Here is a 247,032-nt window from a genome sequence, read left to right as displayed (position 1 = left end):
AAAAAAAAAGTTGACCAGTCAATCCAATCCAGTAAAATATTTAGTCCAAAACACATTATTATACCAGTAAATATCCGCAAATAGCTGCTGCATCATTTGAAATTAGCCCTTCGGTATCCTAAATCTTCCCGGTATTCCTCATTATAACTCCAGTTCGCTTGTAAACATTACGGATATCTTGGTATCAAAATTACCTTTTGATTGACACCTCACTCATCCAGATAGGAGTTTCCCTGTCCTTCCCACAGTCTACAGTAGCCAACGAGGGCCTGCATTGAAAGGAAGCCCATGCCCCTCTTTTGTGTAAAGACTGAGCCAATTGGAACCAATCGTGCTGATGACTGGCGCTTTGTATAGCCAATGAAATTCTGAAAACGACAATATGTCGCTTCAGGAGGTGGCAATAAAGCCCCAACCACAAAGATCGTGCGTAACACAAACTATTTGCAGACTAGCGAGGCGTGCGTCAGTGCGTAAAACAGGTAAATTGTAGTTTGGTTGTTTTTTGAGAGTTCAGTAGGGAAAATAATGGCGAAGACGACAGAGATATACTGTCCAAGAAGTGCTGGAGGAATGTGCTTGGCGTGAAAGTGACGAGTCAGGGGAGGAAATATCAGACGAACAGAATGAAATGTCGACTGTTGATTAGTAGTAGACATTACTCTCAACAAGTAAGTATTTTATTAACTTATAACCTATATTACATTATTATTATTACTGTTATTATTAAACTCAGGGGCGGCTGTGGCTCAGTGGTAGAGTGGGTCATCCCTCAATCAGAAGGTCAGGGGTTCGATCCCCAGCTCCTATGAGTCAACATGTCGAAGTGTCCTTGGACACTGAACCCCAACTTGCTCCTGAAGCTCCTGATAGTCTCCTCCAAATTAGATTCCTCCTGTATGAATGATGTGTGAATGGGTGAATGAGGATGTGATGTAAAGCGCTTTGAGTAGTTGAAATAACTAGAAAGGCGCTATACAAACACAGACCATTTACCATTTACCATAAAACTGACTATTCTGCTTGGCCCCAGACACCTTAGAGACACCTTCTCTAACAGCATAACTACCCTGGATAGCATTACTCTGGCCTCCAGCACCACTGTGAGGAATCTGGGAGTCATCTTTGATCAAGATTTGTCCCCCATTTCAGATTACAGATTTCCAGAACTGCCTTTTTCATCTACGTAATATTACTAAAATCATATCTATAGATGATGCAGAAAAATGAGTCCATGCATTTGTCACTTCTAGGTTGGACTATTGCAACTCTTTATTATCAGGCTGCCCCAATAAGTCGTTAAAGACTCTCCAGCTGGTCCAGAACGCTGCTGCTCGTGTACTGACGAGAACTAAGAAGAGATCCTCTGATCCCTCACAAATCAATGATATTTTTAAAGCTTTTTATTCGTCGCTTTACAAATCTGAGTTTCCCTCAGACATTTCAAGTATGCTACAATTTATGGGCGAGATTGAGACTCCAAAGGTTGACCCCTTATGTCTACAGGATCTCGAGTCTCCTCTTACAGTTGTGGAAATAGAATGTGCAATTAAGGCAATGTAGACAAACAAAGCTCCAGGCCCAGACGGATTTTCTGTCGAATTCTATAGAAAATTTCATGACAAGCTGGCTCCAATTCTTCTGTCTGTATTTAATGAGTCTCTCGTAGATGGCACATTGCCTCCTACTTTAACACAAGCATCAATAATTTTGCTTCTGAAAAAGGATAGGGATCCTACATCTTTTAGCTCCTACAGACCCTTATCACTTTTAAATGTGGATGCTAAAGTGTTGGCAAAATTACTCGCTACTCGTTTGGAAAAAGTACTTCCAAATATAATATCAGAGGAACAGAATGGATTTATAAAGGGAAGGCACCTTTTCTTCAACACTCGCACGCTCTTTGACTTGATTTACTCGAAAAATCATACTGAACTCCCTGAGATTGCTCTCTCTCTCGACGCTGAGAAAGCGTTTGACAGGGTGGAATGGGAGTATATTTTTGCCGTGTTAGGAAAATTTGGGTTTGGGAACAACTTTCTGTCATGGATTCGCCTTTTATATACAGCTCCACAGGCCAGTGTACACACAAACGATAAACGGTCAGACTATTTTCTTCTAGCACATGGAACGCGTCAAGGATGTCCACTCTCTCCCCTCTTATTCGCCCTGGCAATGGAACCACTGTCTATTAAGTTAAGGTCTTCTCTTTTGTTCACTGGGGCTGTACGCAAGGGCGTTGAACATCAACTTCTTTTGTATGCCGATGACATGTTATTGTTTATAACTGATCCTGCGTCTTGTATGCCATCTATTTTATCTATTCTGGACAATTTTAGCTCCTTTTCAGGTTATAAATTAAATCTTCCAAAAAGTATATGTTACCCTATTAATACTCCTGCTCTCCACCTTCGATACAGAGATATGCACTTTAAATTCAGTATAGCCGGCTTTAAATATCTTGGCATTAACGTCACCCACACACTACCCAGCCTCTTTACAGCTAACTTTGAGCCCCTTATCTCTAAGACCAAAACTGACTTTGAAAGATGGAGCAGTTTGCCACTTTCACTGATTGACAGAGTAAATATAATAAAAATGAATGTTTTACTCAAATTTCTTTTCTTGTTTCAAAATATTCCACTTTTACTCTCCCAAAAGTTTTTCAAAATACTTGACCAGTTAATAAATTCCTTTATATGGGGAGGGAAAGCTCCAAGAATTTCTAAAACTTTGCTTCAAAGGTGCAAAATTAGCAGTGGCATAGCATTGCCCGACTTTCGGTTTTATTATTGGGCTGCTCATATTCACAAGGCTCTTTACTGGCTCGAATCCCTTAATACTCCTTGGTGTAAACTGGAGGTGCTTTCTTGCACTTCATCTTCCCTCTCTGCTCTGCTGTTATCCTCCATGCCACTAAAAATTAGCTATTATACAGATAATCCTGTTGTCTTTAACACGCTAAAGATTTGGCAGCAATTTAGATGTCACTTTATTGTATATTGGGGCCATAATTGAAGCAGATGAAAACTTAATCATTTATTTCCCCCCTTCACTGTTGGATTCAACTTTCTTACAGTGGTACAGAAAAGGTATCAAGAATTTTCAAGATTTATATGTAGATGGGGTATTCTCTACTTTTTCTTCTTTGTCATCTTCATATGGGCTACCTCAATCACATCTCTTCAGATACTTTCAAATTAGGCATTATACTTCTACCACTTTTCCTAATTTCCCTTCACTTCCTCCTAAACCTCCATGGACTGATGTGCTTTCTTTGAATCTACATCAAAAGACATCAATTTCCAAAATTTATAACTATCTTGTCTCATTCAAAGATGCTGGAACTATCAAAGCCAAAGCTAAGTGGGAACAGGAGCTGGGAACAGAGATAAGTGAGGGATGCTGGGAGGTAGCCATTGATAGAGTCCAAACTACCACTACGTGTGCTAGGCTTAGCCTGATACAACTTAAAGAATTGCACAGCGCTCATCTCTCCAAATCGAGGCTTTCAGTCATATATTCACATGTTTCAGACATTTGTAGCAGATGCCATAATACTCCCTGCAATCTTAGCCATATGTTCTATCTATGTCCAGAGTTGCATGGCTATTGGAATGGATACTTCAAAACTATGTCCACAGTGCTAGGCTTCGATTTGCAACCATGTTCTCATGTTGCCATCTTTGGTGTCCCTACTGAAACAGTTCTAAATCCTCTAAATGCTAAGCAGAAACAAATAATTGCATTTACATCTCTTATAGCTCGACGTACAATACTGTTACATTGGAACTCTCCCAAGAGTCCGTCCTTTTCTTCAAGTCAAATATATATTTAGAGTAATGTCCATTCAAGATTATTGAATGTGCATTTGTATGTTTTTTTTTTCTATTATTGTACCAAAATACTTTTATTTATATTTGATAATATAAATAAATAAAAGCAACCCTAGATTCCTTTTTAGCACAATAGCTAGGCTGACAAGGAGCCAGACCTCTGTTGATCCTTGTGTTCCCTTAGAGCTCAGCAGTAACGACTTCATGAGCTTCTTTAATGATAAAATTCTAACTATTAGGGACAAAATTCAGCACCTCCTGCCCTCAGCAGGGTCTGGTCCAACTTCAAACCTAGGAACCATTGAAACAGCTGTTACACCTGATGTGTACTTGGACTGTTTTTCTCCAATTGATCTTGCTGAATTGACCTCAATAGTCTCCTCATCTAGACCATCAACATGTCTCCTAGACCCCATTCCTACTGGACTACTTAAAGAGATCCTGCCCCTAATTAACACGTCCTTACTGGATATGACAAATCAGTCTTTACTAACAGGCTATGTACCACAGTCCTATAAAGTAGCAGTAATTAAACCTCTCCTGAAAAAGCCTACTCTTGATTCAGGTGTGTTAGCTAACTATAGACCTATATCAAACCTTCCCTTTCTCTCCAAGATCCTGGAGAAAGTTGTAGCTAATCAGCTGTGTAATTTTCTAAACTCTAATAGTCTATTTGAGGATTTTCAGTCAGGTTTTAGAGCGAACCACAGCACAGAGACAGCACTGGTGAAGGTTACAAACGACCTCCTTATGGCATCAGACAGAGGACTTCTCCCTGTCCTGGTCTTGTTAGACCTGAGTGCTGCTTTCGACACCATTGACCATCACATCCTGTTACAGAGACTGGAACAGTTCATTGGTATAAAAGGAACTGCATTAAGCTGGTTTAAGTCCTATTTATTAGATCGATTTCAGTTTGTACATCTTAACAATGAATCCTCTGTCCACACTAAGGTTAGACATTGAGCTCCACAAGGTTCAGTGCTTGGACCAATACTCTTTATCTTATATATGCTTCCTCTGGGTAATATTATCAGGAAGCACTCCATTAATTTCCACTGTTATGCAGATGATACACAATTATATTTATCAATAAAGCCAGATGAACACAATCAGTTGGCTAAACTTCAAATCTGCCTTAAGGACATAAAGTCCTGGATGAGCAGCAACTTTCTGCTGCTAAATTCAGATAAAACTGAAATTATTTTGCTTGGCCCCAGACACCTCAGAGACAGCTTTTCTACTACCATAACTGCTCTGGACGGCATTAATCTGGCCTCCAGCTCCACTGTGAGGAATCTGGGAGTCTTATTTGATCAGGATTTGTCCTTTAACTCCCACATTAAACAGATTTCTAGAACTGCCTTTTTCCATCTACATAATATTGCCAAAGTCAGGCCCATCATATCCACTGAGGATGCAGAAAAATTTGTCCATGCATTTGTCACTTCTAGGTTGGACTATTGTAACTCATTATTATCAGGCTGCCCCAATAAGTCGTTAAAGACTCTCCAGCTGGTCCACAACGCTGCTGCTCGTGTTCTGACGAGAACTAAAAGAAGAGACCACATTTCTCCTGTACTGGCTTCTCTTCATTGGCTTCCAGTAAAATCTAGAATAGAGTTTAAAATCCTTCTCCTCACCTACAAGGCTCTTAAGGGTCAGGCTCCATCATATCTTAAAGAGCTTATAGTACCGTACTACCCCACTAGAGCACTGCGCTCCCAGAATGCAGGCCTACTGGTGGTTCCCAAAGTCTCCAAAAGTAGTGCAGGAGGCAGAGCCTTCAGCTATCAGGCTCCTCTCCTGTGGAACCTCCTTCCAGTTTGGGTTTGGGGGGCAGACATCCTCTCTACATTTAAGAGTAGACTAAAAACCTTCCTTTTTGACAAAGCATATATTTAAGGGCTGGCTCAGGCCTTAGACCAGCCCCTAGTTATGCTGCTATAGGCTTAGACTGCCGGGGGACTCCTATGGTGCACTGAGCTCCTCTATTCTCTATCCTCCTCTTCCTCTCCATCATTATGTCTCATGTCAGTCAAATGTCCGCCTCTAACTTGCTATCTTCCCTGGAGCGTTTCTGTGCTTTCTCATCTCTCAGGTTCCTGTTGATCCTGTGGATCCTGGTCCTGGCCCTGCTGATGTGGTTCTCTGGTTCCTGTGGGTCCTGGTCCCGGTCCCGCTGATGTGGTTCTCTGGTTCCTGTGGATCCTGGTCCTGGTTCTGCTGATGTGGTTCCCTGGTTCCTATGGATCCTGGTCCTGGTCCCGCTGATGTGGTTCTCCATCAGCCAATGGATGTGCGTCTGTCCAAGGCTACAGCCTGTCTGTCCTTGGGAGCTGGATCTCTCCTTCACTGTGGTGCTCCCGGAGATTTCTCTTTTCCCACTGGGTTTTTTGAGTTTTTCCTTCCCGAAGAAGGAGGGTCATAAAGGGCAGGTGATGCCTCGGACTGATCCACCGGTCTGATCCATTGGCCTCATCAACTGCTGGACTCTTTATTAGATTGTTTGTTTCTTACACTTGTTTATTTCAGTGAACTTTGTAAAGCACTATGAGACACTCTGTTGTGCTATTGGGCTATACAAAATAAATTGAATTGAATTGAATATTTGTACAAGGATGTTGCTGATTATTGCTGTGTGTACATCTGGATGTCATACCCCACTGTTATGAATAAAAGTTATAATAAAAAATAAATTAAAAAAAATCACAACTGTGGTCCACCCGGTTCAAAAATGACCCAGTACAAATGAACCGTTTAGAGCTTATATACACAAAACTGATGTTTCAACTTCTCAGTCAATTCACAACACACTGAACAACAACACATTTATTCAGTATTTTTAATCACAAGCTGTTGTATGTCAAACATTGTGTGTATCTTTAAGTGTGACATTTCATCCTCCTCATCTTCCTCTTGCTCGCTGTCCTCCTCAGCCGGGTTGAAAATCAGATCAAGAGCCTCTGTTGCTGTGTAGTGCCTCTTCATTTTGCTGTCTGAGACTCAAATGAGAATTTTCATGGAGCCTAATGACAAGGTCCGGGCAGACAAGACTATGGAACCCACACGCTCGACTCAGTAAAGTAACAAAGAAACTTTATTCAAAAGGCAGGACGAAAACAGGAACAAAGACAAAACCCTAAAACTAATCTAACAAAAGGCGACTGTGTGAAGAAAACAGGAGTGATCAAACAAAACCAAATCAAAACGTAACAACAGAAAAACTCAGGCCAGAAAGGGCACTCAAAACACGAAACAAAGTAGCAACTAAAGAAAGACTAGGCTAGACTAATATGAAAGTTAACAACAGAAGGAGCAAGACAGGGCTTGAAACAAAGTACACAACTAAAAAGAAAACCGAACCTCCAAAACAGTACTCCGATCATCAAATTCATGAACCAGAAATCACAGGAAGGCACGACAATGGACAGGTGGAAACAATCAGGGAGGGGCCAGACAATCACAGACAGCAGGAAGTAAATCTAACTGAGACGAGGGAAAACAGGGATACTACAAAATACAACAGGAAATGACAAGACAACAGGAGACGAGACAAAAACGGAACTTAACAAAATGCAGGATCATGACACCTAAACTTCTACACTTTTTGTTTTTTGTTTAGTTCTTCAGTCCTTTTGAACAAGCAGGCATATCACAGGTAGAAACTAATTTGCTTAAACAGATGCAGCCTTGAAAAAATCTTGTGTGTGTGTGTGTGTGTGTGTGCGTGCGTGCATGTGGTTGTGTTTTTGTGTGTGCATGTGGCTGTGTGTGTGTGTGTGTGTGCGTGCATGTGGCTGTGTGTGAGTGTGTGCGTGCATGTGGCTGTGTGTGTATGTGTGAGTGTGTCTGTGCGTGTGGCTGTGCGTGTGTGCATGTGGCTGTGTGTGTGTGCACGCATGTGGCTCTGTGTGTGTGTGTGTGTGGCGCTGTGTGTGAATGTGGCTCTATGTGTGTATTTGTGTGTGTGTGTGTGTGTGTGTGTGTGTGAGTGCGTGCGCGCGCGCGCATGCTTGTTCAGGGACATGCCTGTGGGCCTGTGGGTATGCGTGTGTGAGTTTATTGTGCCAGAAATTACAATATTGTGACCATTATCCTCCATTTTGTGTGCTCGGCCCATTTGGAACCTGGAAGACCACAGGCTATAAATATTCATAAAACACGTATACATTTATGAAGAAAGTTGACATTTATTGTATCTATAAAGGATGCAGAGGGGTGTTGTGCACTGGATGGAGCGAGTTTAGTTATTGGCAGTATTATCAATAAGATTTAGCACTTATCAGTGTACTTATCAATATCAGTAAAAATTAGTTATTAATTAATAATTAATTAATAATATCGGGGCACCACCCTGGTATCAGGGACCAATAACAAACTGGAATACAGTCTCAAAATGGATATTCACTTCAAAATGTTGATATTTAAATCACTATCTTACATTTATAAGAGTGAATAAAAAGGGGACTCACTTAAAAATGTCGATATTTAAATTACTATCTTACATTTATAAAGTGAGTGGAAAGGCATGAATCCGAGCACTGACTATCTCAACCAGCTGTTACCACAACATATATATGCACAGTAATCACAAACAACTACTCTTTAAATGCATAACAGAGTTTATTCAACAAAGCACAATGATTTGTAATCAATAATAGTAGTTCAAATAAACATCTGCTATTCAACTATCTAAAAGCAGCTATTGGTACACATTGTTAACACTCAAAACAAGATATATATATACAAGCATCCAGCATGTGTGTATGTGTATCTGTGTGTGAGGGAGTGTGTGTGTGTGTGTGTGTGTGTGTGTGTGTGTGAAGGGAAAAGGGGGGGGCAAGGAGTAGGCCGCAGAGTGGTGACGCAATCACGTGCGTGAATACGTCACCCCAATATGGCGGACGAGCTCGCGAGATGTGACTAGAGGGAACGAGAGTACAGTGGAGACTGAAATCCCTTCCCTGAGCACTAGAGGCAGGGCACTACTAAGTGTGTAATAGCTACTGTAATTACCGGCCTTAACACTAGAGGCAGGATGCTGCCGGGTGTTGTAACGGCGGTAGTTAGGAGCTTAAACACTAGGGGCTGACTGCTGAAAGTGTAATGGCGGCTGTAATTACAAGTCTAAACTCTAGAGTTAGACTGTAATGGCGCCGATCGTGCCTGTAAGGGACGGTATGAACGCGTGTATGTATGTGGATGTAATGTGGGTTAGTAGGAAGAAAGAGGAAAGGAAAGCATTCAACACAAAACACTGAAAATATGGTTTTTAACCGTCACAGGAGCGCACAATAACCGTATGTCTATCACTCAGCGGCTCGATCAGCAAACTCTGTTTACCGATGGTGGCGCTGGTCCTTTAACTGATAGACTCACGTTTACTGACTCTCCACGTGTTGGTTATAAACACAACAAAGTCCCTGCGTGGGCTTACGCACAAAACAACGCAGGAGACAAACAACAACAGCAGCAAACACACAGTTGTAACACGGGACACGGCGGTCCGGCACTTTAGCTTATAAGCAAAGGTAGCACACTTAAATCATATCTGTCTCTGCCCAGACACAATGCCTCTTACTTGAAATCGCTTCGCAAGCGATTAGTGTGTGTAAATCCTGCACGCCTGGCGGGTTTCGGTCCGGCTCGGGTGGCGGCGAGGAAAGGGTCCGTTGAGTCGCTGTGTTAGCGGGGAACGGCGCGCTGGTCCGCGTGTGGCAGCGTGGAACAGCGGGAGTCGACTTAGAGGGAGAAGAACGTTCGTGATCTTTCTTAGATTTTCTTTATTTTTTTTATTTTTATTTTTTTTTTTTTACTTTCCCTGGAGAGGACAGCGTACTGTCTCTCCCTTCTGCAGGTAAAAATTGAGTGAAAAGCCGCGGGCTGCTCGGCGTTTCTCCTCAGGATCCTAACGAGTCCGGTGAAGGACACAAAAACGAAACTGAAACCAAAAAACAAAACGGGGCGAAAACAGCCGGTTGCTCGTCCAGCGAGTGTAGGGAAGGCTGTTACCTAGGTTTAAAGGGGAAAGACGTCCAAACAGAAAACACCCCCTGTAGTAACTTTACGTTACAGTGGAAAGGCCGTGTGTCTTAGGTGTTCACTGCTTATAAACGTTTAGTGATGTCATGGCCGTACTGGGAGTTCCTTGTGGATTTGGGGAGTTTTCCCCCAATGAGAACTCCTGGTGTTGGATCCTGGCCACGCCCCCTACCTGAGTTTATTGGAGGCAACGCCGACAAGTTTTGGCGCCCGTTTATTTTATGGCCCTTTGTTCCTTTGTTAGGCTTTTCCAGGTACATGTAGGCCGCTCTTGTCTGGCCATGCGGCAAGGCCCAACAGGGACACAATTCCTGAAAGATTTCCAAGCAATTCTTATTAAAGTTAACCTTTAATAATGGTGACCCAAAGACTACACAAGGGTTAAACAGCAGTCGAGAAAAAAGGGGAAAATCAAATAATTCAATAATTCACTCAAGACAGTGACTGGTCTGTTAAATCATTACAAGGATTTGTATTTCATTTTTAAAGCATGTAAAAATAACTTTTACACGGACTTAGGAGGACTCTTGTCTTGAATGTTTGTGAAGAGGCTATGTGGTCTATTTAGACACTGACACAACAATTCCTTTAGTGACCGATTTCACAATCACAACAAAGGTTTCACAAATCTAAATGTTACAGATAAGTTGGTATTCAGCCTTGCTGTTAATGGTCTAGGTTTAATTAGTTGAACTGCAGGGGATTTTGATCTAGATGTCACACTACAACACATTTGTACATCACATCATCAGGGCTCTTTTCACCTCTGTCCTGGAAATGTCCCAAAAAACAATTTTAACCATCCTGAAGTAAACGTGTCCGAAAATCAATTTTTTTTTCTTTTTTTTTTACATTATCAGCTATAGTTGTTAGATGTTATTGCTATAACAAAAACACAATTAAAATGTTGAGGAAATAAATAACCAGGGTTGGTTGTAACAGCAGCACTTCCACCAAGAACAGTCACATGATCAAACTAAATTTCATAGCTGTGTTAAGAAGTATGCAGATTGTACAGACAAAACACTGATTTTGAGGTAAGGCGGTACTTTTTTGGACCAAGACATTAGGGAGCTGTCTCATAGGTAAAATGTAAGGTATTTCATCTATACCTCACCTATCAAACCACCATGCTGCTACAGTCAGCTAAGCAACGACTGACAGAGGAGGGGATAGTTGAAACACCTTTTCAAACTGATCCTGTAATGATAATTATACATATTTTCTGTAAACTGCTCCTTTATTCAACATGCCAAGACAGTGGGTGAGAAAAACAGATAGGAGTGCCTGCACACCAACTACAGTGAGCATCAGATGAGGTGAGGCAGAGAGTCGGTCAGGTCTGTTAGCAGTGAAAACTCTGCTGCAGGAAACCACAGAACTAGGAATTTAACAGTAAAGCAGCACCACTGCCAAGGGCACATATTAACACAATCACAGTACAGTATGCACTAAATAATATAAACAATTCTTACAGGTATTAAAAAGTCTGAGGCCAAAAGTGTCACATCCACCTCTAGTCTCCTCTTCTTTAGCAGCTCCATTCAAAGGAAAGGGTGTGTCATCATCACAGTAGTACCTTAGAGGTGTACTTCAGCACAGGACTGCAGTAAATGTACTATTTATCTGACAGATGTTTAGTAAAATATGAACTCTGATGTAAAGTGTCAGTAACTCCAGACACAAACTAGTTCAGCCTGCAGACCGCAACTGAAAACCTCACAGTGTTTATCTACTGATCACTGTTGTGCTGATCTGTTAAAGGGACACAGACTCTCAGCCCTGCTCTGTTTAACTCCGTTAACCCCAGTAGCCCTGTTAAACTCCTTTAACCTCCATTGACTCCGGTAGCCCCCTTAACCTCCATTAGCTCCGTTAACCCCATTAACTCCATTAACTCTGGTAGCCCTGTTAACCCCTGTTAACTCTGTTAATTACATGCTCAACCCTCAAACATGTATATTATGCTGTATTTTGGACATCATCACGGTGTATTTTTCTACAGTATCACACATGGATACTGGAATACTTGACCATCAATAGGACACTAAGAGCCTTCATCAAAAACTCAACGGGGCTTTTATGCAGAACTCCTCTCCTGTTCGACTTAATAGACTTCAATGATCTGAATGGTTGGGGGACCGACACAGTCTGTATGGGATGTTGGGTGGGTGACTGTTCTAATGGAGGAGCAGAGAAGCATGTAAGACTGCAGCTCTGCCTCCTGGTCTCGACTCTGGATTGTCAAGTTTTAGGACTTATAAACTTTGCCATATTTCTAGATAAGAGAGCAGCTCCTTCCAAAGTGGGATGGATGCTGTCTCTTCTAATAAAACCAGGTTTTCCCCAGAAAGACCAGTTGTCTATGAAGCCCACATTGTTAGTTGGGCACCACCTCGACAGCCAGTGGTTGAATGATGACATGCAGCTATACGTCATCACTGGTCAGATTGGGCAGGAGACCAGAGAAAACTACGGAGTCTGACATTGTTTTAGCAAAATTGCACACCGACTCTACATTAACTTTAGTGACCTCCGAATGGCGTAATCGGGTGTCATTAACGCCGATGTGAATTACAATCTTACCAAAACTATGCTTAGCCTTCGCCAGCAGATTCAATGTCTCCCGCACTGGCCCCCGGGATGCACTTGACTATGTTCGCCCGAACTTCACGTTCCTGACTATGGAGCTTCCAATGACCAGAGTCTGTTTCTTAGCAGGTGTGTCGCTGAGTGGGGAGAAACGGTTGGAGACCTGAAGTGGGTGGTGGTGCACCGTGGGCTTCTCCTTAGGGCTATGTTTCCTTCGGACAGTCACCCAGCTGCCCTGGCTTCCCGGCAGCTCGGGAACCGCCGGGGGAGTAGAAGCTAAGCTAGGTCGGCCCGCACCGGCTACTGGGGGCTGGCTAGCTACAGCGACAGATTTGTGCTCCATAGTGCAGAACCGCTTCTCCATCTCACTAAGCCTCGCCTCCAGCACAGCAAATAAACTACATTTGTTACATGTACCAGTTTAGCTAAAGGAGGCAGAGGAATAACTAAACATATGGCACACAGAGCAAGAGAGAGTAGGAGATGTGGGAGGCAGAGAAGCCATCATCAAAAGTTAAGCTGTTTAAGCTAGCTGATGAGACAATTACAGTGGGGCAAAAAAGTATTTAGTCAGCCACCAATTGTGCAAGTTCTCCCACTTAAAAAGATGAGAGAGGCCTGTAATTTTCATCATAGGTACACTTCAACTATGAGAGACAGAATGGGGGGAAAGAATCCAGGAAATCACATTGTAGGATTTTTAATGAATTAATTGGTAAATTCCTCGGTAAAATAAGTATTTGGTCACCTACAAACAAGCAAGATTTCTGGCTCTCACAGACCTGTAACTTCTTCTTTAAGAGGCTCCTCTGTCCTCCACTCGTTACCTGTATTAATGACACTTGTTTGAACTCGTTATCAGTATAAAAGACACCTGTCCACAACCTCAAACAGTCACACTCCAAACTCCACTATGGCCAAGACCAAAGAGCTGTCAAAGGACACCAGAAACAAAATTGTAGACCTGCACCAGGCTGGGAAGACTGAATCTGCAATAGGTAAGCAGCTTGGTGTGAAGAAATCAACTGTGGGAGCAATTATTAGAAAATGGAAGACATACAAGACCACTGATAATCTCCCTCGATCTGGGGCTCCACGCAAGATCTCACCCCATGGGGTCAAAATGATCACAAGAACGGTGAGCAAAAATCCCAGAACCACACGGGGGGACCTAGTGAATGACCTGCAGAGAGCTGGGACCAAAGTAACAAAGGCTACCATCAGTAACACACTATACCGCCAGGGACTCAAATCCTGCAGTGCCAGACGTGTCCTCCTGCTTAAGCCAGTACATATCCAGGCCCGTCTGAAGTTTGCTAGAGAGCATTTGGATGATCCAGAAGAGGATTGGGAGAATGTCATATGGTCAGATGAAACCAAAATAGAACTTTTTGGTAAAAACTCAACTTGTTGTGTTTGGAGGAGAAAGAATGCTGAGTTGCATCCAAAGAACACCATACCTACTGTGAAGCATGGGGGTGGAAACATCATGCTTTGGGGCTGTTTTTCTGCAAAGGGACCAGGACAACTGATCCGTGTAAAGGAAAGAATGAATGGGGTCATGTATCATGAGATTTTGAGTGAAAACCTCCTTTCATCAGCAAGGGCATTGAAGATGAAACGTGGCTGGGTCTTTCAGCACCTGTTAAGGTCAGCACACCTACACCTCGGCGTGGGACCAAACGAATCAAACACATGGAAGTTGGGAAGTGAAACCCCCCTGGACCTTCAGACTACACCTGGAACTTCCCTTAATTATTCACTCACCCGGTGAGTATGACTTCACTGTAGCATTAACTGCCACTTTAGCAGCTAACCGCTAACACGCAGTGCGTCCTTTACACCTGACAGCTTCTACTGCCGCTCCAACGTACTGCTGCTGCTGCTGTTGTTGCTGCTGATGTGATTGATGAATGGGATTACGACATTAAATTGTGATATGTGCTTACGCATAAACTGAATGCTTTCCGCCTGTTTACCTATAACAGATCAGGCTTTCATAGACGGAGGAAAAGGAACTGGATGGCGAGCTATGAGACAAATCCTTGACATCAAACACAGATGGATTCACAGATAGGCAGGCCTCAAGCCCAGCGGCTTTACAATAATTCCTTGAGGGCGCGGTAGGACTGTACACCTAGCCCAGTACGCCATAAGAACCTCATTGAACATTGAACTAAATTAGTACAATGGGATGACTGTGAACCCCCTAAATGCGTTTTCTTTGCATGTTATTTATCATGATCATTGCTAAGTTAAAGGTGCACTGTAAAAGATAGACCAATTGAATTTATCAATCAATCAATCAATCTTTATTTATATAGTGCCAATTCACAACAGCGTTATCTCAAGACGTTTTACATAAAGAGCAGGTCTAGACCAAACTCTTTAATTAGAGAGAGGCCCAACGCTTCAGGAATTCAAAATTAAGGATCTAAGAATCCCCACATGAGCAAGCATCAGATATTATATTGAGCAACAGTGGCAAGGAAAAACTCCCCTTTAACAGGAAGAAACCTCAAACAGGCCCAGGCTCAATGTGGGCGGCTTCTGTCAGGATCCGCGTTGGGTGGAGGTTGGACACAGAAAGAGGGAGACAGAGAGAGAGACAACACAAACAGCAACCAACGTACAAGCAATGACTATAGCAATGGCGACAGGAGTGTGACTAAAATATTAGTAGTATGATATTATTGAAACGCACTAATAGCAGTAACAATAGGAGTGTGACTAAAAGATTAGCAGTATGATATTATTGAAAAACATGACGAGTGGTCAACGATCCGCAGCAGTGATTCATGAAGCAGAGAACCACATCAGCAGGACCGGGACCAGGATCCACAGGAACCTGAGAGATGAGAAAGCACAGAAAGGCTCTGGGGAAGATAGCAAGTTAGTGGCAGACATTAGGCTGACATGAGACATAATGATGGAGAGGAAGAGGAGGATAGAGAATAGAGAGGAGCTCAGTCCCCCGGCAGTCTGAGCCTATAGCAGCATAACTAGGGGCTGGTCTAAGGCCTGATCCAGCCCTTAACTATATGCCTTGTCAAAAAGGAAGGTTTTTAGTCTACTCTTAAATGAAGAGAGGGTGTCTGCCCCCCGAACCCAAACTGGAAGGAGGTTCCACAGGAGAGGAGCCTGATAGCTGAAAGCTCTGCCTCCTGCACTACTTTATGAACAGAAACTTGAGACTTGAAGTTAATGTTTTTCAATATGGTCTCATTGTCCATTCCGGTGCTCCACACCTTGAAGCCAGTGCTTGATGGCAAAGTGGTGGACCCTCCTTATGGCTTGCTTGAGGTCATGTGCTCTGATGTGAAAGATGCTGAGAGTTTGTTGGGAAAGAAAGAAAAACACACACCTACCACACACAAACACATTGGCTTAGCCTGGTGTGATCTGGTGACACACACTATATGAACAAAAGTATTTGGCCTCACCTGTTAATTATTGAATTCAAGTGTTTCAATCAGACCCCTTGCCACAGGTATATTAATTCAAGCACCTAGCCATGCAGTCTCCATTTGCAAACATTTGTGATGCAAAATGGGTCGTTCTGAAGAGCTCAGTGACTTCAAGCGTGGTACTGTGATAGGATGCCACCTCTGCAATGAGACGGTTCGTGAAATTTCATCCCTGCTGGATATGCCACGGTCAACTGTAAGTGATATTATTAGAAAGTGGAAGAAATTGGGAACAACAGCAACTCAGCCACGAAGTGGTAGGCCAACTTTCTGCAGTCAATAGCTACAGATCTCCAAACTTCAATCAATCAATCAAATTCATGTGGCCTTCAGATTAGCTCAAGAACAGTGTGTAGAGAGCTTCATGGAATGAGTTTCCATGGCTGAGCAGCTACATCCAAGCCTTATATCACCAAGTGCAATGCAAAGCGTTGGATGCAGTGGTGTAAAGCAGCCACCACTGGACTCTAGAGTAGTGAAGACGTGTTCTCTGGAGTGACGAATCATGCTTCTGTGTCTGGCAATCCGATGGACGAGTGTGGGTTTTGCGGTTGCCAGGAGAATGGTACTTGCCTGACTGCATTGTGCCAAATGTAAAGTTTGGTGGAAGGGGGATTATGGTGTGGGGTTGTTATTCAGGGTTTGGGCTTGGCCCCTTAGTTCCAGTGAAAGGGACTCTTGATGCCTCAGCATACCAAGACATTTTTTCATGCCCCCAACTTTGTGGGAACAGTTGGGGATGGCCCCTTCCTGTTCCAACATCACTGCGCACCAGTGCACAAAGCAAGGTCCATAAAGACATGGATGAGCGAGTTTGGTGTGGAGGAACTTGACTGGCCTGCACAGATTCCTGACCTTAACCCAATAGAACACTTTTGGGATGGATTAGAGCGGAGACTGAGAGCCAGACCTTCTTGTCCAACATCAGTGCCTGACCTCAGAAATGCGCTTCTGGAAGAATGGAAAAAAATTCCCATAAACACACTCCTAAACCTTGTGGAAATTCAATTCATTCAATTCAATTCAATTTTATTTGTATAGCCCAATATCACAACAGAGTGTCCCATAGTGCTTTACAAAGTTCACTGAAATAAACAAGTGTAAGCGAACAAACAATCTAATAAAGAGTCCAGCAGTCGATGAGGCCAAAGGATCGGTCCGGTGGATCTGTCCGAGGCATCACCTGCCCTTTATGACACTCCTTCTTCGGGAAGGAAAAACTCAAAAAACCCAGTGGGAAAAGAGAAACATCCGGGAAAGCCTTCCCAGAAGAGTTGAGGCTGTTATTGGCTGCAAAGGGTGGGCCAAATCCATATTAAACCCTACAGATTAAGAATGGGATGTCATTAAAGTTCATGTGCGTGTAAAGGCAGATGTCCGAATACTTTTGTCCATATAGTGTATATCAAGAATGATTTCATCATGAGAGGATGAGGAGAGATGAGCTGAAATTAAGACCAAATAATCTGAAAATAGACAAGAAAGGGTGACTGGGGTGGTCTTATGTTACTGACTGTTGAGGGGAGGAGGTGCCTGATGGTACTGTCTGGCTTTTTGGCTAGCTACATGCTCAGCCTACCTTGTATTCAATTTATTTATGTGATTAGTATGATTAGGAAATCTCATACAATGCAGATAACAAATAGGGAAGTAGAGGAGGACAGTGACTGAAAGGTCATTCCCCAAAACCCATGGATGGACACAACAGTGAGAGCTCAGTATCAGAGGAATATATACAATCCTAGAGACAGAAGCCAACTGTTGCAATGAATGTTTGAGATATGTGATGTGATGAGGTGGCAAAAGACCAGGAACTAGCCGGAAAGAGGTAGCATGACCATCCCTGCCTTCCAAATCACATGCTTTCTTTTTAGTTTCAGCACATACGGTAACTGCCCTTACACAATATGTAGAAAAGGCCCCAAAGTAGTGTGTAATTGTGTATATGTAGGTTATAGTTTGGTTTGAGTGCTGTTATGTTAATTTTATGTTCCATTTCGGTGCCTTACGTTCGGCAGTGAAGGTGCGTCACCTGCGGTGTAGCGCTGGTGACGTCACACAGTAGGTAACAGCGTGGTGGAGGTTTTGCTAGGAGGAGGAGAAAGTTTGTAAGGAGGTCTTCGTTTTCAGTGTTTATGCGTCAATGCAAAAGTGAGTACGAGCCTAAGTTACATGTCTTATATATTGTGGTCGATTGCCTGAGATGTTATGTTGTGAATGAATGTAAAAGAATAACATTATTTCGCTGTTGTAGAGTGAGTGTAAGTTGCTGCAGCAGTTGTAAGCGGTAGTCAATAGTTCCTTTCAGAATTCACGCGTTCATGTTCCAATAGGGAGAGTATTTTGATTTGTAGTATTAGAGGAAGTGCTATGTTAAGAGAAGTAGAGTCTGATTGCGTTTGCTTTATTTATGTATGTATGTATGCTTTTAGATGGGATTGTAATGATAATATATTGTTCATTCTTTCTGTAGAAAAACCACAATCACAACAATACATAGATACAACCAGAAGAGTGACAAGAGAAATAAATAGACCCATCAAACAAACTACTGCATCTTTCATTCCTATATTCTGGCGTACTTGGCTGCAAGTGGTGTTCTGGCCAACACCCCCTGTGTGGATCCGGTGATAACCCCTGAACCAGTGACTGGATCGAGTTACACATATCATCTCCACTACACAGTATGAAGTGCTGCCACTGGACATAGTACATTGTCATAACATTGTACCTTAAACTTTGACCCTCTTCTTATACATCTGTTGCAGCCCATAGTACAAAATGGCGTCCTTTGGTGCACTATCAATGCACTGTCATCTTTCTTTGCTCTCTTGGCAGCTCAGTCAATGTAATGTGCAGAGGACTATGGGTTACCATAACAAGAAAAGGGTGCTGGTCTGCATACAGCAAAATATGACCAGATGCAGTAGGACATCCATGTATACTTGGCATATTGCATTTCACATACTATGTTTTATGGCCATTGTATTCACATGAAATGGCTCTCATGATATCCTGTTATGTCTCGTCGCGTTTGTTAATTTGTCTTAGTTCACTCGTGTCTAGTCTTGTCTTTCACTTTATGTTTTATTTTGAAAACTAAAACTCTCCTCTCGTTTTTGTTGTGATTTAACAAGTGGTAAAGTTCAATTTGGCTAATTAATAATTATTAAAATAAATGGAACTTAAAGTCCACCTCGATTGGGGCACCACCTCGAAAAACGAGGAAAAGATAGCCGTTTTAATTGATTTAGTCTCATAAAAATACTAAACTATCAATTTGGAATTATGTTTTATAATTAATTTAATAATTACTACCAAAATTACCACATTGATAGCTAGCTGAAGGATTCTGGAGTTCTTGACAGTGTAGAGGTTGGCAGTGTTCACCCTTGTACAACATTAAAGAAGACAGCAGGTATTAAAACATTTATGAAAACAAAACAAAATCAATCAAACAATCTAACTAAGTCTAAACTAACAAATAATAGGAAGAGTGTGTGTGTGTGTGTGTGTGTGTGTGTGTGTGTGTGTGTGTGTGTGTGTGTGTGTGTGTGTGTGATAAGGCTGAGGAATGTGAGATGGGCCCACAAAGGTGGGGGAGAGCCCAAATGGTGATGGCCAGCCCCCCGGGGTGTGGGGCAAAGGAGACAAAGGAAGCTAAGTGCTGCTTAGCTTTGTCCTTCAGTGGCTTGTTGCAGACTGTGTGTGTGTGTGTGTGTGTGTGTGTGTGTGTGTGTGTGTGTGTGTGTGAGATAAAGGTGCCAGGTTAAGAAAAGGTGGTTAGTTGTGTGTAGACTCTGTGTCTGTGTGAACAAACTAACATCAACTAAACTTAATGGCTGCACAGTAATCTACAACACATCACAATAATCAAACTCAATGAACATTAAAGCAAGTCAATACATTAACAGGGGTAAACCATGTATGCAGTAATGCTATGCTAATTATGCCCAGTTAGAGTTTGTTACCAGTCCTTAAAGGGGAGAAGAAGAGTCCGTGAGGATGCTGCTTTCTCAACTTGTTGCTGGAGGAAAGGGTTTTGGTTGTGTCCTTGCTGTGGTTACAGGCTGGAGGAGTCCGGTCGCTCCTTGGTTCTGGCTAGTTAGCAGCTTGAGGTTAACTTGCTGGTGTGTTCCTGTTGTTGGTTATCAGCTGGCAGACTCCAGGTCGTACCTGCTGGCGCTGATCTCTTACTTCAGGCAGGACCTTGTGTCGCTACCATGAAGGAGGTGGCTGCTCCTGTACAGGCCACACTGAGACAGAGCGTAGCTGAGCTTAGCTCCTCTCCTCTTCAGGGGAGAGGTCCGGGGAAGAGAGAATTGTCTCTCCTCCAGGAGAAGACAATGGGAAAGAGAGCTGGTCTCTCCTCTTCAGGAGAGACATCCGGAAAGAGACAGTTCAGTGGGGGTGAACTGGTTTTGTTGGCCTGGTCGTAAAATCATGTGCCCACACTGGCCAATGGTGACTGTGGAGCTGGGTGCAGGGGTGATTTCACACCTATCTGTGAAACTGGGGGACACTGGGGAATGGAGTCCGTAGTTCCACAGACAAAGAAACATGCGGTCTTCACCATGTGCTATTCACCGTATAGTGAAGCACAACATTTTAGTCTCGTTGACTTCCTGCCCTTGTGTGTTTCCCGCCTTTGTGATTGTCTGCCCCGCCCTGATTGTTTCCACCTGTTCCCCATTACCTCTTGTATAAATAGTCTGCGTCTCCCTTTGTCTTGTGCCAGATCGTCTTGTCATGTAAAGCGTCAAGGTCTCTCTTGTTATCAAGTCAAGCCATTGTATCCCACGCTAAGTGTATTGTGAGTATCTTGTATTTGTTGGTATTAAAGAGTTGTATCACCTGTCAAAGAGTGTCTTGCGTCGTGCGTTTGGGTCCCCAGTGCTTAATATATCCTATGTAAATCTATGCACACTTTTCCATGTGTAATACTACAACATTCAGCAACACAAGCAATCAGTGTCCCTGCACAGCCCATGCAATATAATATCCAATATGCTAAATGGCCTTTGACCCTCAGCGAGATATGCAAACCTCCAGAGAGAAATGTACACACAACCTTATAGATCAATTTTAGATCAATAAGTGTATTACTTTTCACAGGTAAAGTGCAGCATTGAATGAGAAAAGCCTGATTAGGACATACTAAACTTTCTCTGTCATAATAATCAATATGATAGTATGGGTATTGAAACACGGCCTATGACTACCTGATATCAGTAATGATCTTGATTGATTGATGACTGATAATGACATGTACGAGCAGAGGACTTCATCAGGTCTCCTGGAGCAAGTCATAAATGAATAAAGGTGCTAGACAGGTGCAATAGTTTTTTCCCTGGTGTGTGAAATACATCTTTGTGCAATAAGGAATTCAAATGTGGCTCTTCCTGAAATAAAGATAATGTTCACTGAATTGAAAGTGGATTTCACTGAAGTCAGAAACTAATCCACTCTGTGATGTTGTGCTTTGACAAGTGGTAATGTTCAATTTGGCTATCAGAAATAATTAATAATTATCAAAGATAATTAATAATTATTAAAATAAATGAACTTTGATTAAAGTCCACCTCGATTGGGGCACCACCTCGAAAAACGAGGAAAAGACAGCCGTTCTAATTGATTTAGTCTCATAAAAATACTAAACTATCAATTTGGAATTATGTTTTATAATTAATTTAATAATTACTACCAAAATTACCACATTGATAGCTAGCTGAAGGATTTTGGAGTTCTTGACAGTGTAGAGGTTGGCAGTGTCCACACTTGTACAACATTAAAGGAGACAGCAGGTATTAAAACATTTATTAAAACAGAGCAAAATTCAGGGACATCATTTGTTATGCATTAAGGACCTGTACTTTGGTTGTAAGTACAGCTGAAGCAGAGTAGGTATTAAAGACATCTGCTGTTGCAGAAACAAAATCAATCAAACAATCTAACTAAATCTCTATGACTAAACCAACGAATAATATGAAGAGTGTGTGTGTGTGTGTGTGTGTGTGTGTGTGTGTGTGTGTGTGTGTGTGTGATAAGGCTGAGGAATGTGAGATGGGTCCCACAAAGGTGGGGGAGAGAGACCAAATGGTGATGGCCAGACCCCCTGGGGTGTGGGGCACAGGAGACAAAGGAAGCTAAGTGCTGTTAGCTTAGCTTTGTCCCTCAGTGGCCTGTTGCAGACTGTGTGTGTGAGAGAGATAAAGGTGCAGGTTAAGACAGGATGGTTAGTTTGTAGGCTAACATCAACTAAACTTAATGGATGCACAGTAATCTGCAACACATCACAATAATCAAACTCAATGAACATTAAAGCAAGTCAATACATTAACAAGGGTAAACCATGTATGCAGTGATGCTATGCTAATTATGCCCAGTTAGAGTTTGTTACCAGTCCTTAAAGGGGTAGAAGAAGTGTCCTTGAGGGTGCTGCTTTCTCAGCTTGTTGCTGGAGGAAAGGTGTGGTTCTTGTCCGTTGCTGTGTGGTTGCAGGCTGGAGGAATTCGGTCGCTCCTTTGTTCCTGTTAGTTAGCAGCTCTGTGCTAACTTGCTGGTGTGCTCTTGTTGTTGGTTATCAGCTGGCAGACTCTGGGTCGTGCCTGCTGGCGCTGATCTGCTTACTTCAGGCAGGACCTTGTGTCGCTACCATGAAGGAGGTGGCTGCTCTGGACAGACCACACTGAGGCAGAGCTTAGCTGAGTTGAGCTGGTCTCTCCTCTTCAGGAAAGATCAGGAGAGCTGGTCTCTCCTCTGCAGGAGGAGAGGGAGCAGGAAAGACCTGGTCTCTCCACTTCAGGCGAGACGATGAGAAAGAGACAGTTCAGTGGGGGTGAACTGGTTTTGTGGGCCTGCGGTCGTAAAATCATGTGTCCCCTCCGGCCAATGGCGACTGTGGAGCTGGGCGCGGGGGTGATTTCACACCTATCTGTGAAACTGGGGGGCATTGGGGAAAGGAGCCCAATAGTTTTACAGACAAAGAAACATGCAGTCTTCACCATGTGCTATTCACTGTATAGTGAAGCCCAACAGTGATGTATTGAAAAATGAATTTGAGTGTCTGGAAGAGAAAGTCACAACGTTGAATGAAACTTGACGGCAGACTTGAAGTAGAATCCCAAATACGTACCTCAGAAGACCAGAATACTGTCGCAGAGAGACTATTATCCTTCCTTCTGCAAAGTAATAAGTATCTGCAAGATAAAAGTCAAGATCTACAACCACTCCAACACCCTGCAGGATAAAAAGAAGGAATACATCAGGATTACAAAACAGCTGAAAGGTTGGAACTAAACTATCTGATCATCAAGGACATTGTTGCTCTTTTTGGTGACAAACAACTCTAAACTGAGAGCCTCTATGAACTGAAAGTCTGGTATAAAGGGTTAGGGTTATACTTAGAAGGTTAGGATTAGTATTAGGGTTAGGGTTAGAGGGTTAGGGCTAGGTTAGAGGGTTATGGTTCAGGGTTAGGGAATTAGGGTTAGGCTTTGGGTTTAGGGTTAGAGAATTAGGCTTAGGGTTTAGGAATTAGGATTACCCTAAAAGGACTATATTTATCCCTGATTTTGGCATTTAATTGCTTAATCGGGTCCTGTTGCTGTTGTGGCAATAGAGTGGAATAGTGGATCAGTGGTATATAGATGGAGGCCATAGGGAAGATGGCGGCAGCAGTTAGCACAAGTTGTTTAAAACACGTAGTTATGGCCTGTTCTCGTAGGCAGTTATTCAGGCATAAAGACAACACCACTTTATCTACTCGTGGATGTATTCTGAGTTTCCTCAGTATACCGGTACTATGGTAGCAGGTGGCACCAGGGAAACTATCAACTTGCACTTCAGAATCGTTAAACACTGGGATTCTGGCAAGAGTCATCAATTATTAAAATGGATTTGTCTAATTTGAGCGTCCAATCTTGAATTTTTTTATTTGTGTGGGAGTGGACTGTGGGCTCCGGTCATGACAAGTGTGCGGGTGCCTGCGGAGGGTCCCCAGGTGGATTCAGAGAAGAGACGGTACAAGAGGGCGGCGTAAGGTGAGTATCAGATTGAGATTGTCTCCTATCGGTTTTGTTTTCAGGAGTAGACCCCGTCATCATATTCCCCCAGCCAGAACCCGACAATTGTCCGTCACTCTCTGTAGGACCCTTCACAGGCCCTGTCACAGTCAGGGATCAGGTAAGATTGTATCGTTGTATGAGACCGTCACTTTTGTATATACTGGAGTTGTAGGCTCAGTTAAGGAGTTATCCTCCATTATCAAATTAAAATTAATGGCCGGTGTTGATTCCCCCCAGGGCTGTTGGGTGTTATCGGGTGTTTGTATCGAGGTTTCAACCAGATTCCTCTCGACAGGTTGTGATGTGAGTGCTTGTGCATTGGAATCGACAGTATGGATTTGTGCTGCTACTGCTGCCGCCATCCCACCACGAGTTGCCATGGGAGCAGGATCCTGCAAAGGAGGAAGAGAAGAAGAACAAAAAGGAAGAGAGGAAGAAAGTGGAGAAGAGAAAGAAGGAGGCAAATGAGGGGGACCAGGAGGAGGAGGAGGAGGGAAGGGAGATGCCGGCATATGAAGGGGAACCGGAGGACCCTCTGTCACAGTGTGGTGGAGTGAGGTGGTGTGTTCCGGATTTCTCACGTTTTGCAGCTGCTCCTGCATCCCATTTGTGGGTCTGTTTTGAGGCCCATCCAGGCTGCCTGGCTGTGCCCGTGTTGATAAAGGAGGAAAGCCACAGGATACCAGCTGAGGAGGAATGCTCAAGGGATTGTCTGAAATATGATTTAATACCATAGATCTACATGTGTCAATAGAAGAGTCAGTTAGTTTTCTCCTGTACCTGGCCTTACCCCACATCACTGCCTTATCAAAGGCCCTCGGTTGAAAAGGGCCTATTTTTTCCACCTCCGAGGCCAGGACCAAGTCATAGTGCTCCCTCAAGATTAACATGTTGTTAGACATCCATTGAGCCATGTTCTGTTTCACTTTATCTGTAGTGTTCAAATTAGGAGAAGTCGTTTTTATAAAAGCCATCAATTTATCCACTTGACGCATCATTCCCCTCGGAAAAAGATCCTTCTGAGCTGCATTGAACAGAATTTCAGAGTGATGTACTGCCTGCAAGATCTTAAAGTACTTTTTAGTGTTGTCTGGTGGTGGAGGAGAATGATGCGTGTGTGGAGGAGGAGAAGCACCATGACTTGGCCCCCGACCCCAGGAAGAAAGGTGGGGCCGATGGCTCACCTAAGTCCGCCTGGTCTACCAGTGCCTGGAATCGGTTTACAACCCTTGTTGCCATGAAATAATATATTCAACAGAAATGAGGTAGAAAACAAGGACACATTGCAGGATCCAGCCTGTGTAGACAGTGAATAAAATGGCATCCAACAACAATCTACTAAAAAAAAGGAAGCTAAGGTTACATAAACCATACGAAAAAGACGAAAATATATAAAGGTTTGTGAAAAAAAATGTAAATGTGCAAGAAAATTTTTTGAAAAAAGGAGGTAAAGAAACAAAGAAAGACAGACAGTTTTTGGGCGTTCAGGATTTAAAACAATTTGATCAGCAAGTGGAACTGTTACTAAGAATCAAAGTTCTGGATAAAACAAGCTTCAGAAGGAACATTTAACTTCAATAAATTAGAGAATAATTTTTGTTAAAAACAGGTGCTTAGAAAGACAGTGCAAAACAGTTAAAACCATGATAAAAAAAATCTCGAAAATCACAATAATCATATGGAAACTACTAAAATTTAAAGTTCATAAAGAGAGACTGAGTCCTCTGGGAAAAATCCTGTCAAATCCAGTCAGTCACATTTAAAAGTTTGTAAAAGCATGAGAGTGTTCTGCTAGCACAGTATAAAGAGTCTGAGAAGAGGGGGAACCATCAGTCAGCAGGTATGGTGTCCACCTGTGTTGCAAACAATTTACTCACTCCAACTCTTTAGTAGTGTTTCCATGCCTTTTAAGATAGTAGTTGCCAGTAGAAAAAGTCTGAGGCTAACCAAGTTTGGCCAGTGAGAAGTAGTTCTGGTCCTTCGTAGCAGGTTTTTTTTAGAAAAAAGGTTCTCCAAGGAGCTTAATTTAAAAAGATGTCTTGATGTTTCGCCCATAGAGGCTTCATCAAAAGAATTATAAGGTTAGGATTTGGGGTTAGGGTTAGGGTTTAGGATTAGGGTTAGGTTCAGAGATATGTCCAAGGCCCCATTGGGTCTTGGAGGTGCACGGGCCACAGGGATTATATAGTCCTGTCATCCTAATAAATAAGGGATTTCTAAAAGGAGGAGACAAACAAGACAGGAAACAAGAGGGAGGGAATAAAACCATTAAAAGGTCAGTAGATAAAATAAGGGGGGGGGTTATGGTTAGGCACAGAGTTATTGGATGGTTAAGTTTAGAAAAATGGAGAGGGAAGGGGTAGAAATAAAGATGGAGGATGTACTGAGGGTTAAGGTTAGGCAAAAGGAATGAAGGTTATGGTTAGGGTCAAAGGTCAGGGAGACCGATGACCCGGAGATGGTGGAGTAGATGGATGAAAAGCCGAAAGTTAGAGGTAAAAGAAAGACTGATGGCTGTCCTCTTGGCCAGAGGGAGGGTGGACAGAGAGAATCAGTGCCATTAGAAGAGGGGGACCAGGCCTGCCAAGAAAGTGCTGGAGGGGTAGATAAAAAAGTGCATGCGAAAGGTAAGTGCTTATAAAATCCACACAACAATAACAACAATATGAAACAACTAGAAAATTTCCCGCAGAAATTTTAGGCGGGGGCCGCCGTGGTGCGTGCGACGTCCATATTGCTCAGACATGTGAGTGAGTGAGTGAGTGTGTGTCTGAGTGTGAGTGAGTGAGTGAGTGTGTGTGTGTGTGAGAGAGGGAGAGAGAGAGAGAGAGAGAGAGAGAGAGAGTGTGTATGTGAGTGTGAGTGAGTGTGTGTGTGTGTGTGTGTGAGTGAGTGAGTGAGTGAGTGTGAGTGTGTGAGAGAGTGAGTGTGAGTGTGTGTGAGTGAGTGAGTGTGAGTGAGTGAGTGAGTGTGTGTGCGTGAGAGAGTGAGTGTGAGTGTGTGTGAGTGAGTGTGCTGGTCGAAGAAAATAATTGAAGTTGAGGGATGTACAGATGAACAATCTGATGAAATTCATTTTGAAAAACACAGAGCTTTTATTTTGAAAATCGGATTCCGGCAGAGTTCCTGTGACTGTTGTGTCTGTTTACGGGCGCACTAATGTCCCTGCAATGTCTGTTAGCGCATTAATGTCCCCGCAATGTCTGTTTACGAGCGCACTAATGTCCCCGCAATGTCTGTTTACGAGCGCACTAATGTCCCCGCAATGTCTGTTAGCGCATTAATGTCCCCGCAATGTCTGTTTACGAGCGCACTAATGTCCTCGCAATGTCTGTTAGCGCATTAATGTCCCCGCAATGTCTGTTTACGAGCGCACTAATGTCCCCGCAATGTCTGTTTACGAGCGCACTAATGTCCCCGCAATGTCTGTTTACGGGCGCACTAATGTCCCCGCAATGTCTGTTAGCACACTAATGTCCCTGCAATGTCTGTTAGCACACTAATGTCCCCGCAATGTCTGTTTACGAGCGCATAAATGTCCCCGCAATGTCTGTTTGCATTAATGTCCCCGCAATGTCTGTTTACGAGCGCATTAATGTCCCCGCAATGTCCGTTTATGACCACATTAATGTCCCCGCAATGTCCGTTTACGAGCACATCAATGTCCCCGCAATGTCTGTTTACGAGCGCACTAATGTCCCCGCAATGTCTGTTTATGAGCGCACTAATGTCCCCGCAATGTCTGTTTACGGACGCATTAATGTCCCCGCAATGTCTGTTAGCACACTAATGTCCCCGCAATGTCCGTTTATGACCACATTAATGTCCCCGCAATGTCCGTTTACGAGCACATCAATGTCGCCGCAATGTCTGTTTACGAGCTCACTAATGTCCCCGCAATGTCTGTTTACGGGCGCACTAATGTCCCCGCAATGTCTGTTTACGGGCGCACTAATGTCCCCGCAATGTCTGTTAGCACACTAATGTCCCCGCAATGTCTGTTAGCACACTAATGTCCCCGCAATGTCTGTTTACGAGCGCATTAATGTCCCCGCAATGTCTGTTTGCATTAATGTCCCCGCAATGTCCGTTTATGACCACATTAATGTCCCCACAATGTCTGTTTACGAGCACATCAATGTCCCCGTAATGTCTGTTTATGAAAAGATGAGAAGAGAGAGAGACATAGAGAGAGTGAATGTGTGTGTGTGTGTGTGTGTGTGTGTGACAGTTCAATTTGTCTTCAGTTCAAAGCTCTGCTGGTCAAATCACCTGATTCCCTACAACTGAGCATGTCTGTGTCTCTGTGGGGGTCAGAGGTCACCGATCATTCAATTCAACTTCAACTTCAATTTGTACAGATGTACAGATGAACAATCTGATGAAATTTGTTTTGAGAAACACAGGGCTTTTATTTTGAAAAGGTCACCGTGAGTCCGATTGATTCAATTTGTGCTGGTCTTTGACCAGCACAAATTGAAGTTGAGGGATATACAGATGAACAATCTGATGAAATTTATTTTGAAAAACACAGGGCTTTTATTTTGAAAATCAGACTCTGCAGAGTTCCTGTGACTGTTGTGAGTCAACACGTGTAGTTGCTTGTATGTATGTATGTCTGTACGAGTGAGTGTGTGTGTGAGTGTGTGAGTGTGTGTGTGTGAGAGTGAGTGTGTGTGTGTGTGTGTGTGTGTGTGTGTGTGTGTGAGAGAGTGTGTGTGTGTGTGTGTGTGTGAGTGTGTGTGTGTGAGTGTGCGTGTGTGTGTGTGTGTGAGTGTGTGTGTGTGTGTGTGTGTGTGTGTGTGAGTGAGTGTCTGTGTGTGTGTGTGTGTGTGTGTGTGTGTGTGTGTGACAGTTCAATTTGTTCAGGTCAAATCTCTGCTGGTCAAATTTCATAACCACCACCAACCCACCAACTGAGCATGCTCAGTGTCTCTGTGGGGCTCAGAGGTCACTAATCACCTGATGGTTGCTATGGTGATGTTGCCTAATGAGCCACTCTGGGGAGACACAGCTCTTTTCATGGAGATTTGGGCTGTGATATGCCTCTGAAAATGAGGGTTTTACTTGAGTGTCATAGCTTTGGCGTGTGGACCAGTGGACAGACGAGGGTCTGCTGAACACGTACGTGTAGTTTTGAGGTCTGTAACTTGTGAAATGAGAGAGCTGGAGCAAGTTAGAAAAGTGGTTGCATCTGCCTCCCTCCTCAGATTTGAGCTGCCAGTTAACATGGCACTTAATGCGGCAGTTGATCTCAGTTCCCGTCGCTTGGAGGCTCATGGAGGCTGCTGCATGCGTTTCTGTGTCCAAAGTCACACCGTTGCGACCAGCCCGAGCAGTCCTACGTTTTGATGTATGAATCATGAGTCTGAGTGACACGCTGTGGGCATGGGAGCGAGTTTTTCACAAAATCTTCAGACGATTTTTCTGTCCCTCTCCACTCTAGCGATGACATCACCCACTCTAGCTCCTCATTCATTAAAGCGCCAAAACGTGCACTCCGACCTCTGAGAAAAGTCATAGCAACTCGACCGCCGCCGAGCCGCACGTTTTGGTGCGTTTTTTGTGTGTGTGGTGCAAAAGCTCTGGGAGGAGAAGCGCCATGAAATTTTGGCCGGAAGAGGAATAAGAAGAAGTCAAGGCCCAGCTATGCAAAGCATAGGGCACAATAGTGGGCCTTACTTGCAAGCGCCCCCCTAATAAAACACATTCCATAAAAAAGGTTAAATAGGCAGGTTAAAGGGTCCATACTTCTAACAAGCTACTGATTCTGTATCTGTTAAAATTTCAGAGCCTCCCCAATGGTAGCCGTATAAAGCTGTAAGCCAGGGATCAGTGCTCCATCCCAATAATGGGGAGGTGGTGTGGTTAAAAGGAAAGGACGTTTTACCAATAAATAAGACATGTAAGACACGGACATTTCATATATATATATATACACACGTTAAAATCTTTGTACAATAAATAAGAGTAAGTGCTATGATAAAAGAATGCACACCACACACATTAAGTCATAAAATCATATAAGTTCATAAATAACATAAATGAAATATATAAAAGTTGTAAAACATTTGGTAAAGTCCTTGTTTTTCCTTTTTAGAGTTCCTTTTTCACCATCCTCTGCTGCTGGAGGCCATGAAGGATTTGAATGGCAATTTATCTTCCTGGCCAGCAGATGGAGACATCTTGCTAGTTATCCCAGTCTTTCATACAAGTCAATGGGCCCTGAAGCTGATAAATATGCTTCTGGTTGGAGTTGGGAATTAAAACTTTTTCTGATCATATTAGTGAGGGGGGGGTTTAGAAAGCTATGCCCCCCTCACTGATCCAGACCAATAATCCATGTTGTGAGGATTTTGGAGGCAGTCTTGCCAGTCCAACATGTCGGGTCATGTTCCTCGGTTTTAAAATCCAGTGAATACAGCTCAGGTATGGATCGACATCTATCCTTAATTTTTTTATCTAATGCCTGCAAGAGAGTTTGAACTCTGGGTTCCAACCTGCAAGAGAAATTCATACGGGAACATATATTATAGCATTTGGGAATCTGCCCTCTGCCATCCTGAGCAGCTGCTGTAGCTGTTTCCAGGTCGTCAGTGGTTCGTGCAGGCAGTTGAAGAGGCCCACCGCCAGGGCCACCGCCTCGACCTCAGGATGAGGGTCCAACTTTTTGAGGACCCCTGTCAAGTTATGGTAAGTGGCCTCTGGAAAACAATCCATCTGAATTTCCACATCCTGGAAGGCAGGTATATTGGCCAAATTGGAGTCCCCCATAATTCAATTCAATTCAATTTTATTTGTATAGCCCAATATCACAACAGAGTGTCTCATAGTGCTTTACAAAGTTCACTGAAATAAACAAGTGTAAGCGAACAAACAATCTAATAAAGAGTCCAGCAGTCGATGAGGCCAGTGGATCAGTCCGAGGCATCACCTGCCCTTTATGACCCTCCTTCTTCGGGAAGGAAAAATGAGGACTTTTTTCTCAATTGAGGGTCCATAGTGATTTCTTATTCGTTTCCGGGTGTATAACCGGTTCCCAGCGTGACGGCGGACCGGACTCCGGTGATGGCACTAGATAGTTAGTTAGTTCGGGGGGGGTCAGATTGGCTTACATTGTATTGTTGGTAGATGCTGGTGAGTTTGACCTTTGGGCCCGGGGGACGCCATAAGCCTCCGGGCTAGTGGCTACGCTAGTCTCAGCCAGCAACTTAGCGGTCCTGTCAGGTGTGGCTAAAGAGCTAGCAACTCGGCTAGGTGGTGAGTAGGCTCTTGAGTCACGAGGGACGCTAATAGCCTCTGAGTTAGTGGCTACGCTAATCTCAGTCAGCAGTCTAGCGGTCCTGTGGCAAGTGGCTAAGGGGCTAGCAGCTAGGCTAGGTGGTGAGTAGGCCCTCGAGTACAGCGTAGCACTGTTAGCCTCCGAGCTAGTGTTTACGCTAGTCTCGGCTGATGAGATGGTGGCCATATCAGGTGAGGCTATTAAGCTAGTCTTTGGGCTTCCTGTGGCTGAAAGTGTGTTTCCCTGTAGGGCTAAAAAGGGAGATCCGGGCCTCTCCACCTCCACTGTGGCCTGGACCAGAAGGGGCCTTCTAGGTGGACGCTGAGGCCTAGGAGTGGGGGTGAGATTGCCATTTTCCTTTTGGCCTGTATTCTGAAGGCTCCGGGGACTGGATGGAGGACCTGAAGCATTACATTTAGGGTTAGGGTTTAGGAATTAGGGTTAGATCAAATGTTTGTATGTTGTTGTCTTCAGTGTGCACACCAGGTCCAGGGGAGTCTTATCTAGCTCCTTGCTTTATACTCACACCGGAGTTGATTGAGTGGTCGATCCAATGGTGAGTAGAAGGTGGAGAAGAGCAGTGGTAGATGGTGTCCTTAGGTGAGGAGTGTCAGTGGGTTAAAAGAGCCATTTTAGGCTTAAAATAGATCTGAGTCACACCATAAAACTAGCCATAAAATGTCATTAAAAATTGTACATAAATTAAGAAAAGAAATTAAAAAGCACTGCCTGACGTTTCGCCTCACTTAGGCTTCATCAGAGGTAACAAGAAGAGGACCAGCATACCAGTAAGTTAAATAGGATTGGATGTGGGGTGTTGGCTGAGTTGTCAACTGCTGATTGGATTAGAGTTTAGGAATTAGGATTAGGGTTTAGGAATTAGAGTTAGGATTAGGGTTGGGGTTTAGGATTAGGGTTAGGGTTAGGTTAGGTTTAAAATGCAGCACTCCTTAAGGAGCGCTACGGGGGCACTGTGTATTAACATTTAATTTTGTTAAAAACTCCCTTTAAAAACAGAGTTGGTTTAAAAGTGCCCTGCTTAAAATTTGGTTAAAATTTAGATTAAAATTGTATTAAAATGTAGGGTATAACTGGATCACTGAGCAGGTGAGTCGGAGGCCGTGCGCCATGGGTCCAGGTAAGCATTAAAACATGCATGAGGTTTAAAAATCATGTAAATTCATGATGTCAAGACGAGGAGGAGTGTGTTAAAAAACACATAAATGAGCAAATAAATAAACCATAACTTAAGTTAAATATATATATATATTTAAAATAAGTAATTTAAACAATGTAAGAAGCAACAGGGTGGGAAGGGGTTTTCTGCACTGCGGGGAGACCCCCACCAGAGAGCCATTGTATGGAGGCCCCGAGGGACCAAGAGGTTTGTACTGCTAATCAGTACCAAAAAGATATAAGTTTATCAAGTGGAGATGGACTCCCTGCTAGAATTTTTCATTAAGGCCTGTTGGGTCTATTGTTTTCAGCAGGTAAATCCATCTCCTCTCCGCCACTCGTCTCTGGGCAGTGGTCCAGTCCCTGTTGCTCTCCAGGCCCATGTTTTGGACATTGTGTTGGCTGTGGAGTTTAAAATGTGCATATAGGACACTCGTGCCACTGCCATTGTTCATTTTGTAAATGTGTTGTTTAATCCTGAGGTTGATTTCATGTTTGGTCTCCCCCACATAGAGTTTGTGGCAGGCCCCACATCTTATTGCATATACTGCATTTTTTGTTGTTGGTGTTAGGGCCTGCCACGGGTTCAACCTGACTTTTGCAAAAGGATTAAAAATGTGGGGGAGATGGATCATACCAACCTCAGAGCCTCGAGGCGCCTCCCCAGGTTTCTTCTCTCTGTTGAGATTTGTATGTAAAAAAATGTCCTTGAGATTTTTATTTCTGCGGTAGGCGGAGATCGGCCGGCAGCCACCCAAGCACGTCACAGCCCTCCCTCGCCCCCTCAAAGTTTGACCTCAGGGAGGTAAGAAATGGTTTCAGACTCCCTGAGTACGTTGTTATCATGGGGACGAGGGTTGAGCCGGACGGCCGGGCAGTGATGGTCTTGTATTGTTCTTTGAATGTGCGGTCGACCTCCGCCCTTATGCCCCTGAGGATGCGCCTCCAGTAACCTCTTGACCTCAGCGCACTAAAGAGGGTGTTGGTGGCCTCCTCCACGTCCTCCGGGAAGGTGCAGATCCTGTGGAAGCGGATCAACTGGGATTTGATCAGGCCTCTGTAGGTGTGCCTAGGGTGTGCGTGACGGTCAGTATCCTTGAAGTAGACTTTTGTTGCCAGTGTTTTCTTCTGGTCGCTGGAGTCATGGAAGAAGACACACGTGCCTCCCAAGATGGCGCCGTGAGTGTGGCAGCCAGTTACAGCAGCTCTTCCAAACTTTTCTAGTTTCTGCTCTATTTTTGTGTGTTTTTCGTGCTTTTTGTTACTGTTCAATTCACAACTACTCATAACTTTTGCACATCAACCATGGATGTGCAATTTGTGTCAGTACTAGTATGCCTCGCACTTTTTCGTCCGCATCTGGTGACCCGTTCAGCCACGGCTCCATTGTTTACACCCGGGAAAAGCTGTTGGCGCTGTGCCAAGCTGGGCCTCCTCCGACTTGGGAAGAGAGGATGCAGAGCCAGAGTAAAGCGTCGGGAGAAGAAGAGACAGTACAAACCATCCGTACCGTCTGTAATTATGGGCAACGTGAGGTCTAAGATGGAGGAATTAACAGCGCTGACCAGACTGCCCCCCTTGAGCTGCCACCTTACCGTGGTGGGGGAGTTTGAGTGCTCGAATGATCCTTAGGAGCTATGTTGCCTGGGGCTTTATGCCCCTGGTAGGGTCTCCCAAGGCAAACAGGTCCTAGGTGACGGGCCAGACTAAGAGCAGTTCAAAAACCCCTATGAGCAGAAGAAAAACAAGGACCGAGACGTCGCCCGGTATGGCTCAGCCGGGGCCAAACCCTGGAGCCAGGCCCACTGTTGGGGCTCGCATGCGAGCGCCTGGTGGCCGGGCGCCTCTAGGTCCCACCAGACGAGCTGGAGGAGGTGTCTGGGGCCAGGGAAGTCTGGGCATCTCTGCTAAAACTGCTGCCCCTGCGACCCGACCCCGGATAAGCGGTTGAAAATGGAAAATGGACCAGACTGCAACGGGACTATCGGGAGTGCAGCATCATGCACTTCACGGAGACATGGCTGAACAAACTCAATCCGGACTCGCTCGTAACTTTGAACGGCTTTCATCTCGTCAGAGCGGACCGGAGCGCAAGGGAGAGTGGCAAGAGAAAGGGCGGGGGTCTGGCGATGTACGTGAATGAGCGGTGGTGTAACCCGGGGCACGTCAGCGTCAAAGAACAGCACTGCACCAAGGACACTGAACTGCTGGCAGTTGGTTTGCGGCCATATTACCTGCCGAGGGAGTTTTCGCATTGTCATTGCGTTGACTGTGTACATCCCCCCCTCGGCCGACGCTGCTGCAGCCTGTGAGCTCATCCACAGTGTTGTGTCCCAGCTGCAGACATCACACGCTCAGTCCCTTATCCTCATATCAGGAGACTTTAACCATGCATCGCTGTCTGCCACTCTCCCCACATTCAGCCAGTATGTGGACTGCTTCACCAGAGACAATAAAACCTACTGTATGCAAACACCAAGGATGCATACACTTCATCACCCCTGCCCCTGCTGGGCCGCTCAGATCACAACCTGGTGAGACTGCAGCCCATTTACATACCTTTGGTGAAGAAACAACCCCCCACCAAAAGGTACGTGAAGAAGTGGTCTGAGGAGGCCACTGAGGCGCTGCGGGACTGCTTTCACACCACTGACTGGGATGTGTTGTGCAGCCCCCACGGAAGAGGATATTGACACTCTGACCCACTGCATCACGGACTTCATTAACTTCTGTGTGGAGAACACCGTACCCACCAGGAAAGTACAGTGCTTCTCCAACAACAAGCCCTGGGTGACCTCAGAACTGAAGGCCCTGCTGAAGGAGAAGAAGAGGGTTTTCAGATCTGGGGACAAGGAGGAGCTGAGGAGGGTGCAGAAGGAGCTGAAGAAGAAGATCAGGGAGTGCAAGGCCAGCTACAGGACCAAGATGGAGAGCCACTTGCAGACAAACAACGCAAGGGTGGTCTGGAGAAGACTGAAGACCATCTCTGGTCACAGCAGAGGCCATGAGAGGGGGCTTGAAGGAGACCAGGAGAGGGCAAACAAACTAAATCTGTTTTTCAACAGATTCGACTCTGCCCCCACTCCCCCCCCCCCCACTCATCAAAGCACGGACCATCTCAGCACTCTGCCACCCCCCTCATCCCCCCTCCCCTACACCTCCACCCCCACCCCCACCCCAGGCCTCTCCATAACAGCTGACCAGGTGAGAAGTGAGCTGAAGAAGACCAAGGCGAGGAAGGCCGCTGGTCCTGATGGCATCAGCTCCAGGCTGTTGAAGGACTGTGCAGACCAGCTCTGTCAGGTGCTCCTGCTCTGTGGAAGACTTTCTGCGTGGTTCCGGTCCCAAAGACAATGCACCCCAGGGAGCCCCACCACTTCAGACCTGTGGCCCTCACTTCTCACCTGATGAAGACCATGGAGAGGATCATCCTCAAAAACCTCCGCCCCCTGGTGAGCCCACATCTGGATCCACAGCAGTTTGCCTACCAACCAAGCACTGGAGTGGATGATGCAGTCATCTACCTGCTTCACAGATCCCTGACTCACCTGGAGAACACCGGCAGCACTGTGAGGGTCATGTTCTTTGACTTCTCCAGTGCCTTCAATCCCATCCAGCCGTCACTGCTCAGGGTGAAGCTGGAAAGAGCGGGAGTGGACTGTCACCTGGCTGCATGGACAACGGACTACCTCACCAACAGACTGCAGTACGTGAGGCTCCAGGATTGTGTGTCTGACATGGTGGTCTGCAGCACAGGGACCCCACAGGGGACAGTACTCTCCCCCTTCCTCTTCACCCTGTACACCTCGGACTTCAGTTACAACTCTGGGAGCTGTCACCTCCAGAAGTTCTCCGACGACACAGCCATCGTAGGGTGTGTGTCAGAGGGGGACGAACAGGAGTACCGGGAGGTCGTCACCGACTTCGTTGACTGGTGTGAGCTAAACCATCTTCAGCTCAACACCAGCAATACAAAGGAGATGGTGATTGACTTCCGCAGGAAGACACCCCAGACTGCACCGGTGAACATCCAAGGACTGGACATTGAGAGGGTGGAGACCCTCAAATACCTGGGTGTTCACCTCAACAACAAACTGGACTGGTCTCACAACACAGATTTCCTGTACAAGAAGGGCCAAAGTCGTCTCTACCTGCTGAGGAGACTGAGGTCCTTTGGAGTGTGCAGGACTCTGCTCAGAACTTTCTATGACTCTGTGGTGGCGTCTGCAGTCCTCTATGCAGTGGTCTGCTGGGGAGGAGGGAGCACGGAAAGGGACAGAAAGAGACTGAACAGACTGGTCAGGAGGGCCGCTTCTGTCCTGGACTGCTCCCTTGACTCCATAGAGGAGGTGTGTGAGAGGAGGACATAAACAAAACTCAAGTCCATCATGGACAACCCCTCTCACCCCCTGCACGGGACTGTGGGGGCCCTCAGCAGCTCCTTCAGCAACAGGCTGAGGCACCCACCCTGCAAGAAGGAACGCTACTGCAGGTCATTCCTTCCATCAGCCATCAGACTCTTTAACATCAGCATCACTGGCTGATGTTAATACTCTGTTTTTCATTCATATCATTCCATTCCTTTCATATTCCTGTCCATGCTTGCTACATTTTATGTCCATAGTGTAAAAAATTATTTATCATCACAACATATATTTATTTGCTATTGCTTATTTTCTACTGTTGCTTTCTTGACTCTTTCTTTTCTATTGTTGCTGCTGTAAAGTGAATTTCCCCCTATGGGGGATCAATAAAGAAAGTCTAAAGTCAAGGAACTCCACTGTGGATGTTTGTAAGTTATATTTGAGTTTTATTTTGGATGGTGTGAATTGAGGGTGTCAGAAATGTCAGAAAGTCCTGTTGTGTGTTGTTCCAGAGGCCGAAGATGTCGTCCAGGTACCGGAAGTACAGGAGGGGTTTGGTGGATATCCTGGTGAATACCGTTTCCTCCCAATTGGCCAGATAGAGGTCAGTGTACGAGGGTGTGGCCCATGGCACAGCCGCACAGCTGGAGATAGTGCTGATTGTTGAACATAAAATCATTTCTGGTGAGGGTGAGGTGGAGCAGCTGCAGAATATGGTTGTCGGGTCTAGATGTTTATTGAAAGCGTGTTGTATGGCTGTGAGGCCCAGTGATGTTTCTATATTGGTGTAGAGTGAATCTATGTCTATGGAAAAGAGGAGAGTGTGACTGGGTACCTGGAGGTTTTCTATTTTATTAACAAAGTCGTATGTGTCCTTAATACATACATATAAACTGGGGTGTAATTTGGAGAGTGGGTTTAGGAAGTGATCATAAAGGGCAGGTGATGCCTCGGACTGATCCATCGGACTGATCCACTGGCCTCATCGACTGCTGGACTCTTTATTAGATTGTTTGTTCGCTTACACTTGTTTATTTCAGTGAACTTTGTAAAGCACTATGAGACACTCTGTTGTGATATTGGGCTATACAAATAAAATTGAATTGAATTGAATTGAATTGAATCAATGTATTCTGTGATGTTATAGGTTTCAGATCCGCAGTCGCTGACAATAGGGCGGCCGACCGGAACAACAGAGGGGACCGTCCACGCCTCCAGAGGTTTATGAATCTTGGGGAGCAGGTAGAAGAGGGAGGCCTGAGTTCATCCGGGCCGTCCAGATATTTTTTCTGTTTGCTGTTGATATGTTTGTTTCTGTAGAGTGAGTCTGTGATGTTCCTAACTAATGTTTGTGTCTCCATCTGTAATGAATGTGGTAGTAGTTTGTAATGTAATGGGCGGCTGTGGCTCAGTGGTAGAGTGGGTTGTCCCTCAATCAGAAGGTCGGGGTTCGATCCCCAGCTCCTAAGGGTCAACATGTCGAAGTGTCCTTGAGCAAGACACTGAACCCCAACTTGCTCCTGAAGCATGGCTTCAGTGTGTGAATGAGTATGAAAGAAGTCTCCTCCAAATTACATTCCTCCTGTATGAATGATGTGTGAATGGGTGAATGAGGATGTCATGTAAAGCGCTTTGAGTAGTTGAAATAACTAGAAAGGCGCTATACAAATACAGACCATTTACCATTTAATATGTGCTGTTGTTTAACTGTCTGTGTGCCTCTAATATGTAGTTATCCCTATCTTGTATGACTATTTGGCCCCCCTTGTCTGCAGGTTTGATGACTAAATGTTTGCTGTTGCCTAGTGTCCTGATTATGTGTCTGTTTTCCTGACTAATGTTGGGTGTTCCATGTGATTTATGGGGTGTTAATGTGTCAGTGTGTGGTTCCCAGTAGGACGGCCCAGTGAACCGTACAGGTTCCCGCCTCTGGCTCCCCTGGAAATAATCCAAGATTTTAATTCTTCTGTGGAAGGTGCGTTGGCTTGTTTGCACAACTCAGAAGGGATTTTGGTCCACTCCTCTTTGCAGATGCTCTCCAAATCCTGAAGGTTTCAAGGCTGTCGCTTGGCAACTCAAAGTTTCAGCTCCCTCCACAGATTTTCTATGGGATTAAGGTCTGGAGACTGGCTAGGCCACTCCAGAACCTTAATGTGCTTCTTCTTGAGCCACTCCTTTGTTGCCTTGGCCGTATGTTTTAGGTCATTGTCATGCTGGAAGACCCATCCGCGACCCATCTTCAGTGCTCTGGCTGAGGCCAGGAGGTTCTCATCCAAGATTCTACGTTACATGGCCCCGTTCATCTGCCCCTCAATGCGGTGAAGTCTTCTTGTACCCTTAGCAGAGAAACAGCCCCAAACCAGAATGTTTCCACCTCCATGTTTGACAGTGGGGATGGTGTTCTTGGGGTCAGATTCAGCATTTCTCTGCCTCCAAAGACAGCGAGTCGAGTTGATGCCAAAGAGCTCAATTTTGGTCTCATCTGACCACATCACATTCACATTCTCCAGAGCCTTCTCTGAATCATTCAGGTGTTCATTGGCAAACTTTAGATGGGCCTGTACATGTGCCTTTGTCACATCCCAGCCAGGGATGTGTGTTTTTGTCTTGTTTTGGTTGTGTCCACAGAGGGAGGAAGCAGAAGTAAACAATGGAAATGCTCAAAATGCCCTCCTGCAATATTGATAACAAACCAAACCAACAAATCAAAACAACTAGCCACTTGATTTTTGGCTTATAGTCTAATTGTTTACCAGATTACATCTTTCCAGATTTTGAGATATCTATCAAATAAACAAATGTGACGCCATATGTCTCTCACTGAGGATAGTAAGAATTTGAATTGTAGGACTGATCTGACTTTGCCTTTATTTGTGATAATTTCACAAAAAAGTGTGGAACCAGAACGTGTGCTGGTTTTACGCTAATGTCTTGTTAAACCATGAATTCCGGGAAGACACAGGCCGACTGCCTCATCCTTGGTGACCTTCAGGCAACATCTGGAAAGGGGGCAGGTGCAGTGGAGGACAAGACAGCACACTACTCTGTTGTGGAGTCTCTGATGACCTCACATTTTCAGAGACTCAATGAGGGCATGTAGAAAATGTAAACTGTGCTTGAGAAAAGAGATGACAAAATATTAAAAGCATACTGAACTAATCTACAGTAGCCACACTATGCTAGCTACAGGGCTGAGCATCCTCTAAGAAATAGGTTACTTGCAGATACCTCTTGCACTTGAAGCCAGTTTCAACAAATCGGAGGTAGGATATCTTTTCAATCAATCAATCTTTATTTATATAGTGCCAATTCATAACAGTGTTATTTCAAGACGCTTTACATAAAGAGCGGGTAAGACCAAACTCTTTAATTAAGAGAGAGACCCAACGATTCAGGAATTCAAAATTAAGGATTCAAGAATCCCCACATGAGCAAGCATCAGATATTATATTAGGCAACAGTGGCAAGGAAAAACTCCCCTTTAACGGGAAGAAACCTCGAACAGAACCAGCGTTATGTCTCCTCGTGTTTCTTAATTTGTCTAAGTTCACTCGTGTCTAGTCTTGTCTCTCACTTCCTGTTTTATTTTGAAAACTAAAACTCTCGTTTCAGCTTATTGACTTCCTGCCCTGGTGTGTTTCCCGCCTTTGTGATTGTCTGCCCCGCCCTGATTGTTTCCACCTGTTCCCCATTACCTCTTGTATAAATAGTCTGCGTTTCCCCTTGTCCTGTCCCAGATTGTCTTGTCATGTCAAGGTCTCTCTTGTTATCAAGTCAAGCCATTGTATCCCACGCTAAGTGTATTGTAGTGATGGGTAGATGAGGCCTCGTGAAGCGTTGCGGCACATTACCCAAACTGTATTGATACTGTGTCGGTACTGTCACTGTGTTACTCAATACGGACACCTGCTGGATCGTAAACATTATTGCAGGCAACCTAGTTGAGACTCCACTGACATACTGATTAAATGACCTAGTATATACACAATAATATTATGTTATTGTATTTTATATTGTAGTATTTTATATCTTGATTTAAGTGTAAAATATCTTTAAAATGTACAGTCAATAAATAATGTGAATGTGTGTCATAATGTGAAAATTAAAGTGAAAGTGTTGTGAATGTAATGTTGCTTATGTATTTGTCTTTTTTTTTTACAAACTTTTATTCAAAACAAGTTTTTCCAGTGTCTTGGCATTCAACCGATTCCGTTTCTTGGAGGTAAGTTCTCCAGCTTTGGAGAACACCCGCTCGCAAGGCTGGGGTGCATTAAAAACTGTAGGAACAGCCGGAAGAGGTTTGGGTAAATGTGTTTTTGGCCGGCCCAATATTTCAAGGGATCCTGGGATCTTGGTAGGTTGCTCTTGGCGAGGTATCTCTGGACCTCAATAAAGGAATCCGCTGTGGCGTTGGTGGTCTGCCTGCCAACTTCCTCGTCCAGCTGCTGCCACAGGTTTTTTAAACAACAAATTGGCGTTTTAGTCATCAATTACAAATCAGTACATGATTTGCAAGCAAATACATGCACAAATAAACTGATAAAACTGAACATAACATGCCTGAAGTGGGTGCTGATAACTGTTATGAAGAAGGTCCAGGCTGTGGCTCAGTTGATGTGCGTCAAATTACAGCCGCACATTCCAATTTCAGTCTATTGATTGCTTCACTGCATTTTGAGGAACTCCGAAACCCGAGTGATTTAAATCTGGGGTCTAGAAGTGTTGATAGGGTCAGCACACTTAATGACTCCAGATTGGAAGCAGTGTCTGTGACTCGTCGCCTAAGGTGTTCATGGAGGTGTATTGCTGCCTGTGTGTGCAAATTTGAAGCGTTACGCTCAAGTGCATGATATAGCATTTTCATCATGGGGATGCCCTTTGATCCTGAAACTCTTCTCCTCAGACAACTCCACTGTAGCTTGATGGAAAGGAGCAAGCACAAGAAGTGTTTCTCCTATGATAAACTCATCAGCCGTAAGTGGAGTTATGTCTGTTGTTAGTGAGGCAAGAGAATACCTTCTTCTCATCATTTAGCCTTGCCACCATCTGATATGTGCTGTTCCAACGTGTTGGTACCTCATTGATAAGTTTCAGGGTTGGCTGTCCCATCTGTTGCTGCACTTGAGCAAGCTTCTCTTTGGCTGTGGTGCTTGATCTGAAGTATGTTACGATTTGCCTAGATGAATTGAATTGAATTGAATTGAATTTGTGTCCGATTGATGTAAGTGCAGGGATTTGATCACATGACTTCTTTACTATTAAATTTAGAGTGTGTGCAATGCAAACAGAATGCCGAATATGGAGATGTTTTGTAGATGCAATCATGTTTGGTGCTGCGTCGGTCACAAGCCACTTTACTTTATTAGTTATGGCCCAGTCATCCATCATGCCCCTTTTGACTTGGGCCAAATTGACTTTGTGGAAAGTGTTGCACTCCTAACACAGATGTGCACAACTGCATATTCTCATTAATGTAGTGACAGGTAAGAGCCAAGTAAGCCTCCATATTCAGATGTCCACGTCAGCCGTTATACTCACTGCCACAGCTTGCTGTACTTCCATTTTCACTCGTTCTCGTTGCTCCTGATATTTTTTGTCCACCATTTCTTGGACAGTCTGAAAATTAAACCAAGTTAAGCCAAAAGCAAATCAGTATATTTAAATTAAATATAACTACTTCTGTAGACATTTTCTATACAAACCTTTCTGGTTGGCAAAACATATTGTAGCAGGTTTACTACACGTTATCAATTAAAAGCTAAAAGAATTATTAATCTATTTATTAGCTCAAATGGCTTCAGGTATTTAACCTTAGTAATTAAATGTTAAACAGTCTCAGTCTAAATGGTAAGTCCTTGTAAACATGGATCTCTGCCTTTACTAGTAATAAAGCCATATCGACATGAAAATTTATTAATGAATAACTGAAAAAAGGAGTAAATGAGATGACAACATTAATAATCAGACAAAGTAACAGAATGGATGAGGTTATTAGCATAGGGTTTGGCAATACTGGAAGGATAAACCAAAAAGAAAAACCATATAACCCTGCGGGAGGGCCGCGGCGTCTTTACTAACCGGTAACTTTAACGATGGAAAAATAAAACTTTAAATCTTTACACCAACGTCTGACCAGAGATAACTTAAGAACAGTCTTACTTTGGACGTAGCAAGGACCGGCGGTGAGCTGTACGGTGGAATAGGAGCGTTTGCAGTACCACGGGCCGGGTCAGCTGTTCGAGCCGGCGGATCAGCTGTTCGGCAGTTGCATCAGCCGTTTGGGCCAGCGTCTCGTCTCGGCCAGATGATGGGCCAGCTCGGCTGATGGAACCTGGCGATGCTGCGGGTCCGGTCCGATGGCTCGGCGGTTCGTCTGGTGGTCGGCAGCACAGCCTGGCGGTCTCCTGGCTCCGGTACTGGTTCAGCTCTAGCGGGGCTTGAGTTTAGCTTGCAGCGAAACCTGCTGGTTTCTTGATTCAGGTCCGCTACGGCGCTAGCAGTTTAAGACTGTTCAACAGCGGTTTACTGCTGCTGGACTGAGTTCTGGTCAGACTCTCTTAACTTTCACTGAGAACGGTTGCGGCGGATCTCAGGAAACTTATCAGTTCTTTGAAGTGAGGTGCTGGGTCTCAAAAACATCAAATGGGCTTAGTTGTGTGAAGTCGTTTCGGGCAGAAAAATGTAAGAAACTTCGTTTAGTGAGGTCGTAGTGATCAATTACGGCCAGACAACAACGGAGTAATCTTGATAAGAAAACTTGTTAATAAAAAGGTAAATATGGGTTAAAATATCGCGAAGAAACAAAAAAGGAAACATTAAAAATCGCGCAGGTGATTAAAATGTATAAAACACGAAGGAAAACAAGACTATGGCTAAAGCGAGAGGCTTGGAGCCAGAAGCTAAGAGCATCATAGTGTTTTATACAAAGGGGCGTAGCCTCATTTGCATGGCGGAACGCCTATCTTGCATTGGGAGGTCTTCTAATAAATTTACTAATTGCAGATTATCCTTCCAATTTAGTCAAATCCATGCAAGATCTAAACACAATATCTGACAACACATTTTAATTCTCAATTATATTCCAATATTTCTAACACACAGAATCCTATATAAAGACTAATGACATTATTTCAGCTTTCTTCACTATCACGCTTTTGATATTTTGTCTACACAACATTATATTAAGACCAGTGGCTCAAGAACATGGAGGACTCAAATGCAGGACACCAGGACGCTTTTAGTCAGTTTAACACAGGTTTTAATGATACACAAGATTTCACGATACTTTCTGAATACAAGGCAAAGAGTAGCAATACTTTCCTTTGGTAGAAGGACCACATCAAGTCAGGACAAGACAAGATGATCTGGCACAGGACAAAGGGAGACGCAGACTATTTATACATGAGGTAATGGGGAACAGGTGGAGACAATCAGGGCAGGGCAGACAATCGCCAAGGCGGGAAAACACACAAGGGCAGGAAGTCAACGAACCTGAAACGAGAGGAGACTTTAGTTTTCAAAATAAAACAGGAAGTGAGAGACGAGACAAAACCAACTTAACAGACACGACGAGACATAACAGTACCCCCCCCACTAGGGCCGGCTCCCGACGGACACCTGTAAAAGTCCTCGATGAGGTCCTGGTCCAAGATGAGTCCAGCTGGGACCCAGGACCGCTCCTCCGGGCCGTAGCCTTCCCAGTCCACAAGGAACTGACGTCCCCGACCCCTCGTTCGGCCGGCCAACAGTTTCTTGACAGTGTAAGCCGGGCCCCAGTCGACCATTCGAGGTTGAGGAGGGGGTTTGGTGGGAGGGACCATGGGACTGTCTTTGACCGGTTTTATTTTGCTGACATGAAATGTAGGGTAGACCTTGAGTGACCTGGGTAGACGTAGACGGACGGAAACTGGGTTAATTATTCTGTCAATGGAAAAAGGGCCCACAAACCTTGGGGTGAGTGTCAAAAGACTTCTTTAGGTAGAGGAGATTGGAGCCAGCTTGCAAGTTATAACAAAGTTTAATCTTACATGTAAGGAGCGTTTGACAGTGCAACAACATCATGGAGGTTACAGAGTAAAAGGCTCATCTGGTGAGCATATACAGTTAGGTTTTATAATGGGCGTTGTGGGTGTAGTTCTCACACATCGTGTCATCATCTACTGGCGTGAGAACTTCTTCTTGTCCTTGTAGATATGAGGCTTCCCACCGTTGCAGAGCACACCCTCGATTGCCACTCTGTCTGGCAATTCGTGAGCATGTCCTTGGATGGCAATTCTCATAACAGTGAGCTTTGGAGGATGGACGTGGAGGGGAAGGTCCTTGGTAGATAGCCAAACCCTTTGGCTGATGCGATACGCAGGCGCAGGTGATCTGCTGTCGTCTTCATCCGTTCCCAGTTTCGAAGTAGAACCCGACGAGCCGCTGCCCAGACCCGCCGAGAGCGTCTCACTACTGCATGCGCCGATGGAACTGTGACCTCTGCCTCGTTGGCCTGAAACAATGGGGGCTGATAGCCGTAAGCACACTGGAAGGGTGAGAGTCCTGTAGCTGAGGTGGGGAGAGTGTTGTGAGCATATTCTACCCATGTCAGGTGGTCGCTCCAGGTAGTCTGGTTCTGAGAGACCAGACAGCGTAACCTTGTCTCAAGTTCCTGATTCAAGTGCTCCGTCTGGCCATTTGATTGGGGATGGTAGCCAGATGACAGGCTGACTGTGGCCCCCAGTAAACGGCAAAACTCTTTCCAGAATCCTGCCATGAACTGGGGACCCTGGTCCGAAACAATGTCTGTAGGTAGTCCATGAATACGAAACACGTGGTGCATCATGATCTTGGGTAATGCAATAAATTGAGTCATTTTCGAAAAACGGTCAACCACCGTCAAAACTGTAGTGTTACCTTTAGAGGGTGGCAAACCGGTGACGAAGGCCACAGACAGGTGTGACCAGGGGCGTTCAGGAACCGGCAGCGGATGCAACAATCCCATCTGCGCTTGTCTTGAAGACTTGTTCATCGCACATGTCACACAGGCAGACACATATTCAGAAATATCACTAGCCAAGGTTGGCCACCAGAAACGCTGCCTCACCACGAAGGCAGTGCGCTTGACTCCTGGGTGGCATGTGAGCAGCGACGTATGAGCCCAGTGTATAACCTGCGGACGTAATTGTACTGGGACAAACAATCTGTTCTTAGGACATCTGCTCGGTACTGGATCATTGCCAATAGCCTGCTGCACATCATTTTCTATTTGCCAGGACACTGCTCCGACCACATGGTTATGTGGTAGGATGGGTTCAGGGTCATACAGACGAGACAATACATCTGGCTGGGTATTTTGAGAGCCAGGTCTATAGGACAAGGTAAATTTGAACCGACTAAAAAACAGGGCCCACCTGGCTTGCCTTGAGTTCAGTCTCTTGGCGGTCTTTATGTACTCCAAGTTCTTATGGTCAGTCCAGACTAGGAAGGGTTGTTCTGCCCCTTCCAACCAGTGTCTCCATTCTTCCAAGGCGGTCTTAACCGGTCTTAGTCAGTTTAACACAGGTTTTAATGATACACAAGATTTCACGATACTTTCTGAATACAAGACAAAGAGTAGCAATACTTTCCTTTGGTAGAAGGACCACATGAAGACAGGACAAGACGATCTGGCACAGGACAAAGGGAGACGCAGACTATTTATACATGAGGTAATGGGGAACAGGTGGAGACAATCAGGACAGGGCAGACAATCACCAAGGCGGGAAAACACACAAGGGCAGGAAGTCAACGAACCTGAAACGAGAGGAGAGTTTAGTTTTCAAAATAAAACAGGAAGTGAGAGACGAGACAAAAACACGAGTGAACAAAACCAACTTAACAGACACGACGAGACATAACACATTATTGCTACTAACATTACTATACTATACCGCTATACTAAGATCACACAGAATAATAGACATAATCTTGGTTACATATATAGCAGAGCAGTTATTAACTTTTACTGACTAACTTTTCAATGTACGTACTATCTGAACACTTTGATACACAGACATAACATCCTTAAAACTGAAATTTGTTTTTTAGTCATCTGGGCTTATGAGCCTGGAGATTTACATTATTAAAAAGACAAGCATGTTGATATTCCAATTCTTCTGACCAATTAATTTAACAGTACTTTTTGGTTAACTTTAAACTTACAAATGCATATAAAGTTACATACAAGAATTTTGCCACCTTGTGACCGTCATCTGTCTCGCCCTCAGGCACTGATTTCTCACAGATGACCATCTCGTGGTTAATTGTGAGCAGGAAGACAGATTACCATGTGTGGAGTGTGAGGAGGGGGAGACGCTGTGATCAAAGCGTCCCTTGTCCTTCCAGGGTTCAGGGCTTCAATTTTAATGTCTCTTTTATTGACATTTGTCTGTTGGCAGCCTGTTGGCCTGATAAGTGCCTTTTGGTGATCTCGTCACTTCCTTTCATACAGTCCATAGACAAAGGGGCTCCTGTGGAGATTTGACTCCGTCATTGTCCTTTGTCTTAGACACTGTCCTCCCCCCTGCGGGAACTCAGTGAGGTTGCTCAAAGTTGAGTGTTAAGTTCAATAAAAGGTTTACCACACTTCTCACACACTTGATCAAACATTGGTCCTCTCCTACAATATGATGGCTCAAGGACCTGAAGCAGTTCCCTGAAGCCCTCACTCGCAACAGTGCTGAGGGGTTGGCAGTCCTTGATGATGAAATTTACTACTGCCTGGTCCAACATATGCTTCCTGGTAGCTTGATGGTCAAAAATGAAATAATAAAAACAATATATGTATTCATTATTAATAAAGCGACCATGAGGAAGTTGTAAAATGTCTGTATAGGCCTACCTGTGTTTATTGTAGGTGTATTTGTGGCCTCATTTTCATGCCTCGCTCTGTAATGCCTCAGCATTGAGGAGGTGCTTTTTATGTAAGAGTTCCGTCGAACAAATGCGACATTTAACCTGCAGAAAATAAAATGAGTAATTTAAACTAAGAGTCACTTTGAAATGGATTTGAATTCTTATAGATCAAGCGGAAACTGAGAAGAACCGGATGAAATAAAAACAAATACCTTATTTGCCGATATAAGATCAAAATGGTCCCACACGGCGGACACCTTTCTCTTTCTTTTGGGCTCCATATCACGGCTTGAAGGAAGAGTTGTGATTCGAAAGTGCAAGGATTTTTTTGGCAGACGCATCCCGTTGACAGATGCGCTTCCTTATAAACAGTTTGGCACCTCAGTGACAGACGAAACAGCATCTGTATCGGTCACGTGACTTTTTCCTAAAGCGATACGCGCACCAACACTGGGTTTCGCTCTATGAGCTCAACACATGCGCCAACGCATCAGTGTTGCCGGACCCATCACAGTGTATTGTAAGTATCTTGTCTTTGTTTGTATTGAAGAGTTGTATCACCTGTCAAAGAGTGTCTTGCGTTGTGCGTTTGGGTCCCTCCTGTCTCTGAGCCCCAATGCTTAATAGTACGATCTGGCCAGACATGGACCCAGCCGATGTGAGCTCTTTTAAGACAGCTCTGTCAACTCAGGGCTCCAAGCTTTTCCAGCACGAGGAGCAGTTTAGAATCATCCAGCGCAGGGTGGAGGACCTGGCCAACCGCCAGGGGGACTTCCAAGCGTCGGTGACAGCACAGGTGCAACACCTGACGGAGCAACTCACCGCGTTCTCACTCAGCTGGAGGCTGCACCTCTTTCCCCAGCGGCGCCATCACCCATGGTTCCGCCGGCCGACGCACCACAGACCCCGTCACCTTTCGTGTCAGCTCCGCGCCTCGCCTCACCTGAAAGGTTTTCAGGGGACTCAAGTGACTGCAGAACACTCATTGTGCAGTGCGATTTGCATTTTAAACAGAACTCTGCCTTGTATACCACAAACCAGGCCAAGGTGGCGTTTGTGATCTCACACCTGGCTTGGAGGGCTGCGGCATGGGACACAGCGGAGTGGTCCCAGCAGGCTCCTATCTGCTAGGACAACTTTTTCAGGACACACTGAGTCGTATCTTCGACCACACCTCTCCGACGAGGGAGGCTTCATGAGCCCTTCTTCAGCGCCAGCAGGGGATGGGTTCTGTGGTTGACTATGCCATTGGTTTCCGCACGCTAGCTGCGAACTGCGGCTGGAATGCACCGGCGCTGGTTGACTCCTTTTTTAATGGGCTCACTGAGCCAATAAAGGACCAGCTGGCTCCGTTCGAGCTTCCCAAGGAGCTGGAGGACCTCATAGACATGGCTACCCAGGTGGACAACCGTTTAAGGGACCGGGCGGGAGAGCGCCGCCGGGCTTCCAGCCAACCTGTTGGCTACCCAGGGCTCTCTTCTAAGCTGTTGGTGTCCCCGAGAACGGCACTGATATCACCCCAGCCTTTTGGAAGGAAGGCACCACGGGCAGGCAGAGAGGAGCCTATGCAACTGGGACCGACTAAGCTAAGCCCAGAAGAGAGACGGCGATGACGCTCTGCTTTTACTGCGGGCAGCAGGGCCACCTTTTGACATTGTGCCCATTAAGACAGGGCTTCCCAGGCGTGAGGAGGGCACTGGTGAGCCATTTTTCGAACAATGACTATCCTCCTCGCACGCTATCCAAGGTAAGTCTCGGAGTCGGTAAGGGGTCCAGAGACTAGGAGACGCTCATTGACTACAGGGCTGATTAGAGTCTTATGGACTGGTCGCTGGCCAGGGAACTCCAGATAAAGACTATTCCCCTTGCCCAGCCCATCAGTGCGAGCGCTCTGGATGGGCGGGTGCTATGTCAGGTGACTCACCGGACAGAGCCGATGCGGGTGACCATAGATCCGGACCATACCGAACTAATGCACTTCCATTTATTTGACTAAGCACAGCACCCCTTAGTTCTGGGATACCCATGGCTCCAGAAAACAACCCCCACGTACACTGGAAATCGGGACGGATTAAAGGCTGGGGGGAGGAATGCAGGGTGCGCCAATCTGATTTTATTTCCATGGTTAGGAACTCCAAATCAGACTCAGTAATGGACCCCGCTGAATACCCCAACCTTGCCAAGGTCCCCAAGTGCTATAGGGATCTTAGGGAGGTATTTAGCTGAGCGGGCCACATCTCTGCCTCCCCACAGACCTTATGATTGTGCCATTGAACTGCTTCCCGGCATACCCATCCCCAAGGGGCGGCTGTACTCCATCTCTAGACCTGAAAGAAAGGCCATGGATGAGTACATTGCTTCGTCCCTGCAGGTTGGGATTATCCGACCATCCTCATCATCCACTGGAGCAGGATTCTTTTTTGTGTGGGAAAAAGGACGGTACCCTAAGACCATATATAGACTACAGTCCCCTCAATGCCATAACTGTAAAGAACCGCTACCAACTTCCATTATTGTCCTCCACCTTTGAGTTGTTGCAACAGGCCACCGTATTTACCAAGTTAGACCTTCGCAACGCTTATCATTTGATCAGGATAAGAGAGGGGGATGAATGGAAAACGGGTTAATACACCAACGGGTCATTACGAGTACCTGGTGATGCCTTTTGGCCTCACGAACGCCCCAGCGGTCTTCCAGGCGTTCATCAATGAGGTGTTGAGGGAATTTCTGAATGCCTTTGTGTTTGTGTATTTGGATGATATTCTAATTTTTTTCCCCTGATTTAGACTCACACCAAGCTCATGTCAGGCTAGGCAAGTCTTGTCTTGCCTGTTACAACACCAGCTGTTTGTAAAGGCAGAAAAATGTGAGTTTCATGCTTCCACTGTCTCCTTCTTGGGGTATATCATCATGAATAATCAAATTTGCATGGACCCTGAAAAGGTTAGTGCCATCGCCAATTGGCCCACACCAGGTAATCGAAAGAAAGTACAACAGTTTCTGGATTTTGCCAACTTTTATCGGAGGTTCATTAGGAATTTCAGTTCTGTCGCTGCTCCTTTGCATGCTCTCACCTCTTCCAAACAGCCTTTCGAGTGGAACCCGCAAGCCAAGGAGGCTTTTAAACCCCTGAAGCTGGCCTTCACCACAGCTCCGATCCTCACCGTTCCTGATCCGCAACGGCAGTTTGTGGTGGAGGTCAACGCCTCCAATGAGGGGGTGGGAGCTGTCCTGTCACAATGGATGGACAAATTCAACCATGTGCCTATCTCTCCCGGAAACTAACTCCGGCCGAGAGAAACTATGACGTGGGCAACCGGGAACTACTGGCCGTGAAAACGGCCCTGGAGGAGTGGCGACACTGGATGGAGGGAGCGGAACAGCCATTTCTAGTCTGGACGGACCATAAGAACTTAGAATACGTCAGGAAAGCCAAGAGGCTGAACTCTCATCAATGTTACAATGGAACGGAACTGGCTGAACCCACAATGCAGACACAGAGACGAAGGTAAAGAGACAGGTAAGTTTATTTACAACCAGGCAGGGGGAGGAGACCGGGAAAGGCTGGCTGGTGGAGTGAGGGACTGGACCGGGGTGGAGACCGGGGGGAGCAGGCTGGAGATGAGGGAACAGGGCCGGAGTGGAGACCAGGAGGGAGCAGGCGAGACAGGAGACAGGACTGGAACGGAGACGAGGAACATAAGCAAGCACAGGTAACAAGAAATCGAGTACAAGGAGCCGGAAGTTAACCACATGGAAAACGGACAATCTGGCAAAGAGTGAGGAACTGAGCTGGGCTTATGAAGGCTGGGGGAGGAGTAGGTGGCTGATGAGAAATCAAGAACAGGTGTGTGATTATTGCAGGTGTGTGGATAGAGTGACCTGGAGTAACCTTGACAGACAGGGGGAGACAAACACACATGAGGGAGAGAGACAAGGGAAACCGGGAAAAGACAACAGGATCATAACAGTCAAGCCAGATGGGCTCTGTTTTTTAGTCACTTCAGATTCACACTGTCCTATAGACCTGGCTCCCAGAACACTAAGCCTGACTCGTTGTCTTGTTTGTATGATCCTGACCCCGATGCCAGGGACCCCGAACCCATCCTGCCACTCAACCGTGTGGTAGGAGCGGTGTCCTGGCAGATAGAAAACGATGTGCAGCAGGCCATTCGTGATGACCCAGCGCCGAGCGGATGTCCTGATAATAGGCTATTTGTTCCTGTGCGGTTGCGTCCGCAGGTTATACATTGGGCTCATACGGCGCTCCACCCCTGGTCACACCTTTCCATCGATTTTGTTACCGGACTTCCACCCTCACACAGCAACACGATGTTGTGCACTGGATGGAGCAAGTTTAGTTATTGGCAATATTATCAATAAGATTTAGCACTTATCAGTGTACTTATCAATATCAGTATAAATGTTGTTATTAATTAATAATTAATTAATAATATCGGGGCACCACCCTGGTATCAGGGACCAATAACAAACTGGAATACAGTCTCAAAAGGGATATTCACTTCAATCACTATCTTACATTTATAAGAGTGAATAAAAAGGGGACTCACTTAAAATTGTCGATATTTAAATTACTATCTTACATTTATAAAGTGAGTGGAAAGGCATGAATCCGAGCACTGACTATCTCAACCAGCTGTTACATATATGCACAGTCAGGGCCGGCTCTAGGCATAGGCCATATAGGCGGTCGCCTAGAGCGCCAGCTGCTGAAGGGGCGCTGCCGGTAATAATTTGCATCCCTGAGTGGCGCCCCCCGTCCGCCCGCCGCTGTTGAGACGCACCCCCCCCCCCCCCCCCCGTCTGGTGCTCCTGAGGCGCACGCCAGTGATCGGTGCGCAGGGCACCATTATGACTAGAGCCGGCTCTGTGCACAGTAATCACAAACAACTACTCTTTAAATGCATAACAGAGTTTATTCAACAAAGCACAATGATTTGTAATCAATAATACCAGTTCAAATAAACATCTGCTATTCAACAATCCAAAAGCAACTATTGGTACAAATTGTTAACACTCAAAACAAGATATATATACAAGCATCCAGCATGTGTGTGTGTGTATCTGTGCGTGAGGGAGAGTGTGTGTGTGTGTGTGTGTGTGTGTGTGTGTGTGTGTGTGTGTGTGAAGGGAAAAGGGGGGGCAAGGAGGAGGCCGCAGAGTGGTGACGCAATCACGTACGTGAATACATCACCCCAATATGGCGGACGAGCTCGCGAGATGTGACTAGAGGGAACGAGAGTACAGTGGAGACTGAAATCCCTTCCCTGAGCACTAGAGGCAGGGCACTACTAAGTGTGTAATAGCTACTGTAATTACCGGCCTTAACACTAGGGGCAGGATGCTGCCGGGTGTTGTAATGGCGGTAGTTACGAGCTTAAACACTAGGGGCTGACTGCTAAAAGTGTAATGGCGACTGTAATTACAAGTCTGAACTCTAGAGTTAGACTGTAATGGCGCCGATCGTGCCTGTAAGGGACGGTATGAACGCGAGTATGTATGTGAATGTGATGTGGGTTTGTAGGAAGAAAGAGGAAAGCAAAAAGGAAAGCATTCAACACAAAACACTGCAAATATGGTTTTTAACCGTCACAGGAGCGCACAATAACCGTATGTCTATCACTCAGCGGCTCGATCAGCAAACTCTGTTTACCGATGGTGGCGCTGGTCCTTTAACTGATAGACCTACGTTTACCGACTCTCCACGTGTTGGTTATAAACACAACAAAGTCCCTGCGTGGGCTTACGCACAAAACAACGCAGGAGACAAAACAGGCGGTCCGGCACTTTAGCTTATAAGCAAAGGTAGCACACTTAAATCCTATCTGTCTCTGCTCAGACACAATGCCTCTTACTTGAAATCGCTTCGCGAGCGATTAGTGTGTGCAAATCCTGCACGCCTGCCGGGTTTCGGTCCGGCTCGGGTGGCGGCGAGGAAAGGGTCCGTTGAGTCGCTGTGTTAGCGGGGAACGGCGCGCTGGTCCGCGTGTGGCAGCGTGGAGCAGTGGGAGTCGACTTAGAGGAGCGTTCGTGATCTTTCCCTGGAGAGAACAGCGTACTGTCTCTCCCTTCTGCAGGTACGAATTGAGGGAAAGGCCGCGGGTTGCTTGGCGTTTCTCCTCAGGATCCTAACGAGTCCGGTGAAGGACACAAAAACGCAACTGAAACCAAAAAACAAAACGGGGCGAAAACAGCCGGTTGCTCGTCCAGCGAGTGTGGGGAAGGCTGTTACCTAGGTTTAAAGGGGGGTTCTGGAGTGAGTTCTGCCACCTCATAGGGGCCACGGTCAGCCTGTCCTCCGGATATCACCCTCAGTCAAACGGCCAATCAGAATGCATTAATCAAGAACTCGAAACATGTCTGCGATGTTTGATTTCTCAGAACCAGACTTCCTGGAGCGACCATCTGACCTGGGTGGAGTATGCTCATAACACTTTACCTACCACAGCCACTGGGCTCTCTCCTTTTCAGGTCATTCACGGATATCAGCCACCACTGTTCCCAACCAACGAGGGGGAAGTCACCATACCATTGGCGCAGGCTATGGTGCGCTGCTGCCGGCGGATCTGGGCCGCAGCTTGCCAGGTCCTGTTAAGGAACAAGGACCGGATGAAGACTGCGGCGGATCGCCAGCGCCGACTGATACCAACCGGGGCAGAGGGTCTGGCTCTTCACAAAAGACCTTCTCCTCCACGTACATTCACGGAAGTTGGCCCCCAGGTTTGTGGGACCCTTCCCCATTTCAAAGGTTATTAATCCTGTTTCTGTCCGCCTGAAATTACCCAGGTCTCTCAGAATCCATCCCACATTCCATGTGAGCAGGCTGAAACCGGTCAAGGACAGCCTGTTGGTGCCTCCTCCGCCACCACCTCCACCGCCCAAGGTCCAAGGGGGTCCAGTGTTCCAGTGTTCCATCAGGGAACTACTGGCCATTCGGAGGAGGGGTCGGGGGCGGCAGTTCTTGGTTGACTGGGAGGGCTACGGGCCAGAGGAACGGTCCTGGGTTCCCGGCCAGCTTCATCATGGACCAGGATCTTATTGATTACTTTTTTAGATGCCACCCTGACACCCCTGGGCCATCACGAGCCGGCCCTAGAAGGGGGGTACTGTTATGTCTCCTCGTGTTTGTTAATTTGTCAAGTTCACTCATGTCTAGTCTTGTCTCTCACTTCCTGTTTTATTTTGAAAACTAAAACTCTCCTCATTTCAGGCTCGTTGACTTCCTGCCCTTGTGTGTTTCCCGCCTTTGTGATTGTCTGCCTCGCCCTGATTGTTTCCACCTGTTCCCCATTACCTCTTGTATAAATAGTCTGCGTCTCCCCATGTCCCGTCCCAGATTGTCTTGTCATGTCAAGTGTCAAGGTCTCTTTTGTTATTAAGTCAAGCCATTGTATCCTACGCTAAGTGTATTGTTAGTATCTTGTCTTTGTTTGTATTAAAGAATTATATCACCTTTCAAAGAGTGTCTTGCATCGTGCGTTTGGGTCCCTCCTGTCTCTGAGCCCCAGTGCTTAAAATAACTGTGGTACTAAAATATAGACACAACCACTCTATATCACCTAAACAGCATTAGGGGAGAAAATTGTTTCTACATAACTGGTTCACTCTTCCATTAAGATGAAAGAACTTGGGAGGTGTTTAGAGTCATCTATCATGTTATAAATGGGAATAGGATTTACTGCCTTTCTCAGATGTTTCTACAACGATCCTGTGGAATAGTGGACCCCGTTACTTCCCCCATGGTTATGCGAATGTACAATTATCTGTGCGACATACAATGGCAGATTATGAAAAAAGTTTTTAGTTGTTTTGCATGACTTTATTTTTTGTTTCTTCGCAGTAATTTTGCAACTATTTGTGTTGCATAACATAAATAGAATCCCTCTACGTAACCCTTTAAGTTTGAGTTGAGCTTTGAGTTTGGAACTTTGAGTTGAGATTTTTTTGTCACAAACACACACAAAGAATGAACTTCCATGCTCACACCTTCAGAAAAATGTAAGAAAGATTAATTAGGGCCCGAGCACCAAGCGGTGCGAGGACCCTATTGAAACTGCGTGGGGGAAAAACATGCAAGGGAGGAAACGTGCAAGTACCCAAGAACCAAGAGGTGTAGGGACCCCACACGCCCCGAGCACGAAGGGGATGAAAAAATACGTGAAATGCAAAAAAAAACAGGCGACCAGGGGGCCAAAAACATAGTTGAAATGCAAGGAATTATTATTCTTCTGGTTCTTATCCACAATGAATTGCTAATTTGGGGGCCTGAACATGCAGGAAAACTCACCAAAATCTGCACACGTATCAGTCGTGGTGAAAAATTACGTATTTTAAAGGTTTCGTAAATGGGCGTGGCAAAATGGCTCTGTAGCGCCCCCTAATGTCAAGCCCCGGAACTGCGTTTTATGTACGTGTACGAAATTCGGTGGGTTCATGTATCTCTTCAAGTCGTACAAAAAAGTCTCTTGGAGGGATGACCTAAACCAAACAGGAAGTCGGCCATATTGTATATTTCACGCAGTTTTTGCCATTTACAGGGGACGTAAATGAACGAACTAGTCCGAGGGGGTTCAAGCGATCGACTTCAAACTTGGTCAGCTGGTAGAGAAGGCATCAACGATGAAAAGTTATTAAAGGTCTCTACAGAATTTGAACAGTTTGGGCGTGACAAGCTGTCAAAGTTCAGTGTCTCGCCATGACTTGCCATGAAACAGGAAGTTGTTAATAACTTGACTGTACATGATCCAATCAGCACCAAACTTGACATGTCTGATAAGAGTCCCGCCCTGAAGACGTCTACATGTCAATATTCATTCACACTCACAGCGCCACCTGGTGGCAACAGGAAATGCTATGTTTTACACTATGATGGCTCAAGACCAGCCAGTTGATCAGATCCACTTCAAATTTTGTCAGGGAAGCCTCAAGATGTTGATGTTGGTCTGGAGCGAACACCATGAGTCTCTATCAAAAGCTGTTGCCGTGACGTCCAGGCAATTTCGATAATAAATTTTCCTTCGCCATGAGCATTTAAAGTGCTGTAACTCCACTGTACAAGGTCCTATCTTCACCAAATTTATACAGTTTGATGACTGTCCGACTCTGAAGACATGTACATGCCCATTTTGAACCATAGTCATAGCCCCACCTAGTGGCGGGAGGAAGTGCATGTTTTATTCTCGGACGTCTCTCTCTCAGCAGGTTATCCACAGACACCTCAAATTTGGACCAAACATTCTCAAGATGCGGATGATGCAAAGTTATGAAGCTGTTGACGTTTCATCAGACGCTGTCACCATGGCAACGCTGTTCGCCATGGAACAGGAAATTGCTAGAACTTCAGTGTACATTATCCAATTTCTTTCAAACTTGTCACGCTTAATAACAGTCCCGGCCTGAAGACATCTAGATGCCAATTAGTGACCACAGTCATTGCGCCACCTGGTGGCAACAGAAAGTAACACGTCTATGGCAATGATCATTTGATTTGCACAACATTTTCACAGTGTAGTCAACACTTCATATACTGAAATATAGGACGGCATTAGTGCCTGTTCTCTGGCGCCACATAGAGGACACAGGAAGTGACATGTAACTCCTTCACGCACTGTCCAACATGCATGAAAATTCTGAGCCGCGTGGAAGGGTCAGAGTCCGGCAACGGGACGGAGCCGCACGCTCCGACGTGCACGGAGGTGCGAGGGCCCTCCAACGCTGCTTGCAGCTTTAATTATATAGTGTTTTCGATAGATCTTGCACATTGGTAACACAGTGGTGCTGTGGTTAACACTGTCGCCTCATAACAACACGCATGTTCGTGCGTGTTCTCCCTGTGAGTGTGTGGGTTTCTTCTACAGTCTAAAGACAATGAGGTTAGGATAACTTCAGAAAATAAATTCTCTGTTCCGTTTTTGTTCATTTTTCGTCTATTGATCTTAAGAGAAAGATCATCCACAGATACAGGAATGCTCTTCAGAGATTCACCAAGCATGGATCAATGAAAAAGGTCTTACAGAGATAAATGCAGACCATAGTGTTGCAAGAGTGGCTGCTGAGCTGCAGTTACATTTCTAGATATCTTTAAGGAGCTGCCCCCCAGATACATACTGTAGATACAGAGATCTACCAGCTTGCACACCACTAAAGAGGGAGATGTAATGATAGCTGAGAAGAGAGCAATTATGTTAGGGAGGAAGGAAGATTACACAAATGCTGCATCTCTCCATGGATCTCTCAGATGCTTTCAGCTCTTTGTTGCAGTTTGCTAGTCTGTATTATTATACAATAATATTATTATACAGTAATTATACACTAACACTGTAATATGTAAAGGGCTGGGTGAATGGTTGAGCTATGATCCAGGTCCATAGTACATAATCCAGTTTGCCATACATACGAATCCCCGTTTCACATTGCAGTTAGCTACCCAGAAATTTGTGTATCTATTGAACTAACAGGAAATGATACAAGACATGCACTGGCAGATTGTTTTGTGCTTTTATCTGCTGAATTTTCTTCCCCTAAGTGTGTCCATGTGTACATCTATGTCAAGTGTGTGGGTGCTTGATTGATCAATGTGCTGGATGGCAATTGGTCCATTAGCCGCAGGCATTTGCAGGAGGTTGCTTGGTTGCTCAGATGACATTGTTTATAGGGAGCTCTCTATTGCTCACCTCCTAGCCATGCCCTACTGACAACAACTGTAATATGCACTGTTGTGATGGTGAGATATTGGACCTGTTGTGAAGGGATATGCTTGTATGTAATAATAATGATAATACTAATAATAATAAATTCAAGGAATGTTTGATGTTTGAATAATGGCGCCACAGTTACACATTCTAATATTTTAATGTGACTGCAGGCAGTGGGTGTCCTGCTAAAGGCATCCTTATTGATTCTCCAAGTGGATGGTGATTAATCAGTGGTTGTGGTAACACCACGTGTCATGCACTACCACTACTTTACTTGTAGTGTATATACAGTATTGTTTGCCTGTTGACATACAGTATATAGTGATGTTTCTATTGTACATAACTGTTTTTCTTTTCGGCATGAAGAGCCCCATCTTATTCAAAAGTCTGCCCTCATTGTACAATATTAGAGGGCCATGCAGCTCCCCACTTTGTCTTTGAGACACAGAAATATGGAAGTTCACATGTATTACTGTAAGTCTTAGTGAAGAACGGCCCATTGCTATCTTAATTCCATATTATATAAATAAATAAAGATTGATTAAAGATTGATTGACTATAAACTAATTCTTATTCTTATAAATTAAAAAACAAATCAAGAAAATGTATCATTTGCTTTATTTTGCAGTTTGCTGAGGATGGACATATTGTAGAATGCAATTCATTACAAAAAGTGGAGAACCTACTTATAGCTGAAAAGAAATTATATCAGACAAATTATGAAACATGGTACATCTTTTCCCCCTTGAGCTGCCACCTTACCGTGGTGGGGGGAGTTTGAGTGCTCGAATGATCCTTAGGAGCTATGTTGCCTGGGGCTTTATGCCCCTGGTAGGGTCTCCCACGGCAAACAGGTCCTAGGTGATGGGCCAGACCAAGAGCAGTTCAAAAACCCCTATGAAGACGGAAAAAACAAGGACTGTGACGTCGCCCGGTATGGCGCAGCCGGGGCCACACCCTGGAGCCAGGCCTGGGGTTGGGGCTCGCATGCGAGTGCCTGGTGGCCGGGCCTTTGCCCACGGGGACCAGGACGACGTGGGTCCGACCTCCTGTGGGCCCACCACCCGCAGAGGGAGCCGTAGGGGTCGGGTGCTATGTGGAACGGGTGGCGGTCGAGGCAGAGTGCCCTGACGACCCGGGCCTCGGAAACAGCCTCTAGCTGTAGGGACATGGAATGTCACCTCACTGTGGGGGAAGGAGCCGGAGCTTGTGTGGGAGGTTGAGAGGTACCGGCTAGATATAGTCGGGCTCACCTCCACTCACAGCTTGGGCTCTGGAACCCAGCTCCTCGAGAGGGGCTGGACTTTCTCTGGTGTTGCCAGAGGTGTACAGCGAACCCGGTGGTGGACGCCAGAAGTAAGGGATGCCGTCAAGCTGAAGAAGGAGTCCTACCGGGCCTTGTTGGCTCGTGGAACTCCTGAGGCAGCTGACAGGTACCGGCAGGCCAAGCGTGCTGCAGCCCGGGCGGTAGAGGAGGCAAAAACTCGGGCCTGGGAGGAGTTCGGGGAGGCCATGGAGGAGGAGAAATTCTGGCAAACCGTCCGGTGCCTCAGGAGGGGGAAGCAGCACCCCACCAACACTGTTTACAGTGCGGGTGGGGAGGGTGTGTTCCAACTATAGGGGGATCACACTCCTCAGCCTCCCCGGGAAAGTTTATTCCAGGGTACTGGAGAGGAGGATACGGCCGATAGTCGAACCTTGGATCCAGGAGGAACAATGTGGGTTCCGTCCAGGTCGCGGAACACTGGACCAGCTCCACACTCTCCATCGGGTGCTCGAGGGTTCATGGGAGTTTGCCCAACCAGTCCACATGTGCTTTCTGTACTTGGAGAAGGCATTCGACCGTGTCCCTTGTGGCATCTTGTGGGGGGTGCTTCGGGAGTATGGGGTCCGGGGCCCTTTGTTAAGGGCTGTCCGGTCCCTGTACAACCGGAGTAGGAGTCTGGTTCGTATTGCCAGCAGTAAGTCAGACCTGTTCCCAGTGCATGTTGGACTCCGGCAGGGTTGCCCTTTGTCACCGGTACTGTTCGTTATTTTTATGGACAGAATTTCTAGGCGCAGCCAGGGGCCGGAGGAGGTCTGGTTTGGGGACCTCATGATAGCATCTCTGCTTTTTGCGGATGATGTTGTCATGTTGGCTTCAGCGAGCAGAGACCTCCAGTGTGCACTGGGGCGGTTTGCAGCCGAGTGTGAAGCGGCTGGGATGAGAATCAGCACCTCCGAGGCCATGGTTCTCGACCGGAAAAAGGTGGTTTGCCCTCTCCGGGTCGGTGGAGAGTCCTTGCCTCAAGTGGAGGAGTTCAAGTATCTCGGGGTCTTGTTCACAAGTGGGGGAAAGATGGAGCGTGAGATCCATAGGCGGATCGGTGCAGCGTCTGCAGTGATGCAGTCACTGTATCGGTCCATTGTGGTGAAGAGGGAGCTGCGCCAAAAGGCAAAGCTCTCAATTTACCGGTCGATCTACGTTCCTACCCTCACCTATAGTCATAAGCTTTGGGTCATGACCGAAAGAACGAGATCACGGATACAAGCAGCCGAAATGAGTTTCCGCCGCAGGGTGGCTGGGCGCACCCTTAGAGATAGGGTGAGGAGCCCAGCCATCCGGGAGGAGCTCGGAGTAGAGCCACTGCTCCTCCACATCGAGAGGAGCCAGCTGAGGTGGCTCGGGCATCTGTTTCGGATGCCTCCTGGACGCCTCCCTGGGGAGTGTTGTGCATTGGAGGGTCTAGTTTGGTTATTGGTGATGTTACAGGTACCGGCAGGTACCAAGTAAACAGATTATCGATTCTGCAAACAGAACAAATGAATGAGACAGGGCAACTTTACTTCCGCTCGTTCAGCCTCACTCAGCAGAATTGCAATTTATTCTCAATTGCGATTACAACAATAAACCTTCTTTTTATAACTCATTCACAGACCAGCTATTAAAATCAAACTCCTAATTACATGTTGTTCAGTGTTCTTATTGAGTTACAATTTATATTTTAATTCACCAAATCTTAATAAACAATAACAATGTTTGTATCCTTGCAGGTTGTATCCTAACCATGAATAACATTACCATTCCTGTTCCAGTCACAGGTTTCGTTGTGTGAGCATCCAATAGCTCTTAGCATGCTACTGCTAACAGTGGTAATGGCTTTGCGGTTTTTATGGGTTTTTTTAAATGTAACATAACCATTTTCTTAGCATATTTTAACAATATTTACATATACAATCAAATATTTACCAACTATTTATACATCAAACCAAATGTACAGGAGCCCAACGATAACCAACTGAATGGTGCGATGCGGGATGAGCATTTACCACAGCGCCATTTTGTGCTAATATGCTAATGGACAGTAACAGGTATTCATTACGTTATATACACATAAATTCTGCTACCATTCTCTTTACAGACAACCCAACTCAAACATCAATCGATATGTAAATAAACACAAGTAGACCACAGTTTTACAAACCTGCAAACAGAACAAATGAATGAGACAGGGCAACTTTGCTTCTGCTCGTTCAGCCTCACTCAGCAGAATGAGGGAAACAGACCGTGATGCCGCAAAACCCACAAAGCGACTGCTGCAAACACACAACACAAAGTGCCCCACTGCCTCCTGCTGGCCAAAGGCGGGAATGACAGGTTAAGTCCCTATAACAAAACAAATGCATTGCCTACTGTGGACACCTTAAAAGCATGTTGCTACTACTTATTAACACAAAATACATTATCATAATTGTGACTTCACAATTGTGGTGTCGCAGTGAAAAATTATGAAAATTTATTATTAATAAGACTGGACACTTCTAAGTGTCCTTATTAATATCAAAAAAAATATTAACTTAATTAACAATATCGGGGCACCACCCTGGAGTCAGGGACCAATAACCAATCTATGAAACAGTCTCAAGATAAGTTCACTTAAAATGTTGATATTTAAAGACACTATCTTACATCCAAGTGGACTTGAAGGAGTGAATTTGAGCACAGACTATCGCAACCAGATGTTATCACAATACATAAACACAATAAGCACAAACAACTACTCTTTAAATACACAACAGGCTTTAATTAAACTCAGCACATCGATCACAATCAATGATACGTTGTCGATCAAATCCTCCTTTGCAGATAATCAAATAGTTATTCACAGATGATTAATAAAAACGGCATAATCAAAACATTCAGCGTGTGTGTGTGAGGGTGTGGGTGTATGAGAGAGAGAGGGAGTATGTGCGTGTATGAGGGGGGAGAGGGAGTGCGTGTGTGTAGGTGTGAAAGGGTGTGTGTGAGAGAGAGTTGGAGTCAAGTGGCAACGTAGTCACGGAGGTGATTACGTCACGTTCGACTCTTAAGATGGCGGATGAGCCGCGAGAGTTTGAAGAGAGGGGCCTAGTGCACCACAGGGCTGTAATTAGTAGTCTGAACACTAGGGTAGGACACTACCATGGGTGTACAGTAACTGTGATTACAGGCCTGAAACACTAGGGTACAGGACAGCCTTGAGGGTGTCCTAACGGCTGTAGTTACTGGCTTAAATGCTGGAGGCAGGTTACTGCGGCACGTGCGTTTGGTAGCTACTGTAACTAGCCCGAACAATAGACTGACTGTAATTAGATTAGATTAGATTAGATTCAACTTTATTGTCATTACACCTGTACAGTACAAGGCAATGAAATGCAGTTTGGCATCTAACCAGAAGTGCAATTTGTAGAAAAAGTGCAGAATATATATAAGGTATGTACAGAATATACAGAATTACAGGTGCTATATACAGAGTAGTGCTATGAACATGTGTGCTAGTGACTACGGTATAAATATAAATATAATATACAGATTAGACTGAGAGTGGAATGTACATATAATACAGGTGTATACAGATTGAGGTGATATACATATTACCTAGATTTAAATACTATATTTACAGAGGACAGTATGGTGATGTGTCGGGGCAGGGGGGTCAGTGGGGGGCAGAGTTCAGTAGGGAGACAGCTCTGGGGAAAAAGCTGTTCTTCAGTCTGGTGGTCCTGGTTCGGAGGCTCCTGAAGCGCCTGCCGGAGGGTAAGAGGACAAACAGTTTATGGGCAGGGTGGGAGGAGTCCTTGAGGATGCTGCGAGCTCGACGCAGACAGCGTTTCCTCTGGATGTCCTCAATGGCTGGAAGAGGAGTCCTTGTGATACGTTGGGCAGTTTTCACCACCCGCTGTAGCATCTTACGGTCTGCGGCAGAGCAGTTCCCATACCAGACAGTGACACAGCTGGTCAGGATGCTCTCGATCGCACAGCGGTAGAAGTTCACCAGTACGCTTGAGGACAGGTGGTGTCTCTTCAGTGTCCTCAGGAAGAAGAGGCGTTGGTGAGCCTTCTTGACCAGGTTGGAGGTGTTAGTGGACCAGGAGAGGTTCTCAGAGATGTGAGTCCCCAGGAACTTGAAGCTGGAGACACGTTCCACAGCCATCCCGTTGATGTGAATGGGGTTGTGCGTGTTTCCGCTCTCCCTCCTGAAGTCAATGATAAGCTCCTTAGTCTTGCTGGTGTTAAGGAGCAGCTTATTGTCAGCACACCAAGCGGCCAGATGCTGTACCTCCTCCCTGTAGGCTGTCTCATCGTTGTTGCTGATGAGGCTGATCACCGTCGTGTCGTCCGCAAACTTGATGATGGAGTTGGATCCATGTACAGGTCTGCAGTCGTGGGTGAAGAGGGAGTAGAGGAATGGGCTCAGCACACAGCCCTGTGGTACGCCTGTGTTGAGTGTGATGGTGGTTGAGCTGGTGTGTCCTGACCTAACATGCTGGGGTCTGTCAGTCAGGAAGTCTTTTATCCAGTAACAGAAGGGGGTGTTGATGCCCAGGTCTCCGAGTTTGGTGATTAACTTGGAGGGGATGACGGTGTTAAATGCTGAGCTGAAGTCGATGAACAGCATCCGTGCGTAAGTGTTGTTGTTGTCCAGATGTGTGAGCACAGAGTGCAGTGCAGTGGAGATTGCATCCTCTGTACTCCTGTTGCTGCGGTAGGCAAACTGGTATGGGTCCAGTGTGGGTGGGAGACAGTTCTTCAGATGTGCCAGGACCAGTCGCTCAAAGCACTTCATAACGATGGGTGTGAGTGCTACGGGGCGGTAGTCGTTCAGGCACGCCGGGCTGGAGTGTTTCGGCACTGGGACGATGGAGGTGGATTTGAAGCATGCTGGCACAGCTGCTTGGGCGAGGGACAGGTTGAAGATGTCCGTAAGAACCTCTGTGAGCTGTTCCGCACATGTTCTCAGTACGCGCCCGGGGATGCCGTCTGGGCCAGCAGCCTTGCGTGGGTTGATGCGGCTTAGTGCAGCGTGGACGTCTGTGGGTGTAAGTGAGAAGGGCTGGTTGTCTGCAGGGGGTCTGGTCGTGGTCGCTGTCTCCCTGTTGTCTCTATCGAAGCGAGCATAGAAGTGATTTAGCTCATTCAGGAAGGAGACATCTGTGGTTGTGGAGGTGGAGTTGTTGGGCTTGTAGTCGCTGATGACCTGAATGCCTTGCCATATGCGTCTGGGATAGGAGTTGGAGAAGTGTTCCTCTACCTTCAGCTTGTAGCAGTGCTTGGCCTTGATGATGCCCCTCCTCAGGTTAGCCCTGGATATGCTGTAGGCCTGTGCGTCACCTGATCTGAAGGCGGTGTTGCGGGCCTTCAGCAGGAGCTGCACCTCCTTGTTCATCCATGGCTTCTGATTTGGGTACGTGGTGATCTGTTTCCATGTTGTCACACTGTCAGTGGTGGTGTTGATATAGTGCAGCACAGAAGAAGTGTAGGTGTCAATATCTGTCTGAGAGCCACAGGTGGCCTGAGAAGCAAACATACTCCAGTCTGTGTGATGGAACTTGTCCTGAAGTACCTTGTCTGTTCCTGCTGGCCACACCTTGATGGTTCTCACAGATGGTTTCACACGTTGGATGAGTGGGGAGTACTTGGGGATGAGGAACAAAGAAAGGTGGTCTGACTGTCCCAGGTGGGGGAGGGGGGTCACGGTGTAGGCTCCTGCAATGTTTGTGTAAACATGGTCCAAAGTTTTGTTTCCTCTTGTATTACAGGAGACATGCTGGTGGAATTTGGGGAGCACTGTTTTTAGGTTGGAGTGATTAAAATCACCTGCAACTATAAATGCAGCCTCCGGGTGAGCAGTTTGTTGTTTGCTGATGGCTGTGTAGAGTTCCTTCATAGCAACCTTGGCATCTGCATCCAGGGGAATGTAGGCCGCGGTTACAATGGTGGAGGTGAACTCCCGTGGCAGATAGAATGGTCTGCATTTAACCATGAGAAACTCAAGGTTAGCTGAGCAGTGTCTCCCAACAATAACAGAGTCCGTGCACCATGATTTGTTGATATAAATGCACAGTCCTCCGCCTCTGGTCTTCCCGGAGTCATCTGCTGTTCTGTCTGCCCGGAGTGTGTGGCGACCGGCTAGCTCGATAGCATTGTCCGGTACTCTGCTGTTTAGCCATGTTTCCGTGAGGATCATGACATTACAGTCCATAAGTCTTTTGCTGTGGGTGATGCGGAGTCGTATCTCGTCCATTTTATTCACCAGAGACCGCACATTGGCGAGGAAAATGCTGGGTAAAGAGAGCCGGTGGGGTGTTAGCTTCAGCTTAGCTCTTGGCCCTCCACGCTTCCTCCTCCTTTGTTTACGGTCTCGACGACGCCTGCGAGCACTTCCGTCCGGCCAGGTAGAGTGCGTAGCCTCCGGTGTTCTGGCGATCTCAGGAATGAGTCGAGGGTTGGTGATAAAATCGTCGGAGAGGCGTACACTAATATCCAAAAGTTCCTGTCGGGTGTAGGATGTTAAAGTAAAGCTGTTCCGTACGAACAGACCCGAGATGAGCAGGATAATTACGGAAAAATTGCGAATCTGGTAGAGACGCCGGGCCTCGCGATGTGCCGATTGTGCCTGTGGGCTATATGTATGTAGGATGTATGTGAGTGTAAGAGGGTTGTTAGTACAAGAAATAAAGGGGAGAGTACAGGAGCGGTGGTTTTAACCGTTGTGGTGTACAGGATAACCAGCTGTTTTATCACTTAGCGGCACAAATTACTACAAATCAATGCTGAATGTCTGAAGCAAGGTCCTGTTTAAAGAGGTATTACAAATTCACCAGGAGAGTTCAATCAACCATCTCTCAAAAGAGACAGTCAGCACTTTACTTTGTGAGCAAGTTCAGCTCCACTCTGATCCACATAGATATTTTTTGACAACTGAGTTATCAGATTATGATGGTTCTGTGGCCTTTGTGGTCTTTTAATGATTTTAACGAGAAAGTAAGTCACTGTATGTTATGTCAAAATCTGCTGCGTTGTTCATTGACAGTGGTTATTCAGCGTTGTCAGTTTAGTGCAAAGCTTTGTTGATAGAGATTTGCTCATACACATACTGAGCACCCCATAAAAATATTGTAATGTTTCTAGTGACCCCTGCCCATAGCTGATTGGCCACCCTTAAGCTAAAATGTCAGCTTTCTACATAAGGCAGAAATTAGTAGTTGAATCCACCAATTTATCCTCAGATCAAATGCTAAAGACTAAAACTCTAATAAATATTAAAAGCAAATAATGAAAAGTCAACCATCATTAGCAAACCTCCCAAGTTTATAATAAAAACGGCAAATATCTGACTGAAAAGCCTTTCAAATTAGACAGGTTCCATAAAGATAACATGCGATAGAAAATAAGAATAGAGAATGAATATAGGACAATACAATACAATACAATACAATACACAACAAGTTGCACATTTTTATGACTGTAATGGACTCCACAGTTCTTAGCCACCACCCATTGCTATGATGGAATGTACAAACTTGTAGGGAATCATCCCACCTGACCAGGGCCACTTGCCAACAAAATGCCATCTACATCAAATTAAAATTATAACTTGCTGTTTTATTTATAATGCACTTTACATTTGGAGGTACAAATCTCAAAGTGTAACAATTAAAAAACACAAGACATTTAAAAAGCAACAGCATTTAAGGACGCAGCCTAAAAAGCAACATAACAGCAGATAAAACAACATGAAAGCAGAGTGCTGTTTCCAAGGAAGGTAGGTCGATTTACAGTCCCTGACAAAAGTCTTGTCGCTTACCGAAGTTGTTGGAACAACAAATAATAACTTGACTTGAAATGGCTTATATGAAAGGCAAAAGCCTCTGGATTATGTGTATTGTATCAAAATAAGGTTTTGTATCATTCATTGAGTTTTATCATTTAATTAGAACAGAAAGGTCAGATTTGGCTTGGACAAAAGTCTTGTTGCATACAAAAAAAAACTGTACGGTAGAAATTATATTTTATTTTGAATACACAAACATGCTATTCAATTTTTCAGTTCAATTTATTTGTATAGCCCAATATCACAACAGAGTTGTCTCACAGTGCTTTACAAAGTTCACTGCTACAATAACATCACAGCATAAAGCTATGGTCCCTTGGGAAAAAGAATTAATATCGTGTATGACCCCCATGAGCTTGGAGGACTGCATCCATACGCCTCAAATAATTTATTGATGAAGTCATCTGGAATGGCAAAGAAAGCAGTCTTGCAGGACTCCCAGAGTTCATCAAGATTCTTTGGTTTCATCTTCCAAGCCTCCTCCTTCATCTTACCCCAGACATGCTCAATAATGTTCATGTCTGGTGACTGGGCTGGCCAATCCTGGAGCACCTTGACCTTCTTCGCTTTCAGAAACTTTGATGTGGAGTGTTCTGCCCCCAGTTTAGACACATTGTTCAGTGTTTGTTGTTATTGTGTGAGTTTTATTTTGAAATCGACAGGAAGTGTGGATATAAACAAAGGGTGTTAGTTTTCGCGGGCTTTTCCTCCGGCAACAGGAAGTCTGATGATCCACCAGAAGGCAATAGCTGTATGTTTACGATATAATTTTAATTGTTGATAAATTGTGTATGGTTTGAATGAGTTTGGAAGAGCGTTTGATGATGTTTGTTGGAGTATGGTGGATCACTGTAAGTGTAAATAGAGAAGTACATACGCTAGCGCTAGCACAGGCGCCAGCGTTACCATTAGCGCTAGCTAACATACTTACCTTGTATACGGTTAGCGTCTTTTGTGATATTCGTCTTATGTGATTGTGTATTACTGTGACGTTAACCTCTGTAAATACCTGATTGTTTGTTTCTTTTCTTTGTAGTTTCACTCTGTTTGAATGCCAGAAGGACATTATTAAAGGAGCAAAGGCTGCTCGCTTCCTGGCTCAAAAGAGTTTGGCTGGCTGTTAATTCTATGTTACGCTGAGGCAGCACAAACAGAACAGTACAGTGAAAAGCTATAATATCAGATGGATTCATCCGCCACAGCTATGGAGGACCAGATAAAAGGAGAAGAAGAGAAGGCGCCATCAGTCCACAGCTCTAAGCGCTCATCCTCCTCCAAGAGTTCAGCGGTCAGTGCTGCTACAAGAGCCAGAGCTACAGCTGAAGCAGCACGAGCCAGAGTAACCTTTGCTCAAAAGGAGCTGGAACTGAAAAAACAGCAAGCTAAGTTAGATTTAGAGAAAGCTACATTACAAGCGGACTTAGAAGCCCTTGAACTTGAGAAAACGGCTGCTGCTGCTATCGCAGAAGCTGAGGTTTTAGAGGCTGCTGCAGGAATGGACTGTCTCTCCACGGACCACGAGACAGAAAGTAGAGACTTACATTGAACACCAAGCTCAGGTCAGCTTCAACACCAAAGCACTCCCCCCAGACACTCCAGCCCCTCTCTGTTAAAGACTCACCACCAGCAATAAAACAGGTAGCCCCTGAATTGAACCCTGCACACCACCATGATGTTTCACCCCCACTGCCAATCCACACACTGCAGAGTGAGTACTCACCAGCACCAGAGCATCAGATGAGCCTGCCCCAGCACCACAGCTCACATCCTCACCTCCTCCACAAGACCTCTCAGGAGCAGAATCTTTCATCATTCAGACACACGAGCTATCCAGATCATTGTTTTAAGGATACACAGCACTCACCTGTTACTCCAGCCCCTCACATGAGTGATTTTGCTAAGTACCTAGCCCGCAGAAAGTTAGTCACCACAGGGCTTACCAAATTTGATGATCAACCCGAAACCTTCAGAGCATGGCAATCCTCCTTCTATAGCACCATTCAGGGCTTAGAGCTAACAGCCAGTGAAGAGTTGGACCTGCTGGCAAAATGGCTTGGAAAAGAATCATCTGAACATGTAAAAAGAATTCGAGCCGTCCATGTAACTAACCCACAGGCTGTACTTCACCTGTCTTGGACCAGGCTCCAGGAGTGCTATGCTGCCCCGGAAGTGATAGAAGACGCTCTGTTTAAGCGGCTGGATAGTTTCCCTCATCTCACTATAAAGGAGAACATTAAACTTAGTGACCTGCTCAGGGAGATACAATCAGCTAAAGAGGATGGATACTTACCTGGTCTGAGCTACCTGGACACATCCCGAGGCATTAACCCCATCGCTGGAAAGTTGCCACCGAATCTACAGGAGAAATGGCTGTCTGTTGGTTCAAATTACAAAGAACAACAGAGTTTGCTTCCCCCCATTCTCTTTCTTTGCTGACTTTGTCAGTAGTCAGGCAAAGGCCAGAAATGACCCTAGTTTCATCCTGCCAAATAGCAGCCGTACTTACCATCGCAAAGATTGGCCCACAGTAAAACATGATGGCACTAAGACAGCTATCTCTGTTCATAAGACTGAGGTGCACACTGCAGCGAATGCAAACCCCATGCACAGAACAGAGACAGACAAGAAAAGCAACAGCCACCCAGCTAAGCACTGTCCTCTTCATGACAAACCCCACCCCCTAGACAAATGCAGAGCCTTTAAAATTAATTCATTCTCTGAATGAACGCAAACAGCTGCTCAAAGAACACAGACGATGTTTCAGATGCTGCTCTGATGTAATAAATGTAATGAAATTGCGACTGACAGATCAGAAATCCCCTCACCAGAGGTTGCTCTTTCCCATGCTCACTTGAGGTCTGTGGCTCCTCACATCCCGCAGCTTGATCCTGAAGCACAGATCCTGCTCTTGCTGGGGAGAGACCTCATATGTGCTCACAAAGTGAGAGAGCAAATCAGCGGGCCCGATAATGCACCTTTTGCCAAGCGCTTGGACTTAGGCTGGGTGATATGGGGGAAGTCTGCATCAGCGGTGCTCACAAGCCTACTGTAGCTGTCTTCAAGACCAGCATCCTGCAGAACGGGCGTCCATCTTTTCTGACACCATGTCAGAATCACATCAAGCTGAAAGAAAAGGTAAGTTACGGCGGGGAGCAGAAGTCTGGTTTCTCTCCGCATCAGTCTAGTTACTCCATTCTCCCTGTGCCAGCCAACGACAGACTCGGAGTAAATGTGTTCATGAGAACTGACAGCGATAACTTACCTGCTTTGTCTTTTGATGATGAGACGTTTTTGAACATCGTCCAGGAAGAGTTCCACAGAGATGAGAATAACAGCTGGATTGCTCCTCTACCATTCAGGGCACCCAGGTCACGCCTCCCAAATAACCGTGCTCAAGCGCTCTCTCGCCTACAGTCCCTGCAACGCACACTGAAGAAAAATCCTGAAATGAAAGAGCAGTTCGTTGCATTTATGGAGAAACTTTTTGAAAATGGACATGCAGAGGAAGCATCCCCTCTCCACGTAAATGAGGAGTGTTGGTACCTGCCCATCTTCGGGGTCTACCACCCCCAAAAGCCTGGCCAGATTCGAGTTGTATTTGACTCAAGTGCACAAGAAGGTGGCATCTCCCTGAATAGTGTGCTGCTCTCAGGGCCCGACTTAAATAACTCCCTCATTGGAGTACTGTTGAGATTTAGAAAGGAACTTGTTGCAGTGACTGCTGACATCCAGCAAATGTTCTATGGTTTCTTGGTGAGACCAGACCACAGGAACTATCTGCGATTCCTCTGGCACAAGGACAACGACCTGACAAAGGAGGTAACAGAGTTCCGCATGCGAGTGCATGTGTTTGGAAATAGCCCCTCTCCGGCAGTGGCTATATATGGCCTCCGAAGAGCCGCACAAGAAGGTGAGCAGAGATACGGCTCAGACTCACGCCTCTTTGTTGAGAGACACTTTTATGTGGACGACGGGCTCATCTCCCTCCCAACAGAAGCCGAGGCCATCGATCTGCTGAAGCGCACTCAAGCATCTCTTGCAGAATCAAATCTTAAGATGCATAAAATTGCCTCAAACAGCACCATTGTCATGCAAGCCTTCATACCAGGAGACCTGGCTGCTGGTATAAAAAACTTGGGCCTTGAAGAAGAAGCTCTGCCTGTCCAAAGGAGCCTTGGTTTGTGCTGGAACATAGACACTGATACCTTCACATTCAGAGTAGCAGTGAATGACAAGCCGTTCACCCGCCGTGGAGTGCTGTCCACAGTCAATAGCCTCTTTGACCCATTAGGTCTGGTAGCACCGGTGACCATTCAGGGACGAGTGTTGCTCAGACAACTTTCGACTGATGTAAATGACTGGGACACTGAGCTTCCAGCAGACCAGCTACACAAGTGGGAGACATGGAAAAAATCACTGCAGGATTTGAGTTGCCTCCATCTTCCCCCCTCATACATACAACAATCCCTTTCCAGCGCCACATACACTGAACTGTGCCTCTTCTCAGATGCTTCCAGCTGGGCCATAGGAGCAGTGGCTTACCTGAGAGTCATCACAACAGATGGACAGTGTAGAGTTGGATTTGTGCTTGGAAAAGCAAAGCTGGCTCCCCAGCCAGAGCCCACTATCCCTCGCCTGGAACTGTGTGGAGCTGTGCTGGCTGTCGAAATGGCTCAACTGATCCTTAGTGAACTTGACCACAAACCAAATGCTGTGAAGTTTTACTGTGATAGCAAAGTCGTCCTTGGATATATACACAATGAGTGCAAGCGGTTCTTTGTGTATGTCCACAACCGTGTTCACCGCATACGCCGGACAACTTCTCCTCAACAGTGGCGTTATGTGCCTTCAGATCAAAACCCTGCTGATCCGGCCACCAGGTCTGTGCCTGCATCACGGCTCACTAGCACAATGTGGTTTACAGGACCGGAGTTCCTCCACAAGCCACTTCGATCTGACAACGACAAGAGTCTTTTGCACTGGTGGACCCAGAAACAGATGTGGATGTGAGACCCCAGGTGATCGCCTTGGCTACTCATACAACCGAAAGTAAACTCACCTTAGAGAGGTTTCAACGCTTCTCCACATGGCAGTCTTTGCTGAGAGCTGTATCTTTCTTGATCCATCAAGCTCATTCATTCAAGTCAAATGTTTCAGACGGCTGCAAGGGATGGCATAGGTGCAACAAGCTTCGTACTCCTGAAGAGCTAGAAGCAGCAAACTCAGCCATACTTCAGTGTGTGCAAAAGGAGGCTTACCCAGAAGAATATGCAGCACTACAAGAAAACAGAGCCATCTCACAATCAAGTGCAATACTAGGTCTTGACCCATTCATGTGTGATGGTCTCTTGAGGACTGGCAGACGTCTGAAACATGCACCTATTGAAGCTGAGGTGAGAAATCCAGTCATTCTCCCAAAACACAGCCATGTCACAAAATTGCTTGTGAGACATTATCACACAAAAGTAGAACACCAGGGGCGACAGTTTACTGAGGGGGCCATCAGAGCTGCTGGCCTGTGGATTGTTGCTGGCAAAAGGCTGATAAGCTCAGTACTACATCACTGTGTCACCTGCCGTAAGCTCAGAGGGAAGTTTGAGATCCAAAAAATGGCTGACCTCCCACCAGAACGTCTCAGCTCATCTCCACAATTCACATATGTGGGCCTAGATGTTTTTGGCCCATGGAATGTGGTCACCAGACGCACCAGAGGTGGCGCAGCACAGAGCAAACGCTGGGCAATACTCTTCACGTGCATGAGTACCAGGGCTGTGCATATAGAAGTCATTGAATCGATGGACACAGGTTGTTGCATCAATGCCCTAAGGAGATTTTTTGCTGTGAGAGGGCCAGCAAAGCAGCTGAGATCAGATCGGGGTACAAACTTTGTTGGAGCCAGCTTTGAGTTGGGCGTGAGACGGGATGACCCAAGCAAAGCCGACATTCAGGAATACCTGCATGAGAAGGGCTGTACATGGGAGTTCAACCCTCCACATGCGTCCCACATGGGAGGCGTGTGGGAGCGCATGATCGGCATCGCTCGCAGGATACTGGACTCCATGCTGCTGAAAAACAAACACACCTCCCTGACTCATGAGGTCCTTTGCACACTGCTCACAGAGGTGTCAGCCATAATTAATGCAAGACCGTTAATTCCTGTTTCCTCCGACCCCACTTCTCCAATGCTGCTGACTCCTGCTATGCTCCTCACTCAAAAACCAGGTGTGCCTGCTCCACCTGGGGTTTTCACTGAAAATAACCTGTTCAAATGTCAATGGAGACAGGTGCAGGCACTGGCAAATGAGTTTTGGAAACGGTGGAGAAATGAATATCTTCACACTCTTCAACCATGGCGTAAGTGGCGCACAGCATGGCGAAACATACAAGTTGGAGACATTGTACTTCTCAAAGAGACGCTCTCACCTCGCAATGAATGGCCAATGGGCCTGGTCACTTCCACCTTTCCAAGCAGTGATGAGAAGGTCCGCAAAGTCGAAATCCGAACATCACAAAACAAAGTAAAGACTTTCTTAAGACCTATCTCTGATGTTGTTGTGCTCGTGCCAAAGGAAGGTTAAAGGTCAAGCAAGGACAGTCTTTAAGTGGCATCAGTTAATGCCAGACGGGGAGTGTTCTGCCCCCAGTTTAGACACATTGTTCAGTGTTTGTTGTTATTGTGTGAGTTTTATTTTGAAATCGATAGGAAGTGTGGATATAAACAAAGGGTGTTAGGGCTTTTCCTCCGGCAACAGGAAGTCTGATGATCCACCAGAAGTCAATAGCTGTATGTTTATGATATAATTTTAATTGTTGATAAATTGTGTATTGTTTGAATGAGTTTGGAAGAGCGTTTGATGATGTTTGTTGGAGTATGGTGGATCACTGTAAGTGTAAATAGAGAAGTACATACGCTAGCGCTAGCATAGGAACTCAATGAATGATACAAAACCTTATTTTGGTACAATACACATAATCCAGAGGCATTTGCCTTTCATATAAGCCATTTCAGATTCCAATTGATCAACTACAAGTCAAGTTATTATTTGTTGTTCCAACAACTTCGGTAAGCGACAAGACTTTTGTCAGGGACTGTAGGGGTATGCCTTCTTAAAAAGATGAGTTTTTAGATTTCTTTTAAAAGAGTCCACCGTCTGAGGCTCTCTCAGGTGGTCTGGGAGGGCATTCCACAGGCGTGGAGCGGCAGACCGGAATGCCCGGTCACCCATTGTTCGGAGTCTAGTCCTGGGGGGGCAGAGGTGGTAGTTATTGACAGACCGGAGGTTTCTGGAGGAGGTTTGGAGGCTAAGGACTTCCTTGAGGTAGTCTGGGGCGTTGCCATGAATGCAGTTGTAAGTGAGAAGGGATATTTTGTATTCAGATCTGAGGTGGATGGGAAGCCAGTGAAGTGAGTGAAGGATGGGTGTGATATGGTCATATTTCCGCACCCTCGTCAGGATCCTGGCAGCGCTGTTTTGAACGTATTGGAGCTTTTGAAGGCTCTTGCCAGGGATCCCGACGAGGAGTGCGTTGAAGTAATCCAGACTGGAGGAGACAAAGGCATGGACAAGTTTCTCAGCATCTGGGAGGATGAGTGATGGGTGGAGTTTTGCAATGTTTGTGAGGTGGAAGAAGGATATTTGGCACAGGTGTTTAATGTGGGAGTCAAAAGTCAGCTGGGAGTCAAATTTAATACCTAGGTTGGTGACTGATGGGAAAAGTGGGATGTTATGGCCAGAGAAAGATATAGAGGTGATATTAGATGACCAGAATTGATGTGGGGTGCCGACTAGGATGGCTTCAGTTTTAGAGCTATTTATTTGCAGGAAAATATTGTGTCTGTTCCTCACATCTACCATTTGAGTTGCTTTGTGATCAAGCTAAACAGGAACAGGGGTTCATAATTCTGCCTTTGCCTCTTAATTGGGTATACTGTTCGTTGACTAGTTTGATGTCTACCTGGCTAGTCAAGTCGATTTTATTTAGCTAGCCCAATGTCACAAATCACAAATTTGTCTCAAGGGTCTTTACAATTGTTACAGTGTACGACATGCTTTATCCGACACCCTTTATGCTGCCACACAGGCCCATGCCTGAGACAAGCATCCAGACGCAGCTATGGCTACTCTGTTGAGTGACAGCCCATAACACCTCTATTCAGTTTCATTCTGCTTTCTGTGGTTACCTGTACCATGTTTTAATACAACCAAATTCAAAGTATAGTAGTTCTTATTGACATATTTTTGTCATGATCCTGTATTTTGTTAAGTTCAGTTTTTTGTCTCGTCGTCGTGTTGTCTTGTCATTTCCTGTTTTATTTTGTAGTAACCCTGTTTTTGCCTCGTTTTAGTTTACTAGTTTACTTCCTGCCGTCTGTGATTGTCTAGCCCCTCCCTGATTGTTTCCACCTGTTCGCCATTACCTTGTGTATTTATTGTCTGCGTCTCCCTTTGTCCTGTGCCAGTTCGTCATGTTCATTGTCTTGCCTTTTTGCACTATCTTGTCCTTGAAATCGATTGTTGGTAGGGATGGGCAGCTGAAGCCTCATGAAGCTTCCACAGGGTTCATCTGATTGTGCCGGAAAATTAACCAAAGTTTCGGGGTTTGAAACCACACAGAACAGTGACATCTGGTGGTGCACTGCAAGTATATCATCTGCTTCAGCCAGCCTCCTTGTCCTTGTTATACTTCAATATGTACACAATAAAAAGCGTAAAACAAAACAATTTGTGTTAATTTATGTGAGAAGTGCTTGTGTTACATTGTGAAAAATAAGCATAAAGTGAGAGGGGGGTGTGCTTGTGAAACAGGGCCAAGCTAAAATGACTGCACAGGATACATTTCACAGATTTTTATTTGCTGGGTTTCAGCCTGTTTCGGGTTCCTTTAAGTACCTAGAAAGTAACTATTAGCCCATTGTCATTCAGCAGCAGAGCATGAGCATAAATGGTGATGCAGGTCATAATCTTTACTGTACCTCTGAACCTCCACTGTAGCACTGGCAGTTGTGCTGGTCACCTGCTGTTGAGCACCCACATGCCTGTCCAGCAGGGCCCAGAGACCGCCATCCTCCAGTTGACCTGAAGGGCCTGCTCTAGGTGGTGACTGTGGCTGTGCCTGAGCTGGAAGTTCCACCTGCATTGTTGCAGCACACTCTCTGGTCAGCCTATCTACAGCAGTTTGGGCAGAGCCATGGCTGCAGAACCCCAGCTCTTTGAACCTAGGGTCCAATAAGGTTGCCATTGAGAGGGCAGTGACCTTCTCCAACATTGCAAACTTTTCACAGAGGTTATTCTTTAGGTTTGTGGCCAGTTTCTCACCCAGTGGGTTCGTGATATGGCCACATCTGCTTGAGATAATGTTTCAGCATTTTAACAAGTGGAATGACCTTGGAGGCCGACACCCGTTTTTCCTCAGAGAGCTCCACTGTGGCCTGGTGAAATGGCCAAAGAACGTCCAGGCACTGGTGCATCGCCTGGTAATCCTCTGAGGTGAACGGGGTGAGGTCTGTATTGAGGGTGGCCAGAGCTGCACCCAGTGGCTCTCTCTCCTTAAACAGCCTTTCCAACATGGCGAATGTACTGTTCCACCTTGTGTCCACCTCAGATAAGATGACAAGCAAGTTTTATGGAGAGAAAAAAATATCCCAATTACATATTAACATATTAATAGCCAAACAGTAATCACCTCCTATATTAATTTGTCCTGCGCCCCCTACTCCAGATGTCCTCCAGTTCAGGGGTTTGGGCAAGGGACCTCTTCACCACCAAATTCAGGACATGTGCAAAACACATTATGTGCCGAAGATGGAGTAAATTAGCATATGCAACCATGTTGGCAGCACAGTCTGTGACCAGGCCTGTCACCTGGAGGAAAGATTACAACATGTTCACAAATCAGGTATAGCAGTTAGTAGTAGACCATATTGCAGGATAATCTTGTCTTTTACTGGTCTCTCGCCTTCCCTTTAATTCCCCACTCTTCCATGAGGAGATCTTTGGCCTCAGCCAAGTGAGCTGCAGTGTGGGTTTGGGGAAACTTTTGAACCCCCAAGACCACAGAGGACAGCTCCACCTACAATGTGCAAAATCAGAGTGAGAGACATGAACCATAGCAATACACAAAGCAGTTCAAAGAAAGGAAGTACATGCTGCAATATGACAGATACTTACCTTCTCAGTGATAAAATGGCAGGTTACAGCCAAGTAGGCGTCCATGTTCATGGACGTCCACATGTCAGCAGAGGCCTTGCTCACCAGAGCTAAGGCCTTCTCCTTCGTCGCCTTGTACTTGTCCTCCACCATATTCCCCAAGGCCTTCCTATTAGGGATTATGCAGGTGGGGTCCAAAAGGTTGACAAAGGCCTAAGGGTGACATTAAATGAAATACAGCTCATTAGGTAAACATGCATTGATACTCTAAATGCTATAGAACTACTAGCCGCCGTACCTTGAAACCTTTATCTTCCCCAATGGAAAATGGTTGCGCATCCATTACGATCATATCCACCAATGCAGCATCAAGCTTTTGCTTCCTTGACACTGCAAAAAATTCAGCATATCAAGAAAATCAACGCAGAGCAAACTTGTAAAATGTGGGATTCAAACTCATAACCTTTGGATCCAAAGGTCACTATGTTAACCATTGAGCTATCAGCTATGTGGCTGTTTGCACCCACCATCCACACGATACAATAAATAATTACCGGCAGGAGGAGGCTTGAAAGTTCGGTTCATTGTCTGAGGTGTTTCAACATGATGGATGAACCGGAGGTGTCGCATCATGGAGGAGGTGTTGTCATGAAATGCCAACTCTTATGGGCAAATCAAACACCGCACCTTCAACAGAAAGAAAAGAAAAAGATAAACAATTACTTTTTAAAATGAAACATAAACCTACTTCTAGTTAAAGACATCAATAGCTAACAATAATAGTACACTTTATTTGTTTTAAAGAATTCAGAGACACTTTGCGTAATAAAGACACCTCTCTGTCAGAACAACAGACAGAGAGGTGTTTGGTACACGGGATACAGCTGTGTAATGGCCGTAAGCGCTTTGTTTGTGATATGCACTAAATAAAAAAGTTAAAAAATTAATGCCTTGTCCTCCATAACTTAGATTCTTAAATGTGCTGCCCCCCCCTTTTTAAAAAAAAAAAAAGAATTATATTAGCATGCATACCCATAATAACAATAAAGCATATATTTACACTTGAAAAACAAAAACAGGCAAACATCTTACATCACACAATAGTAAATATTGTACAATACTATTACCTTATTAGGAGAAACCAAGGTGAAGTGATCCCAAGCCACAGAACATTTCTTACCAGAAGCCATGGTAAAGAGCAATGAACTCGATTCAGACAGGGCAACGGACAGGGCAACAGAACTGGTCGGGAAATCTTACGTTCTCCATACAGGTTAATTGATTTGTTAAAGTTGCCTTTTTCAATAGTGTTGTTTTTTAGTTTTGTGTTCTATATACTTAACTTTAAATGTTTGTGGGCTTATTTATGCATTTACACTTGTGCCATTACATGCAGTTTTATTGTGAACTGTGAAGCACTTTGTGGTAAATGGTCTGTATTTGTATAGCGCCTTTCTCGTCATGTCAACTACTCAAAGCGCTTTTACATTACATCCTCATTCACACATCATTCATTCAGGAGGAATCTAAGTTGGAGGAGACTATTCTTCCACACACATTCACACACTGAAGCTGCTTCAGGAGCAAGTTGGGGTTCAGTGTCTTGCCCAAGGACACTTCGACATGCTGACTCATAGGTGGGGGATCGAACCACCGACCTTCCAATTGAGGGATGACCCACTCTACCTCTGAGCCACAGCTCACAGCTATGATGTCAATTTCACTGAAATCTGTAAACTAGTCATTGATCATCTTTGTTATTTAATAATGATAACAGATACATCACTGCAGACGATGGTTTACAGCTACTTGTGATGAATTAGTGGTATGAGTGCCATAAATAGACACAGCCGTGCTTAATGGCTGCATACAATGAAAGCCGCTCTGGTGCTGTTAGATAACTTTGCTGATGCAGCACAATTTGTGACGTTCTTCTCATTGACAGGTCTAATGAGTAGTGGAGCAGACACAAGTATTAAAATGAGTGTTTAAGGGTATTTCTATGTCCATGTATCACAAATTTTGGGAGTAAAAATGTACATACACACAAGTTCCACATTGACTGAAACTATATAACTATATAACAGAATCAAGCATGTATATGTGTGTGTGTGTATATATATATGTATGTATGTGTATATATATATGTATGTATGTGTATATATATATGTATGTATGTGTATATATATATATATATATACTGTCTGTGTATTGTCCTTCTCTCTCTCTCTCCCTCTGTGTCTGATTGTTCTTTTTTCTATCTGTGTGAATGGCGTACTTGAGCTTTGCCTCCTCTCCATGATGTAGAATATTGGCATATTGAGGCATATTGAAGATGGTCAACGTCCTCCTGTAGCCACATTCTTCATGTTTTACAATCTACACGTATTTATAGTTTTGTTGTCCTAATTTGTTCATACAATGGTTTTTGTTGGTCTTTCCCATACACACAGCATTTGTCTGTCCTGGGAAAGTTTTCCCTTGTCTGTTGCTCATCCTCGTTTTTTCTTTCCTGTTAAAGGGTTCTTTTTGGTAAGATTTTCCTGATCTAAATCAAGACCATAAGGATAGAGGGTGTCACAAAATATTTGTATAATTGGCCTGACAATTAGAACAGTTTCAGGAACACATTCTGGATTAAAAAACGAAGCTATTCAACTAACTGAAATGAACAACTCCCTCGCGTGTATTACTACAGCTACGTCGGAACACAACAGTGGAGTCGGAGATATACTGTTTGAACAAGTTTTGTGATTCATACGAAGTACAACATGCGTAAGTACAACGTGACATGATGCGCAAGAACCTTTTTTATTTTCTGCACTGAATTGAAAAAAAGCTTTTAAAAAAGCACTCATTTCGTACACTCAACTGGAGTCCTTTTGTACACTCAACTCGGCAGATATGGGACATATTTTTGACACGACCCAATGTCTTTGAACATTATGAATTAATTAAAACATTCCAGATGAAATTCATTTACAAAAAGATTCCGTCATCACAATGAAATGTTTTAACAAAACAAAATAAAAAACATATGCTGAGATGTAATGTCAGGATTTAATACTGTGCAAAATGTTTCTACAATATAATATTGAAATGGCATTCAGTCAGTCAGGAAGAATGATGTAAAAATAATGACAATGATATTCCACAGTCTCTTATTGTCCACATTCACATCAAACAGTCCAACAAAAGAACCCAAGGGCAGTTCAGGATTGCAATTCCATATCTACAAAATCTGCATTTTAACAACCTAGCTATGTACACTGTACAGGGATTTAAACACCAACATACATCTTTTACAAAGAAAAAAGGAGCTGCGTGCCTGATTGGATCAGGCAGATTATAGTACAATACAGTGACGATCTGAAGCAGTCGGATGTGCAGTCTGTCCTAAAGGCCAGACAGAAAGTAAAACTAAGCCATTAATGACCCAAATAAGGGTTTGGCTTCTGTCTCCTGACAAATTAACACTGGAATGCAATGCTGCTGAAAATGTGTCTGCTCTGCATGGCTTTTTGGAAATAATGTTGCAACAACATTAAACAGATCAAACAAACAGGAGAAAATTAGATAAAATATGCAGCATAATGTAGCCGGTGCTTGTTCATTACTTGTGGCAGAGATTTTGAATTCTGTAGTGACATTGTGTCCTTTGTCTTTTCACCTTGAATGAACAATTTTAATGACTTACCGTCACCAAGGCCCTTAGAATTTCAAAATACAGCACAAAATTTAATCAAAAATACCATGAAAAGCAACAACAAATCACTAGTGCAAAACAATTCCACAAAACAAAATGGTTGTGGTTGCTAATATACATTTTCAGGATTTGTATATTAACATTACTATTTCTTCTTGTATGATCTTGTTAACTTACTTTAACTACTGTCTCAATATTATTTCTTAATTATGTCAATCTTACAAGGTAACAAACTATGTTTGTGTGGTGTTCAGATCCTTTACTTGAGTAAAATATAAAAATGGTCCATTACAATTAAAAGTCCAATAACAATAAAAATGAGCATGGCCTTAATTAGACTAGTTTAGATTAGATTAATTCTCCAACAGAATATGTTAGTATAGATCCACTATACAGTAGACATATACTGTACTATACTGTACACCTTCCACAGTATTTTTACACACATTTTAGTAATTGTTTTCAACTTCTGCACTATTTTATGCCTTAAAATTTTCAATTTTACTTTTACGTTCATGTTTTTCTTTTTACACATCATTTGAGAGTTGTTCAAGGGAGCCTGACATTTAAGAATTTCTTTGCATCGTCTTTATCTTAGAATACTTCACAGACTGTATGCTGTAGGTATATATACAGGTTTTTTGGTATAATATAAATCTACAAATTATCTCCGTGGTGAAGTATAGAGCTGCTAGCAAAATTTCAAAAATGAATACCTTCTACCTCTACTGTTAACCACCATTAATTAATGCCATGCCATTACAATTAATGAGGTTAATCATTGGTATCAAACCACTTATATTTTAGCTCTCTCCTGTTCAGTCTGAAATAGTGTTGGATAGGCACTGGAAGTTGGTAGCTATTGAAGAATGTCTTGATCACCTCAAAACAATTTTTGGGTAATATTATGATATAATTAAATATGTTCATGGATAAGAGTGTTTAAAGACTAAACAGTACTGTGTCTTATCTCTAGATCAATTTGTGATCTTGAGATAACAGGCCTACATTACATTAGCAACTGCAACAGCTCCTGGCTCCTGCAGAAAAATTGGTACAAAAACAAGCTGAAAGATCAATGAAACATTGAACATTTTGGGCTAATGAGAGAGGATGGCTGAAATATCATGGTTTAATGTATTGGCTTTTTTTTTCTTTCTGGAAAAGAAGCAAGCATTTCACATTCAAACAAATAAATGGCTTTTTGAAAATCGGCCAGAACACTGTTTCATACTTTTTCACCAGTAAGGTCATATTATTTTACAAAGTCTGTACAAGCTCAGAGCACTACAAAGTTTACAAATCCAGGAAGGAAAGGATGAAAATGGGGATTTGTCTGATTTTAGAAAGAAGTGGTCCAATGGGCTTCTGTGAAGGAGCAGGGAACCAAACAACCCTTTCACTTACATGATTGTCCCTTCTCTTTTCTTTTGTTTAATTTTCTCTACTACATCTGTAAATTTCAATCTCATTTGGATTAGTCTTTCTCATTCACATTCTCTACTCCATTCTTTGCACATTACAAATTACTCCCTATTGGAACAGGAAGGACACTTCTGATTGTTCTGCACAGCAGGGACGGGACTGACAACACACTGAGTTATTTGCTCTTGGTAACACTTAACATTCCCTTTTCTGGACAGAGTTGGTTGTGAGTATAGTACTTTAAATGTGTGAATTTGTGGTTTTAAGGTTATTGTTACAGTTGTAGCAGTACCTAGCATTTCTTCCCTTGTGAGAACATCCGCTTGTGCATCTCTTGCCATCTGCACCAGTGTTGTGCTCCTTCTGGCCCATTATACTTCAAATAGCATCCTTGTAGTGGTCAATCAATCACACCTCAGTTTGTTGCTGTGAGTCAGTGATGATGGTCACCCCTCGACGAAGCTCATCCATACTGTCGAAGTCGCTGCCATGTTCAGAATCATCCAGCCCACAAGGGGCCGACATGTCCGAAGCTGATGATGCACCAACAGACAGTCGCATATTTAGCGACACAGAGTCTTCAGTGTCCACGTTTTCTGGGGTTACCCCACTCATTGAAGTGTTTAAGTCCCCATGGGGCACCTCCCCAAGGGGCAGCTGGTGGGGAGGCAGGTATTGGCTGGGGTGGAAGTTTGGCCGGGCATTCTGACGCCCAGTGCTACCAGAGCTTAGGGTGCTCTCCTTGGAAACTGGTGGGTTGGCGGGCAGCGGTGTGTAGGGCTCAGGATAATCCTCGCCCGTGGGCAGCGGCGGTGGCAGCTGGTCTTGGCTCAAGAACTCCTCTTCGTGAGGAGGGGGATAGTCACTGTCGATGTCATAGCCCCCAAGGTAGTAGTCTGACTCCAGTTCACGGGTGCTTCCTCCAAGGCGGGGAGCTGAGCCTACCACATCATTGGCAGGACCTGCTTCATAGCCTGGCACTTCTTCGATGTCTGACAGCCTGGTGCTTGGCATCCAGTCTGACGTGTCCCAGTGATATGCTAGACAGTATAAGGAGAGATGGTTAGTAATAATCTGGATTGTGAAAAGGGTAAGAGTCACCATCACCCTATGGTTGAGCCAACAAACTAGTCTCCACAATGTGGAGCTGTGCAGCAGACATGCCTTCAGTATGCACCAGGCTCATTAGACTCAGTAACATCAATCATTCACTGAGGTCTTGAAGGTCAGGTACATGACAAGACACAACCTGTACAGAAAACATGTTAGATCTTTGAGGGTATGTGACATGCACAATAGCAGCCTTTGAGGGTTGAGGTTACAGGTATCACAACATGCTGAGCTTCATGACAAATAGCAGAACTCAAGCCATGTTGACAGGCTCAAAAAACACAGCAACATTTGATTTTGGATGTTAGAGGGATACATCAAATATCTAGTAGATTTTCCAAGTGGTCGGTATAACAAAGTAAAAAAAACATCTATGTGTTGAAAGTGGATTGCTGGCTCCAATGCACCCTGTTACCACTTAAACACTTGATGCAAACGCTTAAATATCTCAAATGAATACAGTGATTAAGCCTATAATAAATCAGCTTACTAGCTGTGTCCCATTTTAGCAACCACTGCAAGACTATCCTTGGTAAAATACTGAGCGGACAGCTGTTGTCAATGTAGGTTTATGTTTTCCTGAGAAGTTATGCATTGTGATCTTGCAGATAATGACTGTTCACTCTCGGAAGAAAAAGAAGTATTGTGATATTATTAAATTCTCTTAGTTAGAAGATTGTCTGGGATGGTTGCGTGTCTCCCTGTGACACAGGTGACTGCAGTTCACATCCCTCCTTCTACTAACCCACGATGGTTTCTTTTCACCATGACCACAATTGTATCCTAAACTTTATCTATGTAGTTTTGCTTTCCTGGTCAGCTTCACCAAACCGCAACAATAACAGTGGTAGATTAGAAAGCAGTCATATGAATAATTTTTGGGTTGTTTTGAAAGGCAGTGACAAACAATAACAATTTTAGACAAAATCAAAACCTCTGCGGTGGATGAGAAAATGCTCATAGCTCATTTAGGAAGGAAATGACAAAGCATGTACTGGTCATTGACCCATTAGAACATATTCTTCCTTCAGATGCAAACTTTGAAGCGGGGCATCTAAACTGATCCTAGAGTTAGGACTGGAGCCAACGATCTACTGTCACAGCATGAGCGATGATTCTAAGCACAAAAGAGTGGCTGACCAGAGGGACAATCTACCCAAAACTCTGCAGCTTAATTTCACTGAAGGCAGATTTAATTCAAGAGCAAACTGTGAGTGACATACAATAGCAATGACAAATCAAAAAAACAGACATCCATGCATCAAAGCAGTTCACCAACCATGGGAAGAGAAGGCTGTGCCGTCATCAAGAATTGGTACAGGATAAAAATCCAAACAAAGTGACATGGTGAGATGCAGTAAGATGAGAGTGGCAGGCAAAAAGATTTTTGAGGGGAGGGCAGGGCGGGGGCAATAGAGTGACTGGTCTTGGCAAGTCAGCACAACACAATGAGTGGCCAGCAAACTGTGGAAGGGGTAGGAAAACACATCAAATTTCTCACACACACAAACACACACGCAAACTCTGAGAAGGCAAGGGGGTGAGCAGAGTAATTTATGATGACAAAGTATGGAGGTAGAAAAGTTCAGCTGGGAATACACAGAAGTAGAAAGATAGAGGGGGTAGACAAATTAATTTAGAATAGATTAGCTTATACATGAAAAGTGTTGATTTAAGATTTGCTTTTCACAGTGACTCTATCTGAGGTCAGTGCCTGTCAGTAGCAGAGTAGCACACTGTAGGTGCAGCTAAATAGATAGTAATTAGCGACTGACTTCCCTACAGAAGGATATAGGCAGTGATAGCTTTAGGTGTGACGGGCCCCTGTGGAATGTTTTCCTTGTTACAAAACCATTTTTTAAAAAAAACTGAAATCTGCATTGTTCACATCCATGTTTATCACCTACAAGTCTTCCTTCTCTTGGCCTTTTGCTGAGGTATAAGACACAACATTTCTTAATGTAGGTGGCAAACATGTTAGCAGTTAGCTAACATTATAGTGCTACTCACTAAAGCTCTGCAAGCTAGCGGGCTGCTAGCTAGATAAGTTGCTAGAATGTCAGCCCTGTCAAGCTGGTAGGAATTTGCATGGAAAAAAGGAGTAATGTCATAAGACGTTTGATACCAACATTTTATCTTTTATCTAGTTGTTTGTGCTATAGAATACATTTGTCCTTTGGAGACTAATATCCACAACTAATTGCATGAACTCCTTTGGATAAAAGTGCTTCATAAAATGTCATCCATTTATAGTATATAGGACTTGAAAATGACGCTAACTGACACACATACTGATATGACCCACCATTTAGTGGCAGATCTACAGAAATGTAGGTTCTGTTACTGTACAATTCTGGTTATAGTCATTGGGTGATTGTTATTTTGTCTACTCCCTGCAGATGGATAGACAGATAGATGGGTAGGGGTAAGGTAAGGAGGTGGGGGTGCTGGTAGTCACCTCTGTTGTAGGTTTGACCGTGATCCATAACTGACACTGTCAGGTGGAAGAACAACATAATGTAAGGCCTTTAGCACTGGATCATGAGTGTATCTGCTGTTCTAAATACACTTACAGGACAGAAGGAAATTTAGGTTGGAAATGATGAGGGAATTAAAATGATTATTTTGTATAATCAAACCAATGTAAAAATCTCCTCCCCCTCAGATTTTTTATAGCTCATTTTTCCCTCCCAAAATTTTTCCCAAAAACAATTGTTTTCCTACCATTTGAGAACTGCAACTCTCATGGAAGCTGTTGTTGAAGAACAAACTATTCTTGCAACAAATATGGCAGCATCAGTTGTGTGGAAAAAGTGTGTGTGTGTGTGTGTGCCTCACAACCACCAGGAATTCCAGGTCTATCAATTTCCTATGGTTTCTCATTTTACTGTATTATTCATGAAGTAAATTAATAAAGCAGTGGATAAGCATGAAATTTTAGCTTACTTCGAAACATTTTCAACTCGTGGATTTATCCTTACCTCAATTTCTGCCACATAAAACAAAATTTGCTGGTTCATCCACTCACATCTGGCTGTGCTGTGTCTAACAGAAGCCTTGCATTCTGTCTAAAATAATTAACAATCATTATGGTTACATCATGAAGTGCTTGCCTACACTTTTACTTCTGGGTTCCAAAACATCAACTGAGAACTGGAGGGAAATTTTGGGAGGAAAAATGAACTCTAAAAATAGAGGGGGTGACTAACATATGCTTTGTATTCTGTCTAAGATTACATCAACAATACAATAAATAATATCAGCAAATAACTGTGAAAGAAACCCCATATGTTACAGGTGGGCAACCCTGTGCCATGAAGAGCCAAAAGTTTACGTTCCAACCAAAAACTCACTCACTGATTAACAGTCCTTGACTGAGTAGAGTAAAAGGAGCTCATTGGTGAAATCACCCACTCAGGTGATCAGTTGGAATCATAACATAGAAATGTTAAAAAGCATCATTGCTCTATGTAAAAAATATACAGAGAACTGAGAGCTAATCTATCTACAGCGTCCAGAGGGGTTCATTTAATGGGGGATACAGTATATAACACACAATAAGAGTATTTAGCTTCAGGTAAGAGCTTCAAGTATTTAGCTTGGGTATATAACTGAAAACATCTCTTTCAGGAGAGATACTGCTGTGACAAGACTGAGATAAGAGAAGAGTGGAAGAGTGAGAGAAACACAAAGGGGATGAGACATGGTACCTTCACTTTCGATTGTGTCGACTGCATCATTGACCAGTCGAATGACGGTCACTATGGAGGCTTGTGGAAGGGAAAAAAGGAGGAGAGAAGTTTTGAAACACAGTCATTCAAAGTGAAAAATGCTCAACATGGATGTTCCCTTACACCTGTGGCATTTCATATGGCTGCCCACTAGTGCCAGCCCTGTCTGCCTCTGGAACAGTCAAAAGACATTTTGCTGATTTTGATGTTTGGGGGGGAATTTGCATACAATACTGTTTACATATATGGAGAAGGTTTAAGTTAAAAATCAGCAAAGAAAACATTGCCAAAAAAAGACAATTAACCTCACAAAAGCAAAGAAAGCAACATTAGAACAAAGCAATATAAAAACAGCATTTCTATTGCTTTGTGCCATTTTAGTGCAGACACTTCCTCATCTGGTGACACCAGTCAGGCTTCAGCAAGCACACGAGTAACAATGGCAACAGCATTAATATGGCTGAGACAAATTTCACACACTTAATTGATGATTAGGGGCAAAAAAGCTGACATTTCCAAATTATGATTATACTGAAAAGTAAAACAATGAATGTCATGGATTGCAAATAAAATATATTGAGAACAGGATGATGCAATGTAAAAACACAGAACAAAAACAAATGCACAGCTCCAGCACGAAAGCCACAACCACTAACACCACGCTGTGAAGCAGTCAAAACCCCATAGCCTCTTAGAGAATGCTTACCATGATGTTGTTGTGAATGCTTATAATGAACAGTTGTGAGAAAAAGTTTGTGAAACCCTGGAAATGGATTCCTGCACCATTTTGCATCAATACTCAAACGGATAATACATACAAAGATCTAGAAGCTGCAATGTTCATTTCATTCGATAAAATGAAAAGTTTAGACAAAAGTAACATTATATTATCACCAGTGCTGCTAAAAGATTGATATTTTGTAATGATTCTTTTTTTTTACTTGCCAGTTGACTGAATAGACAGGAAACACAACAAGGCCCTGGGACTAGAAGTGAACTGAGGATACAGTGGCCAGGTGGCACACACTCTAACCACTACTTCCACTACTATAGTGCCTGGAACAATAAGTCTGACTAGAATAAAGACCAGGTAGTCATTCATATTAGGGGTTTTTGCTCTTTTGAGCATTACATTGAAATGTCATTGCCATCTATCCATTATAGTATGAGATATCTTGTGAGCAAGTGAATATTTGGCCTGATGGTGGTGCTAGAGGACACACTCTGCTATTAATTTAAAAATGCTTATGTTTAAATGTCATTACATGTAAATATAAGAGAAAATCTATATTAGTGTCACTTCTCCTGTCGCTGTAGCTGTCCTGCAAGCTACAATACACTTTACCCACTGAGCAGTGTATAAACATCACGACCTCGGTCCCCCGTCACTATACAGTGTTGACTTTTGAATAATGTATATTTGAAATGTTCTCCTTTGTAAAACACAGTGGAAACATAAGGCAGGACAAAGAATACAGGCCTCACAGCTTCTTAAAGGGTCATGTAATGTCACTTGGTTGTTAAGTTCCCATAGCGGAAAAGAGCTATTATTGTACTCTCCCTTTCTTTTCTCTGCTTCCATGCTTTCTATCCTCATTCTGTTTCCTTGCTCATACTCTCCTGTTTATATCCTGGTACACCTCATTCTTCTAGTACTTCTATGTTACTTCTGTTTTTATAGCAGCAAGCACATGGACATTTGATTCATGTAATTCTTTTCAAGAACATGACTCCAACTGGGCTTTTCTTAAAGCCATTTTCAGGCTAGACTAGTGCTGCTCAAGTGATTTCTTCAATAAAAACATGAAACAATACAAATATTTGAGTCTCACTCATTTAGTCAGATCTTCTCTTTGTATTTCCATGACGGTCATGAACTATTGCAGCATTTAAGAAGCAAAGGATGCAGCAATCTGAGTTTGTTCAAGTAATTCACCAACATTCTCTCACAAATGTTTGACAATCAAGTCTGAAGGATAGAGTTGACTTTGCAGGAATATTGCTAAATGACACCCTGTGTAACCAACTACCAAACAGGCAAACAAAGCATTTCAAAATAACCACATTTAAAAGAAATTTAATGGAACTGGGGTACTCTGAGAACCCTGAACTGCTGCTGTTGGTTTGTGTCTCACCATTGTCATCACAGGAGTCAGACTGGAAGGAACTCAGAGACTGGACCTCTGAGTTACTGCCTTTGTTGCTCCCAGAGAAACATGTTACTTCTTCTGCCATGTCAACCATCTTACCTGTGGAGAGAAGTCAGGAGGTCAGGGGAGCCAGATTCCAAAACAGACACAACTGTAAAAACAAAACTGCCTTTTGCCGAGCTGAAACAATGAATAATATGAAAAACAGAAGGCCTAGTTATGCGTTCTTGGTGGTTCCATGCCACCATGAGGGTGCCTGGGGGTTTGTATCTTATGTTGCTTCAGTACATATGAAATTCTGACGTACTTTATAAATATATCAAAGTTATTAAGGTTTCCCAATCTTAGCTGTTGTACACCGCTCAGAGGTAGAATGTTATGCTAATATATTTTCTCACACTAATGTGCACTACTTGTAGCATGAGGGTAGCATGAATACGAAAAGATCTGCAGACTATTACAGTAAAATACCAGGAGTATTGAAGCATCTCAGCAGCAGGTGAAACAGGGCCTGCACTGTTGAGGCCTAGCTACTTAGTCCCAGTGCTCTATTTTCTATTTTATTTCATAACTCAGGTTTCAGGTTGTAACGCTTCCACTGGCATTTAGCTTTGTCATATACAGAAGCCAAGAAGACTGGAGGCAGTGACAGCTTATGTCAGTGAGACTGTGGCCATTTCCTATAAGCAGTGCAAGTGGTGTGTGTCAGGGCAGATCAGAAACTCAAAGTATTAGTAGGAAAGATTTCTACCCAAATGTACAGTATGACAAAGTAACAGTCAGGATTCCAAACCATTCATGCATTTATAGGCATGTGAGCAAATGAAGTGGATTAGTTAAATCTGTTAAATCAGATTAGATTATAAAATGATTGTGTAGTCTTGCAAGGCCTCTTTTTTATGCAGCAGTTAACTATGTGATTTTTCACTCAATTTAACTGATAATGGACATCACTTTAAAGAAAGGTAAAATTTCTACAGGGACCTATTAGACTACAGTGAGTATTATCTTGTGAAATGAGCTCCTTTAGCGTAATGCACAACAAGTTACAAGCACGAGAGAGCTCCATATTGTCGTGTCTTGTGCATCCTTGCTACTGAAATAGGTGAGGAGTCTTTCTTCTCTGTTAAACCTGTGGGTAACTTAATGGCAGGTTTGTGTGATCTCTGCAGTTGGTGTCTTGACTCAGTCAAAGATCATTTGTGAGGAAAGAATGTCCACTCTGTCACACCACCAAAAGATTGTTTTCAGAGATACCACAACTTTTCTCCAGCTGATGTGTCACTGAGGTGTCACTGTCAAGAGTCCTATCCTCCCTCTCCCTATCTCCTCCCTATCCTCCAGTTTCGGTTTCATTCAGATCATGTCAATAATTTAAGACAATAAAAATCATGATTTTGAATCAAGGCCTCCAGTATTTGGATCAAAAAGCATACACACCCACAAATAAGTTTAGCATGTTACAGCTGTTACTTAACATGCAAATACATATATCAAAAATCTGGATGAAGGATGAATTGAATTCCATCTTACATCTCATATTCATATTGTAGTTGTGTACACTAGGCAGGATTGAATTGGACTGTTATTAAAGGACTCGGATCAGAATCAGGGACAAAAAATCTTGATCGGGATGTCCTTTGTCAAAACCTGTATGCTCGAAAGATTAACATTTTAACTTATGTTGAAGGTATGTCACAGATTATACAGTGTTGTGTATAACAAAAAATCTGAAGTATATGAATTATTAGTTTCTTAATCAAAACAAAACTGCATTCAATCCAAGCTGCATGAGACTGACCATGGTTTGACAATTTATATTATATATTGATGCACCTAATGAACAAACCTAGTATTTAATTAGGAGTATTTAAGGATATACAGACACATGCATAATTTGACAATATTATTAATAAATATTACATTCAAAGTAATGAATTCAGTATTTTGTGGTCAAATACCAAAGCAGAACTCATAGACTACTGCTGTCAACAATTACATTCACCTGATGCTAATTTGAAATCACAAATTATGGATTAAAAAACTATTCCTCACATCTGATGGGACATTTCTTATTTGGACTGTAGAATACATATTGGGACAAAATTCTCCACATGCTTCAACATTAACTTCATTCATTCATGCTTCCTTAACCTTAATTTATAAGCCACTTATTTAACACCTAGCAGGTGTTAAAAAACACACACACACTTACCCTCGTCAGTGTCCCATGGGCTCTTGCGTATGGAGTCACAGTCTGATCGACAGGGCGACACTGGCGGCAGGTTGGGGGCTACGCTGCACACCACCACTCCCCTCCTGGTGGTTCCTGATAGGATCCTTGGTGACTCCGGGTGAAAGGTGCTCATCTCTGTATGCTCCACACCACGCCCATCCACCATCTTCTCCAGCGTAGACCGCGGGTCTCCTTGGAAACAGGGTGTGTATGCCATAGGTCTAACAGGAACCTGTGGTGGTCCCATCATCCCACTAACCCCCACGGTGGACCCCAGCTCTGGCTCTGAGTACAGGTTGAGAGGGTCTCCTGGTGTACAGTGTAGGGTCTTAAACTGAACACCGTTGGCCTTGTTGAGGAGTGCTGCAGTGGCTGGGTCCTGGACCAGAGACAGGTTGTTCCGCGAGTAGTTCTTCTGGAAAACCTTCTTGCGGAAAGCGATGAAGAGGATGATGAGAGTGATAATGACAAAAAGCACCACAGCAATGCCGATCAGCTCCTCTTTACCGACCACGGCATGGCCTGCCTGCATGTCAGGGACGACAACGGGCCGCAGGCTGCAGCGCTGGCCTACAAAGCCCGCTGTGCAGTTACAGTAGAAGGAACCGTGAGTGTTAACACAGACGCCGCCGTTCTCACACTCTCCCTCTGGATTGCTGCGGTCACATTCGTTCACATCTTCCTCACAGCTGCAGGATAGAGGGATGGAGTAAAGAGGGGAAGAGACTGGTGTGAGATGATAGTGTAAGGATTGCTCAATTACCTGCTCCCAGATGGAATGCTTTACAAAAGCCAGAGAGCAATAGATGAGATGCACTGTGGATAGATTGCAGAAGTAATCTAAGCAATTGTAGGCAAACAACAGTCCCATTGTCTTTAGTATGATTAAGCTGCAGCTTATGGAATATCAACACAATTTGCCATTTAACACATTTAAAGAGGGTGTAAGGTCAATGGTGAAGGTTGAAGAGGAAACAAACTTAATAATGTCGTTGCTGTTTTGTTTTCAGAAAAGAACAAAACAGCAACATTATTACAATTTTATAATTTAGAAAGAACAGTTCTTTCTCATCAATTTGATTATTTTAGTTATTTCTCTTTCACCTAATTTAGACATTAGTGGGTCAATCATCAATTAATCATTGTTTTTATTATGATCAATTCCAAAAGCCACAAAACTTGATTTTAAATACAAACAGAGAGCCCAAAGTTCCCAAGGAAAATGTGCATAGAAGCAATGAGCCTCATCACTTAAGTACAATCAATAAAATCTAGTTTTCAGACTATCAGGTAAAGCACATTTCTAAATAAAATGGTGTTTAATCAAATTACCACTAAAAAAAAACTTGGGGCCTGGTAGTACTGTTACAAACACAGTGATAGTGGGTGGTCTCCCTGTGTATCAAATTAAAAAGTTTAATATTTTGGCAAATGTATTCACTGGCTTTGCTTCCAGGATGAGATGAGATAGTGGTTGTCACAGTCTCATGTCTATGCAAAGCTGGGGTCAGGATGTGGTTAGTCTAGCAAATCCATACACAAGCAGAAATGTAAAAATAGCAAATTCATGTTTTAGGGTGAGTTACGTGTTGGAAATATTTCTTGGCAAACAAACAGCTGCATGTAGTAACTACATGTAGCTCTGAGTCTTATTATCACAGTGAAGTTGCCAGTTTTAGGACCATGGTGCCTGTATGTAGACCTACAATCTCACTGGAGGGTCAATTGGAGACCAACAGGTTGTCCATCTCTGACCTCCGTCATCAGATGTTTCTTGAGTAAAAGAGTACCAGAGAGTCCACCAAAAACACAAAGCTGTAAAAACTGAATTGGAAGTTTGAAGAAGTTGAACAAAGCAGACTGACTGTCAGACTGAGGTAGTTGGTTGTCTTAGTGGTGCAGACTGTGGCGGTGAAGAGCTACAAAAAATGTTGTGAGGGTGCACAGTACATGGAGGACCAGAGACATAAGATGCATTTTGTGGTGTAGGGAGTTTTCATATCTGAGTTGCCTGCTTCTGGTTCATTTCCCCGAGTTCCCCAGATTGAAAAAAGAGGATTATGATTAACTTTTAAACATTCTTCAGATCTGAATTCATAAAGAATCAGGCTTTGACGAAATAAGTTAATCAGCTTGAGTATAATCGTGGTGTGTATACAGTGTGTGTGTGTGTGTGTGTGTGTGTGTGTGTGTGTTTGATTAAATTCGTCACATTGTCTTCTTCTATACTGTCAGCTGCCACACTGCATTTACTTTACAGCATGGGAATTCTAATGACATCTGGAGAAATGTGACGAACAAGATCAAGTGTCGGAGGAAGCTGGGAAGCACAAGACGTGCTGAACCGTTATTTAATGCTCCCTCCTTGTGGCCATGAACAGCAAGTGCACATATTAGAGTATTGTTTTATTTTGATATGATATTCGATATTTGGGTTATATCATGTTTTCTAAACTAAAATGAGCTTACTTAGCTCTTGAGTTGTAAAAGAAAATCGGAACAAAACTTTAATCAAAAGCATAATGTAGAAATTCTAAATAACTGAAGGCCAATGTCCATATGTTAGATTGGAACCATATTTTATGCTGTTGTTGCAGCAGCCTGGATTTGTGTGTATGTTGTTGTTTACAACCAAACATACACAAGTTGTGCAGCCGAGCAACATTTACAACAGAACTTTCATTTAAGCAGAGATCCCAGAAGAAGAAGAATTTTGGGGAAATGTGTCATGTGAAGTGATGTGTTTGTATATGTTTCTCAGTAACGACACTCTGCAGATTACAGAACATCAACAACATACAACATAAAATATATATGATGTTGTCAGAGTGATAAAACTGTTCTTTTGTAACTTTTGGAAGTTTAAGGGTTCAACAGGTAAGATATCTCAATAAATCATACTTTAAATGGGTACTGTACCCAACTTTATTAAGAATTTTAATAAAACTACCAGATGACAAAATCCGAGGTGTCACAACCCTTTAAAACATACTGATTCTACAACATATATAAACTTTTTGTTCTTTGAGCAATCTCCCTAACCCTAACCCTCCTGACAAGCTTTAAAGGGTCCAAAACTGCACAAAGAATAAAGAACATTACCTGATATCTTAAAAGGTGGGGATTAATGGATTTTCTTTTATTTTTGTGAATCAACCACAACTACAAAACACACTGCCTGCAATTTGCAAAGAGGTTATTTCTTTCTGGGAACATAGATATTGTACTCAAATGAATTTTTGCAGTCGTTGGATTATGTCCACATGTGTGAATGCACTTACAGTATGTTACTTTAGGTAGAAATGTATTTTGATGTAAACATTGCTGTTGAATTTTTAATATGTGATCTTTCACTGAGCAGCACAATCTATGTATGGTGGAGGCAGAATGTCAGACACACATATCTCCTAACCCAGACAAACGAACCAAAACTATCTACATGGAGAGAGATTGCTAGAGGCTGTGGGTGAATCGACCCTTTCAGGTTTGTGTGTTTGGACTGAAACTCACGTCAGACCCTTGAAGCCTCTTCTGCAGCTGCAGAGGAAGGCGTTGCCGATGGGCTTACATGTACCACCATTCTGACACGGGTTGGGAACACATGTTGTTATTTCCATCTCACAGCGCCCTCCGGTGTACTGGGGGTTACAGCTGCATGAGAACCCTGGTAAACATACAGGGAGGGAGGGAAGCAAGGAGATAAACTTCATTATGAATTCAGAGCGGAACACTGTTTACAGCACTGCTTGGTAAAAACACATACACACACACCTTGGGGAAATCACAAGTACACCCAGACCGCATAATGAAAGCGCACACACACACACACACACACACACACACAGTAATGGTTTGGACAAGTAAAAGAATGAAAGAACAGACACACATCACTTTAAGTCACTAATATACATTTGAAAGAAAATGCTGGTAAATTAGCACTTTTTATTGTGCATAAACAACACATCATACACACACTAACCTTTCCAAAATGCTGTGTAAATCACAACAGTGTGCTGTTACAATTCCCAAGATGCTTTGCTCATTACAGTGTAAATGAAGTCTTACTGCAGCATTCAGTGAGGTCTGCTGGGACTCAAATAACACACCTCTGCTGAAAATTCAGCAGAGGTGTGTTATTTGAGGCCAGGCATATTTTATTTCATAGTTCAGATATGTTTTAGATGAGAGGGGTGCCACAACTTTAGATTAACTAATGCTAAATTGCACTGAAAAGCTGCTGTCACTTAAACCACGTGACATGTCAGCCAATCATAAGGGCACTGATCAATTGTCTAGTCTTTTTCCCCTTTTAAAGACATTTAACACATTTAAATTAATCATTTATATGCCATTTAAGACCTGCAAGCCTCAGCTTTCAGGAACTCCGGTGTGAAGTGGCTTTTCTGTTCACTGTATTTTCTTTTACTCACCACCAGAGGGCAGGCTAGTGCAAGTGGCGCTATTGTGACAGGGCTGCTGCAGGCAGCCGTCAGGATAGATGATGCAGCCCAGCTTCATTTCCGACAGTCCCACCACCTCTGCGTAGCGCGAGCGTTTGTTCTGCAGCGGCAGCTCGTTGTTGTTCAGCATGACAGAGTCCAGGCAGCCTTGGAAACCCTCCAGCACCTGGGGGTCCTTCTGGGAATCCATAAGGCTGCGAGAGTTGGGGTGCTGCACCTGAGGAGAGGTGTGTTAGAAATTCATACATGAACTAACAAAGATGGAAAGATCAAAGTGTTTTCCAAAAGAACAGAGGAGCATAGCTGCAGGAACACACACACACACACTGAGTCTGTGACTGAGGTAGGGTCAGTAGTTTAGAGGCTACACACTGCACATGGCTTTTCAGTAAAAGTAATTTAGGCTTAGTCTCAAATATACAAAAGGAATAAAATGATAAACTCAGTGAACACCTCCGTGTGAGGACTTCCTGTTTGAAGCCTCCAGTGTTGAGGTGCTGCTGATCAATTGTTAGGTGTTGTCTTGGTCTCATGATGTCAGAATGTGAACAGCATGATGAGGAGGACTGTTTAAATACCAATTCTAACTGAAGCAGGAAATGTATTGGTGGATTCATGGATCAAACCTCTTGTGAATTTTGCTTTTAAGCTTCTTGTTAGAGAACAGCAACTTGTGCAAAAAGAACTGAAACACTGAACAGTTGGACATGCGCATTCAAAAGTTTAGAGAAGGTCACATTAAGTTCACCTGGAAAGTTTAGAATGCATTTTAGGTTCATCCTGAAATTTCACCTGAAAGCCGAATATCCCTAAGTTTTTGTGAGTTGTGTATATTTTACAATGCCACAGTATAATATATTTTTACAATATAATTCCTGAGAATATTGCAGACACAGACCAAGTCAACAGCTTAACCACATTCTAATATCCAACCACTTCTTTTTTGAAGACAAAGCAAGTGCCCAAAATGTGAAAAAAAACATGGTTCAAGCGTGTAGGGCTGTAATTTAAGACAGTTGTTCTCAACAGGGGGGCCACGGCCCACTAGGGAGCCACAGAGAGCTGCCAGGGAGGCCTTGAGATGGCTGTAAATGTTAAGAAAAATACAAAAAAATATTCAAATGACAACTAAACAAATAGTCAATATGTAGTGCTTCATTTGTATAAACTAACTGCCTAGCCCAGTAATAATAAATAAATAAATGGATCAAAATGCAGTGTGGGGCAGTAGCATGGCTGTACGCACCATTGAGGTCCCCATCATCCAGACCTTGGTATTTTTTCCCGATGTGTATATAAATTAAAGTAGTGAACTGCTTAGAATGACTAACTCTGGTGCAGCAAAGACTTTAACACCAAGAGCACGCGCAATTTTATCAAACTTTAGCACTTGATGACATTTTTTAATTTAATCTTTTTTTTGGGAAATTGTCAAACAAATATGCTATTTGTGTTAAGCAAGTACTAAAATAAAAAATCAACACTAACCAAAATAAAGTTGTGAATACTGTCAAGAAGAATATGCTAGAGGAGAAATGAGCCTTTTATTAATTTCTCCAGCCTAAAAGTAGTCGTTTTGTTGATTACTTTTACTCACTATATACACTTCATTTGATCGGTACTTTAGTTACAGTTACATTTAAATCAATCCAGAAATGACAATATGATGCAATTTGTATTTTCTATATTAATGTGATAAGAAGAAAACTAGAAAGCAGAAATAACCTTTGCTGTATTCTTAATGCGCTAACCCTAAAATCTTGATTAGTTTCCCGAATAGAGATGATAATGTTGAAGAGTTCATTTGCAAAAACGGATTAACATCATTCTTATAATGAATAAACCAACACCAATTTGATTGATATTCCTTGATCCAGACACAATTTAGGAAAATATAATTTTTTGTAAATGAACACTTCTTTTGTATCTTTACTATAGGACGTTCTACCGTCTTTTTGTAGACCTGACATGCAGAGGAGGTGGAACTACTCTTTCAACCCAGAATAATGTCTGCAGGTATTCCTTTCAGGTTGTATACAGTCCAAAAACTTCCATCAACAAGGTAGGGCATCCTGTATAAAAACCCAAAAGAGCTTTTTGCTCTGAGCGCACCATAATGACTAAAGGTGACTCAGGGGAGTGTATTGACATCATTTAACATCATCATCATTTTATCAACTCAGACCCTCTCTCCTGTGGACTACACTGGCTGGACAGAAAGAGAGCAATGTTTAGAGAGATTTTAGTAAGAAAATCTGCCTGTAAATAAAGAGCTATAGCTCCTTGTGGACTGACCAGTGCTCCAAAGTAGATGGTTCTATCCAAAGCAAATGGTTGTATGTATGGTGATCCACGGCGTCGCTCCACATAGCTGTCATCCAAAGCCAGGCTGCTGAAGTTGCGGTTCAGCTCCAGTGCCACTGTATGCCAGCTGCCGTCATTTATACGACCACCAGCAATGCCCAACATATCCGTACTGTCACCACCTCCTCCACCATCACCGCCGAGGCCACAGGCCAGCTGGAACCACAGCTTCCCCTCCTCTAGCTGTTCACACAAACACAACTTAAATGTTGCACAGTATATCCAAACAGAAAGAAAATCCTTTTGTTTCGTGCACGTCTTCAATCAAACATATCACAACAGTTCAAATCCATTGTTATCATTTACATTTTCTTTGCCTTTGATTATCAAACCGGCTGTACGTAACAAGTCTGTACTCTAGATGCAGCTTTGCAAAATATTAACTGCAATTTGCTTTGTCTCATATTTTCATCTTAAGTCTGCCATGTACAGTACCAGTCAAACATTTGAACACACTTTCTCATTTAATGTTTTTTCTTTCTTTTTATTATTTTCTACAATGTAGACTAATATTGAATGAATCAAACCTATGAAGGAACTCATATGGAATTATGTAGTCAATAAAAAAGTGTTAAACAAACCAGAATATATTTTAGATTTTAGATTAGACTTTTGCTCTGATGACAGCTTTTCTCACTCTTGGCATTCTCTCAATCAGCTTCATCAGCTAGTCACCTGGAATGGTTTTCAATTAACATGTGTGCCTTAGCAAGAGTTTAATAAAGTGTTTAATAGTGTAATCTCTTGTCTTCTTAATCTATTTGAGACCATCAGTTGTGTTGTGCAGAGGTGGGGTTGGTACACAGTTCTATACAGTGAATAGACCTATTTGACTGCTGTTCTAATCCAAGTAAGTAAAGAGAAACAACAGTCCATCATTACCTCAAGACACCAAGGTCAGTCACTCCAGAACATTTCAAGAACTTTGAATGTATCCTCAAATGTAGTTGCGAAAACAATCTAATATTATAATGAAACTGGCTCTCATATGGACCGCCCCAGGAAAGGAAGACCAAGAGTTACCTCTGCTGCAGAGGATCAGTTCATTAGAGTTACCAGCCTCAGAAACCACAAATCAACACCTCAGATTAGAGCCCACAGAAATGCTTCACAGAGTTCAAGTCAGACTGTGTGGATCAGGCCTTCAGGGTTGACTTGCTTCAATGAAGCTATTACTGAGGAAGAACAAGAAGAAAAGAATTGCTTGGGCCAAGAAACACAAGGAATGGACAGTAGACCAGTGGAAATCTGTACTTTGATGAGTCCAAATCTGAGATATTAGGTTCCACCCGTCATGTCTTTGTGAGACGCAGAAAGGTGAGCAGATGGTTTCTACATGTGTGGTTTCCACCATGAAGCATGGAGGAGGAGGTGTGATGATGTGGAGGGGCTTTGCTGGTGACACTGTTGGTGATTTATTCAAAATTCAAGGCACACTTAACCAGCATGGCTACCATAGTACTGCAGCGACATGCCGTCCCATCTGGTTTGCATAGTGGGACCATCATTTGCTTTTCAACAGGACAATGAGCTCAAACACACTACGCTATGTAAGTGCTATTTGACCATGAAGGAGAGTGATGGAGTGTTGCGTCAGATGACCTAAACCAGTAAAGGTGGTTTGGGATGAGTTTGGACCGCAGAGTGAAGGAAAAGCTCAGCACCTCAGAGAATTCCTTCAGGATGACTGGAAAACCATTCCAGGTGACTACCATGAAGCTAACTGAGAGAATGCCAAGTTTGTTCAAAGCTGTCATCAAAGCAAAAAGAAGGCTACTTCTCTAAAATATAAAACATATTCTGGTTTGTTTAACACTTTTTATTTACTACGTGATTCCATATATATTCCTTTATAGTTTTGATGTCTTTATACTTTTGATGTCTTCAATATTATTACAATATATCTACATACAATGTAGAAAATATCATGAAAGAAAAAACATTAAATGAGAAGGTGTGTCCAAATTTTTGACTGATGGTGTATGTATATGGTGTAAGTATAAAATGTTAGTGTACTGAAAAAAAATCATTATCTGTATATTTTAAATGGTTAGAAAAACGGTTGTCTAATCAAACAAGCACATTTCAAGAAATATTGTATTAATTGCAAGTTAAATGTTTCAAATAATACTGTTGTACTATTTCAAGGTTTCTCAACCTAAATCTGGCTCATGCTTGTTTTAAATGCGAAGTCTCTTATAACCTGAGCAATGACATCTAATGAGTAAATTAAAATTTATAATGAGGTAATGATCTTCAACTTTAATAAAAACAAGTGATATTATACATGGTTGTTCTTGAAGGAGTTCCTGTGTCTCTTTGTAGGCTTGTTTACCTTGAGCATGGTGCAGGGCTCAGTGTGTGTGTACATGATGATTCCTCGGCTCTGCAGAGTTCTAATTCTCAGGCTGAGTTTCAGCTCCGTCTGAAGCCGGTCAGACAGTCTGTACTTGATGTAGCTGTTACCTGAGAAACTCAAAGATGAATGGCCTGCAACCACCCACCACACACAAACACACACACGCACACGCACATACAGGCACAAGAGCACACTGGTTAATGAATCAACTTCCTGAGCAATTCATGACTGCGTATACATCAAATATCCTCACTGAATTTTGTGTGCTTCATTTCTTTTTCTCTCTGCCACACACACACACCCACACACACATACACACCTGCACACTCTCCCAGTTTGCCTGGGGGGCACTGGCATGCATAGCGCCCTCTGGTGGCCTCAATTGAAACACACTGCATGTCTGCTGGGCACGGGTGATCCTCACACTGTTCTGACAGGACAGCACAGCTGGCATCTGTATAGACAGAAACAGAATGCACTTATCAAACTATGAAGAATATGAACAGGCAGTTAGACATCTTAGAAATAGAAAGAAAAAACTGAAGGAGAAAAAAAAAGAAATATCACTTTGAATTATATGCAGTCATTTGTATCATTATTTGTTTGTTTGTTTTATACAATTATATAATGAATATGAATTTGGGAATAATTACTTATATCATTACATTACAATTGTTACCACGTCATTACTATTCCCATTAAACGAATGGGAAAAGGAACTGCAGAAAATGTCATGGCCCATTTTTGATACATTTCATCTACATGCATCTCCGACATGCCTAGAAAATTATATTATTAAACTTGGAATTCAATCACAAAATGCAATTTCATGATACTTGATAAGCAGCTTGTCCCACGAAACTACTCCCATGACATGTGGGTGCATTTTTAGCACTGAATACTTGGCAGGTTTCCATTTCATGCACAAAATGTTTGCCAAATGGCATTTCATCATTAGTGTTACAAGTTGATACGGTAATGCGCTGTAATGATCCTGTCAAAATGTATTCCATGACACACAAAGTGACACTTGGCAGCTTTTGTCAGATCACATATTGTGCCTATTTCCACTGCATGGTACCACTCTGCTCAACACTACCCACTTTTGTACCAGTTACTATCCATAGCTTTTGTTAATGGAAAACCACAAAAGAATAGTTCCAACCGAGTGAAGTTGAGCTGAGCCATACCATGCAATTAAAAGGGGACATTAGTCTCTCTTTTACTCAAAAGGCCAGCATATTACAGTGGGAAGTCCAGCTACTTGGACCTCTATGGTAGTTAGACCATGATGAGGCTAGACAAACTAGACCATTGAAAGCTAGTGCTGTCGACCAAAATTACTTGGTAAATGGTCTTTATTTGTATAGCACCTTTCAACTACTCAAAGCGCTTTTACATGATATCCCCATTCACACATCATTCATACTGGAGGAATCTAATTTGGAGGAGACTATTCTTTCATATTCATTCACACACTGAAGCCAAGTTGGGATTCAGTGTCTTTGACACTTTGACATGTTGACCCATAGGAGCTGGGGATCAAACCCCTGACCTTCTGATTGAGGGACAACCCACTCTACCACTGAGCCACAGCCACAGCTTTGGTTAGGTTTAGATCATGGTTGGGTTAAAATAATAAGGCAAATACAAATATAGATACATAATACATAGGTTACAAAAACACAAAAATATACTCTTTCCATCATACACCTGAGTGTAAATAAGGTGCAAATAGTATTGATGGTTACTGACATAAATAGCATCTGCCTTTTTTTAAATACTAGTCAGTTTAAAAAATATGTTAATGTTGCTTAAGTACCTATACAAAGTATACAAACAATATAAAACAGTAATTTAAGTGTTAATTAACACACGTTACATTTACACATGAAATAGAGAGCATGTTGTGGGATCTGTGCCCCTCCCAACACACTAGCTCTGAAAAGTTGACCATTTTCACCGCAGTAATAGACTTCAGTATAGGACTGGTGACCAGCCACTGCAGCAAAAGCACACCTTAGGCAGCGGTGGCTGTGGAAAGTGGCAGCTAAGATAGTGTGCTACAAACAAGTCTGGTAACATTTTTGATTGGGTCGGCAATAAGCCACTAGGATATGCGCCAGTTTTTCAAGCCAATGTGTAATTACAACAATGGCGTCTGTCATGTGATGCCATTAGGCCCAAAAAAGCTTTTTTCCATAGACTTACATTGTGAAAGAGACACCTGTAAATCAGCGGATACATTTTTTTGAGAGTCACAACTGCAAAATGACTACATCAGAATCCATTTCGGTCCAATAACATTTGCGCAGCCTAGAAGAGCTGCACGATTAAATAATTTTTTTCCCATTTATAATAACAGAGGGTTAGCTGGCTCGGCAGACCTGAGATGCTAGTGAGCATGCTCCATGGGCCCAATGGGCAAATCTGGGTATTTTTATGGGCGGGAAGTCAGACTTTTTTGACTTCAAATGCCACTCAGCAACTTTTGTTATACAAAAAAAATTTGTTGGATTGGTCACTTTTTAATGGGTCACAGACATTTGTCCATACTATATAGTACATTTTATTAATGAGTGGTTAATGAGGGCTGGTTATTGGTCAGAGTTAAATTGGCTAAATTACCATCCCTATTCATCACAGGATGACACTGTAATCTCTGCTGTCTAAAAACGTTGACACTGTTGAGCCTTGCCTGTCGTGCTGTAATTCCAGACACGTCTTGATTAGCCATGCACTCTCTCTGTTGCTGAGCAGTGACCTTTAGCCCATGAAGGTCTGGGGCTTATGGGAAATTGTGTTTGTTAAAGGCCAATAAAAACAGAAATAATACATAATCAATTATACTGGACTATCTTTAAAAAAATGCAATTCTTATGTAGACATATGAAGTGAGAGGTTAATTGTTCCAAGACTGGATTTTCTTACATTGGAACAAATCACACACATTAATTCCTCTATTCTGGAACACACAATATATAAGAAAACTCAGTCAGACTGCAGCCTGACCAAGGCCTGGGCATGTTTACGAGATTTATCCCTTACCACTGCACGTGCAGCGTGAGGTCCTGTGGAATCGCGGTGACACGAAGCTGACCCTTGGGGTGCTGTATGTAGCAAGGTTGTGTGAGTCGAGGATGATGCTCTGTTCACATTGCGCCCCACGGCACTCCAGCCCGGAGCAGTTCTTATCTAGGATAGCTGACACTCTGAGGACCTCCTCCAGCTGACGCCGTGATGCACTAAGTTTTTGTGTGAGGTAGGCAGCCTTGTAGTACCCATCCCCTGCTGTTTCCACAGCAACAAGCATGTCCAGCTGCTGTGTCCCGCCGACTGGCTGCAAACTGAGCAGGTGCAGAGTGTCCTGCTGCTGCGAAGTGGCGGCCTGCTGCAGCACCTTTAACACACTCTTCAGGTGCAGCGCCACAAAGTCTTGTGGTGCCACACTCTCAAAGCGTACCGTCACCGCCTCGCGCAGCATCTCTGGTGTTGCCTGCTCCACGTGTACACTGACGGGTACAGGCACTGCGAAGCGGCCATCACTGACGCTGGCGTTGAGGGAGTACCTGCCTGCATCCAACCCACCCAGGGCGATGATCTTCCCATCACGAGGACTGATCTTAAAGAGACTGCGTTGGGCAGGTGGGGCATGGCCAAAGGTCAGCGCATCATAAGGGTCAGCGTCGGTAGCGTGCAGCTGGCCAATCACACCACCAGGAAACTCATCCTCCATAGTGATGATATGAACTTCAAGTGGCAACGCTACTGGCCGGTGGAGGCTCTCTTCAATCACCCTGACTGTCAGCATGGAGGTGGAGGACAGACGAGGCTTCCCTGAGTCTGTCACCTGAGAAGAGGACGGAGAAGAGGGAGAGAAAAGGAGATCGTAAGAAAAGACAGGGGAAGATACATGAAAAAGAAAATGTAGTAAAGTAAATCAAAGGAGAGGAGGACCAAATTATTACCAAGCTATAACAGGGACATCATATGGTAGTAATGAGTCACATTTATTCCGCTGCATGCACTCATAGTTTTAACAGAACCCAGTGCAGAGTGCAGTCGGAGATGGGCAATATTTCAAATAAATGTATTTAAAATACCATAATTACAAATTATGGATTCAATTCTGAAATACTTATTTTATAATTTCTATTTTGCTGGACAGAAAAAACAAGATGTAATTTGTAACAAATTAATATTATATTATGATATGTACACTCCCCTCCAAAAGTATTGGAACAGTGAGGCCAGTTCCTTTATTTTTGCTGTAGACTGAAAACATTTGGGTTTGACATCAAAAGATGAATATGAGACAAGAGATCAACATTTCAGCTTTTATTTCCAGGTATTTACATCTGGATGTGATACACAACTTAGAAGATAGCATTATTTGTAACGGAACACCAAATTTTTAGGTGAGCAAAAGTATTGGAACAGACTTAAAATACATTAACGTGAAGAGACTTAATATTTAGTTGCAAATCCTTTGCTTGCAATAACTGCATCAAGCCTGTGACTCATTGACATCACCAAACTTTTGAATTCTGCTTTTGTGATGCTTTTCCAGGCTTTCGCCGCAGCCTCTTTCAGTTGTGGTTTGTTTTGGGGGGTTTCTCCCTTCAGTCTGCTCTTTAGCAGGTAAAATGCATGCTCTACAGAGTTGAAGTCTGGAGATTGACTTGGCCAGTCTAAAACCTCCCACTTCTTGCCCCTGATGAACTCCTGTGTTGTTTTGGCAGTGTGTTTTGAATCATTATCTTGCTGCACCATGAAGGATCTCCCAATCAGTTTGGTTGCATCTTTCTTTAAATTGGCAGACAAAATGTTTCTGTAGACTTCTGAGTTCATTTTGCTGCTGCCATCATGTGTTACATCATCAATAAAGATGAATGGGCCCATCCCAGAAGAAGCCATGCAAGCCCAAGTCATGACATTACCGCCACTGTGTTTCACAGATGAGCTTGTATGTTTGGGATCATGAGCAGATCCTCTCTTTCTCCAAACTTTAGCCTTTCCATCACTTTGGTAAAGGTTCATCTTTGTCTCATCAGTCCATAAAACTTTGTCCCAGAATTTTTAGGCTTGTCTCTGGACTTTTTGGCAAATTCCAGCCTGGCTTTCCTATTCTTCTTGCTAATGAGTGGTTTGCATCTTCTGGTGTGGCCTCTGTACTTTTGTTCATGAAGTCTTCTGCGAACAGTAGACTGTGACACCTTCTCTCCTGCTCTCTGGAGGTTGATGCTGATGTCAACAGTTGTTTTAGGGTCTTTCTTTACAGCTCTCACAATGTCTCTGTCATCAACTGCTGCTGTTTTCCTTGGTCTACCCGTTCGACGTCTGTTACTTAGTACACCAGTGGTTTCTTTCTTCTTCAGGACATTCCAAATGGTTGTACTGGCTATGGCCAATGTTTGTGCAATGACTCTGATTGATTTTCCATCTTCTCTCAGCTTCACAATTGCTTGTTCTTCACCCATGGACAGCTCTCTGGTTTTCTTGTTGGTTACACCTCTAACTATAAATGCAGTCTGCACAGGCAAAACCCAAATCTGAAACTGAATGTAGACATTCAGCGCTATTTATTGTTTGAATAATCAATGTAACAGGACACACCAGGGCAACAAAACTGTCAATCACATGTTCCAATACTTTTGCTCACATGAAAAATGGGTGGGTTCAAACAAAAGGTGCTAACTTCTAAGTTGTGTATCAGATCCAGATGTAAATACCTGGAAATAAAAGTTGAAATGTTGATCTCTTGTCTCATATTCATCTTTTGATGTCAAACCCAAATGTTTTCAGTCTACAGCAAAAATAAAGGAATTGGCCTCACTGTTCCAATATTTTTGGAGGGGAGTGTATATGTATGTAAAATATATTATTTAATATGTCATTTTATTGCAAATAAGACACATTTTTATTCCCAGGTTTAAACTGTCCAAAAAGGTCTACTCTAATCTCTCCTATTTAGCCTAATCTCAATCTTTGGCTAAATACAAGTGAATCACTTAACATGACTTGCTGGGTCCATCACTGCAAAGATTGTGAACTAGAGTATTTAATTTGTGTTACTCCTGACCAGTTGCTCGAAAAAAGAAGCTGCTTCAGTGTTTGGTGTACATTTCCTCTAAGATAAAGGTCATTAAAAATAATCAGATATTGCAGCAAAGGCAAGCTTACTGAATGACACTGAAGTACAACAGAAGAAAACAGCAATTAACAAGTGTGTGCTCTCGAACTGGCAAAAGTCACACAAATGCTCAGGCAATTTGGACAAGTGGCATCCTGCAAGATAAATTTTTGGTAACTTCTGTAATTCAGGTCAAATTTCAGTTCAAGCACAGCTTCATTTAGGAGTTTTATTAAGACCATTCTTAATAGTTGTCTGGGAAATTGCCTGCGCACAGGGTCCAAAATTAGCACTCACCACTTATCATATGTCAGTAAAAATCCATGTTTGGGAATGAAATAAATTAGTTCAGCTGCCACTGGCAGGATGTTGAAACTACTTCATTACAAACCCTCGTCACTACAACCCATAATGCTTCTGCTGGTGACATTTTGCCATGGCAGCAAAACAAAATCACATAACGTTAAGAAAATAATGTGTTCCGTAATCATCTGATCCATTTCCTCAATACATATGCAGTTGTTGTTGCTGTGTAATGTGATTCCAGATCTGTAGCTCTAAGCCATATTGGGAGAACTCTGGTTTTAGGTTATTTTATTTCATTCAATTTCCCTTCTGTGGCAGAGAACACAAAACACAGCTTTTCATTGCAGGTGCATTTGAACCTCACTTTAACAGAGATCCAAACAGTGTCCTTACTGATGTTTTTGATGTCAAATTTGTTTTTTTCTTTGCATTTGCATTGTTTGTGTTTATTTATATCTAAACAAAATCAGCAAAATCAGAAGTAATAACTGCACTGATGTTGCTTAATAAAAGATAGTTTGGGATTTCCAAGTATGTCTTAATACAATAATCACATGACATATAGATATCAACATTTTTTTTTACTTATTTCATCATTTATATTAAAATAAAAGTTTCAAATGCTTTCATACACTGTCTCACTTTAATATATTCAACTTTATCTATAAAAGGACATTTTCAAAAAGCTCCAAACACCATGGAGACACTGAAACCATCAAAGAAAGACTGTCCACTGAAAAACGAAAAGAGTCCTATGTTTCTAACTTGAGTTGTCTAACTGAAATTGCAGAAACTTCATATTGGCATTGGCAGAATTTTTGAATATTTTAGAAAATTAGAATTTTAGAATAGAATTGCATGCAGAACAAGAACTCCCGCTCTTAATGTGCATTTGGTTTAAGGAGGCATTACTTCACTGTCAATTCAGTGTTACCACAAACAGGCTTATGGATATTATAGTGAAAGCAGTTTGACTCTACCTGTATGTGAATTACATATTCGGTTGCCAGGTCCCTCCTGAACACCTGATTGGCCACCACTGTTCCATCTTTCTCCAGCACAAACTCTCCACCTTCATTTCCTGACAGGATGTGGAAGTCAAAGGGTGGGCCATTGTGAGAGGAGTCCTGATCTGTGACAGACAACTGCAGGATGCTGGTGCCAATTGGCTTGTTTTCCTGGAAGAGAACACATACCATGAGAGAGACCTGCCTGTTTAGGGATACATTATGCAGGGTCACATTTTGTTGTAACACCCCAACTGTGAAACATTTCTATTATTTTGTCTAAACTCAACTTTAAAGCTTTGACGTGCATCATAGTACTTGACAGGCATCATTCAGGGCATTACAAAACCTAAAACACATTCATGTTCATTACTAGCCACTTAATAATATCAGCTACTGACGATGACAGTAAGTGCCAGTTGCCACTTCTATGTATTTACCAAACTAAAACATTCAACACTTACATTTTTTCAGTGTAGTTTGTGGTAGAATTTAATTATATAATGTTGTAATTTTTAATACATCTTTTTTTTTATTCATACTTTTATATATTTATATTTTACTTTGTGTTTGAAGTTTATTCTTATTCTTATTCTTTTGGAGCTGTGTGTAACAAAAAGCAATTTCCCCCTGGGGATTATTAAAGTAATTCTGATTCTGATTCTGATTATAATCTTCGCATTTTTCTACCACTTTTCTAATAAAAAAAATAATGATAATAATAATAAGGCAGCATGGTGGTGCGGTGGTTAGCACTGTTGCCTCACAGCAACAAGGTGGGCCTGGGTTCTTTCCGTGTGGAGTTTGCATGATTTCCCCGTGCTTGAGAATAGTGTAACTTGGTTCTCATAGCCTCTATTACTGTTGGCTGACTTATTTACCCAGACTAAGGTCTACATAGTCTCGTCCTGTAGTAACAATGGACAAAAAGTTGTCTTAATCTCAAAAACTGTGAAAGAAGTAATGTTCTGTAATGTTCTAAAACCTCAAAATGAAGATTTACACAATTACAGTAGGCTATGTTGAGAAAAAAACCGTAAACACTTAATCGCTGACTTCCCCAATAAACACTTAAGATAAGATAAGATAAGATATTCCTTTATTTATCCCACAATACTTCAGTGCATGTGTCCATTTATTGAGTGATTGATTTGTAGTTGTGATGTACGACAATGCTGATTATGTACGGGCCTCGACCTCACCCCTGCTACTGGGATTGTATTTACCAGACAATAACAGCTGAATTCTAGGCAAGGTTTTCTGTAATCAATACATCACTTCTTTGTGTTGGAGTGGATAATAATGTCAATCATCTGGTTTACCTGTATGACAGTAGTGAGGTTGGCTGGGTAGAAAGTGGGTGGGTTGTCATTGATGTCAGAGATGTCAATGTTGACCATCGCGGTGGAGGACATGGGTGGAATTCCGCTATCCAGTGCTCTGATGGCCAACGAATAGCTGGGAACCTAAAAGGATAGACACAATGGAAGGTACAGAGTGATGATTTTTCTCAACTTAAAGAATTTCCTTGTCATGAAAGTGTCCCTGAGGGTGGCAGTAGAGGGAAGCCAAAGGGGTACTAAAATCTAAAGGTATTATCGTCTAAGGAATGTCATTCCAAAGCCTTCCTTTTTTGAAAAATGGGCTAGTTGTTTTGTTTCACTGTAAACCTTGGCCTTTCCCTGGCCGGATTAATTACTGCCCAGTCTCCCTTTAAAATTCTGTTCAAATTCTGTTTAAAATTCTTCCAAATAGTTACTGTGTTCCTTCACACACAAGTTATAGTATAGAACAATTTCTTGTCTTATAGCCTTATATTCATAGTCTAAAATGTCAAATATTCACATTCAGCTATTTAATGTAGCAGCAACAGCAATTCTTTACAGATTATTTCCCCACTCCAGCAATGCAGGACACAATCACCTATGATGCACAAGTTAGATCATCAGAACAGAGGTCGTGACAAGTAGAGTGGGTGGTCCATCAAGCGGAAGGTTGCTGGTTTGATCCCCGGCTCCTATGAGTCAGCATGTCAGCATGCCCAAGTGTCCTCGGGCAAGACACTGAAGCATGGATTCAGTGTGTGAATGTGTGTGAAAGAATAGTCTCCTCTAACTTAAGATTCCTCCTGTATGAATGATGTGTGAATGGCTGAATGAGGATGTGATGTAAAAGCACTTTGAGTAGTCGAAATGACTAGAAAGGCGCTATACAAATACAGATCATTTACCATTTAACATATAACATATATAATATTGTTGTTGTTGTCTCTGTAATTACATTTTTTTGTGTACATAGGTTTTTACCACTGTATATATTATATTATATTCTGCTATTCAATTTTTCTAATTCTATTATATTCTGCTATTTAATTTTTCTAATTCTTAACTGTGTGCTTTTATTTATTTATTATTTTTTTTTTTTTTGTCTGTCCCTTTGAGCTGCTGTAACAGCAAAGTTTCCCCACTGAGGGATCAATAAATAAATATCTTATCTTATATCTTATCTTATCTTAACAACTCACAAGCAGGGACTATGACTTTACTGGATGACAATGTGAGTTTAACTTAGCACGGATATAATAAATAATTATATCAACAATCAAATATTAATTTGTAATGGATTGCTCATAGTGATGAACATACACAGAATGATCAGTTGAACCTTTCAGCTCATTGTTTAGCTGTCCTGCCCACAACTTTATTGTTTCGGTTCCTCTCACTACTCTCAGAGTATCCGTTGCAGCAGGCAGCTGTTTAGCAGCTAAAGAGCCAGATGTTTCCCTCTGCAGCAACGACAGAATGGGTAGGTGAATTATAGGGCTCCAGCCCTAAATGTTTTCTCAAAAGCCCCAAATATTTTAGTTTTTTTTGTCTTTTCTGTCATCTCACCTCAGTCCCTCTGACTGGTCCAGCAAATCAGTGGAACAAAAGTGCGATTACTTGGGAAATATCGCCATCTATAGGACTGACTTGGTTATGTCGTGGTGAGTTGTGTGTCTAGTTTTTCTTTCACATAAAGTAATATTAGCAGGGATGACGACTATCGTGCATTGACCATGATAACTCCACTATCCAATGTGTTACAATGACAAATGACTTGTCTATGTAGCTACAAGTAGTTCCTAAAAAGCACCTGTAAAAGGGGACATGTTACACAAAATGCACTTTTTAATGTCTTTCCAACATAGATATATGTCCTTAGTGTGTCTAAAGACCCTGAAACTATGAGAAAAGACCATTCTTTCAAATATAATTGTGCGTGAAAACATTCAGATTTGTTCAGGTTTCAACATGTGAAGGTACAAGTAAAGCATCCATCCATCCATTATCTATACCATGCAATATGCAAATTAGGCTAATATACTGTAAAGCTAATGCATTTCAGGACTGTACTGTAAACTCAAGAGTTGAAAATGGTCAGCATTCATTGCCATTCGTTTGTTTCTAAAACTCAAAACTCTCAGCTGTGTTCAATGAACGACTCAAACAAGGACAACTGAAATAGCTCAACACAACTAATATTACAAGTGGTCTCTCCAAATCCAACACAATATGCCACTTTTAATGACTGCTGCTGTCTCAAAATGATTCAGCCACCCGAATAGAATCCCTCATAAGAGCACTCATCTGCAAATCACAGGCACACCTAATGCAACTAATCAAGGGCCTCATTAATTTGTTACATCAGGTGTGCAACTAATTAATTGGACTAGGTTGGGTTGGCTAGGGATTTGTTCACAGTGACGTTTGGTTGCATGTTAGAAATATGGGTAAGTCAAGAGAATTGTCCAAAAAGTTAAGAGAGGAGATCATTGCCTTGAACACACAAGGAAAAGAATACAAAAAGATAGCAAAGGCCCTAAATGTTCCTAGAGATACTGTTGGTAGCATAGTTCGTAAGTTCAAAGCTAAAGGAACACTGGCTACACTACCTGGACGAGGCAGACAGGCTGAGGAGGTAGGATGCCAAAAACTATGAAGTGACTGCAAAAGTTCTGTAGCAAGACTTGGTACCAGCAGGCATTGAGGTTTCAGTTTCTACTGTAAGGCGCATACTAAACACCACTACTGACCCAAAAGCACAAGATAGCTCCAATATGCTCGAAGCCATATAAATAACCCACAGAAGTTTTGGGATTCTGTTCTGCGGAGCCATGAAACAAAACTTCTTCTGGAAACTTGCAGCATTTGGAGGGCAAGATGGATTCAATCAAGTAACAGGAAATCTTAGGAGAAAACATCATGCCGTGTGTGAGGAAGCTGAAGATTGGGCATCATTCGTCCCTCCAGCAGGACAATGATCCCAAGCATACCTCAAAGTCTACCAAGGTTTGGATTCAGAAAAAGTCCTTGAAGATACTATAGTGGCTGTTACAGTCGCCTGACTTGAATCTCATGGAAAGTCTCTGGTGGGATTTGAAGAAGGCAGTTGCAGCACACAAATCCAAGAATATTAGAGAGCTGGAGGAACGCTGTCAGAACCTGGTGTCTGGCTGTTTATCACGTTTGCAGCAGGTCATTACAGCAAAAGGGTGCTCTAATAAGTACAAAAGATACTTGTCAAGAAGGGGTTGAATAACCGCAGTAGTCATTAAAAGTGGCATATTGTTATGAGTTTGGTGAAACCACCTGTAATATTAGTTGTGTTGAACTATTTTGTAAATAAGTTTTACAAAGTTGTAAGTTTGTAAATTTTGGCATTACACCTTATTAAAGTGCAACTGTAAAATGTTCTTGTTTTGGCCCAATATTCATTTCAGAGACCAGTTTACTTGGCGTTGTTGGGGATTAATCTGAAATTATATTACTATCTAGATTAATCTAGATATTAATCTAATCTACAATCTACACATAAAACTATTATGGTGGATTTTGTGATCATGTTTTAGCTGGAATAAAAGGACATAAATATATTAAGCAATAGTACCAGATGCTAATCAAGTATGACTTTGTATGACTCATTGTCTTTCATTGCCATCAGTTGGCTAAGTGTCAAACTAAACAGCTCAGTTGCAGATAAAAAGCTCCTTGATTGGTTTTGGGCCTTTGATCCTTCCAAACTGGGTTTTAATAAGACAGGACTCACTACGAAATCGAAGTTTTCATATTATAGAAAAAAAACAGTATGTGGAAATCTGAAGGGGAGTTGAGAAGGTTGTTCCCCTGGCATGCTGCTTGGTCTTCCCTAAACCTGCTTCAGGATATTTTTCTGTTTCTCCATATTGCCTTATAATATTATAACATTATAACATTATAAAACTTATAATGAAGCACACTGAGGAGAAATGCAAAAGAAGCAACAAAACAATATTCTGCTGGCTGATACATATGAAAAAATAAACCTCAGTAATAAACAACTATGACGTGCTTAGCGGAGAGACGAGTTGAGAAAATAGAAGAACCAGTATGGAAATAGGAGGCAGAGAGACACTTAAATACACACACATGTACATACCTAACATGTTAACGCACCAACGCATAGATGATCACATCAGCATTGCGAGAGCACAAAGACACACGCGCAGAGAGAGAGAGAGAGAGAAAGCTGCTGCTCTCTGTGTGATAACCCCAAACACACTTTCATCAGCCAAAAGCTTTGATCCCCCACACGCCCCTGCACTCTTTCTCAGAGCACGCTCAGCCGGCTCATCGACTGCTTTCATGAATACTTTATGATAGGAATATGAACATTTCTGAAGTTTTCAAGCACTGCAGAGGAGAAGGAGATGATGAAGAGGCAGAAGATGGGGAAGAAAAGGAAGAGTGAGAAAATAGCTTAGGGGAGGGGGGAGACAGGCAGGGGTTCATGCCTTTTTTTTCTTGCTGCAAATTAAAGAACTCATTTTCAGAGCTGCTTTTTGCGCGTGTTTTCTGTTCAAGTGTGATTAGCTGCCATCTGGTAAGGGTCCATCTCGTAGCAAACCAGCTCACACACAGCTGCCAATAGTCTCCTTCTTTACATCAAAGATGAGCAACTATGAAAGCTTACGCTGTAGGTATTCACAGAGCAAATATTACAGAAACTCATTTCATATACCAGAACATTCTACCTGCATGGAGATGATCAACTAACATATACAGTTGCATAAGGTCTATACCAGGGGTGACCAATACGTCGATCGCGATCGATCGCGTCACATTGAAAAAAAAAAAAAATTGACGTACAGGGCGGCCAGTCTGTGATCTCTTCTCTGCTACGGGTTGCGGGCAGGGACATGCGCGCGGTCAAACGCGCTAGCTACCACAAAGCTCCAGCGAGCGAACTGAACTAGTCTAGCCTTCCAATCTATATCTACTAAAGAAGGGATACTCTGGGATGGGGAATGGGATAGGAAGGAATATTTGACTCCATTCAGTGCAAGTCATCAGAGTAAGGTAGTGACCATAAATGTATTGAATGTTCCAATTACTCTTGTCACTTGTGTGCAATATTGATGGTTACATCACTGTTTGTCACCTATGTGCATTACTGCTGTCAATTTGTATGTGCAATACCAAGGGTTACATTAGTTGCAGTTATGCAGTGTATGCCAACATATATTGTATATATAAAGTATACACAGTATATACAAATTTATATATGTTTAGCATTTTTAATGTAGGTAGATCATTTTGACCTGGTCATTTTAAAATTAGCTCGCAAGCCGAAAAAGTGTGGGCACCCCTGCTCTATACAAATACACAATACTGGAAACATGAGGTATAAGTAGGCTACAAGGCTAACAGATGACTTAAAATCAATTTAAATTGTCACGTCTTTCTTTTTTTATGAGCAAGGGGTTACAAAAACACTTAGGTAGCTGGTCGGTGTTGAACATTGCTTCCACTTGTTACAATTACAACGGGCTGCAGATTACATCAGCTGTTACTAATAAATGTTGATGCTGTAAAAACTTCGCAGAAATGCCAAAATCAAACTGCCCAAAAGCATTTGCTAGAGATAAATGTACATTTCACATTTTACAGTGAATTTATATTAACATTCAAGACATATTTGATAGGACAATCACGTTTTTTGCAGTTCATCAACAGAACAATGAGTCTTCACTACAGTGAACCGTTACCTGATTTCATCACCTCAATTTCACATGTCTGAATTTCCCGGTTAAAGCTTTCAGATCATAGAAATAATTGAGACAACAAATGCCTTAAATCTGGATCTCCAGAATTTAGAGAAAGTAGCTAAAGTAGCTCATGAAAACTGTACAAGCATGTGTGTGTGTGTGTGTGTGTGTGTGTGTGTGTGTGTGTGTGTGTGTGTGTGTGTGTACATGCGTGTGGCCTTACTGTCTCACGGTCCAGTTGCTTGTTGACCTTGATGACCCCACGGAGGGGGTCAATGAAGAACTGGTTATCTCGGTCTCCACTGATGATGGAGTAGAGGATGGCTCCATTCAGCTGGCTGTCAACATCATCTGCTACCATCTGCAAACACACATGCACACACATACAGGGTGAGCGGATGTTTCAATCTGCGTGGAACAGTCACACATTTTCCCTTTACTCTCTTTATTTCACTGAACAATACTTTATTGATACAAATTAGATGAAATATTTTTCATTCATGTACCAGCAAATTCTAATAAGATGTACAAATATGAGCCTTCTCTGTTGCAAATGTCTCCTCATCCGACCTGTCAGCACACACAGATTTCCATGGTTACAGGGACTTTGATGTTCACATTTGTGACTGCACGGCTTTGGAGTCTATTGTGAAAGTTGACTTGATCCAAACTTTACCAACCACTTTTTGGGTGATCGGAACTACCTGTGTGCTCAGGCTAAATAAGGCACTAACGTATGTGAATGAGTAAATGAAGATTACAATGAAATACAATTCTTCCTCAGCATGAGGAGCTGTATAGAAGAGCACTGGTTTGGTCTATGGCATATTGGAGAATGCTGCAACATATGACGTGGCAAGCATGGACGCATACACACACATGGTACACGCCATGGTGTCTTGTACAAGCATTAACAAAGCTTCAGGCATGACATGCATACAGAGACAACCTACCTGGACCACAGACTCTCCAATGGTGGCGTCCTCTGACACCACTGCAGTGTAGAGGTCACGGCTAAACATGGGTGCATTGTCATTGACATCTGTCAAATTTATGTTTACTGTAGTTATGGCACTAAGTGGTGGTGTACCGCCATCACAAGCCTCCACTGTCAGGAAGTAGTCCCTGCACATTTCATAGTCCAGAGGGTGGGCAACTGAAATGGCACCTGAGGAAGATGGGGAGAGAATGGAAACAGAAATATTTAAGATATAAAGAGTAGAATTTAAATTAAAATATTATGATGGGGACGAAAGTTATGGGGACAGGAGGGAAAGTCTGAGGGCATCTGGTGGGCATGTATAGAGTAAGTAATGGGGCCTGGAAACGTTTTTGGAAACTTCACCTCTAATGTGGGCTATATTAGTGTATTGACTTTGTATTGCATTTACTTTGTTAGAAATAAAATGCTTAAAATGGGTAGTATCTATTTTCAGCATCAGTCCCAAACTAAGAATTTAAGTGTGTTTGTCTGTTTTGCATGGACTGGGCATCCCTACTACATGTGAGGTCACACTGATGGGCGATTAGTAAAACAATGCGCTATGTTCTTACAGTTTGATGGGTTGGGTACTGCTGTCCACATAAACTGGTTACTTCTGATAAGATTTTTTTTAAAAAGGCTGTCCATGTGTGAAAACAAAGTTCAGACACTGCTGACTGAAAAGGTAATCAAAATTCTATTGTTATTCCTGTCAGAGGACTTCATCATCATAAAATAAGGGTTACTGATAACAGCTGTACTGATTGATCAAAGACAGACGACGTGTGAATGTATGTCTCTTTCACTCTCATGTACACTAGCAGATTCCCTGTGAATAAACAATGTTTTTTTTCTGTATTTCTGTAGGACAAACAATATCCCATATTTAAGAAATTCGAACCAGCCATCACAAGTCTTGAACTGAGTCACAGTCACCATCAAACTCTGAGCCACTGTGGGAAAGAGCAGCAGCCGTCTCTCCCTCTCCTCCCCTTGTAGCAGCACAGTATATTTTTCCTTGTTAAACTATGATCACAGGGCTTTTTCTTTGGTTTACAGCATTTTAAAAGATAGACTACCTGATGGTGTTGACCTGCAGCTGTCTTTTGCCCACTAAATAAAACACTGCAGGAGAGTTAGAAATATTTTAAGTGTTCTGTGCAATCTCAACAATCTCGAGGCAGTGTGGTGTGATATTACATTCCAAACCACTGTGCTGTAGTGGCTTTTCCTGTGCAAGGCTTGTGTAAGCCTGACACCCCCAACTGACATGATACTGTAACACATGCTATGCTACACAACAAATTTCACCAGTTCACCATTCTCGTGGTATCATGGGACACTTTCAAGTGTATGGCCTGTTCATAGCTTGTTAGTAGCGCCAATATTTGTGTTTACCTGATGAATATTAATACATTAATAAATAGAAATACAAACGAGGCCCTTTAGCTCTGGTTTCAGCTTTTTAATTGAAAACAGCTGCTCGCTACAGCACAAAATGAGACTGATGAAAATTGAAATTGCAGATTGTTGACATAAAAGAGGCTAAGATGCTCCACAGCACTGAGTAACTGCTGAGCTGGTAATATTTTTCTGTGGGTTTGTCAATATGAGTAGCACCTTTCACAAAGATTTACAGTTTGAAACTGTATATTTTTTGTACTCATGGTGACTAAAGGTGCTTGAGCAGTAATCAAACTGTGGAATGTTCCTGTTGTGTGACTGGAGCAGAGCTCATTTGTCACTGAGCAATACATTTAATCTTCAACTGGACAGTGTGGAGTACATATAGCCTATGTGTGAAAGCAAGACATGCTACAATGAAACACGGGGGTGATGGAAAGAACCATGTTATATTTGCAGAGATGAGGTTAGCATACTCACCAGTCAGTGGATGGATGTGGAACTTCCCGTGCTCGTTGCCTGATCGGATACTGTAAGTGATCTCAGCATTAGTCCCAATGTCCTTGCTAGCAGCATAAACTCTCAGAACCTCTGTGCCTACTCCCACATCCTCTGGGACTGTTGCGAGCTGATCACGGCGCTCAAACACAGGTGGGTTGTCATTGATGTCCAGCACAGTGATCGTGACGTTGACAAATGAGGAGAGGGGCAGCGGTGATCCCTGGTCAGACGCATGGACTGTTATCTGATAAGCAGGCTGGACCTCGCGGTCCAGAATGCGTTCTAGGACCACAATGCCTGAGGACTTATCAATAGAGAAGGAGCTGTCTGCAGAGTCGGCCAGGGAGTAGACCACCATACGGCCCGGACCTGCTGCAAAGCCAGAGGAGGAGTGTCAGGTAAACATAAGAGGTATGTATGTATGCAGCCCTCAGTATGCTTGCATCAAATGCTTGCTATATTGTCAAACTGTATCATTCAATAATGGCTGCTTCTGACAAATTTTGTAACAGACATTTAGATAGTCACACTCTTCAGACAACTACTTCTGCTACTTTTCATTGATGTTAAATGGTCTGTATTTGCATGGCGTCATTTCGCCAACTCAAAGCGCTTTTACATCATTCATTCATTCACTTTTACATCCTCATTCAGGAATCTAAGTTGGAAGAGACTATTCTTCCCACACATTCACACACTGAAGCTATGCTATGCAGTGTCTTGCCCAAGGACAGTTTGACATGGAGCCAGGGATCGAACCGCCGACCATCCAATCGAGGGCAGAGGCGCCGTCAAGGGGGGGCCAGGGGGGGCCACGGCCACCCCTGAAAGATGCTTGGCTCCCCCAGTGGCCCCCCCAGTTCTGATAGGTCAAGTTCACATTTGAAAATTTCGGAAATTGTAACTACGCTGTCCGAGTGCAGGTGAAGGCAGCACTGCAGCAGCTGCTGCCCAAACTCAGAGACGGACAGTAGAAGCCATTTTCAACGGCAGCTGTTGAGACAACCAGACTACCAACAGGTAAGTCAGTCAAACAGTACTTACTTTTAGAACAAATAGTATGTGTTCGGTAAACTGTGTCTGTGCTGAACCACATGCTGGCTGCTCTCCGTTACTGAGCATCTCATTAGCTTGTGTTGAGGACCGCTAGCGTCGGATCACCAGTACCTGTGCCGTGATGCTACGGCAATTTTCAGACAATGAAGAGAAAGTCTGCGGACATCTCTTCCATATGTGTGATGATGCAGGCCAAGATAACACCGCCGAGCAAACCCATGAACAGACAGGGACAGAGACAGAGCAGGGTAGTGCAGAGGAGCAGGTTCAGGCAGCAACAGGTCCAGAGAACAGGGAAGAAGTAAGGCAGCAGGCCAGACAGGACACAGCTGTTCATCCTACTGCTGGACCAACAGGTGATCTTAGAACAGGGTCCCTCATGAGGAAATGAATGGCAAGAGAGTAACTTTACCTGGATAAACGCGTGGTAACAAGGTGTCAACACTGAGTTATGAATCCTGGTGCAACAACAGAAAGCTTCTTATTCGTGTTTACTGGTAGATGAGTTTGAACAGTCAGAACAGAACTGACTGTGGGTCCATAATACAACTGTAATCTGAGATTACTATGGACAGGGGCGGGCTACTCATGTTATTATTGTTGGTTTTGCTGCTGCTATTTTAAATTCAGAGTAACTTATTTTCCTCATGTTTCATCACAGATATTTCCCAGTCAATATCAGAGGGCCCAAACAGCAGCATCTCAACCTCACCTCGTACTCTTCAAGGGGACAGAAGACGAGGCTACAAGAAAGACTGGCACAGTGCGCACGCATGGCTAGAATACTCTCAGAGCTATGGTAAAATGTCTATTGTCAAAGACAATGCTTTTGTGGACATAGTCTGTTACATGTTTACAGCAGAATAAAGCTGTACTGAAAACAATCAAAGGCCTCTGTGTGGTGCTTTTAAACTTGAGTAAACTTGGTCCCTGTAACTGTTTAGTTCATTACATGAATGTACTCTCTAATAATAAAGCTGTATAATATAACTACCCTATTAGAACAATGAATTTCCTAACTCATAAATAAACCAACACACACATAAAACAGGCTTGTACTGTATTAGTCCATGTACATCTAAGTAACGTTAACTGTAAAATTAGAAAGTATATGAGTACGTGATTCCTTAACTCTCATATTGACATTGATTTTGACTAGCCTCAATACTTACAACAGCTTTTATTCTTGAAATTCCGTTATTGTTTTTGGTTTTGGTGTGCCACCTCAGGATTTTCACTGGCCCTAACTGCCCCCCACTGTGAAAAATTTCTGGGGGTGCCCCTGATCGAGGGATGACCCACTCTACTTCTGAGCCACAGCCAGTCTTCAAGGAGATTATCACTATTTGTATGTTTAATTGAGTCAAGACTACAAAGACACACAGAGTTGTTTTCATGACCGCTTTGACAATACTTACTTTATTTAACTTACTTTATTTGCTCTCTTTTCTCATCTGATCTTGTGTTTTTGTCTTTGTATCTGCTTTTGCTTCTGTTCTGGGCTACTGATGAATTGTATCATCTTCACTGATCTGTTCTTCTAAATGAATGCACCTTGTATTATTCTCTATGAATTGCTTCTTCGAAATAAAAGTATAGTAGCATTTCAAGCACCACTTGGAGTAGTGGTAACATCACTAGAGGTAGTAATACTAGTAGTAGTAGTAGTAGTAGTAGTAGTAGTATCACCTTCATCTGGATCTATAGCCTGGATGCGGGTGAGCAGGGCTTTGGTGGCAGTGTCTTCATACACGCTGGTGGTGTACTGTGACTGGGTGAAGATGGGGGGGTTGTCATTCACATCAGTCACTACCAGCTGTACCTCAGCACGGCACCACTGCCCGCCACCATCAGTTGCTTGGGCAACCAGCCAGTAGTTAGGTGTTGTCTCACGGTCTAGAATCACAGACGACGTGACTTCACCTGGACAGGTTAGAAATCAAGATGTGAAACATTGAGAGATGGAGCCATACAGGTGCATTCGTGTCACACACGTACCCACAGGAATAAAAGTGTGTCAAACTGTGTAAGCAATGCTATAAACGTGTGACCTGCCCCAATTTCACTCTATATTGGATTGATTTACAAAACTATGCCACATCCATACCGGTGTCTGGGTCCATGACAAAGTCCTGGGATCCTGGACCATGTAAGGAGTATTGGATCCAGGCACTGATACCCACATCTGCATCTGTTGCACCAACCCTCAGCAGCGCACTATTGAGTGGAAGATTCTCTGGAATGGAGGCAGTGTACACAGCCTGCAGACACACATGTTTACACACACAGACATGTACACACATGTGCACAGCAAAGAAATAGAGACTTAGTCACTGGAATGCAATTACACAATGAACTTGTCATTGGTGAACTTTTGACGATGGCCAAATCAAATAGGTCTACAATGCATGTCTATTAAAGTCACTGTCACAGTTGGATCTGTCCTTCAAAAAGAGCAACATGCTGTGTTATTCTTCACCTGGTCACAGACGGGGCTGTTGTCATTGGTGTCTATCACTGTCACCTCCACCGTTGCTTGGGAAACAAAGAGTCCATCACTAGCAGTGACATTGATTACGTAGAGGTCACGTTCCTCCCTGTCCAGCGGCCACTTCACGTACATCTTCCATTCGCCCTGAACCAGACCCAGCGCAAACACACCACGATAGTTCCCACCTGGAAAGCATGCATACAGACAAAGTTATTGAGATACAGGAACTGTAAAGAAAATGGTTTTGGCCTTGTGACTGATTTCCCCCAAAAATTGCATTCAAATAGAATACTGTATTAAGTTACATGTGCAACACTTGTAACATAGCAGCAGTTTAAATGTCACACATAATTAGCTGATTATGGCAGTTCTGTACTCCTCTGCTAATGAAACAGAGGGCTTTATCAAAGTAAAACGTTTTTTACACAAGCAAAATTTAAAGTTACTGTTATGTCAGTGTTTAAATAAGAAGTACTCCATTTGTTTGCACAAATGGGGCAAAAGTAATTGTTTTGCAAAAATAGGTGTTGTCAATAAAATGTGTGTAAATAAACTTCTAAACATTAAAAACCAAACTTGTCAGTGTTATTCCTGATATTGTTACAATCATTTGTCATTTTTTGAGCTGAATATGTTGCATGTAGCCCTCTGCTGTCTGGCTGATGGTTTGAACTTACAAACACAGCTCCCTGTTTGTGCAACATGATTGGCTGCTGTCAGATTGATTTTTCAAATTGATTTAGAATAATTGGCTGCTGAATGAGGGCATTACAGGGAAATTAATGTTGCAGCAGAGGATATAGATTGGACCATAATTTAAAAAGAATTCATTAGAGCACTGGGTGGCTGCTGACCCATTTAAGTGGACTGTCAAGTCAAAGAAGCATAATCCTTCACCTAACCATCTCTAATCCAAGCAGTCTTGTCCTCTCTCATAGACTAAGGTGGAAGAAGACACTGTCTACAGTATATACAAGGGGTGGTGATATTACTCTATCAATCATTTCAATGTGAAAAAAGGAAAGGATATTTTAGGAAATGCATCACAATTACAGTGGAAATTACAAAGAAAAATGAATTGGCATTGCTATATTGACAAAGGTTGAAGGAACATCCAAATATTCTATAAATGTAGGGTCCAGAGTCCCAAATTTGAGAATAAACACTAATCTTAAATTACACTCCGAGAATTCAAAATTAAGGATTCAAGAATCCCCACATGAGTAAGCATAAGGCAACAGCGGCAAGGAAATACTCTCCTTTAAAAGGAAGAAACGTCAGAAAGAACAAGGCTCAAAGGTGGGGTCTTTCTGTCGGGGTGCGTGTTGAGCATCGGGAGTAATTTCATTTAATTTCTTACATTTATCATTATGACTTTTTTGTGAATATTTTCTTTTTTCCTTTTTTTGGTGATGATTAAATTCATGGGGATGTTTAGCTAAAGTAAGTAAGGTTAAGCTTTTGGCAAATGATCACTGGGTTGGTGGTTGTTTTCTATTCTATTCTGTGAAAGTGCAAGACGCTCTTTTGTGCCTGAAGGAAGTATAAAGTAATTGCATGAAAAAAGTTATAAAGCCATGCGCTAAGCACACTGCAGTTAACAGAGACATAACTGTACTAATAGAATTTTTCATGGTTTTTGTACATAACATTTTAAATGATCATAAATCATTTCAACATCATTGATAACAGAAAATATAATAGAGGTTAGCTTAGAGCAACTCTCAAACTGTGGGTGGCAGTGAAGTACAAATGAAATCCACCTTGCACATATTTAAACTGCTGTAAGGCTGCTGGGGACCTGCTGTTGAACATGATGCTGCAGGAATATGTCTGCGTGTTCCTGGGACTGGACATCTGGCTGTTTAACAGCTCTTCACACTGATCAAAGAGCATGCAAATTTATTGTGCCTGTCTACATTGACACATTAGTTAACAAAATCCAAATGCATTGTTTATGGGTGTTTTTTCAAGGCTTTGGTTTTTGAATTCAATGTGCACTTGAAAACAAGAAAACAAAAATGAGAATTTGACAGGCAGGCACCAAGAATGATTAGAGCATAATAGCACTATAGCACAGTAACACAAGGTAACAATTTGGCAAAATGTCAGGATGTGGCAGAGGGAGACGGTGAAGGTCATCTTGACATAGATAGAGGGACAGATGGATAATTCGAAAAAAACAGTTAATTTAATGGTCATCCATTTAGGCTGGTGGGGAAACCGTCAATCAAAATGATGCAGGCAAAAAAAACAAGTCAACCAAGACTGCTGGACAGGGTGATTCTCAATCTACTTTGAAGCACTCTGATGTAGTTCATTTGTGTTAAGACAGCAAAACTGTAGATAGTAGATTTAATTTTACAGTAGCATACATTCAAAAACTATCAAATATGTCAGTTGATTGTGAAGTGTCAAGGAAAGATCTCCTGAGCATTTGTACAGGTAATCCAACTCTTTCTCATTCCCAAGTCATTTGTCATGCCTTCAGTGTCTGATACCGATGAACAAAGTACCCTTCTACAGCAATATTAGACCATCAGAGTAACTCTTCCACTCGTCCCTTCACTCCACATGTTGGTCATACTAAGGTTATCAAATACTGACATCTGTATGAGACACACTGGCTCCTTACCTTGCCGCTGGCCTACCAGACCTTTGTCATCATGATAACCATAATAAAGATCTGTGATATTCTGAAAAGGTTACAGTTTTGTTCAAAACTATTTGGTTATTTTCAGGAAAAGATGATGATTTGGGTTTAAATAAGTATGAGTTTTGTAAGTTACATTTTAGTTTTGGTTTTGCTTAAAAGCCCTGTGTTTGGCTTATCCATCCATCCATTCATCCATCACATCCTCCTGCCAATGCAGACTTTCTCACTCTTTACATTACATTGACCTTTAGCTTATGCATACTTTAGCTCATTTTTTGGAGGGATTACCCTCACAGTGAAGGATTTATCAGACTGACCAGACCTTTATCGATGACTACTACGATCAATAAGACAACAGGTCCCCATGCATACCTTCCTGACACACAAGGCCCATTCACACCTGGAGAAGGAGGGAAGCAATGTAACAGCCATGCTCTTGGACTTCTCCTTGGCCTGCCATAATACTTGTAAGTGAATGGCTAAGTCTCTGAGGTTTCACCTCCAACTGTGGTTCCTGCCACCCTCAAAAGTTTTTGACAAGAAAGATGTAGGAGTACACAGAACTGATAGACCTTCATCAAATCATGCGTCTACATTCACCTGAGGCACAATATCAGCAAAACCAAACAGCTGGTGGTGGACCACATGAGGGAGGCCCTCAGGAGGCCCTCTCTCCCACTTATTTTCAAGGAAAGGAAAGTGGAGAGAGTGGACCCCAAGACCTACAAGTACCTTGGGATCTAAATCATTTTAAAAAATCTCGTCAGGAAGGAAAAAGCAGACTATTCTTCCTCAGGAGACTCCACAGTGAGATCCTTCAATGTGTGTGCAACAAGCTCCTGCAGATCTTTTACCGCTGTTCTTTGCAGTAGTGTGCTGGGGTGGTGGAAAATAGGCTAGTGAGGCCAACAGACTTAACACACTGGTAAGAAAGGCCAGCTTTGTGGTCGGGTTGGAACTCAACAGTCTGGAGACCGTGGCGGACAGGAGATCTAAACCATCATGGAGAACCCCTCTTATTCTCTTTAAGTTGTGGCAGTTGGGGCAACACCTCTGTCATTTTTGCCTGGTAATTGTATAGCATCTATTTGTATTTTTCTTAAATAATTGTAACATTCTTTATTTATCTGTACTTATTTTCCCCTCTAGGTATGTTATCTTGTTTTACCTTGATTTACAATTGATCAGATGTTATCTCTTTCTATGAAATATGTACATGGAAACATGCAAACACAAAAAAAATCATAGACAAGCCTTTGGGAGTAGCAGGGTGTTAGAACCTGGAGAGTTTCCCAAAATTCCTGATTTCTATCAAGGTGTAAAACCTTCAAGGGAGACTGGTGAGCCCATAAAAAAAATTGACAATATATAATGCTGTGAAAAGTAAGAAAGTCATTGCAACGTTCAAATCAGACGGATAAGATAATATTCTCTTTCTGGGTTTCTGCTGCACTTTTATATTGAGTAACATCAAGTGATTCTCTCTTGGAAATGTGAAAGATCACATTTTGTAGACATCTCTGTTACCTAATGTTTCTCTACCTGTACTGTAGAAGCAGCTCACATTTCAATTTGTTTTTCTCAGTAAGATTTGGAATGCTATTATGTGTGCACATGCTCTTTGGAAGGAATGATATAAGATTTGTAAATTATGTACTCAACCATGCACTTACTGTACAATGTCTCTCCCCATGTTTAATCATGATGGTCACAGTGGTTAGGATATGCACTCATCAACGCTGACTACAGCAAACTGACCAGTGGTGGAAAGTATCTTACATTTAAAAGTAAGTAAGTAAAATTTTGAGGTACTTCATTAATTGATTATTACATTCATTATTTTCTGCCACTATCTACTATTATTTATCATAGTTTCTGATTATTTTGCAGATTTCAGATAAAACTATTGAACTATTGATTCCCTGGTGGAAATTCAGAGGCTACCCAGCAGATTTGGTACATAAATTAATCAAAATGAATCCCATGTTTAGCAGCTTCAGCGTTAATGTGATGTACACATTAATACATCAGTAATTCTACATCATTTGAATGATGCGCCGTACTATGTGGCAGCATGTCCCGGTAACTCTTGTGGTTAATGGTTATGAAGTGTATGCCGTATGTATATTTTTATATTGATAAACGATGTTCACTACAGTTTATGAGAAAGTTGTATACACAATGGAAGCACTCCTGGCGTTGCAACGGATTGAACAAGGAGTCAGAGCTAAAGGCAAAATCCCATCGCCAGCATTTGCATCACATTCCGTCAGTGCTGCAGCTGCTAGAGCTGATCGGCCCCACTCCAGTCAATGCCTGAAAACCCACCGGGAACCCAGCAGCAGTTCGGCCCCACTAAAGAGATGCGCCTGCTCTATTTTTGACGCAGCAGCACAGAGCAGATGAGGGGGGCAGGAAGTCAGACAAACAAACGTTTGTTTTACTTTTGCTACTTTAAGTATATTTTGATGCCAATGCTTTTGTAGTTTTACAATACTTCACATGCCGAGATCTAGGTACTTCCTTCATCTCTTATCTTGAGTATACCAAAGTGCCAAAACAGAGGGAGACACAATGGACTAATTTGAAAGCCTTGTTCTTGGTCTTTCACACCCAACCTGGAAAATGCTAAAGCCAGTTCTGTTTGTTATTGTGTTATCAAATTTAGTCCTTAATACAGATAAAGTAATTATAGTAGGCAACTTTAATAGCCATGAGGACAATGATAATGATGGTCTTACCACTGTGTTCCTCTATTGGATTTAACTGGCTCCTCTCAAGGTGTAAATTAACCCACTCACTGTTTTAACCACACCCTTGGTCTGGCATATTTCATTGAACCTTGGTCTTGAACAGAACTCTATTGATCCTTGTATTCCTTTAGAATTCAGTAGTGCTGACGCCATAAGCTTCTTTAATGGTAAAATTCCTCACTTCCTGCCCACAACATGCTCTGATTCAACCTTAAACTTAGGAACCATGAAAACAGTTGGGCCTGATGTGCATTTGGACTGCTTTTCTCCAATTGTTCCTTGTGAATTGGCTTCAGTGATTTCCTAATCCAAACTGTCAGCTTGTCTCTTAGACCCCATCCCTACTGGACTACTAATGGAAGTCCTACCCTTAATTAAAACATCTCTTCTGGATATGATCAACCAGTCTGTACTAACAGGCTATGTACGTCAGTACTTTAAAGTAGCTGTAATTAAATCTCTTCTGAAAAAGTGTACTGTTGATTCAGGTGTATTAGCTAACTATAGACCTAATTCCAACCTTTGCTTTCTCTCCAAGATCCATGAGAAATCATCAGCTGTGTAATTCTCTAAATACCAATAATCTATTTGAGGATTTTAGAGCACACTATAGCACAGAGACAGCACTGGTCAAGGTTACAAACAACCCACTTATAGCATCAGACAGAAGACTTCTCTCTGTACTTGTCTTGTTAGATCTGAGTGCTGCATTTTATACCATTGATCATCACATCCTATCCTGGAAGACCAATTGGCAAAAAAGTATCCACATTACGCTGGTTTATCAGACTGATTTTAGTTTGTACATGTTAACAATGAGTTCTCTGTCCACACTAAAGTTAGACATGGAGTTCCACAAAGTTCAGTGTTTGGACCAATTTTATTCACCTTATATGTGCTTCCTCTGGGTAATATCATCAGGAAACACTACATTAATTTCCATTGTTATGCAGATGATACCCAATTATACTTATCAATAAAGCCAGATGAATTCAGTCACTGACTAAACTCCAAGTCTGCCTTAAGGACATAAAGTCTTGGATGACCAGTAATTTCTGCTGCTAAACTCAAGTGAAGTTTTTGTGCTTAGCTCTTAACACATTTTCTACAAATATAGCTACTCTGGATGACATTACTCTGGCCTTAAATCCAGTGTAAGGCATCTGGGGGAGTCCTTTGATCAGGATTTGTCCTTTAACTCCCACATAAAACAAATTTCCAGGACTGCCCTTTTGCATCTAACACTGCTAAAATCAGGCCTATCCTGTCTATGAATGATGCTGAAAAATGAGTGCATGCATTTGTCACTTGGAGTTTGGATTATTGCAATTCCTTAATATTAGGTTGCCCCAATAAGTCTGTAAAGACTCTCTGTAGACTGTAGTAGACTGTACTGTACTGACGAGAACAAGGAGAAGAGATCATATTTCTCCCATACTAGCTTCTCTGCACTGGCTCCCGGTAAAACCCGGACTAGAATTCAAAACCCCTCTTCTCCTCCTACAAGGCTCTTAATGGCCAGGCTCCATCATATCTTAAAGAGCTCATAGTGCCATACTAACCCACTAGAGCACTGCGCTCCCAGAATGCAGGCCTACTTGTGGTTCCTAAAGTCCTCAAAAGTAGTGTGGGATGCAGAGCTTTCAACCAGCAAGCTCCCCTCCTATGCGATCTTCTTCCAGTTTGGGTTCAGAAATCAGATATCCTCTCTAAATGTAAGAATAGGCTTAAAATGTTCCTTTTTGATAAAGCTTATAGTTAGGGCTGGCTCAGGCCTTAGACAAGCCACTTGTTATGCTGCTATAGGCTTAGACTGCAATCTCTCCTCTAGTTCCTCTCCATCTCTATGCTCCATGTCCCAAAGTCTGTTGCTAACTTGGTATCATCCTTTTTGTGCTTTTCCCATCTCTTACGCTCCTGTGGATCATGGTCCCAGTTTGCCTGGCTGCATTTCTCTAGCTTCCATGGATCACTGCTATGGATCGTTTACTATTTTTTACAATTACTATATTATTATTATTAGTCACGTTATTATTATTCATATATTCATTATTGTCATGTCATTCACTATCATCATGGTCATTATTAGTCATGTTAATAATATAGTTTCTATTATTATGGTTGTTTGCTGTGCACCCCCCCTCCTCATCTTGCTGACAGATGGGCCAACTCAACTATGGCTTACTTGTCATAACAATCTTTCCCTAATAAAATTATACACAAATATGCATCGATATTGTGGAAAGACAGAATCCAGGTTTTTCTCTTGTCCATAATTAATACTCTTGTCTGTGATAAACTTGCAAGGACTTGTACAGTAGTACTCACCAGTGATGTGGTAGCTGACTTGTCGGTTAACGGCAGAGCTGTCATCATCTCGGGTGTTCAGCACAGCCACCACCTCACCCGGTGGGTCACTCTCCTGAATTGAACCAATGTAGTGATGCTCCAGAAACCTGGGTGGGTTGTCATTGATGTCTGACACTGCTACAGTCACAGTGGTGGAACTAGAAAGAGAAAGTGTTTCCCCAAGGTCTGAGGCCACCACTGTAAATGTGTAGGATGGATTGGTCTCATGGTCTAGGTCCTTGCGTGTGGAAATCCACCCTGTGTTGCTGTCAATGCTGAAGGTGCCAGCCAGTGTGTCTGAATCCCCCTCTGACTGGATTAATGTCCCAAGACTGTATGTTACCTGACCATTGGCCCCTGAGTCTGGGTCTATTGCTTGGACTTGAATGATTCTGGTTCCAACTGACATTCCCTCCATAACTGTGGCCTCATAGGCGTTGGCCTCAAAGCCTGGTTTGTTGTCATTTAAATCCAACACTTTGATTTCAACATCAACATAAATCACAGAATCCAGCTTAACCTGTTGCACAGTAGCAGTGACTCTGAAGAAGTATTCTTTGATTACTTCACGGTCCAAGGGCTTGTCAAGTTTGATCACACCTGTATCTTTTTCCACTACAAACACGCCATCCTGATTGTTTTCTCCAGTCTCTCCATTGACCAGGGTAAAGGTGGCAGGGAGTGAGGCATATCCAGGAGGAGTGTTGAGGCGAACAGTCCCTGTAGCTGAACCTATGGGGGTGTCCTCTGGCAAGCTAAATAAGTATTGATGTTGGCTGAAGGAAGGAATGAAAGCATCGGGAGAAAGAACATGGATGTAAACAGACACTAAAGAGTGCCGAACTGGATTTCCTCCATCCACAGCTTTCACAAAAAAAGATAATACAGAGTTCCTTAAGTGGCTGAAGCTGCCTTTAGTCACCATCCAACCATTGTCTGGATCTATCTCCAAAATGTCAACCACAGGAACGTGTGCCTCACTGTAAAGTGAATACGTCACTTTAGCATTAGTTCCATCATCAGGATCATAGGCTTGAATCTGCGTAACTAAAAAACCTTTAGCCACATCAGATTTGACTGAAGCTCGGTACTCTGTGGCACGGAATCGAGGTACATTATCATTATCGTCCAACAGAGTAACTTGTACGGTACAGTAAGAGACACGTCCACCTGAGTCTTGGGCTGCTACTGTCAGAATAATGTCCTTATTGGCTGGGTCCTCACGATCAAGCTTCTCTACAGTGGTGATATGGCCGCTTGCATCAATGCTAAATTGGTCCTTGCCCACATCATTGATAAAGGAATAGATAATGTGACCGAAAACTCCAGGGTCTGCATCTGTTGCCTTCACCTGAAATAAAAAAAGACTGACATGATTATTTTATATTTACCGTAGTATATTATCAGTGTTTCTTCTGAGAAATCATACACAGGAAATAAGAATCAATAAATTCCAACAGTAATTACCTGTATAACTTTGGTTCCCACCGCAGAATTCTCTCTTAACTCTGCCTCGTATGTATTCTGTCCAAAAACTGGACTATACAAGTTGGCCCCCAACACCTTAACGTGAACCTGTGCAGTGCTGGTGAACACCCCATCAGACACTGACACATTGAGGCTGTAGCCAGGCTCCATTCTTTGCTTACGGTGGCTAGACAATGTGATGATTCCTGTCTTTTTGTCCATCACAAAGTTCATTCTTTCATTTCCTGACAAAATGCTGTACTCCAATTTGTCAAAATCCGAGCTGTCAGCATCTGAGGCCTGGACACAGGTTACAAAGTTACCCCTAGGTGCTAACTCATTCACGTATGCCTCATAGAGCAGCTGGTTGAAAACTGGAGGATTGTCATTCATGTCATTCACCACAACTATGACTGATACTTCACTACTCAGTGGTGGGAAGCCATTATCAGTGGCCCTGACAATGAAGTCATACTTCTGGACTAGTTCATGGTCTAGCATACGTGCGGTGAGAATTAATCCACTGCTGCTATCAATGTGAAAGTAGTCTGTGCTGTTATGTGCATCTGAGAAGATCTGGTACCGGACAACGTTGTTCTTCTCAGAGTCTTTGTCACTGGCAACAACTTGAAGTGCTGGAGTTCCGATCATGGCAGTTTCAGATAAAACTACCCTGTAGGACATTTTCTTGAAGATAGGTGGGTTATCATTTACATCCTGGACAACCACATCTACATCAACCTCAGCACGAGCACCAGTCAGATAGTCTGTGGCTCTGATGGTCAAGTGGTAAGCTGATGCTGCTTCATAGTCCAAAGAGTGGATGACACTTATGACTCCAGTATCAAAACCAATGTCAAATTGAAGAGACGGGTCTCCATCAACAATAGTGTAGATGATGTTTTGACCTTCAGGACTAGTGGCATTGATACCAATGATAGGTGTGTGCACAGACACATCCTCGTTCACATAAACAGAATAAAATGATTTGTCAAAGACAGGCATGGCTTTGTTGACTACAGTAATGGGAAACTCTATAGTAGATGAGAGAGGAGGATAACCACCATCTCTGGCATATATTACCATCTGGTATTCCACATTGGACAAGTCAGAATCAAAAGCTCTCTTGAGACTGAGACTACCTGTCTGCCGGTTAATCTCAAAATGACCATGGTCATCCTTGAGGTAGTAAGACACCTCCCCATTAATCCCTTTGTCACCGTCCACTGCCATGACCCTGAAAATGGGTGATCCTGGCTCAGCTTCTACTTGAACAGCTGCATAATAAGGAAGTCCAACAAACACAGGGACATTATCATTTATGTCCTCAATTTGTACCCGAACCATAACTCTGGCCACATGCAGACGATCGTGCTCCCTTCTTGCCTCAACAACAAGTTCATAGAACTCTTGCTCTTCACGGTCAAAGGGTATACCTGTGGTTTGGATCACGCCAGAAGTTGGTCGGATTTTGAAGCGTGTACCAGCATTCAACAATGTATACTTCAATGGTTCATTGAGGCGGTTTCCCACAGCATTGACCACAGCCACTTTGGTGATATTTGATATATTCTCTTTGATAGATGAAGAGTAAAGGCTGTGGGTAAAGCTGAGACCAGAGTCCAGGGCTTCTCTGACAAGAATGGTCACCAAAGCTGTGCTGGAGAATTTCCCATCTGCAACTTTAACACTGAAGCGGAAACGTTCTTTGGAGAAGTTGTTCTGTTTGACTATGATGACTCCATTGGAAGGTTTGATGGCAAAGTGCTCCAGTACTCCATCAGTCAGAGAGTAGGTGAGCTCTGTAGAGACATCTTCGTCAGGGTCTGTGGCTGAAACCTGCAACGCTTCTACTCCAACATATGTGGGGAGTAGCAGGACTGTTTCATAGGCATTCTGGGTAAAGCAAGGTGGTGAATCATTTGTGTCAATCACTTGTATTATGACCTCAGTTGGACTGTCTGCTGTCAACTGTGGCCTGCCATTGTCCCTTACATGAACATGGAAGTGGAAGATAGCCAAGGTCTCATGGTCTAGGTTAGCAATGGTTCTGATGGAGCCAGTTCCTGAGTCAACTGTAAAGAACATTTTTGCAGTGTCCTCAACAATTTGGTAGACTAACAGAGCATTTTGGTTGCGGTCAGCATCAGTGGCCTTAATTACTAGGGGTGAGTCATCTGAATTCAAGACAACACTATTGATTGGTGCTGCCTCACTGATGCTGCCACGATAGTGAAGCTGCTGGAAAACTGGTGGGTTATCATTCTCATCCACTACCTGGATTAACAGAGTAGCATTGGAGGCCATGCCAGCCATGTTGGTAGCCTGGACTATCAGGGTGTAAGTTGCTGTTGTCTCATAGTCTAGAGGCTTCTGAGTAGTAATTACTCCACTGTACTGATTTATCTGAAAAACACGATTAGTGTTGCCCTGCTTGATGTCATAAGTGAGGGTGGACTGGCTGACTGCGCTGACTGTGGTAACAGATGTCCCTACCACTGCATTTTCTGTTATCTCAGCTTGGTACTCAGGCTGAGGGAACTTTGGGCCGGCATTGTCAGAGAGGGTGACAGAAATTCGCACTAAAGTGGTGGTGGACAGGGGAGGAGAGCCATTGTCAGCAGCTCTGACAGTGAGAACATAATGACCTATGCTGGACAGGTCCAGGTCACGTGCAACAGTGATGATACCCAAGACAGGTTCAATATGAAATGAATTTCCAGTGTTCCCTGTCGGAAAATCAAAAACAAAAAATGTTGACATTAATGTGGTAGTTATTTTAAGGGCAACTATTAATAGGTTATAAAACATTCATCATACAAGAGCAAGTATTTAGTTGTCAGGAGTGCCTACCTGCTTCAATGGAGTAGTGTAGCTCTGCATTTTCCCCTTTGTCTTTATCCAAGGCAGTGACCTGGACCACAGCTGATCCCACTGCTGCTGACTCATAGACAGAGCCTTCGTACAGAGCACTGGTAAAGATGGGGACATAGTCATTTATATCTTCCACTTCTATTAGTACACGGGCAAGGTTCTTTCTGTATGGAAACTCTTGGTCCTTCACCTGTGGACAACACAAAAAAAACACATGTAACTGAAAAATAACAAATGTTTCCAATACCATCACTGTTCAAAGTGTAATAAACACAAAAACAAAATATCTAAATATCATCAGACCAGAACTCTCCCTATGACTTTCCTTTGTCATATGTTTTCCTCCAAATTTCCCATTTTTAATAATAGTGCTTAACTGTTGGATATGAAAATTTCCTTTGATAAGGTGAAGATACTGATTCACTGCATTGTAGTAATTGCTAAGTGATGAGTTAAGGTAGAATGAGAGCACAGACTTGCAAATTGCCTCTGGCTCTCCTGTTGCTCTGCATATGAAACACAGGAATACAAGAAATAATTTCCTCCCACGAAATAATTTCCTCTGAAGAAATAATTTCAGAAATAATTTCTACTTTCAAAGGCCCCCTCTTTTTGTGACCGCTCACTTCCAACCACAGATTTGACCTGTGACCTTGGTCTCTTCATGACAACCTTTACTTTTTAACATTTCGTGAGCTTGACACTGGGAAGAACCTTTAATCAACCTTGATACTCTGTTCCATTCACTGTCTGGATTATATAATAGGCCACCATTTTTTAGACTAAGACTAATGGCCAAATTAAATAACGTGTAAATAAATGTTATCATCTGTATTTCTTTTCTTCTCCTGCTACACTGCTCGTACAAGTCTGGAATCTATCTGCAGGATGAATGACCAAGGGGAGTGAATGACATCAAGATAAGGCTGTAATCCTGACACAACAATGCAGACAAGACTAGTCCCCCTCAGTGGAAACTGAGGTGCTCTCTATCCCAGCTGAAACTGGGATATAGACTTACAATGACTGTGAGGATGTGCTGGGCACAGGCCTCATGATCCAGCCTCTGAACAGTGTAGATGGTGCCCAAAGTGGGGTGGATGCGAAACAGACGCATGCTACTTGGGTCTATGGAGCTCTGCAAAGAGTAGGTCAGCCTGTGATGTTCATCACGGTCCGACGCCAGAACCTGGACAACCTCAGTGTCAGGTGGCGTGTCTTCAGAAATAGTGACATCATAGGTTGGTTGGGAGAAGATGGGAGCATTATCGTTGTTGTCCATAACAGTAATTTGAACCTGGAACATTGACAAGAAGAAAGGGAGGAGAAAGATGGTAGAAGATATCACTGACTTAGTTATACTGTATACTGGGAATCACTTCTCTGTTTTTCTAATGACTGAGACCTTTTCAGAAATACAACACTAGACAGACAAGTTGAGAGGGTTTCTAGTCTATGAATCTCTTAGCCATTAACACCCCCGACAACAACGGCTGTTGGTAAAGAAGATTTGATGTTACTGTGCAAAAGTAGGAAACAACAACATAAAGCTTTCACTTGGTCTGTCACTGCTGTTATATCAGTCCAATTTGCCTAGGCCCTTGCTGTATCAGCCACAATCACTCACAGAAGTCAGTTTCTATTGTGCTTTCACACACACACAAGAAGTCTTGAAAAAAACACTCATATAACTATGCTTGACAATCTCTCATGTCATTAGTATTATGTAAGAGTGTATGCTAAACCGTAATGAACACAGTTGAATTGAGTGTCATTGCGCAGACTGCAGAGAAATCATGCAGTGTGCTTGTGGTTGGTGAGTGTCATGACTCATGGAAAGTTCCTGAGTCACAGATGACTGGTGATGAAGCCCAGCATGAGTCAGGAAAACGGAAGAGGTGAGGAAGAGACAGACAGGTAGATGGGCAGACATATGAGTGAGAAAAGGCAGGAAATGAAAGACCTAAGAGTAGATTTAATCTTATCAAACCCTGTGGGGAATCTGGGCTGTGGCAGCATGATGCTGCAAAGAGGAAACAGATCAGAGCAAAGTAAATGATTGATGTATGAATGCACAAATCTAGCTATTCATTAAGCATTTAATAAGGCTTTCTCTGCCCTGTTGTGTTGTAATTGACAAAATATCTCAGCAGGGAATGAAAGGCCAATGCATCAGTAACAAAGACTAAAATATTGCTTGGTCAGGTGCTGAGATTTCTTAAAGACTTAGAGACTCTTAAACTCACCTCATGGTCCCTGTGTTGCTTAAAAGCAACTCCTTAGACGAATCTTTTAAGAGACGATACAATATTCACTATGAATATTTTATGAATGACTGAGTTTAGCGGTACTTGAAAATGTGTGAAAATGTGTTGCTGTCTGCTCGTTGTAGAGTTTCAGGGCAAGAGTGAACTTTGTAAAGCGCTATGAGACACTCTGTTGTGATATTGGGCTATACAAATAAAATTGAATTGAATTGAATTGAATTGAGTGGCTAGAGTCCAACCCTGATTCAGGTAAGGGGCCAGGGCTGTAAGCCAGGGGCTACAGGATACAAGCTGCCACTGCAGTGAGGAGCTAAGCAAGGGGAAAAGAGGTCAGGATATGGTGCTGTCTGGCTGACAACAGAAAGTGGCATGTCAGGAGTAAGAGGAGATGTGTCTGAGCAAAGTGATGGGCTGTTGTAAAGAAGGTAAAGAAGGGAGATAAATAAAAGTGGGTTTAAACTGGGTTTATACTCTATGCAAGGGGTTAAAGGCAGTAGATATGTATGTTATACATTTGGATTTTAAGTTCAGCATCATATTTCACCCACTGATATCTTCACCATAACACTAGACAGATGTAAATGTTTTAACATTGTTTCATTTTGTGATACAGACTGGCATTTGACTATGATGTATTTCAACATATTTCACCATATCTCCTCAAAGACTGAAACTATTGTGCAAGCAGTATTGCTTCCTTCACTGTGAGAGACAGCATGCAGAAGGTGTGCAGTGCAGATGTTTTTGTTAGAGGTATGTTACTTAAAAGGAGACAATTCCTAAGACTTTCTTAATGTTGTCTTCACTATCAACAACTGGGAGCAGCAGTAACTTGTAGGAGAAAACAAAAGCAGCCCAAATTGACTGATCACAGTTGGTGATCAGTTGGTGTGGTCTCCTTGTGGCAGCACTCATAATCAGAATAAGGAAAGTACATGCATAAAACCAAACTGTGAAAAATCAATGAACACACCAAAAACAATATTCCTTATATATAATAAATAATTCTTTCCCTGTACTTAATGCACTGAGTGGTTTTGTGCCTTTTCACAAGTCTCCACCTCCACTGGTTCCCACATGAGACATGAAAATCTGGGGGGGCTGCATTTGACAATTTTTGTAGTTTCTGACAATCACACTTTACACTGTGACTGGTTGGGTGTACAAAGGTCATGAATAGCCATTTCTGAAACTGTCCAGCATGATCCACATTTGTTCCGTTCATTTCGTCAAAACTAGAAGGACATGCAAAGACCGTTCTTGGAGAGAGACTCGGAAGTGTGATGCAGCCAGGAGGATGAGTGAGGATTGAGTGTGGCCATTTGCAACGGATAGAAATGCTTTGGCCTTGATACATGGTTGGACAGTATGTTGTATAACTGAATTTGTTTGAGCATAAAACTTTAAGGTCCTGATATATTTCAAAAATAACTGAGGACAGCACAACAGTTCCATCATGCATCTATGTGGACACCGAAAGTACAATGTGTGGGAGAAAACCATCAGAGTTATGGGTGGAAAGTTCCAAGTCTTGAGAGAAAACAAAAGATCAAGGGCTAGATTCAGACCCAAGACTTTCTTGCTGTGAGGTGACAGTGTTAACCACTGAGCCACTGTGCTGATTATACCCCTACCAAAATATAACAACTGAAATCTGTAATGATTACAAAGTACAAACTATCAGCAGGAATAGGTCTTAGTGGGGGAAGAAAGTGAAAATTTGCACTATACTCACATCTAGTAAAGGGAGCTTGAGATTTGTATTGATTCCTATCTAGAGAAAACATAAAGAGTGAGAAGTGGAGGGAAACTGAGATGGTAGTTGAGTGCTGCCAGGCAAAGCGTCTAAATTTAAACTCTGCTGCAGCAGTCAGCCTTCTGTTGCTCAACTGTAGAGACATTCCCTGGCAGCATGACGCCATGCTGACTCTCCATCTGGGAACCTTCCTCTCATCTTACAGGTGTATCTGTATCTGTGTGTGTATGTGTATGTGTTGTGTGTTGTGTGTGTGTGTGTGTGAGTATGAGAGAACAGGGAGTATGTGCCTGTCAGTGTGAAAAAACAAAAAAAGAAATATTAAATCTAATAAGTGAAGACGACATTACTCTCTATTCAGACAGGATGAAAGGCAAAACTGAAATAGCAGGTAATGTTATAACCTAAGAAACCAGTTGAAATCATATCTTGTGAAGTCTTGACACTGTGTCACAGAGGTGATGATTCAACTTTGCATTTGCAGCTGCATTCCAGTTGAATGCCACAACAAACAGCTCATTGAAATATTAAAATCAAAATGTCAATTTGATGCCAAAGATGGCTCAGTTCAAAACCATGCATTCCCATCTATTGATATCTTCATGAGGAAGATGGTTTGCTTAAGTTGAGCTACTACTGCCTTTACTTATTTATTTGTTTAATAGAGGAAACATTGCAACGACTGCAAATTTCAAGCTTGATATTTTCTTAATTAAGAGCTAGAACTGAAAAATGCCAGCTGTGAAATAAATTATATTTGAATGCTTTGATAGCAGTAATGTAGACCATAAGTTCTGTTTAATGTTTTTGATGATGTGATATAGATTAGAAGTTGGTCTAATGAAAAAAATGAAAACAATCTTGTCACAATACAAGAGATAATAGGCATTCATTCAGAATAAATGTTCCCACTCTAATACTCTAATACTAATATATCTAAAGTCTTAGTATTGATCAAATTACATGTTCCTGGTTTTATTGAAACAGTATTTTTGGCAGCTACTGGAAGCTGAGCATTGTGCAAGTAATGGACTGCACTGACATGTTTTGCTTTTTACTGTATTGTATTTTTATTAATCTTTATTTCTTAACCCATTTAGACATCATGATGGAAATTTGGCCAAAATAAGAGTAAATCTAAAGCCCCTTTTACACAGCCTGTTTAAGGAGGCAATGTTGTGCTGTTATTCCACCTCACCATCTGTATGAAACATACAAACATGGAATTGGGGGCATTGTTGTTCTGCCACCAGTGTGAAAAAAAGGGTCAATCAGCAGGACGAGACAGGTTGTCCAACACTGTCGTGTTATGTGTCATGTCCGTCATGCCTCTGTTGCTTCCAGAATGCCTGCATGCTATCTGATGTTGTTTGGTTCAGTGCAATTTTGAGGTACCTTATTTGAGTATTTCCATTTTCTGTCATTTTATACTTTCTTTTACTCCACTACATCTTAAAGGCAAACATTGCTATACATTTATTTAATAACTTTAGTTCAACAAATAAATTATATGTAAAAATGTAGACAGGAAAATTCACAAGCTATACAGAAGATAAAGTATATAAAGAAGTTAAAAACCCCATCTTTACCTTCTTCATTAAAACTCATTAATGCATCAATAATTAGAATTCAATAGTACTGTATAAAACACCTTGCTAAGATATGGGGCAGTGTGCATGATGAGTACTTTTAGTTTTGACACGTACATTTTGATGCCAATACTTTCACTCTTTTACCTATGTAATGTTTTGACAGGATATTTCTAAACTTTTGTATTAATTATTGTACTTCAGTACAAGATCTTAGTACTTCTTCCAATTCTGACAAAGTCTACTGCCACTCAACATGTGTACAAAATGTTTAGCATTGAGCCTACTATCAGTCAAAACAGTGTATGCTACACTGGAGGTGTAATTGCAATATAACTCAAAATAATTTAGATATGTGATGGTATGTTCCATCATTTGAAGGATTATACACTGTCTGATTATCGCCTTGCCTTGATTATCTTGGTGAGTATACTATTATTGCAACTATTGAAATGCACTTTGAAAATTAGATCCAAAGAGAATGATCCTTTTGATAGTTATGGTGTTCAATGGATGATTCTCCTAAAACTTGGATGTTGCATACTCCTAATAGCATATATAAAATAGGATATATAGGATATACCCCTGCAGGAACACAAGCCAAATTTGTAATTGTAGTGGTTGTTCTTGATACTGTATGAATCTGCAATCCTCTTAAAAATCTGAATATTGTTATATTTCAACATTATTTCATGTTTGTTCATATTTTTAGGCGTCTCATCCGTTAACATAATCCTTGTGGTTCAGTAAATAAATTTGAGTAAAACATGAACTCTTTATTTTCTTGCATTCATTTTTTTCCTAGCTTTTTTTCCTAACCTAGATGGTATGGGATGTTTGTGCTTTATTTCTACTGAGGGGCCAAAATGCTGCCCTTCTTATTCTCTTTTCAGTGGAATCCTGATGAGCATGTAAACAGGTTTTCAAGACAGTATTTTTAAATGAGGGGAATACACCAGGTCACAAGAGGGGATGGATAAAACTTTTTTTTCTAATTCTACTAGAGCATTACATTGACACATGTTCTTCCTCTGTGTCATCTGGAGCATTAGCATTTTTAAAGGGATATTTGATGCAAAATGCACTCAAAATTATTCAACCTCCACTGAAAATTAGGTGGATTGGCAAAATTTACCAGCACAATTTCTAGCTGTGTTCAATGAACGACTCAAACAAGAACAATTTAGCTCAACATGACTAATATTACAATTGGTTTCTCCAAATTCAACACAAAATGCCACTTTTAATGACTACTGCAGTTTCTAAATTATAATAATAATAATTTATAGCTAATATAATTAAACTATAATAATAATTTACACACACACAAGTTGCAATAAAATGTTTTTTACCTCTTCTCATGAAATGATTGTGACAATGTGATTTATTCTTGATAAATAAACTGTATATCTCCTCAACTTTATTGATCAAAATCTTCCAAACATATCACAGTAAAACTTAAACCACAATTAACCTTTGCAAACTGTGTATTCAGGCTTTAACAAAATTGGGGATATTGAACAATTATTCCAACTTTATGGGAAGCATAGTTTGCAAGTTCAAAGCTAAAGCACAGAACACTGGCTACACTACATGAACATGAAGAAGAAGCTATCAACAGCTGCCACCAGATTTCTTAAGAGGCATGTGGCCAAAAACCCTCAAGTGACTATAAAAGAGGCCTCCATACCTGAACTCCAAGGGGTATACCACTGCAAAGAGCAGTGTGCAGTATGCATAGTTCAAGAAAAATAATGTGTTCTTTACCTGTGTGTATGCAGTGTTGGTGCCATCTGTGGCTTGCAATGTCAGGTTGTAGAGGGAGCGCTGTTCAGCATCCAGTGGCTTAGCGATGATGATGGTGCCCACAGCCTTCTCTACGTCAAACACACTGTTGCTGTTCCCACCTGCTCCACAGGAGGAATATCAGACAGGAGGAGGGAGGTGCACACAATGTCAATCATACAGACATACTCTGAAAACACACCATTTATTATGATTATGTGAATGTACACACACACAAACCGGACAGTTTTATTTATGGACCAATGGTTTTCAGCAGTACCAAACAATGTGCTGAATTGTCCTGTAATTTATTTAAATGCATATGCATTTGTTGTTTTGCTGTCAGTATGCTGTCAGTAAGGGAACTGATCAACTCAAAAGCACATGACTGGTGATCACTGCTGTACACACACTTCATTGATTTGCCTTGGAGTGTGTGACAGTGTAGAGGAGAGAGGGATGGCTGCTGATAGGTTTAACCCCCCCCCCCCCACACACACACACACACACACACACACAGACACTCACACACAGACAGAAAGACAGACACACCAGCACAACATACTACTGCAAACCAAAAGTAAAAAGCACAAGATCACCACAACACACTGAAGCACAAGCACTGGCCATGCAAGCAGCACCAACGACACAAACCTTCTGTGTGTGTGTGTGTGTGTGTGTGTGTGTGTGTGGGTGTGGGTGTGGGTGTGGGTGTGTATGTGCATGTGTGTCTGTGTGGGTGTGTTTTTCCATTTCTTCCTTCACTGTACACATGGCTTTGTAACATGGCTTTTGCAGGTTCAACATATGTATTCATGTTTGCTCAACCAGGTGGCATTCATTACAGCATTAGCACCCCAAGAGATCCTCCCATCCCACTGACAATAAGAAACCAGTCCAGGATGGACAAAATAGCTGCAACCAGTTGTGCTGGTTTTGATTTCTTTGTGGATCAGAAGCACATAACTCCATTCAGCAAAGTAAAATAATTTCAAACAAATTTTTGAAAGCTAAACTTTGAACTCTAACAAATAATGTGTGAAGCAACGCATAGCTTAGTTAAGAGGTAAAGCTGTTCTGCAGGTGGAGGTGTGACAGATACCATGCAAACACCATGCCTTAATTATTATCTTACTAACCAAATTTAATTAAAAGCCTCATTTAGTCTAAGCTGGACTGGGTTTTCTGTGTGTTGATCTGAAGTGCACCACCTGGCTGCTGTGAAAGCTGCACCAATGTGGAACAAATGGCTGGAATAGTGTTCTGAGACAATGCCAGAAATGTGTGGTACTTGGTGAATATGCTTTTGAAACTAAAATTGAGTGGCCATTCGTCATGTTTTGGTAAAAAAGAGTGGATATTGAGGTGAGGCCTTGGTAGCGGGAGAGAGCTGATGGCTGTTGTGCTGGATAGGAGGATGGACAGGAAGGATTTCCCTTGAGGGATTATGTCCACTGCAATTGAGGTGGCCAAGAACAGCTAGCAGCTGCCGTTTATCTGTTTGGAGATAATTTGACAGAAGCAGAGTTATATGCTGTATTTTCTCTGTGGGCAAAGATGCCTGGAAAAAGGGGTTCATAGTGATCCATAAAACTCTATAGAGGTGCAAGGCCTGCAGTTTTCTCCACAGAAAGAGGGAAAAAAAACTTTTGTGACAGTGGTAAGCTGGAACTGTGGAGGAAGGGATGGTGGAGTGACTGTGCAAAAATTAAGAAGATGGAGAACGTAAGGGAGATTTGTAGCTTTCTAGTAAGGACTAGTTCTGCAGCTGTAAGTGAGGCGTACAGCAAAATAATAGACTCCTTTCCAGCAAACTCTGAAAAATCGGCAGATGTATAGGTGTATGGGTAACTTTGAAAGCGCTATATATGCTTTAGAAAGATCAATGGCCTACCAATGGGGTGATGGGGTGGTTGATAGTTGGAAGAGGCTGATGATACTCACAGCAACCATGGAAGTGGTAGAGATACTGTGACATCACATGTGATAGTCCTGGAGGTGGAAGGCTTTTGGGAGGATGCTGGAAGTGTGAAAGGCTCTGTGTTTGTTGTTGGAGTATTGATGAAAGCTGAGTTGAAACATTATTGTTGATGCAGTTGAAGGGAATGCCATTCCCTTGCAAAGCATGCTGGACATGTGCCATCGTCCAGTCTCTGATGTTGGGTTTGGATTGTGTATGTGAGGATGGCCAATGCAAGGAGGAGGATGCATAGTGATGGTCTGCCATAAACTGCACATGAGGAAAACAGCAGATAAGGAAGCAGCTCCTGCAGCTATGCTTATGGCGACCACTGGTTTTGGCAATCATGGACAGAGAAGAAGTCAGATCAGAGTTGGAAAGGGTGTTGTGAGGGTAGCTTGAGTGGAAGTGCCACTGAGCGCAACCAACTCTGCCAGAAAGTTTGGCTGTGATCTGACTGCTGTGGGAAGTGATTGCTTGAAGGAAATCATTGTTAAACAGATTTTTGCCTGAATTGGCAGGTGGATCTGCACTTTGTGAGCCATGGCAAGTTGATTATTTGATGAAATCATTGAGAAAACAGAGACACACAGGACAAGATGGGTTAAGCAGGTATAAGTAAGCTTGACAGGTGCTTAGAAGTATGGCTGACTCGTGGCGCTGCTCTTGAATCAAATTGTACCAGTCAACTTAATTTATTGGATATGAATAATGTATTAAATCAGCTTATAATTGACAAACTAATTACTGTAGGTTAAGTAGGTAAAGTAAAAAAAATAATTATATCTTCTCTTTTAGTTCTGTTAATTTGTAACCAGTTTTTGTTGGTTGCTGAGGTAGAAACAATTTGACAGCATCATTTATGTTATACTCATATATATATATATATATAAAATTGACCTATATGTAAAGAGAATTTATCAAGAATATATTTAGTGTAAAAAGCTACAAATGTTCTATAAACATCTGATGAACATTCACATGTTTAGCTGTTTAAAATTAATCCCAAGAAAAGCCTTGGAGACCTAACCTAAAAGAAATATCAGAATTATCAAGATTATCAGAAATCAATAATAATCGCAGGTAGAAGAGTCTTGACCAGAACTGGTGTTCCCAGTAGGAAAATATTGTTTGGGACTGCTTCACCTAATCAGGTACACAGATAGGACAGTATTTTTTAGAACCATTACCTGATCAAAGAGAAACAGGACTTTGAGTTGACCTGGATTGAGGGCAATCCCTGTGAGCACAAGAGTATTCAAAAAGATACATATATAGTAGTACATAAGACAAATGATGAGGGTTTTTAAGATGGAGTGAGTTTGCAGTATTTACTGTAGCATTGGGCGAGCTTTGCCGCAAAATATTAATAACACAAAAAAAAGATACTAAATCATACTGCGATCACAGGCAGTTTCAAACAGCAATGTCTGTTTGTCTGTCATGCAAGAATCCGGCTGAGGCCAGAAAAAGACTCCTGTCGACACCAAATTACAGAGAGAGAAAATGCAACTTTCCACAAAGTGGGTGAGGCAAAAAACCCTGTGCTATTTTAAAATTGTTTTTTACAGCCTGTCTAAAGCTGAGTTTATGTTCAACTGACATGGACAGTTGTCTCACCACAGAACATCATGATGTCTCACCTCACCCGGCTGTTCTACTTTTAGTCTACAGGAAGCACAGAGACAGAGAAAAATAATGTAATGTGATGACAGAGTTAATCTCTTCCACCATGCTGATTTGAGTACGCTGCTTTTACATCATCTATTAGCTGACACAAAAAGAGTATACTATATACTATTTCATATATTTGTCATTTAAGTGACAATATTTTCTACCTTTCTCCAATCTTGATTGTTCTGTTAATCAGAATCAAGTACCTTCTGAAGCCATGATGTAAGTAAGTGATAATGAACTATGAATTAATTTGAATTTCCCCGCCGTGGGACTAATAAAGGAATATCTTAATTGTCCTGATAAACAGAAATAATGGCTGAGTTAGATGCTTATAAAAATGCATCATACTTATATTACAAACAAAAAGAAAACATAACTGGAACCAAAAATGAATGTAATCATTTTGCTAATTTTCCCTTCCCATTTTTACATACTGTACTACTACTTTTTTTTTTTTTAACTTATAGCCCTTTGTCCCTGATGAGGTTTGTTTTTATGTGATTCCAGCAGTATTGGGTATAGGGTGTAGCTTTTTAAGCAACTATGTCAATCTAGTTTTAATGATTAAACAGCCAGAATACAGAACAAAAACTGACCTTATAGTAATGGCCATTAAACTGCAAACTACAACTTTAAAGTGTCCTAATATGCAGCTTTAATGAACACTATTTTTCATAGATATATAAAGATTAAGGATGCAGGAGCATGTTTGTGTTTCTATGTATGCAGGTGTAAGCGCTATATATCTTAATGATGACTGTTAGTGTGCATAGACACTGTGGACCAGACTGTAGCTGGTCTGTGATCCAGTCAAATCACCAACGATCTTGGAACCCATTGGCTTTTACCTGACAACAATTTGGCCTCTGAGGGCAAGAAAAAGAGTTTCAGGTCTTCCAGTGCAGCCAGCAGAAATCTGCATGATGGGTTATGCATATTCATGCCAAGACTTCCTCTACCTTGCCCTAATTATTGTTTAACATTAATGCAAAAACAGATATTTTTTTAAAAGCCAATAAAAATAAATAACAGTAAAAAGCCAAATTGTCATCAGACAATGGCTGATGGGTTTTTCTCTCCACACAGACTCGGATGCAACCAAAGTACATTCAAATGTGATTGGTCAATACCACTTGGACTATAAATGGACTATGAACTGAGACAAGAATGCTCCCAGAATATTGTCCCTTGCCAACAGATTCTTCATTCATTTGCAGATATCTGCTTAAAGAGGTCATGAAGAAATCAGTGCTGTCTGTGTATCTGTCTTCAGCCAGCTTCAGCTATAAATGAAGCCCTGTTTAGAAGAGGTGGCATATGCATGCATATGTTGCATGTATTCTGCAATTTAAATCTGGGTGTATGTATATTTCTGTGTGTTTATGCACAGAATGTTTCAATGCGCTATTCTATCTACTCAACCATCTAGAATGTTGATCTCTCAGGTAAGATGCTAAGCCTCTATTGCTCTCTCTTTCTCTTTATCTGATATTAATGAATAAAAGCCTAATTGATTTCATTAATTCATAACTGACAATAGGGTCGCATGTTAAGACAGTATTCATGGTGCAATGGTAGAAATGTGGTCAGAGATTTGCCAATACAATTTCCACCATGTAACTGACAGCAACAATTTCCTCCGCGTCATTGAAACCTGGCACAAACCCTGAGACTATTTCTCATTAAACTAGACCACTCCCTCAGGATTCACATACATTGATAAACCAATACAATATTTGCTGACATCACAAAGTCTGGCACAAAACAATTTTCATTTGATTCAATTCAAGAGCCTGCCCATTTAACACAATCACTTGAACTTAAATCAACTCACAAAGAAAACAATGTTACCCCTGCCATTACATTTGGAGGTCTATAGGACCTCCAGTGCCACCTTTCCAACACTGATTTATTGTATACATTCATTTTTATGTATATATAATTTTTAATAATGTCTCTTAATCCTCAAATCCTGTATAGTACTGCATTTGTGAATGTCATTACTGAGGAGTGAGACGGGAGCCTGTTTACCAGAAGAGCAGAATCAACACTTACACTCACTGTTTGTAAACCTCCTTCATCTTATGTTCAGCACATCTACAGTTGTACTCAAAATTATTCAACCCCATTGCAAATTAGGTGTATTGGAAAATTTACAAACTTTTAGCTGTGTTCAATGAACAACTCAAACAAGAACAATTGAAATAGTACAACACAACTAATATTACACAGGGTTTCTCCAAATTCAACACAATTTGCCACTTTTAATGACTACTTCAGTCTCAAAATTACTCAACCCCTTCTAGTGCTCAGTAGAGCCCCGTTTTGCTGTTATGCCCTGCTGAAACTGTGATGTGAAGCCAGACACCAGGTTCTAACAGCGTTCCTAAGGAATCTTAGCCCAATCCTCAAGGGCAATAGCCTCCAGCTCTCTAATATTCTTGGGTTTGCGCGTTACAACCTCCTTCTTCGAATCCCACCATTCGCACACATTTTCTATGGGATTCAAATAAGGCGACTGTGGCGGCCACTCTACTATCTTCCAGGACTTTTTCTACAGCCAAGTCTTTGTGGACTTTGAGGTATGCTTGGGGTCATTGTCCAAACGTCATTGGGAACAAACCCCAAGCCAAGCCGGGTATTTGATGTGTTCTATCTCAAGGACACCTGATGCAACTAGTGAGACCTTTGATTAGTTGCATCAGGTGTGCTTGACACACCTGATTTGCAAATGAGTGCTTTTGTGAGGGATTATATTTAAGGGTTTGAATAATTTTGAGACTGCAGCAGTCATTAAAAGTGGCCCATTGTGTTGAATTTGGAGAAACCACTAATAATATTAGTCATGTTGAGCTATTTCAATTGTGTTTGAGTTGTTCATTGAACACAACTGAAAGTTTTTGCTAATACACCTAATTTGCAATGGGGGTTGAATAATTTTGAGTGCAACTGTATGCGCTGTTTTCACCTCAGAGAGAGTTCCTCAAGCTGGCAGCCACATATGAAGCATTCAAACAGTGTATAAAGTTTCCAATTTCTCCAAACTCAAACTTTTTCTTGGCTGCTTGCCATTATCTGCCTGGCACTAGCACTGCAATGGTGATACAAACATGCCAATGAAAATTTCAAAACAAAAGAATATCTTAAAGACGATGACACTGCTAGATGTTTTTACTTTGCACCAATGCTATGGATCGGTGATCACTGAATCGATGGATCATTATACCCCTACTTCATACACTCAAGTAGCTGCTGTTCTATCCCCCAAGGCAAACCCCTCCTTTCTCTCTGACTTTTATGACCCAGCTTTGTGCCATCTTCTTTGCCTTTCATTCTCCTCCTGGGTGATTTTAATATCCACATTGATGACACTGGCTGTAAATCTGTAATAGAATTCCTGGAACTGCCACAAGGCTTCAACTCTCACCACCAGCTGTGGTCACATCCTGGATTTGGTCTGCTCCACTGGTCTTACAATACATCGACTCTCCAGCCTCAACTCAATATCTCTGACCACCATGCATTCACTATGGACACTGACACTCCAATTCCCATCCCAAAAGAGAAAAGCAATATATTCTTTAGAAATCTCAAATGTATCTCTCCCTCAGCTCTTTCAGCCTCTCTTGTCATCAAAATGTCTGCCTGCCTTCACGCCGTCTGATAATGCCTCCGACCTTGTCAACTATCATAATGATACACTCCTCCTGTCTTGATCAACTCCCATCAAAATCAAAACAGTCTCATTAACCCACTCTGCGCCTGGTATAGTCCTAAACTCCACCAAATGGAAAACCATAAGGGCCAGCTCCAAAGACTGCACAGACTATAAATAGAAAGACTTATCACAGCCCGGCTGACCTGCCACTCACATCTCATTTGCAAACAGTTTGCTTTGGCTTTCTGATAACAAGCGATCTCTTCACCCAGGGAAAACAGAAGACATCTTATTTGGATCTAAAAATCAATAAAGAAGGATCCCAAAAATGAAAGCTAGGGGAGACTGTTAATTAAGATATGTATAGAGTGAACTATTAGGAATATACTGTACAACTAATAATAATCTAACAAGGGAGGCCATGGCTATGAAAGTCCTTACTAAAATCAAAAGATTACATTCTTTGCCAGAAAACCGGGATTGTTCGATAGATCATCACTAAAGACTTTAGCCGAAGCAATAGTTAAATGCCCCTTTCACTATGTTGCCACCTCCTGGTTTAGTAGTTCACCACACCTCAATAAACTGCCCAAAACAAATGAATCAGGGTTGGATTAAAGCCTACCCATCCACATCTTGACTCAGCATATTTCCAACAACTTAATGGCTTTCATTTGAAAAAATAATTATACAAATCAAGTTGGGACTTGGTCATAAAACTGTTAACAATAAGGTCCCCAAATATTTGTCCAACTACTTTAATCACTACAGACACAATCAAAATTAGTATTTTAAGAAACAACTCAACAGATTTTATTCTTCTTAAATTTAGGAGTTCAATGGTCAAAATACCTTTTTATACACAATTGATTAACTTCCACTATTGCATGTCAATTGAAGTAATGGGAAATTTAGAACAGGCGTTGAAAAAATGTTTGGTCAATAGCCTCTCTGAATAGAGACCTTGCATTAATTAACTCAGGATTGTCTATTTATGTTATGTGATTGAGTGGATATTGTATTTGTACTTGTTAGCGTTGCTGGGCTTGGCAGTGTGCCCTCACTGCACTCCATTCTATCTGCCTTCCTACACTCACAACCTTAGTTATTTTTTGACAGCAGCCTCTCCTTTGAACACCATGTCAGTCAAATCACCAGAACAAAATTTTTCCACCTGTCCGTCCATCACTCTCCTTCTCTGCTGCTGAAGCTTTTCTATCCGTTCATCACATTCTGAATTGACTATTGCAATAGCAGTCTTCATACTACATCATCCAGAGTCCTAAATAAGCTTCAGTACATCCAGAATTCTGCTCCAGAACTTCTGCTCCTGTGACCACATCAGCTCTGTTCTACAGAACCTCCACTGTCCTACAGTGTATCTAGCTTAAAGTCCCTCTCCTCACAGACCCCCATAACCAGGTGTTACCTCACATACCTGCTCCACTACTTCACTCCAACCTGCTGCTTCCAATCCTCTGATGCCACCCTCCTATCTCCACCACTTAGGACCACAGAGGTTTCTCCATAGTTGCCTCCTTCCCCTGGAACTCTCTCTCCAAACACATTTGAGATTGCCCTATGATCAGTCTCACAGATTGTTATGATGCATCAAACCGTGATCCCCAGACTTTTTATACACTCTGATCTCATGTCTATAGTGAATATAATCACTTCATTAACCTACAATATAAACCACTCTCTCAGACTCACATTTGATCTATACATTATTCTTGTTTTTCATCACCTTCCCATCTACTCTAACAAGTCTTCATTTAATTTATTTTCCAAAATCTAATTCAAGTCACTTTCTATATTCACACAGTTAAAATTTTCACTGCTGGATGTGAGGTGTTACATGCAGGCAACTGGGTATTAGGCGATAGAAACTTCATATTGGGTGCCTGGTTTAAAACACTGTGTGCTGGTTGCTGAGTGTTTAAGCACTAGTTCTCTGGCACTGGGTATTCAGTGCTCCTACTGAATGTAGGGTCCTGGACACCATGTTGCGGTAATATCTGCTACCTTGCAGCCGTAAAGGCTTAGCTAAGTGGATAGTGGGAGATTTGTGTGCATGTGTGAACCTGCCTTTGTAAAGTGCCACATAAAGACATATGTTAATGTGAGTACAGGTGTTGCTAACACCTTGTTAATGCTATGTGAGTAGGTAAAAGGTTGTGATACCTTTTTACCAAACTCCATCCGTTCAATTAACCTTGGCTGCAATGTAGTCTATTAACGTGAAACACACATACACAAACACAAACATACACACCAACACAAACGCATTGACACAGGAGAAACACTAACACATACACAAACACACACATCCACTCAGGGTGACTATCTGTGTATTCTTTTCTCCCTGGCCACCTCCAAACAATCAATCATAGACCTGTCACCAGCACAGATGAGAAGCACAGTGGTGGACAATGAGCATCAACAAAAAAGACAAGGAAAAGGAAAAAGAAAGGAAGCAGAGAGGAGACAGCGAAGAGTGGTAGTGGAAAGCGAGATACCTTCTGAGGAACAGTTCCTGCCACAAGCGCTCTGCAGAATATAGAACATCTCACGGTAAGACCTGGGACCTTCCAGGCATGAAGCATTGAGGGGAGAGAGGAAAGAGGATGTGAGACAGGAAGGACAGACAGGCCCGAGGGAAAAGGACAGGAGGATAAGAGGATGACATGATAAGCAAAAGAGAAGAGGACACAGGCTGATGACACAGGACAGAGACAGCAACTGCTTCTGCTGAGCTAAGACTCCATCAGTTTTTTCTTCATGGGATGGAGTCTACTGAAAAATGACTTTTTAGTCATTTTGGTTTACCACTGCTGCACTTACTCACAAGTTTTAACTACTCTGATGCTGATATTTGTGTACTACAGCTGAGTTCTCTTACCATAACCAGGTAATTCTAGTTGTACTGATGTAATTTTATGCTTTATGCTGTGAGCTTTTTCTCAAAAAAAAAACACTACAAAGACTTCACTCTGTACTCTAACACCTTGTCTAATCCTTAATTTTTTAAATCTTTACCTAGTATGTGTATAAACTCTAATTATGTATATGTAAGCTTTACATCATTTATACACATATTTCTTAATTTATAACATCTCAATGTAATTAATTGTATCAATGTATTATTCATGCATACAATTGTATAAATAAATAAATGTTTATTTCATATTTATACTATGTCACTTTGATCTGCAAATTGCACTACTAGCTTTGCACGCACATAACATTTACGCACAGTCTGTAACCTGTTCCTACAGACAGACAGACTGTTCCTCTAGTCTGTTTCTTGTGCTGCTATAATTCTGAATGTTCACTCCTGTTTAGTCTTTAATCAGTTTAGTCTTATCTTAGTATTACTATTACATGTAGACAGATTGACAAAGTTACCCATTCTTAATGCCTACTTAATACTGGTTAATGAAAAGACTGGTTAAAGAAAAAAAAAAGCCATGATTCTAGTGAAAGAATGTATACATAGTGACAAATGAAGTAGAAACAGAGTACAAAACAAAGTATACAGAGAGAGAAAGAGAGAGAGAAAGAGATTAAGAGGCATAGAGAAAGAGAAAAAAGATGGACAGAGCTGAAAAGAGAGGGCCAGAAGCACGGGCCAGAAGGTATCTCCAGCTGGATACACACTGACTGTCACTGCTCAGTGACAACAAAGGGAAAGATGGATGGTGCATAGTGGGAACCGCAGTCCTTCTTGGTCGCCGTTGTCCATCTAGTTTGGGCTGATTGGAGCCCACAGTACATGCATCACGGGTGGGGAACTGTCAGTGTACATATAGTATTAAAAGGCATTAAAAACTAATAGAATTAGAATCAAAAGTACTGATTATTTGAATTATTAAATCACTTTTACCATACCAGAATCGTCACCACGTATTATGCGCAAAAATTAAGCTTTTTGCACTGGGCATGCCATAATCTGGTTAAGCCTTTCAAGTGGGTGAAAACTTTGACAGATCAGAGGGATTTAAGTGTGCCACGTTGGACATTTTCCACTTATATGGGAATGTCACACTGGCTTTAAAATCAGTCCGAATGTTCTTTATTGAGCGAGCCATTGCCTCCTCTAAGCAGAGACATTATGAAAGGAACAAAATAAGTCTAATACTTATAAATGAGACAAAAAGAAAGTCCCTTTAAAAAACAGCACCTGGATAACATATATAATATACTTTTTCCTGAATCCTGAATTCAATCTATATCATTTCTCTATAGACAGCCAACTATTTCCACTGCATTACCTTTTAGAGGGCATACAGACCTGACAGCTAGAGAAGCTGTCGCATGGTGACTGGGATGGGCAAAGCATAACAGATCATGCAGCGAGGCAACAGTACCTGAGCTGCATCTCATATTGCACCAACACACACCAACACTGTCAGCCCAACACACACCATGCACCAAGCCTGGGCACACCCTACCTCACACTGCACAAACCCCTTCACTGGCTGACAGAGGATTGTCCTCACCTATTGGGGCTTTTACCTGTGATATCAAACCACAAGGGGGCAGAGCTCTGCTGCAGGGACACCACACCCACAATCTCCGCCACCTTGTCGTTCTCCATGATGGTGAAATTATAGACTGGCTCATCAAAGAGTAGTGGGAGAGTCGAGGGAGGAGGTCGACGGATCCACTCAATGTGCAGGCGAGCTGTGGAAGACTTCTGAGGACGGCCATTGTCTGTGGCTTTGATCTGAAGGAAGAAGACCATTGGATTATGAAGAAGGGAAAGGCTCACAAGAGAGACAGTCACACATAAATGTCATCTAATATAACAAAAAAGATTTATGGCTGTTTGGCTGATTATAGGAATCCCTGTTCAGAAATTTAACTGAAAACATCCTAAAACTTGTTGTCAGACATGCTTAATTATTAAAGAAGGTTTGTGTACAGTTAGGATGTCGTAGCTCCCCGCAGTGAAGGCCTTGCGTGAAGATACAACTGCAGTCTTGGGGTCAATGAAGAACTTCCCATCCTCATTGCCATCCACGATGCTGTAGGAGAGGTCACTGTTGGGCCCGTCATCACGGTCATAAGCAAACACCCGATAGATGGGCTCGCCCTTCTTTCTCCGCTCTCTCTCTGGAAGTTTGACCTGGTAGACCTTCTCAGGAAATATAGGCTTGTTGTCATTTTCATCCAGGACTTGAACCATCACCCACACTGTACTCTGCCTGGGACTAGGACCGCCATCTGACACCACCACCTGTTGGGGCAGAACATAGTAAGAGATTGAATAGAAAATATACATACACTGTAAAACATCACAGCCCCTTTTAGTTATGTCAATTTACGTTTTCTCTTTAACTCAAAGTGCTCTGATAAGTTTTAGATTTTGAACTCAGCTATTCTAGTTTTTGTAGGTTAAATTTACATTTATTCATTGTCTTGACTAATTGAACATTTTGTCAAATTGACTGAACTTGCTTTATCAAGTTATCAGTTGAAAAAACAAAGGGGAGGATTCTGTTAATGATCCTGAGGCATCACTTTCATACTGTGGCATCGGCAGGGCAGCGCCGCACGGACTTATGGGTAGGGTTAATGTGTTTTGGGGAGAACCATAAGTTAGGTGGCCATTGGGTTCAATAACATGCTGTGATTTGTTCTGTTATGTGTGTTCAATAATAAATGATTTTCTGAAGCAATACTTGTTGTGATTGCCTAAGAGGTCGGCCACTTTTGCCGTCTGTGACCCCAACGGTTGCTGCAATATGATTCTGGTGCTGAACCTCCTCTTGGAAATGGAGAGGTGATTAAAAACCAGCTGGCATCTTTATTTCTCCGCATGCAAACCATTTTACATGTTTCTAATTCAGCAATACAGGAATGAGTTACTTGACGTCGGAGAACTTGCTGGTCAAAATATTAAGGAAATTATACAGAAAGTCTTGGAGGAAAGCAACTGTAAATTGTGATTAATAAATCAAGCAAACTTGCACTAATGAGTCAATATAACTTACACATCGAAGTTGAAACACATTTAAAATTTAATCCTCTTAACTTGAAATGCAAGTTACATAAATACTGAACTTGAAAGTGTGAGTTATAACAATATCAAAATGTGAGTTTGTTTGACTAGGTAAATGAGGTTTTCTTGCACAGATAATGTAAGGTTAGTTGTTGTTTTAGCTCTGAGTCCAAAGTTAAATCAACTTAGACAACTTAAAAAACAATGTTGAGACAACTAGAACATTGTAGTCATATCAACTAGATGGACTTTAATTCACGAGTTGAAACAAAGGTTGTCTTCAAGTTGAGTTAATTTGTGTTTTCAAGGCAGCAGGTGAACTTTCATTTGCAAGTTGAAATAACATGAAATGTCTTACAGTGTACACACATTTGGATCCTTTGGATCCTTTGAGGACACAACCCATGAAGGAGTGTCCTTTGGAAGACCTGAAGGCCACGTTGAACCTGTTCCCTAATTATGCAGTCTAACCTCACAAGACCAAAATAATAGTGCATTCATGTGCTCCTCTTTGACTTGTAATGTAGCAAATTATCTTGACTTCACACATGGTGACCTGATATTATACATAAAGTATTATATCATAAAGTTGGAATTAAATGTTTCTTACCTCTTCTCATGAAATGATTGACAATGTGATTTATTCTTGATAAACAAAGTGTATATCTTCTCAACTTTATTGATCAAACTCTTCCAAACATATCACAGTGAAGCTTAAACCACAATTAACCTTTGAAAACTGTGTATTCAGGCTTTAACAAAATTAGGGGTATTGAATAATTATTCCAACTTTATGGGCAACAGTGTATATATCGAATTAACTTCAAAGGAAAACAACTAATATTCTGTGGATAATGTTCATGTGAATTATTATTTACAGTGGGCAAAGTGGGAAACCAAGCTAAGAGGAGGCTATGATGGCCGGCTTTTCATGGAAAGTGTGGGCATTCAGACCAGGTAGAAACACTTTACGATAAACTAGCAGCTCTGTCGTTCTCTTGCTCTCTAAAGTCATATTTATTAGTTTGCACAAATACATGTCACTCACACTTCACAACATTATTAGAACAAAACAAGAAAATAAGAATAAATAAGTTATAGAATGTAATTACTTTGTAAAACGTGATATTCAAAAGTAACCAATCTGTGTTAACTCTATTTGCTGCTATTTTCTGTCATTCTCCTCTGTCAGTATGAGAAAAAGAATCTGTCTTCCTATGTTTTGACAGCTACTTTGTTAAACCTCTGTACTTCTAAAATGATAAAGAAGGTGATCACTGAGAGGTGGCGCTATGGACAGTCAAAGGTGTGAAGCAGGCTCTTCTCTATTGTCCTACATTTGTATTAATTTTGCTAGAAGTGCAATCACTTTCCAGATTTGGTGCGTAAGCTCCTTAAAAAAACGTAAGAGGCCAAAAGAAATTTTTATCATTTGATGAATACATTTTTGCACTATTTCCTTCTTTGTACTGCAAGTGCTGCACAGCAATGTCCCTCAGGATAAATAAAGTAACATCTTATCTTATGTTGAATTGAACACAGATGATTCATGGCAACACATTTGGCATCCAGACGCACTTAACTGCAGTCTGTGAAGTGTGCTCTAAGTGAAGAGAGTGACATAGTCATTAAATCCAATTTTAAATGCAGTCCTGTGTCAGCCTATGGAGAAAAATCAATGTTTCCTTTCACAGCTGCAGAACCTCTGTCCTTGAGAATTCAAACAGAGACAACAAGTTTTGTTAGTAATGACAAGACGTTGATGTTTCAAGCTAGTGCAGCATCCTGTTGCAGCAGCTTGCATAATTGTCTGTGTATTTTGTGTGATTTTGGCATCTAATCACATTGACATTACTTTATTTTCAACTCTTTCTGTCATTTCCCTCTGGGCATTAATAAAGTATCTAATTGTTTTTTCCGATTGGTAGATAATAATCTAATTACAACTTTAATACTTTGATCAATCATTTAACTGAAATATCAAGTAAAAAACTAATATTTACAAGTTCTTTTCAATGGAAGTTTTTTCCTCATTTAAATGGTTAACTAATAAACATGTACAGTTTATATTGTTATATTTATATTTATTGAAAGAACTAACACTAGCAGCCATTCCTCTTCCTGATTTTTAGCTGCTACATTATAAAGCTGTCAATTCATCATCATTCAATCATTCTTGGTGTGTGTGCTGCATAAAAGATAGCTTTAAAAAATGTCAGAAAAAAATGACATCACAATTTATACATTAAATTGGTGTATTAATGATGGTACATTTTGTGTTGTTCTAGCCTAGTAAGTTATTCATACCAATGTCTGTTCACTGACTGACACCCTAAATGACAGAAAAAGCTCCACAGCTCTGTTGTGCTTCAACAAGTGGCAATGTTCAATTTGGCTATCAGAAATAATTAATAATTATCAAAGATAATTCATAATTATTAAAACCACCTCGAAAAACGAGGAAAAGATAGCTGTTCTAATTGATTTAGTCTCATAAAAATACTAAACTATCAATTTGAATTATGTTTTATAATTAATTTAATAATTACTACCAAAATTACCACATTGATAGTTAGCTGAAGGATGTTGGAGTTCTTGACAGTGTAGAGGTTGGCAGTGTTCACCCTTGTACAACATTAAAGGAGACAGCAGGTATTAAAACATTTATTAAAACAGAACAAAACGCAGGGACATCATTTGTTATGCATTAAGGTGAAGGACTTGTACTTTGGTTGCAAGTACAGCTGAAGCAGAGTAGGTATTAAAGACATCTGCTGTTACAGAAACAAAATCAATCAAACAATCTAACTAAGTCTCTATGACTAAACTAACAAATAATAGAGAGAGTGTGTGTGTGTGTGTGTGTGTGTGTGATAAGGCTGAGGAATGTGAGATGGGCCCACGAAGGTGGGGGAGAGCCCAAATGGTGATGGCCACAGGAGACAAAGGAAGCTAAGTGCTGTTAGCTTAGCTTTGTCCCTCAGTGGCCTGTTGGAAACTGTGTGAGATAAAGGTGCCAGGTTAAGAAAGGATGGTTAGTTTGTAGACCCTGTGTCTGTGTGAACAAACTAACATCAACTAAACTTAATGGCTGCACAGTAATCTACAACACATCGCAAAAATCAAACTCAATGAACATTAAAGCAAGTCAATACATTAACAGGGGTAAACCATGTATGCAGTAATGCTATGCTAATTATGCCCAGTTAGAGTTTGTTACCAGTCCTTAAAGGGGAGAAGAAGTGTCCTTGGGGATGCTGCTTTCTCAGCCTGTTGCTGGAGGAAAGGTGTGGTTCTTGTCCGTTGCTGTGTGGTTGCAGGCTGGAGGAATCCGATCGCTCCTTTGTTCCTGTTAGTTAGCAGCTCTGTGCTAACTTGCTGGTGTGCTCCTGTTGTCGGTTCTGGTTATCAGCTGGCAGACTCTGGGTCGTGCCTGCTGGCGCTGATCTGCTTACTTCAGGCAGGACCTTGTGTCGCAACCATGAAGGAGGTGGCTGTTCTGGTACAGGCCACACTGAGGCAGAGCTTAGCTGAGTTGAGCTTCTCTCCTCTTCAGGAAAGAGTTGTCTCTCCTCCAGGAGAAGACAAGGGGAAAGAGAGCTGGTCTCTCCTCTGCAGGAGAGACGTCAGGAAAGAGAGGGTCTCTCCTCTTCAGGAGAGACGTCCGGAAAGAGAGGGGAGATGTCTCTCCTCCAGGAGAGGCATCGGAAAGAGAAAGTTCAGTGGGGGTGAACTGGTTTTGTTGGCCTGAGGTCGTAAAATCATGTGTGCCCCCCTCCGGCCAATGGTGAATGTGGAGCTGGGTGCGGGGGTGATTTCACACCTATCTGTGAAACAGATGTCCACAGACAAAGAAACATGCTGTCTTCACCATGTGCTATTCACCGTATAGTGAAGCACAACAGCTCTACTAATGGGAAGACTTCATTGTTACCATTGGTGATTATGACTGCCCCCAGCAGACAGAGGCTTTTCTTGCAAAAGACCAAGACTACTTAAGACTGTTGTGGAAAATTTGAGAGCACAGTTGGTCTATGTTGTATGTCAAAAGCAATTGCATGCTGGCCACTTGCTCATTTCGGTCACTGTCAGCTCCTCATGTCTGGCAAAACTGGCTAAGTTGTCTTTACCAGGTGTTTGGCTTCAAGTGGACATCAATTGCTGCTAAATCTACCACCACACAGACTGTCACACTAACACACTCACTTGGGGAGGATGTGAGGAGTTCAGCATATTAGTTCATCGTCCTCTGAAGGCTGCAATTTCATGGGTTGCATCCACCAACAACGCAGACTGGGACAAAAACTAAAGTGTTCACTTGTATGGTCCCTAGTCATGCAATATGTTCATGAGTATCTAAACATGTATGGAAACCTTGAAATGTTGACTTCCTGGACATTTTTTTGATAGTAATCACAAATTTAGCATAAAACGCTGTTTGCTTACAGCCAATGTATGAACACAGAGAGCATCCACGAAACAGGCACACACTCTTTACACGGCTCAATTCTATGAGTCATGAGAAAGTCAGTCGCCCAATTTATCTGCAATCTGGGTAGAGCAGAGTAGAGGTAGGTTCACATTACTGTCTAATGGAGAACAACACACACATACACACATGCACACACACAGGACAGCAAAGAGCACAGGGAACTGTGCTGTGTGCTGAACATGTGTGTTTGTGTGTGTATGTGTGTGTAGAGGAGATGGTGGAGCCAATTTGTTCTCATCTAAATCCTGGCAGCTTCTGGATTGTTAATGATGTTCCATTCATTTTGAAGGAGAGCATCAATGCACTATCCCAGTGACTCCTCTGCTAAGCAACACAAGTAGGGATTGGTATGGTTTGAACTTTTTCAGTATTTGTGTCAATGTGATACCCTGAGTTTTGGCACTAATATCAAAAAAATGCTTGAAAAAAATGTTTTCTCTATTATATTTAATAGAAAATAATATTCTTAGCAAAGTAATCTTAACCTAGGGTTCAAATCCACAATTCCTGATGAAGACAGTGTTTTCTCATTTGTCACAGAGTTATTTGTTATACACTACTCCAGCCACCCTGTCTTTAAGGTGTGCCAGCAGAGGTCTAACGCTGTTGCTTGCTTTGTGTGCTAACTGTGTTATATGTTCTGACAACCCTGGCGTGTCATCTAAAAAAATCCCACTAATGGTCCCTCTTCAATTTGCAGTGTATGCCCTGGTATAGGTGGGATTCTTATTATACACTCCATGTACCCCCAATGTACAACCAATTGTCATTATGTGACATGAGTTCCATACTTAGGTTACATGGTGACTGAACTGAATCAATCCATGACAACTGAGCAAACTTCATTCCTTAATGAAGACTATGGGATACAGTTGACATCTCAGGAAATACCTGGTAAATGACACTCAAGGTGATGAGTGCCATGATTTTGAACAGGATTTTGGAGAAAATACTTTTTTTCAAGAGGTCATATATGTACTTGTGTGTACAAAATCTCAATGTGGTCTTAACCCAAGCAACCCAATAAGAAAATAACATCCAAATCTGCATACGTTTGGCACTAACAGTACTAGCAGAAATCAGCAATGATCTGATCCAAGAATAGGTAAAGATTACTGCAAATCTAGCTGGCCATCAGATGCCAACTTTCAGAACATTACATACTACTGGACATATCTTGGTCAGGATCAAATATTTATTCTATATGATATCCAGTCCTAAACATACAAAACAGAGTTATGCTTTTTAAAATTTTCAATTTCTAATGATATTTCAATGCTCCTTGCTTTAAAGCAAAATATTGTTGTTTCCCTCATCTACCTGCTGCTCACCTACACTTGAGTTTTTAATCTTTGTCCTTCGTCACCTACTGCATGTTAAGCCCATTACATCATCACACACAAAAACACATTAATAAACATTTACAGTTTATATTGTTGTATTTTCAGAACTAACACTCGCAGCCATTCCTCAAGCAGTCTACATTGTGTGTCCAGAAAACCAGTGAAAATGAGCAGAAGGAGTATGACTGGTCATTGATTTAAAGTATGCAGTTATTAATTCCTGCTTTTTAGCTGCTACATTATAAGGCTGTCAATTCATCATCATTCAGTCATTCTTGACTAAGACTAAAATGAAGTGAGAAAATGAGAGAAAAAGCTCCACAGCTCTACTAATGGGAGACTTCATTGCTACCATTGATGATTATGACTGCCTCAGCAGACAGAGGCTGTCATACTGTTGTGGAAAATTTGAGAGCACAGTTGGTCTATGTTGTATGCCAAAAGCATACACACACATATAATTATACAATGTTCTCACCTCTAAAACGTGTTCCGTTTGCTGTTCGCGGTCCAGTTTCCGGGAGGTAGTGGTGATGAGACCTGAGACAGAAAACAGCATAGGAAACAATTAGAAAAGAGACTAAACACAACAAGTGCAAGTACACACACACACAGCTGTACAAGCAAACCAACTGAGCAAAGTGACATGGTAATTAGTGGCTGACTTGTTCAAATGACTTGAGGAATGAAATGAGGAAAAAAGACCAAGAAGGAGGAACAGGTGCACTATACATAGTGATTATTTTTAATGTCACACCATCATGTAGTCTTACTGCACTGACTAGCTGTTGACTGGGGGTGGGCCTACCCTGCTACTTGAAATAAAGAGAGGCCTTAAAATAGGAAGAGAGGAGATGTGAAAGAAGGGTTAATGTAACAAGCGTAATGATAAAGAGTCCTATGCCTGATAACTAAATTCATTTTTAAGATACAGAGTCTTTGTATGTTACACGAAACAATCCAGGATTTCAAAATATGCACATTTGTCATGAAACCTACCATTTGTTGAATATGTAGATATCAGTTTGAATTATGAATGTCCAGTCAGGGATCGGTCTTAGATGTATTTGCCCTAGCACTTGAAGTTTTTGGTGTATTTTGTCTTTACCCAGAACATTTCCAAGATGGAAAGCTGTATTGATTAAAGTCAAAGATATCTGGGGACTTTGACATTATGGTCTGAACCAAAGAAGCATATTATTAGGTCCAAACATGCGCAAAGTTGCTCATGAGTCATCTTTAAAAAGTATTTCATCAGTTTGGTCATGGTTGGTTTGTTTTCTTCTGGCATATGTCATAAACACAGTTATCCAAACAAATGTCACCGTGACCTGATGTGTGAATCTTAGATCATATACATAATATATACAGGTTCAGAGGTGGAGCAGGTCGTCTATCAATCAGAGGGTCAGTGGTTTGACCCCCAACTCCTGTGAGTCAGCATGATGAAGTGTTCTTGACACTGCGCAAGACACTGAACTAACTTGTACAACTGTGTGAATGTGTGTGAAAGAATAGTCCCCTCCAACTTAGATTCCTCCTGAATGAATGATGTGTGAATGGGTGAATGAGGATGTGATGTAAAAGGGCCTTGACTGGTCAAAATGACTAGAAAGGCGCTATACAAATGCAGACCATATACCATTTTACTATGTACATTTCAAATCTGACTTTGGTTACATAATTTCTGATGATTTCTTGTGATAAAGCTAGAGTGAAGTTAAAAAAGCAAATGGGATACAGAGAGTTTTGTGAAATTCAGGAATGTGAAACAAGAAAGACAAATATATTCACAGCAAAGGCAAAAAAAATGCTACAGCATGGTTCTGATCACAGCAAGATCAGCTTCAGCATCCTAAATTAAAAGTCATAGCTGAAAGGTTGCTGGTTTCAAAAGGGGTTTTTCCAGCAACAGGGACTACAACTTACATTTCATGCAACCCAGTGTTGTAGAATGATAAATAAATGAACCTCCTACCTTAGTAAAAGACTACAAAATTACATTACAGTACATTATACACAGTTAGTCATACACATGGTGAAATATGGTCTTCTTCTTCACATTAAAAGTTCAGCATCTGGGAAACATTGTACATGTTGAGCATGAAGCATCATAGATGTCAGCACAGTCCACCACTGTCTGCCTCTTCCATCTCTCCTCCTCGCTTGGACAACCTCATGTGATTGCTGTGGATTATCCCTTGAGCACACCATAACCCCCAGTTACAGTGCATTTGGACGATTTGCAACCATGGCCTGATTATCTGACTGAACAGTGAATTTCTCACTATAAGTTGAGAGTCCATGTCCTAAGTAAAAGATTCTAGGTTACTGATGCATCCTTCATGACTATGGGTAAGATAGAATGCAAGAGTAACAGATGGATTGATGCTGCATCAGTAGTAATACTGATGCTACAGTATTCCAACCCTCCCCAGTAATCTTGAGCTTTGGGTAAAATTCAAAGAAATAAATTGTAGATACAAGCAGCCAAAATGAGTTTCCTTCCCAGGGTGTCAGGGATAACCTTAAGAGGCAGGGCGAACAGCTTGGGCATATGTAATAGGCATATGAGGTTCCTTTGGTTCCTTCTATGTTCCTACCGTGACTTGCAAGAATCCACTGCTGTATTGTAGTATGTAATATCATAAAACACATATGGTGGTATTACAGAAGAGAAACCTTCCTGGTTTGTTGTTAATCATGTCTTCAATCATTTTTAAAGTTGATTGATGGTGCTATATCTACCACATTGCTGAAGGCTGTTTGAGTAATAAATGCAAGCTTAACAATTAGAGAAAAACACTATTGATGATGAGAACAAGACTGTTGCATTTTATGCTACATTAGTCATGACATGCTAACAAGCCAGGAGCAGCTGACTCCAGTTTCTGTATCTGTTTGTACCGATTTATTAGCTTAAACAAGGCAGGAAATGTGACAGCAACCCACAACTACACACCCACACAAGCACACACACAATCTCAGTCTGTAAACTACTGTCTCTACTGTAGGTAACCAGCTGTCATGGCATAGCGTCAAAGTCACAGACAACACACATGAAATAAAAAAACATGCAAAGATTCATTGCATTACATGTTGCATCATTGCATAATATGAGTGTGTAAAATTACAATTGACTTGAGTGGCAAGCCATGGATCACAAATCAGAGAGGGAAGCAAGCACATTACAGTGGAAACAGCCTTGGGCAAATTAATATAAGGACACTACATTTTTCGTCGAATATGTTTGACATGTATGTGAGCCCCACATATGATAGCCAATGGATATAGTTCATATTTGAATATTTATTCATTTTGTCAACAGAAATGGGGTCGGCCAAATAAGAATAGACACTAAATGGGAACTTAGAGGCAGAAGATAGATAGAAGTGCATAGGGCAGAAGATAGCGGTATTGTTGGGGGATGTTAGGGACCAACAGCCGGATGAAAACAACAGGTTAATCCAGCTGTATGTGTCAGACTGAAAAAAAAAAGTAGATCAGGAACGATGTAAATAATTTAATTGAGTTAATTAAATGTATCTTTTCTCTTTGGTGTCTCTTCTGGCTGACAGTGGGAATATGAGAAGTGTATGCTGAAAAAGAAAAAGAAGAGCCTTTTTTATGAGGAAATCAAGGCTAAATGCTGATCATTTAGTCATGATAATCAACTCTGTTTAATAGCGAGACAGTCTGACCTTCCAACAAAAAGCTTTCCTCAAGGTCATCCACAAACAAACACACACGCACACACACACACACACACACACACACACACCTTCTCTCCTTTTCCGTACCCTGGCAGTCAAAAGCTTAATTTATGTAATGAGATTAGAATGGAAAAAGGGAGGTCAAGGCGTGGGAAGAAGGCTGGAAGATGTATGCCACCAAGAGTTTGAATAACTGTGGAAGGAATTTAAATCAGAGAAACTAAGCTTTGTTTCTCCGCACTCACTATTACCATGTGCTTTTACCATGTACATAACTTCTACCATTCTTTTAAGATTGACTCTTTACTGTGGTACTCTCATCTGTCACAAGAGGATCTGAAATAGAATACAAACTGAACCAAATTGGCACGGCGTTTTGTCATACTTTAATCAAAATTACATGGGCTCAAAGTTTGACTGTGTGTTAACCGGCAGCCATAAGCTTAACCGTTGTTACAAGATTTTGAGTGATAAAGGACAAGAAGCTTGCATGAAAGTCAGACATTGTACATATGCAGAACTCCAACCTCCACACTTACTTTCCAACTTGCTACATAAATAATACTGTCTGTCTGAATTGGCATAGAACATTTGCATTAGATGCAAATCCTGAGGTGTTGGAATTATCCAATATGGACATAATTTATAGGGATACTGTGCTGTATGTTTTATTCCGATCAATGTAATTGGTGGAGACACATCTACATAAACCTCTTTAAAATCACACAACCTCCTTTTTCATTTTAATTTTATATTATTCAACCAGTAGATACAGAACAAATCAATGAAGGTGGAGTAAAGGCTATATATATATATATATATATATATATATATAGCTATATAGGCTAATAGCTCCTAACATCTGTCACCACAGCAGGTTGCATGCAAGCCTTCAGTTTCAGCCACTTAACTCCCTTTACAGCTACCTGAAGGCTGCAGGTATAGGGACCATCTTCACTCTCAAATCTCAGTGACATATATTGTAATAGTGCAACTGCACATGTCAGATGCACTGTGATTACTTTGATTTAATCTTACACAACAAGCACCAAGCTGTAGTAAAATACAGACAATAATGTATGTTCTGTTGTGCATTACCATACAGGTTAATCATAATTGGTTACAAGAGTTTCTCATTTTAGGGAGTAAAACTATGAGGCAGAAAGGTTAAAGAAAGGGACAGATTCAGGATGCACTGGACAGCTGTTCACAAAAAACACCAATAGTGTTAAAACTTCAATCCTCTCTTTACATCCTTGAAACCCCTTGGGATCGCACTGTATCTATTCATGCAATTCTCAACGGTTAAGCTCTATACATGAGTTTCCAAAACTGAGCTCATGAGATATATATCTTGTCTTCCCCCCCATATATATATAGATGAGGCCTTCAGTTCTTTATCCAAATCAACTTTGGTATGGAAACACAGGCACCAGTGTAATGTATGTAGGCTATTTGTCATTTAACCCATGAAATATTAAACACACCCACAAATCCTTTAAAAACAAAAATATGAATATATATATATTTGCCCATAAAGTTGGAATAAAATGTTTTTTACCTCTTCTCATGAAATGATTGTGACAATGTCATTTATTCTTGACAAATAAAGTGTATATCTTCTCAACTTTATTGATCAAAATCTTCCAAGCATATCACAGTGAAACTTAAAGCCTGAATACACAGTTTGCAAAGGTTAATTGTGGTTTAACAAAATTGTCTGATTTTTAAAGAATTTATTTGCAAATTATGGTGGAAAATAAGTATTTGGTCAATAACAAAAGTGCATCTCAATACTTTGTTATATACCCTTTGTTGGCAATGACAGAGGTCAAACATTTTCTGTAAGTCTTCACAAGGTTTTCACACACTGTTGCTGGTATTTTGGCCCATTCCTCCATGCAGATCTCCTCTAGAGCAGTGATGTTTTGGGCTGTCGCTGGGCGACACGGACTTTCAACTCCCTCCAAAGATTTTCTATGGGGTTGAGATCTGGAGACTGGCTAGGCCACTTCAGGACCTTGAAATGCTTCTTACGAAGCCACTCCTTTGTTGCCCGCGCGGTGTGTTTGGGATCATTGTCATGCTGAAAGACCCAGCCACGTTTCATCTTCAATGCCCTTGCTGATGGAAGGAGGTTTTCACTCAAAATCTCACGATACATGGCCCCATTCATTCTTTCCTTTACATGGATCAGTCGTCCTGGTCCCTTTGCAGAAAAACAGCCCCAAAGCATGATGTTTCCACCCCCATGCTTCACAGTAGGTATGGTGTTCTTTGGATGCAACTCAGCATTCTTTCTCCTCCAAACACGACAAGTTGAGTTTTTACCAAAAAGTTCTATTTTGGTTTCATCTGACCATATGACATTCTCCCAATCCTCTTCTGGATCATCCATATGCTCTCTAGCAAACTTCAGACGGGCCTGGACATGTACTGGCTTAAGCAGGGGGACACGTCTGGCACTGCAGGATTTGAGTCCCTGGCGGCGTAGTGTGTTACTGATGGTAGCCTTTGTTACTTTGGTCCCAGCTCTCTGCAGGTCATTCACTAGGTCCCCCCGTGTGGTTCTGGGATTTTTGCTCACCGATCATTTTGATCCCATCTGATCCCATTTTCTTGTATGTCTTCCATTTTCTAATAATTGCTCCCACAGTTGATTTCTTCACACCAGGCTGTTTACCTATTGCAGATTCAGTCTTCCCAGCCTGGTGCAGGTCTACAATTTTGTTTCTGGTGTCCTTTGACAGCTCTTTGGTCTTGGCCATAGTGGAGTTTGGAGTGTGACTGTTTGAGGTTGTGGACAGGTGTCTTTTTGCTGTTGGTCTTCGTCCACGTTGCCTGCCACGGGAGTTTTCACATGTTGTCATGGTGACTGTTTACATTCCTCCCTCTGCCAACCCGACTTCGGCGTGTGACGTCATCCACTCCACCATAGCCCCGGTACAGACTCTACACCAGAGTGCACTCACTGCTATCTCTGTCTTCAACCATGTCACCATGGCAAAGGCACTGCCCAACTTCATCCAGTACGTGAACTGTTCCACGAGAGAGGAGAAGACCCTGGACTCTGGACTCACCTGATTATTATTATTGTTATTATTATTATTATTATTATAAAATACAGCTCCTCACTCAGAGTGTACATGTTGTTATATATTATTGTTGGTAGTAGTGGTATTATTTGTATCATTATTATTTTTATTATTATATAATACAGCTCACTCTGAGCGTACATGTTGTTATATATTATTATTAGTAGTAGTGGTATTATTTGTATTATTATTATTATTATAAAATACAGCTCCTCACTCTGAGTGTACATGTTGTTATATATAATTGTTAGTAGTAGTGGTATTATTTGTATTATTATTATTATTATTATTATTATTATTTTATAATACAGCTCCTCACTCTGAGTGTACATGTTGTTATATGTTGTTGTTGGTGGTAGTAGTATTATTACTATTATATAATACATCTCACTCTGAATGTACATGTTGTTATATGTTATTATTAGTAGTAGTGGTATTATTTGTATCATTATTATTATTATTATTATTATTATCAGTATTATTACTTTCGTGTTTGAAGTTTATTCTTATTCTTTTGGAGCTGTGTGTAACAAAAAGCAATTTCCCCCTGGGGATTATTAAAGTAATTCTGATTCTGATTCTGATTATACTGATAATGAGTTCAAACAAGTGCCATTAATACAGGTAACGAGTGGAGGACAGAGGAACCTCTTAAAGAAGAAGTTATAGGTCTGTGAGAGCCAGAAATCTTGCTTGTTTGTAGGTGACCAAATACTTATTTTACCAAGGAATTTACCAATTAATTCATTAAAAATCCTACAATGTGATTTCCTGGATTCTTTCCCCCCATTCTGTCTCTCATAGTTGAAGTGTACCTATGATGAAAATTACAGGCCTCTCTCATCTTGCACAATTGGTGGCTGACTAAATACTTTTTTGCCCCACTGTATATATATACAGTATATATATACAGTGGGGCCCCTTACAGATTTCTTCTGTTTTTGCTTTATTGTCACACTTACATGTTTCAGATCATCAAACCAATTTTAATATCAGACATAGATGACCTGAGTAAACACAAAAAGCTGTTTTTAAATGATGATTTCATTTATTAAGGGAAAAAAGCTATCCAAACCAACCTGGCCCTATGTGAAAAAGTAATTGCCCCCTCCTTGTTAAATCATGAATTAACTGTCATTAACCACATTTTTGAAAGCTGAGTTCAATTTCACTATCACTTAAATAGACAATATGAAGTAGGCTGAAAGATCTCAAAATGCAACACATCATGCCCCGATCTAAAGCAATTCAAGAACAGACAAGAAACAAAGTTATTGACATCTATCAGTCTGGAAAGGGTTACAAAGCCATTTCTAAGGCTTTGGGACTCCAGCGAACAACAGTGAGAGCCATTATCCCCAAATGGAGAAAACATGGAACAGTGGTGAACCTTCCCAGGACTACCGGCCTACCAAAATTACTCCAAGAGTGCATCAACGTCTCATGCAGGAGGTCACAAAAGAACCCCAAACAACATCTAAAGCACTGCAGGCCTCACTTGCCTCAGTTAAGGTCAGTGTCCATGATTCAACAATAAGAACGAGACTGGGCAAAAATGGCCTCCATGGGAGAGTTCCAAGGTGAAAACCACTGCTGACCAAAAAGAACACAACCATGAACCATGAATTCTGCTCTCTACCAGAAAATCTGACCTTAAGCACAAGCGCACTTGGGTTATGCAGCAGGACAATGATCCGAAGCAGCGGACCAGCAAGTCCACCTCTAAATAGCTCAAAAAAAACAAAGTGAAGGTTTTGGAGTGACCTAGTCCAAGTCCGGACTTAAATCCAATTGAGATGCTGTGGCATGACCTTAAACAGGCCATTCATGCTCGAAAACCCTCCAATGTGGCTGAATTAAGACAATTCTGCAAAGACGAGTGGGCCAAAATTCCCCCACAGCGATGTGAAAGACTCATCGCCAGTTATTGCAAACACTTGGTTGCAGTTGTTGCCGCCAAGGGTGGCACAATCAGTTATTAGGTTTAGGGGGCAATTACTTTTTCACATAGGGCCAGGTTGGTTTGGATAGCTTTTTTCCCTTAATAAATGAAATCATCATTTAAAAACAGCTTTTTGTGTTTACTCAGGTCATCTATGTCTGATATTAAAATTGGTTTGATGATCTGAAACATGTAAGTGTGACAATAAAGCAAAAACAGAAAAAATCTGTAAGGGGGCAAATACTTTTTCACATCACTGTATATATATATATATACATATACACTGTTGCCCATAAAGTTGGAATAATTGTTCAATACGCGCAATTTTGTTAAAGCCTGAATACACAGTTTGCAAAGGTTAATTGTGGTTTAAGTTTCACTGTGATATGTTTGGAAGATTTTGATCAATAAAGTTGAGAAGATATACACTTTATTTATCAAGAATAAATGACATTGTCACAATCATTTCATGAGAAGAGGTAAAAAAAAGATTTTATTCCAACTTTATGGGCAAATATATATATATATATATATATATATATATATATATATATATACACACACACACACACACACACACACATATATATATATATATATATATATACATACATTCATATTTTTGTTTTTAAAGGATTTGTGGGTGTGTTTAATATTTCATGGGTTAAATGACAAATAGCCTACATACATTACACTGGTGCCTGTGTTTCCATACCAAAGTTACTGCTTTTTGTGTTTACTCAGGTCATCTTTGTCTGATATTAAAATTGGTTTGATGATCTGGAACATGTAAGTGTGACAAAAAAGCAAAGTGTGTGTATGTGGCCACGCTAGAGCGGTGACGTCATCGCTAGAGCGTGGAGGAGCGGAAAAATCACATGAAACTTTTGTCTTAAACTCGCTGGTTTGGCCGAACCGTTTCACCCACAGTCACAGTTTATCACTCAAAATGTAGGTTAAGTCCTTGGACACGCAGTCATGTGGCTCAGAACACACAGAAACACACGCAGCGCTTGGACGAGCCTCGGCGCGACGGGAGAGCCGACTGACTGCCTCATTGACTGCCATGTTAAAATGACAGAGGAGGGAGGGAGAGAGAAACACTTCTCTTACCTGCTAGCAAGCGCTCATTTCACAAGATAGAGACCTTAGATTACATCTACATGTTCAGGAGACTCTCTTATGTCCACTGGTCTGCACTTTATGGCTGTGACATGGACCGTTTTCAGTAAAACCTGCATTTTCAGAGGTGTGTGAATCTCTGTAAGACAGAGCTCAGCTCACTGATGGAGCTCCGGCTAGGGGCGTTCAGGGACAGTTGGACATTCCAGCGTCCTCGCGCTAAACGTGTCTCCTTGCCGTGTGCTAATTTTTTTAACAGATAAACACAAACTGTGTGTTTTAGATCGTTAATTAAGTAATCAATTAAGAGATCACACATTCAGAACATAGAACTTTGTAGATACTTTATCACTGATAAAAGTAAAACCTGCATTTTCAGAGGTGTGTCATCCCAATGAAAACAGAACCATCAGTAAGGGAGCATGAGACGAGCAGCAGCATATTACTGACGTTTGGCCCACTAGGTAACAGCAGAGCTATGTGAAAGGAGCAGGGCAACAATAGAGCAGGATTTCAGCGTGGCAGTTGCGGAGCGGCATGGCAACGGCAGCAGACAGCATTCACATCGCAATTTCACTTTCTAGTTATTAGTCATATTCCTATTGTCAGTACTATAGTTGCTGTTAGTATTTTGGTCTCTCTCTCTCTCTGTCTCTGTCTGTCTGTCTGTCCAATCTCCACCCAACACAGACCCCGACAGAAAGCCGCCCACCTCTGAGTCTGGTTCTGTTCGAGGTTTCTTCAGTTAAAGGGGAGTTCTTCCTGACACTGTTGCCTAATATAATATCTGATGCTTGCTTGCTGAATTGGTGCTATATAGATAAAGACTGATTGATTGATTGACTGATTGATTACAAGTAGTAGGGTTAAAATGTTAGATTGGGAATGTGAACTTCCTTAGAAACTGCTCTTTCCTGCAAAACTTAACATTTCAGTTGTGACCTAGTTACTGCACTATTGTGTGCCTAAACAGTAAGCCATCACAAATGGTTTAGCAAACTTCACAGGTCCAACACCCAGCTGACTAGGTCCAAATTGTTTTCAGCTTAAGTGGGTTGAATGAGGTGCTGTTGTGTTGCTGCAGGTCTCAGGTCTGTTTGTGAATAGGTCTAACACCTTGAGTGAATCCAGACACACTCTGTATCAGCTCTGACTACATCTATAGTGAGACTACACATGTACAGTAAATTGAACATTTGACTTTTATTGGACAGGCAAGAAGAAGGCAGACGAGAAAAGACACGAGGCACACAAAGAAGACATGAAGGGACAAAGGAAGGAAGAAAGTAAGGAGAAGAGGAATGACTAGAGGTGATGAAATGAATACTTAAATACATTGGGAACACAAATCTCATATAATGGAACACATTGGGTGTGTGTGTGTGTGTGTGTGTGTGTGTGTGTGTGTGTGTGTGTGTGTGTGTGTGTGTGTGTGTGTGTGTTGATTACCATATAGATAGGATTGCTGAAGCCTGAGTGATGAATGAAGGGCTTAGGGCTTCCACAATAACTACAATTTACTTACAGTATAAAAGTGCACAGAGAGAGGAGGAAGGGTGACAGCATAAGATTATAGAGGTCAATGACATAAAGTGATGGGACAACTGACGAAATTCAAGCACTTCACTGTCTGCTGTTCAAGGTAATGATGTCTGGGGTGTTTGGGATTCACCTTTTAGAAATATATTAATGTTCCAGAAATTCCAGGAACCTTACGTGTTGACGATTTATTCCATTTTCCCTTTAGTTTAGGGAAGCACAACACCATCCTTTGAGAAATCAGAAAATTCTGCCATCCCACAGTTCTTTGCTCCATTAGTAGTCCTGACACACTAATTTATTGCCTTAAACAAGCTTTGGGTGGCTGTTTGAAGCAAATTTAAGTTACATCATCAACGCTGATGGAGGAGATGGTCATGAAAACATCTTAAAAATCTTTAAATGTTGCTCTTCATTAAATATAAGAGTGCAGTCCTGTTAATGTCAGTTAATTAATGTGACCTTTTGCTTTAGTCAGTAAATATTACTAAAAATGTGCTAAAGGTTTTGTGTTATTATTATTGGCAATTGTTTTTCTGAGAAGCTGTGCTTTTTTGGCTTTTGAACTAAGGCCTAGTGAAAGCAGCAAAACAACCACCTCAGCTGCAGTCCTCCATTAGTGTCTACACTGGATATTTTGATCCACAGAACTGCTATACTTGCATAGCCTAATACACAATCATCTCCTCAAATGTATAAGTGGAAAAAAATAGTATTTTAGCAGATAATGCAGGATAGTGCACATAGCTTCTATCAGTATGAAATACTGAAATGAATATTTTGAAGGCATCGAAACATGTTTATATGTAATCATGGCCAATAAATAGCTTTTTCAAGGAGAAATCTAGCTGACAAAACCAGGTTTTTCTACTCCCTAGCCCCAGTCGTGGAGACCAGGTTTCTCAAATGTTTAAGAAATCAGGTTACTGCAGTAAGCAGACTATAACCCAGTTACTTAATCGCTTGAAAACACACTTAAAGAACTACATATATTTCATACTGTCAGACAATGTAGAATAAAATGATTTTCCTACTTTAGGGTAAAAAAGATATCAGTGGGTATATGGCCTAAAGAATTGTGCTTTGTTATCAGAGTAGCATAGCTCTTTTAAGGAATAGCTGTCATGATCTGCTCCTGTTCTCCCCTTCTTTGTGTTGGATTCAAGACTATTGTATGACTCCCCTGTTGTGTTTGTATTTTGTAGTATGGTTCTAGTTCAGTTCCTTCATTCTTTGCTGTGTAGTCACCACCTCATTCGTTACCTCCTGTCGTTGTGTGTTTTCCTGCCCCTATGATTGTCTGCACCTGTTCAATGTTAACCTCACTCGTCTTGACTCCCTTCATCAGTCAGCCTTTACTTATATACATACCCGGGAAATAGTTTGCTCCTTGTCAATTTGTCCCTTGTACATAGTTGGTTTCTGCTCATGTTAGTTCGCCACAGTTTTTGTGCCTTTTCCTGGATGCACACCTCCGCCTGCCTGCCTATGCTTTGTTTGTAAGATCTTTTTATTGTTAAACTCTTTAAAGAGCTTCAACTATCTCCATTTGGGTCCTTTCTGGCAACCACTTGACAAAAGCTCAGTGTGTAGTGTGTGTGAGCATAGCAAGTGTGTGGTTGAGCAAGGTTCTGGCGATCAAAAGCAGAGTCAGGTTAGCAGTAAAACTGTAAACCTAGCAGCGAGTTCCGTTAAAAATACAGTTTTTCTATGCTGCAACTCGTCAAGACCCAAGCTAAGTTCCTTTGTCTTCCTTACCAACTGCTGAGTAAAGTAAATGAGGTTCATCTTGATGTTTAGGAACAGTTGGTGGCATGTTCAGTGTGACAGAGGCGCATGACCCTATGCAGTGTGTGTAGACCGAATTCTTAAACAGTGCAAACACTTCAGCAAAATGAGCTGTGAGAGTAGCTTCACAGCCACAGCCTGTCAACTACTGTTGTGGTTACAACAGCATATCATCCAAATGGAATATGCTGCGCATCTATTACAGAGGGTCACTATGGCACCATAGAAAGAGAAATTTGATTAGAATTAGAGAGAAAATGATATGAGAATAGTTGGAGAGCAAAAAAAGGATAATCAGGCAGATGGAAAGAAGAAATAAACATAACAAATCAGAGAGCAAGAGTGATACAGATGCACAGATGATCTGCAGTCCCTCATCAATGTTTTATAAAGACAAAATCAAATATACAACATCCGCCATTGAAACAGGAAGAGACAGAAATGTGACTTAAAAAAATACACCTATCAAGAGTCGGAAGTGTGATGGCAGAAAGAGATCATGAGGAGATGAAAGATGACAATACAAAAGCAAAGCGGAAGAATCTCTTTAATAAAGGCAGAGGGGGGGAGAGAAAGGAGTAGTGTCTTGACACAAAGGGGTGGAATATTATCAAATTCAAAGCAAAGGGATCTTGACTAAAGAAAAAATAAATATAGCAGCAGCCAATTATATCTCCTCCACTCTTCGAGCCTTATCTGCAGAGCAAACTGTATATGAGGCAGTTTGTGTAGGGGATTTTTGTGTTCATGTTCCACAGACAATGTTGCAGATGCTGTTGTTATTTCTCTCACCATTTGAATATTCCTCCTTTATTTGCCTCAACACCAGTGATGCGGCAAATACCTCCGATTAGATGTATGTACTGTAATGTTATCACCTCACTGAAGGCCAGTAATGAAAGAAATGTCGTACACTCCCAATAAGTTGAACAGTTGATAGGGCGAGAGATGTGCTACATAATCCAACTACATCAAAATAAAAGCCATGGTTTACAACAAATATAGTGCAATTACTGTAAAAATTGTGTAACATTTACAAGTGGAATTAGGACTGTTATATGTAGAAAACTGGACATAAACAACGAGCAAACAAACTGATGTGCTGTAAGTAAAACAGCAGCTATTCTTTTATCATCTAATTCATCAGGGTTTGATGTAGAACAGTTCTGAAGTTTTACATTCTGTTTTGCCCTCATCTCCCTCCAATATACTGTTTCTTTCCTTCCGTGTCTTTCCCTTTTTTAGCATATATTACAGTGTAGTGATGAGGTACAGGAACATGCTAGAATTTCACTGGATTTCAACAGTTGTCTGTCATAACTGTGAACGTGGCCCACTGTTTTGTCCCTGTGTTAGTTCAGTATGTGGTCCTTTCTGGCAGGTAAGACTAAAAAAATCTGCATGGAGAGTCAAGTCTTTGTCTGTTTCTATTAATCTAAAGGCCTGTTTGTAGCTTTAGATATGCTCTCCACCACCACAATCAAAACACCAAATGAGGGAACATCTTTTAGAAGAACTATTTTTGTTGTAAGCCAAGGCTTTTAGTTCTTTATTTTTTATTTATGTTAATTTGTCTTTTTCTTTGGCACACGTTTGTATTTTACAGTGCATTGGTTGTAGAGTACAATTTACCTCTGTAAGGTTACATTAATGCAGTAATGTTACTTTAGGGAAGATCTAGTGGGATATTTAAATGCTTAACCCTTATCCTAACCCTTATGACATGCATGTCTGAGGCTTTATGTGACCCTAACTCTGCACTGGCCGACCAGCGGGCCACTGGATTTTTAAGGTAAGCTGATTAGGGTCCAGATAAATGATACAGCATCATCTTGGTGCACACACACACCATTACTCACCAGTGCGGGTGTTGATGGAGAAGAAGTTCTGTGGGTTTCCGCTGATGATGCGGTAGTTCAGTCTATCAGTGCCAGGGGGAGTGGCATCAGGGTCCTGGGCCTGGATCTGGATCACAGAAACGTCCCGTGGAGAGTTCTCAGGTACTGAGGGCCGGTACATAGGCTCTGAGGTCAGTGGGGCATTGTCGTTAACATCCTCCACCTGGATGAACACCTCAATAGTGGTGAACTGCGGAACCACGCCATGGTCACTGGCATACACCGTTAGCCAATAGGAGTCCTTGGTCTCACGGTCCAACATATCAGTGGTGTAGATCACCCCTGGTGGAGGAAGAGACAAAGATGGCTAAAATGTTCTGTTTATTTCTGCTTGATTTCTTTGACGTCCTCAACACAACAAGGAATGAAATAGTGAGGGAAGAAGGAGAAATAGCCTGAGGATCCCACAGAAACAAACACACTGCCACTTTAATGGACCAACACATCATATCATGTATATCCAATTCAATTCAATTCAATTCAATTCAATTTTATTTGTATAGCCCAATATCACAACAGAGTGTCTCATAGTGCTTTACAAAGTTCACTGAAATAAACAAGTGTAACCACAATTCATTATTAGCACAATGCTCTTTAATATGTTCAAGAGCTGTGTCCTTGTTCTTCCTGCTTTTTCTCTAAAAAACCCACAGAACACATTGTCAACAGGTTCCCTATGGACTACTTTTTTGGTAGAAAGTAACTCCTGAGCAGAAAAGTCATGTTCTCAATTTTTGACAGAGGTTTAATCACTACAAGCCTGTGCATATTAAACCAAAACTATCAGCAGGGATCCATGCCACTAGAAGGAAGTGAGACTTCTGAGACTTATTTTTCTAATTTAGGTGGTTGTTGTTGCTGCACGAAGAAGCTCTTTGCTTTGGTCAATGCGAGAGTTTTGCTAGAAAGCCTGTTTTATACATAGCTGATGTTTGCAACTTGTAACTGCATGTTGGGGCTACAGTTGCTAGAGATATATTCCATTAGAACTACAATAACAGTGATTTGTCAGCATGGGCTGCTTGTATTTTCTCCTATAGACAAAATAACTTAAGTTGAAAGAAGGTTCAGTTATCTCCTTGTCACTGTCACATCTAGCAAAGGCTCCTTGTGTCAGCTATTAATCCAGTTTACATTGAAGCAAGGGCGCCAGAGCAGATAACTGCTGTAGGTAAGGCATAACCCCCAAACATGAGTCAAGCTAAAGAAAAACTGCCTGGGCAATAACTAGTAAAAGCAGAGCACCCACCACTGCATGACTCTTCAGTCCTCAGCTCAGTAGCCAATATCTACAGATGTAGCTTACCAGACAATTTTCTGCTGCAGAATGCTGGAAATGTGAACTATAGAGTTTCTGAATGAGTCTCTCCTTGAATGAATCCACTGGCATGAGAAATGTGAGGTGTGCTAGCCAGGAAGAGCAGCAGCAATTTGTCATCATGTAAGTTATTTCCAAAGCACCCCGAACACTGACTGATGTCACCCACAGCAAGACAAGGTTGGTCGAACAGTGCAAAGGAAGTGCTTTTCTGAAAAAAATATGTTCCCTGTAGAGGCTCATTGACGGATGAAACACATTGTAACTATTTCAGCACATCCTATCCACTCCTATCTTCAAAAAGCACTTCTATGTGGAATCCTCCGTGCTGTTCATTATTGCTAATACACAAAACGCATGCGCGCGCACACACACACACACACACACACACAGAAGTGGCCAATAAATTCTGATTCTGTTTATTGTGACCAATACATTTTGTTTATTCGTTTATCCATGTACTGAACATCACTACAAATCACTTCTGCAGCATAATCCACCTCTTTACTGTCCATTCCAAAGATTAGCTTGATCGACTTTAATTGTAAAAAAAATATGGGTTTATAAGTACACTGCCTCAAACACAGTTTCAACAGCCACCTTTAAGTGACACAAAATGCTAATTTTGATGGAAAGAGTGTAATTGTAAATAAAACTAATAAACCTCACACAACTTTCACTTGATCCTATTTTTATCAAAAGAAAAAAAACACCAAGGTAAACTGCCCTCTATCACCACACCCTACACACAGGCAGGGGAGAGAAACAGTGCATCATTGTTTTTGTCCTGTGGGACAAATGAATGTTCAAGGTTAGCTGTAATTAATTCAGAGTTGCCCTGTTCTGTGTTCTTTCTGCCTCACTGTTCATTCATCTCTGCCTCCCTCTGGCCCCTGGCTGCACTACAATTAATAGCTATGCACCATGCTAAAATATTGCTTCTAATAGCCTAAACTCCTGCTTACAAGCCTGCTTTCCAATTAAGAGTATAGAATTAACTACAAATGCCACCGGAATGCTAGACATAAAACACATTGGAGAGCAGAGAGTGACATAGTCTACATCATCATCCAATCAGCTTCCTCACAGCACAGAGCAGAAACAAAGCAGAGCTGCTGCAATGCTGCAGCAAGCAACTGAAAGCTGTGTGATAGAGAATGGAAATATGGCAAATATGTTACAGTCTGTGAGCTATGAGCCATTTGATTCATATACAAAGTTCACAAACATGGGCTGTCTAACCACGCTGCCCTATCTTGAAAGAAAAACATCTGCTTTAATGCTAATATATTTGAGGAATTTACCTTCATGTATTAATTAGTGTTGTTTTAGGTACTGCATCTTCCTATTACTTATTGGTCGACATATGCAGTGACAGGGTATGTCTCTCATCTGTGAAAATCAGACAATAATGTCAACTACGCTACTGTATCAGTCGGGTCCTAATCATTATTACAGCACACAGTAAGCTAAAATTGAAATTCTATTGAGAGCACATGCAATATTATCAAATTCAGTGCTTTAACATTTCCAATCCATTCACCATAAGCAATACCAGAGACATCAAACAGGCAGTACTGTTTTTTATTGGCCTATTTCCAGTCTCTATCCCATTAGAGCTGCATGCTGCTGCCAGCAGACACCAGCAGCCCCAGTTTCATCTAGTTGTGGAGGGCTGGAGCTCATTCCTAACTGGTACATATTAATCTTAAAATGGTTATACAGTAGTGGATGATAATGGAAAACAAACTTCAAATCGCATCACCATTTTAGCTGTGCAGCATGTTTTGTCATGTGGAAATCATTTTGTTTATTCATAATGTCAAAAGGACTCATATTATATATCAAATTTGATTTCATTCACACAGAGTTGACTGCTCATGTTGAACTCTATCACAAAGTAGAAGATGGCTATCCTTTCAGCTAATGCTGGTCATATAATTCTTCTTTGGTGAATTAAAGATTCTAGAGTCACATGATCAGATCAATGCTGTAACTGTGGTATTTAAAGCCAGCTTCTGGTGCTGCTTATAAACTGGAAAACTCTGGCAGCTCCGTCATGCCAAGAAAAAGGGGAAAACAAAAATAGGGACTGGATCCTGTACAACACACTGACAAAGGAGATCAGAGTAGCAAAGGGGTGCTATACTAAAAAGCTGAGAAACCATTTCTCAGCCAACGATCCGGCATCAGTGTGGAGAGGCCTGAAAGACATCTCTAACTACTGGCGACCCCCCCACCACCACCACGCTGTGGAGAACCACAACTGCCTCACAACCTGAATGAGTTCTACTGTAGGTTTGACAAACCCACTTTCACGCCCTCTCCCACTGCGACTTCAGACAACCACCTACACCCTCCCAAACTGACCCCCTACCTGCATTCAGGATCTGTGAGGAGGATGTGAGTCAGCTCTTTCAGAGACAGAAGATCAGTGTCCCCCTCTCCTGTCTGAAAGTCTGTGCTGACCAGCTGACCATCTTCACGTAGATCTTCAACAGATCACTATAGTTGTGTGAAGTCCCCTCCTGCTTCAAACACTCCACAATCATCCCGGTCCCCAAGAAACCCTCTATCACAGGATTAAATGACCACAGGCCAGTTGCCCCGACGTCTGTGGTCATGAAAGCCTTCGAAAGGTGTTGAAACACCTGAAGAACATAACAGGACCCCTAATGGACCCCCTGCAGTTTCCCAAGCGGCCAAACAGATCAGTGGATGATGCAGTCAACATGGGACTGCACTACAACCTGCAACACCTTGACTTGCCAGGGTCATATGCCAGGATCCTGTTTGTGGACTTCAGTTTGGTGTTCAACACCATCATCCCAGAAGTCATCTGCTCCAATCTCACCCAGCTCACTCTGCCAGCCCCCACCTGTCAGTAGATCAAAGACTTCCTGACAGCAGGTGAGGCTGGGGAACATCACATCCAGCACCCAGACAATCAGCACTGATGTCCCACCCAGGGATGTGTGCTCTCCCCTCTGCTCTTCTCCCAGTATACCAATGACTGCACCTCAGGAGACCCGTCTGTTAAACCCCTGAAGTTTGCATAAGACACAACGGTCATCAGCCAGAGACTGTGACAAGTCTGCATACAGACGAATGGTGGAACAGCTGGTCTTCTGGTGTGGTCAGAACAACCTAGAGCTGAACAAGCTCAAAACCGAGGAGATGACAGTAGACTTCAGGAGGAGCCCCCCAATACTGCCCCTCCCACCATACTCAACAGCACCGGGGCAGCCATGAAGACCTTCAGGTTTCTGGGATCCACAATCTCCCAGGACCTGAAGTGGTCGCCAAACATCGAGTCCATCCTCAAAAAGGCCCAGCAGAGGATGTATTTCCCGTGCCAGCTCAGGAAGTTCAACCTGGAGCTGCTAATCTAGTTCTACTATGCAGTCTTCCAGTCTGTTCTCTGTATTTCACTGTCTGCTTTGGATCGGCTACCCAGCAAGACAGGAACAGACTACAATGGACTGTCAGGACTGCAGAGAAAATCATCTGTGCCAACCTGCCTTCCATCCAGGACTTATACACATTTAGAGTCAGGGAACAGGCAGGAAACATCATTTCAGACCCATCACACCCTGAACACAACCTGTTCCAACTCCTCCCCTCCCCGCAGGCAGGCGCTACAGATCACTGCACGCCAAAACAACCAGACACAGAAACAGCTTCTATCAGGCCATCGGCCAAAGGCTATCGCACTACTGAACATTTAAATCTGTCACAGTGTTAGAAACAAATCTTCTTCTTCACACTCTTTGTCATAGTTTTTTTTTACATCTATACTTCTATATATATATATTTACATAAACCTTAAATGTGTATTTATTTGCTTAAGTTAAATGTGTGTTTACTTTGTTCAGCTTTGTTGTTCTTGTCTCCCTTTTTGTCTGTTTATGTGTAAGTATACTGTTCATATACTTGGCCAACAAAAAGCTGATTCTGATTCGAAACTTTATAATATGCCCTCTGGTGTGACTGGGCAGCAAGACAGGGTTCATTACAAAAAAAAATTGATTTTGGGATATCAAAAATAAATGGGAACATTATAATTGGGTGCTGTATAACATTGATAACATTTTAGTTTAATTTATAATATTAAGATTTCATCATATTCCTAATTTTCAGCCCAGTCCTTCAGACTGACACTGTTTAAGCGCAGTTCTGTACATTGGGACCAATAAATGAAATGACTATGATAAAATGCTTAACTAAAAGAGCTCAGCCTTCCTCAATTTTGACTCTAGCCGTAGTAAAGTGTGAGGCTTTTGAACCTGACTGGCCTGAGGGCTGCTGGGTATCCAGGGAAGTGCATTTCAACAGGCCAGATGAAGTGAGTGTCAGTCTTAATTGGGAATTAGGAGAAGATTAATTAAGGCAGTGATTATCATTTGCACTAATCCAAAGGAGTGGAGGCCCTTTGTACTTCACTAGGCAGGCACTCACTGTCTTTTATTTCTGCATGCTCCAAAGTCTGCATGCCTGCTAAGGCTGGAGGCAAATGCATCCAATTTGCAGTATTGCTTCATGTAAACAGTGACGGGTGTGTGTCTGTGTGTATGGTGTGTGTGTGTGTCTGTGTGTGTGTGTGTGTGTGTCCGTCCGTGTGTGTACATTAGCAATGCAAATATTATTTGAATTGTCCTAAAGTACTAGTGAGTTAGTCCATGTGGTGCTGACCATCCAGCCACATCTACTGTTATGTGTCTCATCTTTGACGTTTCTTCACAGATATGCATGTTTTAATGTACATGACACTGGTATAGTGATGAAGCCTTCACAAACAACACTATATCTGTATTTGTTGGGACAGCAAAATGTTTGTGCCCGTGTTAGTAGATAAAACCATTGGTGGGCATTCTTCCATTACTAACACTCCTGTTGGATATTGATGCATTTCGTCTAAAGTCAATATCCCACTCCTGATTGGGCAGAGCACTGCATGTACATATCAAAAGCACCCACACCAAACAGGCCAGGTTTTATTATACTTCCACACCACCGATAACAGTGGTCAAAGGAATTATGTTTTCAAGCTGTCCACCCACCCAACCGTCTGTCCTTAGGTCTGTCAAATTCTCATGAAATCAATATCTCAGCAACATTATGAGGGAATTTGTACATACATGGCACAAATGCCCACTTAGATGAACTGATTAGAATTTGGTTGAGAGGTTAGAATCAATGTTATGTCACAAAATTTTTGTTTAAACATAACCTGAGAAGAATTCATATGCTGATTTTGACAACATTTCATACAAATGTCTAAAAGGATAAAACAAGGTTAAATGTCAACTTCACTGTGACATCACGATGTTCTGCAAAAACACTTTTCTGGCCTTTACTCAATGCCATAACTCAAGAACAGAAGGGGAGATTGTGATACCTTCATACCTTTTTATAGGTAGGTCTGGGCACACATGATTGTAAACAGCATGTTGAATGGGTGGCAGTTTCATTGGTTTTGTTTGAATGTGCAGCGGGAGTAAATTGCCCTTCGACATTTTGTTGCACTACTTCTGAAAAAAGTTTTCCTACAAATTTGTAAGCATGAAAGACCCTCATGATACTCACATAGCAAGCAAACATCATAGATGTGCAAGGGGCACAGCTGCTGGACCCTCTAGCCTCTTTAGTAGCACAAACTCAGTTAGACAGGGCTCCTAGTCTAAAGACAAGTCTTTTCTCTGGTGGCAAAATACCCTGATAACATCCATTATACCATTTAGCCACTCACACTCAAGGGCTATATTCAATTATGCAGTTCATATTTGAGATATCCATCCCTGTGCTCAAGTGTACAGTCATTGTTGACCAAACAGCAGGGCTCCTGGGACCTTTTATTGGCCCAGTTGATCATCCTTTCTTGGTTTCACCTTTTTAATAGCCTGAGAGATTCAGCTGAGTCAAAAGATTACTCTACATCACCAGAGGACTTTTCTTTCCTCACTATACTCTTCTGACCAGGTCAAACTAAGCCATCTCTTCTGAAAATTTCAACCGTACCACACTATTTCACTGATAGCAAAAAAAGTAATCCCCCAGTGGAGAAAATAAAGAGTGAGCGGATAAGTGAGTACAGTGAGAAAGACTAGGTCATACTGTATGCATGAGCTTGTTTTGAAGTCAGAGCATCCAACACCAGATATTACTTCTTCAGTCCACTGAGAGGCTAAGAAGAGAGGCTAAGAAATGCATTGATTGAACAATAGACCACAAAGTCAGGGATGTGGTTGTGTACACACCTGAAAATGATAATGCAATTGACAATGGACTAAAGGTGTGACTATGAAAAAAATGATGAATTAATTATTATGAACGCCATCAAAGTAATTTTCAGTCACAGAGATGGTTTCAACCTGGTGTGATAGACATCTGCCTACATCAAGACTGACCAAGTGTGATTACTAAAGCCACATGTCCACCCAAAGTACCCTGAACTTTTAGTTCCAAGCACATTTTTTTTTCAAGGAACTAAAAGGTTCCATTGTTGTTTTTTGCGTTTCCATACGACCCACAAAGAATAGGCAAATTACTGCACTGACAAATGAAAAAGCAGCTGCTGTTTTTATGCTGTTGTTAGTTTTGGCTTATCATTGGTTTACAAATGTGATTGGAGAGATTTATGATGTGTCCTGAGTAATCAGAAATCCTCTGCAACACTAACATGTCATTAAGAGAGTAAATGTGTGTCAAGATATCTGAATTTTACTAAACTATGTAAAGATATGATATATGCATACATGCAGATTAGGATAACTTCAGAGCCGATCCACATATCACTGCAGTACAAACAGTTGGCTCAACAGCTTCAGATTGTGGCTGAAATAAAATTCTGCAAGCATTTGACCAATCAGAAATTGCCAGTGCTGCAAGCCCCACCCCAAAAGTTCCTGCAGTTTGGAAAAATACAACCTCCCTCTCTGAGGGGTAAAATAATGTCCCTTGAACTTGGAATGTTAGGCAGCATGCGTGATTTTGTTAACTGTAATATTTACCACATTCATTATCATTGCTTTGGCACAAAAAAGAAAGTACAGCTGTGGGAGAAGGGAATGTCATCCGCTTTGAATGTGTTTGGTCATAAAACAAAGGACAAAATTAAATGTTGAGTTGATGATAGTGCTAGACTAAAAGTTCCAGGATCCCTGAATTTATTACATGTCATCCTGAGGGAGGAATTCATGGTAAAGTTGGCAAGACATTTCTGTCAAAACCACAAATGTGGACTATGATGCTCTGTATAAAAAATCCTGACAATTAATCCAATAGTTATTTGGATATTTCAGTCTAAAGTGGTGAACCTAACAACTGACAAACAAGGCAACATGGTCATCTCCACACACAGTCTGTGTAAATCTGCAATGAGTCTAGGTTTGACCATTACTAGTCTAGGTTTAACATTCATCAACATCTTTGTCAGTTGATCCAGAAATTCCTCACCTGAGAAAAGTGGTTGTGAAAAGGTTGTGAGAGCAATCCACAACATAGAGAAAATGAAATGAATTCCGACAGAAAAAAATCAAATAAAAAACGTTAGGGAAAGCCAATGGGCTTTGTCGCTCTCTGAAATGTCTTGCCCTCATATTTATCAGATTCTCTAAGATATGAAAAAAAGCCTAACCTACTCTGGAGCAGGTTCTGTTTGAGATAATTCAGCATTGCAATGTGCCTCAATAAGATGTGAACCAACATCACAACAGAAAACCCAGAGCTGAACATGAAGTTACCTCGCTAACGCCAAAGCCTGCTTTATAGTGCAGGACTCAGGCTATTTCTGTTTGAGTCTTAATATACATGGATAGTGCAATATTTTCTCAGTCTGTTCAATGTTGTCTTTGAGATGGTCACTGTGTCAGAATATTTGATTATATTGTCATATATTATTGCCAAGATTTGGCTGAGAGAAGTAATAGACACATTGGACCCTGGGTTGAACATAGCTTTGATTTTGTACATTGCGTGACTAAGATGATCAGTGAATATTGCCAGTACTCTTGTTAATGATGACATAATCCAGTCACATCCAATCAGCCTCTCAGAGACACTTGATTAGCAAATACGAACTCAAATAAACTAGAATGCAAAAACACTACTGGAAGGAATAACATTATTGGTAAGAAACCATGACAGAGCCAAACAGTACGGTTAATATGGTTATTTGGTCACCACACTGTGTAGTACAATAATCCACTCCATTAGAAGTTTTGATGGATTAAATAAAAAATGAGGAATCTAAACAACAGACAGGCTTGATTTGAAGACACCAAACACATGACAACAAAGGAAATATTGCAGAGAAAAGTCAGTGTGGCTGATACTAATCTGCAGCTGAACAAATCTTTGCCCTGATATCTACTCCCATGCATGTATTTCTGCTGTTGCTGAACGCCCACTCACCCATTACAAAAGATGACAAGGGTAGACAAAAGATCAGAGGGAATGCTGTTGGAAGCAAGTTATGAAGGAGGCTTAAGAAATTTTGATTTTAATGTCTGCAGTCAATGCAGTGCCAGCCAAACTGTTATTGTCTCAGTTAATTACTTTATCTAAAACTTTATCTCACCTTTCACTGTATTATTGTATGTACAGGATTTGGAAAATCAATTTAACAATACTTTACATTTTCAAAATACCATGTGGTTCAACACGAATACAGAAACTGGGCAAAAATCTGGGCAGAATTGCTTTAACCCACAGCAGTGCCACTGTTCCACTCATAGTTCAGCCTGTTTCCAAACTAATGCTACGCCATACTCGGACCGGGAAAGCCATTCAGGACAAACATTCAGGTTTTAGAGGGATGGGCTCAGCCTGCTTTGCATTGGTAAAATAGCATGTCTTTCTGTGGAGTTTGGCAATGTCATAGTGGAATCAGGAGTGACTGAATGGAATGGGGCTGTAGGTGTGAAAGGTGAGAAGTTCAGCCATGTCAGATTGTGAGGAGGCTATTAGTGAGAAATGAGCAGCGGGAAGCGTTTATCAGACTCCTGTTAAACTGGCCTGCCTGAGGGTTATAATGAGTCCTCAGCTAGTCTTCAGCTACAAACAGAGATTAGCACCTAAGACCCTACAGGTAAAACCCTCATTAGCCAACCAGTATTAGCGCGATAAAGTGCCAGCCCACAGTGTGGGGAAAGGAGCAGCCGCGATCAGCATAAGGGAGACAAACACAGCAGGTCAGTGAAGGCAAAGGTAACACATGAATAAGAGAAGACTTCCTCCTCTCCTGGTGCTCTGCAAAGATGTGCAGTGCTTTCAGGGGAGCAACAATGAAAAAAAAGAAGACCTAGCAGACCAAAATAATCAAACACAATTAACTCAAAAATGGAACGGAGAAAAAGGGGCACCATGGGTGATGAAAAGGTTTGGTCTGCAATAATGTTCCAATGATGATTTAAAATCTTGGTTCACCAAAACTGCATACATATCTGGTTTTATTTGCTTAGTTTTCAGGGGTGAAGTGGCTCATATATCCATATATACAGTGCATACCCATGTTTACTCACGTGTTTTACTGTATACCTACTGAAAAATAGCCAGAGATACATATTACTGTTATTCATGTTACTGTCTTTCTTATAATAGTGTGGCGATATCAACTGTACATTGGGGAATTTTGTGTCCTAAATTTTGCTGTAAAGGCAACGCTTCATTTCAGGCAGCGTACTGGCCTGTCTTCATACGCATGCTCACACGTGAGCAAAAATTTGTGTGAAATTATGAAAAATGATTTTGCTGCAGTGGCAGTGCGATTTTGATAAAACACAGGCTATAACACAGATTGGCTATAAACTCTGCCACCTCAGTCTTTTCAGTCTGCTTACTCTTGTGGCACAGAGCAGTGTTCAAAACACTCATGAAGCAGTCCGGAGCTGATTTTCACTTTCACTGGTTAAAATGACAATTTTTCACAATAGGTCATATTCACTGTCACTAATTAATGTTAATTCTGTGAATAAGTGAAACTTGGCTGTTATCCAGTTAAACTGCTCTCTGTAGCTGGTATCTGTACTCAACCAAAGATCCTTTGTTTGGCTGAAACAAATGTTAGGTAAAAAATTAAATGTGTAAAAGTTAGCAGGTTTCAATTTAGAGATCTGCCAGGAGAACAATTTCACCATTGAATCAAGATGCATGAAATTTAGTCATTACAAAATTACATTTAAACACTTACATTAAAAAATTAACCAGGACGATTTATCTTTCCAGAATCAGCATTCCTTAGTACTTTGTAGAATCTATAGAACACATTGTGGACAGCTTTCGATGAAAATTCCTTCTTCAATGATGTATAGTCCCTGGTGGTGACAGATTTATTATATTCACAGACTATAACCACAGTTTTTTCACTTGTGACTTTTATTTTTCTACTGTCTATTCATACACGTAAGAGCACTGCTGGAGGGAGCCTGAGATTCAAGAATTTTAAGACATGCAATTTTGTTTTCTTGTGCTTTAGACCTGGCCTTAAAACCTTAAAACCTATTAAAATAACTGCATCGAGGCAAATAATCTTTCTTGCGTTATATCTTGTTCATGAAACCATGATCTTTTCTTCACCCGGCCCCATCAGTCAGGGGGAAAGTGGAGGCTACAGTGTGGGAACAGAGTGTACCATGGACACAATTCTGGGAACTCGCAAATAATTGAGATACAATGGCCAGCCCAAAGTATCAAAACCTTAAGCATCAAACTATGGTCAGAATATAATTTGTTTCCTTGTTAACATGATATAATCCTAATTATAACTTATAACTTATAACTTATTATATAACTGATTCTTTTGAACTGTTCTTTCTTCAGATATTTTATTTTTGCTTCTGGTTAAACACAATGAAACAGCCTCAGCTTCAATGTGAAGATCAAGAACTTTATTTATACACATTTCACAGCTGTAGCATTTTAACACCACAGACAGCCTGCAGTCTGTCAACAACAGGAAGAACACTGTGCAATGGCCAGTCCATAACAATGTTTAGGAAATCTCAATGGATAAAGTGAAGTTGCATCTGATGAGAAATGTTAGCTAACACCTGCACCAGGAACACTGTGCTCATTTGGACTAAGTTATGGAAGATCTTTGATTACGAGATACGAAAACATATACCTTAACATCACTTTCAGAATCAGTCACTGTGGCGGACATCCACACAAACACACACACTAATGTGGCACCCTCCAGAGAGGGTTCTTATCTGCACAGGATATCATCATAGAATTCTGTCCTTTGGTACAGAAATGAGAGCCAAAGAAGAGAAGGAAGAGTAAGAGGCGGAGGAATTGTGCCAATGAAGAGGCAGATGCTTGACTCTGATTAGCTATGATGCTGTTATAGTGAGATTATTGATGCTCAGAGCAACTGCTCCTGTGTCCCTTCACTCCAAACAGTTTTCTTTCCCATGTCAACAAATGCTGACACATGCTGACTTTGCCGCAGGCATACCAGACCTTTGTCGTCATAGCAAAAGTAATAAACATATGGTTAACATTCTAAAATGGTCACAGTTTAATTAGAGTTATGCACAAAAAGTATTTAGCTTTGTTTAGAAAAAGATGTTGGTTTGGGTTAAAATAAGTAAATTATTTACATTAGTTTAGTTTCAATTTAGGTTTCACACATGATGACCTGTCTCCTGTGTTTGATTTGTTTGTTCTCCCTCCCTCTATATGCAACTTTTGTGCTCTTTTTCATCTGAATCAAACACCAAAGAGAGCTACAAAGACCACCTGGGAATGTGAACGGGCTGAGAATGCAGGGTATTACATCATCAAAGGAAAGATTACAGCTCAGGATGGCCAGCCACCCACAATCTCCTGTCCCTCCAGAACCTGTGTCCAGCAGTTGTCGCTAGTGTGTCCCCATCTTCCCTCATCATCTGACCTACACATCCACCTGTCTCAGTAAATCCAATTTCCTTTAGGCATTGTTCTGTGTCATATTATATACTGTGCCAGCCTAACTGTATACTTGCAGCCTATTTCGTCTTGTTATCCTGCCTGTCGTGATTCCTTAATCTTTGCCTGCCTCTTTGGATTTCTGCCAGCCTCCCTGTCTGCCTGCCTGTTAACACTGCCTATTGCCAAGCCCTATTCTGTTCAACAACCTTGTAAACTGCCCTTTATCTTACCTTTTCTGTCTGCAAGACTTGAGTTTGAGCCCTCACCTAAAGTCACTCAGCCATTACAACTGAGGACAAATATAGAAGATTCAATTAAAAAATGGCAATAGGCTAATATCATATCTGTACAGGCAACATTAGTGTAGTTAGGACAATGAAAAGATTGCTATTACTGTTAATAAAACAGTGTCTGTCAACAGTCACAGACAACCGGTTGGGTTTATCAATGCCATGCATTCATGTGGCTGCTACTTGAAGATTTAAATTATTATCTATAAATGCCTTAACCCAATTCAGTTTGGCAGCTGTTTTGCATCTCCCTTTCCTCATGCAAAATTCACTGATCTCAGTTCTTTCTTTTTTTCTTGCAGTTTGTGAATTTGAGCCCAAAACAGCAAGAATTTAAACAAGAATTTAAGTAAGAGAAGGAAAATAAAAATAAAATTAAAATGTCAGCCTTTTATTTAGAAATTAAATTATATAACAGATGATTTACATAATGATGCAGAAAGACATGACTGAGCAGAGTAGGCAGTAACATGAATGAATATGTAAATATGTTAAATGGGACAAAGGTGTGAAAAGGAATGCTTTGGGTGTTTGGGTTGGGCTATTGTTTGTTCAATGTAGAGAAAAGACATTTTTCCGAAATAGGATATTTTGTAATTGCTGTGTTAGGAAACAGTACAAATTTCAGTCATTGCACCCACCAAAAGATGTGTGTTTATCAACAGTGTAGAGCGTCAATCTAGGTATGTGCTTCTAGTAGAATGTGCTTCTACCTAAATTTAGAGAGAAGGTGCAGCCTGAGGGAGGATTAACTGATGAACGTATGTACCATGACGTGAAGGGAAGGAAAACACTATATGACTGTGTGGGTTCTATCATAGCCAGGTTACTAGTGCCTTTAAAAGAAATCCTTTTCTGTGTGTTTTATAAGATGCCTCTCTGTTTCCTGATCCCCTGCCATTTCAAAATTACAATTTCCTGTTGATGCTGTTATTATAAACACAATTCCTTCAAATTTACCTGTTCTTCCTGAAATAAATTCATTATCAGAAACATTCTCACAGCACTAATATATATATATATACTATCTGTACAACAACAGTCATGATATACTCTACTGAGAACATTTTATTTTTAACAGAAATTAATACATGATAAACCTCAACACTTGCTGCACTGATGTTTCACCAGTACCTCAAAGGGCATAAGACAGACTTTTAATGTACCTTATTACTGTAAATAAAAACAAAAACATAAGAAACAAGAGTATCCATTAAGTAGTACTCTTCTTTTAATTTAAGTCAGTCAAGCAGAGTAGTTTCAGGTTCTCTTCGACCTGGTGGATTGCCTCTGCCCTGCACCTGATTCCACCTCCTAACTCCACCTCACTGCAGCAATGACGCCCTCAACTACCTTAACGACTGTGTAATTAGTCCTCCTTTGAGGCTTGTTCAGACCACACAGTATGTGCCCTGCTGGCAGGTCATGATTCCCAACTGGTGTTTGCCGTAATACTGAATGAGCCTGAAGACAACAGAGATAAATACATTACATACACTAAGAGCAAACGTATATGACCAGAACAAAGTCAAACTCACATAATTTTTGTGGGAATAAAAAGTTAACAGATATGAGCAGTAACCAGAATGGATGAGATGACAGATGAATGTGGCTGATGTGTGTGTGTGTTAAGACTGACAAAGATGGAAAGCTTCAGAAAGGGCATTTAGGGGGTTAGAGTGAAATGAGCCTTTGTCCTTCATTTGATCCCTCTGCTTTAGAGCACAGATACAGAAGGCTGGGCACATTGATTATTTGAAGTGCAGAGAGAACAATCATTTAGGAAATTTCAGTGAAATTATATCACCTGGAAATACAAAGTGACATTTTCAACATTAATTGTTTAACATTGAACTCCAATGTCCACACTGCATTTCTCCATCTGCATCGCTGATTGTTGACATAGTTAAATCGTGACATTAAATCATGTGCTGCAGAATCAGCCAATATGAACATCATTCCTACACACCTACAGGGGGACCCAAAAGCAACGTGTACATTGTCTCAGTATAAACTAAAAAGTTCATGAAACTCAGCTGCCATGTTGGCATATTTAGTCTGGCAGCACTATAAGCACAAGAGAGGCTGGCATACTACGCCCTAAATAAGATGGCCTCAACATACAGAAAGTGCATTACATGAAAGTCACTGTACTTGCTTTGTTATGATCAAACTAAGCAAGAGGAACTATGTGATCCAGATGCAACATGCTTTTCATGCTATTTCTGTATAGATGTGCAATTGGCATTTGTTACCAGATGACCATAAAGGCGCAATATGTAAGATCTGGTCTGAATTTTGGCCTAAAACACTGAAATATTTACTAAAATATTAACAAAATGTGAAGAAATAACATTATTGGTATTGTGTCAAATACATCTATTTATTGTGTTGCAGAAATATCTACTGAAGTTAGCATGCAAACCAGCTAGTCCCAGCCAGAGTGTCTCATAATACCACAAGTACCTGCCTGCCCTCAGTCCAAAACAAAAAAAGAAAGGGAAAGTGGTGCTGCCCCAGCTAATAGCTAATGACCATACTGACAAACATAGATGCAACAGCTGTAACTCCTTCAAAATCTGCAATGTTTTGTTTTGATCTGTTATTTTTTCAGTTGGGAATTTAACCCTGGAGAACCCAAGAACCCTTTTCTTCTTTGGAAAATTATGAACTATGCATTAAATGACTGCTATAAGTTCACTGAACACCAACATATCCACTTTTTCAATTTTAACCCTTTATTCCCTAATTTAGGATTAGGGCCAAATTTGACCCATTGGGCTTTAGGCGTATCATTTCAAAGAATCACAATAACAAACACTGTCAATGCAAACTATTTTAAACTTAGGAAAATAATCAGTTAACCACACAGTTACATTTAACAATGTTTTTTTTGTTGCATGTTAGAACTGGATTTCAAATGTACAAACACACTTTGGCCAATGGAAACACAAGGCCAAAAAACTAACACCATGGGTCTTTTCTTATCAAAAAATCTGTTCTTCTAGAGAGTGGAACTCACACTAGACATTGTGGTAGTCTTTGAAACAATTTCTTTTTTTGTTGATGCAGAGAGGAACTGCACATTTTTCACAGTGCATTTCAGTTTTGAAGTCCTTGCACACAGCACATCGACGGCGATTTACTTATTATATATATTTACATATAAAATAAGTAAGAAGTTATTATATTATTATAGTTATTATAAGTATTAGTCTCTGGCCCTGTACTACCGAGGTAACTTAGTAAAATATATTATACAAATGAATTTATTTCAAGGCTTTAGCCAAATACAGGACTGTCACCATTCTCCATCTACAAAGTCACTCAAAGAACCAAAGGGTCATTTTTGACCTGACATTTTTTAACCCATACACCCAGAGGGTCATTTTTGGCCCATCGTTTTTTGAACTAGCACAGAGTTGCTAATTTATCCAAAAAGAATATAAAACGTACTTCTAAGCATTCTGCAAGCTAATACTAAATAGATTAACAAAAAATACACAATTTTACCAACCACTGGTTTGCTGAGAAGACGATTTTGTTTGGGTAGGTTTCCAGCTCAACGAAACAGCATGTGGTCAGTCATCTTGTCACTACCACTCTGACTCATGTCAGTTCAATATTCATCCACTAAGTGTCTCTATGCAGGGGTCAGAAGTGGCACTCTGGGTTTTTGAAGTTAAATTTGACAATTTTTTTTATGTCAATTAACAGCGGCCAAATTTGACCCCGTGGGTTCTCCAGGGTTAAAGCAGCGGACCGTGAGGTGATCACTGCCCAAGGCATCCAGCAAAATCAAATGCTGCAGCAGGTGACTCAACTGCTCCGGAAGCAAGGGAAGAAAATTGGGATAAAAGCTAAGCTTGGACCTAAGCCTGCTCCTGGCTATTGTCTGGTCGCAGTAAGGTAGAGTCGACGAAATAGGACTCATGCTGGCCAAGTAATGGGAAATCAGAGACTGTTAGCACCCACATCTTCACAGACACCTGGCTATATCTAAACATCCCCAAACAAAATCTTTCATATTGCACCTTTAACACACAGATTTTATAGCAATATATATATATATATATATATATATATATATATATATATATATATATATATATATATATACATATATATATATATATATATATACACAGTGGGGCAAAAAAGTATTTAGTCAGCCACCAATTGTGCAAGTTCTCCCACTAAAAAAGATGAGAGAGGCCTGTAATTTTCATCATAGGTACACTTCAACTATGAGAGGGGGGAATGGGGGGAAAGAATCCAGGAAATCACATTGTAGGATTTTTAATGAATTAATTGGTAAATTCCTCGGTAAAATAAGTATTTGGTCACCTACAAACAAGCAACATTTCTGGCTCTCACAGACCTGTAACTTCTTCTTTAAGAGGCTCCTCTGTCCTCCACTTGTTACCTGTATTAATGGCACCTGGTTGAACTCGTTATCAGTATAAAAGACACCTGTCCACAACCTCAAACAGTCACACTCCAAACTCCACTATGGCCAAGACCAAAGAGCTGTCAAAGGACACCAGAAACAAAATTGTAGACCTGCACCAGGCTGGGAAGACTGAATCTGCAATAGGTAAGCAGCTTGGTGTGAAGAAATCAATTGTGGGAGCAATTATTAGAAAATGGAAGACATACAAGACCACTGATAATCTCCCTTGATCTGGGGCTCCACACAAGATCTCACCCCGTGGGGTCAAAATGATCACAAGAACGGTGAGCAAAAATCCCAGAATCACACGGGGGGACCTAGTGAATGACCTGCAGAGAGCTGGGACCAAAGTAACAAAGGCTACCATCAGTAACTAACTACGCCGCCAGGGACTCAAATCCTGCAGTGCCAGACGTGTCCCCCTGCTTAAGCCAGTACATGTCCAGGCCCGTCTGAAGTTTGCTAGAGAGCATATGGATGATCCAGAAGAGGATTGGGAGAATGTCATATGGTCAGATGAAACCAAAATAAAACTTTTTGGTAAAAACTCAACTTGTCGTGTTTGGAGGAGAAAGAATGCAGATGCAGTTGCATCCAAAGAACACCATACCTACTGTGAAGCATGGGGGTGGAAACATCATGCTTTGGGGCTGTTTATCTGCAAAGGGACCAGGACGACTGATCCGTGTAAAGGAAAGAATGAATGGGGCCATGTATCGTGAGATTTTGAGTGAAAACCTCCTTCCATCAGCAAGGGCATTGAAGATGAAACGTGGCTGGGTCTTTCAGCATGACAATGATCCCAAACACACCGCCCGGGCAACGAAGGAGTGGCTTCGTAAGAAGCATTTCAAGGTCCTGGAGTGGCCTAGCCAGTCTCCAGATCTCAACCCCATAGAAAATCTTTGGAGGGAGTTGAAAGTCCGTGTCGCCCAGCGACAGCCACAAAACATCACTGCTCTAGAGGAGATCTGCATGGAGGAATGGGCCAAAATACCAGCAACAGTGTGTGAAAACCTTGTGAAGACTTACAGAAAACGTTTGACCTCTGTCATTGCCAACAAAGGGTATATAACAAAGTATTGAGATGAACTTTTGTTATTGACCAAATACTTATTTTCCACCATAATTTGCAAATAAATTCTTTAAAAATCAGACAATGTGATTTCCTGGATTTTTTTTTTCTCATTTTGTCTCTCATAGTTGAGGTATACCTAAGATGAAAAATATCTACACATCCAGGATAAAACAGTGTGTCAAGCTCACTGATTCACAACACCATACCTGAGGGTTCCTGCCTGTCTGGCAGGTACACAGTGGTACTGTGTGTGTGTGTGTGTGTGTGTGTGTGTGTGTGTGTGTGTGTGTGTGTGTGTGTGTTTGTAAGAGAATGAGAGAGCAGTCAGTACAATGCACACTTCTGTGACTGAACAGGATTATTTGTCCTGTGGGTGAAGTGAGGGAAGGCGTGCATGTGCGTGTGTGTGTGTGTGTGTGTGTGTGTGTGCACACGCGCGTGTGTACTGTACTGCTTGTTTTTGTGTGTGCGTTTTGTTATGAGCATGAGGTGTGTAGGCTATTCACTCAGGATTAATCCTAATTGCTTTCCAAGACGTGCTGCTTTGTCACTGAAAGTATAGACTGCTGGTACACAGTGTACATGTGTGTGTTGGCTGCCCCTGCACTGAGGGCAACCACAGGCTATCATTACCAATGTTATTTTTCTCTTCAGCACGGGAACTCTAGCCTACATTCTGCACTCTGTGTGTGTGTGTGTGTGTGTGTGCGTGTGTGTAGCTAGAGGCCCTGCCCTGCTCTACACTGGCCACAAACCTCAGCCTAAAAATGGCCCGAGATGCAGCAAACATATACTGCATTGGTATAAGATATGCAGCCACTTCCTGGTTAAATATGAAATCTGAAACCAACAACCTTATTTAAAAAATCAAAGCTAGCACACTTCATTTTTTTGCTTGCATGCATTCTTTTGGTCATGTAGATCCCACTAGCCATAAGAATTATTGACTACTGGATTCTGGACATTGGATTTGCATCCCTTTTCAGACCTGAAATTAATGCCCACCTTTTTATTAACCGCAATGTATCCCTTACCTTAACCATACTGTGGTTAGGCCTGTTGCTATTCAGAGGCGCCGTCAAGGGAGGGCCGCGGCCACCCCTGAAAACTGCTTGGCCCCCCCAGTTCTGATAGGTCAAGTTTGAAAATTTCGGAAATTGTAACTACGTTGTCCGAGTGCAAGTGAAGAGACAACCAGACTACCAACAGGTAAGTAAGTCAAACAGTACTTACTTTTAGAACAAATAGTATGTGTTTGGTAAACTGTGTCTGTGCTGAACTGTGTCTGTGCTGGCTGCTCTCCGTTACTGAGCATCTCATTAGCTTGTGTTGAAGACCGCTAGCGTCGGATCACCAGTACCTGTGCCGTGATGCTACGGCAATTTGCAGACAATGAAGAGAAAATCTACGGACATCTCTTCCATATGTGTGATGATGCAGGCCAAGATAACACCGCCGAGCAAACCCATGAACAGACAGGAACAGAGACAGAGCAGGGTAGTGCAGAGGAGCAGGTTCAGGCAGCAACAGGTCCAGAGAACAGGGAAGAAGTAAGGCAGCAGGCCAGACAGGACACAGCTGTTCATCCTACTGCTGGACCAACAGGTGATCTTAGAACAGGGTCCCTCATGAGGAAATGAATGGCAAGAGAGTAACTTTACCTGGATAAACGCGTGGTAACAAGGTGTCAACACTGAGTTATGAATCCTGGTGCAACAACAGAAAGCTTCTTATTCGTGTTTAATGGTAGATGAGTTTGAACAGTCAGAACAGAACTGACTGTGGGTCCATAATACAACTGTAATCTGGGATTACTATGGACAGGGGCGGGCTACTCATGTTATTATTGTTGTTTTTGCTGCTGCTATTTTAAATTCAGAGTAACTTATTTTCCTCATGTTTCATCACAGATGGCGCCGCGAGAGTGGCAGCCAGTTGCAGCAGCTCCTCAAAACTTTTCTTGTTTCTTCCTTATTTTTGTGTGTTTCCCGTGTGTTTTGTTGCTTTTCAACCAACAACTGGGCAGAATTTTTGCACATCAACCACTGATGTGCAATTTACGTCGGAATCAGAATGTCTCGCACCGCTTTTGACATTCTAGAGTCCGCATCTGGTGACCCGTTCAGCCACGGCTCCATTGTTTACACCCGGGAACAGCTGTTGGCGCTGCGCCAAGCCGGGCCTCATCTGACATGGGAGAAGCCTGACATCCCCGCTGAGCTCCGGAGGAGGAAGAGAGGATGCAGAGCCGGAGTAAAGCGTCGGGAGAGGAAGAGACGGTACAAACCATCCATACCGTCTTTAATTATGGGCAACGTGAGGTCTCTCCCCAACAAGATAGAGGAACTAACGGCGCTGACCAGACTGCAGCGGGAGTACCGGGAGTGCAGCATCATGCACTTCACGGAGACATGGCTGAACGAACTCACTCCGGATTCGTTCGTAACTTTGGACGGTTTCCACCTCGTCAGAGCGGACCGGAGCGTGAGGGAGAGTGGTAAGAAGAAAGGAGGGGGACTGGTGATGTACGTGAATGAGCGGTGGTGTAACCCGGGGCACGTCAGCGTCGGAGAACAGCGCTGCACCAAGGATGCTGAACTGCTGGCAGTCGGCCTGCGGCCATACTACCTGCCGAGGGAGTTTTCACGTCATTGCGTTGACTGTGTACATCCCCCCCTCGGCCGACGCGGCTGCAGCCTGCGAGATCATCCACAGTGTTGTGTCCCAGCTGCAGACATCCCACCCCCAGTCCCTCATCCTCATATCAGGAGACTTTAATCATGCATCGCTGTCTACCACTCTCCCCAAATTCCGCCAGTATGTGGACTGCTTCACAAGAGACAATAAAACCCTGGACTTACTGTATGCAAACACCAAGGATGCATACAGTTCATCACCCCTCCCCCCGCTGGGCCACTCAGATCACAACCTGGTGAGACTGCAGCCCATTTACATACCTTTGGTGAAGAAACAACCCCCCACCAAAAGGTATGTGAAGAAATGGTCTAAGGAGGCCACTGAGGCGCTGCAGGACTGTTTTCACACCACGGACTGGGATGTGCTGTGCAGCCCCCACGGAGAGGACATCGACACTATGACCCACTGCATCACAGACTATATTAACTTCTGTGCGGAGAACACCGTACCCACCAGGAAAGTACGGTGCTTCTCCAATAACAAACCCTGGGTGACCTCAGAACTGAAGGCCCTGCTGAAGGAGAAGAAGAGGGTCTTCAGATCTGGGGACAAGGAGGAGCTGAGGAGGGTGCAGAAGGAGCTGAAGAAGAAGATCTGGGAGTGCAAGGCCAGCTACAGGACCAAGATGGAGAGCCACTTGCAGACTAACAATGTATGGGCAGTCTGGAGAGGACTAAAGACCATCTCTGGTCACAGCAGAGGCCATGAGAGGGGGCTGGAAGGAGACCAGGAGAGGGCAAACGAACTTAATCTGTTTTTCAACAGATTTGACTCTGCCCCCGCCCCTCCCCCCACTCACCAAAGCACGGACCATCCCAGCACTCTGACACCCCCCTCCCCCTACACCCCCACCTCCACCCCATGCCTCTCCATAACAGCTGACCAGGTGAGAAGTGAGCTGAGGAAGACCAAGGCGAGGAAGGCCGCAGGTCCTGATGGCATCAGCTCCAGACTGTTGAAGGACTGTGCAGACCAGCTCTGTCAGGTGCTCCTGCACATCTTCAACCTGAGCCTGAGTCTGGAGAGGGTACCAGCTCTGTGGAAGACTTCCTGCGTGGTTCCAGTTCCAAAGACAACGCACCCCAGGGAGCCCCACCACTTCAGACCTGTGGCCCTCACTTCTCACCTGATGAAGACCATGGAGAGGATCATCCTCAAAAACCTCCGCCCCCTGGTGAGCCCACATCTGGATCCACTGCAGTTTGCCTACCAACCGAGCACTGGAGTGGATGATGCAGTCATCTACCTGCTTCACAGATCCCTGACTCACCTGGAGAACACCGGCAGCACTGTGAGGGTCATGTTCTTTGACTTCTCCAGTGCATTCAACACCATCCAGCCGTCACTGCTCAGGGTGAAGCTGGAAAGAGCGGGAGTGGACTGTCACCTGGCTGCATGGACAACAGACTATCTCACCAACAGACCGCAGTACGTGAGGCTCCAGGACTGTGTGTCTGACATGGTGGTCTGCAGCACAGGGACCCCACAGGGGACAGTACTCTCCCCCTTCCCCTTCACCCTGTACACCTCGGACTTCAGTTACAACTCTGGGAGCTGTCACCTCCAGAAGTTCTCCGATGACACAGCCATCGTAGGGTGTGTGTCAGAGGGGGACGAACAGGAGTACCGGGAGGTCGTCTCCATCTTCATTGACTGGTGTGAGCTAAACCATCTTCAGCTCAACACCAGCAAGACAAAGGAGATGGTGATTGACTTCCGCAGGAAGACATCCCAGACTGCACCGGTGAACATCCAGGGACTGGACATTGAGAGGGTGGAGACCCTCAAATACCTGGGTGTTCACCTCAACAACAAACTGGACTGGTCTCACAACACAGACGTCCTGTACAAGAAGGGCCAAAGTCGTCTCCACCTGCTGAGCAGACTGAGGTCCTTTGGAGTGTGCAGGACTCTGCTCAGGACTTTTTATGACTCTGTGGTGGCGTCTGCAGTCCTCTATGCAGTGGTCTGCTGGGGAGGAGGGAGCACGGAGAGGGACAGAAAGAGACTGAACAGGCTGGTCAGGAGGGCCGCTTCTGTCCTGGACTGCTCCCTGGACTCCATAGAGGAGGTGGGTGAGAGGAGGACACTAACAAAACTCAAGTCCATCATGGACAACCCCTCTCACCCCCTGCATGAGACTGTGGGGGCCCTCAGCAGCTCTTTCAGCAGCAGGCTGAGGCACCCACTCTGCAAGAAGGAACGCTACCGCAGGTCATTTCTCCCATCAGCCATCAGACTCTATAACACCAGCATCACTGGCTGATGTTAATTATACTGCCTACCATCCATGTCATTCCATTCCTGTCTAAAGTGTAAATATCCTATGGTGTAAATATTTATTTCATTTCATCACAAATCCATATATTTATATTTATATTTATATTTATATTTATATTTGCTATTTCTTGTCTTTTCTATTGCTTTGTTTTTTTCACTCTCCCTGTCTATATTGTTGCTGCTGTAACAAGAAAAATTTCCCCCTATGGGGGATCAAATAAAGAAGTCTAAGTCTAAGATATTTCCCAGTCAATATCAGAGGGCCCAAACAGCAGCATCTCAAATTTTTCCCTTGTACTCTTCAAGGGGACAGAAGACGAGGCTACAAGAAAGACTGGCACAGTACGCACGCATGGCTAGAATACTCTCAGAGCTATGGTAAAATGTCTATTGTCAAAGACAATGCTTTTGTGGACATAGTCTGTTACATGTTTACAGCAGAATAAAACTATATTGAAAATTTGTTCCCTGTAACTGTTTAGTTCATTACATGAATGTACTCCAGTAAACTAACAGTAAAGCTGTATAATACAACTACCCTATTAGAACAATGAATTTCCTAACTCATAAATAAACCAACACTTAATAAAACAGGCTTGTACTGTATTAGTCCATGTACTTCTAAGTAACGTTAACTGTAAAATTAGAAAGTATATGAGTACATGATTCCTTAACTCTCATATTGATTTTGACTAGCCTCAATATTTACAACAGCTTTTTTTCTTCCAGCCAGAGTGACACCACTTACTCAACCAGTGTGAGTTTAGCGACCAGGAGCTCCCGGTTGCCAATGTCACAGTTCCTCTTGACCAGTGTTAGTCTCCTGCAAAAGAAGGCACATGAGTGAAGCTTCTGGTCCTCGGCTGACCACTCGGAAAGCACCGCTCTCACCCCCACATGGGAGGCATCCACTTAAACTGTCTTTCAAGGCAGGGCATTTGGAGGATGGAAGCCAATGTGCGAATGCGCACTAAGTGGTAGGCGTTGCGCAGGTCCAGCTTGGTAAAGAGCTCAAAGGCAGAGGAGATGAGTGGGAAGCGGTAATGGTTCTTCACCGTGATGTCATTCAGGCTTCAGTAGTCAATGCAGGGGCGAAGGGTCTTGTCTTTCTGTTCATCAGTACGTATCTAAATTCTATTTAGAATAGAATTTAACATCCTTCTCCTCACCTACAAGGGTCAGCTCTCTCTCTCTCTCTCTCTCCCTCCCTTCCTGGATTGTGACAATCCATAATAACAATCTGTTTGTGTACAGGACGACAGAAGCGTATATTTGACAGACTCTGCGGAGGGAGAGCATTGCTTGCTGTTAGGATATGGTGCTAAGGTTATGGAAGGTCCAAGTCGAAATAAAGGAATTAAGTACGTGGAAAATAATAGGGAGCACCAGACCACCTCTGCAGCTAGTCCAGAATCCAGCAGCACTTCCTAAATTTTCACACATCACTATGCTTCTCTATGCAGCTAGCATCCAATTCAAAGCTCAACCTCCTGCGTATGGTCACACCCTACACTCCAGCACAACAATTGCACTGTTTGGCTAGTCCTCATCATCACTTTTGTCAAGGTTATAATCTACATTATGTTGTGTATGCTTTGGATACCATGCTAATAAAACAACCTTAAACTGATCTGACTTTAATAAGCTAGAGCTTGAGGTCAGATCTCCAAATGTCTTCTATTTCCATGTTCACATGAATGTCTAATGAGTTTAGCAGTTAAAATCATATCTCTAGACTCTTCAGAAAGGGTGGATCCCGCCAGACTGCCAGTCAGGGGACCTCACAGGGTAGCAAAAACGTGTGTGTGTGTGTGTGTGCGTGTGTGTGTGTGTGTGTGTGTGTGTGTGTGTGTGTGCATGCGTGCGTGCGTGTGTGTAAAACAATTCTCTTTAAATTGTAATTGTGTTTGTAGTGTTTTTCAGCAGCTTAGGGCTGATTTATGAGGCTTGCCAAGACTAGGCTAACAAGGGCCATAAATCCTCCCCTCCACTCTGCTCCTGTTCGTCACCTTGGGACAAACACACTGGGTTAACAACCATGTATGTGTGAGAGTGTGTGTGTGTGTGTGTATCAGTGTATCAAAGATGGCTACCTTCAGTCTTTCAGATGGTGGGGGTACTTGAATGCCGGAGCAGTGTATTTTGTCCGCAGCCTATTTCACTTGAATGTTTGGTGGAAAGTTGTTTTCATATGCCAGATTGTGCAGACTGGAAAAAATGACTTGCTTAATCACTATTTCATTAGGAAATGCTGTTCAGCGGTTTTTAAACACATGATCTCCCACCCATTTACCACTACTTAACTCTCAACCTGTACACAACATTGCAATGCCATGCAGTATCATGCTTCCCAAATAGTTATGCACTGTTATAATGCACACTGCATTTGACTCACTGTACAAAGCCAATGAATAAAACATAAAAGCCATGACTATTGCAAATCAGTAGCTATGTGATAAATGCAGCCTGAAGATTGTTTTATTGTTGTAACTATTAAGTATTAAGCTACAGGGGAAGAAGCTTAGTGGCCAAGAGATGAGTTTGTGCTGGGAAGCTTCCAAGTGTGAACCTGTGATCATGGTGTTCCTGAAAGAAAACTCAACTAATTAAATAGACTAATAGGTTAAAAAAGGTTTCAGAGTATTGATTTTATTGAGTTTATACCATATATTTCTCTAAGGCACTTGAGCATCACAATACACAAAATAATAGCAGCCATGAGCCATGGAATCAGAAAATAAGTTGTAGCTGGGTTGAAATATAATAATAATTAAAGCTGCAAGCAGCGTTAGAGCGCCAGAGAACAGCCACTAATCACGTCCTATATTCCAGTATATGAAGTGTTGACGACACTGTGAAAATGTCGTGCAAATCAAATGATCATTACCATAGACGTGTTACTTCCTGTTGTCACTAGGTGGCGCAATGACTGTGGTCACTAACTGGCATCTAGATGTATTCAGGTCGGGAGTCAGATTGGATAATGTACACTGAAGATCCAACAATTTCCTGTTTCATGGTGAACACGGCGTCGCTACTGTGACAGCGTTTGACGAAACCTCAAGAGCTTCATAAGTTTGTATCATCCACGTCTTGGGAATGTTTGGACCAAATTTGAGGTGGCTGTGGTTAACCTGCTGAGAGAGAGACGTCTGAGAATAAAACACGCACTTCCTCCCGCCACTAGGTGGCGCTATGACTATGGTTCAAAATTGGCATATACATGTTTTCAGAGCTGGACAGTCATCAAACAGTATAAATGTGGTGAAGATAGGACCTTGTAGAGCGGAGTTACAGCACTTTTAATGCTCATGTGAAGGAAAATTTTCTATCGAAATTCGCCGTGCTGCCACGGCGACACCTTTTGACGAAAATTCACAGTTTTCACTACGGACCAACATCAACGTCTTGAGGGTTTCCTGACCAAATTTGAAGTGGATCTGGTCAATTGCTTGTCTTGAAACATCATAGCGTGAAACATAGCACTTCCTGTCGCCACCAGGTGGCGCTATGACTGTGAATGAATATTGACATGTAGACGTCTTCAGGGCGGGACTCTTATCAAACATGTCAAGTTTGGTGCTGATTGGATCATGTAGAGCAGGGGTGTCCAAACTTTTTTCACTGAGGGCCACATACAGAAAAACATACAAAGGGCTGGGCCACTCACTAGAAGTGAGCTATATTGCTAACTTTAATCCACTAGAGGTGAATCAATCAAATGTAGGTAAATTCTGCTTGATACCTGAATATGATTCAAGAAAAAAAACAGCCTAACCATTAGTGGGCTTTCATTTATTAGTTGTGGTACAAGCTGGTCTCTTGTTCAGTGTGTTCAGGTGATCAGTGAGATCCACTAAAAATGCCAACCAGAGAGGGTCACTGAGCTCATGAAGACGTCGGTCCTTCTCTCTTCAAAACTGGTCAATTTCTGATCTCAGGAAATAAAACCGCTGCAGCACAGAGCCACAACTTAGCCAGCCCCCCAGCACCAGCATCAGCATCAGCATCAGCATCAGAGAGGGAAGCTTGAAATAGTCTGTGCTAGAGCCCTGGTGCTCGAATCAACAGCCTTACCTCCACTTTCTTGCCCCTCGGCGGACACCGTAGAGGCCCTTCCTTTGCGCTCACCTGTCCCATCCGTCGTACCTCCACACAACTCGTCCCATTTAAGTCCCATCATGCCAACTGCACCTGGCACAGCTTCAAAAACATCCTCACCCGTCGTAGTGCTCTTTAGGCTGCTAACATCAAGCAGCTCCTCCGTAATGCAAAAATGATCGTCATTAGTTATTAGCTGTGCTCTCATCGCACACCGCGTCTGAAACTTTCTACACTCACTTGCTCTCTTACGTTTCCTTAATTCTGCCATTTTGGGTCACCTGTAGCAAATTTCTTCTTCTATTACTCATTTTATAGAGAAGCTGCCTCGTTCAAGACAGTTACTCCACCTAGCGGTGAGACTAAGAAGTACAATACAGTCCAGCACAAGTTCCATGTGTGGGCCGTATTCCAATACATTTTTAGAATTTCCTGCGGGCCAATGAAAATTGGACCACGGGCCGCAGTTGGCCCGCGGGCCGTAGTTTGGACACCCCTGATATAGAGTCTATTTATTAACAACTTCCTGTTTCATGGCGAGACACTGAAGTTTGACAGCTCACCATGCCCACACCGTTAAAGTTTTGTAGAGACTTTTAATAACTTTTCATCGTTGATGTCTTTTCTACCAGCTGACCAAGTTTGAAGTGGATTGCTTTAACCCCTTCAGACTACTTCGTTAATTCATGACCCCTGTAAATTGCCAAAAATGTACGAAAAATCCAATATGCCCGACTTCCTGTTGGGTTTAGGTCATCCCTTTTTTGTACATCTTGAAGAGATGCATGAACCCACCAAATTTCATACATGTACATAAAACTCAGTTCCGGGGCTTGAAATTAGGGGGCGCTATGGAGCCATTTTGCCACGCCCATTTGCAAGACCAAGACAGGGTCACGATAGGAGCGTCCTTGCCATGGCCCTGGGAGTATCGATAAGATCAACTCAATCAACAAGATACTGCTAATCCTATCACCACCACTAGCAAGCTAGCCACAAGCTACGCTACAAGCTGCTAGCTACAAGCCACAAAGCTAAAAGAACACAGAGAAAACACCATGCCTGGAGATAGACGCAGAGGACAATGTCGGAAGCAAGGGTCCGCCTCAAGACCGGCATTGACAGTCATATCTACAAATATTGAAGGGTTCTCCTCTGCAAAGCAAAACATCTTAGCCGACCTATGCAGCAAGCAACACTGTGATGTCCTCTGCTTGCAAGAGACGCACAGAGGGAGTGAAAACAACCGTCCCACCATACCAGGAATGGTCCTGGCCATCGAGCGACTACACCGGCAGTACGGAAGTGCTATTTTCGTAAAAACAGGCCTAGCTATAGAAGAAACGGACATGTCAGATGACCATGACATCGAAGTCCTATCTGTTGAGCTAAGGAATGTAGTAGTAACGTCTGTCTAGAAACCACCACCTGTGGACTTTCTGTTCCCCCAGCCAACTCCCAAGGTACACAGCAAGCCACAGATCATTATAGGTGACTTCAATAGCCACAGCACCCAGTGGGGCTATCCTGGAACTAACAAGGATGGAGAAGCAGTAGAGGACTGGATGGACACTAACCAACTGAGTCTCATCCACGACCCGAAGCTACCTCACTCCTTCCTCAGTGCTCGCTGGAAACATGGCTACAACCCAGATCTCACCATGGTCACAAGCAACATTGCCAGACTGTGTAAAAAGACTGTGCTAGACCCGATCCCATCAAGCCAGCACCGTCCCATCGGAATCCTAGTCAATGCTGCTGTAGTCCCAACCACCATGCCCTTTAAAAGACATTTCAACTACAAGAAAGCAGACTGGGAGAGCTTCACCAATCTCACTTTTGAGCCACACCTACAAGCTTTTCGAACGTCTGATCCTCAACAGAATTGGCCTCCTTGTTGATGAACCCCTCATCCCCGAACAAGCAGGTTTCCGCCCTGGCAAGTCTACAACAAGCCAAGTACTCAACCTCACCCAACACATCAAGGATGGATATGAGGAAGGGATGGTAACTGGTGTCCATCCCAACCTAAAAGTTGGTCGTTGTGTAGTGTAAAACATAGCATTTCCTGTCACCAGCAGGTGGCGCTATGACTGTGAATGAATATTGACATGTAGACGTCTTCAGGGCGGGACTCTCATCAAGCATGTCAAGTTTGGTACTGATTGGATCATGTATAGTCAAGTTATTAACAACTTCCTGTTTGACTGCGAGTCATGGCAAGACACTGAAGTTTGACAGCTTGCCACGCCCAAACCGTTAAAGTTTTGTAGAGACCTTTAATAACTGTTCATTGTTGATGCCTTCTCTACCAGCTGACCAAGTTTGAAGTCGATCGCTTGAATCCCCTTGGACTAGTTCGTTCATTTACGTCCCCTGTAAATCGCCAAAACTGCATGACTCTTCCTGTTGGGTTTAGGTCATCCCTCCAAGAGACTTTTTTGTACGTCTTGCAGAGATACATAAACCCTCCGAATTTCGTACACGTACATAACACGCAGTTCCTGGGCTTGAAATTAGGGGGCGCTATGGAGCCATTTTGCCACGCCCATTTGCGAAACCTTTAAAATACGTAATTTTTCACCACGACTAATGTGTGTGCAAATTTTTGTGAGGTTTCATGCATGTTTAGGCCCCCAAATTAGCAACTCTTTTCGGGGAAGAAAAAGAAGAAGAATTCCTTGCATTTCAACTATGTTTTCGGCCCCCTGGATGCCTGGTTTCTTGCATTTCACGTATTTTTTCAACCCCTTCCTGCTCGGGGCCTATGGGGTCCGTACACCTCTTGGTTCTTGGGTACTGACATGTTTCCTCACTTGCATGTCTTGCATCCACGAATTTCAATAGGGTCCTCGCACCGCTTGGTGCTTGGGTACTGATATGTTTCCTTCCTTCCTGATATGTTTCCTGCCTTGCATGTCTTGTATCCTCGCATTTCAATAGGGTCCTCGCACCGCTTGGTGCTCGGGCCCTAATAATTCCTTGCATTTCAATTATGTTTTTGACCCCTTGGTGCTCGACCCCCATGGGGTCCTCACACCTCTTGATGTTTGTGCCCCTGATGTTTCCTTCCTTGCATGTCTTGCATCCACGAATTTCAATAGGGTCCTCGCACCGCTTGGTGCTCGGGCCCTAATAAAGTCTGAGCCTCTCTGCCAGGACCTCTCTATCTAAAAATTTCATACAAAGGTACTGTGCACTCTATTTTGATCACTCTGTCTGAGAGGTGATAACGCATAACTGCAGTTTGTTTGTTTGTTTTCCAGTGTTGTACTGGACTGCAATATACTTAATATAATATATTATAATATATTTAATTTTTTTTTTCTTGATGAATTTCACTTTTGCTTACTGGAATCAAATTTCTCCTTAATCCATGATAATTTTATGTTGTCTTAAATACACTGCTATTTTAATATGTAAAATGTGATTAGCTGAAAACCTGCTCATCTCATGTGGAAATCCTGGTTCAGCAATATAACCACTTTTGTTGCATTCATTAGCCAGCACTGCCACTATAAAGATTTGTGAGGTCAGCTGTTATGAATTACCTAAGTAATGCTGACTAAATCCATATCCAAACATGGGGATAAACAAACTCTGCCTAGTTTTTCTTTTGTTGTTTTTGTTTGAAACAATTCATTTTGGTTTTGATTTGGTGTAATGCCACATAGTATGGTACAGCTGAACCACCTTAACTGAAATCAAAAATAGCAGAGGCACTATATCACACAGGAAAGCTCATACTATAATAGTGAAGGCAACTGTTTATCCTATCATCCAATAACAATAATGACTGATCTTTTAGAATTTCTGGAAATATAGGAAATCCAGGTATTACATACAATAATATTATAGTAAGAATAGAGTAGTTAGAAGTTGAACTTCATTTTAATGCCTGGGGGGTCCTTGTCAATAGGCCCTTTTTACGCAGCAGAGATTTTGACTAGTAGGAAAAGGTGTTTCTAATAAATTTAACGATGGTTCTGTCCAAGCTGTGACAGTGAGCCATCCTGCACAAGGCCAGCACCCTGAAACTAAGGCAGCTAAATGTAATTCAGCCATCAGTCATGTTTTTATCTATATCTGGGCTTTTCCTACTGTGACAATGCAAAATGTCCTCTATAAAAAAGGCCCATTGCATAAATGTATACCACCTCTACTAATACATTTTCTGGAAGAAACCCTACCTAGCCCGTTAACATTAGATAGGAAAAGGCTTCTTCCTACTAATACATTAAGTAGTAAAAAGTTGCCTTAAGGTTAATTAACTTCATCTGGGAGACTGGGTAGTGACAATAACCAACCACTTAAGGGGGGTGGGGCTGTATAAGAGCCAGTGCCTCCATTGGTAGCACTTTTCTGCCACAGTAAAGAAAAAGAATCACAAAAGAAAACAAAACATTCCCCAATCAATCATCTGCTCCACTTTCTCAATACATACAAAATTGTTGTTGCTGCACAAAGTGTGTGTTACTCAAGCCACAAAGCTCGATTTGCACAGAGTTAGCTAGATGGTCTGTGTGCATAATATCTAAACAGTTAAAATTATGTGGTTTAAATTATCGTGATTGCATAATTGCTTTTCGAGATCCGTGGCTCTGATCTGTAGTTGGGAGATCTCTAGTTTTAGGCTTTTACTTTAGCCCAACTCTTGGCTGGTAATTTGTCAGGACCAACTCTGCTGAAATCCAAGTTTATCTGGACACTTAACGGTTGAATAAAGTAACTTAAATACCCCTAATAGCACACACTTTTCTGTGGCTGTGGCAACATTCTGGCACTTCTCTCATACAACTGGAGAGACCCACTTCCCACAACAAACCCACAAGACTTTGTCACATTATTATATTAATGCATATAAATATTAAGTGTTTGTCTGACTTGATAGACAGAGAGAGAACATAGATTGAACACAGGTATTTTCCCAATAGCAAACATCTCACGCCACAGGAAACAATGAATGCTAAACATAGCTGTGACTATATTGTGATGCTCTCTCTGAAGTGGTAGCATCAGCAGCTTAGACAGAGAAAAAGAGTGACCTGAAGGACGAAATACACCATCTCCCTTTGAAGCTTGAGTTGTCTGCCTGAATGGTCTTGGCGGCTTTACTCAAGCTTTACCAGACTTCTAACCCTGATAACTTGATATTAGACTAATAAAACAACATTTCATTAAGTTTTTAGTTTAAGAAATAAACAACATAAGCACTTTGTGCTTTATCCATACATAGAAAACAAAATTATGTTCATAGTATACTTATACTATTCATGTAATAATTACATGACAACTTGACAACCCAAAAATTGTGTCATGATTTTTCTTGCATCCACCCATAAAACAGACCCTTTGATTCACCCTATACTATTATTCTCATTTAACAACAGATTCTCAGAGTGGGAAAAGAAATTAAGATTTCTGGGTGAAAGGATCTACATGCGATTAGAGGACTATAGTCAGTGCACTCATAGTGACACATTTCATAAATACATGGTTCTGTGGCATCATAAAATCTGGTAGTATGAATATTTTCCACACTCAAGTTCACTTTATCAATACAGGAAATATTACCACACCTTTTCCAGAACCCCTTAATCTAAAACCTAGCAGTCTGTTCCACAATTAAGACTTATTACTAGCAGGTTGACCAGCTGTCCAGACCATCTATTTCTCTGGTCAAAGTCAATTAAAAATTTAAGTCAGATGCTGTCTTCCACTCTTTCATATCCAGTTTTATATTCTTTAATCCCTGTCATAAAACAATACTGATTAAAAGATGAAACACATTACATAATTTTCAAAGAAAACTCACCTGTCTCTTCGTCAACGGCAAATCGTCCAAGCCCACTCCCATCTCGAATGGAGTACTGGATTTCTCCATCCCTGCCAGTGTCATCATCATTAGCAGTGACTTGGAGTAGGGTAGTTCCAGTCCGGGCATCCTCTTTAACTAATCCTGTCAAGGCAAAGTGGGAAAAGTATGGAGCGTAGAGGTTTTCGTTTACATCTACGACCTCAACCTCCACAAAGGTAACAGAGAGAAGAGAAACAGGCCTTCCTTTGTCTTTGGCCTTGACAGTGAGGTTGTAGAACTGCTGAGTCTCAAAGTCCAGCTCCTTTGTCAGCCGAATAGCCCCGCTGGCCCTGTCTACTTCAAACCATCCATTGTAGTCGTTGGCTAGAGAGTATCGGACCTGGCCTCCCAAACCCAAATCTGGGTCCTGTGTTTCTAACCAGGCCACAACAGTTCCTACTGGAAGATCCTCTAGAGCCCTTGCTTTGTACACACTGGGGATAAAGAGTGGGGGACAGTCATTTACATCCTCCAGTATAATTTTCAAAGTGGTCACAGAAAACCTCTGGCTCCCTTTCTCTGCCTTGTCCCGGGCTTCAATCTTCAAGTTAAAAGCAGAAACAAACTCTCTGTCCAGTTGGCCTGCAACATACACTATCCCATTAGTAGAGTTAACACCAAACTGGGTGGTGCTGGTCAAAACAGAGTACACAATCTCCCCATTGGGTCCAAGATCTTTGTCAGTGGCCTCAACCTGAATGAAATCAGTACCAATAGCGGTGTTTTCAGGTATAACAATTCTATAGCCTCCTTCTTGCAAAAACTGGGGTGCATTGTCATTAGCATCCTCTATGTAGACAGTAAGCAAACGCCAGGCAGTTTTCTGTGGCAGGCCAAGGTCATAGATAGTTAGATTGAGGAGGTAGCGATCCCTCTTTTCTCTGTCTAATGGCAGAAAAACACTGATAAGGCCAGTCTCCATCTCAATGGTAAAACAGCTGTCAGTGTTTCCATCTGAAATAGAATGTAGAATCTGACCATTGAAACCTGTATCACCATCGTAGGCATTAACCTTGAAAACACTTGAGCCAACCTTAAGGTCTTCTCGCACAGCAATATCTGTAGGAAAAGTTTTGTCAAACTGGGGAGTTTGGCGATTGACAGAAAAAAGGTCAATAAACCCTTCCTCAATTTTGGGCTTGGAGCTAGCTTTAGACTTTTTGAGTAACTTTTCTGCTAACTTTTGAGCTACCCTTGTCTCTTTACAATTGAAGCTTTTGGGAGGAGATTTCCCATGAACAATTGAAATGTTAACAAACATAGCATCAGAAAAGTTTTCACCATCTGTGGCAGTTATTTTGAGACTAATAACACCATTCTTTGGACTGGCTGTGGCAAGGGAACGTTGCAGTGAGAGGACCCCTGAATCAGGATTGAGGTCAAAGTACCCCCATTCGTTCCCTGAAATTATCTTATATTTTACTAGCTCCAATTCATCTATATCAATCGCTGACATTGTGGTAATAACTTCATCCACTGGAAAATCCCTAGATATCACCCCCTGGCAAGCGACCTTTTCAAACAATGGCTGGTTATCATTGACATTTTCCAGGTGGATTGTTACATTCACTTCACTCTCCCGCCTATAAGGTGACCCCCAGTCAGATGCTCTGACAACAAACACATAACTTTCTGATGAGGATTCAAAGTCTAACTCTTTAGTAGTGCTGATGACACCAGAAAACTGATTGATTTTAAAGGGTAATGGCTGAAGGCTGGAAATACTGTAAGTTATGTATCCATTTTCTCCTTTATCCTCATCCACTGCAGAAACTGTAAGTACATTGGTCCCAACTGGTACACTTTCATTTACCAAAACCTCATAAGAGTGCTGATCAAATGTTGGTGTGTTGTCATTGGCATCTTCAATGGTTACCCGCACTTCAACTTTGAGCTCACTATCTATTTCCAGTACCTCAAGATTAAAAACATCCTGGGTCACCTGAGTGAACCAGCGAGTGGTGGAGATTACACCTGTTATGGTGTTTATTTTAAAAAAAGCTGAATCTAGAGAAGGTGTCAGGATATATTCTGCATCATCAGGCTCTGGCTTGATTTTAACAGCCTCTACGACTGTGCCCGGTGGTGAAATTTCATTCAGACTAACATCATACAACTCCCGCTCAAACTTAGCTTCCGCTGTCTGCCTTTTCTTGACCATAATGTGGACAACCTTGACGGCAGAGAATTTCTGTGGGGTTCCCCTGTCTTTAGATTGCAAAGTGAGGTTACATCCATAAGGGTACATCTCCCAGTTTACTGATTCAGAGGCCTTTATGGAAAACTCGCCCTCCTCTGATCTTTCTACGAAAAACTGCTCTGAGGGGTCTCCACCCACAATAACCACTGAGTCTATTTCTCCATTTAAGCCTTCATCTAGGTCCTCAACAGTGACCATTACATACACAGGGTTTTTATCAAGCCACGAGGGGCTGTGGGTTACCACATTCATGACTGGAGCATGCTCATTCACACGCTCAACATGGACAAAAAGCTTGGCAGTGCTGCTGACCCCATTGTTTCCATACAGCTTCATGCCACGGTCCACTGCCAGGATTTCTAAGTCATATCGGTTCTGCTCATCAACATTGAGCTTTCCACTGAGAGAAACAACTCCACTGGTTGGATGTACTGCAAACAGCTCCATTTTCTCCTTGAAAAAATAGTAAAACTCCCCATTAGAGCCAATATCTGCATCTGTGGCTGTAACTTGTGCTATGCTAGTCCTGAGAGGGGTGCTTTCCGCTATAGTGACAGAATAAGTGGTGGGTGAGAACAAGGGTCGCAGGTCATTCATATCCAAGACCTGGATGCTGACTTTAGTCCAGGTCTCAAGGAGGGCTTCTCCTTTGACAGAGGCTTTCACTGTCAACACATAATTGTCCTGAATCTCTCGGTTCAAGATTGCTGCATTTCCACCTTTAGTTCTTATGCGCAAGAAGCAGAAATCGCCCAGCACATACTCCTCTGCCTTGAAAAACCCCTCGTCGTCACCTGAAGTGATTCTGTAACGGATTTCCCAGGAGCGCTGGGCCAGGTGGATGCCCATTTTAACTTTACTGTTGGCATAGGTGCGTGCTGCTGAGTTTTCATAAACCGTTGCATGGTAGACAGCCTCAGTGAAACCAAAGTGAGGTCCATCCTGAGGGGCCCCCTGGGTGTTCTGGCCGCAGCAAGGTGGTGGCTTGAAGAGCAGCAACAGCAGCAGCAGGGACAGGCCAAGGAGAGGGGCTTGCATGCCTGCCCACTGGCCCATTTTCACATCCATCCCATCATCACTCCATCCTAAAATGGAAACAGAGACAGGGAGAAAAAGGTTAGCCACACGAGGAGGGGTTTACAGCATTTACAGACTACTAATTATTAATCGGGCTACAAAGATCGATTAGAAGTAGGGAGGGGAGGGGGTATCCACAGTTACCAAGTAACTAAAATGAAGGCTGACATCATTCTTGTGTGGTCTCTGGACACTAGCAGTCAATTGCAAGTTTCAGAAAAACCAGAGGTGGTTTGAGAAGGAACAAAATAATTGTAAGGCTAGGAAGAGAAGTGTAACATCACCAAAACAAACACTAAAGAAAATAACTGCAGAGGACAAAATGATGGGCTGCCATACCATGACCCTATCATAACCCTTTTCCTGAAATACACGAAAACTGCAGCCCTTGTGTTTCAAAACCATAAAATATCTCCAGAAGCAAACCAGATATGGTTTTGAAATCAAGTCCAATAGCTGCTCTGTTCAGAATCGTGTTCTCTATTTCAGAAAAAAAGACTAAATAGCAGTTCTGAGACTAAGCAGCCACAAATATGTGCCAATCTGGGCTTTGGAAGAAAAGCCTGATCCGGTAAAAGCCATGTTGTGGCCATAGAAGTGCTACAATGGTCTGTATTTTGATGATTCTGCACTTTCCACCACAAGGGATGGAGAGATAGGGCGGGAAACGACAGACCATGTCCAAGTGTATGATTAATAACACACTGCTGAAGTGCTAAGGTAAATCTTCAAATTCTCATCAACACACAGAGACACACACACACAGCTGCTGCAAGAGTATAAGCTTTTTTTGTTTCAAACAGGAACGGAATGCAGTCTTACCTTCTGACTGAAAGAAAAACACATTTGGTTTTGTAAGTGTGACCAAAAACCACCTCATCTGAAACAATGCAAACCAATGCCTAAGCCTACATTTAAACACAATTCAACAGTCATTCAGGGAAGAAAGGCTAGAACCCACCCAAGTGAGAAGCAAAAAACACCACTTCAGTTTATGCAGTTTATGTCTGACCTTAAACTGTCATCTCAGTTTCAGCTTCAGTCAGTGAGGGTGGATGTGGGGGGCGGGTGGTTGAGGACTTTCCTGCTGAAAGTGTCTCAGAGCAGTCTAAGTCAGCTTTACTGGGTCAGTACATTTCTCCTTTGAATAACTAGAGCCAGCATAGAGCCAGCTCAACATTGCATTAACCATTTGTACTTACCTGTGGCATTTTGTTAAGTTTTCTGTGGTTTGGAGTCTCAAACTCAAACCGGTAATTTTCCTGAATATCCACAAAGCAAATAGCAAATAGCTGAGATACACCAGACAAGATTATATATTATATTGTATATTATATTTTTGCTCTGGAGTCAGTATACTAAACCTGAGCCCTGTTTTTCACCCCGAACTTGAATAATATCATTGTATATAAATATAACATTTTAGCGAATCTGCACCATGTATGGTCATGCTGCATTAGCTACTAGCAGTCCATTTTCACTGTAACTATGGATGGACAGACAATCACTAGGATGACGTTGATGAGAAAATGTCTTAACATGAGATTATAAGATATTCTAGCACAGGATGTGAAGATATAACAAATTACATTTTAATATGATATCAATTCCAAAGAAATATAATGATGATAATGATAATGAGAAGAAGACGATGAACTTACACACACACACGGACACCCACACATTTCAGCTAACAGTGCTCATTCATGTAGAGATGAGCCCTAACGGCTGGTCAGAGAGCTGTGTGCAGCGGGTTGATCGAGCACACGCACTTGATATGCTACTCTGCTCTTTCCTTAAAATATTATCCTTAAGATATCTGTTGAGATCAATGACAACAGTGTTTACAAGAACAATCTACAGGCGAGAGCAGCTATCAGCAAGCTGGAGCTGCCATGTCACACCCTGCGGCAAATTTCTGCTTAGGCTTGTGTTTTGTCTTAAGTGTGGCTGATCACACATTTCTCTTTTTCACGTTTTTTTAAATGTGTTTGTCTGTTCAGGTTTTAAATTAATGTAGACAGAGGTGAGAAGCTTAACAGATTGTAGTAGCAAAAGGGGGGAAATGTGTAATTTTTCATTTTAATTTGGGTATTTCTGGAATGACCTTAGATCACACCAGTACTTTTGCATGTTTTAGGCCATGTATCACAATTCAGATTACTGTATTTTCCCTTAGTGCTTATCATTTCAAAATCAAATGATAGTGTTGATGATTTTTTTGTATGCATTTTTAATTTATTTTCTATGCTGTAACTTCTTTGTTTTCTTTTGTGTTTACCAGACAAATAAAGCAACCAAGTCGTAAAACATAGAACAGCATCCTTACATCATCCATCATGGTGAACATTACATCTGCTTGGGTTAGGATTAGTGTCAAGTGATTGTCATGTTACTTTTGCGCAGTGATGCATTTTTTAGTCTGCACTGTATTACAGTGCAACACAAACACTGCATTTACATCAATAAACTCAGACATGATCCTTGGTGTGATAGGTTACGCATATGTATCAAAATTGAAATCAAAATATTGAAATCTCCATGTAAAGAAAAAATATATACTTCCTAACAAGTAATTCAGCCAACTGCTGTGTTCTGGAATTGCATGTTCTTGAAACATGAAAAAAAGTATGCCAGTATAAAGATTATTTATGTGGTTTTTCTATACAACATAAGCAGAAAGCTTAAACAAATGAGTTAAGATGAAATGTGTATAAAATGCTCCGAAACAGTTCAGGGGTCAAATATATAACCTTCATTTAGACAACACTTTGACAATCTTATTGAGATCAGGATCTCTTTTACCAGAGAAAAGCAAAACAAATATAACAAGACAAACCAAAACACATACGGCCTTGAATTTATCCCATTGAATTCAGATTTTTCTGTTAGTAGGGAATATGGCAATATCATTCAGCCTGACATATACAAGCTCCATCTGCTGATGATATGGTTGAAAGTTCTGGAATAAACAAGTAAGTGGAGTCTGTTGGTTTGAGCAATGCTTACACATGAGAGTGTAATGCTGGACCCACTTGTGGTTCCAGCAGAGTTAAAGTGGTAAATAATTCCTCTTAAAGCTTTAATTCCTTTGAAGAAGCCACAGGAAATTTAAAAATATTTAAATGTAACTGCTTTTTTGCTCATAAGTGCATAATTGCCATGTTGTTTCTATACAAGGAAATCCCACAAGCCTGTGTCTGTTAAATGTTTGCCACACACCCACACAAACACCACAAGAGATAGTGACACAGAAAAACACTATCATTCTCCCCAGTGAAGCCCCACTTACTGTCAGCTCTAAACACCCTCTCATTAGCTTTTCATTACAGGCTAATTGGCCTTGAATTGTGTGGCAAACAGCAGCCAGCAGCCTCCACGCCCCGGACACACAGCTGCCGCCGCTGGCTCTGACCCTGCTGATAAACAGCTATATGTTTAACAGAGAGAGGCAGGCCTGCTGGTGAGGCTCCTGGTTTCATTCTGCCTTAGTTACCGGCTCAGATGCTGACAAAGCAGCATACATGCACTTACAGACACTGATAAATAAGGTTAAAAAAAAAAGAACATAATAATATATAGCAGCAGGCTGAAAATAGTTCCTTACCCACGCAACCCATGACTCACTGCACGCAGACAGCATGTATTAAGACAACAGTAAAGGTGTCTACAGGAAGGCTAAACCAACCAGCTGTTGGTCACAATAGTCACATCAGCAATGAGGTCTTTGTATTTTAACTACATCAATTTGAAACAAATAATGCATAATAAGTCATGATCATCATTATTTCACTGCATGCAATTTCATGGGTGCACAGGTAGAAGTTAATCTTCATGTCTATCTTTCTATCTGTCTACACTGGACAAGTATGAGCTATATTAATGAATCCTAACAATACTCTAATTCAATAGTCCATAACTAGACATTACAACAGGCAGTCATCCAGAATACATAGAACAACAGCTAGATATGAAACTGTCTTAAATGGTGAATGGTCTGTATTTGAATAGCTCCTTTCTAGTTATTTCGACCACTCAAAGCGCTTGTTCATTACAACCCATTAACACAGGAGGAATCAAAGTTATGTGACCCAGATCTGATTTTTTCACGGCAGTGTGAACAGCAAAAAAGACATCAAATCTAATCTTTTCGAATCCGATTTGGGCCATTTTCATATGTGGTTCGGAAACAGATACAGATCAGATTTATTGAAGTGCGACCTCAGTCTGAACAGCAATGTGACCTGTATCGGAATTCAATGCGACCTTGGCGTCACTCTTGGTCGACATTCGTCACAATTGTGCGCAGGTGGGAGCCCCTGGAGACACAAGAACAAACATGGAGGACGGCAGCGACGGCGGCAGTCAGTGGAGGGACAACAAGGTTTTAGACTTCATAAGTATTTGGGGAGACACTCGCATCTCTCAACTCCATGTTTGCCATCGACTTCTTTGTATTTTCACTTCCGTAAACACTGTGCTGTGTCAGAGGTCATGTGTTTCTACTGCGCATGCGGGTCACATCGGGGCCTTAAACTGTTCACACTCAAATCGGATCTGGAAACAGGTCAGGACAGGACAGCAGGTATGACCCAAAGTGGTTTTCAGAGCAACAGCAGCACACCAGCAAGTTAGCACTGAGCTGCTAACTAGCAAGGAACAAAGGAGCGACCGGATTCCTCCAGCCAGGACAGCAAGGACAACGAATCCTTCTTCCAGCCTGGCTCATCAACAGGCTAAGAAAGCAGCACAGACCCTTCTTCTTCCCTTTTGAGGACTCTAAATGGGTATAAATAGCATAGCTTTTACAGTACATTATTATTATATATACAGTAAAATAGCATTACTGTATACATGGCCAAGCAATGGTTTAAACTTGTGAATGTATTGGTTTTTATTTGCTTTAATGTTCATTGAGTTTGATTATTGTGACGTGTTGTAGTTTACTGTGCAGCCATAAAGCTTAGTTGATGTTAGTTTGCTCACACAGACACAGGGTCTTGCATGCTTACCATCCTTTCCTAACCTGGCACCTTTATCCTACACACTCACACATACAGTTTTACAAATAGGCCTTGGCCGAGAGACGAAGCTAAGCTAACAGCTACAGCACATGGATTTCATTTGTCTACCTTTGTGGTCAGAACCCACACTCCAAGGGGTCTAGCAGCCATTTTGTAGGGAGTCACCATTTGTTCTCTCATCTTTTGTAGCCCTCCATATTACATTCCTTTCCACATTCACATGTACACACACACACACACACACACACACACACACACACACACACTCCCTATTGTTTGTTTGCTAGTCACGCTTAGTTAGATTGTTTGTATGTTTTGTCTTTGTTATGTTTTAATAAATGTTTTAATACACATGCTGTCTTCTATAATATTGTATAAGAGTGAGTACTGCCAACCTCTACTCTGTCAAGAACTCCAAAATCCTTCAACTAGCTATCAATATGGTAATTTTGGATGTAGTTATCAAGTTACTTATTAATCATAATACCAAATTGATTAGTATTTTATGAGAGTGAATCAGTTTCAGTCAGTTTGAATCAGGCTATGTTTTTCCTTGTTTATTGAGGTGGTGCCCCAATTGAGGTGGATTTAAAACCAAGTCCCATTATCAATATAATTATCAATTATCTTTTGATAATCATTCATTATTTTTCCGATTTCCAAATTGCAGAGTACTGAGCACAACACAACCAGACATCACTGTGAACAAACCCCTAGCCAGTTCAGGTATTTGATGTATTCTATCTCAATCACACTTGATGCAACTAATGAGGCCCCTGATTAGTTGCGTCAGATGTGCTTGAGACAACACCTGATTTGCAAATGAGTGTCCTTATGAGGGATTCTATTCAGGGTTGTTGTTGCAGTAGTCATTAAAAGTGGCAATTTGCGTTGAATTTTGAGAAACCACTCGTAACATTAATTTTGTTGAGCTATTTCAATTGTTCTTGTTGGAGTTGTTTTGCCATTTTGCCAATACACCTAATTTGCAATGGGGGTTTAATATATTGAGTGTAACTGTATATAAATATAGTAGGTAACACTACTGAATTTGGTGAGGATTTGAATCCTGGTCAAGGCATGTACTGGAATGCTTGGAGATGTACAACATCAACAGGACACTAATGTTGCGTTTCCACTAGCGATAGTACCTGGTACTAGGTACTATTTTAGTACCTCCTCTGCTGGGGTTCCAAGCGAGCTGAGTCGAGCTGAAAATGCGACGTCACTAGACTGCAGGCCACTGATTGGCCAGGCAGCGGCGTCACTTGATGAGTCACGAGAGCGACTCGTTCACAAGAATCAAACCCGCCGTTCGAAACAGCGACCGTGCGTTTTTATTATTTCTGTGAACGAGGTAAACGGATACACGCAAACCAAACGCTCCATGTCCTTAGTTGTGTTTGTTTGTGCCGTATACAAATTACGCAACCGGAGTTTCGGGCCGCCTTGCTATGACGACCCCGCCCACTTTGAGGTGGTACGCTACTGTAATGGAAATGCAACCAAACCAAGTCGAGTCGAGTAGAGTCGAGCCGAGTAGAGCCAAGTAGGTACTAGTGGAAACGCGCCATAAGAACCTTCACCAAGAACTCAATGAGCCAGTGGAAAACAACTCTGGAGGCCAACTCAAAGCCAATAGCACAAGTTACCATCAAGTGCAGCATACCAAGGTGATGCACAGCCAGATCATCTCAAGGAGTGGCTATTGATTCTGAAGTAGAGTGAGGGGGCCAAACAACCTGAAGGCAGCATTGCAAATGTACATGACAGTTACAAATACCTTAGGACTCCAAAGGCCAATGGAAACCATGAGAAATGGGAAGTCAGCCATAGCCAAATACCTACACCAGGGGTGTCCAAACTTTTTTCACTGAGGGCCACATACAGAAAAACATACAAAGGGCTGGGCCACAATGTAGGTCAATTCTGCTTGATAACTGAATATGATTCAAGAAAACAGCCTTTCCATTAGTGGGCTTTCATTTATTAGTTGTGGTACAAGCTGGTCTTTGCCTTGTAGGCTGTTGTTCAGTGTGTTAAGGTGATCAGTGAGATCCACTAAAAATGCCAACCAGAGAGGGTCACTGAGCTCATGAAGAGGTCCTTCTCTCTTCAAAACTGGACGATTTCTGATCTCAGGGAATAAAACCGCTGCAGCACAGAGCCACGACTTAGCCAGCGCCACCCCCCGCACCCCCCACCCCCAGCACCAGCATCAGAGAGGGAGGCTTGAAATAGTCTGTGCTAGAGCCCTAGTGCTTGAATTAACAGCCTTACCTCCACTTTCTTGCCCCTCGGCGGCCAGTCTTTTGCGCTCCTGTCCCAGCTGGAGCCCCATCCGTCTTACCTCCACACAGCTCGTCCCATTTAACTCAGATCATGCCAACTGCATCTGGCACAGCTTCAAAAACATCCTCACCCATTGTGGTGCTCTTTAGACTGCTAACATCAAGCAGCTCCTCCGTAATGCAAAAGTGATCGTCATTAGTTATTAGCTGTGCTCTCATCGCACACCGCGTCTGAAACTTTCTACACTCACTTGCTCTCTTACGTTTCCTTAATTCTGCCATTTTGGGTCACCTGTAGCAAATTTCTTCTTCTATTACTGATTTTATAGAGAAGCTGCCTCGTTCAAGGCAGTTACTCCCCCTAGCGGTGAGACTAAGAAGTACAATACAGTCCAGTGCAGGTTCCATGTGTGGGCCGTATTACAATACATTTTTAGAATTTCCTGCGGGCCAATGAAAATTGGACCACGGGGCTCAGTTGGCCCGCGGGCTGTAGTTTGGACACCCCTGACCTACACAGAGGTAGGTCCAAAAAAGTTGCCGGAATGGGAATAACAAGGTCGGAGTCATCAAAACGTACACCCTACCAGTCATCAGATACCCCGCTGGTATGATAAGCTGGCCAAAGGAGGAGATAGAGACAACTGATATCAAGGCAACAAAGCTTACAATGCATGGAGGGCTTTATCCTAAGTCCAGCATCCTGAGTCTGTACGCTAAGTGGAGCAAGGGAGGCAGAGGACAGCGTGAGAGTCACTGTCCAGGGAGAAACTACAAAGACCCAGAAATAGATCAGGAAGATGGCCCTTGAAGATGAGCTGGTAAGTGAACACCTCAGGCAGCAGAAACCAGATAACACAGAAGAGGAGGATGAAACTTCCTGGAGGGACAAGCCCCTATACGGTATATGCCATTGACAGATGGAAGAGGTGGCTGATATCAAGAAACAGTGGCTGGAAAAGGCTGAGTTAAAAGACAGCACAGAATCACTAATCACAGCAGCACAAGAGCGGACACTTAGGGGAGGAAGTAGGGGTCTACCACACCAGACAGGACCCCTTGGTGCAGGCTGTGCAAAGATGCTCCAGAAACAATCCAGCACATAATAGCAGGATGTAAGATGCAGACAGGAAAAGCTTACATGGGATTTCATAACCAATTGGCTAGCATAGTGTACAGAAACATCAGCACTGACTATGGGCTGGAAGCCCAGCGGTCAGAATGGAAGACACCTCTGAAATAGGTTGATAATCACAAAGCTAAGATCCTGTGGGACTTCCAGATCCAGATCCATTAGAATTGGTATTTAAACAGTCCTCCTCATCATGCTGTTCACATTCTGACATCATGAGACCAAGATGACACCTAACAATTGATCAGCAGCACCTCGCCATTGCGAGGCTTCAAACAGGAAGTCCTCAGACGGAGGTGTTCACTGAGCTTAGAGGGTCACAGAGTGTCATCAGGAGGTTGTAACAGTGATACAGAGTGACTGGAAGAGTCACAGAAAGGAGAGGAGTGGATGTCCTTTGGCCACATCCCAATTTATTGAGACACTGAAAATTTTTTGTTGTGGTATATCTACCACTGTTGTTAGATTTTCTTTCAATAAATTGTTTAAGATGAATGAAATTACCATTGCATGCTTCTACTTAAATGCCCTACTTTCATGATATAATATCACTGTAGCATTCACTTTTTACATTTTCCATATATTTCACCTGAAAGTCGAATATCCCTAACTTTTTGTGAGTAGTGTATATATGTAAAACACACAAATAACTGCCATTGCAATGAACGTTGCAGACTAGGACCAGGATCACTTGACAGTGTAATAAAATGATTGTACATTAACTCAGAATAGATCTATAAACTGATGAGCAGTATTAACTATAAAAGGCTTTAATGCTGCATCCAAATGCCATTTTGATTGGTGACATGTTATTGCATCATACAACCAAATGGTGTATTTTTTTTTAGCCCTAATAAGCATAATTACCACATCTGAAGATGCACACCCAACAACAATATATAGATGTATATCAGACATAGATCTAAAGTCAGTACAGAGCAAGAACAGGATCTAATTCTGGTTTGCTGTTGAGTTTGATGCAAAATGTGATTTCTGAATTCCGACCATCACTGGAAACAAAAAAAATCTACCCTCTGATTCAGAATAGTGTCTTGTCAGGGAAGATGCCTCACTGCCAAATCCTGCTATGCAGCAAAACACTAGGACTGTTTTCTGTCCTAGTGTGATAATTACAGCCTCCTCTATCTGAAAGGAGTGTAGGAAGACAAGCAGAAAGACAGACTGGCAGATGAGAGGTAATAGAGAGCATGAGAGGTGGAGGAGTACACAAACAGCACAACAAGGCAGTAGGAGGAGACAGAGGGAGAAAGGGGGAGTTTGCATTATCTCATCCACACAGAGAACTACAGCACATTGGCGCCTACAATCACAACTGTCAACTCTGGTTTACACATCTATCAGCAGGAAGGCATCCATTGGGCCAGAAAAACTCAATTACCCACAATCCATGTCTCTCTGCAACCATTTCAAAAGGGATTGCTTAAAAATACATCAAACATAAGACACAAGCATAACCACTTCAGACACTTTATTGTGTTACAAAGTAAAAACGGAATAGGTTTGGTTGTACAAATCAATATACAGAGTGAGCGATGTGTCTGTATGCAGTAGGCCATGATGATTACTGAGAAGATTGGCAACTGTATCGGGCATTTACAGTGTACTGCATCTAATGCATTACTACATTATATCTGCAGCATACGTCAGGAGTCCTTTCTGTGTGACACTCTGCTCTTAAAGGTACTTACATTAAGAAAGACAGCATGAAGAGGGCACTGTTCTCCCAGAGCAAACAGACCTTGAGCTTTTAGGCTTTAGTGATGTCAGGTAGTGAAATAGTGGAGTGAAGCGGTAGTGGAGTTAAAGGATGATGGAAAAATCACTTGAACAGTTCTTCAAACCGGAAAAAGGCACCCATTAAAGTACAGGCTTAGCTGTTCTAAAAAAGCTATTACAAATACTGTTGATGCCTATCATGTTTGCTTTGGGTTTGATATACTATAAAGCACAATTAATAAAGCTGAATGGAGAAAAAGGCCTCTCAGTCCAAATGATTCCAGCCCATTTTGACCACAAATATACCAGTATCTGTGTATATGTTGGTAGATAAAAGAAACTGCAGTACTGGAATGCCACACTGATGTAATTACATTGTTTGACCAGCAGAGATCACTGACAAGTTTATATTGCAAATGTAAAATGCCATAACTCGTTAATAACTACATTTGAGATGCTTACTAAAAAAGTTTGTTCATGTTTTGTTTATGTTTAAAAAAAATTATATTGGCCAGTATGATATTATCAAAATCAATCTGATATCAATATGAATATCAGGATTGCCCTCTACTGCTTTTTGAAAAACCAGAAACATGAAGTCAAGTAAAAACATGTTAGCAGAGATAACAAGTAAGGATATCAACCATTGTATTGATGCTGTATGTGTGTGTATTTCAGAATGAAATACTAGGTCTTATAATGGCTTTTCGCCTCTATGGTTTAACTTAGATGACACCTTCTTAATTGAACTGGCAGTGGGTAACATACACATAGCTCTGCCTAATGTGCTATCAGCTGGATATAGCCGTGGAGTAATGGTGATACAAACAAGTGATTGTATATTATAAATGACAGCGCATAGAGCAGACCTGCACCATAATTATTAATGTCACACACCTAAACTCGCTCCCCTTTTCTGTCTGTCCCACACACACACCCATTAGGCTGTTAATGCTATCCAGGCTTGATGTCCTTGGTGTGTATGTAATCTAGCTCAGACTAATGGATGAGCAATTAACAGTGAGACGAGCAGAGCAGCACAATCATTCACTCCGACAGTTCAACACCCCCTCACATCACAATGTTGTCCTCAGCACAGCAGAAACAGGTCTGGACTTTCATACTTTTTAACAATTTGAGAATCTCAACAGGGGCAGCGTGGTTTCGTGGGCTCTCTCCGGGTACTACGGCTTCCTCACACAGTCCATGTGTGGACATGCAGGTTAGGTTAATTGGTGACTCTAAATTGCTATTAGGTGTGAGTGTGAATGGTTGTCTGTATGTGTTGGCCCTGTGATTGGCTGGTGACCAGTTCAGGGTGTACCCTGCCTTTTGTCCAAAGTCAGCTGGGATTGGCTCCAGCACCCTCAAGACCCTTAAGGATAAGGGGTGAAGACAATGGATGAATGGATGGATGGATAATCTTAGTAGCTATACAGACAACTAAATATTAAAGGAATTCTCACTAAAATTATGCATTTCATAAATAATCGTAATATTTTTCCTATCTGTCTTGACTTTCAAGCAACAGATTTAGTGATTTTGGGGCATTTCTTATCACTGACATTGTTTTCCTGAAGCTTCACTGATGAAGATTATTATATTAACAATGGATCAAATGACTCAATGTAGGGTAAAAAAAGGGGTCGTCTTTCACTTCAAAGCCCACAGAGAATGATCACGGCATTTTAGCTTTTTAGCTAGAAAATCTCACTGAATTTTTAGATCGTTTTTGGTTTTGCAGCCTGCAACTTTACTACTATGGTTCCTCTCATTCCTTAACTCTGAAAACTCTGATATACCCACTTTACACTATCTGCCCATAATAATGATACAAATAATAATGTATGATTCTATTGTGAATCATACAAGTTAGAAAAAAAGGGAAAACTGTGTGCATGGATTGATAGACCAAGTGAACAGATAGTGGGAAATTCAAGGCTTTCAAAATAAGCATCTGGCATTCTGTATAATGCCATTCTCTTTTTAAAAAGCACCAATTAATAAAGTCAGGTGACTTGATGGTAATGATGTCAGGAAAATAGTGAAAATACTGTATCATATGGTGTTTAATAAAGTCAAGTCACAGCATGTTAGCTATTGTACAATACATTAAAATTATATCTCAAAATACCCTGGCTTGTGCTTTATCCTCACATATAAATTCTAGCAATGTTAATAATGAGGCAGGACTTGTATAATGGCTACCTGATGTTCAGCTCTCATTGATCAATGGTTACTCTGTTGTGTGCAGCACACAGGAAATGACATGTGTTTTCAATGCTGACAGCAATTTTTAATCTATGCTTTCTTTTTAAACAATTTTTATTCTGAAAGTCAGCGGTCCATATTTGCTGTCTTTTGTTTGAGTGTTCACAACTGGACTGTGCCCTTTGTAAATATGTTTTCCCTTTACAGCACTCCATTCAGATTTTCATGACATTTATTCTGACCTCCACAGAACCATGCTCATTGCAGCAGGTATACAAGAAGAAAAATTACATTCTACAATTAGTTACAATTTTTTCATATTTCATGTAAATGTCAACCAGACACCAATCTGAATGACTCTGCTCCACTGTGCCTGGACAAAAATACAAATATTCAACAGTGATGTGCATATTAAAATGTGACAAGGTCTACAAGATCTGGAATCTCGAAGAGGGCTGGAACCTGCTGACCAATCACACTCAAGAATGCTTTTTTCTGAACCAATGGCCAATAGGGAGATGTCAGCCAGCTCCTCGGTGCCAGTACTGTGAGAGGCACAAAAGAAGAATTCCTTCTGTCAGCATTCACACACACACACACACACACACACTCACGTGGTGTCGTTACTCTCTTGTATTGTCAGCTTTGTTCCGCTGCTCTCATTCGATGTGTGTCACATCACTCCTCCCTGCTTCTCACACATTCTTTTCTTTCCTTCCCTCTCTGCCCCCCCTCCTTTTCTGCTACAGAGCTACACCTCCATCTCCTTCTCCCATTCAATTTTTTCCTACTCCTTCCCTCTTTGCTTCAAACCTTCCTTCCCTTTCACTCTCTTTCGTTTGCTCATGTCAGTCTCCTTCACAGCTACACTCATTCTCTCTTGTTTAGCAGTCTTTTTTACTGCTTATTCTTTCCTTCTGTCTGTCCTCTCTTCATTACCCTGATCCCTCCTTCACTACTCTCCTTTTCTGCTCCCTATTCTCATCATTCCATCCTCATTCCTTTCTCCCTCCTTTTCTCATCCATCCATTCCTCCCTGCATGTTTCTTCCCTTCTCCTTTCTTTCATCTGTCCTTCCATGTGTCCTCCTCTCCCTCCCTCTTTTCCTTTCATTCTCCCATCTCCCTTATTTTGCCTATCACCCTCTCTGCTCAATCATTTTCCTCTCTCCCTCCTCCAACCAGAGACAGAGAGAGAGTGGGTGGTAATGAAATTTCAGTATGTGTGAAAACAGGTGACATTAACGCATTCTCCCACTCGGAGAAATCCGGATTTAGATTAATCTAAAGGTTAATTTTTTCGTTGACAACACACTTGTTTTTCGTACCTCTCCTTCCCCATTTGCTGTGGAAGGCCAGCCATTACTGAGCATTGATGATTTTATTTGGCTCCTCTCTGTGTGGTGTCCAGATTTGTTTGTTTTTTTCTTATCTCCTCGTCTACACACAAAAACTGCTTCGGGGTGCAGAAATGTGTTCTGTGTGAATGTGTGTTCTGGATTAGCATGTGGTAGCTCACCCCCTCCCCCCATCGCAGGAGGTTAGAGGCTTCACAGAATCAATGGGAGGGTTGAATAGGAGGAGGGTCACATTTCCATACGGCTGCTCACCGAACAACTGTGTGAACTGGAACTGCAACTGACAAACTCTGTTCATGTTACAGCGGCTATCTTCATCTGCACAGCGGCCACACTACATATGCATGTGATAATTAAATAAGAACAATTCAAGCTTATTTCACATTATTTTCATTACTGTGATTAAAACATGGTGTTGGTCAAGTCTTTCCACGTCTATCATTTTCAAGTAAAGATGACTTGTATTATCAGGACCACTGCTCCTGCCCCTGCCTGTGTCTAGGGGCGGCCCTGTTTTGTCTGTCTCTATCTCTCTCTGGGTGTGATTGCAGGAGTGGAGACAGCTGTGTGGGTCACCTGCAATTAATCATCCACCTCTGGCTACTTAAGTCTGGTTCAGGCATCCACTCATTGCCAATATGTTGACTCAACTACACTGAAAAAAAGGCCTAATGGGGGTTGTTCACTTTTTATGAATTTAGCTTTTACATTTGACATGATCGTTTTATGTTTGAGGAGTAAACATGATTTGGTCATTTGACTTTTACACATTTTTGGAGGATTTTCACTTTTTAGGAAAATGTCATGTCCTTGTGACATACAACAGTCATGCTTTCTCTCAGAAGCCACGCCCCCTGCCTGTGAAATTTTCAACTCCTCAGCCAAGTTCGCCGCCATTTTACATCCATTTCCGCGTTGCGCCTGTAACCACCGGGCTGTTTTGAAAAGGTAAGCTCAATGCTCAAATGTTATAAACGTTTATGGGAATTAGAGAATTGTACACTTAATCCAACATATTGTTTCTGCGTTTGTATTTTGTCCTTATGGTTGGTTCTGTGTGGTTTTAATTTTATTTTATTTTTTTGTCGATTTGGCTTCACTAACCAACTAGGATCGCTAGCTAGCTGTGGCGTACAACGGGCTAATTGTTGAGGACCAACCGTCCGCTATTCTTATGTTAAGCAGCGACTCTAAGTTGTGAAATATATTTTCCTGGTTTGCATTTACTTCATATGCGGATGTCGACCGTATACGTCGCAAATTATGTCCTTTGACGCACTTTTGAAGACTGTACTCTGCTCGTGTTTTTTGTCTCCCCTATCTTTTGTCAGGTAATAGACGGAGCCAACTCAAGCCGCGTGAATATCCTGCACCGTTGCGATATGACCCGTTCAAATTGTCCAGAATGTAATTCACCGTGAATACGGTTACATTCATCGTATTCAATTGAACGGGTCATAACCATAGAAACAGCTGTTACACCTGATGTGTACTTGGACTGTTTTTTTCCAATTGATCTTGCTGAATTGACCTCAATAATCTCCTCATCTAGACCGTCAACATGTCTCCTAGACCCCATTTCTACTGGACTACTTAAAGAGGTCCTGCCCCTAATTAACACGTCCTTACTGGATATGACAAATCAGTCTTTACTAACAGGCTATGTACCACAGTCCTATGAAGTAGCAGTAATTAAACCTCTCCTGAAAAAGCCTACTCTTGATTCAGGTGTGTTAGCCAACTATAGACCTATATCCAACCTTCCCTTTCTCTCCAAGATCCTGGAGAAAGTTGTAGCTAATCAGCTGTGTCATTTTCTAAACTCTAATAGTCTATTTGAGGATTTTCAGTCAGGTTTTAGAGCGAACCACAGCACAGAGACAGCACTGATGAAGGTTACAAACAACCTCCTTATGGCATCAGACAGAGGACTTCTCTCTGTCCTGGTCTTGTTAGACCTGAGTGCTGCTTTCGACACCATCCTGTTACAGAGACTGGAACAGTTCATTGGTATAAAAGGAACTGCATTAAGCTGGTTTAAGTCCTATTTATTAGATCGATTTCAGTTTGTACATATTAACAATGAATCCTCTGTCCACAATAAGGTTAGACATGGAGTTCCACAAGGTTCAGTGCTTGGACCAATACTCTTTATCTTATATATGCTTCCTCTGGGTAATATTAGCAGGAAGCACTCCATTCATTTCCACTGTTATGCAGATGATACACAATTATATTTATCAATAAAGCCAGATGAACACAATCAGTTGGCTAAACTTCAAATCTGCCTTAAGGACATAAAGTCCTGGATGAACAGCAACTTTCTGCAGCTAAATTCAGATAAAACTGAAGTTATTTTGCTTGGCCCCAGACACCTCAGAGACAGCTTTTCTACTACCATAACTGCTCTGGACGGCATTAATCTGGCCTCCAGCTCCACTGTGAGGAATCTGGGAGTCTTATTTGATCAAGATTTGTCCTTTAACTCCCACATTAAACAGATTTCTAGAACTGCCTTTTTCCATCTACGTAATATTGCCAAAATCAGGCCCATCATATCCACTGATGATGCAGAAAAATTTGTCCATGCATTTGTCACTTCTAGGTTGGACTATTGTAACTCATTATTATCAGGCTGCCCCAATAAGTCCTTAAAGACTCTCCAGCTGGTCCAGAATGCTGCTGCTCGTGTTCTGACGAGAACTAAAAGAAGAGACCACATTTCTCCTGTACTGGCTTCTCTTCATTGGCTTCCAGTAAAATCTAGAATAGAGTTTAAAATCATTCTCCTCACCTACAAGGCTCTTAAGGGTCAGGCCCCATCATATCTTAAAGAGCTTATAGTACCGTACTACCCCACTAGAGCACTGTGCTCCCAGAATGCAGGTCTACTGGTGGTTCCCAAAGTCTCCAAAAGTAGTGCAGGAGGCAGAGCCTTCAGCTATCAGGCTGCTCTCCTGTGGAACCTCCTTCCAGTTTGGGTTCGGGGGGGCAGACACCCTCTCTACATTTAAGAGTAGACTAAAAACCTTCCTTTTTGACAAAGCATATATTTAAGGGCTGGCTCAGGCCTTAGACCAGCCCCTAGTTATGCTGCTATAGGCTTAGACTGTGGGGGGACTCCTATGGTGCACTGGGCTCCTCGATTCTCTATCCTCCTCTTCCTCGCCATCGTTATGTCTCATGTCAGCCAAATGTTTGCCTCTAACTTGCTATCTTCCCCGGAGCGTTTCTGTGCTTACTCATCTCTCAGGTTCCTGTGGATCCTGGTCCTGGCCCTGCTGATGTGGTTCTCTGGTTCCTGTGGGTCCTGGTCCTGGTCCCGGTCCCGCTGATGTGGTTCTCTGGTTCCTGTGGATCCTGGTCCTGGCCCTGCTGATGTGGTTCTCTGGTTCCTGTGGGTCCTGGTCCTGGTCCCGCTGATGTGGTTCTCCATCAGCCAATGGATGTGCGTCTGTCCTAGGCTACAGCCTGTCCGTCCTTGGGAGCTGGATCTCTACTTCACTGTGGTGCTCCCAGAGTTTTCTCTTTTCCCACTGGGTTTTTTGAGTTTTTCCTTCCCGAAGAAGGAGGGTCATAAAGGGCAGGTGATGATGATCCATTGGCCTCATCGACTGCTGGACTCTTTATTAGATTGTTTGTTCGCTTACACTTGTTTATTTCAGTGAACTTTGTAAAGCACTATGAGACACTCTGTTGTGATATTGGGCTATACAAATGAATTGAATTGAATCATATCACAACCGTGCAGGATATTCACGCGGCTTAAGTTGGCTCCGTCTATTATCTGACAAAAGATAATGGAGAAAAAACACGAGCAAAGTACAGTCTTGAAAAGTGCGGCAAAGGTGAATTACATTCACGTCTTCGCCAGTGTCACAACACGGAGTGAATTACCGTGAAGAGACTTTGTCAAGTTTGTAGCTTTATGAGTGTCTCTGAGTTGGTGCTTAACCAGAAGTTGGTAGCAACTGTTAATGTGATTGACATTAACAGAGCTAAATATTTTAGCTGGCCTTGTAATAATTCTGACTCGATGAAATGATCCTTTCACAGATTATTAACGTGTCTATCTTCTTTGGAGTACACACCGTGATAGCGATAGTGATCAAGGGAGACCATAGTATAGACTCTTTATTTATTTCTTTAATTTTTAATTATTATTATTTATTTATTTATTTAATAGACACAGAGTAATTGACTGTTTCAGGTCTTGTAATACTAGTTTTTATATACCATTGTATGTTAGTTAACCCAGGCACTTATGGGATAAAATAACATGACCAAAAGGCTTTAGAAATTGTCAAATGAGATGCGTGAACACAGTAAGCAAGTATCGTTCTTGTGTATCTACAGATGGGAGTTTGCTGAATCCATATTTGATGAATATAAAGCAGGGGTGGACAATCCTGGTCCTCGAGAGCCACAATCCTGCGTGTTGTAGATGTTTCCCTCTTCCAACATACCTGATTCAAATGATCAGCTCATCATAAAGCTCTGCAGAAGCCTGATAACGATCCTGATCATTTGAGTCAGGTATGTTGGAAGAGGGAAACATCTAAAACATGCAGGATAGGGGCCCTTGATGACCAGGGTTGTCCACCTCTGCTATAAAGTTTTATGCGTTGAAGCATAATGTGGCTTCATGATATCTTACAGATTCCTATTATCAGCAGGACTGGCAAGGCTCTGTAGTTGTGGTGAGTATGTCTACTGTAATTATGAATTGTTAACTTGTGTTGATTTAGTAATTTCCAGATCACATTTGTTTTTTATTATCTATGCTGATTTTCTTTTTTCTCGTCTCTCTTTCACCAGCGTATGTGGACGTGTAAACTGCTCAGTGGCAGTTGCAGGAAGGTTGGCGTTATTGAACCACTATAAACTCAAGCATCCACAACTTCGGAGTTTTGTGAATTGTTTTGTTAGCTGTCCGCCTTTTGTTAGTTTTTGCGTTCCTGCGCTCTGCCATTGGTTCTTAGTTTGTTCCCTTTTAGTTTGTGAGGAGTGGCAGTCTCGGCATTTTGTATTCTCTCAGTTCTGTTTATACTGTAAATAAACCTGTGTGAATCTTGAATTTGGGTCTGTCCTGTGTCCACATTTTGGGTTCTCGGACTAGCGTGACATGTAGTCACACAAGAGTTTCTATATCATTTTTTTTGAACAGACTGTGACCAGACTATAAACACCTAAGTGATACAAAAGTAAAAATCCAAATTCATCCTCTTTTCAGTAGGCAAACAACAAATTCTGACAATTCTATATAAATCACACACACTAACACCCAGACCCCACTCGTGATTGACAATAAATATCATACAACTGCACACAACTAAATGAATAAAGAAGCTGTTGAGTGCTTTCAGATATATCTACATTTGGATGAGCATAGCTTCGAGAAGCCTGCCAGGGACGACGAAGTTGTTGTTTCAAGGTTAAATTTGAAGTTGTGTACCATTATCTCACTGTCTATTGAACACACTGAAATTTTCATGTTTGTTTAAAGTTTACTGACTTTTTTATCATATAAATAGATTGAATATTTTCAGTAAGATAATTGTGAAAATGTTACCATTTTTGCATTGACTAATTCCTACCTCAAATGGGTTTTGAACCTTTAAATCATCTGCAAATAATGTAGTTGTCTCTATTACTAGAGCCAAGCTCCCAATTGGACCAGGCATTCAAATGACACTAGAAGGCGGCTGGCGTGTATACAACACCAGACGGTAGTTGTCGTTTAAATAACACCTGACAGCTTTTATAAACACTGGGAGGCATCCATAATTACTTCAAACACTGTGGAATTGTGACTAATTGCAGCCTTTTAGTTTTCGTGTGCTTGCATGTTACACTTTTACACAATTGTATCCTCGTGGCTTTTATTTTGAAATTATAACACTTCACTTCCGCTTCCAGTCTGCCCACCTGCAAAAAGCAAAATAGGACCACTGTGTCTGGTTTGGAGACATAAAACCAAAAACCATGTGACTTCCGTTTTTTTCATTTAGACTTTTAGCCCTGCAGCTCAATGCAATGACAGGATGGAGGAGGGAGGGAAATCACTGGGTGGGGTCTTCTCTGGTTACCCTCTCAGTCCTAACACTCTGTACTGTAAACATGGGTTCATTTTTATATATTACTAGACTTATTGGTCATTATTTTTACATGGTTGATTTTTAGTTTTTTTTTAATTCTGACACCAAAACAGTTTTACCATTTTGGTTTTGAAAAAAAATGTTTTTTTTTTTGTTTTTTTTCGTTGTTAAATTACAAATGAATTACGGATTATCCGATGATACTCAGACCAAGATCACTGCCTTGTACAAACAAGGAAAAGGATACAAAAAGATAGCAAAGGAACCAAATGTCCCTAGAGATACTGTTGGAAGCATAGTTCGCAAGTTCAAAGCTAAAGAAACACTGGCTACATGACCGGGACGTGGCAGAAAAAGGAAGCTATCAACAGCTGCCATGAGATTTCTGAGGGGACAGGTGGCCAAAAACCCTTGAGTGACTGCAAAACACCTGCAGCAAGACTTGGTGGTAGCAGACATTGAGGTTTCAGTCTCTGCAGTAAGATACACACTTAAGGCTTCCATGTCCGAACTCCAAGACGTACACCACTACTGACCCAAAAGCAGAAGACGAAGTCAACTCCAATATGCAAGAATCCATATAAATAAGCCGCAGAAATCTTGGGATTCTTTTCTGTGGAGCGATGAAATAAAACTAGCACTCTTCACGTCTATTGATCAGCGGTATGTCTGGAAGAGGAAGAATGAGGCATATGCTGAAAAGGACATCCTGCCTATAGTGAAGCATGGCGGGGGCTCAGTGATGCTCGGCTGCTTTGCTTCTTCTAGTACTGGAAACATGCAGCGTTTGGAGGGCAAGATGGATTCAATCAAGTATCAGGAAGTACTAGGAGAAAATGTCATGCCGTCTGTGAAGAAGATGAAGCTGTGGCGTCATTGGACCTTCCAAAAGGACAATGATCCCAAGCATTTCTCAAAGTCTACCGAGACTTGCCTTCAGAAAAAGTCCTGGGAGGTACTAGAGTGGCTGTCACAGTCGCCTGACTTGAATCCTATACAATATCTCTATGGGGGTTTTGAAGAAGATGGATTCAGCACTCACCCAAGAATATTAGAGAGCCAGAGGCTATTGCCCATGAGGAATGGGCTAAGATTCCACAGGAATGCTGTCAGAACCTGGTGTCTGGCCATGCATCACTTTTGCAGCATGTTTTGGGGGGGGGGGGAGTCCAGTAGTCATTAAAAGTGGCATATTGTGTTTAGCTATTTCAATTGTTCTTTGAGTTGTTGAATTTTGCCAATGGACCTAATTTGCAATGGGGGCTGAATAAATGAGTGCAACTATAGGTGCACCTAATAAATTGGCAACTGAGAGTACAAGGATATCTTGTCCAGTAGAATACAACAATAGAGCACTATACAATGATGATATCAATACTGTATCACAATATCTGTGCAACAGAGAATCCCATATACGCAAGTATTCTTTCTTTAACCAAATTCTGCATTTATTCATTAAATGGTGCAGTGCTTCATATCATAGTTCATATTGTAACTCATATATGGTATATGGTATGATATATGGCCAATTGTTGACGAAGACCAAAGCAGTATGTTTAACCAGTTTAACCAGCATTCAGTTGAACCACTTATCAATGAGCTAACCAGAGAGAGGAGATTTACAGGAGGTGTGTATAGCCTTGCAGTCACAAACCACACGACTCCATAATGCAGGGAATCCCATGCAGGCACACATACACACACACGCGCGCGTGCACACACACACACACACACCCACAATGTTAAGAGTGTCACTACAAGGACAAAATGGCAGCAAAGAATGAAGCAGTGTTTCACACTGTCACTGCTCCCCCTCCTCCCCCATCCAGCTGCCGTGGAACATGAGAACCCCCTGTTTACCCAGTGCGGCACTAATAGGAAGAGAGGAGTGAGAGAATAGAGGGGAGAGAAGGAGATGTGAAGACAGGGTGCAGGTCTGCTAAATCACTTACCTGCCATACAGCTCAATGCAACGATAGGATGGAAGAGGGAGGGAAATCACTGGGTGGGGTCTTCTCTGGTTACCCTCTCAGTCCTAACACTCTGTACCGTGAACGTGGGTTCATTTTTATATATTACTAGACTTATTGGTCATTATTGTTACATTCTTTTGATAATGCTATATTTTGAGGATCTGTAGGAGGTTTTGTGGAGAGATGTATATAATTTTGGACTGATTATATATATTGTATATGACTTTTATTGCCAACAAAAAAGGTTAATCCATTACAAGTAAATATCAATTCTTTATTTATTATTATTGGAAACCTTCTCTTTTACTGCACATGTTGGATTGTAATTCTTATCAATATGCACAATTAGTACCAAATTAGAAAGTTATTTTCAAAAAGCCTTCTAGTAAATAATTGTTACAGACAAATAAAGTGCTTCCTATTTTTCCAAGTGCAGAGGATGAATCAAGTAGTCATACATTCTGAGAAAAGAAGATGCTCTATAGCACATATGTCAAACTCAAGGCCCGCAGGCCACATCCGGTCCGCGATACAATTATATATGGCCCGCGAGATAATTTCATGTGACTATTAAGAATGGCCCGTCGGTAAACAGCACTCCCACCTCTAATACTACAAATCCCACAATGCACTGAACAGCTATCGCGCTAGTCAGGACCCGTGCAGCAGCCCCTCCTCCCGCAGGTATAATGACACACCGATCAGCAGATCAATGCCTCAATCAGCGCTGTTTTAGCGACACTTATGGCGCGTTTCCACTAGTACCTACTCAGCTCTACTCGGCGTAGGTACGGAGTAGGTACTAGTGGAAACGTGCCATTAAGCTAGCCCCCCCAAAATAAATGGCTAAACGAAAAGTGGACTTGGAAAACAGAGACTTTCAAAGCAGGTTTTACCTGTTTGTCGATATCGGAGGTGAACCTGTGTGTCTTATTTGTGGAGCTGATGTGGCCATAATTAAAGAATATAAATATAAGAACCAGACTCAGGAACTCCTTCTTTCCCTCTGCCATCAGGCTCCTTAACAGCCAATAGGAGTCACTACTACTACCTCCAATGACTGTACTTTATTTTAAGTTGCACATTTTTGCACACATGTAAATATATTTATATCTAGCAATAGTAGTTTATATTTATATGTTTTATATTCTATTCTATCCTCTTCTTTTTCACTCTTTGGCATTCGGTGCGGATGGCAAAGTAAGATTTTCATTGTACAGGGAAACCCGTTTCTACACTGTATACATGACAATAAACACTTTGAATCTTTGAATGAGACAAAACATCAGGATAGTACAAAAAAGAAAAAAATATTTAAAATTCTATTTTTTTTATTGAGGAAAAGTTGTTGAAGTTTGGCTGTTTACATTCATATTTCTGGATTAAAAAAAAAATATATATATATATATATATATATATATATTATTATATTATATTATATACTATAATAAAAGAGTCACTATTAGAGTCTTCACTAAATGTTGAGCCCGTTTGGCCCGCGACTAAGACCGTGTTTTAAATTTTGGCCCTTTCTTTGATTGAGTTTGACACCCCTGCTCTATAGTCTTTTAAATCAGAAGCTGTCTGATAAAAGAAAATAGACTATAAATCTGAGCAAGCATTGATGTCTTTCTTTTTTTGTTAATTAGTGACATAGACACATTTTGGTCAATGCCTGATGATCAATATCCAACTCTAACTGGAAGTTGTTCTTAATTATCATGTTATTATTATGCTATTATGAATTTGTTGCTTTTTTTTACTTAATGCAGTAAAATATAACCAGATACACTGCATTTGTTGAATGAGACTAAATCCAGAGCAGCCATGGTTGGTTTATTGATGTCATATACATTATGTAGTCCAGGAATGACCACATATTCAAATTCTTAATGCCTTCATACCCTGACATTAAAAAACACTACTGACTGAAACATACATCAAATACAAATCTTGTGTTCCAGGTCTCTGGATTCATTGGGTTTTTCAGGCCTCTTGAGTCATAGGGTTTGGTGGGAAAAGGCAGAAATTACAACATCTTTAAATTGGAAACAAAAGGCAGGCCCACAGCTGCAAACTATAAGTACAATATGATATTACATTTTCAAGGAGTTGATTACTTTTGCAGATTTCTGTGTGACTAGTTTAAATTAAGCAATTTAACAAAGTTCTACAAAGTGGTTTCACTTTAGTGGGAAACACTTGGGGGAAACTTGTCGGAAAACCACATGTATGTTTGTAGTACACGATAAACTTACACCAGGAAAATGTGATATTCTTGTACCACACAGAACACATTGTGAGTACAGGGTGGATCAGATCCAGACTCAATCAGACTAGGCTTTGGTTAAATACTGTTTAAAAAAAAATAATTAACGTCCACAATATTGTGCTTCAAGTAAGAGTTAACGAAGATGACCATCCTTCCCTAATCTTAATCTAGTGTTTTAGTAGCCGAAACACAACCATTAAATGTTGATCATGCTTTATAATAATAAGTACTGATCAAGCATGGTGTTTGTTATCAATAAGTAATGAATAAGTTCTGAACTTCTTCTGAATATCTGAACTGTCAATTATTGCATTGTTATAAAACTTTGTAATCACCACATGATGACCATGAGCAGCAGTAATACACATGGGTGAAAGTGGGAATAATTTTGCTGGCTCCACAGAACAGTAGCTTTAGGAGAAAAGATGTAGAAATACTAGATCAAATAACAAAGGCCATGGATTATTGAACAACTAGGCAAATACGAACCTCATCATCTAATAACCCTGTTAGTATGATCTGATTGATGCGGCTAAGAATGTGACAATAAGTGATCAATCAATCAGAAGAGCATGTCACAATGTCAGAAAAAAAATAAAACTGACATTTAGCACATTTGGAGTAGTGCAAGCAAATAGCCACATCACTAGCCCGACACATTTTAACCAGAAGTCAGTTTCACCTTAGATATTGATGAGGGAGTTGTACCAGAAGCATCTTAAGGCTCAGATAAAAAAGATGGTAAAAATCCATCTTATGAACCTTTCTTAGAGGTATTTTCTAAGAGTATTGTAACTGAAGACACATTTAGAAGATCATAGATAAATTAGGAGGCTAAGTGCATCTTCAGAGCTCCAAAAACCACTTCAAACCGCTTCATTTAAGTTTTTAATGTTTTAGTTCATTTTTGTTTAAATTACATTATAACTAACACACACACACACACACACACACACATTCATACACAATTAATGACACAATTATATTCATAGTAGATGATTTATGAAACTTACAGGAACCACCACTGGGATTTTAGGCTTACTGTGTACTTGAAAGTAACATCTGCCTCCAGCAGCAGCTAAATTGATCAGGTGTTTACTTTATTAAACATCCTTTTATCCAGGAACATGTATAATAAAGAGCAGTAAGCTGAAAGCTCGACACTGTTTATTGGCTTCATATTCACACTTTATGATTCCTCGCATAAAACATTTCTTTGTGCTGTTCACGCTTTAGGATTTATGTATTTTTAATATATAGCACAGTTTCCAGACAGTTGAATATACAAAGTTGCTTCAAAATTTACTAAACGTCATCTTCAGAAGCATGGACAGCTGATATTAAGTAAACACTCTAAACCTCATTAAAAGAGAACTCCCTCAACTATTTTAAGTAGGCCTGTGTGAATTGAATCAGTGACTGTGATGGGTACATCATTTTTTAATTTTTGTAGGTTCAAACTTTGTATTTAGATGAAAAAATTCAAAGTTTGGTCTATGTCTGTATGTTTTATCATCAAAATGCTATTTCCCAAGCTCTTCTAAAATTGTTTTCCCATGCGGCCTGATTCTGGTTTCTGCATGACGCTGCTGCTACATAAAACCCTTCCGCCTCTTCTCTCCACGACTGAGCCAAGCCAGTGTGTTATCTATCAATCTCCCTACCAGTTGATCTTTGTTCTTCTATCTCCTATTAATTATTTTTACTTTACTCTATCATTCGTTAGCTTTCAACTGGGGACGCATGGGAGGTGTATGCTGCACAAAAAGTGCTGTGATATCTCAAAGCAAGTCTGTGTTTGTGTCTGTGTATATGTCTGCTTGTCTCTCTTGCTCTCACACACACACACACACACACACAAACCGACAGGTAGACTGAGAGATTGACACAGATATATGCGTTTCTGTTGTGAATAGCCAGGTCTGTGAGTACATTCTCATGCTGCTTTGTGGCTCTTCCCCCTCCTACGTGCTGTCAGCGAACTGCTTGTGTGACTGTATGCAACATTACCACATGAAAAAACCCAAATGAGGGAATGCGGTGGGGTCGACTGTTAAATATTTATATAGTTTATACAGTTGATTTGCAACTTTGGCCACTTGGGCTAATACACTCAGAAATGTGAAAAGAATAGCTTCCTTAGTATGAATGCTATGCAAATTCATTACATAACCATTGCAGTGCCCCCTGCCCTGCATGTTGTACTGTAGATGTTTCCTCGCTCCAACACACCTGAATCAAATTAGTAATTCATTATCAGGCTTCTGCAAAGCTTGATGATGTGCTGATCATTTCAATCAGGTGTGTTGGAGAACAGAAACAAAGAACAGAAGCAAGGGGGCCTCAGGACCAGGGTTGAAAAGCCCAACCTTGTGCCACTTTGAAAACAAATGTAAACTGGCTTTTACTTTACTTACTTGGCATTCAAAGCTCTGTCCTACAGGGTAAAATCCATCATTCTGCATTGCCTGCTTACAGGACAAAACAAAGCAGAGATACTATTATTTGACTGAGACCATCAGAGTTAACAGCTTTTAGACCACCTCTACTTTTCATTCATCAAGCACACACACATACACTCACACAGATAATGAAACCAAATGAGCAACTATATCTGTGTCTCCAGGGCTTTGCTCTATGAGAAAAGATACTTGAGCACCAAGGACAACTGCTACTATCTCTTCAGTACTTCAGTAAGATGAGTGGCTCCCTCTCTCACACATACATTTTATGTGTCTGATATAAATATGCACACACACATAAACACATACAGCATGCACACATAGAGTTAAAACGCAGCTTTGACCTTGAAGCTGCCTGAGGAAATGCTATCTCTGGTCATGCTCATCTGGCAGCTGGATAAGCAGCATCCCACACTCGGGCAATTTAGTGATCCATACATGTATTGAATTGGAGAAAATCTGGCACAGACTAATACATATTCATGCTGTGCAGCCTCCCCCTAATATTGGCTGAGCTACTGTAGGTGCATGGGATAGTTCACACTCACCACGTTTCAGTGTTGCAGAAAGCATTCATTTTTCACCAGAGAAGCGTGGGTGCTGCTACGATGTGAGGAGATACCCTTTATCATCACACACTTTATCACACACCCAAACACACACACACACACACACACACACACACTTCAGAGTGGGTGCATTGCAGAGAAGCAGGAATAATTGCATAAGACTGACTTCGACACCCCATTTACTTCAGTGGCACGGAAGAAAGGCAGGAGGACAGCTTGAGGATGTGTGTGTGTGTGTGTGTGTGTGTGTGTGTGTGTGTGTGTGTGTGTGTGTGTGTGTGTGTGTGTGTAAACTCTGAAGCACTAAAACAGTTGTGTGCATTTCAGTGCTCCATCCACATGATAGGAAACTAAATCCAATCAACCTGGCCTTTTTTTCAGAGTGTGTGTGCTTATGCGTGTGTGTGTGTCTGTAGGTCGGTATACACTATAAGTGTGAGAGCTCCAGCTCAATCCAGACCACCCCTCGCCTCTGCTTCTGTTCCTACTGGGCCCATTTGTTCTGCTCCGAAGGCTATGATCCATTTAAGGCTTACGTGCATGTGTGTGTGTGTGTGTGTGTGTGTGTGCGGCAGCTGCAGTTTATTCTCTAGTTTGGGCTTGCCGTGTAATGTTATCCCTACCATGTCCCTCCAGGCGTCCCCAGAGGTCTCAGCAGCAGACACAGAAAACAAGAGGGGGAGGATGAGGAGGTGAAATGTGAGGAGGAGGAGAAGGAGGAGGAGGATGTCTGAAAAAGTGCCAGCAGGCCAGAACAGGCCAGTACAAAAAAAGAGTTCCTTTGATGGCCACTAAATACTGGTTCCAAATAATCTCAAACTACAATGAAATCCAATGAACAGTTCCAGTTGATCTATTGAAATACAGTGTTCACAGGATATATGGGATAGATGATAAAGGTGGGAAAGACTAAAGTGTTTACTACTCATGAGCTTTCATGTCATCAGACAACTCCACATGGCTGTATGCAGTGGTGGAAAAAGTACTCAGATCCTTTACTTTGATAAAAAAATACCAGTGCAGCAACCAAAAAAATAGCCAATCCCAGTTGACATTGGCCGAGAGGACTGGTTACCAGTTAATCACAGGGCCAACACATAGAGGGCCAGCACATACATACAACAAAGACACAGACCATTCACACTCACACCTATGGGCAATTCTGAGTAACCAATTGTGGGTGAACCTGGAGAAAGCCCACGCAAGCACGAGGAGAACATGCAAACTCCACACAGAAAGGTTCAAGGTTCAAACCTGTCAACCAGCGGATTCGAACCTGGAACCTTCTTGCTGTGAGGCAACCGTGCTATGAACAGCATATTTACATAAATCAGATCAGTAAAAGACGCATATTGTCCAGTAACCTTCAACAGATAGGATGTTCAGTAGCACTTTGCATCATACACACCCCACTCAGGCTGGGATTGGCTCAGCACACACACACTTCTTCTGGAGGCAGTTAAGAGCTACTGAGGCATGTGTGTGTTTGGGGGTGGAGGGAGCTTAACAGTCATTGGATTGCTTTATAGGACCATGTGTTCACACCTCCTGTGTATAGCTGACATTTTGGCTGTGTATACACACACACAGTGAGGGTAGCAGGTCAAAAGTTTAGCTTCAACCTAATTAGCGATAAATTCTTCTTGCTGACATTCCAAAATGGCAGCAAACTTATTAAATCATTCCAGACACCCACCTAGGCTGGGCAGCAGTGGCGATGGTGTGCGTAGGTGTGTGTGTGACTATGCTGACTCTCAAACTGCTGTTATTTTTTAAAAAACATTAAGCCGCGACAAGGGTTGTGTTAACTGAGATTGCAAAAATGTTCCAAACTTTGTAAGTGCTGACAGGTATTTCCATATGCTTCACAAAATTAGATCACATGTAAGAAAATGTCAGGAAAATCAAACAAAGCATCGAGCAAATGAGTCGACTGATGAATGATCAACAGAGCAGCTTTGGGCAGAGACAGCTGTTGAAGTGAACAGGCAGGCCACCTACAACATATTGTGGCATTTAAATTTTCCAGCCTGATGATGACTGGAGTGTGGAAATGAGCAACAAATCACTGGCTGCGGCAACCCTGCAGGCAGGCATCCGTTCAAATGGATCAGCTCAGCGCTCCCAACTCCATATTATACAGGAGATGAGTGAACAGTGTCTACAGGAAACTATCTGTAGAGGCCAAATCAGCAGCCTGTACAACAAAATGCAGGGCAGCACGGTGGTACAGTGGTTAGCACTGTTGCCTCACAGCAAGAAGCTTCAAATCTAGGTTTGAACCTGGGGTCTGTGTACTCCAGCTTCCTCCCACAGTCCAAAGACATGCAGGTTAGGTTAATCGGTCACTCTAAATTGCCCGAAGTGAGTGTGAATGGTATTTGTCTCTATGTGTCAGCCCTGTGATTAACTGGTGACCGGTCCTCTCGCCCAAAGTAAACTGGGATTGGCTCCAGCTCTGACCCTGAAGGATAAGAGTGATAGACAATGGATTCATGAAATAAATTGAAGTGAAATTAGACATTCTACAGACTCTGATAGCTTGTATATGTATGTGTCAAACAAACTTCTCACCTTCTAATTCAATGATCTTTATTTCTTATCATTTTCTACATTGTAGATTAATATTGAAGACATCAAAACTATGAAGGAAGACATGGAATTATGTAGTAAACAAAAAATGTAAAAAAAAAAAAAAAAAAAACAGAATATATTTCACATTTTAGATTCCTCAAAGTAGCCACCTTTTGCTTTGATGACAGCTTTGCACACTTTTGGCATTCTCTCAATCAGCTTCATCAAGTGGTCATCTACTTTAAGTTGACAAAAATCAGCCCCCAAACCATCTTTGATTAAATTTGCGGAGCAAGAACACTTCTTGGATTTGGAATGTACTTATCTTAGCTTAGGCTGCAGACTTTGAACTTGAGCTATGACTAATGTCAATTCTACCAGAACACGTGCAGATAAGGACAAAGAAAAGAAGAGAAAGTTTAACATGATGTCTTTTAGCACGTATAATGTTTACTGTTATTTTAACTGTCTAGGTTTACTCCTGGTTAGCTTATTATTTGGCACTAAACATAAAGTACAGCTCAGGCTGATGGCAATGTCATTGGTTTTTTTCATATTTGTTTCGGTATTTGGTCACAAACCGAAGTAGTGAACTGAGATGAAAAGTCAAAGGATGTCAAAGTAATTACAATGCATCAGCTTATCTGAACCAAATCATGTGCCACTCCCTCCAATTTGTCGAGATGTAGTTGTGCTGTTGGACTAAGTGAGCGACAGTTCCTACAGTCAGTTCCTACAAATGCATCACATTACCTATGTGCAGATGTGAGGTTCCAGCATGTTAAGCAAGGTCCTTGTTAAGCAGAATGTTGGTGCTAGGGGCATGCTTTACTTACTCTTAACACATTAATGTGAAGCAAAATAGGTCACATAATATTGGAAAACATGAAAACAAATTAATAGACATAGAGGCATAGAGCAATTTCGTCTACATTTTCTTTGACAATGACAGATTATGATTAATTACAGTGAAGGCCAAGAGCCAAGAAAATTACTATAATACTCCATAATATTCTGTTTTAATGGACAAGTGCAATCTGACATTTACCAATAATGACACAATCCTTCTGAAGAGTCTTTTTGAAGAGGCTTGTCTAGGCAACATGCAGCAGTTTTTTATTGAATCTGTATATGAAAGAGGTCAGTACTGCTGACTGGACGCACAGGGGACAAACAAATGCTATGCTACAGTGATGCAACTGGTTAGTGTACCAGCACAATGGAACATAACTGGCTGTCAATAGCAACTTGAGCCTGAGGATCCTGAGGTGAATTCACATGCTAATGTAGCATACTAACACACACAATACACTCATCTGACTGATCAGTGAAAATTGTTTTTGTTTGTTTGTGAATCACATGGTACAGAGGGACAAAGGGGCTAGATAAAGGGCCCATTCAGGGTTCTCATTTTCAAAGGAGTCAGTAGAGAAATCTCTCTCGCCTCCTGCCTTTATTGCTGACATTACTGATGACAGAAATACACTTATCTTCATTGGAATAGGAATAACAGCAGCGGACCCTAAGAAGATCACTGCCCACAGCATCATCCAACCACCCAGCCAGACCAGCTGGACCAAGTCTGCCATGGGTGGTGCAAGGAGGGGAGGAAAGAGAGTAAGGATAAGAGATAAGCTAAGCTTGGTCCTGGCTGATGTCAGGTCACTGAAATCAACGGAATGAGTATTGACACATTGTAGTCACATACTTACAGAGATCTCCCTACATCACAACATCTTGGATGAAGTTATTGCACTTGATTTGCAAAACGTGTTGCAAACCAACGCAAATGCAAGACTCTGGCAAGACCAGGAATGGTGGTTTACATCAATGACTTTCTTCCAAGATGTTGACTTGTCAATGTAAAATGTTGACCATTTTATCAACACTGTTTATTGCTGCTTTTTACATTCCCCCAGACGCAAATTCAAAAAGCAAAAAAGACTGGTTGAGACGTGCTGCCCAACATTCTGTATCTGATACTTGAGGGACAGACAGAGACTTAAGACAGTCTACCTGGATCCTACACTGTGGCAAGATCAAGAAACTATGTCCTCTATAGTTACACATATTTATAAAAAAGAAAGAGAGATATTTCAATTTCACTTTTTTGACCATCTACACTAATGGCAAGAGCGCATTACACACATTTGTCTGATCACATCTCACATTACCCAACTCTACTGTTGACGTTTGCCAAGATGAAAAATCTTACAAAAACATCAAACATACATGTTTAGCTGGAACACAACTGGACATATATCTATAATCTGTATCCAGAAATAGGGCTGATGCTGACCATCAGAACACCCTCTCACACGGGTCCATATAGTGGTCAAATCCAAGTCAAGACAAGGTCCAGGCCGGAGAATGAAAAACAAAACAGCACTTCAATATTCTTCATACTGTCTATTACTGTTACTGTCACTATTACTGTATAACTTCAATCATTCATTTCAGTCTTATGATTATAGGAGTAGGAAACAATGTAATCTGCCTAAATGTTACCTTATTTTTTGCAATTTTGATTACAAAATATAATTTTGATTGATTTTGATATAACTGCTTACCTTTACAAGTCTACTATAAAAGTGGAATATCTTTCTACATCTAACATAATGATGAATGAACTGATCTGGATTAGGCATGAACGGAGGGGCTACTATTATTGAGCAGAGAAACGTGAGTCTTAGCTGATGTAGGTAGCAGATTCATTGCTCCATGACTCAATTTGCATCTTTGTGTTATCTAATACTATGAATAATGCATTCTGGGAATCTGCCACTCTGCTGTTAAGACACCACACAAACACAAACACTATGGATATCAATTTAGGGATTGGAGGCTACACGCATTCATAAACAGATGTGAGTGACACATGTAGAGCGACAAACTAGAACACACCCACTCGTGTATTTCCTATGTTAATCTTAAAATAGATTTCTCTCTAACTCACATTATCTCTCAGTTGCCTCAGCACACAAGCACACAAGCACACACACAGCACACTCCAGCCGTGGGAATTGAGAGGCAGTATGAATATGAATGGCAGTGGGCATATTAGCATGCTAACAGCTATGGAGTTCCTATGATTTCTGTTTGGCTATTATTCTGACAAGAGGCATAAAACAACCTGCAGACCTGACTTAGTTATAGGCTTTGACTCTCAAACAACACACACCTACATGTACATGCTTGCAACCACATGTGTCCTGACAAGTACCCCATAAAACCCTCACACAATCCCAGCAGACTGGAAATTCACAATTTTCCTCACCTTGGGGTGGTATTTTCACTGATACCCACACAAAAGAGAAAATTATAATAATAATAATAAGTACATCTTCGTTACTATCTGCTGAGCATCCATAATGTGAGGTACTTGCCTATAACTCAGTATTAAAAGATATTAAAAGACAATACCCTCCCAAGTCTGCTCAGAGAGACAGAAGTATTCACTGTGGTACCACGAGACTACAGAGGTACTTCTTTCGTCAGGTTGTAAGACTCCTGTACCAATAACAATATAATACATATTATTAAGTTGTTGCAGTGGAAAATGGCTAAATGTTGACCGTTTTTTCTGGTGATAAAGAACACTCAATGGCCAGAGTCCCCAGACCCTAGTCCCTAGAGCTTGCACACAATCTCTACATTACCATATTGCACCAACACTGCATTGCAAGAAAAGTAGTATTTTAGAACTACATTCTCAGACTATGGGTCAGAGCAACTCAAGACTTTAAGACTTCACTGGAAAACTGCAGCCAGCCTCCACAGTATGAGGTCGAGAGAGTCTCCATGGCAGTAGCATGTCTATTTCAGTCTTGAGTGTGGGTGGATTTCTGACTGGACTGCTTGATAAAGAAGAGAAGCCTGCAGCCATAGCAGCCACAATGTGTTAAGGTGATACAAGATGTATGGGGCCAACTAGGACTGGATGTCAACTGACTGGATGCAAGATGGATGGATTGACTGAGAAGCCAGGAGGAGAGGAGAAGAAAAGGATACTAGGAGAGAACAAGATACTCTTGAGCCTGGTTCTCGCTGAAAACCAATATTCAAGCTAACCGTAAGACATTCAGAGAAGATCGGAAGGTTCGAGAACCTCTTGGGTGTAAATTAGAGTCATCAACATAACTGCTGGCTCA

At 42.0% G+C, this 247,032-nt stretch overlaps 1 protein-coding gene across 1 annotated transcript; it reads right to left on the bottom strand.

Moving 5' to 3' along the window:
* Positions 1-83,104: 83,104 nt before the first annotated feature.
* On the bottom strand, positions 83,105-213,172 carry LOC139199739 (protocadherin Fat 3-like). Its single transcript, XM_070828868.1, has 30 exons — positions 209,863-213,172; positions 175,879-176,199; positions 161,299-161,360; positions 153,906-154,220; positions 153,497-153,707; positions 151,498-151,566; positions 141,666-141,805; positions 135,308-135,583; positions 134,266-134,476; positions 131,413-134,141; positions 129,925-131,296; positions 122,176-122,372; positions 121,804-121,957; positions 121,386-121,619; positions 118,620-119,009; positions 116,707-116,921; positions 115,977-116,114; positions 110,010-110,153; positions 108,661-108,858; positions 104,290-105,091; positions 101,561-101,695; positions 101,218-101,372; positions 98,814-99,065; positions 96,489-96,735; positions 95,569-95,722; positions 92,038-92,747; positions 89,808-89,921; positions 87,652-87,711; positions 86,400-86,435; positions 83,105-83,871 (listed from the first exon to the last, which is right to left on the bottom strand). The coding sequence occupies exons 1-30, from the start codon at positions 213,170-213,172 to the stop codon at positions 83,240-83,242; spliced, it is 13,983 nt and encodes a 4,660-aa protein (XP_070684969.1). The 3' UTR covers positions 83,105-83,239.
* Between the last annotated feature and the right edge of the window lie 33,860 nt (positions 213,173-247,032).

The sequence above is a fragment of the Pempheris klunzingeri genome, chromosome 4, assembly GCF_042242105.1.
Source record: "Pempheris klunzingeri isolate RE-2024b chromosome 4, fPemKlu1.hap1, whole genome shotgun sequence".
In the NCBI taxonomy this organism is placed as follows: Eukaryota; Metazoa; Chordata; class Actinopteri; order Acropomatiformes; family Pempheridae; genus Pempheris; species Pempheris klunzingeri.
This window is presented reverse-complemented; position numbering and strand designations above follow the sequence as displayed.

Bases quoted from the DNA above. Each gene is read 5' to 3' on its own strand.
- LOC139199739 (XM_070828868.1), bottom strand. From the start codon at position 213,172: ATGGATGTGAAAATGGGCCAGTGGGCAGGCATGCAAGCCCCTCTCCTT. The intron at 134,142-134,265 runs GTAGGCACTCCT...ATTTTCCGACAG, and splicing joins ACACTACTCCATTGAAGCAG to GGAACACTGGAAATTCATTT. The intron at 95,723-96,488 runs GTGAGTAAAAGA...TATGTTTACCAG, and splicing joins CACTAGCCTGCCCTCTGGTG to GGTTCTCATGCAGCTGTAAC.